The sequence below is a fragment of the Hippocampus zosterae genome, chromosome 11, assembly GCF_025434085.1.
Source record: "Hippocampus zosterae strain Florida chromosome 11, ASM2543408v3, whole genome shotgun sequence".
Taxonomy (NCBI): domain Eukaryota; kingdom Metazoa; phylum Chordata; class Actinopteri; order Syngnathiformes; family Syngnathidae; genus Hippocampus; species Hippocampus zosterae.
Window position 1 is genome coordinate 87,069 of NC_067461.1, and position 255,000 is coordinate 342,068.

The window sequence follows — 255,000 nt, forward strand, 5'->3', positions numbered from 1 at the left end:
GGATGTTTCGAGAAGCGGATGAATATTATTCATTCATTCATCTTTCAAACCGCTTGATCCTCACTAGGGTCGCGGGGGGTGCTGGAGCCTATCCCAGCTGTCTTCGGGCAGTAGGCGGGGGGACACCCTGAATCGGTTGCCAGCCAATCGCAGGGCACACAGAAACGAACAACCATTCGCGCTCACACTCACACCTAGGGACAATTTAGAGTGTTCAATCAGCCTGCCACGCATGTTTTTGGAATGTGGGAGGAAACGGAGCACCCGGAGAAAACCCACACAGGCCCGGGGAGAACATGCACGAACCCGGTACCTCTGCACTGTGAAGCCCACGTGCTAACCACTGGACTACCGGGCCGCCCGGATGAATATTAATTATTAATAATAATAATTAATAATAATATTATTATTATTACTTTTATTATTATTAATTATGATCTGAGACAACCTCAGATTCGTAGAAAATTGCTAGCGGACTCGCTCCGCTTTTTCTGTGTCTGTGCTCCTCACACACTTGATCATCAGCACTTGAGGAACAGCTCCTGACCTCCAATTGATTGAACCAATCCATTGATTGATTGCCTCCGCTGACTACATGCTGCATCTGCTTTTCAGAAATCCCGACTCGACTCGGCGTAGCTCAATGAGATTGTGTTTTCGCGTTCACTGACTTCCATCTACTTTTCAATTACCGTCACAGAGGATAGCGCGGCGTGGCCGGCCGGCTCTTGCGTGAGGCTAATCGCCGCGCGGCGAGCGGGCTAGCCTGGCAGAACGCCAACGCGATATGAGTCCGAGTCGCTATTCTTTCCCTTTCTCTGGCGCTCCCCTCACTTGATCCACATTAATCCCGAGAGCCCCCGGATGATAATGGGTAATGGATCCGCGGATACCCCCCCCCACGGCAGGCAGACGCCGTTAGCCGCGCATAGCCTCGTCTGGCCCGCGCGTCGACGCCGATTAGCAGGCTAACGGGATTAGCGTACGCGACTTCCTCTGCCACTTCTGGAGGTTTTAAGCGGCGCTGAGAGCCAGCGGGGCAATTTGGGGAGAAGGAACGTTTGCGTGCAACAGTCTGTCAGGAATTTAATTCCTGACTGCATCCTGAAGTGCGCTCTGGTTCAGCTCCGGTCAAAAAAAGTCGGACTTCCGTGGAGGAGAATCCGGAATGTCAATGCCAAAGACTGAAAAACAATAACAAGCTAGCTGTAGGTAGCGGTCTTATTTTACAACACGTTTTTACACAAACACATTGACAAAAATATTTGCTCGATTGGTTCCCTGCGGCGGGTTCTCGACAGGTCGTAACTCTCCGCAGATCCCCGAAATTTGCGGGATAATGTTTCCCCTGCAAGATACGAAATGATTTAGCTCCGCGTCCGACGGCAGGTGTTAGCGTCTCTGCGCGCAAGCCGCGTCGCTAACGGCAACCATTGATCGCGCTTTGCCTCTCTCGCTGTGGTTTGTCCCCCCCCCCCCCCCCCCCAAGGCAGACAGGCGCATGATGACATTCCCGTTCCCATGTTTGCATTCCTGCATTCATATTGTCATGTTTTCATAGTAGCGAACCTTTTCAATGCAAACGTTGCGGCGTGACGACAAGGTGAAAATTCTCCTTTTGCTCCGTCTTTGCGCCCCGGACGGACGAAAGGCGGCGGAGGCTGTTGTTGGTGAAATCCACCCAACGCAAAAAAAAAAAAAAAAAGCGCTCTCTTTTGATATATTTGTAGCTCGTGTTGCGATAGAAAACCGAGGCGCTATTGTAATAACCCCGAACACACTCTCGCCGCGTTGCCATCGATCCACAAATAGAGACGGACGGCGGCCGCCCGGCTCAGAGCATCTTTTGCGAGGGGGGGCAAATCACGCCAAACTAAATTTGGCTCGCCACGGAGAAGGGAAGTCAATAAAAGGAACGCCATTAGCCATTGGAGAACGAAAACCTTCCCCGTCCCGTCAGCAGAACGGGCTCACTTTGGGCCTTGAGCTGCTTTCGGATGATCCGTATTTTTTTTTTTTGCATTCTCCAGAAAGAGGCCTTGGGTTTCACCGAAGAGGTGGTCTCGGAAGACACGGTTGCTTTCTGCGATCGGACCGTCATCGGTCCTTTGTCCGGCTCACGTGAAACACAAGCGGAGTACTCGGAGGTCGGAAAGCAATTAGCAAAGATTTTGCAACGCGACACTTAGCCCCGACTGCTCTTCATTGAATCTGGCAAATAGTAGGGAGGACATTTGTCAAACGGGACCAAGCCATTCCAAATTGCAAACCTGACTGCTTTGCCTCGCAAAAAAACGCACAAGCGGGGGACGGATTCGATTCCCACCAACCCCCCCCCAACCCCCTATAGTCTATGCCTTCATGGTGGGCTTTCAGCTGCGTGACAAACTGCAGTGGCCATTTTGAAATGGCTGCCAGCCTTCTGTTGGCTTTCCAGTGCGTAATTCTGACAGATGGCGGTGCGGTGAGCGCGATGACTGTTTGATAAAGCCGAGGCTCGTTTCACCGCGACTTGTCGCCAAATCGCCGGCCGCCCCTGTCGCTAAACCTTCCTCGTTATCGGTCCAATCAGACAATTCGGCGTCTGCTGGCACGGCGCTCCGCGACAATCTGCAAAGACACTTTTTGTGTCATCGGAACGCCACGAGGTGAACTTTGAAAGGCCCCGGAAAAGCTTGAGAGCCACAGGAAACAAAAGACGTTAAAAGGAGCGGGATTGCGTTCACCAAGAAGAAGAACAAAGAGCACCCAGCGGACGAGGCGCAAACCATGACGCAAGTGCGTTCTGTCATTGACTCAACAAGCACAACTGTGTCATCATCATCAAGCCGCAGAGGAGCCGAGAAGAAGGATCCTGTCGTGTGACTAGCAGGCGTTTGGGATTCAGCGTGTTCAGAAGTGTTCCGTGCACGTCCCGCCAGCAGGAGGCCCCGGGGACCACGCTGGCCCGGGAACGCCTTGGGATGAGAACTGGAAGAAGTGGCTGGGGAGAAGCAAGTCGGACCTTCCCTTTTAAAGCCGTTGCCCCCGCGACCCGACCCCGGGTCGGGAAGCGCGAGAGAATGCACGGATGGATGGATGGAATGTCGAAGACACACACAGGCGACATGATGCTGCACGGCTTAGGTTAGGGGTTAAGGGTTAGGGGTTAGGGTCAGGGTCAAGGTCAGGGTTAGGGTTGGGGTCAGGGTTAGGGTTAGGGTCAGGGTTAGGGTCAGGGTTAGGGTTAGAGTTAGGGGTTATGGGTAGGGGTTAGGGTTGGGGTCAGGGTTAGGGTCAGGGCCAGGGTCAGGGTTAGGGTTAGAGTTAGGGTTGGGGTTAGGGGTAGGGGTTAGGGTTGGGGTTAGGGTTAGGGGGTAGGGGTTAGGGTTGGGGTTAGGGTCATGTTTAGGGGTTGGGGTTAGGGTTAGGGTCATGGTTAGGGGTTAGGGTTGGAGTTAGGGTCAGGGTTAGGGGTTGGGGTTAGGGTCAGGGTTAAGGGTTAGGGTTGGAGTTAGGGTCAGGGTTAGGGGTTGGGATTAGGGTAAGGGTCAGGGTTAGGGGTTGGGATTAGGGTAAGGGTCAGGGTTAGGGGTTAGGGTTGGGGTTAGGGTCAGGGTTAGGGGTTGGGGTTATGGTAAGGGTCAGGGTTAGGGGTTAGGGTTAGGGTCAGGGTCAGGGTTAGAGAAAAGGTGCGCTTGTCCAACACTTCTCCGACATTTAACAGGTCTGCATAGTTCATCGATGAGTTGCAGAGCTACTTTGAAGACTTGAACTTGGTTAATAATGGGCCAAAGTGAGCGCTGGCACGGGGGCCACAGACCAATAGTATCCACTTGTGAAAAAACGTGAAAGTGACAATACTTACGGTCAGACCGGCCGGGGTTCCGCCCGCGTTCGCCCATATCATCGTCGCCACGGTTTCCACAGTTGCCAACCTTCAGCCGGTCTGTTTTTTTTTTTGGTTTGTATTTATGTGGGTGGGCCATCTGCAGCCAGGTGGTAGCAGATGTGTGAAGCCTTGATTTTGTCCAATCGGGCGCACTCCCTGCCGCGTTGTTCCTCGTGGCCCCGCCATGCCGACGACATCGATAATGAACGAGAGGCGCCCGTCGTCTTAACTGCTGCAGTGGAGCCGGATCCACACACACGTTATTAGCGCCGCCGCCGCCGCTTCAAACAGCACGAAATCCTGATAAGCGGCGCAACAAACGTTTCTGTTTGGCCTGAAAACTCTTGGGGGACGTGAACCTGAGCAAATGCTTTTTTTCTTCCAGCGAAGCAAACATGGATTTTGTGTACTTGCTGGGAAAAAAAACAAAAAACAAAAGAAAACAACTCTCACACACACACACACACACACACACATCAAAGTGTGTCAATCAGCAGTGCTGGACCGGAGCCGGCAGCTCGTGATGACTTCATTGTTGCCACCATTAGTGAAAATGGAGTGGACCGGCTTCCTCGCAGGCTTCGCAAAGTTTTAATCAACGCCGACACTGCTCGGTTTGATCTCTAAACAAACGGCCCAAAAGGAGTTGCGTCACCATGAGCGACTTTGAGTTTCCCTCAGGACGGCCTTAATCGGACAGGTGGAGAACGCCATCGTTATCTCCCAAATGTGTCACTCGTTTGAATTTGAATAACGCCATCTTTCAAAGTCAAAGAGTCTAGTTTACACTCGCTGTTTTTGTGAGACACCGCTGCCACCTACTGGTCGTTTTTTTTGGACATGATTTACAATGCAAACGGTTTATTGTTATTCACGGATTGCATCCGACCCTCCTCCTCTTTATGACACACACACAAAAAAAAAGACTTAGACGTAGAATTACGTCCTCTGTAGGACAGGTGAGCTTCGGCGAGGTCAGCTCAAGTCTGTCGTCACGGTTTTGTTCTGTTTGTGACCAGCAGGTGGCATTGTAGGGCTTTTGCGCCGGCTTTTCGCGCCTGTCGCTTATCCTGTCATTCGCTTTTTCGGTTCAACGGGGACTTCCGGCGCCGACCGCTCGGCGTCGGATGGTTGTGTTATTGTCATTTTTTGGTTTTGCTTGTTTGCTTTGTCATCGTATTTTGCTTTGTTTTGACTTTGCGTTTTGGGGTTTTTCCAAGACTTTGTTTGCGTGATTGATTTTGTTTGTTCCAGTGTGCCCCGTCCAGTCCAAGTGTTTTCCTGAATCCATTTTGAGTCCTGGGCGGCCCGGTAGTCCAGTGGTTAGCACGTCGGCTTCACAGTGCAGAGGTACCGGGTTCGATTCCAGCTCCGGCCTCCCTGTGTGGAGTTTGCATGTTCTCCCCGGGCTTGCGTGGCTTTTCTCCGGGTGCTCCGGTTTCCTCCCGCATTCCAAAAACATGCATGGCAGGCTGATTGGACGCTCTAAATTGTCCCTAGGTGTGAGTGCGGGGGTGCATGGTTGTTTGTCTCTGTGTGCCCTGTGATTGGCTGGCAACCAATTCAGGGTGTCCCCCGCCTACTGCCCGAAGACAGCTGGGATGGGCTCCAGCACCCCCCGCGACCCTAGTGAGGATCAAGCGGTACGGAAGAATGAATGAATGAATGAATGAATGAATTTTGAGTCCCTGCCTTTTGAGCCCACGGTGATCACGCGTGGGGGTTGGTGGGGGGTCTACAGTTGGAGATCTGATCTGAAATGGTGGATTTACGCACTCGATCACACCAGAGTGATGTCGCGTTTCTCTGGAATGTTGGCTAACAAACCGGAGCGAGGAGTCGGGTCTTCAGGCGATACCAACGCCGACGTAAGCGCTACACAAAAGCCAGCCGCCCACCAAAGGGAACATTCGTCTTGGACGGGGAATATCGCAGCATTCTTTGCAGCCGCGCTTATTCGAGTGTTTCCGTGGGAGGATCAACTCGCCCGCTGCCTCTCAGTCAAACGAGCCGAGTTTGATAGCGTGCCTTTATTAGCGCATTAATTAGTCTTTTCCGCGGCTTTACTAGTTACATGACGGCAGATTAGAGGCATCATCAAAGCCCGGGCATCCGTCGCAAGGGGGCTACAAAAAAATTAGAAAAAAAAATCCCCACAAAGTCACGCAAGTGCTCTTGTAATTGAATTTAAAGAGCAAACAACAAAGTGTGTTTGGAGGGTCCGTAACGGATACGCTTTGGTGAGCCTTCACCCGCTTTGCTAATTTAATCCCGCACTCTTTAATTAGCAGTCACAGTAACGAACAGCTAGCCGAGATAGAAGAAATACCGTTTTGCCGATCCGGTTTCATGACCGTTGGTTAGTGAGATAAGACGTTTGGGCTCCCGGGTCAACGGGTCAGCGGGTGGCCCAAGGGTCGCCGGGACCAAACCCCGCAACTTGATGTTTCTCTTTGTTGAAATGAAAGAAATTCAGTCACGTCTGCGCTTTGACTTTTCTCCAGACAGGACAAAAGCGGTCGGTCTTACGGATCTTACGGAGCATGCGTCCTTTTTGGCTCAGCGGGATATCGATCTCACGAGCGCTACTGCCCACCCGCCGCTTTGTGCAAACCAGCCGGCAGAACAGTGTGGGGCCGCCGTATCGAAGGCTGCGATGAAATCCGACAAAACAAAGACACACAAGTCCACCGGCTTCATTTGCCTGGCGGGTCTCATCAACGACTCCCCAACAGGGGGCCCACTTTCAAATGTTGGGGGACAACTCTACTTCATTTAGCAGTATTTCTTGAGCATTTTAAAATCAATACAAAGTGCTCTACAAGGGAGCACAATGAACAACAAACAACAAAGACAGCCAAATCCAGAAAAACAGTCCAACAACAAAAAAAAAAATCAAGTCAGAGAAATCAAAATCAAAAATCAAAAGCCAGAGAATAAAAATGAAGACCAGTTTTCAAGATGGCCAGCGAAGGGGGATCATTCCAAAGAGAGGGACCGGCAACGGAAAAGGCTTCGTTCCCTCGGATCTTCCGCTTCGTTCTCAATACCGCTAATAGTGTCTGGTCCCATGTAGACCTGAGGGACCGGGCAGGGAGCTCAGAGAGGAGAGGCCATTTCAAGATTGGAAAACAAATCAGACGGTCTTCAAAAAAAAACTCTAGAATGATGCCACTGTAATGCGCTCCTTCTTAAGAGTGCCGGTCAAGAGGCGTCCGGCAGCGTTTGGGACCAACTGGAGACGCTGGATGGAGGATCGGCCGTCTCCAAAGTCAAGCGCATGACAGTCATCCAAGCGGGATGTGACAAGGGGCCTGAATGAGTCCTCGTAAAAAAAATCGAGAAGCTTGACTTTAGCCATCCGAGTTTGTGGAATCACGTCACGTCAGTGCTGCTGTCCAAGTCGCTGCCCGCCGGGCTTCCCGTCGTCCGTCCACCGCGGAGATTTGCGATTTAACCGCTGCTAGCGCGCCGTCCCGCAGGCATTGGCTTTGGTGGGTGGGGGGGGGGGGGGGGTCCCTGGGTTTGGGCCTCTGCCCCTCCGCCCCCCGAGCCCCTCTCCCTCCGCGCCCCGTGGCTAGCGGCTAGCGCCCACGCAGTGCGTTGCCGCTAATGGTCGGCTTTGGCGAAGCCGTTCGCCGCCCGAGGTGAGATAATGGCCAAAGTGAGGCGGAAAGATGGCCTTTGACAGCGGCGCCGTTAAACAGCTCGCTCAATGCTCGGCCTTTCTTTGCTTGGCGGACACGACTCGCCATCTATGACGCGACGATGGCACAATAGAGGTGGCGTAGGGCAAGAGATGTGTTTACGGCGAGCGCACGAAATATCATTGCAGAGGATTGGCGGTGAGAACATTCAACATGGTGGAAAAAAATGCTACGTTTGTAACCATGCTAGCTTAGAGGAATAGCATCACTTGCATCGCTGCAGTGTCACTTGTCTAATTCCTCCGTCGTTAGCGTGACGCTAGGCTAAAGCACTCGCCTGGCCCTTCACAAATGGAAATTCTCCCGCGTGTCTACGGATGCCATTTTTGTCCTTTGCGATAGCGCCCTTGCTCGTGACTAATGTGCCGTTCATCTTTTTGTGTGCTTAATGACACAAATCAATTAATGACGCACGCTAATGGCACTTGATGGGGGAGGGAGGACGTCATCGCCTCAGCGCTTCAGCAAGGAGCCCTCCGGCGTGAATGATGGACGACCGCTTTTAAAAAAACCCCAAAAAAACGTGGTGGCGCTGATGATGATAATGATGATGGCTCAGTGGCGAGGGTGTCTCCCTGCCCGACATGTGTCGATGTGTATCGGTCTGATTCCCGGCGCTGATAAATGAAAGTATCGCTCGTCCATCTTGACTTTTATGTCATGCTCGACGTGTCGCGTCAGCTTGTGTTAGCTTAGGATTGGTTAGTTAGTTAGGATTGGGCATGTGCCGAGTTTGATTGCGATTGCTTCATTCTTAACACAGCCACGTCCGGGGTGTGTGCACTTTTGCAATCGCATGATCTCAGTTTATTTCTTTGTTGTTGCGCTGTACAAGTGATGTCACGAGAACGTTGGAACTGACTGATCTTCCCCTACCACAAATCCTGAAATTTCAACAGGGGGGGGGGGGGGGGGTGCAGGCTTTTTCTATCCCAATGTCTCATCTTCAGTTTGTTTGTTTTGGGAAACATTTTCGCTGCTTTCAGTCCGCTCGCATCACATCTCGTATTCACATCCCACCCAGCGCTTTGTGTCCGATCAATGGTTCATCGCGTTCAGCTTATTGGCCCATAAACACGACGGCGCGTGCAAACATTTGCGGCTGACAAAAGAAAGTGGCAGGGGGGTGGGGGGGGGGGTCGGGGAAAGCCAAGATGAATAATGACTGCTTCCGTTTTAATTGCTCTAATTCAAACCTGATTGGCCCGTGCTGCATTTTGCTGAAATTTCCACTTGTGCAAATTCGCTAATTGGTGCTCAGCGGGTGGGCCCGATGACGGCTTCGTTTGCTCTCTGCGACGGGAAGCGGCTTGCCGCGCTGGCATTGAACATCAGCTGCATCCACACCGACACATCAATGTCGCTGAAAGGCGCCGATTGGGTGGTGGTGGTGGTGGTGGGGGGGGGGGGCAGATGTGTCCCGGCAATTCGACCCCTGGCCCTTTCCACTGCGGCATTTCTGCATATGAAGCGGCGGCGCAAAAATGACGCCTTCTGCATCAACGGCACTTATGCGAAATTGGGAAAAGTAAAGCCGAGCGGGGCTTTTTTCCTGCGTGTTTCCACCGCCATTCGATAGGGAAACAAAGGTCACGCAACATGTCCCGGCTTGCTGTTATATGTGAAATGTACTGATTGATTCGGGGTGTTGGAACGATGGTAGCCTGGCAATTTCCTGTCGTTCTCAGAATCTCCGGTGGATGTGAAAGGTGTCAAAATGGAATCGGGAAAGAGTGGCATCCTATTATTTCCATCGTGCTCCGTCTGTTTGATAGGAACGAATGTGAATGGGGAACGGCTTTCTGTTCTGAATGTAGCTAGCTAGCTAGCTAGCTAATATATACATACATTTTTCATTCATTCATTCATTCATTCATTCATTCATTTTCCGAACCGCTTAATCCTCACTAGGATCGCGGGGGGTACTGGAGCCTATTCCAGCCGTCTTCGGGCAGTAGGCGGGGGACACCCTGAATTGGTTGCCAGCCAATCGCAGGGCACACAGAAACGAATAACCACTCACACTCACACCTAGGGACAATTTAGAGTGTTCAATCAGCCTGCCATGCATGTTTTTTTTTGGAATGTGGGAGGAAACCGGAGCACCCGGAGAAAACCCACGCAGGCCCGGGGAGAACATGCAAACTCCACACAGGGAGGCCGGAGCTGGAATCGAACCCGGTACCTCCGCTCTGTGAAGCCGACGTGCTAACCACTGGACTATATACATACATATATAATATATATATATAGTGAGAGAGGGAGAGAGTTTCTTCTTAAGATTAAATTCAGTTCTGTGAAATTGTCATTCTTTGCACGTTTTCGGCACTAATCTTCAAACATGTATGATGTATTCAGCAACAAGTCTCCAGGAGCGATTAGCATTAGCATCCCTCCACGGCTTCTATACATTTGAAAATGTGTTGAAGAATCAATGCACCTTATCTTTCTTGGGCTGCGTTCGCAAGATCCAAACTTCTTTCAAGGTTTTAGTGAGGCATTATCTCAGCGGAACTCATATCTCGTATCGACTGATGTTTTTTTTCTTCTTTCATTTTAGTTGAAGTCAAGCTTGAGCAATCTGATGGCTTTTGATGTTTCGCCGCCTTCACACTCATCTCATTTGCATATCGCACCCCCTCCGGCTTGATGAATCGTCGCCGCCGCAGCGCCGCCGTCGGGACGGAGACGAAAAACAAAACGTCGCCAGATCAAGCAGAAAGCTCATCTGGAATCTCATAGGAAACTCTGACTTTGCATCTTGCTTTTCTGTGTTTCCCCCCCCTTCGCATGTCGCCGTTTGACAGCGCGTCAAAGCGTGCCACGCGTTAGCCGAGATAGCCTTGACGCATCCTCCCAATCAATCTGTGCGCTTGTTAGCTTTGACTCCAAAACTCTCAGATTGACTCACTCATGAAGGATCTCCCCCGTCGACACGGAAACACGTGCCAGCAATGGACGCGCCGCACAAAAGCCCGCCATTAGCGCCTGCCGTCAACCCGCTAGCGATCGTTGACCAATTAGCGGCGAAACGGAACGCTAAAAATCAATGGCTGCGGTGACATTTACTGCTTAGTGCGCTCACAATCGATGACCATATCAGGGACGATGTTTGCTAACAATTAGCAGCCACGCGCTGCTGGACACGCCGGCCGCCGTTCTGGCATGTCAAATCAAGCGCTCCCAAACCTCGCGACACAAAAGTCTCGGAAGACGCAAGACGTCCGACGTTTTGGGTTGTTCCCTGGCATGCTCAGTGTTTTGGTGGCCTTTTCCTTTTCTCATTTTGTGTTTTGATTGCGTGCTATCCTGAATTCTGTGAGTCAACACTTATTTGGTGTGCCACGACACTCCATGACACACTTCTGTTGAACTAGCACCAAAACCCCGAAATTCTGATCTTCCAAAGATGTGCTTGTCTTTTTGAGTTTTGATCCAATTCCTCCCCAACTGGAACATTTTGCCCATCTGTGATCGCCATTGTTAGCGCGCGGTGTGCGCGCGTGTTGCTAATCCCTCCATAGATCGCACGTCAAGTCCCAACGCCGGGAACCACGTTCAATCTCGACTTGGCTTCTTTTCTTTGTGACACTCTCCTCGGCGGAATTTTTTCGCGCGTGAGGACCGAGCGTCCTCGCGCCGACGTTTTGGCCGGCGATAATGTGCCAATTATCGAGTCGCGGCGAGTAGTCGGAAGACGGGGCTCTCCCGTCTGGCTGCCGTCGCCGTGGCAACCTCCTCCGGGGGGGGGCGGGGGCGACTCCTCCGTCACTGCGGAGGCACGCTCGAGTCGGTCGCCATCTGCACCCCCCCCCCCCCCCCCCGCCGCATGAGTCCTCCTCGCTAGGTGGCTCTCGGGGTTCGCTAGCGCTCGCGATACGATTCGAGCTTAGACCGCAACCCCGGCCAAACCGTCAGAGAAGGTTCCGTGATCGTGACCTGTCTGCGGTCTGAAAAATCCAAAGGCCCCTCCCTTTCCGTCCTCTGCCAAGCGAGTTTCGGGATGGGAGGGGGGGGGGGGCACCCGCCGTGGAAGCCGCCATTTTGGCCGCGGCGCCGACGGCTATCAAATGTGTTGTTGGCAACTGTAAATTCTCACTTTTGGGGCCACTTTCGTACCAACGTTGATGGAATCATCGTCGCTGGACTTTGGTCTTTGGTTCTCAAACCAACTCGCCGGTTGCTTTGCGGTGATGCTTGCGCGCGCACGCGCGGGCCAAATCGCAGGCGAGGAAACAAAACAAGTGCTGCTTTATTGACAACGTCCATACAACACAAAAGCCCCCAGCATGATTTGCCCCCGAGCCGCTTCGGGCCGCTTCAGCTTTCGCCGGGCACTCTTTGCGATTTGTCGTTGCCGTTTTTCAATGTCTTTGTGTCCGTCTGTCCCAGGCAACACTTTGGGAAGAATGCACTTGCTCGCAGCAGGAGACTCCCGGAAGGAAGGCGAGAGTTACTCGGCAGCAGACGACGCGAGGAGCTGCGAGAAGGACGCGAGCGCCACGACGCGTGTTATGAGTCACCCTCTTTTGTGGTCCGGTGAAGTGCCTCATCGTCATGGTGACAAACATTCCTTTGCAAGATGAAAGGACGGGCTTGTGTGTGTGTGTGTGTGTGTGTGTGGCCATGTAATGATAGCCACCACACACACACACACACACCAGCGTTTGTCATATTGAGTGATGAATGTTAGCATTAGCGTCTAATTAGCGGCGCGTCAGAAACCAAGATGGCCGCCGGCAGCGAGCGGCAAGCCGGCCCGCTTTGTGTCGTCGACAGGACACCTCGTTAAGCGTTTTGCTCTTCATGAGCCGGCGGCTTTCGTCGACCCCCCCTGGGGCAAATTGTGGAGAATGACAGTTTGACTTTGATTTGGATGAGTGATGGATTGTTCCAATTTCACGTTGGGAGAGAGAGAGAGACAGATTGATAGATCGTCTATTTTGAAATTGTTGTTTTGAGGCAGGGGCGGCCCGGTAGTCCAGTGGTTAGCACGTGGGCTTCACAGTGCAGAGGTACCGGGTTCGATTCCAGCTCCGGCCTCCCTGTGTGGAGTTTGCATGTTCTCCCTGGGCCTGCGTGGGTTTTCTCCGGGTGCTCCGGTTTCCTCCCACATTCCAAAAACATGCATGACAGGCTGATTGGACGCTCTAAATTGTCCCTAGGTGTGAGTGTGAGTGCGAATGGTTGTTTCTGTGTGCCCTGCGATTGGCTGGCAACCGATTCAGGGTGTCCCCCGCCTACTGCCCGAAGACAGCTGGGATAGGCTCCGGCACCCCCCGCGACCCTAGTGAGGATCAAGCGGTACAGAAGATGAATGAATGAATGAATGAATGTTTTGAGGCAGATTCACATTTATCTGATACACATAAAATATAGATGACTAAATCCATCTGGAATGCGCAAAAAGTAAGTTTGGTGATGTGGTGCCTTATTGTCGTTGTTTGCTAGCGCATACCTAAATGTTAGCGTCACGTCGCAGGCTCCCCGTCGTGATCCCGCTGAAAAACTCATTCCAACTTTTTTGAGTCTCCGCGATCGTCATCGTGTCCATGTAACTCTTGTTCCAAAGGAGTCCGAGCTTTTGGATGCCCACCGTTGACTTATTTGCACATTTTCTCCATCGTGGGACATATAAAGGTTGAAATATGGCCGACCGCTAGCACACGCGTCGGCGGGATCGTTCTGCTCTTGTTTTGTGTCTCCGCCCGCCGCCGTGCTTGTTTGTCTACTGGAGCTCATCCGCAAGAGCCGCGACGCTTTTTCTTTCTCCCTCCTTGACAGCTGCGACTTTTTCGTCAGCGCACCGAGCGGAGATCGCGTGTCGATCAGAGAGCGAAAAGCGCCGCGAGACGCCGGAGAACCCGGGCGGCGCTTGTGTCAATCTCATAAATCAGACATAAAGCCACGGGGCGCCTGTCATCTATGCACAAATGCCTTCTCACGGGTGTGTGTGTGTGTGTGTGTGTGTGTGTCACACTGCGGGGCAGCGTGTTTTCTCGCCATCCAATGGAGACGAGCGGTTGAACGGCTTCGTTGCCTCCGTGGCGAGGGTTCTCGTTGTACTTACAATCCGTTCCTGCGTAAACACGACAAGTGGGAGTCTGGGAAGAGCCTCTTCTGGATTTGCTGTTTTTTTTTCGTCCTTTTTTTTTTCACATTCCCGTTGTCACTTGTTGCGATCGGACCCGCACTGCAGCAGTCGGGAAAGCATTTGTTTTAGTTTTCAGGAAAAAAGCCGTCTTAAACAGTAGCTAACAAACAAACAAACAAAAAATGATGTCTCGAAAAATAGAAAGCGCTTCTTAGGAATCTCGACGTCTCAATTTGTCCGTTAGCACTGACACGCACAAATGAAAAAAAAAAAAAAAGGAAGACTTGCTAGCAAAGACAAACACAAAAGGAGAAAACGGGGGATGAACAGATGCGCCGTAACGCGCCATGCCTGCGTCAAATCCAAACTATTTGACGGAAACAAACTTCATCCCGCAGACTCCGACCGGCGAAAGGAGATTCTTGGCGCCAAAAAGGAGCCCAGCGCATTGTGCTAGCTCTCGCGCTCGCCGCGACAGCTTGATGGATTAGCCGCATCGGGATTGTGCGTCGACGCCTTCTAAGCCCAACGCTTCCACACAAACGCCTTCCGAGGGATTCCGCCATTCATCAATGGAACGAAAGGAAGGAAGAAAATTGAGTGGAAGGAGAGACGGAAAATGCCGCAAAACACCTCAATGCTCTCTTTGTGCGTGTATAAGTGTATTCATGTATCACAAGTGTGTGTGTGTGTGTGTGTGCGTGTGTGTGAGGTTATTATCGTTGACGGGAATTGAAGGAGAAAACAAAAATGGAGAAATATAGCCATGCTAAAATGTAGCCATGCTAACTGAATTGACTTTCATTTGACAGCTAGGTTCAGATGCTTGCCATTTTTGATGAGTAATGCACTTTGTGTGAGGTCCCCAATAATCACATGTACTTGGTGTGGATACTGTGTGAATGATGTAAATATATTTAAATATATGTAAATTAAGTCCCCATTACACATGAAAACTGGACTTTTCTGAAGTCCCCATATGACACGGTCCAACATGTGACTTCATAAATCCTGATATTTAAAGGTGTTTATAGACTAACACCGCCACCTTGTGTATCCCTGATTTTTTGCAGAGCTGTATGTCATTTGGAAAGGGTGGTCCCCGAAAGTGATGAACAAAAAAGGGGTCCCCACAAATCTCATAAACCGGTCTGTGTGTGTGCGTGTGTGTGTGTGTGTGTGTGTGTGTGCGTGTGCGTGTGCGTGTGTGTGTGTGTGAGGTTATTATCGTTGCCGGGAATTGAAGGAGAAAACAAAAATGGAGAAATGTAGCCATGCTAAAATGTAGCCATGCTAACTGAATTGACTTTCATTTGACAGTTAGGTTCAGATGCTTGCCATTTTTGATGAGTAATGCACTTTGCGTGAGGTCCCCAATAATCACATGTACTTGGTGTGGATACTGTGTGAATGATGTAAATATATTTCAATATATGTAAATTAAGTCCCCATAACACATGAAAACTGGACTTTTCTGAAGTCCCCATATGACACGGTCCAACATGTGACTTCATAAATCCTGATATTTAAAGGTGTTTATAGGCTAACACCACCACCTTGTGTATACCTGATTTTTTTGCAGAGCTGTATGTCATTTGGAAAGGGTGGTCCCCGAAAGTGATGAACTAAAAAGGGGTCCCCACAAATCACATAAACCGGTCTGTGTGTGTGTGTGTGTGTGTGTGTGTGTGTGTGTGCGTGTGTGTGAGGTTATTATCGTTGACAGGAATTGAAGGAGAAAACAAAAATGGAGAAATGTAGCCATGCTAAAATGTAGCCATGCTAACTGCTATGCTAACGTAGCGTCATGGTGAAGGGGCAGAATGAAAAGCGCCCAGGCGAGCGAGTACGCTTTTCGGAGGTCTCGCTGGAGTCGCATTAAAGTGAAGCTCATCCCACTTTGGTCAAACATTTCGTAAGCGTCTGGAGAGAGAAACCGCTTCCGAAATCACGCGGCGGCGGCGGCGGCGCAGCTTATCAGGAAATGCGCGTCCAGAACGTTCAACGTATCGTCATAGTGATGAGAAGCCATTCCGAAAATGGATGCGTGATCGAGTGAGTGCATATAATATGATACGACTTATTTTTTTTCACAATATCCTCCTCAGGTTTGATTTTTCACTTCTGAAAATCAAAAAAAAAAAAAATGAAAGCATTTTTTTTTCCTCGCAATTTTTTTTTTTTTTCAGATATGTTCCATCTCGCCACTTTTTGCGACGACTGGCGTTGATGCACCCGCATGACGTTGGCCTGGCGGATCCCGTGGCGAGCGCGTCCATCCCGCACGTCGGAAGTCAGCGGCCCCCGCCCGCTCTTAAAGGCGCAGGCGCCCACACGCCCGCCCGCAGCTCATCTGAGGTATTTACAAGCGTCGCCATCGACGACGCTCTAAAGCGTGCCATATTTGCGCCTGATTGAATTTCAGTTAACCATCCAATGAAAACATTTTTCGGGACACGTAATCAATTGATCATAAATGTTGACAAACCGGAATGGCCCGAGAACAGATTGGACGTATAAATATGCTATCAAAATATGATTTCCGGAACGTTAATGTGTCCATCAGCCCCCCCCCCCACCCCCCGAGGGCCCGCGTCGTTATGAGCCGTTTATTTATTAATCTATTTCTTTTAATGGCAGCGGCTGCACCCGCTCGTCTGTTTGACTCCCGTTACGTGGCACACACGCCAAGCCCGCTTTCACGCCTGACACGTTTACGGTCGGGAAGCAAAAGCGCAGCAGTTGCCTGAATTAAACGCCCGCTTAGCCCGCCAAAGAAAGACGAGAGCTGGTCATGTCGCACTCATCTTTAATTAATACTGAGTCACCTCGTCATCTCGCACACACACACAATTGATCCCGGATCATTTTCATGTGATTGGAATAAAAGCCAAAGAGACTAGCGAAGCACATGCTGCTTCACCAAAGCGTGTTTTGCCAACGTGTGCCGTTACCCTGCCGTCTGTTTCCATTGTAACGGGAAGCACGTCGTTTCCTTCGCATGAAATTGCGATCGATCTTTGCAATCCAGAACCATAAATATGACAGAAGCAATGCGAACGGCGTCCTTTTCTGCAGCCCGGATGATGTTTTCAGAAAACAAACGTGACGTCACGCGCTCGGAGCTTATGGGAGATGGGATCCAAATCGAAATGGGATCAGCTCTGCTTTAATGCGGTCCCAACGACACGTCTGACAAGTGCACTGGCACACTCGGGCGCTTCTTTGTCTTCTTTTTTCAGAATGATTGTTTCGACCGCGGGTGGGAAAAGTCTTACGGCCCCGCTTAGCATTTTCATGAGAACGAGCCCGGATGCGTTTCCTGCATTCATTGAGTTTTTTTTTTTTTTTTTTGAATTAAATGATCTCATCAGATAATTGGTTTGAATCATAATCAGTGAAAACCACAACATTTAATGATACATTGGAAATACGTTTAACTTTGAGGCTTCTCAGCAAGTTGGGGAGGTGGGGCTCATCCCCCAAGTGCTCATACCAGGGAGCACAAAAAAAAATCGGGTGGTCCCTTATCGCAGGATGCAGGGGGAAAAAAAGCTTTAAGATAAGATAATATAAGATATTTGTTTTGGTCCCACATTGGGGAAATTTGCAATCTGCAACAGCAAAATTGGGAAGTGGGGGGGGGGGGGTAAATGTTACAGAAAAGAACAGTATATATAAAATAAAGCATTAGCTATATATTTGAAGAATAAATATAATGAAGCAGCCCGGTAGTCCAGTGGTTAGCACGTTGGCTTCACAGTGCAGAGCTACCGGGTTCGATTCCAGCTCCGGCCTCCCCTGTGTGGAGTTTGCATGTTCTCCCCGGGTCTGCGTGGGTTTTCTCCGGGTGCTCCGGTTTCCTCCCACATTCCAAAAACATGCGTGGCAGGCTGATTGAACACTCTAAATTGTCCCAAGGTGTGAGTGTGAGCTTGGATGGTTGTTCGTTTCTGTGTGCCCTGCAATTGGCTGGCAACCGATTCAGGGTGTCCCCCGCCTACTGCCCGAAGACGGCTGGGATAGGCTCCAGCATCCCCCGCGACCCTAGTGAGGATCCAGCGGTTCGGAAGATGAATGAATGAATGAATATAATGAATTAGCAATAGCATCGAAAACACAGCGTGAGGCGGCTGTGCTAATTTCCAATAGCGACATCTTTTCCCGTATGCCTCTTCAGCAGCCTTTCACTTGATTCGGCGGCAACGATTTTTGCTGGAAAGGAGCCGTTGAGGGCCCGTTCCTGGTCCAGCTGAAGTTGGAGTTGCTCCGTCATTGCTGCTGGCAGCTCTGACTGATTATCGCCATCAAGTAAACACCAAAGCGCCATTAGCGTGTACACAAGTAGCGCGCACACGCTAATGTCGCACGCGCGCGCAGTATAAGCGAGTCGCGCGATGACAATCGCAGAGCAAGCGAGTCGCGTGATGACAATCGCAGAGCAAGCGAAACGTGCGACACATTGGCGGCGTCTTTTTCACGCCGCTATCAGGCGCGGACACGCCTTCCCTCCTCCTCTCCTTCCTCTTTTTCGTCCTGCATCCATCACGTGAAGCAGCTGTCTGCCCTTTTCGGATGACGCCCGCCATCTATCATGTGTTGTATCTGGGCCACAAGCGCGCAATCGTCACAGGCGGGATTCTTTGGGCTTCGCTTCTGCGCTTAGTCCCGTTGGGAGAGTCGGTAGATTGTTTAATTTGGAGCTAGTTAAGCGGAGGAAGGTTGATGGTCGGTTGGTTTGTTTTGTGGAGTCAGCAGATTAGCAGGTTAGTTGGGCAAATGCTTTTGAGAATTGGAGGAGGGGGGGTTGGACCATGATTTTTTTCCTTATGCTTCAGAATGTGGAGTGTAAAGAGGCTGCAGTGTTCCTTAGGCTGCTAAAAAGAAATCAATTACCCCGCCCCCCCCCCGCCCCCCCCTTTTCTTTGTTGCGTCTCCTTAAATGATCACTTAGGCTCCGTTGCTAAATGCTTGCCTCATTTCATTTCATTTCAGGCCAGCCCTTTTTTCCTCACACCAGGAGAGGCGGCCATTTTGGACCATTTGGACTCCTTTTCGGAGGTCGTTGCGTCGCCCTCCAAGCGTGGAAGCCGCCAAAAGAAAGCTCGAAACCTCATCTTTCAACAGGAACAAAAGGTACATTTCTACCGATTAGCATTCTTAGTCAACGGCAGTTGAAATTGGTCGGTTTCTTGAAAATCCGCGTTTCCACGAAAAAATTCAGAGCAAAAAGCTTTTTTTTTTTCGGAGAGAATGCTTTTCAAGCAGAAATTTCACTTTGAGGCGGCCCGGTAGTCCAGTGGTTAGCACGTCGGCTTGACAGTGCAGAGGTACCGGGTTCGATTCCAGCTCCGGCCTCCCTGTGTGGAGTTTGCATGTTCTCCCCGGGCCTGCGTGGGTTTTCTCCGGGTGCTCCGGTTTCCTCCCACATTCCAAAAACATGCATGGCAGGCTGATTGGACATTCTAAATTGTCCCTAGGTTTGAGTGTGGGCGTGGATGGTTGTTCGTCTCTGTGTGCCCTGCGATTGGCTGGCAACCGATTCAGGGTGTCCCCCGCCTACTGCCCGAAGACAGCTGGGATAGGCTCCAGCACCCCCCCCCCCCCCCCCCCCCCCGCGACCCTAGTGAGGATCAAGCGGTACAGAAGATGAATGAATGAATGAATTTCACTTTGATGCCTCTTTTTTTTTTTTTTTGCATTTGGGATACCTCAAATATCTTAACGCTTTTCTACTAAACAACACCAAAAAGGGCACCTTAATCGCAATCCAACAATTTAGTGCACGGAAAAAAACACTGCACCGATGCATGAACGTTTTGTGAACTTTGTGCGTGTTTTAGCGTGCCCGCGCGTCGACGTGAGCCTTCTAAAAGTCCTTCTTCGTGTGGCCGCAGAATCTCCCTTGTGCAATTTTACATTTCGCCACTCAACCGGTTAAGTAGCCGCGGACAACATCCATCCACGAACGCGCGCGGCGATGCCAAGGTTACATTCCAACAACATGTTTGATACCCGAGTTTGTGCCGGTCGCATAAAACGACTCGCGGCTTTATTCACGCCGAAGCCGAAAAGGGTTTTTCTCGGACTGCCTTTAGAAAAGGAGGCGCGTAACCGAAGCAAGGTTAGCCGATGGCTTTTAAAGCAACTGGAAAAAAAAAATTGCGTCTTAGCCCCCGTGAAAGCAAAGCCGCATCAAAAAGCTTGATTGAATAGAAAAAAAAAAAAAAAAAAGGAGGAAGCCTTGGCTCGGGCCACCGGCGACATTGAACAAATGAAAGAGATGGTTTGAAAATGAAGCATCTCGATTTTGAACGAGGCCCACGCTTCGCTTCGCTTCGCTTCGCTTTTCACGCTTCTCAAAAGAACATCGAGCGCTTTTTCTCAAACCGGTCGCACACCATCCCAAAAAGTTTTTAAAAAATGAAATTGGCAGCCGAGCCACGTTAACTGATTGGAGGGAAGTGAGGGGGTCACGTGTGTCTCAAGTCGACGCACCTAAAGGACCAGACGAGCCGTTTGGGGGCGAATTCCACGACTTATTCTTTGAAAAACATATCGGGGGGGGGGGGGGAATTCAATCAGAGGCGGCTTTGCTCAAAAGACGGGTGGGTGGCCTTTCTCATCCAGGCAAAAGCAAAGCGTCCAGACATCATTTGGAGGACTTTCATTACATTTGGGGTCCTTTTTATTTTTAGTCATTGGGGGGGGGGGGGGGGGTTGCCCAAAGTTTCATCCATGCTGCGTTTGCCCTTTTTTTTTTTTTTTTTTTTTTTTGTCATAGTGGATGTTGTTGCTCCACTGAAGGGCAAACACGGCAGAGCGCACCAAAAGCAAAAGTAGCTTCTGGCAGCGACTGGAAATAGAAGACGTACTGGAAGGTAGAGGAGAGGTCATGGGGGGGGGGGGGGGGGGGGGCGGCTGCGAGCGGGAGAATGTTGCCGTCGCTCTTAAACATCTTAAAAGCAAACGCCGTGTGGGCAAATTTTCCCCCGGCAACATCGATTCAGCTTCTCACTTCCCGTGGTTGCGAAAATGATCAGTTCGTTGTCAGGGCGGAGATTGTCGAGTTCCTTTTTGGTGGGATGGGGGGGTGGGGGGGGTGGATTCTTCAATATATTTTTGTCCCGGCACCTCTCGGGGACGACAGCGGAGCGCTGGCGTCTCCTCCCGCCGCAGGCTGACGGATCTCGGTGGCAAAGCCGTCGACTTCTGGCTGAGAGGAAATGGTGACGTGAAGCGGGGAAGACTTGCAGGCAAAAAAAAAAAAAAAAGGAAAGAGCGGCACGCTTTCGCGCCGAGCGAAAAATAGAGCGGCGGCGGCAGTGGGAGAGGGCGGGGGGGGGGGGGGTAGGGAAGGGAGCTGTTCCAAAAAACAAAAATAAAAAAGTGCTGAATGAAGACAATCACTGCCGCCAGACGGGTTGTGGCTTATCTGCTGATGACAGCGCACGCCGATGAACGTGCGCCCCCCCCCCCCCACCCCCTTCGCGCATTTTCAATGGCAAAGGACGGACGGCCTTCATTTATTTTGAGTGGGCGTCGCCAAGATTAAATTGACTCCACTTGACCGGTCGAAAAAGAAATCCTGAGCCATCCTTGCACGCATTTGTTTGTCACGCAGCTTGAAATAGAAGCAAAAGATGAAGAAGGCGTTTTACGTGACAGCGGGGGGGGTTGGGCTCCTCCTGGCACTCGTGCGCATGACGACAACTCGCCGATATTTCTTCTTTATTTCTCACATTTGCGGGGGTGTGACAGCGTCCGCCTATTTGCGTGCGAGCGACGGCCGCCCGCGGTTTTCACTCACACCCCGCCATTTCTATTCTGATCCCGAACCTGGCATTTTCCGCACAGGCGTCCCCTTCTTTATCACCCCCCATGGGGTGGGGGGCGGGGGGGGGGGTTGTATAGCGTGTGGGTGAGCATGGTGGAAAGGATGCTGTGAGATAAAAGAGGGATAGAAAAAAAACACAACCACAACGGCGGCGCGCATCCGCTCGTCTGCTCGGATTGGCGGCGAACGGCCGCCAGCCGATTTGATTCGAGCTCCCCCCTCGCACGCGCGCGGGTTCAACACAACATGACGGCGGCACATTTAGCACCCGCAATTTCCGACAGCCCGCGCACGGACAAGGTCAACACGCTCGGCGACCAGACGGCTCGGACGCTAACATCCGCGGAAAACGTCCCAGTCAAATTGGGCCGCGTGGCTTTCAAAGGAATTGGGCATTATGACCCCCCCCTTACCCTCCCATCTGATTTCTTGCTTTTGGGGACGTTGGTGAACGTGCAATGCGGCAGCACTTTGCCCATACAGTGCTTAACGTCGCCGCCTGCCTGGCGTGCCATTTAGTTCCCGATTGTAACATCGCCACAAGGGGGCGCCTCGGGATCGGCCACCGCCGCCAATACAGTCATACCTCAGTTTACGACCATAATCCGTTCCAGAAGGCTGTTTGAAAACCGAAACGCTCTTTAAAAATAAATAAATAAATATTGAAGATGGGCGGCCCAGTGGTTAGCACGTCGGCTTCACAGTGCAGAGGTACCGGGTTCGATTCCAGCTCCGGCCTCCCTGTGTGGAGTTTGCATGTTCTCCCCGGGCCTGCGTGGCTTTTCTCCGGGTGCTCCGGTTTCCTCGCACTTTCCAAAAACATGCGTGGCAGGCTGATTGGACACTCTAAATTGTCCCGAGGTGTGAGTGTGAGCGTGAATGGTTGTTCGTCTCTGTGTGTCCTGCGATTGGCTGGCAACCGATTCAGGGTGTCCCCCGCCTACTGCCCGGAGACAGCTGGGATCGGCTCCAGCGCCCCCCGCGACCCTAGTGAGGATCAAGCGGTTCGGAAGATGAATGAATGAATGAAATATTGAAGATGTCTGTTCACAATGAAACGCTACACGAGGAAGCGTCACTTCGCCATGTAAGGAAAGTGGGAGGAGTCAAGCGGCGCATTCAAGTGCACTCAGTTTGGTGGAGAACCGATTTTCGGTCGTCATTCGAGGCGTTAAAAAAAAAAAAAAAACTCGAAATTTTTGGTCGAGCACCGAGACGTTCGAAAGCCGAGGTCGGACTGTACTTTGAAATCAGACTCGTCCATCCCGTCCATCGTTAAGCACCAAAAAGCCAGAAATCGTCCAGCTGGACTCGAATGCGTCCCTCCACAAGTAGGTCATGCACACCGTCGCTATTATCGCTTTTGCAATCCAGCCATGGGGATCCTCTTCAGAGCACCGTCCTCTTATCCAAACACACGATGAGCACTAAGTGCGCGCTTGAGTGTTAGTACCTTTTGTGTGTGTGTGTGTGTGTTTGCAAAAGCGATGTACCGGCAAGCCAAAAAAAAGGCAAGCGAAAGGCACAAAAGGCTCATCGGGACGAGGCGGCAGATGCCGACGTTGGCCTCGCTTTCTGTGATCAAGTCGCCTGGTTACTTCTCAGCTCTGGCGGGGTCGTCTTCGCTCTCTCCCCAAATGAAGACCTTATGAAAAAAAAAAAAAAAAGAAATGAAATCTATCCATTCTTCAGCAAGCAGCTATTGTTGCCGCCGTCTGGGAAGAAAAAGTAGAGCGCGAGCGCCGGCGGGAACCTTGCAGAAGGTTTTTGACGATTGCCCCCCCCGCCCCCCCGGTATCAATTCCAAGCAACTTCAGCGATGGCCCGCTGAGCCTTTACCAAACGACGACGACGATTTGAACGGAAACACGCCATTAAATTGCCGCTAACCACCACGAGCGAGAACGGCTACGCTAATCCAAAGTGACGTCCGCGTACGTCAACATGACATCGTGACTCAGGTGCGCAAAGCCGTCGTCCGAGGGGAAAAGCTTTGCCCGCCAAGGACGGACGGCGTATGAATCACGGCGAGTCCACCTCCGTCCGAGCCCTCGGGCGGCGCGCGGCTAAATCTGGATTTATGTTTTGTTTTGGTGAGCAAACGCACAAGCGGAGAGATGTTTACGGTCGCTTTTCACTTTTGTCACGCTGCGTTCTCCGCCGTGGAGGAAAATGAAAGTGGGAAATGAGAAATAGGCTGGCGGCTCCGCCCCCCTTCAAGCCGTTAGCTAAACGCACTTCCAAGCTAATGAACATGCTAACATGCTGCTAACATGTGCGGCGCCTGCAAGAAAAACAACCCGAGCGCAATCAGCTTTTTCGGTCACAGCATTTACAGAGCGGCAACGACCTCCAATCGGACTCGGCGGGGATCGGAAAACGTTTGACACACAAACATCGCGAAAAAGACGTAGCGTGTAGAAATCGAAGATGCTAGCATGAATGGTCACCGATGTGTCGGCGTTTGGCCTGGGCCTGGGGGGACCCTTGCTAGCGGCGGCTTTTGGTCCGCTCGCCGCCAATGGCCGTTCGTGTCCACGTGGCGACCGGTTCAGGGTGTGGCATTGCCTTTCATCAGCTGGAACAGGCGCCCGCGACCCTGTTCAGGAAAAGCGGCGTTGAAAATGGATGGGTACTTTTCTCACGTTCCACTTTCTTATTTTCAACGTCCACTTGCGCTAAAGGTGCACAAGTACTTTTCGACGTCTGCGTTAGCCCCCCGCGCTAACCGTCGGCCTTTTTTTCTTCCCTCTCAAAGGCGCGCGCGGGGACTCGCCGCCGTCCCGCGGGAAGCTAACGCCGCGCGCGTTGCGTGTCTTATCTGGGCCGTCGCGCGGCGCTTTTCCTGCGAGATATCACCTGATCTTTGCTTCGGGAGGACGCCGTCGGAGGGAAGCGGAGATGGAGAGAGCAGGTGCGTCGAGATGGAGACAGGCGCGATTGGGGGGGGGGTGGGTTGTGGGGGGGGCGGCCACGGATGACGGAGCAGATTACGCCGAGCCTGCCACGTTGCAAAATCATCCCCCCTATCCGCCGTTTGGCAGCGCAAGTTGTTCCCCATACGTTGAAGAGCGGTCGCTTGCGGAGTCTCGACGCTTGCCGGTCTCGCTGTCACTCGAAACGCGTCGCCAATCATTTTTACGTCGCAACCGTGGTATTGCGCAATCCTTGAAGCAATGAAATAATCATCCGACGTGACCCCAAGAAGCTTCTTCACTCTGCTCGCCTTCCATTTTGTTTTTCTTTTCGGCATCGCGCTCAAGTCTCCTCCCACTGCCGTAGTTCACGGCGCTTTTCCCAGCATGCACCTCCGAGCCGTACTGGATTGCGCCGTCCTACACGCGTACGAGGGCGCACGCATCCGTTGCGTTGTTTAGATGCCGTTCCGACCGCGTGTTTTTTTTCCCGCCTCCTCGTTTTAGTCATCGCGTGTGCGCTTGTTGTGTGATTTACTCACAATGAGAGGAAACGCTGCAGCCGAGCATTTTGACGTGCTTCAACATCCATGCCATGTTTTTTTATTGTTGACGTCGAAGGAGGAAGAGGAGGTTTGGGTAGAAAGAAAGAAAAAAAAACGACAAAGGGCAGGATTTTTGGCTCATTCGCCCGTCCGTCCGTCTCGGGCGTCGCAAGGCAAATCGACGGCATTCTTTTCAGACACCCAACTTGGAATCCTCTTGATTGGATGTTTACTTTGACAATCCGCTTGAGCCGAGAGTGTCAATAGCGGATTGAAGCCGCTTCTTCTGAAGGGTTGATCGCGATCCGCCATGCTGCTGCTTGTTGTCAAGCGCTCGTACGGCGCTCGTATCGAGTTCGGGGGTTGGGGGGGGGGGGGGGGGGCAATCGAATCATTCCTGAAAAAAACGCTAAAAAATTTTTTTTTTTTTTGGTCTGACTTGAGCAAGTGGATGTGTGGATGCAATGTGACTTTTTTATTGTTATTTTTTTGGTGGGGGGGGGGGGGGGGGACGGCTCCTCGGGATTGTTTGGAATTCTTCTTCCAGTCGTGCATTAATTAGTCAGGCCGGGCCAGCGAAGTTGAAAACAAACAAACGCACACGTGAGCCACACGGGAACGCCGCCAACCGCCTTGGAGGGCGTCCGTATGTCGCCGCTTTTTTTTTTTTTTTTTTTTTTTCTCTCTCTCTCATGCAAACGTTTTCCATTTTATGTGCCGATGAGCTATTTTTGCAGTCGTGCTCATCCTGATGAAAATTTTACATTTGGTGCCGGAAGCGGGCGAGCGCTACACGCGACGTTTTGAAAATTCAGCCCTTGTGGCCAGATTCACTTTGCAACATGAAATTTGGCCACCGACCAAGTCAAAAAAAAAAAAAAAAAAAATCAACTTTGTATTCATCCAACGTGCGCACGCTATGCGGCTTAAACGAGGATGATGTTGGCGAGCGGAACATGAAGGATTGTTTTGACTTTTTTGGCAATGACAGTGGCGATATCGCTGAGTCATCGCAAAGCCGTTTTGCTCCCGAACTCGGCCGAGCGGAATGAAACGGAAACGTTTTCCCCATGAAACATTTTGCCGACTTAAAAGTCAAAGTCGGTCTTTTTGCGCATCGTTAAATCGGCTGTCTTTGAAAAATGCGCCGGGAGTTGGGGGACCTTGTTGTTATCCTTTTGGTGTTCGTTTGAATAACATTCAGCTCGACCCTCTTGGAATAAATTAAAGTTGAAAAAAAACAACAACAAAGTGCCATCAGGAAAGTCAGCGGCTGTCAGCGGAGCCGAGCGTCGGCGTGCAGGAAATGGGCCGTGACGTTGAAGGCCGAATCCTTATTGGCGCCGGCGCCCCCCGGAGGCCCGAAGCAGAGGCGCACTCTGTCCGACACGCTCGCAAGCATTTTTCCTGGAGGAGGCCATATTTGTGGCTCGTGATTTAGTCTTAATCCAGATAAATGATTTTAGTTTTGCCAGATTTTCATATTTAATACAGAGTAATGATTCAATCGCAGGCGGGGAGAGAGAGCGAGAGAGAGACGAGTGAACCTCAACAGACTTCCCGTGTTTGTTCAACCGCGATGGCGTCAGGGAAGTCTTTTGGCGCTCAAGCGGTTGAAGGTCGCCGCTCGTATCCTCCCGCGTGTGTCGTGTCGTCGAGCGAGAAGCCGACGTGTTCATCAGAACGGAGGCCAATGAAATCGCACGGCAGCAAATCCCTTTTGCCCAAGAGCACGTACAAAGAAGGCACCTTTTTTGTTTCGGATGCTGTGAAAGAATGTCTTCTCAATCTTCATAAAGAGGACGTGTGGTCGTCATGGATACGCCTCTGCGTGTGTGTGCGTGTGTGCGCGCGCTCGTGTAAGTGAGTCATCTGACCTTGACGGACTCGCACTGAATTAAGAGCGAGACGCGAGTTGGATGATTGGATGCCGCACACCCGCACACGCACCCGCACACGCACACACTCATTTTTGAATTAGCACCGGCATTTCACACGAGCACAGTGTGTGACGATGATTAACCATCCGGTCAGCCATTTTGGACAGCGCAGGGCGTGGCATTCATTCATTCATCCATCCATTTTCTGAACCGCTTGATCCTCACTAGGGTCGCGGGGGGTGCTGGAGCCTATCCCAGCCGTCTTCGGGCAGTAGGCGGGGGACACCCTGAATCGGTTGCCAGCCAATCACAGGGCACACAGAGACGAACAACCATCCACGCACACACTCACACCTAGGGACAATTTAGAGCGTCCAATCAGCCTGCCACGCATGTTTTTGGAATGTGGGAGGAAACCGGAGCACCCAGAGAAAACACACGCAGGCCCGGGGAGAACACGCAAACTCCACACAGGGAGGCCGGAGCTGGAATCGAACCCGGTACCTCTGCACTGTGAAGCCGACGTGCTAACCACTGGACTACCGGGAGGGCGTGGCATCCCATCGAATCAAGTCCCACAGCAGAATGGTGGTTTGCGAAGACACAAATTCCATTTGCCGACGACGCTTGAGAACGTTCAACGGAAACAAACAAACAAAAGTTTGTTGGGGTGATTTGGGATTTTTCCCACAGCAGCTGCGGAACTCATTTGCCTTGAAAGGATCAGATTGATTGTCTCGACTTTGAAAGTGACGGCCGGTTGAAAGATGCCGCGCGGTGTTTGGAGGAAGGCCGGCGGTCAACTTGGCTCGTGGGTCAAGTGACGGGCCGCGAGGCCAGGGTGGGGAGTAATTAGGAATGGCGAAGAGAAGGAGGGGGCGCAAAAGGCAGTTTCCTGGCAAAATGGCAGAGAGTATACTATCTCTCAGCTGGCTGTCCATTGCGAGGAGTCCCACAAGAGTCGTATCGTTGACCACTTGAGTTTGGACCCAAGTCGTGAAACTCCCAAAAGCACAAGCGCATCGATGCTCACTTTTGTTTGACACGATGAGATGATGCCGAGTAAAGTTGACATCGGCAAAAAGGTCAGTGCGCTCCCGTAAAAGAGCGAGTGGGGAAAAGAATCGCGATCCGTAACAATGGACCGGTGGCTAAATCCAAAGCCTCCCACAGGTATGTTGTCCGTGGTGTATAATTGCTAATGTGTTTTTTTTTTTTAATACCTCCTCCCGCACGGCCTGCTGTGTGTTAGCGTGGAATTAGCGGCCCGGCGTGGGCTTTATCTGCCGGCCTCAGGTAGGGTGACCCTCCCGACTCAGCTAATGCTAATGCTCTCCATTCACACGGGACCTCATTAGCATGTGTATGCGTGTTTGTGTGTGTGTGTGTGTGTAAAATTAATGATTTGAATGCAGTTCCTGCAGTCAACAGTTGGTTAGTTCCCAGGTCAACGGGATTAAGTTGGATATTTCAGGCCAGTTTTTTTTTTTTACTGTCAAAGTCGGATTTTGAGTATGTGTGTGTGTGTGTGTGTGTGTGTGTGTGTGGTTTGATGTCGCTTTGACAGTGACAAATATGGTTTGGTCTCACTTTTTGATCTTTTAAAATGTGTTTGTGGTTGAGAAGTGACATTTTGAAAAGAAAATGCAGGAAGATACGTGATGACGGTGATTCGTTTCTTTCTTGCTTTTGCTGATTGTTGTTGTTGTTTTTAATGACCATGCCTTTGCGAAATTCCTTGTCATTTAATTTGATCCCACAAAGTCTAATTAATTGCATGTTCTCCCCGGGCCTGCGTGGGTTTTCTCCGGGTGCTCCGGTTTCCTCCCACATTCCAAAAAAAACATGCGTGGCAGGCTGTTTGAACACTCTAAATTGTCCCTCGGTGTGAGTGTGAGTGCGAATGGTTGTTCGTCTCTGTGTGCCCTGCGATTGGCTGGCAACCGATTCAGGGTGTCCCCCGCCTACTGCCCGGAGACAGCTGGGATAGGCTCCAGCACCCCCCGCGACCCTAGTGAGGATCAAGCGGTACGGAAGATGAATGAATGAATGAATGAAAGTCTAATTAATTCGTTGCGCCTGGTCATGAACGCTAGACATTGGATAAATTCTGCCGGACTGTGTCGACTTCCGAGCGCAACATTATGCAGAATGCAAAAACGTTGCGGGGGAATATGCATGAAAATGTGGGGGCAGAGAAAGGAATCTTTGAGAAAGAGAAAGAAATGAGCAAATCCAGGTCCAGAAAAGTAAAAACCCGGGCCAGCTTTTGGCTTGAGCCCAAAGGTGCTTTGACAGGTCAATGAGCTTCCTGAGTAGGAGCACCTGTGGGGAAAATCATGGCCGCTTTTGGACTTTTCTCTGAACGTTATCTAACTCGGCTTTAATGAGTGTTGCCAATGTCCCTGTAACCCAGGAAGGCAATGGAATAACCCGCAAGGATGACCATGTTCCCGTGAACGAGTAAAGGAGAAATGAGAGTGACCAGGAAGGAAGGAAAAAAAAAAAAACCAAACAGCTTGAACCAGGGAAAAAGTTGGACATACTCTGCAGGAATCCTTGTGGACTCTACGCCAGGAGTACGCCGGATTCTTCAGACCCGATGGATTATGATGGACGCTTTTTCAGCATGGAAAAGCAGAAGGACCGGTAAGTGACATTTCTTTGATTGTGTCTGGAGCAACCGTGTGAATGCAAACTTTTATGCCAGCTGTGGCAGTGCATGGGGGGGGGGGGGGGGGGGTGAGACATTCCACCAAAACAGCCTGTTTTGACCTGAGCTTGATCAATATTTATTTTCTTTGATTTTCTTCAGTAGGCCATAATTCAACTGCATTGAACATGCGCCACAACATTTTTAAAGAAAATCTGAACGCGCTCTTGGAATCTTTCAGTCCTCACAAACAAATGATTCCATATCAGACCTGAATTCTTAACTGGATTACAATGGAAAAAATAAAAATAAAAATAGTCCATCCAACACATTGGCCCATCGCCGTTGCAAACGGGGCAAAGGCCACACACATTTTGTTGCCATGGCGACCTCTTTCGCGACTCCATCCTTTCCATTTTCCATCTTTTCATTCGCATGGAAAACGGTATTTTGCTTGACACCTCATGTGGGAGATTGGCGTGGTTCTTTGTGTGGGGCCTTTGCGGATTATTCGTTTTGTCTGATGGCGCCTTGCGACCAAATTTATTTGGAGGTAAAAGCGGTGATTGGGCCATTTTTTTTTTTGGTTTGCTTGTTTGTTTAGTCTTTGCTTTGACTTGTGAGCGCGAGCTTGCGATACGACGGCAAACTTATGGCGCCGGTGAACTGGACGCCAAGCGCTTCACGATTTTTGTGCGATGGTGAAGGCTTGTTCACCAAGAGTCTTCGAGCTTTCGAATGTCACACCCAGCTGGCGTCGACCGTCAAATTCCACCAAGGGAATCGACGAAACCTGAATCGACGAAAACTCCTTTTGACAAGCTGAAGGATAGCATCCATAGTCGCGGTGCTAGAAAGGAATGGATAATTGACTACAAAGAGTGGTGCAGCACATGTAGCCATCCGTTTTTTTTTTCTTTATCCACATGAGGGTGGCGGGCGTGTGGGAGCCTATCCCAGCTGTCCTCAACTGGTTGCTAGCCTAATCGCAGATCGCAAAATATATTTTTTAAAAATCCTCTGCGAAATATGACGACTATGATTGCAGCCTACTTGGATACTAACAGTAACGTTGACGCTGATTTGTGCGTGTCTTTCCGACTGTGTTTGACTCTTTCTAAACTCGCGAGAGGAGCCATCGAATGGTTTCCTGGTTGAGTACATTGGACGCGTACATGTGAGCGATTTTTTTTTGTGGCTTATTTCTACCGGAGCGGCCATCATGGCCTCTTGGCTTCATTTGGAAGCATCGAGGTGGCTGAACGTTGGCCCCAACCTGAAGGTCCTGCAGGACGGCGCCCGGGCGCACCTTTTGTGAGCGTGTGTCGTTTCCTCGCGTCACTTTAATGATGATGCTTGTCTGAGCCTTTCTTCCAGTGTCCGACTGAGTAATGCGCGTGTGCGCGTCGTCCCGCTGCTCCGCCATTAAACGTACGGCCACGGGGCAGGTTGAAGTCATTTCCGTTTGACCGCATCTTCACTCCTGCTAAATAGTTGATGACTGCATGAGAAAACAACAACACGCTATAGTGATAAAGTGACTGCGGCACAAGCCCCCCCCCCCCCTGTTTTTTTTTTTAAACTGTGCCGTGTCCATGATTTTTTTGGGGTCGCTTTGTTTTCTTGGAAAATATGAAGTAGACAAACACAAGGATGAGTCTCTCCAGGAGGTTGGCACTATTTATTTTTGAAATGATACAAAGCTGCCGGTGTTATCGGTTTAACGTGGCTGTTGAAATTGAGGTCTGAGTCTAATATTACTTCTATATTATTTCTAACCTGATTGTGAAGTTTCACAGAGCGAGTTTCAAGGTGACTGAGCACAGACTTTGTTTCCGTGGGCCTCAGACAACGATTTGCATTTCATCTGAGTTTAGCTGCAGAAAATAGTTTTGCATCTGCATGCTGATCTTTTTGAAAGCGAGGACAAAGTTCTTATGCTCTCGTTGACACACAGACCTGAGTGTCATCGGCATCCCTGTGGTAGATTAGCATGCACGGGATTAACAATGGGGGCCCAACGGTTGACCCCTGAGGAACCCCACGGGTCATAGCCATTTGGTCTGAGGCACAGGATTAACAACAGGGGCCCAACGGTTGACCCCTGAGGAAGCCCACGGGTCATAGTCATTTGGTCTGAGGCACAGGATTAACAACGGGGGCCCAATGGTTGACCCCTGAGGAACCCCACGGGTCATAGCCATTTGCTCTGAGGCACAGGATTAACAACGGGGGCCCAACGGTTGACCCCTGAGGAACCCCACGGGTCATAGCCATTTGGTCTGAGGCACAGGATTAACAACAGGGGCCCAACGGTTGACCCCTGAGGAACCCCACGGGTCATAGCCATTTGGTCTGAGGCACAGGATTAACAACGGGGGCCCAACGGTTGACCCCTGAGGAACCCCACGGGTCATAGCCATTTGGTCTGAGGCACAGGATTAACAACAGGGGCCCAACGGTTGACCCCTGAGGAACCCCACGGGTCATAGCCATTTGGTCTGAGGCACAGGATTAACAACAGGGGCCCAACGGTTGACCCCTGAGGAACCCCACGGGTCATAGCCATTCGGTCTGAGGCACAGGATTAACAACAGGGGCCCAACGGTTGACCCCTGAGGAACCCCACGGGTCATAGCCATTTGGTCTGAGGCACAGGATTAACAACGGGGGCCCAACGGTTGACCCCTGAGGAACCCCACGGGTCATAGCCATTTGGTCTGAGGCACAGGGTTAACAACAGGGGCCCAACGGTTGACCCCTGAGGAACCCCACGGGTCATAGTCATTTGGTCTGAGGCACAGGATTAACAACAGGGGCCCAACGGTTGACCCCTGAGGAACCCCACGGGTCATAGCCATTTGGTCTGAGGCACAGGATTAACAACGGGGGCCCAACGGTTGACCCCTGGGGAACCCCACGGGTCATAGCCATTTGGTCTGAGGCACAGGATTTCAAGTCTTTCTTTCAAAGACTCGCAAAACATTTTCCGGGGTCATTTGGCTAGGCCGAGTGCCCCGTAGTAAACTGTGGAAATTCATCAAATCAAACGCAACAATGGAGCGCATGGAGCTGAGGGGTGCTGCCGCCTATGGGACTTGAGCGGAACTGACGTGACGCGATTCCGTGAATCAAGTGAGTCAGGTATACTTGTCTCGGATTGACATTGGAGTGAAACGCTACGAAAGGATCAAATAAGCTATGACGGTCTCATCGTATCTGTTGGAAACGACGTTGCCCCCCCGCCTCAGCACTTGGGAGAGTCCTTTTGGCTCGCCGCCTTTTCGTATCTCCTTAAGCCTCAGATTAAACATTTGCCTGCCGCTCTTTAAATTCTGAGAAGCGACTGCTATCAGGCTGCGGGCCGAAAGGTTATCAGCCCGTTCGCTTGCAGCAAAGATGACATTCTGCCTGGGGGGGGGAAAAAAAACCGAAACACTTCTAATGCCTCATGATAACTTTCCATTTTCGCTTCTGACACGAGCGTGCTCGCTTCGGCAAGATTAAGAAAAAAAAAAGAATCCACAAGATATCGAAAGGAGGACAAAAGTCACATGCGCCTGCCAAGTGGGGTGACCAATCAATGTGCGGTCTGACTTTGTTTGTCCACCGTCCGTATGTGCAACGGGTTTTAACTGCCGACGGGCCAGTGGAGAGGTGGGCGGAGTTTGGGCGTCAACCTTGGCCTTCCTTTTCCATCGTCGGTGGTGCGAAGACACTCGTTGAACTCCGCAAAATAAAACCAAACAAAAAATCCTCAAGAAGTTGAGGTGGAAGCAAAGCGCCCAGAAACAGCAGAGAAGCCTTGTGGCGGGGGTGGGGGCGGTGGTGGGGGGGCGTCTAAGCGCACCCTCCCGCTCACACGCACTGCCCTATTTTCAAAGGCCACACACCTTTTTTACTTTACTGCTGATGAAATTGTTTTTATGCTGACTGGCGCAAGACCCCCCCCCCAAAAAAAAAAAGTTTAAAAGGCTATTTTTAGCTTGGACGCGGCCTGTGCGTGTCCACGTGGGTTCCTTCAACAAGCAGGATTTAAAGATGGCATCGAAACGATGACCGGATGGCCGATAAGATATATTCACTTGAGTTGTTGTTTTTTTTTTTCCTGAATCGCCATGGAAACCATGAGCCACCCCCCCCCCCATCATAGTCGTAGTCATCTCTTTGACACCTCAGTTCAGGGGGTCAATCTCTTCCCTGAACAATGTGTCACGGCGGATGGCCCGAAGGTGAAAGGTCGGGCGTCTGAAGGCAAACGGTGACAAACGAGGACTCCCGGGAAGAAAATGGGCCTTCCCCCCCCCTCCCCCGCTCGGGTCTTCTCTTCATAGTTTCAGTATTCATAGTTTGTTCACTAGTATTCATAGTACAATTCACAGTATTCATAGTTTGGATGGGCCTGGTGTGTTTGTCTTTTATTGGACCGTTGGGCAGACTCCGTTGTCGCTAGATGTGGATCCGGTGATGCTCGATGAGTCTCTGGAGAGCCCCCCCCCCCACCTCTGAGTCTGTCAGGACACATGAGAGAGCTCGAAAGGCCGTTCAACCGCGACTCACTGCCTCTTACGAGTCAAGAAAATACCGTCGCATGATGTCGGCCGTTTTGCAACGATTCTTTATCATCCTTCTTTGGATATTTTACTCGCTTTTGTCGGGAGCGGAGGCTACCCAGTTTGAAAACTCCCCGAAGTCGCTTGTTAACATTGATTATGAAAGGGATGCATTCGATAACATTTCTTATTAGTGTGTGCTGAGACCACAAACCAAACTACAAATGCTAAATAACAGTAGTCCGGGCGAAATAGTGACCAGTTTCTTTCAAAGACGGAAAACTTGAGTTTCCATTGATTAAAAACAGAAAAAAAAGTGATTTTGTGTACTAAGGACTGTCAAAGATAATGATGATCAATAAACCTGTGCAAGATGTGAGGACGAATGAGCGCGAGAGACGGAGAGAGCACTTGTTTGTCTCCTGTGGCTGGTTCTGTTGGTTTCCATGGTTACCCAGAGTCTCAGCCTCCTACCAATGAAGGCAGAAAACACTCGGCATCTCTTAATGGACACGGGTCGCTTACCCGCTCGCGCAACGTTCGCCAGCGGCTCAAAAACTGCCAGGAGAAAAATTTAAGACGAGACCAAAATAATAAAATGACGCCGGTTGGGTTAAGTGTTGAAAGCTTGCGTTCAAAAAGCGGCCAGCCGAGCAACGTTTGACTTCAAGTGTTGGAATGACGACTAATGGAATCCGACCACCGCCACTGAAGTTTACATTCATCAGATCATCTTTTTTTTTTCTTTGAAATTCAGGTTTTTGACCCGCTTTTGGATCCCGGTGTTGCTTTAATTTGATATCAGCACAGCTTTTGAGTAGAAGATAAAGATGAGGAACGCAATCTCGGCTAGTCACGTCCACGGTGAAGCAACGCTTTCCCCCAAAATATTTCAACCATCGACGTGAAATTGGCTTCTCATATCAAAGAAGTGTCCACGCCCAAATTGGGTTCAGAGCGGCCATTTAGGACGAATTTCTCTGGGGCCAGGGCCAATCACGAGCCCCGAGCAATGGCGTTGTCATTTGCAACCGACACTGCCACCAATGCTTGAATCGGCCCACAAAAAAACGTACCGAAAATGTCTCTTGCTTCAATTCGATTCCAAAATTAGCGAGAAGAAAAATGTCCCTCTCGCCGAACATCGTCGAAACGCCGCCTGAGCGCATGCAAGTCGCATGCGAGTGTGGAATAAGGATTGTCGGCACCGTCGCCTCCCGTGATTGGCACGTCCTCTAGAGGCGCCCCGAAGCCTGTCTGCCACCATCGAACTGGCCTGTCAGTCAAGTGGCGGCACCGTGGGGCGACTGATGAAAATAGCTCGCCGTCGCCTGGGGGCTTGGAAGAGGTGGTGTGGGGGGGGGGGGGTCGCGCACACACGACCATTGGCAACAACGTTGGCTCACGGCAAAGCACTCAACTCCCATTGAAAGTCATTTTTAAAAACATTGGTTCCATACGATTATATTTTTGGAAAGCGTTTCTTCCTTTTTAGTCCAATCGGATTTCAGCCCGTAGGTGTTGCCGGGTCAATAATGTGTTTCGAGAACCTTCGCATTCGGCCGGGCTGGCCCAGGAAGGTTCGAACTTCAGGGTGAGGGTTAGTCCCCTGATTGGTTGGTACGAGCAAAGCCCACCTCTTGCTGGTCTGTGTTATAATTAATTAGTTAGATGCTAATAAATAATTAGCAGAGATGCTAATTATTTATTAGCATCTCTGCTAAGTGTCGCGTATTTCATGTAAATATTTAATCATTTTGTCACCGTCGACGATACGGTTTGATTGCAAACGGTTGCATACGATGTACGTGGCACAGTTGGGTGCTGTTAAACTGCCTTGAAGATTCTTTGGGATTGTGCCGTGATCGCGGTTTTGATGAAAAGGTCAATGATCGAGAAGGACCGCCGAAGGACACGCGGGATCGTATTGTGGCCCGCCGTGTGCGAAGCGCCAGTTCCAGCCGGCGACGCAGCTGCTGAGGAAACGGCCGCCACTAAATAAACGTCTGTCAGGAGGAGCGCGCCGCTGGCGTTCATAAATTCCTCTAAACGCCGTCATTCTGCGGGGCCCGGGACTTCTTGTCGAGGATCTGGGGAGCCGCTGCGATGTAAACGACACACAAATCTTTTTGTTCTTTTTTTTTATGGGCTGATAGGAGAATTTTATAGAGAATATTCCAATATTTCAGAGCCTTTATTTAAAAAAATAAAATAAAAAAGCTCTCTTTAAACATAACCAGAACATGTAGCTAGCATGGTTAGCTTAGCAAAAATATCAAGTAGGCCTCGCATTAAGAGCACAAGGTTAGCATATTTTTTTTTTAAAAACAGCTTATGTTGCTTGGCTTTTCGGTCGTTACAAACTGCACCCAACCAACTGGACGTAAACATAGCCAGAACATGTAGCTAGCCTGGTTAGCTTAGCAAAAATATCAAGTAGGCCTCGCATTAATAGCACAAGGTTAGCATTTTTTTTTTTTAAAACAGCTTATGTTGCTTGGCTTTTCGGTCATTACAAACTGCACCCAACCAACTGGACGTAAACATAACCAGGAGCACAGAGCTAACCTTGTTAGCTTAGCAAAAATATCAAGTAGGCCTCACATTAAGAGCACAAGGTTAGCATTTTTTTTTTAAACAGCTTATGTTGCTTGGCTTTTCGGTCGTTACAAACTGCACCCAACCAACTGGACGTAAACATAACCAGGAGCACAGAGCTAACCTTGTTAGCTTAGCAAAAATATCAAGTAGGCCTAGCATTAAGAGCACAAGGTTAGCATTTTTTTTTTTTAAACAGCTTATGTTGCTTGGCTTTTGGGTCGTTACAAACTGCACCCAACCAACTGGACGTAAACATAACCAGAACATGTAGCTAGCCTGGTTAGCTTAGCAAAAATATCAAGTAGGCCTCGCATTAATAACACAAGGTTAGCATTTTCTTTTTTTAAACAGCTTATGTTGCTTGGCTTTTGGGTCGTTACAAACTGCACCCAACCAACTGGACGTAAACATAACCAGGAGCACAGAGCTAACCTTGTTAGCTTAGCAAAAATATCAAGTAGGCCTCGCATTAAGAGCACAAGTTTAGCATTTTTTTTTTTTTTTAAACGGCTTATGTTGCTCGACTTTTCGGTCGTTACAAACTGCACCCAACCAACTGGACGTAAACATAACCAGGAGCACAGAGCTAACCTTGTTAGCTTAGCAAAAATATCAAGTAGGCCTCGCATTAAGGGCACAAGTTTATCATATTTTTTTTAAAAACAGCTTATGTTGCTTGGCTTTTCGGTCGTTACAAACTGCACCCAACCAACTGGACGTAAACATAACCAGGAGCACAGAGCTAACCTTGTTAGCTTAGCTTGATAGCATCACACATAGCAACCGAATGTCATGTTATTATTTTACTGTACATCCGTACGTGTTCAAAATTTCCTCTTGACAATTAAGGAAAAAAACCAAACCCGAATTCGAACGGGGATACGGCCTTTATACTTTGGAGTCGGTAAGTCGAAGAAAAAAAACTCTAACTTCACTTTCGAGGCCCTTTAAAGCCTTGGAATAGGACCGGAATGATTATTTTAATGGCCGACATTAATTAGCATTATTGATTGAAGAATTGTTTTCACTCTGGAACCACTTTGTGTGGCTCTTAAAAACAAACAGCGCTGTGAATATCGCAGCTGTGGGAAAAAAAAGTGCAAAAAAAGGTCAGAATTTTTTTTTTGGGTGGGGGGGTGATTTGCTGCAAAGTGCTTTGGAAAAGCTGGAAATTGAAGCCTCGATTCAAGGCGCGCTGCAGTAAAAGAGACAAACGTGAGTCTTGAGACTTTCTTCATCCATCTTGATGTAAAAGCTCCAATAAATGCAAAGTGGTGCAGCAAATGTGAGGAGCCAGCGCAAAAAAAAAAAAAAAAGAGGTGAAATAACAGAGATTCATCATCTCTTTTCGAGATGATGCCCAGAAGTGACTTTCGCCGCCGTGTTAGTTTGTCATCTCGGATGATTGACGGATTGAACCGGACATGAAACTGCCTCGACAACTAAATGCCGTTCTCCGAAGCACTTATTCTCACTTATTGTACTAAACGGCTGTGCAAATAATGCGCCCAACATTCTTTATGCCTCGTCGTCTTGGCTCACTCGTTTAAAAAAAAATATTTTTTTTTTTAAGCGGACTAAAAACAATCCGGTGCCGGGCAACATATGCAAATGAGTGTTAATACTTTCAAAGACCAAAAACAGCCAACATGTCAGCTGTGTGTTGGAGCTGACAAACACGATAAGTGTTTTATTTTTTTTTAATTTTTTTTGTTGTTGTTGTTGTTATGTCGCTTTGTTTTCTGTGCGGTAAGCCTGTGTCACGTTTGAATATGCATCATGTTGGTGTTCTTCTTTGAATTGTCTTGTTGTCTTATTTATGAGCACGCCTCGGGCCAACAGGAAATGCATTTTCATAGGTTGGCGTTTTGGAAAAATTCTGCAAGTCAAAGGCTTTTTTTGGGGGGGGGTTTTTGGACTGAATGTGACCGAATGCCCACTTGTAATTTTTCTTATTTTGCCAATCGATCGCCTTTTCTCTTTTTTTGGCCGTTCTCAAGGGCATTCTTTTTCCCGTCGCGGTTAACAAGAGTCACATTCACGAGCTTCAAAGAGCTTTTCATTTGAAATGCTAAAAAGCCCCCCCGAACCTCCCCCAGCCCTGTCCCGTCCCTGCCTCCCAATTATCCTGATCCATCCCCACGCTCCGTTATTTATTATTTGAATCCACGGAGCGTTTCTTTTTTTTTCCCTTCCTGTCTGCTGACAGAGGCGGGCACATTTCCAAGCTGCATCCAGCAGGTGCAACCTCCCCCTCCCTCGCTCTCTCTCTCTCTCTCTCTCTCTCGCGCTCGCTCTCTCCATCCTCCCCCCCCCTCTACTCACTCGTCCTCTGCCTCTCCAGGCGGCACCTGCGTGTGCGCTCGCCCGCATCTCGGCCATCGGAAGCCGATGTCGCTGGCCTCCGCGGGGTGACGCCGAAAGCCGGCGGATGCCTTTGGGGAATCTCCCGACTGGATTTTTTTTTTTTTTTGGTGTTCTTTGCTTTGGAATTTCTTCCGTCGGGGGAATGTTGTTGTTGTTCCCGCCGGATTGCTCGTCATCCCGGAGGAAAAAGCCATCCCAAGCCGGCCGCGCAAAAAAAGAAGAAGCGGGATCGCGCGTCGCTTGAGCTGAATAATCCGCCCTTCTGATAGCGCTGCGTGACAACACACACACACACACCCCTCCATCCTGCTGCCCCCCCCCTCCTCCCCCTCCCCCCGCCGCCACCGCTTCTGCACTCTGAATTGTTGCTTTTGTGCATGGGGACGAGCGGCGGAATCAACTGTCAAAAGGGTTGAAACAAGAGGAAATCCAAAGCGAGGCAGGGCAGGGGCAAAAGTCCGCCGGGAGAGAGAATCGCGCTGCGGCGGGACCCCCCCCCGGGGGCAAAGAGCTGCTCAGGATCATCCCGCATCCGGGAATCGGATCTTTTCCTGCGCACGCACGCCAGGACATGGTGAGGCGTACGTGTGCATGCTAAGTAGGAATTGGGTTTGGAATTTTTTTTTTTTTTTTCTTGCTGCAGCGCCGCACTCTCGCGCGCGGATACGGAGCCTTCTTTCCTTCCTTCCTTCTTTCCTTCCCCCCCCCCCCGTCTCGTCCGCTTCCTTCCCGTCCGCCCCAAGTTAGGAGTCGCTCGCAAATCGAAGGCAGACTCATGGTCCGATGGTCTTGTTGATGTTCCTTTTGTCCTCGGCGTGGATTATCAGCGCCTGGCGTCGTCTCCACTTCGCTCCGGAACGTTTGCGACACATGCCGAGCGCAGGATTTAACCCCCGATGAGCCGCGAAGAAGGGCCCGGAAGGATGAGCCAGCGTTCCGGGGCCGGCGGGACGGGCGCGGTGATCCTGGAGGAACCGGAGCCGGCGGGGACCTCGGGTAGCTCCGTGGCCCGCGCCGACGGCCCGGCGGCCCGAGACCGGGGCCCTTTGGGGTGCGCCCTGTGGTGGCCCCGCCAGCAGACGTGGCTCTGCATGGTCCCGCTCCTCATCGGATTCATCGGCTTGGGTTTGAGTCTGATGCTCCTCAAGTGGATCGTGGTGGGCACCGTGCGGGATTACGTCCCGACGGATCTGGTGGACGCCAACCGGATCGGACAGGACCCCATTTTCCTCTCCAAGCCCAGCGGGCTTCCCAAAGGACCCGAGACCACTACGACCGCCACGACGACCGGCGCCACGATCGCCGCCACCCCGACGGTGGACCACGCGCTAAAAAGCGTAACCGTTGGGAGGGGTAGAACTCGATCTACCGCGACCACCGCCGCCGGGGCTAACCCCAGAACGGGCGTGGCCTCGGGCGGCCCGGCCCCCCCTCGGAAACACGCCAATCGGAACGGACGCCTTCCTGTGGCTTTTACCGCGCCGCCTCGCACCAACCTGAGAACGTCCACCCCGTCCGCGTCTAATCCCACCGTGCTCCACGACTCCACGCAGATGTGGACTTCGGAACATACCACCGCAGGGGGGGGCCCCACCACCACCACCACCACCGTCGCCCACAGGCGTGGACACCACAAAACGCGTAAGTTACTTCCTGGGTGCCATCTTGGCATCGTCCAGCGCCCGAATGAATGCCCCCTGCCCCATTTGTATTTTTCCACTTTTATTCTGAAAGGCGACGCCAGATTTGAATGAAACTTCCTGGCTGCCTTCGTTGTCATTTCAAGTGCTGAGTGATGACTTGCAAATGGTTTTGTATGTCGTCATGTGTTGCTTCATCCAACATCCCGGTTGCCATCTTGAGATCAATTCGGAGCTGACACAGTTTGCTTGATACCATGACACATTTCGAGATATCTCTTTTATTCTGAAATACCTCATTTGGAGTTGAATTGAACTTCCTGGGTGACTTCCTGTCTGGACGCAGTTTACTTTTCGTTTCATTTGAAGGTTCCAAAAGGATGTCGGTCTAAAAATGCCCACTCTGATTTGCATGAAGCCCCCCCGCCGGGCGCTTTCCTCGCGTTGTCTCGCACCTTACGAGAGCGGAGCGACCTTTCATGTCTCTCCGAAGATGGAGTTAATGAGATGCGTCGTTGATCACGTGACGGCGAGGCGATTGCTTCTATCGATGATGTCGTTGATGAGCGTCCGCCTCGCTCGTTGATCTGATGGACGGCGAGCTGACACCTTCTCTTCTTCGCTTTGAGCGCGTGACATTCCCAAAGGCGGAGAGACCGGTCGCCATCGATATCATTGACGAGCGCCCGCGAGGCCACCTCGACCTGCGTGAAGCCCCCCCCCAAATCTGAAAGTGTGGCGGGACACCTCCCGATGGCTCCAAAAAGCCAAAGTTGCTGCTTTTTTGGATGTGCTTTATTGCTCTGCTTAATTTGATCGCCCCCCCCCCGGCCCCCCCCCCCCACGCTGGCGTCTGCATTGTTGATTGTCTCTTAACTAAATTAACTTTTCTGCTCATTAACGCTAATTCCACCCAGGCTGGCGGTGATGGAGAGCAGCGCAAGCTCAGCGGGGCAGCTCACATTAGATGGGGGGGAGGGGGGGGGGCATGCCAACAGGAAGCGGCTCAGCTTTGGTTACCTTTTTGTCCTCTGCGCGCCCCAGCCGGATGCCCAAAGTGTAAACGCGGCCTCGCCTCCGCCGCCAAGTAAATCGATAGCGCTCCGTTGGCGTCCGTTCGGCTTTTTAAAGGATCGCAACCTTCGGTGTCGGCGGGGCGACGCGACCGAGCGGCAGTTGAACGTTTGCAAGTCACGGAAAAAAAAAATTTGGGATTGGAAAAAAGCCGACGGCTCTTCTTCTTTTCTCTTGAGTCCGCTTGAGTCCGCCAACAGGCAACTTGAGGAACTGCAAGCGTCTGACTCGAGGCACGTTGGCAGCCGAGTCTTTTTGTTGTCGTAAAGGGGGGCACGTTTATTTGATTTATCTTGAACTATTGTAACACCTGAATTTCCCCTCTGGCGATCAATACAGGTTATCTTTGTTTGATATTCAAATCACAATGTGTTTGACGACATCATCAAAAGCGTCGCTGAGAACAAAAAAGGGTGACGGCAAGGAGAAAAAAAAAAAAAGACGACGATGAAGAAGAAGTGCCATGTCGTGTTTTGGTAAATGACTCGAGATTTTTTGCCCCCCCCCCCCCTCGTCCTGTTTCTTCTTCTGCGTCTCAAATCTTGTTATGAACACTTGCTATTGATCGGCATCACTCCGGCGATCGATGACGGGCTGACGCCACAAACGATTCATCCTGCGTGATAAATATCCGCGATGCGAGCGCCAGTTGGGTTTTCTCTCTTTGCAGGGGTTGGGGGGTTGGGGGGGGGGGGGGGTTAAATGGGATCCAGAAGTGGGTCACGACCTTTCCTGGATCATTACAATTTGAGAATGATCCCTGATTGGACACGCGGTGGACGGTATTAATTGATGGCACACCCCCTTAATAAATCGGTAAAATTGAAACCAGAGGTGGCCATGGACTTTTATTGTTGAGGGTCCACAGGCTTATGGCTTTGGGGTCGTGCTGTTGAGTACTCTTGACCAAAGTCTGAAATTGGAGGAAAGGGGGGCGGGGGGGTCGAGCTGACAGTGACTCAGTCGAATATATTCACCCTAGAATATATCCCTTTGAGTCTTATGTCTGTCTACATGTGTTGCTGCGCCGTTTGTGTTCAGGTAGCCGTTCCTCAATTTGTTACAACGCAGCTGCATACAAGCGTCCATCTGCGGCGCCTCCTGTTGTTTGTTTGCGTGAAGAGCTGATGAAGTTGTCGATTCGTTTGGTGCTTGATGAGTTGTGGATTTATTGTTGCGCTTGACTACTTCTGACCATGTCGATGAGAAGGACGCAGACGTGCGAATGAGCTATAAGCCGATTTGATTTTTTCTTCTTTCGAACACGCGTGGCTTGATTTTTGTGCCTCCGACTGTGTATATTTTTCCTGCATGAGAATTCCAGGGCACGCGTTACAAGTTGGTCATAATTACCAATTAGCTGACAGTCGCAGGATGCGCAACCGGCCTCTAATTGGAAAAAGTCTTGAACAAAAAAGCGTCATTTAAAAGTGCTGCAGCGGCGGCAAGGTGCTCTCGCCCTTCTTTTGTGGGGCCGATAATGGGAAAAATTCCGCAGATTTCGCCCCGGAATACTTTTCGCCCCCCCCCCCCCCCCACCTCTCCCCGCCAGATAATTAGAAAGAAGGGAACAAATGATATCATTTTTATTAGCGGGAGGAGAAACGGGAGCCATTTATCAACATGCTTTCATTTATTAATTAATCATGAGGAGGAAGAAAAAAAAAAAGCGCCACTTTTGGTGAGTGCACATGAAAAGCCATTTAGGTGGCTTGATAGATTTCCTTGGGAAAATGTCACTCCTCCTCCTCCTCCTCCTCCTCCTCGCGTGGAAAAAAAGTCGGGCTTTTAAATGCTCTCTGGCTGGCCGCTAGCTTCCGTTTCCACCCACACGCCGCTTTGATTGGCCAAGGCCATCATTTTCACATTAATGCCCATTAAAGAGGAATGTACGCGGCGCTGCCGAATGGCTGCGTTTGGCTTGGCTGCTTTCATTAAATCGCCGAGAAAGCGGCCATCTGTGGCTCGGGTCGCGCAATATACTCGGACGGACGGACGGACAGACGGACGGACACGCCCGTGCCCGCCGAGATGCAACCGGTCTGCCGTTTGCCGCCTTTTATTCATTCTTTCATCTTCCTAACCGCTTGATCCTCACTAGGGTCGCGGGGGGTGCTGGAGCCTATTCCAGCTGTCTTCGGGCAGTAGGCGGGGGGACACCCTGAATCGGTTGCCAGCCAATCGCGGGGCACACAGAGACGAACAACCATTCGCACTCACACTCACACCTAGGGACAATTTAGAGTGTTCAATCAACGCATGTTTTTGGAATGTGGGAGGAAACCGGAGCACCCGGAGAAAAGCCACGCAGGCCCGGGGAGAACATGCAAACTCCACACAGGGAGGCCGGAGCTGGAATCGAACCCGGTACCTCTGCACTGTGAAGCCCACGTGCTAACCACTGGACTACCGGGCCGCCTGCCGCCTTTTAGCGACGCGTCATCATTCGGAGTGTCCGAGAACTTTTCACATCATTTGAGCCGACGCTACTGGATTTCATTTTGAAAATGAATTTTGCTCATTAAAACCGAACAAAACGGGGAAAACTGAAATGATGGAAAATTTGTTTAAAACACACCAGCCACGATCTACAACTGAGCATGACGTGTGCCTTCCTTTGAGAAATTCATTCTGGTACCATCATGCTGCGTTTTGATTCATCTGTCTTATCACCCCCCCCCCAAAAAAAATAAAATAGTATTTGCATATTTTGAAGGAGCGAAGGCAAGACAAACCTTTCGGCTCCTTACTTTTGCAAGTATGTGTGCAGCATGGCCGCACCTCAGTGACCGGAAAAGGGTTTACAAAATAAAAGGGGGGGCAGTCTGGCCAACTATCTCCTTCTCCAATCGTGAAAATTGCAAATCTACAGATTATCAATAAAAGTCGGCTCCTCCGTTTGATATTTGCCTTTCTTGGCAGAAGATAAATAATATCTACCTGTGCATTTTGTTACATTGTCAGCCTACATGTGTTATACGGGGCCGATGCTACTTTCATATCCTCTCTATGGTGTTTCCCATTATATGTTAGCATTAAGCTACATTCTTCGGTTGAAGTCGTTTTTTTTTTTTTAATTGCCCAATATGTACTTTTTCTTTTTTTTGACAGTGAACGTCAAACAACGGGGGCAAGGAAAAGCTTGGGTCCATATTTTTTCCCCTGAGAATTATTGACGATTGAGGTCTGCTCGTTTTGAGGTCATTTGTGTTCAGTTTACTGCCGCCAATACCGTCGTCATGTCTTACATTTTTGTTCTTAAGGCGAAGCAAACACTGATCACAAACCGTGTGAGTTGTTTTGTTTTTTGGGGGGGGTTTTAGGATGTGGGAACCGGCAAATTGTCGGAATACTGAGATTTTCACGGCGTGTCACTTGGTCCAACTCCCCAAAAGTGTCAGCCTGCACGCGGCGCGTTTAAGTCATGCTGATTTATTCATCCTCCTCATGCATGAAGGATGCTTTTTTGCATGCGTCGCATTGGAAGCGGCTTTGTTTGGGCTCGTCCCCCGCACACGTGTTCTCGTCTTGCTCTCAGTCACCAGCTTCTCGGGGTGCGCAGCAGAAGCCAAATTCGATGTCGGTGCAGGAAAAACGCTCAGTGCTGACATGATAAAAGGGAATACGGGATGGCGGTCTTCTCTTACTCTTTTTTTTTTTTTTTTTTTTTTTTTTACCAGATCTTCGAGTCTATTAGAATAAGCGCCGCCTTTTGTGTGATGTTGGACGAATGCGCTTCCTGAGTATGAGTCTAATTTTGTTGCTCAAGTTGAATTTCGGAAAGATGCTGCGAAACCTGTCACTTCATTAGGTACATTCATTCATTCATTCATTCATCTTCCTAACCGCTTGATCCTCACTAGGGTCGCGGGGGGTGCTGGAGCCCATCCCAGCTGTCTCTGGGCAGTAGGCGGGGGACACCCTGAATCGGTTGCCAGCCAATCGCAGGGCACACAGAGACGAAAAACCATTCACACTCACACCTAGGGACAATTTGGAGTGTTCAATCAGCCTGCCACGCATATTTTTGGAATGTGGGAGGAAACCGGAGCACCCGGAGAAAACCCACGCAGGCCCGGGGAGAACATGCAAACTCCACACAGGGAGGCCGGAGCTGGAATCGAACCCGGTACCTCTGCACTGTGAAGCCCACGTGCTAACCACTGGACTACCGGGCCGCTTCATTAGGTATACCCGGAGTGAAATTCTTTTGAACACGTAGCGAAATGGTCAACATTTTAGACACGATCTTGATGCTAAATAGTGATGATGATGACGATCATCCATTAGTGCGTTGTTTTGTTTTTTTTTCTTGAGGTTTTTGGAGATATGAAGCCATCATTTAGCTGCTGGGACCGCAACTGTCACAATGTTTGAATGATCTGTCATTGCGTTCATGGAAATTTGACGTTTCATAAGTAGTCAAGGTATCGCTGAGTTCTGAGACTGATAAAAGGAAACGTCTCGAAACAGTACCTTTAGTCCATTGCGGTGGCTTACTCTCATATGTTAAGCTAACGCAACGGAAGATGTCATGACGCTGTATTTCACTTTGATTCATAACCCCCGAATGTCTGTCGGCTGGACGGGTATGTGGGGGGGGGGGGTTGGTTGAAATGAAATATTAACCCAGAGAAAGAGAAACATGGTCAATATCCAGAGAGGAGGCTGAATTATTCAATGCGACCCTCTGACAAATTGTCCCAGAATGCCTTGCAAGCGCAGAAACGACAAGACGCTCACATCATCGTCATTCCCCGTGAAGATCCTGTTTGTGGACGTTCCTTTCATGCCTGGCATTTTTCCATCTACCCACTTGAGACGTCTCGCTAGCTGAGCGTCTACGTGAGCTAATTGCTAGATGCTAACGTCAAATGATGAGGTCACATTTTTCATTCTTCCGTATGTAAAATGCTGTATATGACACCCATACTTTTGACTACTGGGTCAGTAAACTAACTAACTAAATAACTAACTAACGCAGCGGTAGGTTACGCTAACATTAGCATGGCTCACACAGAATGGTGTCGGTCTAGCACCGTTTGTATCGAAAGTAGCTCCCGGTAATACCTGCTTTTGACAGCGAACAGACGTGTTAGCATGCTATCAAGGTCGCTTTGACCTCCAAGGTGGCGCTGAGTTTGTTAAGGATTCAACCCAGCGTCTACTCGTGAGGCCGCAGCAGTAAACAAAGTAATTAGCCCAGAGGAGCAAGATGCTGACGCTGCGTTTATTGAGACACACACACAACAAAAGTTATTCCCCTCGGTGCCGATATTTTCCAGTGAGCTCGCGCGTTAGCCACAGGCCTTCGATACCGTCCAAGTCTTGTTTGATCAACTGAACATTGGATGGAAGGGGGTCATGAAAATGTGATTTTGGTTGCTTTCAGGTGCTGGATTATTATTATTATTATGATTATTATTTTTTTTTTATCCGAACTTTAAGTGTATTAAAAAAGACAGTCATCTAAAATGGCCGCTCTTAGCCAACGCTTTCCCTGTCTTTTGGGGGCATGGCTTTTCAGGACTTTTTTGCGGGTCTACTCACGATTAGCATAGCTGCTAAATTTTGTACATCAAACTGGCTTCAGGGGCTGCGTTGACTCGTTTGAGTTTGGCGTTATCACACCGAAACTGAAAATGGGACAGCGAGTGCGTTTGAGAAGGTCCGAATGGGGGCGCTATTGCTAGCTCGTTGGATTTGGTTAAAATTTGACGCAAATGCAAAGACGACAAGGCGTGCGCAGTTATACAGATTGACTGTTTTTATTTGTTTGTATGGTGGCCTGAGGGGTGCAAAAATGTCAGCTTTGAGAAAAGTTTGGTGACCTCAGAGTCAAAGGACAAAAATGCTGAGTTTTCTCATATAGTCCACAAAGGATCATTCATTTCTTCGACAAATTCAATCTAAACTGTAAATTGTCTTGTGAGCCAGATGAAAATCGATCCCCTGTGCTGTCAAAAGTCATCAACGAGTGTAAAAAGTTTCATTTCATTTGAAAGAGGAATGTTTGAGATAATTAGACACAGAAATAAATGCTTGCCGCCAGCTCAAGTCGTCTCGGCTAATTTAAAAAAAAACATGTTTGGGGAAGAATCGATCATGGAGAAGAGAGCCCGCGGCGTTCCGAATGAACCGAACCGTTCGGCGCCCCCCGCCGCAGGTTGGGTGTGGCTCCTCTCGGCGTCGACGAATCCCAGGGGGAGCGTTTTGGTCGGCCGTGTGAGCTGGTTGGAATGTGATGGCGGCGGCGGCGGCGGCTCGCTCTCTCGCTCTGCTCCCGCGTGCTATTTTTAGCTTCAAATATGGTTGCCAGCTTCTCCGTGGGAGGCGGCTCGTTACCCCCCCCCACTCCCCCCGGCCGTCAGCGGCGGCGGTAGCGCGACAACAAAGATGCGTTGGTGCGTGCGCCTTTATTTGGAAAAGTCGCAATTAAAAACACAAGTCAGTTGGTTTGCTTTTGGCGCTCGCCAACGACAAATATCGGAAATCGAGTTTCAAATGAGCCGGCGGCAGGTTACCTTCGTGGAGACGTCGCGACGAGAGAGTAGTTGCCGTCACTTGAACAAAATAAATGATAATAACATGTAATAACATGTAATAACATAAAAACAAATGATAGCAAGCTGAATAGCCTTGGAAAGACGTCTGGAAATGGCCAAAGTGACTCCAAATCAAAATAAATAATAGTCTTTCTTGCTTCGAGAGACATTTGAGAGAATTTTCCACCTTTTTTTTATGTGTCCCCAGAATACATTGCGCAACAAGCGACAGTCGTTAGCCAGTTAGCACCCCTAGCCCAGCAGGTGGTGTGCGGGTGAGCCATCACGTGTGGTGTGGGTACATCTCGGGAAGTGGAGGCCGTGGGAGCCCGAAGGCATGGAATGGGGTGGGGGCGAGTTTGGGAGTGGGAATAATGTCGAGGTGAGCGCATTGAGGAGGCGGAATGTGGAAATGTGTCCGCTGGGTAAGATGAAGGAAAAGGCAGCCTCTCATCCATCTGTGCCGCTGCCACCAGCTCCCCTAACCCCCCGCCCCCCCCACACCCGCAACAATTCTCCCTCCACTGTGCCCACTCGCTTCATTTACATTTACATTACACTCTGTCCGACTTGATTTGGCAGCAAATTGATGGATGGCAAAAAAGAAGAGCTGCCGCCGCTATGCGCTTCAGGGCGGTGGCGGCATCTGCTCTTGGCGCTACGGACGTTAGCGCGTAAGCATAGCGAAGCCAATATGCTAACCGTTTCACTCGTTGAGGTCAATGATGAAAGAGCTCTTGGATATATTTTGACAGCGAGAACTTCGTGTCGGATGAAAAATGACACTTCGACTAGCATCCAGTTAGCGTGTGTCATTGCGCAAAAATGCGTTTTCACCGACATGCTACGTAAGCGTCATGCTTCCTTTAGAGTGACGTGTTCTTACGCGATGGTACTGTTATGTTTCTGTTAGCTTGCGCGGTTTTCCAGGCGAGCGGATATCATGCCGAGCTAGCATCCGGCTAGCGTGCATGTGAGCACATTTACATGCAGCTCACAAACATCATTTTAATGAGAACAAAATGCGGTCTTTAGCTAGCTTTAGCGTGATTGTGTTTGTGAAGACGTAGCCTGGTTAAATAGTGCATGATGATTGTCACATGTTGAATAGTTAATGAGCACACGCCACACGTGTGGCAAACTGACAAAGAAGGTTCCGTGTGCTTCCGCGAACAAGTTCAGAGGCCCCAGGGTGTTTTGCATCCAGCGGGGTGGTGGTGAAACGGTGACCCCGAGGCCAACTGACTTGTAGCATGTTTGCAGCATGATGTTCGTCACGTGCAGCCCCACGGGCAGATGTTCAAACCGGGATTGAATCATTGCGGAGATTTTCTCGGTTGTGCAACGTAGACATGCGTTAATGTCACTTGTGTGGTTAGGGGTCGTGACCAAAAGAACGAGATCCCGAATACAAACGGGGGCGGAATGAGTTTTCTCCACAGGGTGTCCGGGATCTCTCCCTTCGAGATAAGGTGAGAAGCTCGGTCATCCAAAAGGGGACCTGGAGTTGAGCCGCTTCTCCTTCCACCTCAAGAGGAGCTAGATGAGGTGGCTCGGGCATCTCAATAGAGTGCCTCCTGTGAGGTGGTCTGGGCATGTCCCACTGATAGAAGGCCCCGGGGACAACCCAGGACACACTTGAGAGACTATGACTTGACTTGGCATCCTCCAGGAAGAAGTGGCTCGGGAGAGGGATTGGGGAATTGACATATGTATAATCTTTTTTGTGACAGTTTTCTTTGGTGGTGTGCTGTGCGGTTTTTGACACTTAAAGGTTGTAATCATGGTTGCCCCAACCGTGCCCCTTTATTCACATCGTAACCCCTAAATCCAAGCCTGACTGCTACCCGGCAAGCATCAGCATATCCTATAACCTCTAATCCCCATCCCAAACCTGAACCCTCCTAACCCCGACTCCTAAATCCTCCGTGACGTTGCCGGGATAGAAATCGACTCTAATTTAATCTGAGCGAGGATTACGGATGAGCTCTCCCTTGTCACGGCGACGATGCCGCCGTCCCGGTCGACGATCTTTTCCGGGGATAAGCGGGAACACTTCGCCGCCGCTGCGTCGCGTCTCCGAAGTGGTCCGCGTCACCTGCAGCCCGTGTGAGATGTCGGTCGTGCCATCCCCGTTGTCGTTTAATGATGCAAAAAACGAAAACGCCGTCCCTCCCAACATGTGTCCGCCCGGCGTCTTGGCATCGAAACGCGCGCCCGAGCGCGGCCCACACGCGACCTACTTCCAGTGATTTGTTCACACGCCGGAAGGAATGATGATTTAATTACGGCAGCTTGCACGCCGGGCAAGCGACTCCAGAGCGAAGATGACGGATTCGACGAGACGGCGGAGGCTTTCCAGCTAATTCCGCTTTGCACTTTGGGGCGCTCGGTGGGAATCATTAGCTAGCGTAATCGCGTAATCGCCATATCCCTGCGCGCATTTTATTTCATTCTCTTTTGGCTCCTTTTGTTTCCAACTTTTGTTTGCAAACGGCAAGCTAGCAGGAGATCAATGTAAAACAAAGGTAGCATTAAAAAAAAAAAAATCATACGAGCACCTTTACTGTGTTTTATAGCTAACTAGCTTATTTCTCGCAGATGTGAGTAATCCGATACTCTGAAGGTTCAATCACTTTTTTTTCGTTATCAACCGGCTGAGACTTTGTAAATAACAACGACGGAGCTCGCAAGTAGCCGCCACAGGCTATGTGGATAGCTAGCGAATTGCTTTTGGCCACTTGTGGCTAGTGAGCATCTAGCTAGCATGTGGCTAATAGATGACAATGAGCCGCCTAACATTTAGCAAGCGCGCATCCCATTGTAAATAACGACGACATACTGTAGCTCGCAAATAGCCGCCACACGCTGTGTGGATAGCTAGCGAATTGCTTTTTGGCAATTTGTGGCTAGCGAGCATCTAGCTAGCATGCGGCTCATAGATGACAATCTAATGAGCCGCCTAACATTTAGCAAGCGCGCATCCCATTGTAAATAACGACGACATAGCTCGCAAATAGCCGCCACACGCTGTGTGGCTAGCTAGCAAATTGCTTTTGGCAACTTATGGCTAGCGAGCATCTAGCTAACATGCGGCTCATAGATGACAATGAACCGCCTAACATTTAGCAAGCGCGCATCCCATTGTAAATAACGACGACATAGCTCGCAAATCGCCGCCACACGCTGTGTGGATAGCTAGCGAATTGCTTTTTGGCAACTTGTGGCTAGCGAGCATCTAGCTAGCATGCGGCTCATAGATGACAATGAGCCGCCTAACATTTAGCAAGCGCGCATCCCATTGCAAATAACGACGACGGAGCTCGCAAATCGCCGCCACGCGCTGTGTGGCTAGATAGCGAATTGCTTTTGGCAACTTGTGGCTAGCGAGCATCTAGCTAGCATGTGGCTCATAGATGACAATGAGCCGCCTAACATTTAGCAAGCGCGCATCCCATTGTAAATAACGACGACGGAGCTCGCAAATCGCCGCCACAAGCTGTGTGGATAGCTAGCGAATTGCTTTTTGGCCACTTGTGGCTAGTGAGCATCTAGCTAGCATGCGGCTCATAGATGACAATCTAATGAGCCGCCTAACATTTAGCAAGCGCGCATCCCATAATCACCCTCCACCGCCTCCCGTAAGCGTTGCTATGCGAGAGGAGGCTGTCAGGCTGTGACTTAACATCCCGCCTCCGTCCTCTCCTCCTGGAACGTGTGGGTGCATCGAGTGAGTGATGGATGGATGAATGGCTAGAGTAATGGATGAATGGTCAGGCCTCGGGCTCTCTCCTTCTCTCATCTTCCTCGCTCGGGCTAATGGCCTGAAACCCGAGTCCCCCCCGTTCGCCTCCACTTCCTCTCGCTCACCAGGCCCAAAAACCCGAACGTCTTGCGAAGTCAGGAGAAGACATCCCGTCTTTCTTCCTTCCGCGCCGTGCGACGCGATACGCTGGACACGGCTTGTCGATAATCGTGTATTTTTTTAACACATTTTTAACCGCCTTATCGAACTGCAATGGGACACTCGAAAAAAACGGCTCTCGTTCTGACACCGATCGCTTGCCGTGCCTAATGAAGTGTCCCGCGCTGCGTTTTGCGTCAAGCAGCAGATTGCTTGCGACGCGAGAGAACGAGAATGAATGCATGCTGCATTGTCCGCCGGAACGCTAATGCGTCACATGGCGCCTACCGGCCGCTGTGTGTGTGTGTGTGTGTGTGTGTGTGTGTGTGTGTGTGTGTGTGTCTTAAGCAGGTCACTATTTACACACACACGCAAACGCACCCAGGCACGGTATTTATATGCCCTCGGAGTCATGTGAATAGGACGTAAGAGGCTTAACCGGCTCGGCCACTTGCCTCGGCCCGGCCCGCCCGGACGCGCTACACAAGAAGCACATCTGTTGGTCGCCCTCCCTCCCTCCCTCCCTCCCTCCCTCTCGCTCTCTCTCTCTCGCTCGCCTGCATTCAACTCCTCCACACGGCTGATATCAAACTCACTTAAGCGTACACTGGATACATTAGCCAGATGTATTAGGTTAGGTCAAGTGAGGAAGGTTAGGTGAATGGGTGAATGGATCAAACGGCGAGGTAGGTGTTGGATGAATAGGTTAGGAAGATGAGATAAGGTCGGTAAGGAGGTGGTTGAATGGGTAGGTGGGTAGGTAAGGAGTGCTCGGTCGACGGGCATGCAGGTAAAGTCTTGATTTGGATAGTGGGTAAGGAAGTAGCTGAGTTGGTTAGTCGATAAGTGAGTGAGAAAGGCGGGTAGGCGAGAGTGAGAAGGTAAATAGTGCGGGATTGGTCGGTTAGGGGGTTGGGGGGGGGGGGTTGGGTACGCTAGCTAAGTAGTTGAGATGGGAAAGGTGGTCAGTGAACGCATCGGGTTTGTTAGCTAGGTGGCTTATTTCCACCATGTAAAGCAGCCACACCACAGCACTATTTTATTTATTTTATTTTGGGGGTGGGGGGCAGGGGGGGGGGATAGCCCATTTATTTATCCGCACTCCTGCAAGTAGTCTGACAGCGCAACGCTGACTCACTTGAATTGCTCGTTTTGATTCCAGCGGTTTAGCCTTGGCGGAGGTCAGCTCTCCCCCCTCGGTGGGCTTTCAGCACATCCGTGTGGCGCTCGTGGCGCTCGTCGAGCTCCACTTCGGGGGATCGTCCCCAATTCTTCTCGAGCTATGATGGAGAAACACAAAATCATCAGATTTGAGGAGCACAAGCGCAGGACAAAGAGCATGGAGGTTTTGGGGGCTGCTCCCTGCGTCTGCCGTCCAAGCACGCTGACTCATTACACAAAATCGACATTACACAACCGCAGCAGGGAAAAGGTCAACACCGACCATCTACTTTTAAGGCCCGCCAACTGTGTGTGTGTGTGTGTGTGTGGTGATGAATGCAAAGCCTCTTTTGTCCCCTTGGAACAATTGATCACCTCCAGCAGTTTCTTCCCGCGGCGAGTAAGCGGCACACAAATTTCAACCCGTCCCCCCCCCCCCCCCCCGCCCCCCACCCCCGGCAGGCACGTAGCAACCGGGCCCAGTGTCAGGACATCAGAAATGATGCTGTTCTTGGTCAACGTTGCGACGGGAAAACATCACCGTCGCCAACTTTCAACCGTGCTAACTGCAGGGGGGGGGGGCAGTTTCACATGGCAACGTATCTTGGAAAGGCACCAAAATGTTGCCGCTTTGGCTTAAAGTCACCATTTTAGGCCCATTTTTAAAAATGAAGTAGTTCAAGAATTAAAAAAAAAAAAAGGCCTCAATCATGTCAAAAACAGGTCAGAGGTCAACGCCTGGAAAGGAAAAAGCTTTTAGCCATTTGGATTTGAAAATATTTGAGGCTCATGTTGTCCAACGGTCCTTCAAAGACGAGATTTGGTCTTGATTGCTCCCAAATTGAAATGATGGATGCCAGACGGCCCACCAAAACGTTGACTTTTCGTCATTCCGTTTTTTGATGACAAAAAACTGCTTTGGAAATTCACCACAAAAGCCAATTTGGCTTGGCTGGAATCGGATTGACACTTGAAAACCAGTCGACGCATTTTTCATGAGAAAATCCACACCAAAAAATCTCAAAAAGCCCACCTGGAAAAAAAAAAACAACAACAAAAACAACAACAACCCCGTTTTGATTTAGAGCCACAAGGAACGGAGTGAAGCGGCGCTGCAAACGTTGCGTCATTACCAAGCCGCCTTCGCCATCTTCATCAATACTTGAGCAGTGGGTCAGCGCTCAACACGCCCCCCCCCCCCATCCCCCACCCCCGGCACGCCATGCAAATGCTGCGCCAGTCGCGTAAACCATTCCTTCAGCTTACGCGCGCGCCCAGCCAGCCAAATCACCTCCAAATCCAAATGTTCCGCTCGAACTGGGAGATGAGGGCTGTACTCCCCCCCCCCCCTCCAAAAGTCCCCCTTCCTTCCATTTCGTCCTCCTTTTTGTCACAGGCGGCGGGATTTAGTCGCGTTTCCTCTCGGGAACGGCGGATAAAAAGCCGGCATCCTCTTTAATTGGTCGCACCTGTGATGGGATTCCAGCTCACTAAAGCGAAGTGGCGGCGCGCATCCACAAACGCGACGGAGCAAACTTGTGCCGTGTCACCGCGTCAAACGTACATTTCAGCTACAATCAAAATGACTTTGAGGAGCTTGTTTAAGATTTGGTGCATTTTCTCAGGACGCTCAATTTGAGACGTTCTGTTTTGGACCAACGGGACAAAGAAAAATTCCCGTTCTTAAAATGCTAAGTCGCAGCGCAAGATGCTAATCAAAATAGATCAAAGTGGTGGAGGCCCGCGTCTGAAAAGAAACCCGACGTCTGCCGTTTTTCGGGGCCACCACAAGACAGACCGCCTCCATTTTGAGATCTCCCTACCCTCCAAAATGGCGGCGACGTGCTTCCGCTTGTGACGCTGGAGCGCCGCTTTAGCAAGGAAGCGGCGTGAAAGCGGCCAATGTTTGACTTGCTTGTATTTAGTTAGCAAAGCGCCGACGCTCCGCTGCAGATGTCCACTTGCCTCGGCCTCGCTGGGGGCGCGTCCACATGGATTGCGCCCCCCCGCCTCCCTACCAACCAACCCCGCCCCCCTGCCGTCATTGGCCGACCACCGCGGCGCTCTTGGCAGGAAGCGAGACAATGTTCTAATCGTCCATCTGCTTTCAGCACTGATCATTTGTTTCCATCTGTACGCCTTGAAAAGAAATCGGTGGTGTGCTTGAGATCCGCTTCGAGAAGAAGAGCACAAATGCTCCACAAAATACAAAAGCCACTTACCAAATGTTCAACTTGAGATACAAGCACACTCGGCATTCAGTGGGAAACGTGTCAAGGTGACTTGGATTGTGTTGTCTTTCTACTCCTTCAAAAAACACTTCAAAATACGTCCTAATTCTTCATTTTCTCGGGTGTACTCATTGCCAACAACGAGGCGCTCCACGTCTCGAGCCAAACGATGGCTGCCACATGCGATATTTTTTTTGCTCCATGCAGCCAACAATGAAGCACTTGAATTCGGCCATGCCGTCAGATTCGGGGGGTGGGGGGTTCGTTTTGGGATGCCACGCACCAAAACAATATAAATCAGGAATTGTTGTATCAAATCAGGAAACCCTGGTGAACAATTTAAAACCATAGCAGCACAAATTAGTGCTACATCGTTGTCAGTCCGCACGTTTTGGCCACTTAACTTTTTTTTTAATTATGACACATTTTGCGAGGCTTTAGCTGTTACAGTTTGTAGACTTTAGCTGGAATTGTGTTTTCAGTTCATGTTGCTAAACAAAGTCAAGCTTGCTCGAGCTAACCTAAATATGGATAATAATGAAGAATATTATTCTTGCAGTCGAGAAGCATTTTCAATGACCGTGTTCAGCACTGGAGAGCTCCCGATTAGCACCGTGGCCAGCTCTGACTAGCAGCACCATGGACAACTCTAGATTGCAGCACCATGGACAGCGCTAGAGTGCAGCGTGCAGCACCATGGACAGCGCTAGAGTGCAGCACCATGGGCAGTTGTAGATCGTAGCAACATGGACAGCGCTAGAGTGCAGCACCATGGACAGTTGTAGATCGTAGCACCATGGACAGCTCTAGATTGAAGCACCATGGACAGCTCCAGATTGAAGCACCATGGACAGCTCCAGATTGCTTCCATCTGGTCAAGGGAAGAACGCGCGGTGCGAAAGCCGACGTTCAGCGGCGGCCATTTTCTTTGTTGACACGACACGGGCCGCAGACGTGAACTCATCTCGTGACCGTCAATTATTCCCTCTGGCGTATATGCGGCATTCACGTTTTTTTTTGGAGTGCGAGTACACACTGCAATCGTTACTCGCGTCATTTTTCTTCGCCTAATGAAGCGCCGTGATGTCAGAAACTTTGCTTTACAATCGTACAGTGAATGTTCTCTTTCTCTTTTTGCCATTAAGCAAGTAACAGAAGACCAAACTATTCTTTTTTTTTGCTTTACATATTTGTGCATTTATTCATGATTGGGACTATTAATAATTGGAGACATTTTCAAAACATACCAACACACTACCACAGATTGCCTCCGGAAACTAAAATAGGGCTGAGAATATAATAAATGCTGCCAAATCACTCCAAGAATTGAATAAAAAAAATACTTAATTTTAGCTCTGTTCCCCTATAATATTACTAAAAGCAAATTTATGACAAAATAGGTTTGACATCCAAGCCTTCAAAATGCTACGTTTCAAACAAGAATAAGAATAAAGTGAAATGACTGCAAAATCTAACTGCAGCTGAATAATAATGGACCTCATAATTCATCAGAATGGCAGCTAAATTAGGAAATCATATCCCAGCTAATTATGGCGAAATGACCACCGAATGAAATCCTAATTTGAAGCTGAATAACCTCCACATATTGTCCTCCCGAAAATGGAGGTTGGATGCCAAATTGAACCCTCCCAGCAAAAAAATAAAATAAAAATAAGACAAAAGATCTGAAGGAAGTGAAAACCGACACGAATGGATCGCAACACCAGTGCAGTCGCTAGCAGGAAACAATGGAGGGCTAAAGAAGCGACAACGCTCATGTCGGGTGTAGCCCCGCCCCCTCAGTCAGGCCCCACCCCATCGCTTCCCCTTGCCAGATGCCGGGCGAATGTGGCTCTGTTGAGAGCTAATTCCTTGATTATTGACGTCCTTGACAGTTTGATGGGCGGCCATTAGCGTCGCCGATGCAGGGTCGCGCGGCCGTGACGCGCGGACGCGGCGAGAAGACGCACAAGGCAACAGTTGGGCGCAGGAGCGAGGGCGGGGTGACCTCCGTTCGGGAACACGCTCGCCTTCGTATGCGGCTTCTTCGTCTTCGTCGGAGGCTCGCCGAGTGCTGGGCTGATGACGAGGCTTCCTCCTCCTCATTCCGCACTTTGGCCTCTTCGTCGTGACATCTTTGTCATTCTTCTTCCTATTTTCTTCTCCTCCTCTTCATCTTGATACCCCCCCCCCCCCACACGCACCCCCACATCCGTGCTCAGGTTTCAGATGGCACGTGACTCGTTTGCAAAACAGCGTTTCGCATTTCCATCCTTTGGAAATCCGCCTTGAATTGGTCTTTGGCTCGTTTGACCTTTGACCCCCCCGCCCCCTCGCTGTCATCTCCAACGTAAGCCGCGGGTCAGGGTTCGCGGCCTCTTGTCTTAACAATCAGCGGACTTGCGGCTAAGCCTTCGCCTCTCGGGCTTAGCGGCGGCAGTGTGTTAGCGCCATGCTAACACCGCCGCGATACAGAGCCATTGTTTCATTGACCTTTCACCTCCCTGCTTAGCATGTAGCATGTTCATTCGTCGCGCTCAGCCGGTTCAATGAAGTGTTGTTGGTGAAGAAGTTGAAACAGCCAGCGTGTCAACACGTGTTTGCCGCCGGCGTGACGCGCTTTGGGATCATCGGCGCCGATGAGCGCCCCTCCACTCGAGTGCTTGTTGCGGAGTGTGTAGCGTAGCGCGGCTCTTGTGGGCCTCTCCACGCGCCTCCTCCAGTTGCTTCAACAAGCCAAAGTCCTGACGGGACGACCGCCAGGGGTGCCAGGTGGAGCGCTACTTTGCCGCCTCGCTCTCGACACTTGAAAACGGGCGACGCCAAAATGTCTTCTTCGGCCGGCCCCCGTTCTCACAACCACGACGGCTCGTAACTCCAAAAGCGGCGTGTGAATTGCGCTACTTGTGAGCGCAGGCGTCGGCGCGCCAGCCATTTCCCGCGTCTTGCCGTTATCCTATACCCCCCCGCCCCCCCACCCGCGCTCCGGCTTCTCTCGTCCTCAATGTGCTCATCCATCTCGCGAACGATGCCGAGGAAGCGGCCTGGGGGGAGCACTTTGACGCGGGCCAGCCGGGCTCTTAAAGCGGACATTAAAGAAAATTGACTTTTTAAAAATTTGTTTGTATCCGAATAGTTTTGCGTCGGAATGCCGAAACGTCTGTCCTGCCAGAGTGTGGGATTCCACACCCCCCCCCCCCGCCCCCCCCCCCCCAAGTGTGAAATTTAACAAGCGAGCCAGCGTTTTGTGAGCGGGACAATTTTCCGAAAACGGGCCTGTGAGCGAGCCTGCACCTGCGCCGCCGCTGTGACATCACAAGTCAGCTGATTTCGTTTGTCATGTTTTCTGTTCCGCTTGAGTAAAGCGTCTGAAAGCGAGTTGCGCCTTCAACTCGATTGAATTTGCGCGAGTTGACGACGGCTAATCGCAAGAAAGAAAAGGAAGCGTTTGCGCTTGCTAGCCCCGATTGACGCCTACGTTCACATTTTCTTTTTTTTTTCCCTTGAACGCCGCCGAACGCGGGTTCAAGCTTGCCGTCATCAAGTTTTCATGGGCCCCGCTTTGATGTTTCTCTCGTCTGCCGCTTGACTTTTTAATATTTACCGCCGCGCTTGTCATGAATAGTTAAAAGTCGGCAATTATGTGCTTTTATCGAGTGTTGCCATAAGATGGTGACGATGATGACATCATATTGTTGCTCGTAGAAACTCAATATTTGCCTGCGCCGGGCTGCCGTTTAAATAAAACGGGGGGAGTGTGTGGGGGGGGGGGGGGGGGAACGAGCCGTGACAGGAAGTGAGAGCAAGACGACAAAGAGGAAGGCAAGAATGAAGCGGCGGCGGCGGCGCTAAGCGGCTTTAAGACGACACGGAGGAGGGAAATTGCTTGCTGAACTGCGCTTTGATGGGAACTAAAAGTCGCATTTGTGCTTTGACGCCACATTATTATTATCATTTTTTTTTTTTTTTTTTTGCTTTTGTTTGTTGCTAACGTTGCCAAACATTGATTTTTCACCCGCAACCGGATTTGCATGCGGCTGATACCCGTTTTTCATCAAAAAGGAGGGCGTGATCGAAAGCCCGGTGGTGGCCAGCGGCGGTTTGCAAAGCCTTGTGGGTAATGAAGTCCTTGCGGAGTCGCAAGTTGACTTTGCTCATCAAACGGAATCCTCGGCTGGAATGCGTTCCGAAGTAGAGCAAAGCGCGGACGGTTTAGCAGATGAATTTTCCCGCTGACAAAGACGAATGGGACGCAGGGACGTCATTCGGGGGCTTCGCACGACGAGACGGGCGACCCGTCGGCGGGGGGGTGGCGCCGGCGCCGGCGTCGGCGGTGATGGATCGGCTCTCGGCGGCGGGTCCGAGACGAGATGGAGTGCCGCAATTAAAATGTCTCTTGACAAATGAACTGGCGGCAGCAGCAAAGCGCTCACATTTGTAATAAACGCTCGTGATGAATGGTCGCCGAGGAGCGTCGCAAAATGACTCCGAGCCGCAAACACCGACGCCAGTCGTTTGGATGAGAACGCGAGGCGTTGATTGCACTCCGATATCGCCGCCGCAGACTCGGATGCTTTATTTTCCGAGCCCGCCTCGCAAAACACGTTAGCATGTCGTTTGAGAGCCTTTCGGATGTTTTTCAAAAGGCCTGCAGACTGTTTTCAAATGGAGCAAGACGACTCTTTCGCCCCGAAGCCCCCCCCCCCCCCCCCCGTTCTCAAGTAATCGGCAGTAGAACATCCAGTCGGGATGTCGATTTGTTTTTTTTTGCTTTTTGTTGTTTTGTTTTCCAGTTCAGCTCAGTGCTGCCCCACCTGATGTGGCACAAGGTGGTACTACACCATCAGCAGCCACTTGCTGACGCCTTTGAGTGTTCAATTTGTTTTTATTTTACTTTGCACAATTTGAAATGTCGCTCGAAAGAGAATAAAACTTTTCTTTTGGGGGGGGTGAAATATTTCAATTGGCTATTACGGTACTTTCCCACGACATAGTTTCCATTGTGAATGAAATCCGTCCTTTTGAATTAAACGATGAATTTTAATTGTTTTTGTTGTAGGGGGAACAAATGCAAAACGGGGCTTTTTGAATGCCAAATGGCAAAATGTTTTTGTTTTTTGGCTCCCAATGTTGTTTTTATTTTATTTAATTTTTTTGGGGGGGGGGGTAGGCGGCCAAAATGCTTCTTTTGAGTATTTCAGGTCGCTAAGCGCCGCACTCCACTGAAATTGGCCCAGCGAAAACCTCCAAAACGAGCCCTTGGACTTAAGTAGCGTTGAAAGGAGCGTGACGGCATCCCGCACGCCAACGAGGACTTGACGCAGCCTGGCGTCCCCCCCCCTCGCCCCCTCGCCGCCGCGTGGAAGCAGCTGGTTGGGGCGCGGGAGGCCCCCTCCAAATTGGCCTTTTGCTGGCGGCGCGCATCCGTCTGCGGTCGCAGCCTGAGTGCTTCCCTGCGATAATAATGCGGGTCGGGGGGGCGGGGGGGGGGGGGGTGGCCGCGAGACGCGCTCGGCGGATGGCGAGATAAGGAGCGGCCCAGATAAAGCGCCCCGCCGCCTGGCGCCGCTTGACAATCAATTGATAAGGTGCCTGCGGAATATCACACGTGCACATTAGTCAGGAACAATTGAAGCCGCTTTTCCCTGGGTAGCGGGTCTTGTTTGAGATATTTTCCCAACCCCCCCTTGTTTTTTTTTTTGTTTTTTTTGGGGGGAAAAGACAAACAACAAACTCACTGCAATTTTGTGATGTCATTGTATCCCCCTCGGTACAGTATAAAGATGCCATTGTATTTTCCCCGGTGTCTGCAGCACTTCATTAGTCATTCGTGTGGCCAAATCGGTGCTTCATCCAAACATTTGCTTGCTCATCAGACGCTGGAGCTGCTGAAACCGCAAATGCATAAAGTCGGCGTGCAGGTTATGCGCTGAAATATTCATATGAAGATGATGTTTGTATTACAACGCGAGTGCTGCGGCATTGCAAAATGTACACGTAGCCTGTCGACGCTCGGAATCCCGGGCTAGAGCCGAGGCGAAATCTCATCGCCGGAGGCACGCCACCGATTTTGTTAAGGAATGCTGGGAAGAAAAAAAAACAAAACTCAACTCGCTGTGACATTTGGCCGCGTCCCGATCCGGAAGCCGTGACGAGCAATTATCACGTGGCGGGATGTGATGCGATCAGACACGTTGGCGGCATTTTGGAATTGGTGAGGGAAAAAACAAAATCTTCTCCTGGGCGTGTTTGTCGACGTTGCCGTGCAAGCCCGTTTGAATTCCTGACATCTGCTGGGCGTCTGCGAAGCTTACTTGACATGCTGTGCGCATGTTCATGAGGGGGAAGAGAAGTGATGAGCGGGCATTCTGTGAATGGAAACGCATGAATATTTTATTGGTCTCATCGCTAATCGTAGCGATTAGCGGTCCGAGCAGACGGGAAAATTGCAGTCGAGCTTTTATTTTATTTCATGTTTTTCTTTTTTTAAATCTGGCAATCTGCTTAAGTAATCGCAGGTTGAAGCACATGCTAAGCTAAGCTTGCTAATTTTTCCTTTAGGAACATGCAGCGGCGATTAGCATTGCCGCGTTAGCATCGGTGTGACTTCATGAGCACGCTAAGCTAATATGTAGCCAATCACGTGATTACCGCGACAATAGGAAACCGTGCTGCGTGTGTGTGTGTGTGTGTGTGTGTGTGTGTTTCCATGCACGTCGCGTCAAGCCGTAATTAGCGTGAATAAGATGGCGGCCGACGATAAAGGCATCACAATTACAAAGGCGCGTTGGAGATACGAAACATTCCCGCAGCCGTATGTGAATCAACACGGATGACGATCTAATCTCACCATGGCAAGCGCCAAAGGGCCTTTATATTCGATGCGGCGTTTGCGATGCGGCGGACGACGGGGCACCCGTACGCCGGCGAACGCGGCAAATGAAATTTGACACCTGCAAAGGAGTTGCCCAAAATCTGCCCGGTTTCACTTTCCATGGACATTTTCCAGGAGATTTCCAGCATGCCTTTGAAAGCATACACCCGCGCGCGCACCCGTTCGTCGCGAGCAGATGGCCGCCCTCATCAAGCGGTCATGTGACCTGAACGCCACCTGGCCTGCCTAAGGTGTCAGCATGGCGTGCACACACACACACACACACACACACACACACACACACACACACACACACACACACACACACACACAAAATATGCCATACAGTGAAGTACCTTGACATACGAGTTGGATGTATGTGACCAAGCTCATAACTCAATGCAATCATATCATGAATTGACTTTTCCCATGTTACACTACCCCCATGTGTGTGTGTGTGTGCGGACCATTTATTTAAATATATTTAAATTAAGTCCCCATAACACATGTAAACTGGACTTTTCTGAAGTCCCCATAAGACACGGTCCAACATGTGACTTCATAAATTCTGATATTTAAAGGTGTTTATAGGCTAACACCACCACCTTGTGTATCCCTGATTTTTTGCAGAGCTGTATGTCATTTGGAAAGGGTGGTCCCCAAAAGTGATGAACTAAAAAGTGGTCCCCACAAATCACATAAACCGGTCTTTGTGTGTGTGTGTGTGCGCGGACCATTTATCTCTACTGCAGAAGCCAAAAGGTTGAAAATGAGACAAATAAAAAAAATAAAAAAATCTTAAAGTAAATATATTTCATAACAGCCAACTCTATAATATGGCCATTAAAATGTAAGATGAGGTAACATTCTGGTGAAATATGTTCTTAGTCGTACAATTTTACTCCAAAGAAGTATTGCGATGATTTTAACAATGCCGTACTTTTAAAAAATAGTTTATTTTCCCAGATTTTATCAAATAAAAAAAAAAGCCACTGTTTATTTCACAATGTCCACAAAAGGTTTTTTTTTTTAGCAGAATAAATTTGCGTCTCCCTCTCTCTCTCTTTCAGTCGTGCAGTTAGTATCTGCGCAGTGGTTTTTGCGTGTTTTCAGCATGTCCTGTACTTTTACAACTGCACTGTGAGCCAATCCACCACTGTGCCCCCCCCCCCCCCCCTCACGTTGAGGGAAAAAAAAAACAACAACAGGATGCTAGTCCGCTTCAGTCCATATTACGCGTTAGTGCTTACGGGTCGACTTACGCGTTGAGATTAATCTAATTCATCAAATTGCAAAAAAGACCCCCCCCCACCCCCGTATATGCTCATTACCACGTAGGCGCGATCAATGAGTGTACACATGTCAAAGGCTGCCGATGATGTTTGACGAGCTGTCGTGGGCCAGCCGCCAACTCATCAATGTCATCGTGATTTACGGACACGAGCCGGCACACGTCGCTCGGTAAATTGAAAGTTATGTCGTCTATCTCGTTCCATATGTCGTCTCGTCAAACGTCGCGTCCGACGCGACGATCCGACAGCGGGCGATTTTCAGGTCACGCCGCCGAGAAAGCGAGTCGCTTCATTTTGCAGAGTCTCGTAGATGGGAGGAGGCGGGGCAGGGGAGGGGGGGGAGGTCTCGCTGTGCTTTTAAGGACCATAAAAGATAAAAGCTTCAACATTTCGCTCAAACTCGCTTGTTGGTCTTCTGTTGGTCATTGCCAGACCACTTCCCAGCTCCCGCTTTTTTTCCGGAGTGCTGAGAGCACTTGGACTTTTCGGAGATGTGCTTTTAACTCCTGCCGCCCTCACCTACCAACAACCACCCCCACCCCCACCCCCAAAAAAATAAGAGCTTTCCTCTGTTAAAGTGATGCTCGGCCACCAGGAGGACACCGATGACATCACTCAGATTTTGACTCGCGACCGAGGCGACCCTCCATCTCGTATAACATTCATTCAACTCATCACAGCTTCACTTTTAGATGATTTTGTCCCTTTAGGGCCACCGTAGCTTCACTTAACTCGCATGCGTGGTAGAATTCAAAGCCCGATAACCACTTGCCTCTGTGTTGAGAGGGAAGAAATTAAATCGGTGTGGTATGTTTCACATTTGACAATAAAGTTTATCCAATCCACATGAAATTTGGTGGGCATTTCTATCATGAGCAGCAGAAAAAAAATATTTTTTTGTTGTTTTTTTTTATTTGCAGAGGACATATTAAGGCAGGGCGGCCCGGTAGTCCAGTGGTTAGCACGTCGGCTTCGCAGTGCAGAGGTACCGGGTTCGATTCCAGCTCCGGCCTCCCTGTGTGGAGTTTGCATGTTTTCCCCGGGCCTGCGTGGCTTTTCTCCGGGTGCTCCGGTTTCCTCCCACATTCCAAAAAAATGTGCCAAAAATGCGCCTAGTGCCCGAAGACGGCTCTGATAAGCTCCGGCACCCCCCCCCCCCCTCTTCCGCCCCCCCCCCCCCCCCCCCGCGACCCTAATGACGATGAAGCAGTTTTGGAAGATGAATGAATGAATATTAAGGCAGTTGGCGCAAATTCCAAAATTCAGCCCCAAGCAAGTTGAAATGCGATAAGCGTGTCCATGTTGAGGTGATTGACAAAAAATGTCTCCGTAATGCTTGCCTGAAAAATGGCTGACTATCCAGTCAGCCATTTTGGTTGGGGGAAAAAAGCCAACAATTTGTGTGAATTTGACAATTCAGCCCCCGGAGCCGGTTTGATTCAGCAAGATGAAATTTGGTGAATGAGTACTCATCCTTGAGGTTTTGCCCCCCCCCCAAATTTGAAGCATATCAACTAGCCTGGATGACGCTGAAGCGCTTTCATCGTTGCATCTGATGACTCGCTATCAAATCGGCAGACCTTGAAAACGACAATTCAGAAGCACGTTCACTTTATAGCACCTCAAGACCCACATTTTTTCCCCCCTCCCTCAATATTCCTCAAATACCCCCCCCCCCCCAAAAAAAACCCTGAAGTCAAAAGTGCGTCACATACATTAAGGTCACGAGTGGGCACCTCAGGATGTGCGCCAGATGTCCGCCGCTGGTCTTCTGGCTGACCTCCAACAATGAGCTCGTGCGTATACGTTTACCCCCCCAGCCCCCTCCCATTTTCTTCGCCGCCTGTGGCAATGTATTTGGAGCTGACCATCTGCTCTACTCACTTGACAGGTGTTTAAAAAAAAAGGGGGGGGGGCATTCAGGATATTTTGATACTTGGGCATTCTTTGCCACACGCGACCAAGCTAACGTAGCGGCCTAGCTTGCCGCTTGGCCCTCCTTCTTATCAAACGAGGCAACCAGATGGACGGACGATACGCAGCGGAAGGCACACAAGAATCAAAGTCATTTGTTCGACAACAGCAAGCACCAAAAAAAAAAAAAAAAAGCTGCCCGGCGTACAGGATTGAGGGTTCAGAGAAAACAAGCACCTTCCAAACGTTAGCTTGCGCCGAGCGCGAGAAGCTCATGCGGCCGACGATTTGCGAAAGTCGCTCCGTCTTCTCAACCTCATTCAAATTTGCTGCCGGTAAAAAGATCAATGAGACTTTCATCCTCCATCAGCCAAGCACTGCACAGTAATTCACAAGGATTAAATTTTTTGGGGGGGGCGGGGGGGAGTTGGTTAGCATCTCTATTTCCGACACTCTATAAGCACCAAAAAAAAACAATGTGTGCGCCTCCAGCATGGCGGCCGTGGGCGTGTCCAGTCGACGTACAAGCTGCAAGTCCTGTCGAGGTACACAGAAAAGGGAAGGTCGATTTTATTTTATTTTATTTTTATTTTTTTTGTCAACCCAGCTTGGGGGAAAAAAACCCCCCACAAAAATGTTGCTAGCCTAACATTAAAGTGGCTTTCTTTCAAGTCGCGCATGTGTGTGTGTGTGTGTGTGTGTGATGCCCATCTGGAATTCTGGTAATTTCTTCATCGCAACAAGTCGATTTGTGTCTGATTTGAGATCTTTCATCTCGCTTCCGTTTGAATCTTTGTGGTGACGTCGTCGTTTCATTTCCCACTCTGCCGTGTTGTCGTTTTTCAACACGTCCGTTTTCCAAACACATGCACATGGACGACTTTCCCTACTGATGGCTGATTTGCATGCCCCCCCCCCCTTCCAGAACATCCTGTTCCCACCCACTGCAAGAACGGCCAACCTTTGACGCCGACGTTCCGCAAACGGCTTATCTGCCAAAGCCTTGTGCTGTGTTGTGCTAGGCTGGCCGTCGAAATATGCCATTTATTTCTCTTCCCGTGGAGGTTCTTGTCGAGGGGGGGTTGGGGTTGGGGTGAGATGCGATTGATGTTAGAATAAAGGGAGTGAGCGGCACTGACGAAAGGGGAGAAGGAAGGGATTTGCTCCACGTTATCACTGGAAAGCAAAACGCGGCGGAAGCTGGCGAGCTCATTCAAAGCCTTTCGGGTGAGAAACAAAATGGAGGCTTAGAAGAATAAACACGTGTTCGAGGTGTGATGAACGAGCGCTACCTCTGCTCATTTGGGAAAGAAGGAGGATCAAATTCCCCCAAAAATGGGATGACTGACAGATTGACGATGACGATCACGAGTCGCATATTAAAAGTTTGAAACTCGGGCGTCGCTGTTTAATTAGCAGCGAAAACTTGACACCTTTTGAGCTCGTTAGCGAGCTATTTGGCTAGCGCGCGCGTTTGCGTGTGTGCGCCGCGCCGCGGAGGAGGAACAAGTCTGAATATTCTGTTGTGTTACGTTTAATTATGCATCGGAAGACTTGGAGAAAATCAGCCGCTATCATTTTTCCCAGTGAAAGGAAACCACTTGGGATTCATTTCAAAATATGAACCCTGTCAAGGTTTGGATTGGGAGCGTATTGATTCCAAATAATAAGATGAGACGGAAAAAAGCGCGCCTTGGGACTTGGTTCGAAAGCTTTGGAAAATGCCGAGCATCTGTTGTTCTTTTCTTCTCGTGAGTCGGTCGGCGGCGTTTGACGACACTTTCCCCTTTTGTCGAATTCCTCGCCGCTAGGAGCAGCGCGCTAGGAGCAGCGCGCTAGGAGCAGCGCGCTAGGAGCAGCGCGCTAGGAGCAGCGCGCTAGGAGCAACGCGCTAGGAGCAACGCGCTAGGAGAAACGCGCTAGGAGCAGCGCGCTAGGAGCAGCGCGCTAGGAGCAGCGCGCTAGGAGCAATGCGCTAGGAGCAACGCGCTAGGAGCAGCGCGCTAGGAGCAGCGCGCTAGGAGCAACGCGCTAGGAGCAGCGCGCTAGGAGCAGCGCGCTAGGAGCAGCGCGCTAGGAGCAGTGCGCTAGTAGCAGCGCGCTAGCCGCGGAATATTATTGAAGGCCTGCGAGCGCCGAAACGCTCGTTTGTTTGCGTTTCAAACCCTCGCTCGCAGCCAAAAGGGGGCGCCGCCGCGCGCGCCGTGGCGGCCGCATGGCCTTTTCATTCTTCCGCCATTTTCTCTCCGTCTTGTTGCCGTACTTTAGCATTCCTGTCGGCTCTGGTGCGGAGCACCGCCGCGGAGCACTGCGGTTGTTTTATAAGTGCTCTATAAATACAGTCGAGTTGATTTGAGCGCCTCGTGTCTGAGACGCTTTGACACTCGTCGAAAATGTATTCGGCGACGCTGTTCGCGCCCCGCGTTCGATTGAGACGCCTTCTCAACACGTTTTCCTTGGAAATCCCGGAAAGGCTTTCTCGGAAATGATGCGGCGCGAAGCGGGCGGCTCGCTGGCCTTCGTCAATCGTTTTCTATTCAACGACCTTTCAATTGGCGTGCTTCTTTTTTTCCTTTTTTTTTTTCCCTCCCTTTGAAAAAATGTATTTCCACGCAGGTGTTTATTGATCCTCAGAATCTTAGCTTGTAATGCGTCACGGCGAAGGTTTAAAAAATGACCTTTTTTCACCTTTCCGGTGACTTGGCAACACTTGCGAGCAGAGCCAATAAAAGATTTGGTGTGATTGGACTCGAGATGTTGACGTGTTTTGCATTTGGATGCATTTTAGAGCCGTAAAACACGACACGGTATACCGTCCCCAAATATATTCCTGCCGAGAAAGTTGTCATTTCCCACAGAAATGAGAAAATTTAAGGCAACATGCATAGAGTACAATGTTAAATACTAAAGTAGAACGGAATTTCGTTTTTCTCCGCCCACTTTTGCCAAAACATAGGCTAGCATGCATGCACGCTAGCCTATGTTTTTTAAGCTAACGTACATTTTGACCATGCCTGCGTCCAATAATACAATATTGGAATACATACAATACAGAAATAGCAGCCGCAACCGCCACTACGCCAGGGGTGTCAAACTCCGTTTTGTCGCGGGCCGCTATCGGAGTGAGGGTTGCAAAATCGCAACGTTATTTCTCACCCTTGACAATTTGACAATTTGACATTTCAGTCGGGCGGCCCGGTAGTCCAGTGGTTAGCACGTCGTCATCACAGTGCAGAGGTACCGGGTTCGATTCCAGCTCCGGCCTCCCTGTGTGAAGTTTGCATGTTCTCCCCGGGCGTGCGTGGGTTTTCTCCGGGTGCTCCGGTTTCCTCCCACATTCCAAAAACATGCGTGGCAGGCTGATTGAACACTCTAAATTGTCCCTAGGTGTGAATGTGAGCGTGGTTGGTTGTTCGTCTCTGTGTGCCCTGCGATTGGCTGGCAACCGATTCAGGGTGTCCCCCGCCTACTGCCCGAGACAGCTGGGATAGGCTCCAGCACCCCCCCCCCGCGACCCTTGTGAGGATCAAGCGCTTCGGAAGATGAATGAATGAATGACATTTCAGTCCAGATTTCAGCAGGAATCGTGATTGTTGACACACATGATTCGCTCCCGCGGGCCAAATAAAATGACGCGATGGGGCCGCATCTGGCCCCCGGGCCTCGACTTTGACACCGGTGCGCTACCCCTTTAAATTTTTCTTCAACAGTCCTATCCGTCCACGAAACGCCTGGTGCCCCCCCGATGCCGTCGTCCAAATACATTTTCTGACACAAAGGCTTTCCGCGGATCTTTTTCAACTCGAGTCATCATCGTTGAGCACCAAACGTTTGCTTCTGCTCTTCAACGTTCTCATTTGCTCCGCTGGACTTGACAAAAGGATTGCGAGCAGAAGCTTTGTCAGCTGCACATTTCCACCCGACTCGCTTTTTTTTTTTTTCCCCCTCGTTAGCTCCCCCACCCGCCGCCCCACCCCCGCGGCCTTCCCCGCCTACCTCGGGACAAACAAGGTGACTCAGAAAGCAATTAAAAAGCCAATCGCCAGCGCTCACCAGAGGAGCAGGAAGGAAGACGAGGCAGAAGAAAGGGATTTCGACTGCCGCTTCGCGCGCGCGCCGCAGCCCGGCGTGAAGTTTCACCCAAAAAAAACCCGAGCCGCCTACATTATCTCGCTCATTAAACGGGAGCGTTGCCCGGTGTTTGCGTGCGGGTGGGTGCATCCATACGTACATTATGTCAAGATTGTCGGGGAGTCGGCGCTCGTTTGTTCCCACCCGTGGAAAATGTGCCGATTATGCAAATCCCGTCTGAATGGAAGAATGGGAATCGCGCGGGAGTAATACGCTCGGCGACGAACAATCGCTCTTCCTTCGCCGAGTAGCGGCTCCCCGTGCTCCAAAATGCAGCAATTTCGGCAAAGCCGCGTATCCTGGTGACATTCTCGCCCTGAGCTCACGTGGCTATTTTGGGGACCATTTTTGGGTGGTATTGCCAATTGGAAATTTGCTCCAAAACGACTTTGAAGGAAAAACCGTACACTGTAATTAAAAAAAAAATGTCTTTGTTATGGACACGCCATGAAAGGTTTCGTCAAAAAAACTCCAGATGATTGCGATGCCATCAGAAGGCACTAAAATGGGTGGAGCGTTGCGTCCGTCGGCCTGCGTTTGCCGCCATGTTGAACCGCAAAAACATGTTGCGCTTGTCAAGAAAGAAGCACATCGCCGCCGAGCGTCGCCCCGAGAACGAGACGAGCGCCGAACCGGGTTTTGCGTGGAACTGGTTGGCTCGGCTTTGCACTGATGCGAGCGAGGTGACGTCGCAAGTGACAAGCATGACCCCCCCTCCCCCCCGCCCGCACGCTCTCAACACACACACACACACACACGTGCAACTTGTCATGTTCTCATCCCATCTGCCGTCACAGCTTTCCTCCTCACACCCACCTCCTCTCAGTGCAGTCCCCGGAACGCAGAGTCCCCTGCCCCCCCCCCCCTCCCACCCCCCTTCTCTCGTTTCTTTGGAAATACGCGCGTTTGTGTTGTTTATCTGTTTGATGTGTGATCAAAGAGCCTCTCGATTGGGGATGAACAGCCAAATACAATCAGCTCACTGAGGGTGCGCGTGCGCCCCCCCCCCCCCCTCCTTCCTTCCTCCTCCTCCTCCTCCTCCTCGCCTCCATCTTGTTTATGAAGGTCTTGTTATTGTCCGAACAGTTGTTGTTGGAAAGCATCCCTCTTAGTGTGTCAAGTGTGTGCTTCGGTTCCACAAGGCAAGATGGTGTCACAGATGGTGGTGGTGGGGGGGGGTATTTATATGGCAGACAAAGTGTGCGCATAGAAGTAATTTCTTACGTCACACGCAACAAAGAAAGCTAACTTGAGAATAACTCCACAGTTTCTAAACTGGCGTTAGCAATGTGGACAAGCGGACGCTAGTTACTCAACGGCGCGTCTCCAGTCCGGTAAACATCACAAGCCAATTGAAGATCGCTATTGATGGTTATCACGATTTGCAACGAATCGGAATCCTCAACGGTTATTTCGACGGCCGGAGGATGGAAATGATACACCCAAAAATGCTTAATGCTGTACCTTAAATGGGCGGCCCGGTAGTCCAGTAGTTGGCGCGTCGGCTTCACAGTGCAGAGGTACCGGGTTCGATTCCAGCTCCGGGCTCCCTGTGTGGAGTTTGCATGTTCTCCCCGGGCCTGCGTGGGTTTTCTCCGGGTGCTCCGGTTTCCTCCCACATTCCAAAAACATGCGTGGCAGGCTGATTGAACACTCGAAATTGTCCATAGGTGTGAGTGTGAGCGTGGATGGTTGTTCGTCTATGTGTGCCCTGCGATTGGCTGGCAACCGATTCAGGGTGTACCCCGCCTACTGCCCGGAGACTGCTGGGATGGGCTCCAGCGCCCCCCGCGACCCTCGTGAGGATCAAGCGGTACGGAAGATGAATGAATGAATGAATGAATGAATGAATGTTCCTTAAATCAAAAAGCATCACCCCAAATCATCTTTCCCCATTGAAATGAATGGAAATGCCCTTAATCCGTTCCAGAATCTATCATGTCTGTATTTAATAGCGTAAATTTCACAATAGAATTTTACTTTATTTAAAAAAAAAAGTAATATTCCTCTAAAATCTCTAGAGAGAAAATATATCTGAGTGCTGGTTTGTGTACAGTGTGTGTTACAGGCACCGGTGAGCGTGCTGAAAGATTATATGGAGTCGGACGGTGTTGCTGCAGCATTGTCTTTATCCCGCATCTGTTGGTTAGATAAACAGCTTGAACATGAAATTTAGCAGCACTGAGGCTCGCACGCACACACACACACACACACACTCACACACACACCGGGTTTAGCAGCAGATAGCAGTGCAGCTTATTATTGCCGCACTCTTGAAAGGAAGAGATTATGCAAATGCACTTTCCAAAGTTTCTTGCTGCCTGATTCTCTTCTTCTTTTTGTCACAATATCTGAGCATGTGTAACGAGCTGTTTCTCGTACTGTCGTGTGTGTGTGTGTGTGTGTATGTGTGTTTGTGTGTGTGTGAGAATGACATACAAACGGTCTCCATGGTATTGCAGTCATTAAAAGATGAAAGGTCGCATTCAAGGTTTTTGCACATTTTCTGAATCTTCCACACCGATGCAAATGGCGGCCGCTCGGGTCATCCAGCCAATGCCCAACACACACACACACACACATATTTGCGTCAATCTGACTTGCTACGTTTTTGGGGTGTTGAGGTAAATGGAAGGAAACGCTCCGACAGTGGGGGGGGGGGGGGAGGGGTATTTCGGCTGGACGACCGTCGATACGTTGTACACTAATTAATGACTGTCAATGTGAATCGAAAGCGATATGCGCTAATTGGCTAATTGGCTATCGCGTTGGTCGCTCCGCCGCTCGGTGCGAGTTGAGGCAAGTGGTCGGTGGGCGGAGTTTGTGCTTCTGATGACTTTGCATAAAGTCATTGCAAGAGCACCGGCGGTGGTTTTCCTACCTCTCTCTGTTCTTGACTACATTTGGTCTACGTGGCGCTCGTTAACCTTATTCAATTAGCTCGCAATGTTTAAAAAAAAATTGCAATATGCACACAACAAAAAAATCAGTTTTGCCACATTTGGCCACTTTTCAATTTTTAAAAATTCCTTGTCAATTATTTGTCATTGTTGAATATTTTTGATTTCATTCATTCATTCATTCATTTTTTATTTCAATTTGAATTTTTGATTTCGCAAGGCAAAACGCTACAATGGCCGTTTTTTGGGAGAGGCGGGGCCGGACCAGATACTAGCGATTCACTTCAATGTTATTCCATTGGCAAAATTGATTGGAGCAAATTGACTTTTGAATTCAATCGACCTGGCGGTGAAGGCAGCGCTCAAATGGCTCAAATGGATGAACGGCCTCGCCGCAGTGTGGACGCTACGCTACACACGCGTGTGTGTGTGTGTGTGTGTGCTCGAAGGCACACACACTCCACGCTGCACTCCGCCGGCCTCTCTTCACTGAGCATCAGTTGCTCAGTGTGGTGTGTGCAGCAAGTATGATGATGATGAGGAGGACGATGATGACGCTCGGCTGGTGTCGCTACTGAAGCGTGTGTGAGGCTGCACCCATTTGTCCGACTCATTCATAGTCCTGCGTGTGTGTGTGTGTGTGTGTGTGTGCCAAAGTCTGCCATCCGTCCACTCCAAGGACCAGGCCTCGCCTCTGCGCTTAACTTGAGCGCGAATCAAATTTGTGGAGCGAAAACGGAGAGAGGAGGGGGGAGTGCGCTGGCCAAAACTGCAAATGTAACCGAGTAGAAATATCTCCGAGCAGGTGCTAGCGTCCCGACCAAACGCTTGCGTTTGAGATCCAATGGGGACGTGACTCATGATCATGTTAAAGCAGGCAATTATGAAAACTTGCACATGAAAGGCAGAGTCCACAAATGATTTTTTAAAAAAAAATTGGGGGGGCACTTGTTATCGAGGGCGGCCCGGTAGTCCAGTGGTTAGCACGTCGGCTTCACAGTGCAGAGGTACCGGGTTCGATTCCAGCTCCGGCCTCCCTGTGTGGAGTTTGCAATGTTCTCCCCGGGCCTGCGTGGGTTTTCTCCGGGTGCTCCGGTTTCCTCCCACATTCCAAAAACATGCGTGGCAGGCTGATTGAACACTCAAAATTGTCCCCCTAGGTGTGAATGTGAGCGTGGATGGTTGTTCGTCTCTGTGTGCCCTGCGATTGGCTGGCAACCGATTCAGGGTATCCCCCGCCTACTGCCCGGAGACAGCTGGGATAGGCTCCAGCACCCCCCGCGACCCTAGTGAGGATCAAGCGGTTAGGAAGATGAATGAATGAATGAACTTGTTATCGATATATGAAGTATTTTGGGAGGGATCGTTGATTGACAGCAAAGTATTTCCAGTGGTGTACCTTGCGCGTCAGTGTGAGTGTGGCCGTTATTGCTGTTTTGCAGCAAAAACCTCAAATGCAAGCCAAAATATCTCAAATCAAAGGCCAAGGCCCGGCGACAAATTTCTGCCGTTTTCTTTTTTTCCGCCAAAAGTTCTTATCGCTTGCTACTGAGATTCAACTATTGATGGAGAGTGAGGTTAGCGTCAACGTACGCAGAGGCGGTGTTGTTGTTGTTTGTTTTTTGGTGTGGTCATGTCAACACATTTTAAGAAATCTTGCTGAGACAAATGTTTCTGCAGATTCATTCATTCATTCATCTTCCGAGGCCGCTTGATCCTCACTAGGGTCGCGGGGCGTGCTGGAGCCTATCCCAGCTGTCTCCGGGCAGTAGGCGGGGGACACCCCAAATCGGTTGCCAGCCAATCGCAGGGCACACAGAGACGAACAACCATTCGCACTCACACTCACACCTAGGGACAATTTCGAGTGTTCAATCAGCCTGCCACGCATGTTTTTGGAATGTGGGAGGAAACCGGAGCACCCAGAGAAAAGCCACGCAGGCCCGGAGAGAACATGCAAACTCCACACAGGAAAGCCGGAGCTGGAACCGAACCCGGTACCTCTGCACTGTGAAGCCGACGTGCTAACCACCGGACTGGTCTGATTGGAGCTTACGCCCCCCACCCCCACAACCCCCGCCCCGGCCCCTCCCCCCAATTGCATTTTTTTTTTTAAGGGCACGATTGAGCGGCGCGAGCACTGAGGGAGGATGAAGAGGAGAACAAAAAAAAGATGCACAGGAAACACGGCGCCTTCTTCACACTCGGCAGCGGAAATTAATTATTTCGCATGCGTGCTCAGAGACAAAAAAAAAACAACACACACACACACACACACACACAACCGCTGCCAGCCGAGCGTCGTAAAATGTCAGCGTGGAGGCTGCGGCGGCGGCGGCGGCAAAGGTTAGGAGTCGTCCTCAAGGAGAAAATTCCCGCGGGCCCGCCCGCTAATTTGGCGAGGTGACGAGGAGGGGAGCGCGCTGCGGGAGAGCCAGGCCAGCGGAGGCCCGCGGGAGATCGGATGTGAGAAACCCCCCCCCCCCCCCCCCCCAAGGAAGTGAGAGAATTGCAATCGTTTCTTCACATTAGCCACAAATAGAACACGCGGCGCCAAAATACGCCGGCTGCTTCTTTGGCCTCGCCGTGAGCTCGCGAAAGGCCCGACATCGCCCCCCCCCCCCCCCCCCCCCGCGAGCCCTTCCTTCAAAACTTGACTTGTCCGCCGGGTCTGCTCTCCATTAGAGCCGCCTCCCAAATGTCAAATGTCAACACGGGCCTTTGCCAAGATGGCAGACTGTGTCAGCGTCTTTTCAGGATTGAATATTGAAACCTTTTTGTGGACCCGCTCACCAGACCCAAATTTGTCCCTGGGCGGGGGGGGGGGGGGGCACGTCTTTCCAAATTGCCACCTTGATCTTCCTTGAAGGCAGGACGCGAGGCCGCCGAGGAATCATCTTCATCATTGTCGGCTCCTAATATAAGAAGGTCCTTCTGTCATATTAGAGTGCCTCCGTGCATCTTGGGGGGGGGGGGGGGGTGTCGGTTTCTTCCCTTTCCTCATAATTGATTTGTTCACACACACTGTGGACGAAAGCAGCCAGCAGCCACTCTGGTGTGAAAAGAGCAAAGGGGGGGGGGGGGGGGGGGACATTTGTGGAAGACGTGCTCCCCCCCCCCCCCGCCCCCCCGGGTCCCTTGCTTGATGAAGCAGCGGCATGGCGAGCTTTGTCTTGCTGCTGCGGGAGCGCTTGCAAGCTTCTCTCGGCTTCCGGGAGATGGGGGGGGGGGGGGGGGCATGGTAGCCATGTGAAGGACAAACTGAGAGAAGAGCCAAGTGGGCCACCAGGCCTCCGTTGGGTTTTTCAGGAGAAGTGGGCATGGAATGGATGAAAGTCAAATGCACGTCTTGTACATTTCCCCAGTGTGGGACAAATAAGGATATCTTATCTTATCTTATCTTAGCTTAGCTTAGCTTAGCTTAGTTTAGCTTAGCTTAGCTTGTCTTGTTTGTGAAGGGCTTCACAATTTGGACAAAAGTAGACGTGATTGATTCCAGTTTCGTGCCGTCTTGGTTTCATTTCAAATCGTTGTCAGCAGACCAAATGGGGGCCGGGGGGGGGGGGGGGGCAGTGAGATTGGCTCTGCACATACTTCAGGTCTTGTCATAATCTCCACAAGTATTGAAGGCCAAAAAGCGATCATTGATGGTCAATAAAACAGCTCTGGGCATTCGACTCAATACACATGCCCGGTAAAAAAAAAAACAAGAATGTCCATCGGCAATGATTTTTTTTGGGGGGGAAAGTCAGAATTGATGGATTGGATTCTCGGCGTGTTTGCACTCAGCGTATTTCATAAGAAATGAAATCTTACAGGTCGTAACTCGGCTCCCTGCGCGCATTCAAGACCCCGTTCAAGTGAATTCACAGATTCGAATACTGCGCGCGGTGCTTTGGTTATCCCGACTCTTTACTCAGTTTTGCACTTCATCCAAGTTGAGTTGTTATTTCATGCCGCGTTACATCGCTGTCCCGCGTCGGGCGGCGCGAGGGGGGGGAACCTCCGCCGGCCGTTTTCTCGGCGCTCGCATCCGCGGCGAGGCTAACGGCGCGCTACATAATAGATGGCTCCAGAAAGGTGCAGGAAACAAAACCCCGTTAGCGCACGCACACGCGTTGCTCATCTATTATTAGCGCACCGCGCAGGGTGCGGTGAAATTAATCCGCCGCGGTGCGCTGCCGGCGTAGGGAAAGTTGCGGTGGGGAAAATCAGTCGCGTGGCTAGGAGTCAATCAAAAGTGGATCCGCTACGCGCCGCGAGGGCCTCGAGCGGCGTTCGTCCGACCGGCCGCTTATCCCAAGCGCTTCTATTCACCAAGGTCACGGTGGGGGGGGGGGGGGGGGGGGGTCTCGGATATCATCGGCGTCGATCGCAGGGCGCACATCGACCAACAACCACCCGCGCTGCTAATCGCACATTCCGCTAGCCTGCCCGTGCACGTTTTCGGAATGCGGAGGAAGCCGAAGTGGTCGGGTAGAAAAAGCCGCGCAAGCGCGTGGGAGACCATGCTAGCTCCACACAGGGAGGCCGGAGCCCGGATTTTAACCCTCCACCTCTATGGACAACCTCAACTAACGTCACGGTTAGCATACCCGCTGCCACGCGGACATGCTAACCGTTGGCCTTGTAAGCGCAGAACAAGACAAATTGGGGGAGGGAAATGGTACGGGCTAGCGTCATATTTACTGAAACACCTTTAATGAAAAAGCCGCTTAAAAGCGCCTTGAAGTTTCACAACGGCGTGTTTAGCCCAAGTGCCCCCCCCCCCCCCCCGCTTCACCTCCCTCGTGGCCCAAATTGGACCTCGCTCGCCCACCCCGGTCGACTTCGCCAAATCACCCGACGCGAAGGGTCATTCCAACGCCGCCGCTGCTAGATCACGACAAAGACGCGTCATGGCTTCAAGAAAGACGTGCGCCCCCCCCCCCCTCCCCCCCACCGAGAATAATCGGCCGAGCAAATGGGCTTGATAGAAAAGCTTTCAAGCAATTTCTGCGCGTTTGCTTTTATTACCGGCCGCTATTTGTCGCCGTCGAAAGACGACAAGAAAAGCCGTAAGATTTTAAAGGGGCCGATCCGAACGCTTCCGCCTTCGGTCTGCGCGGCGGCTCAGATACGGCCCACGGGAAAGCGGACAGACGCCAAGTAAAAACCCGTGGACTGGAATGAACCGCGCCTTCATCTTTCTCGACAGAAAAGCCTTTCATTGCGGAGACCGAAGAGAATTCCACACTCGAGTGCGCCGCGGCCGCGCATTAGAATTGGATAATTAGCGGCCACCTCTTATCTCCGAGCGTAAGCCGCGGCTAGCATGAAGGCGCCAAATGTACGTTTGGGCTTCGGGGCTTGACGCGAGTTGATTCGGGGGCGGCCGCTTGTTTGCGACTTTAACGACTTTTTGCATGAGCAGACTTTCAAACTAGAAACCTGGCGAAAGTGTAGAAGAGACGATTAAGGCCTGCGTGGCGCAGAGTAGCGGAATATTGCTCGGCGGCCATTTTGCTTTTAACTTGGGAGTCAAAACCTGCCACGCAAGCGCTGTAGGACGACGGCAAGGTCAACTCGCTTGCGCAATAGCTTGACCTTCGTGAAGTCTGCTTGGCGCAGAAACCGCATCGGTGTTGTGCTCTTCGAACTGCTTTGCTTCGTATTTCTCGACCTTTCGCAAGCGTTTCCGGAAATCTGCTCATATCGGGCCAAATGCTTCACAATTCATTTGGACGGGTGGTGCTTCACAGTGCTGATGGACAATGACCCCCCCCAACCGTACTGCATAAGTCAAGTCAAGTTAAGTCAAGAGTATTTCTCGAGCGGCGGCCCGGTAGTCCAGTGGTTAGCACGTCGGCTTCACAGTGCAGAGGTACCGGGTTCGATTCCAGCGCCGGCTTCCCTGTGTGGAGTTTGCATGTTCTCCCCGGGCCTGCGTGGGTTTTCTCCGGGTGCTCCGGTTTCCTCCCACATTCCAAAAACATGCGTGACAGGCTGATTGAACGCTCTAAACTGTCCCTAGGTGTGAGTGTGAGTGTGAATGGTTGTTCGTCTATGTGTGCCCTGCGATTGGCTGGCAACCGATTCAGGGTGTCCCCCGCCTACTGCCCGGAGACGGCTGGGATGGGCTCCAGCACCCCCCGCGACCCTAGTGAGGATCAAGCGGTTAGGAAGATGAATGAATGAATGAATATTTCTCGAGCACTTTCAAATAGCCATCGCCGCATACAAAGTGCTGTACATGGAGCGATTTAACATGCACAATAAACAGTAAGACGAATCGGTAATAAAGGCGGTAGAAAGCACCGAGCAGTAAAATCAAGAACAAAATCCAAGTCATGCTGAGTCGAACGCCAAAGAATACAAGTGAGTTTGGAGGAGGGCTTTAAAGATGGAAGTGCAGAAGTGGCCGTACTCTCAATCATCACTGTTTTGGTTTTGTTTTTTGTTTTGTTGTTTTTTCTTTTCAAGTAGTCCATAAGAATTGGAAAACGTATCCGAATGCGCGCGTGTGTTCTGGACTTTCAGGGCGTCATGAGATGTGTGAAGAATGTGTAGACAGGCCAGAAATAAGGTTCTCACGAGGGGAACATGCGCGGGTGTGTGTGTGTGTTGTACACAAAAAGAAAAAACAAAATCAAGGATTTGACCAGCGTCTGTGCTGCCCCGGCGTCAGTCCCGCAAGGCTGCCTGCAGCGCTGCCAGCCGACCAGACATAAACTAGTTTTCCTTTCTTGGAGGGAGTTGAGAGAAAGCAGGCTCATATTCTTTTTTTTTTTTTTTATGTTGTCAACATGCAAAGCAGACATGAAAACGCAGAGTCGGATTTGTGTCCACATCGGGTGTGGGATGATGAAACGGCGGCAATTATGCTGGCGTTGCAGCATTTTCCGCCGCTTTTCTTGTTGTTGTTGTCTTGTTGTCTTGTTGTTTTGCTCAAGAGCGGGGAAATGTTTGCGCCTTTGTCTGGAAATTGTCCAGCTCACTTTTTCACCCCGTTGGACCTTTTCGTTTCGTTTGCGAATTTCCAGTCCTTCACAACAAGCACTCTCATTTTCTTTCTCCACCCCCCCCCCCCCCCCCGCAATTTGACTTTCATTTTTTTTTCATTCGTTTTCATTAACTGCAACAACCTTGATAGTCGACGCGAGAGAAAAAAAAAAGAAATGAAATGACGAATGAAGGGAAGGATGAGTGGCGCCGCCGCTATTCCCCCTGGGAGGCGACGGCTCTCTTTCACGACGTGGTCAGCGTGTTGAATGAGGAGTCTTGTCGAAATGTGGCACCCGCTCCCCCCCCTCCCAGGTCGACTCTGCGCTGGGATTAAGATGAGATAGACTAATTGGTGCCGCTTGCCAGTGCGCAGCGACTCTGCTGTGCAAAGATTATCAGTTGGGAGGATCTGAGGCGCCGTCTTTTTTTTTTTTGGGGGGGGGGGGGTCGGAACGCTTCCAGCCAAGCGCACCCGCGCAGCAAAAGCGGCTCCTTTTTCGGCGTGTCGCTGGCCCGATGGCCACGCTCGCTCTTTCCGAGCCGAATGGCGAGAAGGAAATCGGGCACGGGGCGTCTGATTTGAGTGTGCGCAGCTCTGCTTACCTGGTAGCTTTTGACATGACAAGGCTTTATATGATGTAGCAGCTAGCCGCGACTTGAAAAAAATGATTCGCCTTGTTGACGAGCTATTGACAAGCTAGCAGCAGTGCGCTGTTCTTTCAAGGGGATCTTAACGGGAACCTGATCTTTGGATGACCCGAATTAACCCCCAATGCACGCACACCGGCTGCCGCGGGCGACCGCTCTGTCCCCCCCCCCCCACCCCCCCGCCGCGATCCATAATGGATGTGAGGCTACGACCCAAAGCTTCTCTCATGAGCGGCTCACGGCGAGTAGGAGCCTGCCGTCGTCGGTGCCGAATTGGATCTAATCTGTCACGTCAATCAGAGCGCGCGAGGAGCCGGCGGGGTCGAGGAGGTAAAAGCCGTGGGAAGGCAAGACAGAAGGAGCTTCAATCAAAACGCCCCCGCCTGAATAAGTCATGTCCGCTAATAGACTCCGGGAAATAGTCATGAATATATAAGCGGCAACAAGACTTTCCAACGGGACGTTGTCAAAACCTTTCGGGTCCAGGGAGACGCCTGACGGGGAAAACGCTCCTGCCTCATTTGCCCTTCGGTTTTGTCAACCGCTGCAACGGATCCCCGTCGATGGCCCCGTCGCGTCGCTGAGGATTTGGCCATCAGCACAGTTTCCAGGTGGAGGAATAAGATTGGGAGGTGAATCGGGGATCCTCGCTCTCTAACGGAGATGTATCTGAATGGCTTTCATGCCCGGGGCGGGACGTGTTCCGTCCGGCCCAGAGGTCCGCACAGGTGCAGCGCTATGCGCGCCGCATGCTAATTCGGCCGGCAGGTTGACGTTGCTTTTCAAGGCCAACGCAAAGAGCGCCTGCGAGGGCCTTATTTGCAGCGGCGAGGTTTGAACACTGAAGGAGCATCCCTTGAGTGTGAATGTCGTTGTCTGCAAGTCTTTCGGAGCAAAGGTGGAAAAGGAGTCGCGTTGACGCCCCAGTTAAGCTACGGCTAGCATGCTAATCGCTAATCAAGAAATTCCATAAATATTCCCTATTCGATTTTTTTGACCAAGTGCTTCTACTTCTTTCGCATCGTAATTGCGAGTCTCGATCGGTCTCGAGTGCTGCGAGAAGCGGCTGCGGGACCACGACTTGTCTAACTCAAAGTAACGACAACAACATCGAAACGAGCTGGTGACTTGATGAGCAGCAGGTGCGAAGCTGCAGGAGAAGTCCTCCCAACGCCACAACAAATGGGACCCAAATATGAAAATTTGATTGAAAGCAGTCCGAGCGTAAAGTGTATTTTTTTGCGGGTCCACGTCATTTGCACGTGGTCTCACCCAAACAAACGAGCCATTACTCATTATCATCCCAAAGAAGAAGCGAAATACACTCGAGTTCAGTCTCGAGCTGACGTGCTACAGAAGAAAAAATCGCAAAACCGCTTTCCGAGGTGTCACGCACTCACCATGCGCCGACTTCCTGTTGTTTTTGCGAGGGTTGGATGCGGCGCGGTTTGTGTCGCGGGGGGCCGGCCGAGTGCTTTGTGACGCCGCGGGGTGTTTTGGGCCCGAGGGGTTGTGCAAGCGACACGGCAAACAACAACAAGCGGCAGTTTTCTTGCGCTTTGGATCATTTATTCATCCGCAAGCGGCGGAAGAAAAAAGACAAAATGCTAAAGTCGCTAAAGTGGAACTTGTTCTTTGTGTTCAATATTCTCGCAGCTCTCTGTCGGGGAGCATCTTGGCACTCGCTCAAAATGTGTGGATGTGAGCGTGTGTGTGGGTGTGTGTGAGTTGACTGACTCCCACATGCTGACTGTTAAGATGGAAGAGAACCCCCCCCCCTGCTAATCATCTCAGTGATTACTAGTGTGGAAGAAGCGGCAAAAGGGGGTCAACCACAGTGTTTGTCTCCTGCGGTGCTGTTGAGGCGATGAGTCTGCTTACTGGAGTCAATCGGCTGATTCATCGCCGTCTCCGGCGTTTCTGGTCAGTCCACCGCTTGGAGTAAGCTAAGCTAAACGATCCGAGTTGCAGTGTTTCTGGCGAATCGTCCCCCAAACTCAGTCACGGCGTCCCGACTCAACAGAGTCATCTCGGTCGACCGTCGGCTGACTCGATTCCGCTGTCTGGCTCTCGTGAGTGAACCGAATCATCTGAGATGTGGCGTTTACGGCGAGCTCTTCTGACTCCCTTCCGAGAACGGAATCCAGAAAGGAGTCTTTTTCGGTTTCTCGTGAGTCCACTGACTCACATCGGTCACTCAGCTCATCTGATTCATCCGAGTCTAAGGGGTTTCTATTTCTGGTCAGTCCACCGCTTGGAGTAAGCTAAGCTAAACGATCCGAGCTGCAGTGTTTCTGGCGAATCGTCCCCCAAACTCAGTCACGGCGTCCCGACTCAACAGAGTCATCTCGGTCGACCGTCGGCCGACTCGATTCCGAGAGCCGGATGAGCCGAATCGGTGCTGTCTGGCTCACGCGAGTGAACCGAATCAGCTGAGTCTGTGGCGTTTATGGCGAGCTCTTCTGACTCCCGTCCGAGAACGGAATCCGGAAAGGAGTCTTTTTCGGTTTCTAGTGAGTCCACTGACTCACATCGCTCACCCAGATCATCTGATTCATCCGAGTCTACGGTGTTTCTATTTCTGGTCAGTCCACCGCTTGGAGTAAGCTAAGCTAACGATCCGAGCTGCAGTGTTTCTGGCGAATCGTCCCCCAAACTCAGTCACGGCGTCCCGACTCAACAGAGTCATCTCGGTCGACCATCGGCCGACTCGATTCCGAGAGCCGGATGAGCCGAGTCGGCGCTGTCTGGCTCACGCGAGTGAACCGAATCATCTGAGTCTGTGGCGTTTACGGCGAGCTCTTCTGACTCCCGTCCGAGAACGGAATCCGTAAAGGAGTCTTTTTCGGTTTCTAGTGAGTCCACTGACTCACATCGCTCACACCAGATCATCTGATTCATCCGAGTCTACGGTGTTTCTATTTCTGGTCAGTCCACCGCTTGGAGTAAGCTAAGCTAACGATCCGAGCTGCAGTGTTTCTGGCGAATCGTCCCCCAAACTCAGTCACGGCGTCCCGACTCAACAGAGTCATCTCGGTCGACCGTCGGCCGACTCGATTCGGAGAACTGGATGAGCCGAGTCGGCAGCTGTCTGGCTCACGCGAGTGAACCGAATCAGCTGAGTCTGTGGCGTTTACGGCGAGCTCTTCTGACTCCCGTTCGAGAACGGAATCCGGAAAGGAGTCTTTTTAGGTTTCTAGTGAGTCCACTGACTCACGTCGCTCACCCAGATCATCTGATTCATCCGAGTCTAAGGGGTTTCTATTTCTGGTCAGTCCACCGCTTGGAGTAAGCTAAGCTAACGATCCGAGCTGCAGTGTTTCTGGCGAACCGGATGAACCGAATCATCTGAGTCTGTGGCGTTTACGGCGAGCTCTTCTGACTCCCGTCCGAGAACGTAATCCGGAAAGGAGTCTTGTTCGGTTTCTAGTGAGTCCACTGACTCACATCGCTCACCCAGATCATCTGATTCATCCGAGTCTAAGGGGTTTCTATTTCTGGTCAGTCCATCGCTTGGAGTAAGCTAAGCTAACGATCCGAGCTGCAGTGTTTCTGGCGAATCGTCCCCCAAACTCAGTCACGGCATCCCGACTCAACAGAGTCATCTCGGTCGGCCGACTCAATTCGGAGAACCGGATGAGCCGAGTCGGCGCCGTCTGGCTCACGCGAGTGAACCGAATCATCTGAGTCTATGGCGTTTACCGCGAGCTCTTCTGACTCCCGTCCGAGAACGGAATCCGGAAAGGAGTCTTTTTCGGTTTCTAGTGAGTCCACTGACTCACATCGCTCACCCAGATCATCTGATTCATCCGAGTCTAAGGGGGTTTCTATTTCTAGCGAGTCCTCTGACTTGTTTTGCTCACCCCGGTTCAATCTGATTCATTGGGGTTGACGGTGTTCCTAGAGAGACCCCTGACTCATTTTGGTCGCCCAGTTCATCTGATTCATCAGAGTCCACGGCGTTTCTCCGTGCGATCCGGTGCTTGCACACACACGCAGAGTGCCTCAGTGGCAGTTTGAACACAAGAGAGCTGAAAGGTTAATTAAGCACCGAGGGGGCAGTCGGAGAGAGATTCTCCCTGGTGGCTCTCACTTCTGTCGCTGGACCGCTCAAAGCCCCCCGCTGAGAGTTTTGACTCCCCCCCCACCAAAGGGAAAACTACAATGGCGATTGAAATGAAGAAGTCTAATCGGGAATGACGGATGGCTTGTCCAGGGGAAAATCCGATCGACACAATGATAGGTCAAGTCTGGCGCTTTTGGGTCTTTGATTGCGGAGAAGCAACTATCTTGTAAAAGGAAAACTCTGTGAAGCCAAATAGGATCAGATGCAAGTGAGATGCGGAGTTCCGCAGGGATCAATCTCGTGTACACATGAGATCTGAAAGATGTTGTTGTGCTTTTTTTCCGATGACACCACTCCGGTTGGCTCCGGAAAATGTCTGTCGCATGAGCACAGATGTTAAATTGATCATTTGATATCAGGAAATGCTAAGACCAATTCTATATTGGCCATCTATTGATTAGTGGAAGAACATCGACTAAAATCAATGAAGTCCGATGATCATTTCAGGGATTCAGCATGAAGCAAAGGCCCTGGAAGGTTGGAAATCAAATCACGACTTTCCCAGATCAACACGAGAGTAGAGTGGGCGTCCATCTTGTCGGACGAATGCAGGACCTTGAAACAGGAAGTCGGCCATTTTGCTTGGAAGCAGATCATTCCGGGGGCTCGCCGTCCCTTCTTTTCACCATGGAAACGCCGAGCGAGGAGACGCAAGACGAAGCCGCGGGCAGGCCGCCGTCAAAAGGGCCCAGCGTGTGCTCACGCGTGTGCTCCACATTCACTAATGACACGAGCAAATGTGCAGACTCCAGCCATGTTTTCCGACAAAGAGGCCATCCCATTAATCTTAAATAACACCGCCGGACTTGCAGCGTCGACAGTTTTTGCTCTCCCCGCGTGTGCGCGCTAGTCCGGAGTCGGAAAGCAAGCTCAAATTATCTCCAGCTGTTTGCGCTGCACCGGCGGCTGAGCTTGAAACCGAGCAAAACCCGCGGCCCCTTCATTCTCCGCCTCGTAAAGATGAGTCCCGTTTCAAGAGAAAACGGATCAATATCGTCTTGCGATGGGGCATCCGAGGCTTGCGGATATGTGCGCGTCGTGTCACGAGTGTGAGTGATGTGATGTTTTTATTTTGCGGCCCCCCCTCGGTGGTGCTCGTATGGCTCCGGCAAGAAGATGGAAATAAAAAAACACAACAACAACAACAAAACCTCTCGCTCATATTCTTGCTCGTGTGCCGCTTTTTGGTCAACGGCGAGCTGGATCGCCGCACGTTTTGCTTCTCATTTCACGTTGCGTCAGACGAGCGTCTCACGTGGCAAGCTTGCCATGAAAATTCACTCGCCGACTCGCAGAAATATGAGCCGCCATTAAGAAAGAGGACAAAATAAGAAGCGCCGGGGAATGCACGGATGGATAGTGTGGATAAAGGGACTATTTTTTTCCCCGCTTCTTTGTGACCTTTGACACCAAAGTTGCCCTCCCCCTTTTCAAGTTCAAACGTAGGACGCCCGTTGATGATATGCCCATTATCTCCACCTTCAGTTGATCCTTTTAATAGACTATTGCCACCGTTAAAATTTGCCCCAAATGATCCCCCCCCCCTGCCCCCCCCCCACCTCCGCCCCACTGCTCACACTGTAATTTCGGTGAGAGCGAATTGTAAACGAATGGACAGTGTGGATAAAGGGACTATTTTTTTCCCCGCTTCTTTTTTTGAACTTTGTGACCTTTGACACCAATCCAGTTGCCCCTCCCCCCTTTTCAAGTTCAACGTAGGACGCGCGTTGATGATATGCCCATTATCTCCACCTTCAGTTGATCTTTTTAATAGACTATTGGCACCGTTAAAATTTGCCCCAAATGAAATCCCCCCCCGCCCCCCCCCCACGCCCCACTGCTCACACTGAGCGAATTGTAAACGAAAACGCTCCCGATGCGACGTGCGCGTTAGGGAAATGAACGCGTGAGCCGTTAAATATGTTGGAAGGGCAAACGGCGGCGGTGGCGGCGGTGGCGGCGGTGGCGGCGGTGGCGGCGGTGGCGGCGGTGGCGGTGGTGGCGGCGGCGGCGGCGGACGTAAAAGGTGATTTTTGCAGCCGTCTCTCGGCGTGCCGCATGCATAATGAATGTGAGCGGCTGCTCGATTGGATCCATGTCACCGCGCTGACACTGCTTCGCATGGCGTCCCGCCGGCGCATATCATGGAGTCATATTTTCCGACGGCACATGTTGAAGCAATGAGGTGCGCCGCATTCCCCCCCCCCTTCCCCCTCACCCTCCCCCGTCTCAATGTTTTTGCATGCAGGTGTTTTGTTACGTGGATGTTGTGCTGCGCCGCCGTTTAATGCACCGTTGCTCAAATGTGAAGTGATTTACTTGCAGCTGTTTGACTGACCATCTCCCCCCCCTCCCCCCCCCCCCCTCCTCTCTCCTCTCTCCTCTCCTCTCTCCTTGTGATCGTGACATGTTGCCTTTCTGAACAGAATAGCACCGGAATGCTCCTTGAGTGTCAACAGTCAAGTGTTAGTTAGTTTTGCGGTCATCATGCTTTTTGGTCAATTTTGTCGACGCTTTGAAAACGTCAAATCGTTTGAGGCCCGCGCCACCTCCGCCGAAACGTATCGCTCGCCAGAGGCTGAGTTGTACTACGTTTCTTTATGGAAGCGACGGTGTGGCAGAAGTCAGTGACACCTCTTGTCACTTTGATTTTGTTTTTCCTTTTCAGTCGTCGACGTATCGGTTCAAATCCCCCGTTTGCATTCTAATATCACGACAGCTGGTTGGAGCGTATCAATATTTCAATACGGGTGGGCCGAATTCTCACGAGGTCTCGGGTGAGAAGGTTTCAACTGCACAAACTGACATTTGGCTTTAGCGACGTCGCGCTAAAGAGGTTCGGGCGACGCCGAGTCGCCGCGAGCTAATTTGCCTGACGAGCGTGCGGAGACGCATGGGGAGCGTTTCAAGCGCACCTTCCGCCGCAGAGCTAAGCGGCTAATCCTTTTACTAGCAGCTTTTCTTCTTTTTTTTTACGCCCAGGCTGTGTGGCTAAGAGTTGTTGTTTTTTTTTTGCACTCAAAATGACATTGCGTCACATGGCGGCTTTAGGTGGGGGGGGGGGGGGGGGGGGTCAGTCAGACTCTTGTCATACTTGTCATCGCTCTGACCCACTTTGAGTTGACAAATGAATGCTATGTAAAGGCTGAAGAAAAGCGATAAAGGAACACGCCCGGCTACTTTCAGGTGACACTTGCAATTCTTTTTCGCAACGTGATCTTATCTTAGCGGCGCTTCTCGGAGCCTCGCTCAGATGAGATCGCACGTACGTATGCACGCACGCAGATCTTCAGGGAGATGGGCCATAAAAGAGAATCTTCGACTCGAAGCGGCAGCAATCGCGATACATCGGACATCCGCGTGCATAACGCAGCAGAAGGTAGATGGGGGAGGCGGGCGGGGGGGGGGGGGGGGGGGGGGGGGGTGGGGGGGGGGGGGGGGGTGAAAGTGTCAAAATGGCTCTCGGACCTCAGGGGAGCGATTTTAAAAAGTACAAATGTCCGTCCGCTCACCGGCAGCTGTGTTATTACTGTCGTCCAAACATTTTTGCGCGATGGGCTTTTAAGTGTCTCGTCCCATTGGCCGGGATGTCCATTGCGCTCGCAGCCCATCGGGGGGGGGGGGGGGGGGGGGGGGGGGGGCGTATTGCATTCTTTTGCCACCGTGTGCTTTTGACGTCTAAGGAGAGCGACGCTTTGCCGGCGGCTCTCCTTTCGAGTCCGCCGTCCGCGGCCGTTTTTTCACGTCGCCAGCTGACAAACCCGCAATTCTGACTCAATACTGTACCTAATGGAACGACTTCAGTACCGAGATGGCGGGGGTCGCGAGGGACAAGTCGACATTTAAATTCATTGAAAATAGAATTGGCCAATGGAAGAGTAAAAAAAAAAAAACAAAAAAAACATTTTGGCTATGAATGATCAATAAAATGATTGTCGCAGCGGAGATTCTTAGCCAAAACTTGTTGACGTTCCGAAACTTCGCTATGTGAAAACCAACTCGCATTTCTCCCAAGCCCCGAGTTGAGTTAGCGTCGGGAAAGTTCACAGTACCCTCGGCAGAAGAGAAAATCTGCTCGGCGGAGCAGAGAGATGTGCTGACTCACTTGTGTGATGTCAACCTGCATTTCAGTGTCTTGGAAGTGTGTCACCCCCCCCCCCCCCCCCCCCCCCCCGGGCTCCAAGTCATGTACGGGCAGCTCAATATATCTTGGCGCATTCTCCTCTTTTTTTTATCTGGAAACACCACCACGGTGACTTTGAAATGAGAGCGAGCCAGATCAGTGGTGTCAGAATGAGTCCAATCAATTGACAACGCTTTGAATAATTGAGCCTCCCCGCAGTCGATATTCTCCCATTTCTGCCGTCCCTCAAGGAAGCAAACCGAAGATCTTTGGTGTTGAAATTTGCAACTATCAGCTACTCGTGACCCGACCCGCCGATTCGGAATTGGATTGGATCAACTTTATCGTCAAATGTGTTTGTGTAGCATACAGCACAGATGAAATTCAGTAAGTCCGCTTCAATTCCAAGCCACGACTCGAATGGAGCGGCAAGTGCGAGGCAATACAAACTGGCAAAAAAGTAGGCCCCTCGAATCCAATTAGCAGGCGACATTTGGAACTCGTCAAGGTACCACCGGATATATATATTTCTATGTTTTTTTTTTTTGGGGGGGGGGGTTGAAAGTCATACATGACTATGCTAGCCAGCATCCTCCTATGACAACAAATCTCAACCGAACTGCCTGCGATGTGCCTGCGGCGAGCGCCGTCCCTTGGCGTGCCTGCGTGTGCGTGTGTACCTGCTGCCGTGCCGCAACAGCGCCGGCCGGCCCGCGTGTGCGCCTCAACGCAGCTGTGCCGGCATGCCCGCGGCGTCGCGGCTCCGCCGAAACACGCCCCTGTGGTTTTTGGATATCTCCCCCCCCCCCCCCCAAGCTGGCAGCGGGACGAGTGCGCAATCTGAAGTCAGAACATTCGGATGGTAGCTTTTTCAACTTGATATGATCACCCACAGCGGCCCGGTAGTCCAGTGGTTAGTACGCGGGCTTCACAGTGCAGAGGTACCGGGTTCGATTCCAGCTCCGGCCTCCCTGTGTGGAGTTTTGCATGTTCTCCCCGAGCCTGCGTGGGTTTTCTCCAGGTGCTCCGGTTTCCTCCCACATTCCAAAAACATGCGTGGCAGGCTGTATTGGACGCTCTAAATTGTCCGTAGGTGTGAGTGTGAGTGCGACTGGTTGTTCGTTTCTGTGTGCCCTGCGATTGGCTGGCAACCGGTTCAGGGTGTCCCCCGCCTACTGCCCGAAGACAGCTGGATAGGCTCCAGCACCCCCCGCAACCCTAGTGAGGAGCAAGCGGCTCGGAAGATGGATGAATGAATGAATGAATGATCACCCACAATAAAATACATTTTTTTGAATAGGGCCCCACTGATTCTGGATTTTTGGGATGCTGATTTTGGGTAGAAATAAAAAATACGATAATCATGCCTAAAAGGATTCTGCCACTCCCGATGCATTTCCCGCCAGTCCCCGTTTTTTTACTCTCAATTTGGCGTGGTAGCGTTGGTGGATGAAGTCGGATCCAGTTGGTGTCAGTGTCATCCCTGCCCATCATTGAAACACACAAGTACACACACACACACCACACACACTCGCACACAGCGTAATGCTCGTTGATTCCCCCCAGCGACGTTGACGCGCTGGAGAAGATACGCAAGGAGGAACAAACGTTCCTGTCAGAATTCGGCCGCTGGTGGCGTCTGATGCGTGGTTTTGACAGGTGACATTTCACTTGAGCTGCAGAACACAAACATCAGTACGGCGCAAACGTCGACAGAGACGACTGGCTCTCGGAAAACATTCCAGCAGAGTTGATAGCAGAGTTTATGTCTTGCTGCGTTGTGTGTGTGTGAAAGTGGCCAGTTGTTTGATGCTTTGGACTGGACTGTAAGCTAGGCTAATTTCCGTTTCTTTCCCGTTAGGTGTTAGCATGAAGCTAACGTGCTAGTTTTTGATGAGACGATGTTTATTTTGTGTATGTGTCCTGTTTTACAGTCAATTTCCACTTGTTGTGAGATATTCGTCTTCCGTGTAATAATGGCGGGGTGCGCTGCTTTAGCAGTTCTTTAAATGTAGACGCAGCATCATTGTCGGCGTTTGTCTTGCGTTTGCCTTTGACTCAGCCCAACTGTTTGTCATATTTCACAAGCGATTAGCGTTTCAGAGGTAGAAAAACAATATTCCAACCGTCGGGGGCAAGTCGCCCTTTGATTGAGTTTGACTCGCTTGAATAATGGCGCCGCTATTACGCGCCGCTTCCGCGCTTTGCCTTTCACTCTCTCGGCATTCGCACAAATAAGCGCTTAACATGGTTGGGCGTGATGGATTGTGTTTCATCTTCAATCATTTCATCTTCTCATTACCGCTTCACACTTGGAGGATTTTCATATTTTATCAGCAGCTGCGCCCAAGATCGTTGTTGTGTGCTGACAAAATGGAGGCTGATTGGTGGTGACATCATGCAAACTCGTGCTAGCGTCTCCTGAAATGAGGTAAAAGCAGTGGCGCGAAGCCATGACTGACTGACACATACTTGCTTACTACTTTCGTAGCGCACCACGTATGACTTGTAACAATATGCTAGTCATCTTTGGTCCTATATGACATTTGACGGTCATAAAAGTCATCTAAATGTTGATCTTTCCTGCTGAAATAGGGAGACGGAGCTCACTAGCTGTTAGCCATTAGCGCCATTACCCCGTGAACCAGCCTCGACGCTGAGCAAAGACCTATTCGGCCGCTAAGTGCCATGTTCTCGCCGCAATTGGATACATATCAACTAATCAAAATGGCTGGGCTCTCAGATCATTAGCATCTGTGCTAGCACAGGCGCTAATGCCGGGCGTAAGTGTCCGCTAATCTCCCCCTAATAATGTCTTATTGACGCCACGGAGCCAACAACCGCCGACGCACGCCTGCGCAGACGATTCGGCTTGTGGTTTTTATGGTCCGTGCATATTTTATGAGGGGCAATTAAAAGGGCAAATGATGTGGCCTGGATTGCGGTTCAACCATTATTTTACGCGTGTCAATCACACTGAAGGACTGCGGTGGTTAGGGGGTGGAAACAGCCCACTTTGTGCCCCCCCACCGCCTCCAAGACCGGAGCAGAGGTGGCAAGAAAGCAGAAGTTTCAAAAAGTAGTTTGAGTCGAGCCGTCATTTTTAATCAGAATGAACATCTGTGAGCTCTGCCAGGGAGACGCTTGACAAGTGCGAGGAGCAAAAAATAGTATTTTATTCCCACTTGCGGGAACGCATACGCACACGCTGACGGGGAAGCGACTCGGAAACTTTGGTGAGCTAAGCTATAAATTATTCTCCATTAATTTAAATGTAGCTTGACTTACACATGAATTGCCCGGCAAAGATGTGTCGCAAGCTAACTTAAAGAAAGACTAAATTAGTTGAGGCGGCCCCGGTAGTCCAGTGGTTAGCACGTGGGCTTCACAGTGCAGAGGTACCGGGTTCGATTCCAGCTCCGGCCTCCCTGTGTGGAGTTTGCATGTTCTCCCCCGGGGCCTGCGTGGGTTTCTCCGGGTGCTCCGGTTCCTCCCACATTCCAAAAAACATGCATGGCAGGCTGATTGAACACTCTAAATTGTCCCTAGGTTTGAATGTGGGCGTGGATGGCTGTTTGTCTCTGTGTGCCCTGCGATTGGCTGGCAACCGATTCAGGGTGTCCCCGCCTACTGCCCGAAGACGGCTGGGATAGGCTCCAGCAACCCCCCGCGACCCTAGTGAGGATCAAGCGGTTCGGAAGATGAATAAATGAGTTGAACTACATGAAAGCTACTTAAGTTGGGCGGAGTCGCTTCAAGAAATCACCGAGTAGGAATGGGCATCGTCATATGATCTGGCCGAATGTGTTTCGTTAGCATTTGTGTGTGACCATCTGTGATTTTTCGCTGCTAATATTTGTTATTTGTTGTTATTTCGGGCTGGTCACACTACTAGCATGGCGCTAGCAAGGTCTTGGAGTGATGTGGCGACTGCGCGTTGTTGTTATTTGTATGTCTCCACAGTGTGTACGGAGGTGGTTCAGTGTTCTCTTCTTTTAATTCGTTTTCAGAAGATCATTTGCACAAACGCTCCTTCTATGATACTTTTTCGGCGTACTCGCTTGCTGTGGGAATTTCGTTGGCACACGCGCCTTTAGCTGTGCGCAGCCCGTGCAGGCTAAAGGAGGCTTTTAAGGTTCAAAGTGACCCCGCAGAGAGTGAAAGTAAATATAGATTGTTTTTTTTTGTTTTTTTTTTTTTTTTACAGGAGCTTTTTATTTGCCAAAATGAAAAGTTTGACCATAAAAGCGCCTCTCTGCCACTCTCTGCAGCCTGTAAATGTTTTTTTTTTTTTCCGCCCCCGAACGAACCCGGTGCTGACGTCAGATGTTTTTTTAAAGACATAAACGCCGAGTTCTACAACACAACCGCTTCTTCCTACTCGCAACTTCTTTGGGGGAAACTTTGACGTGCCAATTAGAAAGCTCAACTCCAGCTAACACCCGAAGCTACCGGGAGACAACATTGCGAGCGCTTTCAAGTGGAGGAGACCAAAAGGAGACGTGCTTGACTCTTATCCATCCATCCATCCATCCATCCATTTTCTGATCCGCTTCTCCTCACGAGGGTCGCGGGGCGTGCCGGAGCCTCTCCCAGCCGTATTTGGGCAGCAGGCGGGGGGACACCCTGAACTGGTTGCCAACCAATTGCAGGGCACGCATTGACGAGCAAACATGCGTGCTCACAATCACACTGAGGGACAATTCAGAGCAGGGATCCCCAAACTGCAGTTCGCCTCCACGTTTTACCCCCCCCCCCATGACCCCCCCCCCCCGCCCCACCTCCTAGCACAATACCAGAGATGCAATATCATTGTTGTACATGCGTAGAACGTAGCATTCCACCCTTCTGCAGTGTTTGCCCTATCTGAAAGCCCACCCTCCACCCCACCCCCCCCCCCAAAAAAAAATCCTGGACACATCCCTGTCAAACAAAACGTAATAATCATGAAAAAAATGAGGCAAAAAATCATTCATTCATTCATTCATCTTCCGAGCCGCTTGATCCTCACTAGGGTCGCGGGGGGTGCTATCCCAGCTGTCTTCGGGGGGTAGGCGGGGGACACCCTGAATCGGTTGCCAGCCAATCGCAGGGCACACAGAAACGAACAACCAGTCGCACTCACACTCACACCTAGGGACAATTTAGAGCGTCCAATCAGCCTGCCACGCATGTTTTTGGAATGTGGGAGGAAACCGGAGCACCCGGAGAAAACCCACGCAGACCCGGGGAGAACATTGCAAACTCCACACAGGGAGGCCGGAGCTGGAATCGAACCCGGTACCTCTGCACTGTGAAGCCCACGTGCTAACCACTGGTTAATTGATTGCTTAATATTGATCTCATCAATAGCGCTAATCATTTCTTTAATGGTGTTATTTCCGAGTGTTTTCCATTCAACCGCCACGCTTGTTTTTTTGGATGAAAGTCTGTCGTAGCCGCAGAAAAGAAAGCGACTGTTAAAAACTTGATGGCCGCACATGTCCATGCGACAAAGGCAGACGCATGACACGGATGCTAACACAGCCACATTTTGGACACTCACATCCGTGTCAAAGGTCGTTTGTGTAAGCTAGCTCAGCGGCGAGCGGCTAACGTGCTCACAAGGCTTGGTTACTACCCAACGAGCGCAACCCCCCCCACCGCCCCCGCCCTCCCGCGCGGCATTATTCCCGCCGCCGACCTCTCCTTTCACGGTAGCCGCCCTATGCGCTCGCTTAGCCGCCGCCGCCGCCGTTTACGAATGAAAAGCCTGAAGAGAAAGAACATTAGCTGAATCATTTTCATCGTTGGCGGCGGCGACGGCGGCGCTACTTTTCTCTCCCGCCGTCCTTGCCGCTGAATAGAGGCGTCGAAGTCGTGAAGAGAAGGAAAAAAAAAAACAAGTCTGGCCCGGCGCGCTGCATTTCTCAAGCGAACTCGCAATTGAGCTCAAGTGCGCAAAAGTGAGGATGCCTTCGGAAGGTCTCGCACAGAATCGCCTTTGATGCGGTAAAATACACTTTGGGGGGGATTCATCAAGTACAAATGCCACCAGGTTCGTGTTTCAAAAAGATGACCAATTTTATTCAAGCGAAAAAGTTTGGACCCCCCCTCGACCCCCCCACCCCTTACCAATCTTACATCGTTCACCTGATTAGCATGAAGAGTAAATAAGATGAAATTAGAACGGAAAGGCGCCGCCTGTATCAAGCGCCTGCGCACCCCCCCGGAGGCGCTGGTGGTGGGGGGGCCGCCGTTATTTGGCCAGTTTGCGTTCCCGCCGGACACAATTAAACAAGCCCAAGCCGGCACACACACACGCGCGCTAATCCGCCATGATGAGGGAAAGCGCTGTGACTAATTCACACGTGCTCGCGCGCTTCCATTGACTTGCTCTTGTCGTCGTCTCTGCGGTGCCTCCTCGGCTTCCATCTTGTCCTCTAAAATGCACGAATTGCTTCAGCGGCGCGTTGACGCTCGCCGCCCCGTCGCATCACGAGAGATAGCAACCTAGCCGACTCCCACTGACGACAGTTAGCGCCGTGACGTTTCGGGATGAACTTCAAATGCATGGCAACCTCAAGAGGTCAACTTACTTTGATCTTCTGTCAACCATTGAATGTTCAATTTTCACGACTTAGCAATGTTGCTCAAAGAAGCTAAACAGAAAACTAGAGCTGGGTGGTGTTAGCGCGACAAAAATAAGAATAATAGGTGCCCCGCGTACCTCGCCGATGGTTTTTAGTACGATTACAAAATCCAAACAAGCATTGACGACTTTGAACAAGATGCAGTTCAAATTTGAACCTGATCAAAGTTTGAACACGCTAGCTTTGACTTCCGCGGCGGGCGGAACAAAATGAAGTGGTTCGGGTCACTGGGGGCGCATCTATTCATATTCATGTAACGTGTATGTGCGGTTTGTTTGTTGATATCGCACGTATGTCTGTGTACACGTGACGCGGATTTGTGTATCCCCGCCATTTTCCGTTGAAGCGCACTGACGTTTGTCCATATTGTGCAGTACGCGCGGGTCCTTGTAGCTAGCTTAATGGATGGCATCTCGTAGCGTTGCGCGCGTGCCCTCTCCCGCCCCCCCCCCCCCCCCCGCTCTCGTATTCTCTCTCCGTCCTCCATTTTTTGCAACTGCCGCTGCGCGCAGGCACGGCAAGCGAGCGCAATTACGAAAGGCCGGCGGCGGTGGTGGTGGTGTTCCAGGAAGCTCTTTAAGAACTCCTCATGTGTAAAATAGTCGCCGCCCGCTGAAAATGATAACACGGCGCGCCGACTTTGTCACATGGAGACGAACGGCCGGCAATTGTGTAACACGCCGCCGGCGTGGTGCAAAGGCCAACTTCAAAATATCCTCTTACCAAATCACACATGGACTCCGGGGCCTTGGAATGCTTTTGTTTTGAAATTGTTCCTGGCAGGCAGCGCCACGCGGCGTGGCGGCCATCTTGCCTCGCCTGCCCGACTTTAGTCATAAACTGTTGCCGGCAACATCAGCGCAACTGAATGATGAAATCACGTTTCACCGAAAATGAAGGACGCTTAAAAGACGGATTAATAATGCTGCCGTTGTACCGTACGCCGCCTGTTACCGGCGCTTAGCTTTTGCTGCTATACAAAGCAAATGTTAGCAAAGCATGTTGATTATCTCAAAATAGGTCATCAACGATTCAATCAAATGTTTCTCTTGTGCTCATAATTGGTCTTTAAGATAAGATAAGATAAGATAAAACCTACATACAGGAGCTACTGGAAAGGCAGCCACTCTCGCGGCGCCATTTTGAAGTCAAAATAACAAAAATAACACAACACAACACATAGGATACAGACAGTCGTGCAATCTTCCCCAATTTTCTGCATACGCTTTGTTGTCTGAAGCAGTTGTAGATGAAAGAGGAGAGGATCAAAGTGTCCTTTCACCAGTAGATCCGAGGTGCAAATGTGCACAAGCTAAGTTTTGAAAGCAAACACAAAGCCGTAGCATCCATTGACGAAAAGAGATTAGTTCATTCCTCCTGTCCCACGTAATCCGCTTCAAACTCCGAGCCGCGACTCCCAGTTCCAAATCCGCTGCGGCGCTCCTTTCTTCTCATCGTTGGCTCCTCAAGCCTTACATCCATCCAGCCGCAGACCGTTCAACAGCACCGTCTTGACTTCCACGCAAAAAAAAAAAAAATGATGTTTTTTTTAATTTTATTTTTATTTTAACCAAATATTCAATCATTTGATAGAATTTTCAGTGGGATATCCGAATACCAAAATATTCAGTAATGGTGGAAAGTGTGCAGTGGTGTTTTCGAGGAGAACAAAATGGATGCCACCCGCACTTGTCTGGTCTGTCTGCCTTCACTGACTTCAGACTCGATGAGTTAGTGGCATCGTGTGTGTGTGTGTGTGTGTGTGTGTGTGTGTGTGTCTCACCCTGCTCAATAATGCATGGCCGCCTCCTAAGTGGAGCAGGCGGGGGTCTTCTTCTCCATCTTTTCCCGAGGCCTTGCATCATGTAGCGCGTAGCATAGCATCCATTATGCACGGGGGCCTGTATAATCACACGTCCACGTGGCCTCCATAAGGCTAATTAAGCGCAAAAGACGCTTGTAAATGTAAAAAAAAAAAAACTGGCGGGGTCACTTGTGGCCGTCATGTATGAATGCGCTCATGACATCTCCAGTTGTTGAAGTTAAAACCTCCTTGACCACTTGAAGGCATTGCGCTGGATTCCGATTAGCGCTGGCGGGCTATGTGAAATTCGCTAATGTCCATCGTGACCTTGTGCCGTTGTGATTGTGACCTTGCTTTTGTACTTTGAAAAATGGCCGCCGGTGGTTATTATTACGATCAGGACGTTGCCATGTTACTCATTTTTACTTGCGAGCAAGCAAGCAGGCGGCAGCTCACAATAAGACGACGTTAAAAGTGTGGAAACGTATTAAAGGCTAGCGAGAGGCGCTCGGGCAAACGTGACAGATTTGCATCTCATTTCACAGCAGGAGGAAACAAATCACGTTTGAATCCCGACCTTGCAATAAAGCGACAGAAGACGATGATGATGCGAGCAGTCGCACGTCTCCACAGGTGCTCCCTCATCGCGGCGGCGTCGGCGGCGGCGTCTTAGCGCTAGCGCCGCGACCGCTAGGTTTGAAAATGCGAGCGTTGCTCTCCAAAAGTCGGAATCTTTTTTTCGTACCGAAAGACACGACTCACAAACGGTCCGAGATTCTTCTCTTTGCCGGTGTCAACGAAATCAAACTGACGAATGCCTTTAGGCGACGTGCTACATGCTAAGCGATCGAACATGCTAACAACGAAGCTTCGCGAGCTACGCGGTCTTGTTTTGCGCTCGCGGCATCAATATTGTGTTTGCTTTTTCCATGAATCATTCATCGTATTAAGTCAGAGTTCATCCGGGCTGTCTTATTAAAAATGGAGTATATTTGACTTGGGAAAGGGCGGGGGGCGGGGAGCGGGGGGGGGGGGGGATTTTAGCGGCAGGGGCTCACTGGGAGCTTTGGCAGCGAGCGTGACGAGCGCGTGTCCTCTTTCGGCAGCGTCGCCCCCGCGGGGCCCGGCGCGTCCCCCCCCCCCCCCCCCCCCCCCGCCGCTCCCCCGTTCTCATCCACGCCGCCATTTTGGATGTGTTAGCTGTCACGTGTCCCGGCAGGTGACGGATACTCTGGCCTTTGCTCCTCAGCGCCGCTTGCCTCTTTTCCAAAAGTTCATATCAAAGGCAGTTTTTTTTCTCCTTTTATGTCCCCCCCCCCCCCCCCCGAAAGGGGAAACGTGGACTTTGCAGTTGTAATTGCCTCTTTTGAGTCCCCCCGCAAGGAATCTTCTCCATCCGAGCCCCGAGTCACAAGGCGAAGCGTGAACATCAAGCCGCGTGTCCAACAACAGGGCTGTCGAGTGAGCGTCGCCCCCGTCCCCCCCCCCCCCCCCCCCCCTTCACCCGAATCTGCCTAATTGAGCTTCTGTTTGTCAGCGTGTCCAAATCCCGGGCTTTTGTATCGCCCGACAAACAGCCGTGAATAATGGAGGAGTTTTGAACGCCGGGATCCGCCGGCCCGCCGCGCTTTTGCAAATCTGCTTTTATTACATGCTAGGGAAAAAAATCCAGCCTCCGCTGGATGGAAACAATCGGAAGAAATATGCAACCTGCACACGTACGTTGAGCTTTTCTCTTTCTTTTTTTTTTTTTCTTCTTCCCTCCTCATCAGGACATAAGAGACTAGTGTCGGCGCTTGCTATTTGCGCCCACTGAGTCATTGAGCTAATTGAAGCATTATACACCTCCGACTTTCAACTTTGGATGACTTCTTCCTTTTGGGATTAGCGGATTTGTCCGTGAAGCAACTCTGCCATTGGACCAGAGGAAATAAAACAGAAACGCACAACGTGAGCGGCACTCCGCCGTCAAGCATGAATATCAAAAAGTCGACTTTTGAGAATCTTGGCGGGGTGGCGGGGGGAAGATAATTCATTCATTCATTCATCTTCCGAGCCGCTTGATCCTCACTAGGGTCGCGGGGGGTGCTGGAGCCTATCCCAGCTGTCTCCGGGCAGTAGGCGGGGGACACCCTGAATCGGTTGCCAGCCAATCGCAGGGCACACAGAAACGAACAACCATTCGCACTCACACTCACACCGAGGGACAATTTAGAGTGTTCAATCAGCCTGCCACGCATGTTTTTGGAATGTGGGAGGAAACCGGAGCACCCGGAGAAAAGCCACGCAGGCCCGGGGAGAACATGCAAACTCCACACAGGGAGGCCGGAGCTGGAATCGAACCCGGTACCTCTGCACTGTGAAGCCCACGTGCTAACCACTGGACTACCGGGCCGCCAAGATAATTCATTTCCAAACCTTTTTTAAAAATGTATTTTTTAAATATTTTTTTGTGAAACTGATATAACAAATAACACGCGCACACACACACACATACACACACCTCCATTTCCCCCTCTTCCCCTCCCCCAGTCCACGATCGACATATTGGGCGCCCCTGGTCAAAAAGAGTTTAGCACTGGCAGAGTGCTTCATGTCGTTATCGAGTACATCTATGCAAATGTCAAAATGCAGAAATGTATTTTAGAACAACAACAAACAAAAAAAAAACAGTCCTAGCAAAAGAAATCCAAACCAAAAAGTTCATCCATGCAATGTGCGAGTCCAATTGTAACCTTTTTTCGAGTGCCTATGTGCTGTAATCTATGTTGTATGTTGTGGTATGTCACGTGTACATGTAGCATGTACATACACGCTCTCACGTGGTTTTTTTTGTCCACAATTGATCCAGAGCCCAATGGCGGAATCCTTCCCATTGTTTGGATTGTGACCCACTTGATTTTCAAAGACGTCTGTTAGGATACGTCTTGTTCCCATGAAGGAATCTGGCAAATGCAGACGAGCGAGCGAGCGAGCGTGGCGGCTCATTATTTGGGTCAGCTGTGAAGAAAACGCAGTGGCTGCTGTGGGATAGCAGCCATTTACACTTGCCTCCTCCCCAAAGGGCCGACATCACCAGGCTGCCAGCTAACAAGCCGGAAATGTTCATGCTAATAATTCAGGTTGCGAAGGGGTGAGACATTTTTTTGGGGGCGGTTCCGGTAAATTTCCGTCTAAATTGAACTCCTTGCGGACGTTGCTATTGGCCAACGAGAATGCAACCGTTGATTGCCAGCAAAATTTTTCAACAGGGTCTCGCTGAGCTGGTCCGTAAAATTCCGGTTCACGTAAATATGAGGGAGAGGAACGTCAGACAACTTGCTTTTTCATATCTGGAGATTCTAAATAAATGATTATTTTGCCATCAAAGGTGAGGTGTCACAAAAAAACGACCAAATCTTCGGCAAAGCTCATTTTCTCCGCTTTTTGGTCGGAAACCAGAATTTTGGGTGAAACTGGCCCACCATGTACTGCTGATCATTAAAAAAAAAAACGGAGAAGCCCAATTTTGTATTATTTTTTTTTCCCCCACAAGATGCTCCAAAACAGCTGGCAACATAATGACATGTTATTTTAAAAAATGACTCGTTAAGTGCAAAAAAAATGACTCATTTTTTTAAATGGATCATTTTTTTTTAAATGATTTTGTTGAAAGGAGTGACCAGTAGTTGGCGACGTCACCTCGTAAATGACGACTCAGCTGCAAAAGATGCATCTTTTGATGCGCGCGTTTGAGACGCGGCTCCGGGCGAGCGATAAGACCTCGTCGTGTTGCGCGGCGGAAAATATTCAATTAAATCTTATCTGATCGCCCCTCCTCTTGCGTGGGTTAATATCGCTAAGAGACACTTGTTGATAACATCTCGTATAACGAGCCTTTCAGATGCTGGCTGAGTGTTACGAAATATTGAACAAATTGTCGAATAATTCCAGGTTTGTACTTTGCCAGCCGCCAGTCATCCCATCGAAGGGAAAAAGACAAATTCTTTGCGCCTGTTTTGGGCTCCCGTTTTCCGAAAATATGATGACTTTGCGTTTTTAAACTCTGCAATGCTGTTGAGGATTCTTAAAAAGCAAACGCATGTCTTTTGTCAAACATATTCCGGCTGTTTTGTGGAAGGGCTGGAACGGATTAATTGCGTTTCCATTCATTTCAATGGGGAACGATGATTTGAGTATTTTGAGATGCGAAACCAAACAAACTCGGATCTCGCGGCACCACTGTAGATGTGCAAGCAGTATTATTATTATTCTAATGTGCAGAAATATACAACAGTGGGAGGGGGGGGGGGGGGGGATGTTCCAAGCAAGATAGTCATTTTACTAGTGCACTCGTTTGTCTTCGGAGCGGAGACAAGCACACAGCGACGGCGCACAAAGCGAGGTCAGCGAGATCTCGGAAAATGAGCTTTCGATTGGGACACTTCGCACCCGTTCACGTGGGTTTGGATGTCTTTATTTCTTGTGGTTTTGCCTCCTCCGCAGCGCGACGTTAACCTCTGACAGAAGCGCGAATTAGCGAATCAAAAGCGCCCGAGCGGATTCGACTCCCTGCCGCTTCCTTTTGCGTGCAATGTTTTTCCATGAGACGCTTCGAAAGGGGCCGTTTATGCATGAGGTGTTTACATGCTGCCGGGGGCCGCACCCGCATCGCAATCGGCTTTGGAGTCCCTGCAAAGTCCGCCGAGGCCTTGCCGACACCCGACGCCTCCTGCTCATTTGGCGTCTCATCTGGAGGTCATCGGGTCAAATCAGGACCGGATGTATTTCAGTGTTTGTGTGTCAGGCGTGATGCTCCGGGGGGTGGGGGGGGGGTTCACTTCAGCTGCCTGGCAAAAGTCACCTTTTGAATGACGGCCATGATTTGGCTTCATGCGCTAATCGCATTCCGAGCGGCTCCTTGGAAAAAAAAATATTTCTCCATCTGAACTTCAAACGTTAGCGTTTGTAAATGTGATTTCCCCCAGCGGGACGCCGCGCCGATGCAAGGGATGCGGTTTTCATTTATGCCGACTCGGCATAAATGAAATAACGTAATTACGATCCGACATCAAACAGCCGTGGGCCGAGCGAGTGCGGCGTGATGGAACTTGACGTGATTTTTCAACGGAGGCTCTTCCGTCTTCAAATGCTAACGCGCCGTCGCCACCCAATGGCGCAGCAGTTCTTCCTGCGGATGCGGATTCGGCGCAGCGCCCTTGTTTCGTACTGCGCCTTATAACAACTTAGATGTCCGGACAGCTCCTCACTGTATCTATCTATCTTTCTATCCCATTAGAAAAAAGGTCAAATGAATCCGAAAACGATCAGGCCGATTTCCAGTTGACCTTTCAATCGGGCGCTTTGTATCACGGCCGTCGAAAAGGTTGCGACGGGCCACTCGGTGTGGCAGCTCGTGTCCAAAATGATGCCGACGAGAAATGACCTTGCCAAAATGGTTTGGGGCGTCTTTTCCGAAATGGAAATGAGACAAAAAAGAATGGAAAATATGAGCATTGATTCAGTTTGCACGCAAGCTTTGTCACACTCGCATTCACTTCATGGGGACACCTGAGGGGGCGTGTCATTGGCAAAAACAGGGATTGCTTACCTGACTTATTATGGTCTGGGAATTTTCATTCGAGGGACTTGATTTTGTTTTTTCATGAATTTATGATTTTTTTTTTTTTGCAGCTTGGTGTTTATTCGTGTCGTTTTGTTGGCGCCGGAGTGTGACAACGCCTGCGTGCGGACTGAATGAATGTTCCTATTTTCTATTGTTTTCGTCTCATTTCCATTTCGGAAAAGACGCCAAAACCATTTTGGCGACGTCATCGCTCGTCGGAATCATTTTTGACACGAGCTGCCGCCGCGTCACGTGGACCGCAACCTTTTCGACGGCCCTGATACAAATGACGCCGTTGAAAGGGCAACTGGGGGGGGCTGATTATTCTTTTTCTGGGCGTGTTATCGTGGCAAGTTCAGAAGGTCTACCGACTACAACGGACATTGTACAATAGGACTGATTCAAAAGTGAAAGCAGCAGGGAACAGGTAGGGCACATCCCTTTGCTCCAATGAAAGGAATTGAACCATCAACCTTGCGTGTGGATTGACCAAAAGGGCAGAAAAAAACCCCCGATAAAAATCGATAGTATATATATGTATGTAATGGACACATGTCTCGAAGGGGCGTGGCCTAACCAGTGAGGTCAAAATCTGGAGTCCAGACGCAGGGTTTTGCTGCACCTTTGTTGTTCGACCTCCAGTGAACCCGAAGCGCTCCTTTGGGGGCGGCGAGCATCGAGATTCAGCCGTTCGCTTGAGGGAAGAAGTCGGCTCCCGCGCCGCTTCCCTGACGATTGACAGCTCGGATGTCGGCGCCCGAGCTGGACTTTGTCGGCCAACGTCGGCGGTCAAATGCCGCTTCCTCGGCCGTCCCAAAAGTGTTGACGGAGACTCGAGTCGGCAGCTCCGCTCACACTTGACAAAGGGTCCCTTTTTCTTCTTCCCGTTTTGCTGCGCGAACACAACCGCACGGCGGCCGTCAAAAAAACACAAAAGGTTTGTCCGTCAAAGTCGCTAGTGTGGAGGAGAGCGAGGTGAACAAGCGTGCGTGTTTTTTTTTTCAAAACGGATGACTATCGAGTGTGCGGGTGTCGATTTCTTTGGACTTACCCGGGCTCAAAATTTCACTCGTTTGCACAAATTTAGAAGCGCACACGCTGATAAAGGAGCCCCCTGCGGTCAAGAATCTTTCGAAAATCACGTCTTGGAACCAAAATAGCCGACTTGGGTGTCTGTCCAGGCATCAGACTTTTTGGTGGGTCCACTCATGATTGACGCGTCTGCCACATCTCAGGCTGCAATATTATACTGGCGTCAGGGGCTGAATCATAAAATAATCATCAGAATTTTTTTTTTAATCAAGAATATACAAAAAAAAATCACGTCTTGGAACCAAAATAGCCGACTTGGGTGTTTGTTCAGGAATCAGACTTTTTGGTGGGTCCACTCATGATTGACGCGTCTGCCACATCTCAGGCTGCAATATTATACCGGCGTCAGGGGCTAAATTAGAAAATAATAATCATAATTTTTTTTTTTAATCAAGAATATACAAAAAAAAAATCACGTCTTGGAACCAAAATGGCCGACTTGGGTTTCTGTCCAGGCATCAGACTTTTTGGTGGGTCCACTCATGATTGACGCCTCTGCCACATCTCAGGCTGCAATATTATACCGGCGTCAGGGGCTGAATTACAAAATAATAATCATAATTTTTTTTTGAAAAAATCAAGAATATACAAAAAAATCACGTCTTGGAACCAAAATGGCCGACTTGGGTGTCTGTTCAGGCATCAGACTTTTTGGTGGGTCCACTCATGATTGACGCGTCTGCCACATCAAAAATCACGTCTTGGAAATCACGTCTTGGAACCAAAATGGCCGACGTGTTTTTTTTTTTTGTTTTGTTTTTTTCAAGGACGGTTTCTTGAGATTATTATTTTTTTGTATCACACTTTGATCTGTTTTTTGTGTACGCGTCATAGAAATGTCTTCAAATGTGGCTTGATTTGCCTGTAAGGACGGCGCCTGCAGCGAGATGACGTTGTCGTCTTTGAAACGGCACAGTGGCGTCCGTTCGCTCCAGGTTGCTGCCGTTTATTGAGCCAAGGTGCAGGGCGTCCACGCTAGTGCGTCGCAAAAAGCTTTATGGGTCCAGCCGAGTGTGTGTGTGTGTGTCACTGCCAAGCATCTGCATTGCAGAGGCTGCTGTGGATTATCAGTGTGCCATCCCTTGGAGACCAGCACACTCAAATCCGCACGCTCGTGTCATCACACACACACACACACACACACACACACACACACACACACACACACACGAGTGCAGGCCTCCTGATCTACCTGAAGACGGCAACGGAGTATTAATGTCACGCTTTCGCATGCCACGCTTGTATTTGGTTGATTAACGGGAATGAGTGTGTGCTGTGTTCAAGTCCACATATGCAAAAGTATTGGGACGGCAGCATCCACCTTGCTGATTTTTATTAAGGGCGAAATGTTGCATTTGTAACGGCTGCAGAAAAGAAATGTCATTAAAAAAAAAAAGTTAGAAAGTTAGGATGGTTGCCCGTGTCATCTTGAGCGTTTTGATATTAGATATAAGTGAAATCCGATCTTTTGAAAGGAAAAATATTGTTTTCTATCTTTTGTTTTGTTTTGTTTTGTTTTTTTGGATGTGGCCTTTCCGAAACAAATTGTGCTCATGTTTGGACGGCAACGTATTTTTATTCGAAGCCGAACATAGCCTTTTTTTTTTCAAACAAAATATCCGTTTTTAATGGCATTAATGTTGCATTTCAAGTAAAAAGTAGCTCATTCGTGCAAATCGAAGAAATGCAAAATGTTTTGGGGTGTTTTCAGGCTTCTGCTTGAATTTTTAAGACAAAGTGGCCACTTGGATAATCGGCAAACTCAGAAGTCTGCGATTCTCACTTTTGCAATTTGGTGCCTTTGGATGCGCCGTGAAAGGCTTTTTAGTTGTGGAATTTGCCCATTTTTATGAATGTCCGACACGTATCGATCAACGTGATCGCCCAGCGCCTGGAAAGTCGGCCGAAAGTGGACGACGTTGTCTTTGCGAATCACTTGCAAGGAAAATGTGTGCCCGGAGATGAGAAAATGTGAAGCGCAACTGTATATTCTGTCTTCCCCCGGGGGAAGGCCAGGCCGCGTTGGCCCGCTCCCACGTCGTATCGATCCGGCCGTTTGCCTTTTTCCCCCCCCCCGTCAGTCTTCCCACTAAATTGGCCAGTTTTCCTGCTCGGTGACTGACGGGTGCCTGCGGGCCTTTCAAGGCGTCCGAAGCGTTGATCAAACGGAGGCATCGCGGTCTCGACTTTGACGGCAGAGGCGCCAGACAAATAGGACTACAGAGAGCCCCCCCCCCCTTCATATTTGTTCATGTCTCAAGAAAATCAAGACCTGGATGGCAGTGGATTTCTTGAATTTCAATGAAAAGTAGACAAAAGTGATGGTGATTGGTCCCGGTGGCCCTTGTCCATCCCACTTTTCTCTGTTTCAGTGTGAAAAAATATCACTGGTCACTGCTCAATGGCTCTTTAAAAAAACAAAACAAAAAAAAAAAAAAACAATGTATGTGGCGCGCATGTCTCATTTCCATACAACTAGATCAATATTCATTCATTCATTCATCTTCCGAGCCGCTTGATCCTCACTAGGGTCGCGGGGGGTGCTGGAGCCTATCCCAGCTGTCTGCGGGCAGTCGGCGGGGGACACCCTGAATCGGTTGCCAGCCAATCGCAGGGCACACATAGACGAACAACCATCCACGCTCACACTCACACCTAGGGACAATTTAGAGTGTTCAATCAGCCTGCCACGCATATTTTTGGAATGTGGGAGGAAACCGGAGCACCCAGAGAAAACCCACGCAGGCCCGGGGAGAACATTGCAAACTCCACACAGGGAGCCCGGAGCTGGAATCGAACCCGGTACCTCTGCACTGTGAAGCCGACGTGCTAACCACTGGACTACCGGGCCGCCCTACTAGATCAATATTTCAATCAATATTTGGCGCTCAGGACGAAGCCACGCCTGTGACTAGTAAACTAAAAATGGTTCGATGCTATCTTGGGGCGGAGGCACAATGTTGAAGTGATGTGAGCAGCTTCATTCCTCTTATTTTTTTGTTGATGTATTTATTTATTTGGTTTATCGCCATCTTGTGGCACGCATAGTCAATTACAACATTTTTGGAGATGGACGAAAATTTTCTCTTTTAGGACATTTCATTGTGGGCCACTGCTAGAAGATTTGCGCAACTTTTGTGGGCCAAAATTTTTGGTGATGATTATTGTAATTTGGCGTCCAAACCTGACCTAAAATAGCACTTTTGTTTTTGTTTTGTTTTCAGCGTCTCCTACGATGCCGCCTTTGCACTCGGAGCATTTCAAGCCGTGTCACGACAAGGACTTGGCCTACTGCCTCAACGGCGGCGAATGCTTCGTCATCGAGACCCTCAGCGGACCTCACAAGCACTGCAAGTAAGGCCGCGCTGGCGCTTCGCTTGCGGCAAATAGAAAAGAAAAAAAAGCTGATGATCCGCAAGGGGAAAGCCTGCGTGGGCGCACACGTGAGATGAAAGCCGTCGTTTGTGTACACTGGAAGGCTGTGTGGCGAAATGGAGGTTGTGCCCATGTTGCGGGGGCCCCGCCCTCTGCACGCCCCCCGCCCCCATGTTGCAAAAAATGTGAAAGCCTTTCCCGATTGGACAAGTCCTTATGCGTGCGCCGTCAGCAAGCATGTAAGATGAACGTTGTGTCAATTTGAGATTTCTGCCGCGTCACCGTAAGATGATGCCGGCGGCGCAATGTCAATGTAAATTGAAAGCAGTGCAGACGGGGGGGGGGGACGAGCGGGACACGTCACGGGGCCATCCACAGGCTCTCCGTCAACATTGGGACACGGATGCGATTGGCCCCCTTTTTGGCTCCGGGATCCGCCGCCGTGGCTCACAAATGAGGCAAAGAGGAGTCGATGGAGCAAAATTAACTGAACAAAATTCAATTAAATTAACAAAATGAATTAATTAAAATTAAATTAATAGCTAACGGAATTATTGCGAGAAGGGATGTCGCAACTACGGCCCGGGAGGCCATTTAGTGGCCCGCGGTAACGCCAGGGAAAAAAATAAAAAGCGAAAAAATGACATTTGACCTTGACCCCGCAAGGTTAGCTCAATTAGGCGAGGATGGGCGGAGTTTACGAATTTGTTTACATACCGTTGAACTTTTCTCGATATAAGAAGATAGAAATAAAGCGTAGTTTGGACCCCGCTGTGCTCAATTGTCCCTCGATGTGATTAAATGCAGAAGGTTGTTTGTTTTTTATGTGCCCTACTATTGGCTGGCAATTTATGCGAGAGGCAAAAAATCTTTGCGTTTGACCTTGAGCGCACGGAGGTCAAAGTTTCCGGCTGCTTTTGTCTTGCAAGGCGCTTCATCCACACACAAACCGTCCAAAAGTCCACCGACGTGCCGGCTTCACCTATTCAAGTTCAGAGGAAGAACCGGAGAATAGGGGTCGGGGGGGGGTTGTCGCCATCGTCCTGCGCTTGCATCTGTTACCATGGCGACAACCTCATCTTGAGGAAGAGGCAGTACTCAAGAGACTGACGCATTTTCTTGGCTTTTGTGTCGCCATTATCAACCAGCGTTCTGTGTTAGCTGGTGGAGGAGGACGTTTGGGTTTGATTGACATCATTTACTTTGTCATGGAGGATTCTGTGTGTGTGTGTGTGTGTGTGTGCGTGTGTGAATATAAATTCTCTCATGACTGCCAAAGAATATCATTGAAGTCGCCATTTTCTGTCAAGATCTCCTCAGTAGCGTGGCGGGAGGATTGGTCGCCACTGATTACGCCACTTCTACGTCCAGTCAATTGCCGTCAGAACAAAATAATTACACTTCAACGCAACCCCCAAAACTAGTCGCTTTTGTGAATTTTGAAGTGTTGCCAAAGAGAGGAAAAACAACAGAGGGAAAATAATAATAGTAATAATAATAAATATAGACACAAAAAGATTGGGGCCGAGCGCTCAACACGGCTTTTCGCACAGATCAATACATAATTGCGCAGCGTCAGAGACAAGTTGAGACAAATCAGGGAGCGCCCCGCGAGATCGATGCAAAGGTTTAATAGGGAGAAATGCCGTTTGTGGCTTTATCTGGCACATAATTAATCATTCGGACTTGACGGGGCCAAATGAGCTTTTCAGCAGCCATTTCCTGCCACGGCATTGCAAAAAAAATGGAGATAACGTGGTTGACGTTATCTCCATTTTTGTTATTTTGTATTCCCCTCTCAAAAAGATATTTAAAAGAAATTATTTGGGGAAAATCAAGTCAAGTTGCGCAGGTCATTGCGCAGGGTAGAAAGCAACAAGCAGTAAAATCAAGAACAAATCTAAGTCATGCTGAGTCTCAGTTTAGTTCGTTTATTTAGTTAGCAGTTTGTGTGTGTATATTGCTTGCAAAAGACTTTTTTGAAGGAAATATCTGATGAAGTTGTACAAAATCTTTTTGATTCGTTGTGGAAGTTGGACTTCCACTTCCTCCTTGAGTGTTTTGGAATGGGATGAATTAGAACAGGCATGTCCAAAGTCCGGCCCGCGGGCCAAATCCGGCCCGCGGTCGAATTTCATCCGGCCCTCGGCCCCCGTCATAAAATCAGTGCCGTCTGGCCCGCAGGTTGGGCGCAATGGAACACGTGTTGCATTGACTGAGGTCTCGTAGACTGGTGAGTGATGTTTCATAGAGTACTGCTTCCCTCTAGTGGCTAAATGAGTAATAGCATTCACTAAATGAGTAATAGCATTTAGACACTAGAGGGCATCACTCACGAGTTAACAAGACATCACTCCGTGTTTGTATTGACTGATATGTCATATTTCAAATTCCTGTTTCAAATGAACCAAAAGAAATTCTGAAGATTGTTGAAATTAAAATAAAAATGGAAATGTGAAACAGACTGGCTTACTAAAATTTGTTGAACAATATTGTTGTTCAATGTTAAGAATGTCAGCTAAGGTCGGCCCCCCGACATTTTACCACATAAAATCTGGCCCCGTTGGCAAAAAGTTTGGACACCCCTGAATTAGAACGTTGCAGGGCGTGTTTGAAATAAAGTCTCAATCACTCCCTCGGCATGCAAAGTCATGCCATGCTGGCCACTTCTAAATATATTAGAAGTATATCAACATTTGCCTTTCGCTCAATAATCTCATTTTTCACCTCGCCGCGTCGCTAATTGTCTCCGCTGAGCCAAAGAACCAACAAATGCGCCGTTTTGGAGGGTTGTTTTTTTTTCTTTCTATTTCTCCATTCCTCCTTTGCCACAATAAATTCGTTTTTATTTCTTTTCTTCTTTCCCCTTGAAGCTTTCTGCCCCCCCGCAGGGAAGCAGTAGTGACCGAGCAGGTCAAGTTACCCAACGAGTCTCGGCTCGTTATCCTCTGATGAGTTGTTATGCACGCGCTTGTGCGTTAATGTGCAAAAGGGAAATGGAATATTATTTTACGCATGGGGTCCGGAACATTCCTCTGAGGTTCCGAACGTACCTGAAAGTGGCTGAGTCGCCAACCCTGGGAGGGACAAAATAATAATAATAATAATCTGGCCTCCACCAGCAGTTTCTTCGAATGCAGTTGAACAGGAAGTCGGCCATTTTGCTTTCTAGCAGCCATTTTTGATGAGATTCCCGGCATTTTACTTTGGCGAGTCAATAAATTTGAAAATACACCAATGTTAAATGTTATGTTAATGTTATATGACGTGTGCAGGCTACGTGAGAGAGGCACACAGATGTTGAGTGTTGTCATAGGGATTGAATGTCATGTAATCAGGTCGCGTGCGCATGAGGGGAATCTTGACGGCAGGACGCCTCATGGGACCGGAATCGGTGTGCGCGAAATGTGTCAGTGCGAGCTTTGGGAACATGCCAGGAAAAACAAACAGGAATATATTTTTTGGAGCAGAATACAGCCAAGGCCCATCGCTAGGCCGGCCCTGAAATAAACCTCGAGGTCAAAATAAAACCACATTGATGTTGGCGTTTTTAAATGTGTAAAGACGTCATTTTAATGGCTGCTCACGTCATTTGCTTCAAAAGGGGGCAATATGCTCCCTGCGGCCCCCGCTTCTCTACGCTTGGCATTTCCATTAATATTGCGTTTGTGAGTTGCGAATGAAGCAGCAGAATTCATGCCAAGCACAGGCTTCGGCTAGATATGACCGGACAAATGTTTGTAGCTGAATCCAGTGGGCAGCCATCTTACGTTGCCACCGTTGCTGACAACTGAAAAAGCAGAAAAGTACTCTTCTGAGTGCGCCGTTTACGCTACGATCCCCGTATGGGCTTCGTGAAAGCCTCTCAAAGAGGCAACTTCAGCGGGCAGCCATCTTAGGTTGCCACCGTTGCTGACAACTGAAAAAGCTGAAAAGCACTCTTCTGAGTGCGCTGTTTACGCTACGATCCCCGTATGGGCTTCGTAAAAGCCTCTCAAAGAGGCAACTTCAGTGGGCAGCCATCTTACGTTGCCACCATTGCTGACAACTGAAAAAGCTGAAAAGCACTGTTCTGAGTGCGCCGTTTAAGGCTACGATCCCCGTATGGGCTTCGTGAAAGCCTCTCAAAGAAGCATCTTCAGCGTTTGCGTGGACCGTTTGGAGTATGTAGTCTCAGAATACAATAAAATACAATACATGCTGATTTATATAGCACTTTCACAACATGGTGACTCGTAACTCACAGAGGTTAGCTTGAAATAATCACGTACGATACATTGGCTGCGAGAGTGGGAAGGGAGCAGTTTATACATCTTCACAAGCGTGTATATCTTCTTATGTCTCTTCAACTGTGTCAACACGCAGCATTTTCCGAAACTAAACAATAAGACTGACTTTGCTCGGTACATAAAAATGAATGGCGGACCGAGCTGAGGCTAGCCTAATCTCATTCTCATCCCCTGACCCCCCCACCCCCATCCCCTTGATTCCCCTCCTCCTAATTTTTGCCATCTGCGCTGGGAGCGGCGTACTGAGGAATTCATCGTCTCTCTGGCAATAATGAAGCGAGGCCGATGTAGCGGCACGTTCCGGGAGGCGGGAGCCAATGAAAGGGAAGCAATATCGACACAGTCGGGGCACTCGGCACGCCGATCCCGCCGGACACTCGGAAGGGAAGGCGAGAGAACGTTGGCCAGTCCATCGTAACGCCACAATGATACTTCCCACATCGCGGGCGAGGGAAAAAGAATCCCGGAAACGAGCGGATGGTACCGCCCCCCGCATTTCTATCCAATGAATCGATGGAATGTTAATTGAAGAATCAATTTCCTTAGAAATCACAATGTCTCGTCAGCGCTCGGGCTATTAGTTCATTTTACCTTCATGAGCGACACCACAGGCTCCAAATATGAGGAACGGGGTTGCGGTTTGGAATTTTCAAGACAGACCACAGCGGAACCTCGATTTCGCCGATCACGAAATTCGTCATTTCGTCTTGTCCACTCAAATTTGAACAGTCGCTGTCAAAGTCTGCTTGTTCAGACCGCTTACGTGTGTTTCCGCTTTCGGATTCTGTTGTTGCCGATACTTGTACTGTAATTCTTTCTTTCATCCCCCCCCCCCCCACACACACACACACACTTTAATATTAGCCGGAACGCATTGGCGTGAATGGCATTGATTGTTGCGGCACCTCAATGGCGGCTCGATTGCCCTTGAATCAACGCAGACGATTGACTCCGCGGCAGGACGCCGAGAACCGAACAAGCTCTCCATCAGCTCGGCATCTTCACTCGCTCACAATCGGCGTTGATAAGCGGTTGCCGTGGTAACCCCTCAGAAGCATAGTCAAACGCCCCAGACCCCCCCCCCCCTACCTTTGAGAAGAATGGAATGACACCAATCCCCCCCGGTTACGTTCCAGACCAGTTTCAGACAAATTCCACAAAATAGCATCCCGGTCGTTCTGGTATTTGGCGCAGGTGTTTGGCAAGTGTAACGAGAGAAAAAGAAGAGGCGGAGCCTGCCGAGGAGTAACGTGAGTGAAAGTCAGAGAGTAATTAGTCGGGCTGTGTCCGAGCGAGGGGAGCGTCGGGCCTCGGGGAGGAAGAGTGATTACATGCGACTCGAAGGGTAATTGAATTCTGAAGAAGACCAAGAGGAGGCATGGAGAGTGGAGGGGGGGGGCGTGGGGGGGGGGGGGGCAAATTTATCAGCAGCCCGTATTCAAACACGTCGTGAAAAGATTCAATATGTTCAGCACACATCAAAGAAAAATTCCCTCATAGCCGTCGCCCGGCCGCTTCTCTCTCAATGTCGCGCCAGATAACGAGTCGCAAAGCAGGACCCCCCCGCAATAGAACCCGATTGTCGTTCTTTGGCAGTGTGCCCCATCAGTGATTTGCAGATGAAACAAACTTTGGATGAAAGTCATCATCGTTCCAACAAAAGAATTACATGGCAGCAGCATCTGACGGCAAGCTGCAATTGCAGACTGCCGACCGCTAGCAACTCGGGGTGATGCAGATCGCGCGCCGCGATTTCATTTCATTCTTTTTGAAATACGTTTTGATGGGATGCTTAGAACACAAAAATATTGAATATCAATAACGTGGGGCGGCCCGGTAGTCCAGTGGTTAGCACGTGGGCTTCACAGTGCAGAGGTACCGGGTTCGATTCCAGCTCCGGCCTCCCTGTGTGGAGTTTGCATGTTCTCCCCGGGCCTGCGTGGCTTTTCTCCGGGTGCTCCGGTTTCCTCCCACATTCCAAAAACATGCGTGGCAGGCTGATTGAACGCTCTAAATTGTCCCGAGGTGTGAGTGTGAGTGCGACTGGTTGTTCGTTTCTGTGTGCCCTGCGATTGGCTGGCAACCGATTCAGGGTGTCCCCCGCCTACCGCCCGAAGACAGCTGCGATAGGCTCCAGCACCCCCCGCGACCCTAGTGAGGATCAAGCGGCTTGGAAGATGAATGAATGAATGAATCAATAACGTGCACAAAGACACACAAATATATGTTTTTTTTTTGGTTGGGGGGGTCCCCATTTGCCCCTACACCCGTTGCGATCGACTTGCGATCGTCCGCGGGGGGGTGGGGGGGGCACCCCTGCCCTAAGCCAAACGGATCAAGGACAGTTCCTGTCTCGTAGTGAATCGGCGGTTAAGATAAGATAAGATAAGATAAGATAAGATAAGATAAGATAAGATAAGATAAGATAAGATAAGATAAGATAAGATAAGAACACCTTTATTCGTCTCACAATGGAGAAATTCCCGATCGGTTGACAATGATTTTTCGGAAAAGCTCTAAAATTCGATGCTGAATGAATCGGTCCGTAATTTTAATTGGCAGCATGTAACTTAGTCTACAGTGATTTTTTTTTTAAGATAAGATAAGATATCCTTTATTCGTCCCACACTGGGGAAATTTACAATTTAATTTAATTTAATTTAATCATTCAATCACAAAAAAAGTCAAATTGCACAAAAACGTGTACCATGACAGCACGTCCACATCCGCCGACAAAGACGACACGCAGACTGATGCAGCAGTGAACTGCCCGTCACCTCCACAATCTCATGAGCTGACGCCCACGTCACTCACCAATCCACACACACACACACACACACATTGTGCCACATGGCGCATTTGACTGCGGAAATGGATCGGAAAAGCAAAGCGACGCGCCACAAAGGCTGTCCGGCGAGTGCCCGTATACATTGCGGGGGTTCACATTGTTACGTGTCTTTATTTATTTATCGGCGCCGTTGTCCTGCTTGCGGTGATGGAGTGCCGCATTAGCGCCGTGCGTCCCCAATGGCAGATTTAAGGCGCTATCGCTAAAGCTTTTATAGGCCAGTTAATCGCAGCTCAGTCCATACGACGTCCAAATGTGTAAATAGGACATTGATCTCCACAACACTGCGCTCCCCCCTCCCCAACCCACATCCTCCCTCCCTCCCTCCACTCCACTCCACTCCATGCTCATTCCAAGCTCCCCCCCTTCAATAAATATGACTGATGAATTAGTGATGAGAGGAAATTGGCTTAGAGAGGCGATACTGGAAGTAAAGACCAGAACATCGTCGCCTTCTTTCTTAGCGCGCCGCATTAGCATCCCCGCGTTTGTCGAGGCGACCCCGAGCAGAGAGAACACCAGCGAGTCTTTGTTATCGTACGCCGTGCTCGCGTGCTTTGCTGCTCCTTGTGTGTTACAATGGTTTGAAACCGGCTGTAGCCTCCACGCCGGCGAGTCTCAGTGTGGCACGCAGGCTCCCTCCGGTGGTCCGTGAAAGAATTGCTGCCAAAGTGTCGTTTTTCTCCTGTTGCGAGTCAAGACGTTTGTATTGAAGCATTTTTTTTTTCGGGGGGGGGGGTGCGTGAAAAGTTGAAGAACCCTTTGCTTATGTGGTCATTGCCATTAGCCCGTCAATGTCGTTTGCCATTCTGTGTTAGCATTAGGCTAGTGCACTGGATCTGACAAAATTACCGTACATGCTTTCGTTGAACATTATATCAACAAATGTAAAATGTGGACTTTTCTATTCTTGATGTGTGAGCTTTATAGTGAATTTATTTATCCAAATGCAATACAATGTTTGTCACGACAAACAGAGCTCAAAACATCGGTCATTTTCTCCTTTTTCAGGCGCTAGATTCTCACTCTTAAGAGCTAGCTTGTGTATATTGTATGCAAATGAGCGGTCTCGGTGTGCCGAGGCTGATTAGAAGAGTTTAATTGAATCGGTGCAAGATTCCAGGCATCCGTTTATGCTGCAGTGCACCGATCGATGTCGCCCGTTCAATATGCCCTTCATCATTCCACTCACTTTCTGTTTGTTTGTTTTTTAGAGAGGAGGTTCAAATATATTTTTTGTTTGTTTGGTTGGTTGTTTGTGTTTTGTTCTTTTTGCCTCGTGCCACTAAATTCCTCTTGTCAAGCGTGTTTGAGCAGCTTTTGTGTCGCCGCTGTAGACTTTTGTATTCTGAGATTTTCCCTTGCCCTCTCGCTGTTTGCTTCCGTTCTCACGACATTGAACTGGCTCGCCGCCAGTCTTCTGCGTCCTTTGGAATCGAACCGCTTTCTGCCACCCACCAACGTATTCGTCAAGTGTGGTTTCGCAACAATGAGGTGAGGAACGGGCTGTCGCTCAGCTTGCCTGTAAAAAAAATTCTGCTTTGTCAACTAATTTAATGGCGAACAGACACGAGTACATGGCGGCGCTATCTCGCTTTAAGTTTTCTGCACAGCTTTTGAGTGGAAGCTAAAAGATTAGGTGGTGAATCTCGCCTTGTCGGGCCAATCGTGAGGGAGAGAAACGCCAACATGCTCAAAGTGAGACAATCTTAGGCAACTGGCACTCAATCGGAGTATGTCCGTGTGTAGTAGAAAGAAGATGTGCCCCGATTGTGAGAAAAGATGACACAATTCAGGTCATGAATGACGAAAGCCATGGAAAAAAAATCCACTGATGCCGTTTCGCTAGGCTAGGTTAGCTCTTTGCTGTTCTGCTCTCTCTTTTTTTTCTTTGTTTTCTCTGCTTTTGGGTCAGAAACGTGTGTTTTTGGTTAACTCAACCCTTGTTCTACTGCTGATTAATGAAGAGCGGAAAAAAGCTAGAAATTTGGGGGGGGGAGGTTGTTCATCCGATGAAAGAAGAGAAAATACTCTCTTTTGGTAGCTTCTGTGTATGATGTGCTAGAAAGATCCGTCAAAATACTCGGAAAACCTCTGGCACTCAGTTAGTTAAACGGCCTTTTCAGCCTCCGCTGCCTCGCCTCCAATATTTCCGTTTTTTTTTCTTCATCACGGAGATGCCCGCCATCATGTGCGCCCCGCTATCCTCTTTTCTTCGCATTAGCTTCAAATCACACTTTTTATTTGCCTCTCTCTTGCAGAGCCCACCTCACTCGCTCCGCCATACGCTTTGTTGTTTAAACTCTCATCAGTGAGGAAACCCGGTAACGATTCCCGCTTAACGACAAGCGCATGCAAATGGAACGACTCAGATAAAAAGTGCGCTTGTGTGTGTGTGTGTGTGTGTGTGTGTGCATCTTGACTGTCAAAGACGTCTTTGATAGCGGCAAACATTAGCAGTCCGACGGCGCCAGCCAGGAAGCCGAAAAAGCTCTTTGACGTCGGCAGGCGTCTTCCGGGCTCGCAGGTGGACGCGTGCCACAGAGAGGCTCAACTTGGAAGCCAAATGTTTTGTTAAACACACTTGGAATGTTTTTGGGAAAGATTCTCAAACTGGGATCTGGAGACCGGGTCTTGTGAGTCTAATCGTCTGAAACGCCGCCAAAATGTTTAAAAATATGTCATGTGGAGTATTTCTGTGGAAATGAATGGAAAAAATGTTCAGGGGGAAGTCGAAAAAGAAACATCACAATTTCTTTTGAATGATGTCATTCTCGACTTTCCCTTGCTGGGGAAGGACAATATCAGATGGTGGCGCTAAACACCACAGAAGAAGAAGAAGAACGTGGCACTCCATTAGGTACTGTGCGTTTTTCTGTTAAGTGAATACTGTTCTCCTTCTTTACTTGGAAAACAAATGGGGGGGGGGGGGGGGGGGCCTTTTGCCACTCGGTTCACTGGAGAAAGATGCTTTGAGTGAATTCGACTGGCATCTCAAAGCACCGCTGCATTGCAAAATAGATTGCATTTTTAATTTCCAGGCCAGATTGAATCTCCTTGCCTGCTTCTATGAAATGGCAGCCCCCATGCTGAGTGGGGGGGCTGCCATTTCTTCCCGCATTCATGTGAGAAGCCCGTATCTGCAACGCCCCCATTCACACACCCCCCGCCCCCTGACCCCACCTGACCTCACCTGACCTGGCCTACCCGTGGAGCACGGCGCATGATACTTTTCGAGCGCTGCATGAATCAAATGTCAGCAGGCTGACCCGTCCAGAACCTTCGTTGAGGGGGTGGGGGTGGGGGTTGTCTACAACCCACCCGATTAAATCCGATGAGGTGTGCAAAGATGATGAGCAATGATGCAGTTGCGGCAGGAGGGGAGATCAAGGTCAAGCAAAGCTGTTGGCTGCATTTTCAAAGTCTTGGTGTGGAACCTGTAGACCAGGGGTGTCCAAACTTTTTGCCAAGGGGGCCAGATTTTATGTGGTAAAATGTCGGGGGGGCCGACCTTGGCTGACATTCTTTACATTGAACAACAATATTGTTCAACAAATTTTAGTAAGCCAGTCTGTTTCACATTTCCGGATGAAATTCGACCGCGGGCCGGATTTGGCCCGCGGGCCGGACTTTGGACATGCCTGCTGTAGACAGACGCTACTTACTCAAAGTTGGGTGTGTGGCCATTGCTAGAAGTGGCTAAAACACAAACCGAGCCTCTGGACAGAAGCATGGTGCCAAATGCAGGAGCTTTTTTTTTTTTTTTTTTTTAATTGGGTTGTCTGCTAGAATGTGGCTAATGCGAGGGTAACAAAGGAATCCATCCGATAGTGACTAAAACACAAATGAAGGCTACAAGCTGTGTACTGGATGCTAAATTGTGGCTAAAAACAAACTTGGTCCAATCTGGCTAATGTTGGGATACCGGGCGTGCCGTAAAACCGCGTACGGGAAAGAATTGTTAGGATATGGCTAACGCTAGGCTAACAAGCTGGCCCACCTTCGTGTTCACAATTCCAATCCTGACCTGATATCAATATTTCAAATGCACTAGAATGCTTCGCTAATGTGTTAGTTTGTCTAACTGGCAACTTTCTGCCTTTCTCTTAACACCGTCAAACGTTTTAACCACCGCCACGTTATCGTGTGGCAGCGGCGGTAAGCGATCCGCCTATTCGCTTGTGTACCGGTCGGCCTCTGTCATCATTTAGACTGTAATTAGCCTCATTTGCATATCCGCGTCCCTGTCTGCGTGTTTCTGTTCTGTGTAGCGAACTGCTAGCAGGCAGACATTAGTCACACATGGCGGCCCGCGGCGTCACTTTGTGTGACTGAGTGCGGCGTTAGCACACCTAGCAGAGACACAAACGCACACCGTAACACACACACACACACCTCCGACGGAAACGGCGAAGCCATGCGTGCGTACGCCTTCACTGAGCGCTTTGTCACAAATGCGCGGCTAATGGCATCGGCTAGCTCAATTAACCGAAACTCGGACTTGAGTCATGTTTCAAGGAACGTGAGAGGTTGAGAGAGGGAGCTTTCTGACAGGAACAATAACACAATTTAAGGGTGGAGACGTCAACGAAACGCAACACTGCTTAACTGCGGCGAGCTAGCTAGTTAGCATTTCAAATTCTTTGTGTGAGAGAGAGCGAGAGAGTATAAAATGAGTGTGGGTGCCCAAACAAGAAAGAAACCAAAAACGTACCCCCCCACACAGGATTTTATTTTGTTTTGTTGTTGTTTGTTGATCTGTCAAGCTAGCGGGGAAATGTTGAATGGTCCTTTCACACACTGTTGATCAATATTATGACGCCGGCTTCCCTCATTCTAATCTGACTCCCCGAAAAGAGGAAACAAATACACGTTGCGTATTTTAGCATAACCACGTCGCCATTCTCGGAATCATCTCGATTCCACGGATGAGAAATCTGGTTGAGATTGCGCCATTATCGGATTGATCGATGACGGGGGCGTTAGCGCAGCTCGGCGACGCTTGCTAATTCAGCTCACGGAAGAGAGCGCAAGCGGCGAGGACGCTGCGGCGGCGGGGAAATCCACGTGACAGATTTGTGTCAAGAAATGCAAAGCGGAGCTGAATATTCATGCCGGAAAATTGACGACGACTCGCATGATTGCGCCTGGGGGGGGGGGGGGCACATTTTCCACACACCTGCAAGGAGACGAGATCGGTCACGGATTGAGCAGAGACGTGAGACTGGATGATATTTGATTGCGAGTTGCGATGGCGGTGATTGGAATCGTAACTCGAGTGATTAATGTGGCAATTCGCGGGGATCATTTTGGAACGCGCAGTCATTGGATATCGCATATTGTGAACGTGCCCTGATGGAAATTTCGGCCCTCGCCCGGTGGACTTGCCACAATTCTCCACTTATCTGCGATTACACTTGAAATCATCGGAGAAGCGTTGTACTTTTAAGAGGCGGTGAAATATTCAAACGGGTTAATGCGAGGGCTCTTGTTCGTGTAAAATATTGTTTGGATCAAGAGTTTACGCATCGTCTCCACTGAATTATAAATGAACGACGAGAGAACAAGTCAGCGTCCAGAGTGAAAACTTTGAATTCGAGGAGTCGGACGCTAACTATGCTTGTGTGGGTTGTATTGTTGTTGTTGCTGCTGTTTGGCTAAAGGTCAAAGGTGAAGGTAAAAGGCCATATTGCCAGTTCTTTTAGAACAGCTTGACACATTTGTTTTTTTTTTATCCCGAATCACAGAATATTGTGCTTTTTCTTCATTTCAAAACGTAACAAGACAAATTGCCTTGGTGCTAGGGGCTGAAACGGATAAATGGTCTTTCGGTTCATTTTACTCATTTTTTTTTTTTAAACAACTCAGTGGAGTAGCCGGTGCCCGTGAATTTCCCCATCATATGCCATTTGACAAACACTTCAGACTCTCTCCTGCTGTTAAATATTCATCACGTGATCAGAGTTCACTGAGCCATCGCGGAGCCACCATCGCCACGCCGGCGAGAGAGCGGCTTCCAGTCGTGGACGAAAGTCCGCCCGCGGGGGGGGGAAGGCGACAGGCGTGACCTCGTTGCGCAGAACCCTTCACCTTGTCTCCGCCGAGCACTAAATATTCCCGGGGCTGCGTTTGAAGGCCAAGCCGGGCCAGACGAGATGCGAGCGGCCAAGCATGACAATGATCTCGGCGCTCACACACATTACGCACACATACTAGTCGCCATCGTCACACTCGGAAATTTAAGTCATCACAAAAAAAAAACAACCCAAAGATTGTAACATAAAGGGGGGGAACATTATTAACTTGGTCTCAAAAAACATGGAGGGAAAAAAAAACTGACCTTCGACATTTGGATGTGTGCCAGCTGAATACAAATATTAACAAATTCCGTAAAAAGTGGCGTTTTTGTTCACATTTTGTGGACTAATGAAGCTCAAACTGAGATTGAGGTCAAAAATACAGAAACTCGTGGCGGATGAAAATCTAACAAGACAGGCGGTCGCAGTTAGCCGAAAGCTAAAGACCAACAGTTAGCATGTTAGCATGGCCAATATTTCAAATAGGGCTATTGACCACCACGGGGCTGGTGCAAAGCTAACCTGTAAAAAAAAAATCACAAGACAAGCGTAAAGCTACAGACATTCACAAAATATTGATCATATATCTGTAAATTTCCCCAGTGTGGGACGAATAAAGGATATCTTATCTTATCTTATCAAATAGGAATTAACTGACAGAATCAAGCTAGGATAGTCAACCAGATGCTAACCCTGCTAAGAGTGTCTAAAAAGACTCTGTGCTAACGTGGCAAAAGTTGCTAATGTTAGCTGACGATACAGTATAGCAGCAGGACCTCACATCGCTAACGCCCGCGATGGCGCCGTCCTGGCTCCTCAGACGAGTTTAATCCACTTTCATGCCGATGTGTCCAAAGCCCCGTTCGCCGCCTCTGCTTTGCTAATGACTCACGTTGCCAATTAATCTCCTCATTAGTCAGCGGTTTGTGCTCCAGCTACATGCTAACACAGACAGACACAGCTGGAGATTATCTACCCTACCTCCGGAAAACTCTCGATTCCTTTTTACAGTTGTCGCTCATACTCAGACATCAACCCCCCCCGAAAATTGCTAATGAGGGTGGGTGAATATCACACGTCAAAATGGTTGGACCAACAATGACATCATCCTACCCGAACCTGAACGTCGCTGGCTAACACGCGCTAATACGCACATAACGCCCATTTACACAAATCGTCGGAAGTCATCAATGTCGGGAGCTCCAGCCCTCACGCTGATCCAACACGGGAGCACAATAATCTGGATGCTAATCCGCCGTGTCGCGTGTCGATAGCAACCATCGGGCCGCGCAAAGATTTCCCGCCTCGCTGTCGGACGAGCGAGACTAACCAGATTAGGCCATTGTTTAATTAAAGTGTTAACACGCATTCCCGCCAACCTCCTTTCCCCAAATTTTACATCCAAAGTGCACTAATCTCCCGCGGTCGCCTGCGGCAGCTAGCTCGTTAGCGTACGCGGAAGGAAGAAGTGGATGATTGTTGATCCTGCATGTCCCATTAACGAGACAATTAAGATCTTGTCAGCAGAGTCGCAGTCATTCTGGGGTTACGTTTACTTTTCGCTTCAAAGGGCTAACGCTGCTAAGCTAATGAAGTCAAACCAGCTGAATGGGGACTCCAATTAAATTTGAAGCTCGCACACATCATGGCAAAGTTGATTGACCTCACGGATTCTCGTGGGAATTGAACCCCTCCCCAGGAGACAATTTGTACTTTGGTTCACATGCTTATGATGAGAAGGCCCGTAAAAAAATTATTTTATTTTTTTAATGCGGGAACAGTGCCTGAAAGGACGCAGGAAGTCTGTTTGGTCATGATAATTTTACGTTGACCTTTCTAACTCATTTAAATATTCAACAACCCAAGCCAGTTGCACTGAGCAACATGAAAGGTTTATCATGAGGTGACCTACAAAAAAAATCTCCAAAAATAATGCCGGAAAAGACGCAGGAAGCCTGCTGTCTTGATCTCCTATTGGCTGTTCACCTAAATTTAAAAATTCAAACCCCTGAAGTAACATTTGACATTTTGTACAGATGCTTATCATGAGCAGACCCACAAAAAAAAAAAGTCTGAAGGCACCATGGATGAAAAGACACCCGAGGTCCACCATTTTGTCTGAATCCGTCATCCGAGCTGCTTTTTTGTCCATTAGAAGTCGCAACGTGAAATGAGGTCCGCGTGTCTCCAAAGAGCAAACCCACCAAAATTGTCTGGAGAAGCCACACCTGAAAAGTCACAAGAGGTCGGCCATTTTGCTTTCAGGTGTCCATTTGAGGGTTCTTTTCTCCATTGGCAGCAGTCCTTCGTGTCGACAAACAGCTCCGTGGAAGCTCGCAAATGTGAAGCACTTCCACAAGACAAATGGACGTTTGAGATTTTTGCCGTGCGTGGCCATAACATGTCAAAATAACTCCTTCTCCGAGGGGGCGCGAATGTACGCCGGATCTCATTCATCACCGCTGCTCTCAGCTTTCATTTTGTTGCACTTTAGTCCACGGTTTGTCCTTGGCAGAGCGCACGGTAGCCACTCAGCGGCCGTCTGGCTTCGGTTTTTGCTGTCGCGCAAAGCTCGGAGTCAAACTCCCAAATGCTCAAGTTTCCACCCGCGCTTTCCGGCCTCGGCAAAGGTAATGAAGTGGAAATGAGATGTTCGTCCACATCGCTGTCCATCTTCGGAATGTTTCTCACATGCTCAACCGGATCGATTCATCAGGCGTTTGAAGTGAACCTTTTTGGAAGGTTACTTCGATTTATTGCTATTGCTAGCGTGTGCATGTGACTGTGTGTGTGTGTGCGCGCCTGTGCCTGCGTGTGTTACATAAAGCCTCACCTCAACGTGTTTGCCAAGCAGCACGAGTATGACCTGGCTCTGTAGATGATGTTACATAACACACACACACACACACACACACACAGACATGCTGACAAACACACACACACACACACACACATACACTGACATGCTAACAAACACACATTGGTGCATAGGCTTGGACACACAAAGTTATATGTTGACAAACACAGAAACTGCCGCACACACACACACACACACACACACACACACACGCAGCAGCACGTGTTTACATCTTTGAAGTTTGTGCAGCCAGCACATGTGTGCACTCGCTTGTAATGAGATTTAAAAATAAAAACAAATGTTTGAGGCTCGCCGCACTGAATTGTGGGATTTTCAGCACAGGGAGCTCCGAGCGGCGCGTTACCAACGTTGGCGGCGATGTCATAGGTGACCTCAATGGAGCGCCCGTTACGCATTTCATCCATATTTCACATTCCATATTTTTGGTGTGCTTGAGTGGTGGACACCTTTGGCCTTGGTGGAGGTCTTCGTTCATCTTGATGCTTTTCTAACTTAACTTGAGCAGCTTTGAGGACCGAATGCGCCTGTCACATGACCCGATGAGACATTTGAAAAGATTTGACCTACAAAACTTTTTGTGGTTTAAAAAAAAAAAAAAAAAAAGGTCAAACTGTAGGCGGCCCGGTAGCCCAGTGGTTAGCACGTCGGCTTCACAGTGCAGAGGTACCGGGTTCGATTCCAGCTCCGGCCTCCCTGTGTGGAGTTTGCATGTTCTCCCCGGGCCTGCGTGGCTTTTCTCCGGGTGCTCCGGTTTCCTCCCACATTCCAAAAACATGCGTGGCAGGCTGATTGAACACTCTAAATTGTCCCTCGGTGTGAGTGTGAGTGCGAGTGGTTGTTCGTTTCTGTGTGCCCTGCGATTGGCTGGCGACCGATTCAGGGTCTCCCCCGCCTACTGCCCGAAGACAGCTGGGAGAGGCTCCAGCACCCCCCGCGACCCTAGTGAGGATCAAGCGGCTCGGAAGATGAATAAATGAATGAATGAAGGTCAAACTGTCACTCTTCTTCTTTGATCCCCAAAATCCAGAGCAGCGGAATTCCAGATGACGTCAAAGGACATTGGCGGGACACTCCAACGCGGAATCTTTTATAGCCGCGAGCCCGACGTGCTAACCGCTCGGCGACGTGCTAACCGCTCGGCCTGGGGAAGCGCTAGCGTGCTCCAATCTCAACTGCCAAGTTGATGTGGGCCTCCTATTTTTAATCACTTTTGAGCTACAAATTGAGAGGGGAGCTGCACGTCGGCCGCCCGTGTCTTCGCCAGCAATCGCGCGTGTCCCCCCCCGCCCCCCCGATACCTCCCACGCGTGCTTTTCGTGTGACGGCGGCCGCGCCGAGGGACGCCGGAGTGCGGCGATCGCCATGGAGACGCCACGGAGGTGGCAGCCGCCTTTAATTGCCCCGCGGGGACTTTCGATGCAAAAGAAGATGAGACGATATGAAAGGGGGAAAAAGCCCCCCCACGCCCACACCACCCCCCAGCCCCCGAAGACGCTGCAAATAATTTGCCGTGAAGGGGAGTGAAAATAATAACAAACGGAGGCCAAAGAGGACATCCAAACGGCAGGAAGAGCGTTCGTTTGTTTCACTCAACGTCAAAGCCGTCGTACAAAAGGCGCGCGCGTGCTCGGCCGAAAAGAAATCCCGCAGCGGGCGTCAAACGCGACCTTGATGGATGATTGATGGCGCACGTGCGAGGGGCGAAAGGCACCTGCGCTTTTGTGAAAAAGCAACTTGCTTAAAATCTTCAATCCGGCATCATAAAAAGGGTCAAAAGAAAGACGAGGCCGCAACCGAGGCCTTTGAAAGTTCATTTGTTGGGGGCAAAAAAAAAAAAAAAAAAGCAGAACTGAAAGGCGTCGCTTGGAAAGATTTGGAAAAATCCTGAATGAAACGTGCCACCGTTGTTTTTTCCGCAAATGGAATGAATGAAGAAATGACTGAATGAAGCAAATGCGCTTTGCTGTTTTGCTCAAATGAGCCGCCGTCGCCCGCAGTCGTCTGCTGCTTTTTTTTTTCTTTTCTTTTTTTTTTGAACCCACTTGCAGACTAAGAAATCTTCCCTGCTATCATTCATAATTCATAGCAGCATATTTTCAGGCAGACTTTTAGCCGCTTGCCGGCATGTCACAGGAAATTGAGAATTGGCCTGAAGGTGCTAATGCTAATGCTAATTGAGGACGTTTTGTGGGGGGGCATCATTTTGCTGAATAAAATCACAATAATTGCTATTTTCTTTCATTTGTTTGTACGATGTCTTTGACGTATTACGCATAAAAATTTCGATTTGAAGACATTGCGTTTTCATTTTGTACTTTTGAAACGGACACTTTTGTTTGTCAATTTTTTTTTTTAATTCAAACTGGCAGTGTTGATGACCTGAAAGTTGAGGCCAGCACATGCGAAAAGTTTTTTTTGGGGGGGGGGGGGGCATGAATTTTGTCAGCATGTGTGAATAATTGACGAATCCCTCTGCTCTCTTGAAAGCCTTGCGAGACAGACGCCCGCGTTGGCCAACATATTTTATTCATCAAGTCCGCCAGTTCAACGCCGTAGCCGAAAAACTGCCTGGTAACAATTTGAGGGCTCCAAAGTTCGAGAAACGTAAAGCGCATCACGTTCTCGCTACGTGGGCTCCCTCTAGTGGTCCTGACAAGAATTGCTGAATTCCACATTCAAATCGCTCATCAAGTTCCGGTGACACAATTTTTGGGGGATATTTTAGTTTTGTGTTGTGATGGTGATGATGTTGGAACAAAAAAAAAATGGAATGACTTCTTCCTGAAGTCTGAAGACTTCTTGGCCTCACATTCTCCCCTGGTCCTCCTCTGGCTGTTTTTCTCCTCCGGCTTCGTCTCTTCGTCCGCCTTTCACATTCAAGAATGTGCCAGTCGTTGTCAATGTCAAGGCGTTGACCTCACGTCTGTCCTCTGCTTACCCCCCCCCCCCACACCCCCTCTTCCCCCCGCCAGGTGTCGAGAAGGCTACCAGGGCATCCGTTGCGATCAGTTCCTGCCCAAGACCGACTCCATCTTGTCCGATCCAAGTAAGACGCTTACACGCAAGACCGGAGCAAGCGTTGCATGTCACGGCCCAAAAGGTCAGCGCCTGACCCGGGTCATTCTCGGCGCTTAACTTAAAAGAAGAAAAAACTTGAGTCCGGTTCGCGTCATTAGCACCTCCGCCGCCTCCTCATCAACGACGTCTCCGTTGCCAGGCGCCCTCTCAAAAAAATCACGATAATGCGTTGGTGCGTTGTCAGCGGTCTGACTTAAAAAGCCAGCCCGCGGCGTCGTCGAACGATCCGGAAAATACGCGGGTGCGCGACCGCGTAGTGGCAGCCACGTCTTTGTTTGGATGGCAAAGTGGCCCAAAATGCATCAGCGGGAGCCATCTGACTTCCCCGATCGATAAGATTGCGCTGGTATTATTCTTTTGTGACTTGAGTAAAATCCAGTGGTTAAGGATCATTCAATTTTGACATACTGGTTATTGATCGCTTGCATCTCGAGGCGTCAGAATGAATCCATTCATCGGCAACTATTTTGCGGTAAAGGTCGCGAGTAGACAATCAAACCATTTTGTGTGATATTGCTTCATTTTTGCTTCATGGTTTTGGGGTTTTTTTGGGTTTTTTTGGGGGGGTCACCGCAATAATTGGAAAATGGATTTGCAATTCACTTGATTAATCGATACAATGATGGATTCTAAAAAAAAGGCCAAGCCGTCTTTCATTCTTTCTTTGCTTTTCTCTCCTCACGTTTGTTGCTTTGACTGCTTTTCGCCTCCCCCAAAAAGTGGGTAAGTGCAAAACTGGAGAAGAAGAGCAAAACAATGTTCCTCTTCTTCCCTCCCCCACCCTGTCTCAGCCCCCCCTCTTTCCCCACCACAATTCCCGCCTAGCAACCCTGCCCACCTGACTCTTGTGCTAGCAACCCATCTAAATATTTACTTTTGGTGTGATGGAATTTTGCATCACTACGCACTGCAAAACGGCAAAAAAGCCCAAAATGAAAACGCCCCGTCAATAAGGAATGGAGAGATTATTTGGGGTATCTCTTCTTTCTTTCTTTCTTTTTTTTTTCTCCAATTGCTCTGCACAGTTACTCAACGGCAAAGTCAACATGCACTTGCTGCTAGCGTTGAGAAACACCGTCGCCATGCGCGGCTAATGCTACAGGAAAAATTCTGGAGAAGGTCGTCCCGTGTTGTCCTTTTAAAGACATTCGCATTCGCAGTCATGTAATCGTTTCTAGTGTGCGGACGACGGCCCCCAAGTGGTCAAAAACGATACCTGCACCTCGCATGCATATATTGTACCGGTCTTAACAACATTAGAACAAAATGTATTGAAAATTGTCATGAATTTGATGTCGCTACATTTCTTAATTCTTATTTAGTTATTGACATAATAAATAAGAGCTACCAATTGTCCTGTTCTATTTTGATGAAATGAAGCGACACGATTCTCATTTTATTTGTTTCCTTTTGTTTTTTTTAAGCCCACTTTTTGCAGTGCAGTATCCCCTCGTGTCAGTTTTCCACCTAGTAACCTCCTAATATGCATCTTTATCTGCCCCTAACACCCCCCCCCCCACCCCACCCACTCCCCTCCTACCCCAATACCGTCCCCGCCTGCACTTCCTGTCCAGCTAACATGTAGCAACATGCCATCAGGTGCGAGAACAGTTCATCAGTCTCGGAATAGCAGTAATTGGAGGGCGGGGTCGGGGGGGGGGGGGGTAATTTGGAGGGAGGGAGGACAAGGCCGAGCAGTTGCAAAGAGAGCCGATGACGCCCTAACTGCTGACTCGGCAGACGTTTACGTTTCCCAGAAAAATACACGAGGCAGAAAGAATGGTTCGAGCGTTGAAAAGTTAGCGTCGGTCGCTAATGGCTGAAACTAGCATCCAAGTTGCGTGAATTCCGAGCCTTCAAACAAGCGTGTCGTTCGTCCAAAGCGCAAACTTTGTTCCCAGAAGCCCGACGACTCGTCGTGTGTTTTATTTTTTCGGGTATGTGTGAAAAAAAAACGATGATTTTGCCATCAAAATGTCTCTCTCAGGCTCGATTTTGGGCTTGATAGTTTGATGTGTCGCAAAAAGTCCCCAAATATTTGCCTGATAGTCAATGTTCTGCTTGTCATGTTGACAAAAAAAAGCTCATCTTGTCTGCTTTTTTTTTTTTTTTTGGTGAAGCTTTCCCGCTAATCAAAAGGAATAGACGCAAAAATTGTCCACTCATTCTTCGCTGCTAAGCACAATCGCCTTGGCTCTGGAAAGATGTTTCCAAATGCGCCAACGCCAGCTGTCAAGATGAGCGTGTGTGCTTTGAAAGCATCCGGTCCTCCATGAGTGAAGAACATCTTGCTCATTTTGGCCACGTATGAAGACTGCACTCAAGGAAGCCCCCCCCCCCCCCCCCCCCCAAAAAAAAATGCACCAAAAACACACCAAATGTTTCTCCTGGAGTGGATCCAAAGATTTGTTGGATAATCGGACCGCTAAACACGAACACGAAGGCTGCCCGAAAGCACTTTCCTGTGATTTGTAATGACTCCGCCGTGACCTCGCGGGGGGGGGGGGGTGACGATGGATAAAGACTTGCTTTGAAAATGCGTTTTGTTTTTAAGCTCCTTTTTCATTTGCATCTCGCCGACTTCGCACGTTGAGAGCCCGTGAACGATTGTTCGCGCTCCAGCTGTCAGCCACCCTTTTTTTTTTGTCTCTTCTCACGAGAGAGAGAGAGAGAGAGAGACGCACACACGGCACACAAGAAAGGGAAAAGAAGTCGAAGAAGAACGCACTCAAAGGCGAGAGCGACTCGAAGACGGCGTTGCAATTAATGACGAGCGACAAGAAGAGAGGCAAGCAAAGAAGAAGTGCAAAGGGGAAAAGAAGGGAAGAGGAATTCGACGAGCCGCCTGTGGCACAAACAGAAACAAACACAAGAACATCGAGAAGAGAAGCGCTTGACAAAAAAAAACTCGACGCTTCCTTCTCGCTACTTTTCCTTCACGTTTAATTATTTGACCTTGGCGGAAGTATCGCTGGTTATTTAAGGAGGCGTATGTACGGACCGTCCCCCCAGCGGCGGCGTCCATCTTGAGCACAGGGCGTCCGCGCGGCATCCATCTTGTCCCTTCCTGACGGATGCTCCGCCATCTTCGGCGCCGGCGGCTTTACGGAATAGCCGACTTGGAAATTGAGTTTGTAACCCGCCGAGATCAACGCGGTCGTCCGTCAAGGTCGGCCGGACGCCGGCGAAATGAACGTGTCGGGACGCAAGATGAAAGAGCGGCATTGGGCCGAAAAACGGACACGTTGTTGACTGCTTGTGTTGGGAGAGGAATGACATTTGCTTGACAATGTCTTTGTTGCCACGAGACCTCAAAATAAATACTGGAAATAGAAGCATTTAGTCTTCTGGCACTTTCAAAATAAAAGTACTTTGTTTTGAATCTGCGATTTTGCGAGAGGAAAAAAAAAGTCTTTGTAGGAAAGACTTTCTAAACAGAATACTACGTTCTGCTCAAAACGAGACTTTCAAAATAAAACACCTGGCTTCCAGCACCTAATTGTCTTCACTCGCAAAACAAAAGCACCATGTCTTTCAAAATAAAACGGTTTCGATCTGCGCCACAAACGTTGCGAGGAATGAAGCGTGTAAAAATAAAATGTGTTTCCAGCAAGCAACTGTATTCAGTCACAAAACAACAGAAAGGACACTTTCACAATAAAAGAGACAGGCCAACTGTGTTGGCAATGACAGACCTTCACAATAAAACCAAAATCCAAACTACCAATCCAAACCAAAATATTTTTTTTTTGGGGGGGGGGAGAATAAATAATTTCGGGAACTGTTGGGGACAAAAACGTTCACAATCAAGAACATTGATCCTGCTCGAGACAAGTGGTCTTGAGACGTCAGAAAAAGATTGTTGTCATTCAACAACAGCAAATGAGTACTGCTAATGCTAAATGCTGATGCTAACATGCTGTGTCTCTCTCTCTCATCCCTTCTTCCCCCTCGCTTGCTTTCTCCTTTCTCCTTTTCGTGCGTACCCGCAGACCACCTGGGCATCGAGTTCATGGGTAAGATCACCTCTTGGGCGGGCGTGTGTGTTTGTGTGCGCGCGCCTGTTTGAGTCCGTTATTTTCCATCCAATGTGAATGGGCTGCGGTCGCCATGGAAACGGCCACAACAGGGAGGAGGTGGGCGGGCGGAACTGCCATCGCATTGTGGTGTGTGTGTGTGTGTGTGAGTGTTTCCGTTGAATTGGTTTTAAATGATTTGAATTTAAATTAAACTGTGTTTTTTTTTCATTCTTTTATCGCATTGATACTTGGTTAATTGCCTGATTGAAAAGATTCAATTAAAAAAGGTAGACCTGTAAATGGAGTCATTCATTATTACTGAATTCATTATCATTCTTCACATTCGGTACTTTTTGATATTTGCTATTACTGAACCATATGAATAAACTCATTTACAGACGGTATTTTTTTTTCAGACTTCTCATTTTATTATGAAATCCAAATACTTAACCCATAAATTTGAGTGTTTCTTTAATTGTCATGAAATGAACGGAATTAAAATCAGTTTCTTCTTTTTTTATCCTTTCATCTCATGAATAAAAAGATTCATCTGAGAAAATATATGTAAATCTTCAATAACGTGATCCCTTCATTCATTATAATTATATTATTATTCATAAATTATAACCGTACAGTGACTCCTGCCCAATGTGCTGTAGCTGATGAGCGTTCCAGCAAGCTACAAAACAAACTCCAGATTGACATCATAGCTTGCTGATCGCTAACAATTCATCCATTTTGTGAATCGCAAGTCTGGGTGTCCCGCAGGGGTCCACCTTAGGTCCACTTGTTTCATTTACCTCGTCCCCCTAAGCGCACTCTTGCATCACCAGTCGCTCGCTGTCGACTCACGGATTACCTTGCGTTCCTTCAAATCCACGCTCCCACCTCCCTCAATTTCCACAAAATTAAGATTTGGATTTTGTGGAACTTGAGTACACGCACATGTTGTGTATGTCCACATTTGCGCACGGAATAGTCTCGACTGTTACGTGGCACTCGGTTGTGTTATTTTCCTATAAAAATGTTGTAATGTATGATTGTTGTTGTCTTTTTTTGTGCTTGTCTGTGTGTGTCCCTGTTTTGTTTTTTGGGGGGGGTTGGTTGGTTGTTTGTTTGTATTTTTTCATGTGCAGAGAGCAAAGAAGTGTACCAGAGACAGCTGCTGTCCATCACGTCCATCGCTATGGCAATCGGCCTCCTGGGAGTGCTCTGTGTCGTTCTCTACTGCCGAAACAAGTCAGTCAACGGGATGAAGCGTCGCCATCTTATATTGTACCTGTGCATGTACTCCTGTGTGGGCCTATGCCTGGCTGGCTGTGTGTGTGTGTGCGTGTGTGTGTGTGCGTGTCCTGGATGTCAATGAATTGATTTGTTTGGTTGATATTTTGTGTGTGTGTGTGTGTGTGTAGGCGGCGGCGAGAGAAGCTTCAAGCTCACCTGAAGGAAAGTCGAAGTGTGAAAAACTACACCACAAACGTCAACAGCGTCCTGGACTCCAAGACCAGAAATGGCAAAGCCGACATCAGAATGCAGCAGGTCCTCCTTCCTCCTTCCTCCTCCTCCTCGTCATCGTCATCATCGTCATTCCTATTTTTGCTGTTCATCCTCTCCCTCTTCCAACTTCTTGTTTGGGTTCTCTTGATCTTCTTCTTCAGGCTCTGCATGATGATGATGATGATGATGATGATGATGAAGATCTTTAACATCCGAGTCTCCTCCTTCTTGTTTATTATTCCTGTTTTCTCACAGCAGTATTGCAAACGTCCTCCTGCATGTCGTCACAGTGACATGTGTGAGCCGCCGTCCAGAAGCACTCAGAAGCTCACGTAAGTACGCACACACACACACACACACACACACACACACACACACACATGGACAAAAAATATGCATTGTTGCATTTTTGTGGCTCAGCACGGAGCAGAGGAGTGTTAACTGGTCGGCCGCCAGCGTTCCCAGAGGACGCCCCAAGGCTTTCCATCCGTCCTATCATCACCTCCGAGAGGCGGAGCTTACCGAGAGGGAGGTTGAAGCGCCACGCAGGTGAGGAGGCGCTCCCAAAGCGCACCTCCGCCTTAGTTACCTTTTAAACGCCCGTGTTGAGGTGAAAGGGGAGGAGCTTTGTTGAGTCACGCCGCGGCTCTTTGATCCTTCGCGTTATTTGATTGTTGACGTTGCTAAATGGGCTACGGCTAGCCGTTTAGCTAGCGGACACCTTGGATTTCCTTCTTAGGGATCAATCAAGTATCGATTTTTTTTTTTGTCGACTCCGTGCGTGTCTTTTTGTGAGCCTGGGTGAGGATCTAGTTGTCGGTCTGCAACTGCGTTTGGCTGTGTGTGTGTGTGTGTGTGTGTGTGTGTGTGTGTGTATTGAGCTTGTTGAGCGATAAGGGCGGCGGGGGTGTACTCGACCCGGGCGCCTCTCCGTCTGGACGCGGCGCCGTCCGCGTGGCGCCTCTCCTCGCCCGTCCCGCTCCGGCGCGTGCCAACTTCACAGGCGCTTTCCATCTGATTGCGTTCGCCGGCATCAGACGGGATTTGTCGGCCAACGTTATCTCGGGAATTAGCCTTGCCCTCGCCCGCATCGTCCCCCCCCCCCTTATCAGCGGCCCCGTTTCGCGATTGGCGGAAAAAGGCGGGCAAACGAGATGCAGAAAGTGCCAATCGCAGGAAGGCAAAGCTGAACTCACTTCCTGTCACATGACCCCCAGAGCTAAAAACATGGCCACCCGACGCTCAACCCTCATGCCACGAATTTGATCTTGTTTGTCGCTTCTCGGTCCGAGTCGCTCAATCCTCGCTCGTCACAACTTGGTGCTGATGGTGCCTTTCTTTTCTTGTTCCCCGTCAAGTTGCATCCATCAGGAGGAGCCTCGCCGGCCCGAGCCCAGACCCGAAGACCCGGTCAATATGCAATTTGCCCTCAACACGCGCTCGCAAGCTGACGGCGGCCCCCCCACCCGCCGCTCGGCCTCCGTCCCCATGGTCCCGTCCGTGCGGGGTCGCCACGACGACGAGGTTTCCTGTATGCAAACCGCAATGATGTCATCAAACGCCGCCGCGCCCCGCCAGGAAGGCGCCGGCGATGGCGCCGCGGGGCCGCGGGGGCGAGAGGACGGGGAGCGGCAAGCGGCGCGGCTGCTGCTGCTGCGCGAGGCGAGCGAGAACCTCCGGGCCTCGGCGCGCGGGCGGCAGGAGGAGGGCGCCGCCCCAGTGGCCATTCGGGCGAGAGAAACTGTTTGTCTCCTCAACTTTCACGTGGGCGGAGCCTCCAAGGCCACGCACACTCAATTACTGAGAGAGCCGGACCAATGAACAAAGGCGACAAAAGACGCTCTCGTTGGATAAAAGAAAAAAATCATCGCGCCGTTCTGGATGCACACAAAATGGCTGCCGAGAAGAAGGGGCGGGGAAAAAAATAATCACTTCATTTATTTGCGAAACACGACAAAAAAAAGATACCAAATAGCCCCTTGCTCCATGGTGGTTTTCACTGTACAAAGAGTATATGAATATATATATACAGTATATATATATCTAAATATATATATATATAAAAATATAAATATATCGAATTCAAAAAGTGACCAAGTTGAAGAATGGCAGGAGTGATGTTCGTCTTTTTTTTTTTTTGGTTTGTTTCTTCTTCCTCTTCCCTTTGGTTTTGTACGACGAACGCCCGTCACAAGCGCCATTTTGCCGGCCGACGCCAGGAAGGGCGACGGCGATGACGACTTGTCAGCCAAGAATCACAGTTACGCGTGAGCGCGTGCGTACGCGTTCCCCTGAGAGTGTGCGCGCACGAGCGCCCCGTTGTTCTTTTTTTTTTTTTTGCTTTGTTTTGGGTTTTTTTTTTTCCCAAGTTGCCAACGGTCACCAAGGACAAAAAAAGGAGACAAGGACACAGCGGGAGAGAAGGAAGCATATTTTCTGAATGTTTTCTCATCTGATATTTCCATGGAAGTGGTTCGGATGAGCGGCGTCAGCGTGCGGGCTGGCATCTTTGGCTGTTGCAACAAGAAATAAATGTCTCTATGTTGTATCCTCACCGCCACGCGCACTCTTTGCGTACGTGATGTGGAAAAAAATTGAGACTTGACGCGCAAAAAAAAAAAAAAAATTTTGACCTGCCTTGTTTCCGTTTTGAGGGAATTTGGCAAAATTCTCACGTCGAACAAAGACCCAGAATTCAAAATGGCTGCCGACCTGAAGCAGGTAAGGAGGACCTTTTTTTTTGAAGATTTGAAAACAAATGAGATCTTCAAAAGAAGCGCTAAAATGAGGCAGGGAGGGGATGCCAGAGTAGGAGTGATGCGCTCCCTCTTACGAGTGCCAGTCAAGAGGTGAGCGGCGGCATTCTGGAGCAACTGGAGACGCTTGATGGAGGATCGGCGTTCTCCAAAGTCATCCAGCTGGGATGTGACCACGGTATGAATGCCCGTTTCAAAGTTCTCGTTAAAAAAAAAAGGAGAGGGTTGATTGAACTTTTTTTTCCTGTTTATTTACAAAATCATTAAAAAAAACATTCCAGGTGGTCCCACTGAGAGTTTTTGGAGCGTCACGTTGTAAGACAAACACGCTTGCAAAAAAATTGAGGAGTGAGAAATGTTGCTCGTCATTTGAGGTCGATTTTTTTTCCCTGAGCGTTGAGCTCAAGTCTAAGTTGGAGAAGTAGTTTGATGTACACGCTCGCAGTTTTGCGCACATATGCTGCTGGGGTGGGGGGGGGTGAAGTATCGAGCTGCCACCTTCCAGAAACGTGTCGTTCAAAAACTATTTTTGAGAGTTCACAAGATTGGAAAAAAAAAAGAAATCTGAATCACTCACACACACACACACATAAAAATAGAGAACCGGCAACCCCTCTGGTGTAAATTGACATGTGGCAATGTGGTCTTGTGACCCCCCCCCCCCCTTTTTCGAGCCCCCGAACATAAACGAGCTGGGCCTGATCATCGGCTGTCTCCAAAGATGTTCCTGATCACTCCTCCTGGTGAGTTAAAAATTGATTTAATTTATTTTTTTTATTTAAAAAGATATATATTTTTTAAATTAAAATAAATTTTAAAACATTTATTTTAAAATAAATTAATTTTAAAATAAAATACATAATTTTTTTTTTTAAATTAATTTTTGGATTTGTTTTCCGTAGTCATGTCCAGTGTCAAGAGCGAACAGCTTTAACACGTCTGGAAAAAAAATCCCCCCCCCCTCCGACGAAATCCTCCCGGATGGAATCTTTGTCGACTGCGGCGGAATTGGCCGCTTTATCGGCATGCGTGTCGCGGGAGCGGCTCTCTGAACAAGTCGGGGTCTTTTCTGGCTTTGGCTGCGCTGCTGTTTCCACGGCAACGCCGGCCCCCAGGTAAAAGTCGAGCGTTATCGTGGCGTTCAAATCGATGCTCTGACTCGATCGATCGCAGTCACAAATCTTTTGCAGGTTTGAGCGTCAGAAGGCAGACGGGTGAGGATTTTTCCTTGATTTGATTGATTGATTGATTGATTGATTGATTGATTGATTGATTGATTGATTGATTGATTGATTGATTGATTGATTGATTGATTGATTGATTGATTGATTTCCAGAGGAGCCATCCATTTCCATCTTGTCATCAATCACCGACAACCTGTCCTCTTTTTAATTGCAGACGAAAGAATATTTTTCATCCGGCCCCCATCTGACACGCTGATCATCGTTTCGACACAATGACAGACGATAACCATCTTCCTAAAATCCTCGGCAAAATTTGGCCGACTTACGCTTCCGGCGTACCGCGGCAGACTTTTATCGTTTCGCGGTGTGAGACACGTGCCGGGAAGCCGTTGCGAGGATCTGACGGCGGTCAGGCCACGATAGATTCTGTGAACGTTTTGCGTCGGAGTGATGCCGCGGTCGTGGTCTCAGATGGACGCGCTAATGAAAAGTCTATTGATAGGCCGCTGACATTTAGTGGCATTCGGTTGCGGCGCCGCGCTCCAATTACGGGACTCGAGCCGTGTGAAGTTTGCCGCGGATGGAAATAACACCACGCAAAACCGCTTCATCATCCGATGAAATGTGTCATTTCAGCATATGCGCACAATATGCAACAAGATGTCCTACAAATATGAACGCACGCTTAGGAACTTTTACGTCGACTTTTTGTCAGTCCTGGTGCATAGTTTGGGCTCGAAAAAATGCCGGATTTACCGCGGCCACTGAGATCGCAAAGGAAAAGAAAATTGTGAGAAATTTCTATAAAAAAGTGCGTGTATAAAAGCAATGGACTTAAGAACGGGATCAAAAACGAATGTGCCACGTATGACTCCTCAATTGGTTATTTTTAGGACGAGCAAATCATCGCCGCCATCGACTCGGAGATTGCGAGATTTTGTATGAAAGGTAGCTTCTGTCAAGGATTTTTTTTTTGAAATGAACACCGTGTCACTTTGTCAACAATGAAAACCTTTTTTAGATTGTTTGAGCTGGAGAAAGAAAAAAAAAACATCTCCAATTGAGCATTTCAATCCAATTTTTTGTGTGCGCACAATTTGAAGCCTTGACAATGAAGAGACTTGTTAATCCAAAATGGGTTTGTGGTTTTTTTTTTTCACGCAATCTTCGTCCCTGCCCGCGTCCGGCATCACAAGTAGGAAGAAGCCATCATTGTGTTCACTGGCAGCGTAACTTTTTGATGCTTTTTTTTTTTGTATCCTTTTTCAACAGTTTTCACAATGTAAAACTGTTCCCGGGTAAACTCTTCATGTTAAAGTGTTAAATGCCGGGCGGGGGCGTGCAAAGGCAGGGTTAACCCCCAGCGCGGGCATCACCCAGTCTGCAAAAATCGCAACTCGCCAATTGATTGAAGGGCATAACGTTTGAAAAACAGCACATTTTTTAATTTAAAAAAAAAAAAATTTATGGTGATGGGGGGGGGGGGCAGCACTGAGCCGTGCTGTCCCAGTGAACAAATGAACAAATGGCCACTGAAATTTTTGCTTACTCTTTTTATTTTTTTTTATTTTTTTTTTTGGATTGTTTGTTTTCTTTTGTAGGCGGCCCGGTAGTCCAGTGGTTAGCACGTGGGCTTCACAGTGCAGAGGTACCAGGTTCGATTCCAGCTCCGGCCTCCCTGTGTGGAGTTTGCATGTTCTCCCCGGGCGTGCGTGGGTTTTCTCCGGGTACTCCGGTTTCCTCCCACATTCCAAAAACATGCGTGGCAGGCTGATTGAACACTCTAAATTGTCCCTAGGTGTGAGTGTGAGCGTGGATGGTTGTTCGTCTCTGTGTGCCCTGCGATTGGCTGGCAACCGATTCAGGGTGTCCCCCACCTACTGCCCGGAGACGGCTGGGATAGGCTCCAGCACCCCCCGCGACCCTCGTGAGGATCAAAGCGGTACGGAAATTGAATGAATGTTTTCTTTTGAGGGCCAACTCAGTGTCAGGGTGACGCCGGGTCGAATCCGGCGCACGCCACATATGTGCCGAGCAGCCCCTGGTGAGATGCGAGGCAACAACCAATGAGATCCCCCGGAGCTCCGGCCGAGCCGGCTTCAGCGCCCTCTCCGCCCCGCGGGACCACCCGAGACCCCTCGCCGACTTCCACATCCGGAAGGACAGAGAATGACGACCAAGAAGTCCGCCCCCGTCTCCAGCGTAATGTTTCTGAAATGCGCTACCTCCGACATACCACAAGGTGGCGCATACACACACACTCACAAAGTCTGTTTCCGATCACTGCTTTCCGATCCGATCCAGGGTTTGGGTTTCAAAGTAGGATTTCGAACAATGTTTTGGGCTCCCGATAAAGTTTTTAAGGCAAACTCGGTAACTCGGGGACAAGCCAACAAATGAATTAACAAACGCTCTTGCACCACAGGTGGCGAATCGCGAGAATGCGGGACTCCACCGTATTATGATTACATGAATAGTACACCGCTCATATTGACTATTTGGTCATCCAGTAGCACAGAATTCAACACACACACACACACACAAAAAAAAACGCGTCAGCATGTGGTGAGGCGTCATGTTGTTTTATTTTCGGCAGGAAGTCGACACGTAGACAGAAAGGAAAAAGACATCCCGCCTTCTTCCAAATATGTTGTCACAAAAATGTCGACGCGGCGTCCAACGAGGTTTTCCCGCTGCTATGTTTTGTCAACCCGCGGCTTGCGCCGCAGACGCCGTCTTTGATCCCCGCACGGCTGAACTGTCGCCAGAACAGATCAAATACGCCAGATGGAAGAATGAATTTGAATGAAAACACGGATTTAAACACGTGGAAACCGTTCTGAAAATGCGATTTAAAAACAAAGATGAGAAGATGCTAACAGTGACGAGGAGGCATTTTTGGGCGTCCAAGTCATTGATGTTTCTTAAGTAAGCTAGTAAGCTAGCAAGCTAGCGGGGGGCCCTCCCTCATGCCGCTTGTTGACACGTTAGCTTCGCTCTCAAGTGTCTCCGCTGATGTTCATGCGGTCACAGAGCTCTGTGAGCAGGGGGCGGTCGTATGCAAGAGTTAGTCGGGGGGGGGGGCCAAGCTGTCAGATCTCCTCAAGAGTAAAAAGTGGCAAACATGGCCTCTCCGCGGCAGAACGAACAAGCAGTGTGCTAACATCATGCTACCGCCCGACTGGGACATCCTTTACAGTGGTGCTTTGAGATACGAGCGACCCAGCTTACACGTTTTTCGAGATACAGGACGTCTATAGAACTTTTTTTTTTGTTTTGACTCGTGAAAGCAAACTCCACATACGCCCAATTTGTGACGGCAGTAAACTCGAGTCAACTGACCGATTTCAAGGCTGCTTCATGCCAATCCCAGCTGAACTTTATTGATACTAAACGTAAAGGCAAAGAGAATTACACGTTATGCAGTTAAAACGCAATGTGCAACTAAAACGAGCAAACTGCATCGGCTGGACTGTTAGCTTAACGCTAACATGAATGGAAAAAGACATTGACATGCTGACGTTAGTGTCAATAGTTGCTAGTTAATTTTACCACCCTTCAAGCGACGGGTACTTGAACTCAAATGCTCCATCAACACAGAGAATAATAATTCACAGACAGACACATTTTGGTTATCCTTTATGAGAAATGACTCAAATGATGAGCAATTTACTGAGGCGTTGTGCAGATGAAGTTCGGTTCTGTTCTTTGATTGTGCCTGTGTGGCGGTACAGTATTAGACTGCCTCCCGGTGGAGTAGCAGCACGCGGAACTGGATAACTCATTCTTGATGTTCTATTTCATGATCTTATTACTCTGTTTTTACAAAATACCAAATTATAGAGTGCGATCTTTTTTTAATGTGTTTTTTTAACACATTGAAACGCTGAAATTGATTAATGCCGTTTTCATTCTTTTCGATGGGAAAACCGATTTGAGATATGAATGATTTGAATAACAAGCATGGTCCTTAATGGATTAAACTCGTGCCTCAAGACACCACTGCATTTATTTGGAGTGATGCGTATGAGTTAGGCTCAATCCGAGCCGGTTTCTGGAAGCAATTCGTTCCCTTCAGGCGCGTGTGATGACCTCATGTGCGCTGAGGGACTTATACGCCGCTCTACTGACCTCTAGCGGCGATCTCTGTAAACTGCAGATGCTGAAGAACGCGTCAATCGTCTTCATGTTTGTGATTTGTAGGATTAATATCAAATAATGTCTTCGGGCTTCCCCGACCCCCCCCCCCCCACCCCCAAGAGGCTTAATCTAATGTTCTTTTTATGCTGACGTTTGGAAACTTGTTTCATCTACAAAAGGAAGGACCGAAAGGTTACTCTCAAGGTTGCGCTTTCATGATGATACCAAGACATTATTTATAAAAAAAACAAAATGTCGATATGCAATCATCTGTGGCGTTAATACAATCAGCCGGGCGACTGCTACTATTTATTGAACAGCGGCCCTTGAGGGACGACACCCCTGCTTTAAAGCATCGTCTTTTTTCATCTCGCTGCCTTCCGTAATTATGACAAAGCTATCGACAGTCCGTTTCTCCTTTGTTTCCATGCGTCTAAAACGCTTGGAGACATAAAAGTCGAAGAGTAAAATGCCAAGTCGGATGCTTTCACTCAGTGTGACGCGTTGTCGGCCGATGTCAACACAAAGCCGGCAAAATGTCAACACGATGACAACGCAACACACACACTCGATTTTCAGGCCAGCTCGACACTCGTGAGAAAAGGTCCCCCGAAAGGTTGTTAGTGATGCTTTTCATTGTGGAATAAAGCCATTAGAAAGTCAAGGAGGACTTTGGGCATCTCGGCTAATTTCACGCTGCGACAATGACACAAACAAGAGCGCTTATTAGCGCGCGCGGTGACATTTTGGGTTTCGAGGCGTGAAACGACAATTCGGTGGCGAACAAAAATGTCAGTCACGGAGGATTTTGGAGCAAGTTGGAAATAGGAAAAAAATTTTTGGAGTGTTCCATCAAACTGCCGCACATGTTTTTGCCGGAAGGAATCGAACCCTAGACCTCTGCGCTGTGAGGAGGACATGCTAACCGGTCGACAGCGCGCCGCCCACTTCCAATGCATTTTTCGTGTAATACCCAAAGTGACCACCGAGTGTCTAAACTAGGAATTCGTGTTTTCCTTCACTTTTGACTGCAGTCGTTGCTTCGTTTCGACGTACTGGACCCCGTTTACGTTTTCACCGCTCAAACATTTACATTTCAAAGTCGTTTATTTTCCATCGACTGATGATAAGGACCAGATGTTTGCCACAAAATAGTGAAAAGGCCTTCGTGACGACGAACCGCGGGAAGCTAACCGCATGCTAGTTGGCGGCCATTTTATTGGAAAACGGCTACAAGGAACTACCGTTCTAATGCACGGATTCGCAATGGCCCCCGAGGTACGTCAACTAACTGTCTTTTACTCATATTTTTGTTTGATTGAGCTGTGAAATATTGGCAAATAATAAAATAAAATAAAATAGATGCTTTTAATACCATCTTGATTAAATCATGAATGTAACATGACTTGTTCAAAATCATTCTTTTCTTTATTCGTAGTGGAGTGTGTCATGCCTTTTTGGACTTGTATTTCAAAGCTTGCGGAAACATCGAATTTCCCTTTCCAGTGCACGTGCTCGTTCAGATGATGCCATCACGGGGCCTTCACCAATCCTGGACCGCTTTGTCCGACACGAACTTGCCGTGAGGCGCCGAAGCTCCGGCCGGAAGGAGAGCCAAGAAGACGGGCGTCTCGGCGCCCTCCTCTGGGGACTTGGTGGCCTTGGGGCCCGCCATGTCGGTGCGCACCCAGCCGGGACAGCAGGCGTTCACCAGGATCTGAGCGTCACCACGGCACCACAGGAGGCATTCAACACCGGCGACACTTTCCTTTCCAAAAAGGACACCGTGTGCTCTTTACCTGATCGTCTGGTCTCTCTTTGGACAGACGCCTCGCATGGATCATCGACAGCGTCTGGAAAAAAAAAAACACACACACGCCGACAGCCATGATGGCATTATCGATCAGGACGCGTATTGAGGTAATCCACATTCTGTCAACCGAGTAGTACTGTATAAATTCAAATTATGACATATTATTGACCTTTTATTCACTTTTCGTCGACCGCACGTGTCCCAATACTTTTTGGGGGGGGGGGGGGGGGTTTTGGAGTTTCTTCACCCTTGACTTCCTGCCATGCATCCCAATACGTTTCTTTCCACATATTTCCTTATTTTTCATCATTCCCCTTCCCTCACCCCCACATTTTCTTCCTCTAAAAGGTGTCCCAAAACTTTGTCAACACTTGTCTATATTAATTTTCACTGCAGGTGAGCCGATGCTTTTTGTTATGGGATGCGTCCCGATACTTTTGACTTGCCGTAAGCGTCCCAATACTTTTGTCGGGCCAAACACGTCTCAATTGCCCGTACCGTGACGCCGATCTTGGAGACTCCGTAGGCGGTCTCGGGCCACCCGGCCTCCTTGTGCTGGCCGTTCTTGGCGAGCTCCACGAAGCGCGTCATGAGAGCCGTCAGCTCGTCTTCGCTGATGTCCTCGCTGCGGAAACGCTTCTGCAGCTCTTCGCTGCACTTGTGCAGGCTGCGCACGCTCACGAAGCTCGACACGTTGACCACGCGGCCTGATAGAAACAAAGACGACGTGACTCAAGACGACTGTGCGCGGGAACGAGAGTGTGCGCCAGAGTGTGCCCGCGTCGCTACCTCCTGCTTTGATGAGCGGCAGGAAGTGGGTCAGCATGTCCCGTGTGGCAAAGTAGTTGGTCCGCAAAGTCACATCAGCTTGCGTGGCAAACGGCGTCGGGTCGGCCACTAAACACGGATGACAAAAAGGCACGGAAAAGTACGTGTTGTTGGAGTGCGCACACGTGACGTTGCGGCGGGCTGCCACAAGGGGGCAATGCAGAGGTTTCTATGTGACTTCTATGTGAGCGCAAAAGGAAACATTTGGAGTTGAGCTTAAGGAGCGTAGGGAAGGAGTGCCATAAATGCAGCCCTCTCGGCAGTGCGGTCCCCCCGTTTCTCACGCAACCGTCGCTGGCAACGGACAGCAGGTCGGGTCATGAATGTCTACCAGCGTTTAAGGTATGGCGTGAAAATTACAGTCGGTAGCGTAGAGTTGTGCTACCTTTAAAAGCGATGCCGGCGTTATTGACAAGCACGTCCACGCCGCCATATTTTTGCTTAAAGAAGTCGGCAGCCTTTCTGATGCTGCCAACGTCATCGATGTCCAGCTGGTGGAAGAAGGCCTTCAAACCCTCAGCGCTCAAGGACGCTACGGCCTCCTTACCACGCCCCCTAGCGGACAAAAAAAAGAGAAGGTTTTCATTTTTTATACCGGTACGTCTTTTTTTTTTGGTGTTGAAGAGGTCTCATGTTCAGCATGTGACAAGACATACTCATCTCTGGCAGTGAGGAAGACGTCACCCCGGAAGTCCTTGCACAGTGCCTGCACGATGGCCTTCCCGATGCCTTTGTTGCCACCCGTTACCACGGCGACCTTGCTGGACATCTCTGGAGGAAATATTGATTCTGAATGTATCGTATTGATGGTTTCTATACTTGTGACACAATAGTGGCAACGATAATATCGAGACATGGATGAAGTTGGGCGAGTGTCCGCTGAAGGCCCCCCGGAACCAAAAACGTGGCCTGCAACTCGGTTCATTTGAAACAAAGCAGCCGTTGTATGAACAAACAAGCATATGTTCTTTCTTGGCATACATAATCAGTGAAAAAAATACCCATTTGAATACTTTGTAATACTTGACGAATGTGATTCCGCGCTTGTAGCACGCAGCGTGACATTTACATCACGACTTGTGAAGATTAGCATCTTGCTGTGTACCTTGTCATTCAAGGTGCACCATGACTCAGCAACATTTGCTGAGTCATGGTGACAGCTTCTCACGGTGACATCAGCGGAAAATTATTGAAAAGAAATAGTGTCTATTAGTTTTACTGTATAACAGAACATGCGTCATAATGTCAAATAGGCGGCATAAACAATGGCACAATAATGAATTTGTTAAAGTGTCACATTGTAACTTAATGAACTTTGGCCCCCATCTTAACTTAATGAACATTCTTTGCATTTTGGCGGTAGTGTTCAGCGGCAAAAAGAAAAAAAAACCCTGCAATGTGTCAAACTGCCGCCACAAAAACACATATTGGGCATTTTTAACTTGTTCATATGAAACATCCCGATCAATGAGCACGTTTGATCGTCCGTTACTCTAAATGTAATTAACAATGCGTAACCACGGCGTTTATCACAGGAGTATGCGTTTACTTCTTCGACGGTCATTTTAAAAGATGCATCTAGAAACATTTCGCAAATCATATTTTGTGCGCTTGCGTAAATGATCTCGAAGCTTTGCTTTCATACCTGCGATCGTTGTTGTGGAGCGAAGAAAGAATCTGCTGGAATCCAACAGAAGACGAAATACAAGTTCAGTACATCCAGTACTTGTGCGCAGCCTCAACGCGCACACCCGGAAAAACATCCTCTGGCTTCCAATTTCCAGGAGATTTTCCTGTCAAAGTCCTGATAAATCGATTAATAGGTGGTCACACTGCTGATTGACGAACACCGCTGTTGCATTTACACGCTTCGTAGTTGCTTCCACGCCGTCGTTCTTGGTTTATTCTTCAAAATCTTGTCTGTTTTGTCGCTGTTGCGTAAGTTGACGTCATTTATGGGAACGCGCTGCCGCCTGCTGGCCAGACAGTGAAAACGTAGTCTCGGCATCCTTAGTAGTGTTGTGTCGGTCGCGAACGAGCTGGTAAAAACGAACGACTCTTTGAAGTAAACGATGAGAGCCGGGAGCCTCCTTCGAGAGCCGGCTCTGTCATTTTCCTTCTCTTTTTCTCTCTCTCTCTCTCTTTATTTTCACGTGGCTGAAGCGAGGTTTGGCAGTGGCTAGGCTGCCGTGCTCAGAGAGGAAGACCAGAAGAAGAGAAAGGTGAGGGGCGAGGGGCTTGGTAGGTTCAGCACAGGAGTGCACGCTGAGAACATACTACGTCGCGTCTGCGCAGCCACAGTCAGACACATACCTGTCAACTTGTACGTTTTGCCCGTATTTTTTATCATTTCAAATCATGTACGGCGTATTCCAACTTTTATACGGAAAAAAAAAAAAACAATTGTGAACCGATCTCAGAAAGACCAGTTCGGCTCAAATCCAGGACGTCTCACCTGCTGTTAGCCAACGACAAAAAAAACGTCTAAAAACGTCGTACGACCATCTATCGTTACTATACAAGGTCGTTTTTTTCGGCTAAAAACGCCTTACTATACATGGTCGTTTTTTTTCGTCTAAAAATATACATGGTCATTTTTCTTCGGCTAAAAACGCCTTACTATAACATGGTCGGGTTTTTTTTGGTCTAAAAACGCCTTACTATACATGGTCATTTTTTTTCGGCTAAAAAGGCCTTACTATACATGGTCGGTTTTTTTCGGCTAAAAACGCCTTACTATACATGGTCGGGATTTTTTTGGTCTAAAAATGCCTTACTATACATGGTCGTTTTTTTCGTCTAAAAATATACATGGTCGTTTTTCTTCGGCTAAAAACGCCTTACTATAACATGGTCGGTTTTTTTTTGGTCTAAAAACGCCTTACTATACATGGTCATTTTTTTCGGCTAAAAACGCCTTACTATGCATGGTCGTTTTTTTTTGGTCTAAAAACGCCTTACTATACATGGTCATTTTTTTTTCGGCTAAAAACGCCTTACATGGTCGTTTTTTTCAGCGAAAAACGCCTTACTATACATGGTTGTTTTTTTTCGGCTAAAAACGCCTTACTATGCATGGTCGGGGGTTTTTTTGGTCTAAAAACGCCTTACTATACATGGTCGTTTTTCTTTGGCTAAAAACGCCTCACTATACATGGTCGTTTTTTTTTCAGCGAAAAACGCCTTACTATACATGGTCGTTTTTTTCAGTCAAAAACGCCTCATATTGGCCAAAAAAGAAAACTCTCTTCCGTTTTCTGTTGAAATGTGAGTTCATTTGTCACTGTTGATTTTATTATCATTTTCTTTTTGTGCTCATTCACATGATGGATGATGTTCAACTCGTCTTTCAATGTCACGTCTTCATCGAGAGTGTGACAGGAAGTGGCCCAGTGGATTTCCTGCGTCCTTATCGCACCACAGGAAGAGGATGAAGATGGAGAGAGAGAGAGAGAAGGAGAAAGAGAAAGGCCGATGGATTTGTTTCGAAGGAGGAAGGAACAAGGAGTTGCTTGGGCTGAGGAGGAAACGGCTCCAGATATCAGGTGACAGCTTCCAGTGCAAAGGCGTCTCAGGACTTCCTTGGGGGCCAAGTCCACCTCTCGAGGGCCCCGTTGCCGGAACGTTCAGTCATTTGCCTTGTTTCATCGTCACGTTGAAGGAGACCACACTCAAAGTCAACGCAAAATTCTCAGTCTTACCAGAAATAAAGTTGTCAGGGTGGGGTGGGGGGTTAAAAATCACTCCCGGCAGGGGAAACGGATGGCGCGGTCACCCCCTCCTTTCTCTCCCTCTCTTTCTCTCCCCCCTTTCCTCCCTCCTCGGTTTTAAAAGCAGGCGGCGGGCGCGCGAGCCCCCCATTGACTGCCGCAGCGTCCGTCATGACAGCCGTGAGGGTTGCGCTCGTGCTTCTGGCCTTTCTGCCGAGCGCTCGCGGAGACGTGAGGGCCCGAGACCCCGAGGTGGAGCAGGAGGATTGGGGGAGAACGTCAGGCGTCATCAGCGCCACCGAGGAGACCCCCCTGATGCAGGATGGAGGAAACTACCCGGCCCGAAGTGGGTGAGTCCATCCGTGGCGTCCCCTCGGCGCTGTCCGGAAGGCCGCTTTATTATTATTAAAATTTGTTTAAAATCGCACTTTCTATAGGTAACATAATAAAAAAATAATTTCAAATTGAAAAAAAATTGTAAAAGCGAGATTTGGGGGTAAAAAGCACCAAGGACCTGCCATGAAGTAAGTTAGAGCTTCATTTAGACAAAAGTAGTGCTTTATTCCCAAAATGTGGCATCTTACTACCAGGGAACTACGTTGAAGTGAGTTGAGAGCTTCATTTTGACACAAGTAGCGCTTTGCTGCCTGACTGTGGCATCTCGGTGACAAGGGACTACGTTGAAGTGAGTTGAGGAGCTCTGGTTTGACGAAAATAGGGCTTTGCTATCCTGTGAAATCGATGGCAAATCATTCACGATTTTAAAAAATAATAATTTTTAGGATCCTGCGACCCTAGTGAGGATCAAGCGGCTCGGAAGATGAATGAATGAATGAATGAATGAATGAATGAATGAATTTTTAGGATGGCGTCAGTTGCATATTTTTGCCGTTTGTGCAGGGCTCGGTCCTTCTCCCCAGCAAAGGAGTTAGCTTAGCTGTGTCATGTATCAAAGTACACGCGCTAAACATTTTCCGCACCCCCCCGCCCCCCTCGCAGTCCAACATCCAAAGCGGAACGATGCTCATATGGAATCTGAGCCGTTTTCATTTGGGCGTATCTTCTCCCTTCATCCCCCGACATGCGGCCGCATTCCAAGCGTGCGGCGCCTTCAACCGCGAGGACGCCGCAAGGCTTTGCGTGTTTTGACTGCCACCATGTTGTCGTGCCGGCGGCCGCGCTCTGATGCCGAATCAGCCCAAAGCCTCCAAATCTCTTTTGGGGTGTTTACAGTCGTGTGACGCACGGCTTGCTTTTCCTTCCTTCCAAACGGTTGACACCCACTCAGCCACTGGACCAAAAAACCCCCAAAAAAGTCCATCTGATGTGCAGATTGGAAATTGTCTCCTAAATGGTCCTCGGCAGGAAACAATCGTCGTAAACATCCTCTGGCTTTTCTGCTTTCCCGGTCACGTCTGTCTTTTTTTTTCATGATCACGAGGTCTCAAATGATTTCCCGTAACTTCTGTTCAGCGGAACCCCCCAAAAAGTGGTTGACGCCCGCGGCCCCCCCCCCCCCCCCCTCCGACAGGAAGCGCAGGAAACAATGGAGGAATCAAAGTCCAAACCTCGTATGAAGTCATATTTTCCCCGTTGCTCGTTTATCCGCAGGCAGCAGCAGGAAAAGCGTCGGCGCAGGGGGGAAAAGGGGATGATCAGGAGATATTTTTCAACTTGCATTGCAGGAACTGGTGCGCCTTGGTGCAGAAGCGTGTGGTCACTGTGGCGGTGGCGTGCGGCACGGAGAAGTACACCATCAAGTCCCAAAGTCCCTGTCCCAGCGGAACGCCGGACTGTCATTTGGTCATGTAAGGAAACAACAACAAGAGACATTCGCTAGCACCGCCCATTTAAGCGTAGCTTGTTTGCTCAATGGCGGGACTCTGGGTACGCGTCGCACTCGGCGGCTCAGCATCAAAGCATCCAAACTGGCTCTTGTGCGCAGGTACAAGCTGTCCACTCGGCCGCTCTACAGGCAGCAGCAGAAGGAGACCACAGCTCTCTTGTGGAGATGTTGCCCAGGACACGGAGGAGACAACTGTGACGACACAGGTGCTTACTTCTCTTACGTGGCGACAGGCTTCCCCCTTTGTGTCAATCGCCACATCTTCGAAATGTGCTGAATGAACATTTTTTGAAATCCACGTCTGCGCGGACGCCGAGTGTAGAATTCTCCGTAGTTCTCGTGATTTTCGTCGCGAAATTCTTAATAATAAACTCCGGGGTTCCTCAAGGCTCTCTTCTAGCACCACTACTCTTTCCCCTCATTACCTTTCCTTTGGATTATATTTTAGGAAACAAACTGAAATCTATTTTTAAATGTGTATTGAAGCTACCTTCTATACGACAACCTCGTGGAAGGAAAGTGAAGAAACAACATTTTTGAGCAACTGACACAAATGTTTTTACGTGCTTTATGAGTGTGTGCGTGGGTGTGTTTCAACGGACTTAAAAGAAAAATATTTCTGAACAGAGTGTTTCTTTCCATTGGGCTCTATTTTTAAGATTGCTTTTCTCATCGTCCCCAAATGGGAGCAGTAGTCGTTTAATTCAGTCGAGACTCGTTTTGGTGGGAAAGAGTCATGTTTGCTCGCAGTCCGCAGGAGGACGTCCCGAAAAGGAGCCAGATGTAAATAAAAGCGACTTCCTGTGCCCGATTAAAAACGTCAACGTTGTCTTTTGCAGTCGCCGATACACAGATCGACACGGCAAACTCGTCTCTGATTGGAGGATCCGAGTTCCCGAGAACGCCCGCAAGTCTCCACACCGCTGGTACCACCTCACACACATGGCACCTCTCCACAAAGAACCGATTGCTCGCCAGGCACTCTTGGCTCTTGTAGCGGCAAACCAGCAACCCCTCTCACATTCACACCTGTCGACAATTTTGATTCTTCAATGAAGCTAGCTAATATGCCAACATGTCTCTCGGATGTTGGAGGGAGAAAAAAAACACGTGGAGAACATGCAAACTCCACACATACGGGCCACAGATTCAAACCCAGAACTGTGAGGCAGACATGCAAACCACTAGGACACCGTGTCGACCAGGCAATCACATTCGCATCAGGCTTGCCAGCTTCATCGTGTTTTTTCACTTCCTATATGCGGTTGGAAAAAATAAGCAAGAAAAGGGGCGAAATGTCGGCAGTGCCGACCCGCCGCTCGCTCCCACCACACCTCCGATTCAAAACACTTCCTGCCAAGCCGCTGGCGTGAAGTCATCCACCTTGCGGCGACGCCGGACACAATCGGAGGAACTCCAACGACTGAAATAGAGCAAGCGTGACTCACCGAAGCGAGCGCTTTTCAAGATTTTCATACCCCACTGAAGGGATTTCTGGAAAACCCCCCGAGAGCGGACGAGCGAGCCTCTCGCCAACAGAACCCTCGCAATCCCCAAATCTGCTTTTCAAACGCCAACGCAAACGACCTTTGACCTCATCCTGACCGCCCAGGTACAGACGAGCGTCTCAAACGAGCGGTCTTGTCGTCATGTTTTTCTCCACTTCAAGCCAACTCCTGCATTCTGACGACGACGCTCCACTTGAGCCTTTAACGGCCGGTTGCCGCTTCGATGCCTTGCCCAAGTGCAGAGCAAGCCTCTCTCAAAGCAGTCCAACAAAATGGACGTGGTGTCTTCTCTTCCTGAAATTGTGGCGAGTTTGATCCTCCTCTGTGGTGGGGGACTCCACGCCTTTCTCGAAAACGCTGCCCGTTTGCAGCTTTTGTGAAATCATGCTATCGGCAGCGGGTAGAGCGTGACTTGAAGCGTGACCTTTGACCTGTTGGGCCAATTCTTTGTTGCTTTCCCCCATAAGTGTCCACTGAGCTGCTCCCTTCCCAAAAGTCGACGGCTCGCTGGCCGGACCTTCGTGCCGCCGCCGCCGCCGCCGTCATTTCCCAAGCGGAAGTAGAAGTGATGAGTGTGCATCACTTGAGGGATTTGCGCCCACGTCTCCGACTGAAGGTCACGGATACGGAGGGAGCGCAGAGTGTTCCGGAGCATTTTCTTGCTGACTCACGCGAGCAAACTGCACAGTCGGCAGAGAGAAAGAAAGACTTTGCCGTGTTTGGGAATGGGAACGGCCACATTTTCCCCCGCTTGCATAAGCCACGCCGCCGACGAGCGCCATTTTGGGGTGAAAAACGACGTCCAAAATATCCAATTGCACAATGTACGACATAAAACACACGGTTGTCGCGGCCCGATCCCATTTTGCCTCTAAACGGGAATTTCGGAGAGCACTTTGCGCTTTCGTCACACTTACCGAACTTCCAATCGACGTGAACCACTTCCTGTCACTCAATGCAACTCTCAACTGTAACAGCAGGGGGCAATATAACCTAAATAACCTTTTTAATATCACCGAGCGATCACGGCAGTTACAATCAGCATTTTTTCTTTTTTTTTTTTTACAATTATTAGACACGACAATACTGTACAATAGAATGAAGCCAGAGATCAAAACCTACTTTTGTTGCAAAAGTGAACCAGAAAAAAATCCCGTGAAACAGCAAAGCCGTGAAAGGTGAAAAGTGCGTTCTCGCCAGTGTCCGCCGTGTACGTCCGCATGTCTCGTCAAACCAAATCGGTTGTGTGTTTCAGGCGTTCTGCCCCAGCAAGAGCACAGCCAGCCAAACAGTGAGCAGAACGACCACCAGGGGTCAGTCAACACGCCGCACAATGTCAGCCACGTTGAGTCTCCTGTACATGTCGCAAACGGGGACCGCTCTCGACACCAGGAGCACGCTCAACTTCCTGTCTATGTACCAAATCAGGACCGCGCTCAGTCTCCCGCCCCTGTACCAAATCAGGACCGTGCTCCACATGGGGACCGCGTCCACACTCCCGTCCGTCTTCCGCATTCGGACCCTGTCCGAGTTCAAGAACGGGACCCCGGCCAGTACCCTGTCCCCGTCCGGTATCCCATCCACGTCCAGGATCGGGAACCCGCTCAGAACCCCGTCCGTGTCCAGTATCCGGTCGAGGACCGGGAAGCGGACCCCGACCGGCATCGCATCTCGCATCCTGCCGGAAGACATGAACAGTGGGAGAGCCTCCAGACCGGTGAGTGCTTCGATGAACCCGTGCCGGTACGAGGCCAATTTCCTCTGAGGACTTCTTTGCAACGCATTGAAGTCAATATCGAATCGAATCGTGAGCAACATCGAACTGAAAGAGTTGCAACGTTTACAAACGGGCCCGCCATATTTGCAAGGAAGTAAAATAATGATGACACAAAACTCAAAAATAAAGTAATTGTAAGTCTTGTGTGCGTTTCAGGCGCATACCACGAGGAGGAGGAGGAGGAGGAGCCGGCAAGGTCCCATCCCGCCGTCCCCGCAGCGCTGCCCGTCCCCCACGTGGTGGCGCTGCTGATGTCTCAGCTGCAGCGCCCCCTGCAGCTCTTCAACCACTCGCTGGAGCAGCTGGAACGGCGGCTGGGCGAGCTGGCCCGAGACGTGGCCGAGCTCAAGGGCGCCCGGCGCCTGGAGCGAGACCTGCGCGACGACTACGAGCGCCGTCTGGACGCCAAGGTGGAGCAAAGCGTCCAGCAGGTGGCGGCATTGCGCGGGCAGCTGGAAAGCGGCCTGCATTCGCAGCATGCGACGCTGCACTACAACATGAGCAACTTGAAGGCCGACCTGGACCTCAAACTCAAGCGACACAACAAGATGCTGCAGGTACGCCCGTTTGAAGGGAATGACTTTTTCTTTCAAACTGTTGCTTTTGAACTGCCACGTTTCCCTCTGATCACTTTTTCGAATCGTTGTGGCTGTCAGGCCAGCCTGCAGGCCATGAACGCCAGCCTGGCGGAGCTCAAGCTGGACCAGGAACTGGAGCAGCAGCAAGAGCAGGAAAGGCAACAGGAAGCCCGAGTGGAGGCGCCCGTGGGGGAGGCGGCGCACGCGGTGACCTCGACCGACGCCCTGTGGGATGCCATCGAGCGTCTGGACAACAGGGTGGTCAACAACACCATAGCGGTGAGCCGCGCCTTTTCCTACGTGTGCGTCCCGCTTTGCGGCCGCTGCCGCCTACAGTCCATGCCCGGCATTGCGGCCACCGGTTGGCACTTTTTCTCAGACTGTTCCTTTTTGGGCTGCGGCCTTCCTGCATGGGGTTGTACATGGTCTCCCTGTGCCCGCGTGGCTTTTCTTCGGGTACTCCGGTTTCCTCCCGCATTGCACGAACATGCGTGGCGGGTTGACGGATCACTCCAAATTGTCCCGGGTTGCGAGCGCGGATGGGCGATTGTATGCCCCGCCTCCCGCCTCCGGCCCGAAGACAGCCGGGATAGGCTTCGGCGCACCCGCGGCTCTCCGACTGAGCGATGACCGATTTCCTTCGCTCTGACCAATACTTTTACTTTTTCACGGTGGACCTTTCCAAATACGAGCGCGGCACGTTGTCTTTTCCGAGTCACCGCAAGGCAGCGTGCGCCGTTGTGGGCGTTCAGGTGGACGGGCTGGCGGAGGACCTGGCGCTGACGTCGGGCGGCGTCCGGCAACTGCAACGCGACGCCAAGGCGCTGGACGAGCGCCTCAAGCAGACGGCGCGCACCGGCCAGGTGCTGTTCATGGAGACGGGCCTGGAGGTGGAGGCCGCCAAGGTGGCGGTGCTGGACGGCGTGGAGCAGCTGGCGAGCAACCTGAGCCGGCAGGCTCAGCGGCTGCACGAGCTGGACGTGGACGTCGACTACCTCTACACCGTCCTCTACAAGAACAACGCGTCCTCGTCTTCGCCGCCCCAGTGCGACTGCGGGCGCCTGGGCGAGGCGGTGGCCTGGCTGGAGGGGGGCGTGGCCAACGCCACCAAACTGGCCCTTGAGAACCGTCTGGCCCTGGAGGACGAGCGGCGGGCGGCGGCGGAGGCTCGGGCGTGGGAGTCCGGCGCCGGCGACTGGGAGGCCGCCGTGGAGGCGCTGCAGACGAGCTTGCAGGAGGTAGGGCGGGTCCGGGTAGGGGTGGGGGGTCTTCGGCGCCCATCGTGTGCTCTGCAATCATCTGTCGGGATTTGTCAAGCATTTTCTCGAGGCGTCAGTGACGATGCCTCAAGGCTCGCTCATGACGGCGGTCACACACTGGAGTTTTGCTTTAGCTGTTGGCTTTTCGTTTTGCGCGTCGACAGCTGAAGGAGTCGATGGCCTCCGAGCAGAGCCGGACGACGACTTTGGAGTCGAGCGTGCGGCGCCTCGGCGTCCTGCTGCAGGAGGCCCGGGCCCGAGCGGAGACCCGGCAAGACGCCCCGTCGGCGTCGGACGGGGAGCTGCGGGAGGAAATGAAGCGCGTGTTGGCGGAGATGAAGCGGCTGTCGGCGTCCTTCAACTCGCTGCTGAAGGACGTCATCCGCCACAGCGACGTCCTGGAGATCCTGCTGGGCCAGGAGGTGCTGGAGTTCCTGGAGTGGCCCGAACAGGACCAGGAGGCGCACTCCATCCCGGCCCTCAAGGAGCGTCTCGGCACCCTGCGGCAGACGCTCGGTGCCCGGACGAGCGGCGAGCCAGGTGCAGTCGGGTGCCATGCCTTGGGGGGGGGAGGGGGGGGGATCTCACAGCACATTAGCCAATTGCATAAATCAGTGCAATTAGCTAACGCTTTAGCCAATTGGCTAACGTTATTAGTTAGCAATTGGCTAACGTTATTAGTTAGCAATTGGCTAAGTAATAATAGTTAGCAATTGGCTAACGTTATTAGTTAGCAATTGGCTAACTAACAACGTTAGCCAATTGCTAACGAGTCACCACGTTAGCTAACTAATAACGTTAGCCAATTCCTCACTAAACTAATAACTTAACCTAGCCAAGTTATTTGCGAGGGCGTGAAAGACACGCAGCCCTTGACTTTGCGTCGGTGATCGCAGGAGACGCGGAGGAGGCGCCGTCGTTCCGCTCGAACGAAGGAGGAGGCCGAACGTCCGCGGGAGACGGCGGCGACCTGCGGAAGCTGGAGAGGAGCGTGGAGCAGCTGAAGGCCAAGCTCCACCGCCTGGAGGAGGCGCCCTGCTGCCGGGATGCCGGCGATGGCGAGGAGGGGGAGGAGGAGGAGGGGGGGGGGACGGCGCTGCGCACGGAGGTGGCGCGGCTCAAGCGAGGCCTGGAGGAACACCTCAGGACCTTCAAGAAGGTCTTGGGCAACGCCGACGTGCTGGAGAGAAGCGCGCCGCGGCCGGACAACCTGCGGCGGACCGTCGCCTCCCAGGGGGAGAAGAAGCGAGGGAGAGGCGGACGCCGTCGCAACAGGAGGGAGGCGCCGGGCGGGATGCACCCGCTGACTTGATTCCAAAAGGGGACATCAAATTGACAGTGCGACGGAAATTCCCTTTGAAATGGCGTCACGTGTCCCCCAAACGCATTTTTAACGCACATGTTTCCCCCCCCAGATTTTGATTGGATATTTTTTGCTATTTTTTTGCCATTTCGTAATTTTGGCCTGTAAAAAGCTTGCACCGCGTGGACTCGATCACTTTCACTTTCATTCATCGTAATGACTAAATGTATTCCTATGTGGCATGTTACGGAAGAATATTTTCATGCTTATGATGAAAGAAAAAGCGAGGGCAGATTCTCAATCAGTGAATCAAAAATTGACCTGCGTCTCCGATTGGGAAGAAAAATTGTAAAAATCAATCAACCGATATGATGATTCACTACTAAAGTCAAACAGTGCCGTCTTTCAAAAAATACAATTGAAAAGGCAATCAGTCCAGCCTTTGTAGCGCCAAAGTATCCAAATTGCGAGACTCTGCATGCTCCAAAATTTGGAACTGGTCATCTCAAAATTGAGAATTTGATTGAAAAAAAAACCCAAAAGGGTTAAGATGCCCAAATTCAGAGGATTTGGACACTTAAATTGAATGATTAATGGCTCGCCAAAAAGGTGGATCGATTAATTTGATAGTTGATGAGCACCTCGGCAGTATTTTGGGTTGTATTTCTATTTAGTTTTCATTTACTAATGCCTTTACCGAGTGGCTTTTACTGTTTAACTTATTTCTTCATTAGAAGTATTACTATTACTTTTAAGTGTTGACTTTTGACTATACACACACACACACACACATATTTTACATTGAGGTTAGGGTTTCAACGACAGGTTCAAATTGGCGGCGGGGTTTCAAATTAGGGTTTCAAACCAGGGTTAATATTCAAAGTAGGGATTTTAAATTATTAGGTATAGGGTTTCAAATCTGGGTTTGTGCTTCAAATTAGGGGGAGGGTTTCAAAAGCGGGTTCCAAATTAGGGTTCCGCTTCCAAAGTGGGGTTTCACTCCCTGGGTTGGGCTTTGAAAGTCGGACTTTCAATTAGGGTCAGGGTTTCAAAAGTAAGTTTTCAAGCTATGGCTAGGGTTTCAAATCACGGTTAGCATTTCAAATTAGGGTTCGGGTTTCAAACTCGGGTTAGGGTTTTCAAAGAGTGGTTTTAAATTTGCGTCGGGGTTTCAAATTAGGTGGCGTTTTAAATTGGGGCGAGAGATCCAAATGAGGTTTCAAAGTAGGTTTTCAAATTAGCATTTTAGCAATTTAGCATTTCCATGGAAGTCTTCAAAGATTTTGCCTGGTTTAAGGAAGTGCGCCTTCATTCGAGGATCGGCGTCGTCTGAGGATTCTGCGGCCAGCTCGGGCAACTCTTTGCTCCGTCGAGCCGCGAAAGCAGCCAACGGCTCACTTCAGATCGCCGTCACTTGTTCATCTGCTCCACCAAACTTCTCATCCTGTATGGAGTCGTTGCACAAAAATGTATTGAAATGAATCCCTTTTTGTACAGTTTGTTGAAAATAATAAATCCAAAGTGACGAAATAAAGCCGCTGCCATTCGCTCCGCGTGTGCATTTGTACATTCCACTCAAATAAACACAACGTTTACTCTTTGGAACACTTCAATCGTGTTAATTCTACCCAGTACAAAAATAAGCAGCAAAAATAGAACAAGCTCATTCCAACCAAAACTTTTTGACTAAAAGTGAACCGAGTGAGCAGCAAGCAAACAAACCACCAAAAAAGGCTTCAGTTGCTCATTCTGAAGAATATTTTTGTGTGTTTGGGCTGTTGGCTTGCTGCGAGTACAACAAAAGGTCTCAAATCACACCCGACTTTCTTCCTCACCGGCCGAGGAAGTCGAGTTACACAAAGACACTCGCTAGGTGCACCGCTTACATTCTTGGTACATAAAGTCCTAAATGGGTACAGATACGGCGAGAGAGAAAGAGTGATCTTTAGACATTTCTATTTGTGTCGTGTCGCAGGCTAGACGGGAAGAGGAAAACATGCTCAAGATTAGCCGCAACTCTGTTTCGAAGCTTCAAATCTAAACACTCCAACTTGACTTGTCGGAAACTAGCTTGCGTTGCTCTACGCGAGACCATGCGGCTAATTGTAAGTACAGCGCTCTGCTAAAGTCTTTGGCCGGCGTTGGGCCTGTTGTTTTAGCGGCATTGTCATCAACCACAAGGCCACTCGCTAGCGAAAACTACCGAGAGCGTTTTGGATGAGGTGCAGATTACGATATTTCGCATATCCGCCGACTACAACAACAACCGAAGGCCTCTCTTTGCCGATTGAAAATCGGGCCCAAAAATGCCTTCAGGTGGGAGGAAACTTGAAGTGTCCCAGTTTGGCTTTCTGTGTATGACTTTTTGATGATGATGATGATGATGATCATCATCATCATCATCAAAAAGTCTCCAAGTCTCCATTTTGGTCTTGATGATCATCATCATCAAGACCAAAATGGAGGAGGGAGGTGGAGAAAAGCTGGTCTTGGTGGTCCAAAGTCAAGTCAAGTGCAGGCCAGCCGCTGTTGCAAACTTAAACTTCCTGGTAGGCACATTTGAAAAGCGTCACGGCAGGGGGCGGCGGCGGGCCACGTGGGTGCCGCAGGGGGGGCAGAAAGGACGCGGCGAGTCGGCGGGAAGATGGTGGCACAGCGAGCAGATGGGTCGCGGGGTCTGGCGCAGCGGATTCCTCTCCGCGCCGGCCCCCCCGCGGCGCCAGTCGCCGTCGGGGGGCACGTCCAGACGCAGCGGCCGGGCCGGGCCGCCCCCTGCACCTCCTTCGCCCGGAGACGCACGGGGCTGAGGGGCAAAGCCGCCGAGACGGCCGGGACGGGACAAGGTGGCGTAAAGACTGTGAGGGGGGGCGGCGGCACCCCCTCTTTGCAACGAGGAGGAGGAGGCGGAGGAACGATGGGGAGCGCGGGGAAGTGTCCCGTACGTCGGGGGGACGCCCGCGTGCCGCTCACGCGGAACTGCCGCTTCTCCGTCGTCCCCGTGGAACCGCCGTCCGGGTCCTGACAAAGAAAGGAGGTGAAAAGGAGGAGCCAGACGTGACGCTCGTTCTTTTCGGCAAGATGAAGAGGAGAAGTTTACCTGGGGGGCCCGAGCCAGGCGGCCGTGAGCTCGGCGGAGGCGCGAGACCCGACTGGACGCCGTGACGGAGGCGACGGGAGGACGATGACGGAGCACCGATGGACGACGACGACGACGACGAGGTGGTGAGGGGCCGGGGGAGGGTTGACGAGGAAGGGGAGCGACCGGACACCGACACCTTGCGAAATAAGCGACGGAGAGGAAACGTCAAACGAGAACAAGATGGCGGATGATGAGAAAGAAGGCGGAGTCCACCAAAAACATCACATTAGAGTCGCAAGAAAGAGAAATCAAGTCCTGGCGTGTAAATGAAAAGCAAGAATGGCAGATGCAGCACGTGACCACAGGGTGGCAGTAGAAAGGAGCGTGTGACTTACTGAGCCTGCGGCGGGGCCCAGGTTGGTGCTCAGATTTCGAGCGATGCGGCGAAGGTTTTCTGCGCTGTAGCTCTCGTCCGCGCCGTCTGGACACTGAACAGCCAGTCGCCATGTCAATCACGGCACTTTCGAATGTGTTGCTATTTCTCTCATCATTCCCCCCCCCCCAAACTTGTCCTTGCGCATTCTACGTTCTAATTTGAGAACATTTCTTTGCGCATTGAGTTACCTTGCGTTTGGTTTGTATTCATAAATCCGCCTTCACAATGTGATGTCACACCAATCACGAAGTCATTTGTGATATCGCTGTCATTTACGAGCTCGCGCATGTTTCTTTGGGTAATTCACGATGTCATTTGTGAAAACTTCATATGACTTCTTACCTCGGGGGCGAGCATCACGGGCGTCCTGTAGGCGCGTCTCTCCATCTCGGCCGTCGGCGTTTTGGAGCGCCGCGATCCAGACGGGATTCTCCTCGCTCCTGCGGCATCACAAAACAGCAACACTTACAAATTCCAACATGGATGAGGTATGTGACAACTAGGAGGCATCCCCCAAGGATCCATCCCAAGTCCCATGAACATCATCAGTATTTTGGAAATACGTTGTGGAATTTCTTTTTCAAATAAATGCTAGCAATACGACCTCTAACTAGGCGCATTACTACATTAGCATTTGTGCGCCGGTCTGCTTTTAGGTTCGAGTTCAGTTTTCAAAATTTGGATTGTATGGATGACGTTTTCTACCTGCTTTGTGGCTCGGAGCGCTGCCGTGCACGTCGGGAGCCAGCAAGCTGGCCCGGTACAGAAAGTCCAGTTCTGAAAGCTCCTCAGCCGGGGGCGGCCGTGCGCACGCGCCTCCTCCCATTTCTGTTGCGTTGCGGGAGCCGTAGTATCTGCTGACATTTTGTGCCCAGCGCTCCACGGGCAGCGAGTCTCCGCCGCCCTCGGCGCAGGAGGAGGAAGACGCAACCGGGCCGCTGGCGGCGGGCGCGGGTGGGCGCTTGTAAAGGGCCGCCGGGTTGATCGGTTGAGTGGCGGAACGATGGTCCGACTGTAAGCCGGACCATTTCCCGCCGGGGGGTCTGGTGGAATAAAGCCGCTCCTCCTCCATCGGGTTGTTTGCCGCGTCAGGCGGCGGCAACGCGGGATATGAACTTGGGGTGGATGGGAACTCTGATGGCAGCGTGGGCGCCGCGGCAACGCCCCCCTCAGGGAGACCCGGTAACTTCATCTCTCTCGGGGGGCCTGGAGCCAAAGAGACCGCCGCCGCAGGAGCTGACCTGCCGTTGCTGGAGTCGCGCGTCGGAGCGGGTGCGGCGAAGGGGGCGGGCTCATAAGAAGAGCCGTTGTGGGAGGCCACGTCCGTGATGGGATGAGGAGGCGGGAGAGATGGAAGAGGGAGAGGCGGGCCCTGCCGGGACGCCGATTGGTCGTCACAAGTGTCCGTCAGAAATATTTGGTGCGAGACAGGCTTTTCACTGCGGAGACGCGCCCACACACACACACACACACACACACACACATACAGACCCGTGAGAAAATGTGACAGGGTGAATGAGTGAGTCTGCCGCTTTGCATGTGTAGGCCAAATTTCCGTCCTCGCCTCCCCTTTTTCTGTTGCCTGCCGACTCACGATTGGCCGAGCAGACCTCGGGGTACCTGGGCAGCTGCTGCTGGTCACGATGAAGATGATGATGATGATGATGATGATGATGCTGCTGCTGCAGTAGCAACAGCAGCCGCTGCTGCCTGCCGCGCGCCCTCCTCATGCCACGCTGCAGTCGACCGTGAGCGCGAGCGCAGCCCTCACTCGCCAGCCCGAGCTTAGCTACACGAGCGGCAGCAACCGCAAAACCAAAAACAAGAAAAAACACACACGTGCAAAAAAAATAAAATGATTGCATGCACAAAAAGGAAGACGAAAGTAAAGACGGACATTTTGGGGCTCCGTGTGGTCAAATAAGGAGTCTGGAAATGGTGAAAGGATGAACTGACGGAAAAAAAAAAAAAAGCAAGCGATGGAGCTAATGTGCAAAATATTTGCCGGGTGGCGCTCGCTCTCGTGACCTCGTTAGCTTATGCGAGAGAAGACAGAAGATGAGGAGGAGGAGGAGGGTCTTACAGATGGCTTCGTTGACGGCCGAGAGGGCGGCGGCGACTTCGCCGGCCTTCTCCAGACGCACCGACTGGTCCAGCAGAAGCTCCGCCTCCGACAGGCACCGATCAAGACCGTCGCCTTTGCCTGGGGAGGCCAAAACGCACGCGCCTTGAGTGACAGCGATGTATTAAAAATGAAAATCACACATAAATACTCAAATACGCAAAGCTGTTGCTCAGCAAATTATTTACGGGCTGAAAATATAGAAACTAAACATGGAGGGAAAGTGTTTAGCTCATGTCACACATTTTATGACCAACCTGTGCAGAAATCCCGGACATTCCAAAAGCTTTGCGGATTTTTCTGCTCACCACACTTTGAGTATGCGAAGGTCGACATGATCGGTTTGTGCACGAGAGATACAAAAAAAGAAAAAAAAGCTGGCAACACAAAAGAGTTCACCACATGCCACATTCTCGCTTTTGTCCTTTTCGGCCGCTCAATGACAAACATTCCGCACACAAGTTGAATTGTAGCGAGTCTGTGCGTGCGTGCGTGTATACGTACCCTGGATCTGCAGCTGGTCCAGGTCCAGGTACTTGCTGGGTCTGGGGTTGAACTCGAGCTTGGCCTCCCTGTCCTTCTCCTGCTGCCGCAGGCACTCCTCCTCCCGGGCCCTCCTCAGCACCTCGTCCTGAAGCTCGTCCAGCTCGCTGCGGCCTGCGGGCGTTGCAGAAAAAGAAAAACGATGACGCTCTGCGAAACGGGCCGACGGACAATGTGAAAAATTTGCGTTTCCACTCTTGGAATAAAAAACGATGGGCTCTCCGATACCAAAAGTATTGTTTTGGCGCCCTCTTGTGGCATGTTGGTGCCAAGGAACAAAGTCGACGTGAGGGAGGGCTTCGTTTCGTCAAGCCCACCTAGTAGGCCCAAAAAGTGGTTTGCTGCCATCTTCTGGCAATTCTAGGCCTGTTTCGGGCGCCATCAATTTAAAAAAAAAAATTTTTCCTATTCCCTCGCCCTGCAAAAAGGAAGCGAACACCGCTGTTGCCTTGTTAAACGTACCAACGCTCCCTCTAGTGGCCGCGCTGACGTCCTGCAGCAGTGCTCCGTCACTCTTGGATCTCGCGGCCTTGCACGACGGTCCGGAGGAGGATGGATGCCCGGCCACACTCTCCCTGCAGATGACATGGCAACATGTTTTCCCAAAAAAATGTTTTTAAAGTGAAAAGGTTGGAAATTCACAACAAAGTTTGATGATTCCGCGAAAAACGGCGCGACGGGTCTCACCGCTCCAGCGAGTTGAGCTCCAGGCTGACGGGGCTGCTGCTGTTCCTGTCGCTGCTCTCGTATCCGCTCTCCATCCTCTGGATCAGCCCCGGAGGTGGCGCCGGCTGCCCTCGAATTGTGTAAGCTTCCCTGGGGGAGGCGGCGGCGGCGGGGAGCGTTCTGGAGGAGCTCGCCGTCGCCTCCTGCTGGCTCAGCAAGGCGGCGCCTAGCTGGGGCGTGGCCAGCGGGCTGTAGCCGCCCTGCCTGCGCCGCGCGAAGATGCTGTCGATGTTGAGCGCCTCCCTGCGGGGCCTCCACGCCGGCCGGTACCTCGCCGAGGCCTCCGCGGATTTGGAGTCGCCGTCGGCCTCCCGGTCGCGAGGGTCGGACGAGGAGGACGCGGCGGGCGCCTGGCTAGCGGAGGAGACGACGCCGGCGGCCGGCAGAGAGGAGGTGGAGAGCGTTCGGCTGTGGAGCATGTTGCTCACGCTTTCCCTCAAGTCACGGAGACGGCTGCTCGAGGAGGAGGAGGAGGATTTGGGGGCCTGGCGAGGGGCCTGCCGCTCCTTCAGCGTCTCTCCTGAGGGAGGGGGGACGAGAGGAGGTGAGGTGCAGTCGCTGACGGGAGAAGGACGGCGGGCGGCGTGTTCGTCAACACAACTGAAATGTCAGATGCGCGCATGGCTGATGATGGAAAAGGCAGAAAAAGTGGAGTATCGAGAGAAAACCCACAGGCCGGATTCGAACCCACGCACTCGGCACGGCGAGGCGGACGTGCTCAGCACTAGAAATCCCGCAGCGTACCCTCGCTGTGGTAACCGGCCGAAGGGGCTTCGTTGTCCGTTTTGGCTCTGCGGAGGCGGCCGGAGCCGCGCCTCCTGTCCCGAGCCGGGGCCGGGGCGGGGGCGGGGCCTCCTCCCGTCCTCAGAGTCTGCCGCCGCTCGGCGGCCGCCACCGCGTGGCCTTGGCGACGACGTAGCACGGGCGGCGACGCGGCGTTTAGCGCATCCATTCAGAACAGAACAAAAGAAATGAGGTGACGCCGGCGAGCGGTGATTGGCGGCCAGCCGCACCCCCGCTTCAAAGTGAATCGCCCACCTATGGCATCCAGACTGCAGAGCGAGGCGTGGCGCGGCGCGGCGGGGCGTCGGGGGCGAACGGAGCCTGCGGGTGGGCCCGGGGGGGGTCGAGAGGCCGGGGGCTCATGGCGCGAAGGCGCGGGCTGTCGGGAGGAGGTGCTCTCCGTGGATGAGTCTGTGCGAGTGTCGCTGGAGATGGACGGCTCGCGGCCTGAGGGGACAGAATTAAGGGGGCGGGAGGGGGGGGGGGGGCATTTAGGTTAGCGGGTGTGTGGGGGGCTCACTCACACGTTCCAGCTACTGCTAGCACAAGAAATGCCCATTTATTGATACGTTTCACACAAATCCAAACGAGGAGAAAAATAAGAGTGCCCCCCCCCTTCCCACACACCCCGGGCACATTTGCACTTGTTGAAAAAAAAAAAAAATAACAATCGAGCGGCGTACTACAGGCGACGGTCATCGCAAGCACGCCAACGAGTTGCTACAACTACGACAAGACAGGTTTGCCCCCCCCTGCCCCCACCCCGGCGTAGTTACCTGCTGTCCTGCGGCTGTGCTACTACTACGACTCCTAGCTGTGTTGTAGTTACCCGAGTCGTCGCTGTCGTAGCACGGCTTGTTGACGCCCGGCGGCGGCGCCACGTCCTGCGCCGGCAACGGCGTGCCGCGGGGGTCGGCGTACAGCAGCAGGAGGGGCTGGTAGTGGCCCTTGATGCAGCGCGACACCACGTCCTTCCACTTGGGCCCGATCTGTCGACGGTGGGGGGGGGGGGGGGGGGGGGTCAAGAGCAAGGCAAGAATAAAACCACGAGCGCTCGAGAGTGTCACAAAGTGTGAGCGTCGATGTTATTGTCGTAAAAAAAGGCATCCGAGTGAGTCTCGATTTGGATCCATTCCTGCCAACGACGTGACCCCGCCCACGTGACGTCACATCGGTGCGAGTGAACGAAAACGCCGTTGGCAGGCTCACCTCACTCAGCAAAGATGCGCGCCATCCCACTCGGAAAAAAACGTCAACGCGGCAGCCGAAAACGCACCGGCCGGGTCGCTTCCTGTCCACTTTTTTTTTTTCCTTCAAGAGTGAAACTGCGACTTGTTATTTTAACCCGTCCTCCGTTTCCCCCCCCACCGTAAAAGAACATCTCCAGCTCCGGAGCGATCCAACGGGATGTTCGCAACAACGCGCGCGTGCGGGTGAGGCAGAGAGAGGACAGACAGACAGACAGACAGACAGAAAAAGATTGCTGGGTGGGCAAAACTCGCACGGGAGTGAGTGTGTGTGTGTTGTGACCACACCCTCGCCTGCGTCCAGCTGGAGCAATAAACAATGGAGGGAAATCCGTGTTTTCACAAGCAGTTGTGGGCGAGGGGGCGAGGGGAATGTCATTGGACGAGAGCGGCGGAAGAACAACGTTTGTGGGGGGGGGGGGGGGGGGGAGAAGGACGAAAGGCAAATAAGAAGCGAGCGAACCTCCTTGACGCGCGCGTCGTCAAAGTACATCCAGCGTCGTATTTTGGTTTGGAAGAAGAAGGTGGAGTAGTGGCGGCCGTAGTAACACACCATGCCCACTAGGTAGAGCTCCGCCTGCCGGGCCTTCTCCTCTGTCACCCTGTAAAACAACTGCGCGGGCGGGCGGGATTAGAAATGAGACGCGGCGCTCTGCCGTGACTTTTTAAAGATTGTCAAGTCAACCCCCCTTTTGCGTTTTTATCTTTCTTTCAAGGCTTTCTGCCGGAGTTTTTTTTTTTTTTTTTAACTTACGTCTCCCAGGCGCAGGCAAGTTCCCAAAGTGTGAATGACGTCCTCGGCCAGGTCGGAGCGCTCAGAGTCCCACACCAGGCCGATGGTGATGATCTCCGGACTGTTGAGGAGGACGCGGGCCATCCGCAGCTGCTGGCCACACTGACTCTGTGGGGGGGCGGGGGGGCAGGGGGGGTTGGAGCGGGCCACGCAAGGTGTCCCTTTTGCTTCAAGCCGTGCCGCGTGGCTTACGGGACAATCGCGCAGGTCGCCCATGCTGGCCTTCCGCAGCAGCTCCCCAAACATTGCCGGGGTGGCGTTGTGTCGGGACTCCAGCATCTTCACCGCCTGGTTACTGAGGAGGAACACGACAAGCCACAGGCGTGCTCGGTTGAGCAAGATGGCGCTAGAGGAGCTTTGAAAAACGCGTTCGCGTGCTCCCGGGGAGAAAAATACGACGCCTTCCGCCGACTGTCAAGTTGCGACGGCAAGGCGCGATGACACTTACTTACCACAGGGAGGTGCTGGAGATGTAATGGACCATCTGAACGAAGGGCAGCGGGTCCGAAGATGCGCCGCAGCTGCTGCACACACACTTTGACGGGACACGCACAAACGCAATGACTTTTTTTTTTTGGAATGGCTAATTAAAATACACTCTCGCAAAAGCGACATTGTATCGGAAGTATCCGTGCGACGCGTTGGCGGTACCTGTTCCAGGAGCATCATGGCAAACTTCTGGTGCGGGATGCAACGCCCGGCCGTGCAGATGTCTTCTTTGGACTCGTCGGCGATGTGGAAGTGGATCCTTGTCAGAATGTTCTCCTGTCAACAGACGAGCTGGCGTCACGGCGGTACGGGCGACGGACAGGAAGTGGACGGCGACGTCTTACGAAGCACTCGGCCGCGTCGTCCATGATGCCCAGCTGAAAGCGCCGCTCGCCCTGGAAGGTCTTGGCGAGGGCACTGCGCAGCGCGTCCGACGGCAGCACCGTCTCGCTGCTGTACTGGAACTGAGCAAAGATATTCTGAAGGGGGAAGAAGCACACCCGCACACGCAGCCGTGTTGGATTTAAAAAATTAATATTTTTTTTAAAAAGCCGGCGGGCGCTTTCGGTCTTCACCTTCAGAGCGCAGAAGATGCACGAGTCCTCCATGCACTTGTGAGACGTCAGCTGTCTGAAGCTGCGGCGGAAAATGTCCAAGTGCCACAGGACCTAAACGGCACACGATGCGTTGGGGAGGGCAAGGCGTCGGAATATGGCCATTCACACGCCGTGACCCCCTTTTCGTTAAGTCGTGAGCGCTCACCGTGACAAGTCAATCGGATTGCTATGAAACGGGAACGTCATACGTGCTCAAGTGTGGAAAAATGAAGATCGGACCCGTTTCGACCACGGAACCATTTTGCCATTTCAAAAGCGGCGCCGGCACCTCATCAAAGAAGAGCAACAAAGCATTTGATGGGTCGAGGTTTTCATTTGGCCGCATCCGCTTTCCCCTTCAACACGGTTTTTAACGGGCTGACGTGCCCCCCCCCCAAAAAAAAAATGCAGATGAATGATGTCGTAAAATATGGAACATGAGCTGAAACCAAATCCACAAGAGAAGGTTCTTTTTTTAAAAAGCGCTGCGACAGCACTGCAACTGCGTGATGACTTTGGGCGTGTTTGTTTACTCCTTCCTGTTCCCGTTGCCGCCCACCCCCCCGCAGGCTGGCATATGTCGCCTTGTTCCCGCGGGAGCGGGGGAGTCACGTGACCTGCCGTCCGAATCGGGAGCCAACTTCCAGCCTGCTCCTTGTTGACATTCCGACCGGCTCCACGCTGCCCTCACCCGGCGAGACAGCTGGTTAGCTAACTGCTAACTGGTGCTAACTTTTGCTAATTTTCGATTCAAAAACTGGAGCGATCTCAAATCCAAAGTGATCCGACGCGTCCCGTCCTGTCGGTCACGACAGCGGTTTTCAAACTTGACATTCAGAGACAAGCTGCGCGAGATGCTCTTTTACGCCCGCCCGTTGAAAAATGCACTTCACGTCAGGAGACGTCAATGGCGGCGAATGACTTCGTGACGTTTTCCGTTATTCAGATGTACGAGCTAGCGAGCTAGCGTGCGTGCGTACCTGCAGGGCGCTATTGAGGAAGCAGCTGTTCTGTCCCGGCTCGTTGCTCAGCCCTTTACTAGGCGCGATGGAGGTCACGGTGCGAGGCGTCAACATGGCCGCCATCCCGGCCGGCCCGCCGCCGGCGCCGCCTCCTCCTCCTCCTCCTGCCAGCCCCGCCACGCCTGCGCCGCCACCACCACCGCCCGCCGCAAAGTAGTTCCTTTTCCAGGACATGACGGAGCGCCCGCGTCTCAACTCTGTGTCGTCCGGGCGGCCATTTTGAGCATCGCCCGCTCGGCGCGGATTTCAACGACTAATTGACGGTGAGAATCTCCTGGTGCAAGACGACATTTACTTCCAGATGCGAGCGGGAGAAATAATCCGGGAAATCCGAATAGGCTCCATCTTTTGGGGACGGAGACTCAAAAGCGTTCCCGTCATCCCCCTGGTAGACTTCTGGCCGTCCGAGTGTTGAACTTTCACCTTTCAAGCGCCCCATGGACCAGCACGTTCAGAGATCGGTGAAGAAACCTGTGGGAGACACCCACATGTTTGCTGGGCTAAACATCTCACGTGTTTGAGCAACTTGTAAAAACAACAAAGACCATCATACACACACACACACACACACGTGTGTGTGTGTGTGGGAGGTGGCGAGGGATTATGCTGATCTGCCTGTGCGGGATTAGACTGTCTGCAGCACCTCGGCTAACGACGCTGTTGCTCTAATTAGCGGTGGCATACAAGCTTGCCAGCCAGCTAGCTCGCTAAAACGTTACGCATGAATGAACAGAGGCGGGCTGGGGCCCGACACGCCGAGGAGCTTTGTTGCGCTCAACTAAACAACTTCAAAAACAAGACTCAAATCTTATTCTCGTGTATGGAGACCCCGACATTCATGCTAACGTTAACAACATTAGCGATGGATGCTGGAGCTCCTGTGAGAAAAACTTCTCCGCATTCCAGACAAGGATGTGAAAAATCGGTGAGTAGTGTTGATGATGTCACATTACACCCAGAAAAGGAAAGAAAGGAGGAAAATAAGGGATCGGAAACGTTTCTAGGATTTGGAAGCGCTCATTCCCGCTGGACTTTTTTAGATGCGTGCCTCAATTTTCCCGCAGTGAAACTTAAGTCGGCGTTGACCTGCTTGGCGGGCATTCCTTCTTGGAGGGGGGGAGGGGGGGGGGATTTGGGGGCCGCCTGACTAAAAAGGACAACTGGTGAATATCCTTGCCGCTGACCTTCCCTGGCGCCACCAAAATAATTTGGCAATTTGGAACGGGTGTTTATGTAGAATACTGCCCCCTGGTGGCCATGGCATGCACGACCGGAGCGGCACAATTAAGCATGAAATGCACAAACTGTTTCATTCTTTACCTGCTATTTCATTATGTTATCGATAATAATCATCTGGGCCCGCGTGTGTGTGTGTTACTATTGTATGCCGTTATAAGATAATATATAACACGATAGTTTTATACGGTTTATACGAATTGTTTTGTCGGGTGTTTTCCAGTACCTGAAACGAAATTAAGGATTGAATGGTGACAAACGATTTGAGTGGCGAGCGCGGTCACGCAATCAATTGAATTTGCAAGTCGAGGCGCCGCATACAGTACGTGGTGCCGAGTTTGAAACAAACACCGCACTGAAGTTGCACCCACAGTGTGACACCAGTCATTCGTTCATTCATTCATTCACGCACCGTTTGCACACGCGCACAATAATAATCCTAATCCCGCTCAATGCGTAGAAGATGCTCATTCGCAAACGGGCCAAAGTGCGCAGCCATTCTTCTTGCTTTTTCCGAATGCGTCACACTTTTTCAAAATCGATTCCACTCCTCGCGTGCCTGCGTGCACACAACAATGGCCAGCGAAGACGGGGAGAGGGGGGGCTAAGCAAAGCGCAGAATCCAAACGGAAAGGACGATCGATGTCTTCACGTGTGCTCCAAAAAACGAGCACAGCGAGACGCTTTCTGTCTTTGCTACTCGAATTCACGTGAACGAGGCGACGGGAAAAAGGGGCGATTTCTTCCAAGCGAGTCCGGCGGGGGGCTGCCTGGCTTGCCCGCCTGCCTCACTAGCATGACATCACTTGGAGCAAACTTCACCGAGAGGAGAGCGGATGACGGCGGCGGCCGGGCCGGCACCGCCGCCGTCGCATCCATCCGCTTATACCGACGACCGTCGCTCGAGGGCGGCGGTGAAATGTCCGTCCGGCCGGTCAAGCTACGATTTCAGTTAACGTCACTGAATGAGGCTGAACGGTCGCCGCGTTCAAACGTCCGGTTACGGAGGGGAGAGGGGGGGCTGTTCTCTAGGGTTCTTCGTCCGGTCCCGACAAGCGGCGGCTGCTCACCTGAGGCAGCGGGTTGGGGGTTAGAGAAGAAGGAAGTCGGCTGGTTGTTCTGCAGATACCGCTGCGGCCGCTCCGGCGGGACCGGACGTTCAATGCCTGCCTGGTGTGTGAAAAGACAGGACGACCGAGACCAGGAAAGGGGGCGGGGCTACTACCTGCGGCGCGCCCCCGCCAGTGAGGAGCACGAGCAAGCCTCGAGGACGTAAACGCGTCGGAGCGTGTTCACGTTCTTCTTTTCTTAAAAAAGAACTTTGGCTAACATTAAAAAAAACTTATATGTACATTTAACGGAGGCGTATTGCTGCAGCTCGTTGGGCAAAAGTTCAGTCTCGCGTTACTTTGTCATTATTTAAGGGCTGTTATGTTAAAACGCGGTTCTCATCATTGTTGGAGTCCTATTTGTGTCTTACAGTCCACCTTTTTAGTTTACTAGCTTTGGAACTACACTGCTCCTCAAGAACACAGGTGTCAAAGCTAAGGGGCCTGTGGCAATATCGGGCCCGCCACAGAATTTTAGGTGGCCCGCGAGAGCAAGTCAAGCATGCGATTGTCCTTGATCCCCTGCCACCCTTTTGCATGACAAGTTTTATCAAAGAAAAGTAGCACATATTGAATAAAAACAAAGTTGTGATTGGCCAGGAACCAGTCCGACAGTCAGCCAGGATCGGCTCCAGTTTACATGGATGGATGGCTCTATAAAGTGTAATTATTGTACATAATGTAATATTCCTAAATTGGGTTACCCTCTACGAATGACCTTGCCCATGTGTTCATTTTAAAAATCAGACGTGGCCATTGAGCACAAATGCCCTCCCCAACCCACTCCCGAAAGTAATCTAATCCCCATCACATCTACATGTTTGTGCACACGTTTCCGTAATGATTGCGCTCGATCGATCAGATGGGAAACATGCCGATGGGCGCAGAACGTCGAGGTCAGTCACTCTGTCAAAATAACTTTGCGTCAGTACTGAGAGTTGTTGACTTGAGTTTGCTCCGGAAAAAGCTAGCCTTGGCGTCCCCGCTTCCCCTTTTTGATCGATTCCTGCTGCTAAGCAACAAGCAGAATGTCATAAAAGTGGCAAAGACAAGGAGAGATGTCATAAAGTGTTGTAAAGTGCTCCCTTGTCCACTCTTACAACAACAAAGCATCCCGGTTTCAGAGGTCGCAGCAAAAGCCACAACAGCGATCAGCGCCACGCTGAAGCCCAGACCTGGACATTGCAGGAAAAAAAAAAAAAGAACGTGCCAAACTAAAGAATGATGACGTTGTTAACTACGGAGGCCTCAACAGCACATTCACAAACGGTTAGATTTGTCGTCGGGTGTATTTGTGCGTTTGCCTACTCAGCTGACAAAAAAAGAGCATGCTTGACTTTCACTAAATGAAGTTCCGCTGGGTAGCCTTCTAGGTACTTTTGTTTTCTGAACTTTCACAAATGGTTAATGTAAAAAAAAATTTTTTTTTAAGGTTGCATAAGGGTCACCAAGTTTGGAAAACAGACGGTACTTTTGGAAACGAGATATTCTCCGTTGGCAGCACCTGTTCGCACAGTGCGACCATTCAAGTGACTTTTAAGTTTTTGATCTTATTTTCTCTGTATGACCGTCGTTACGTTAGGACAATGTGTCATCCCCTACATGATGCGCATCTTCATCCTTTTTGTTTCAATTGCACCCCGGCCCTCTTGGTCACGTCAGCTGCGATTCGGGGTTCAATGAAGTGATGGACAAAAAGGATGAAAAGACAATGAAGGAGTGAATGTAAAGGGAGGCGCCATAACTTGTGGCTCGTTACGCTCGCATTCCTAAACAACCAACTGATGATGGGAGCGGCCCGATTCACGGCCAATTCAACCAGTCTCATTGTATATGTTAATTATGCTGCCTGTGAAAAGAATGAATCTTTTGTTTGTGAAGATGAACAGGTTGAACGGGGAGGCAGGATTTTTGGTCTCGTGGCAGACAACTGGTTGTTGGAGAGGTCTGCATCCTGGCGACGACGCTATGCAAGATCCCACCGGGTTGTCACAAGGCTTTTCCACACAGCAACGACGAGGCGCTCTAAAGCAGCCATGCCAGCGTGTAGCCCCTTTCCACACACTGGCTCTCGCATCTGATTTTTTTAGTCCTTATCGCATTTTCTTTTCCCCTTGCTACGCTTATACCTTCTCACCATAATGTGTGCGCACACTCACAGCTGACGACAAGGCACTCTAAAGCAGCCACAGCATCTGGCTGTCAAGTCCTGCTTTTTTTTCTGCCCCCCGCCCTCGCTCACCCCCTCCATTTTTCTCCCAGGGTGGCGTTTTAGTGCGGGGCACCTAAAAAAAAAAAAAGGAATGAAAAAAATCGGAATACCAGAAATGTTGAAAAGCAATTTAACGTGGTATTTTCACAATTGTGGTGTGCATAGGTCTCTTGTCTTTGCAGGGGGTTTTCTGGAGCTATTTTTGTCACGTTGTGCCCGAAGCGATGGAATTATTGCTTCGTGCACAACAAAATAACTGAAAGGTGAATCGCCGAAATAGCAGACGCAAAAGAGATTTTGTCAGAGAACAAAAGGAGTCTTTAATGACGAACACAAAATACCCGATAGGGAGAATAAAAAAAAAAAACGCTGGTCAAAATAAGGACCAGGGATAGAATAAAGGGAACAACAGAAAACGCTTGCGGAAAACAAATGGCAAGGAAGGTCTGATTAGACGATGATATAAATTTTGTACGTCATAGGAATAATGGCGCGTAATAACAGCCACAAAGCTAAGAGGCAACAAATAATCCAAATAGCAATTTGAGCGAGAGAATATTGGCGCGGCGTGGAATTCTCCGGCAGTGAGTCGACTGCCAGAGCGTTCAAATAAAGGCTGAGCAATTACTGCCAAATGGGGCAGAAAGCCCGCCCCCTGCTGGCAAACACGGGACGTGACAATTTTCAAACATTGACTATGTATTCAGAAACAAAAATGTGAATTTACTTTCCACTGAGTCAAATAAATACATTGACGGAATCCCTTTTGGTTCTCAGAAATGTGTCTTGTGTAACAACAACATACAAAGAATTTTACAAAAATACATTGTCAACATTAAAACGATCACTTTGATTTGTTACATTCAAAGAAAAATGTCGACTGGCACCAATGACTCATATCAACTTTATTCAAGACAGGAATCCTAACACGGGTTGGCGTCACATCAATGAATATTGAAAGTCAGTGTTCACCTTACCTGTCGGACGGCACCGCAGCTTGGATGTGCTCCGCTTACGTCTGCGTTCGTCTCATGACTTACAAGAGTAAACATTACAGTCGTGACGATGATGTCATCCCGGAAGTCCACACACTGCTGAAGGATAGTGTTACACATTAGCACGCACGCGCACACACACAAGTTTACAGAATTGTCATTCATCATATTTTCATGTGAAGCCAGCAAATTAAAAGGCCCACGGGCCAGTTGTGGACGGCCATTGTCAGTTTCTCATTTGACGCAATTCCTGTTTGTATCCGTGGCTAAGAACAATAAAGCACCGCAAATAAAAGTCAGAACAATTGACCGCGTTCGCCAGTCAACTGCAGAGCACATACCAAAGACAACACATTGGTTGCACATCTCCACTCGGCTCGGCTCCATTTCTCGAGCGCTTTAAAACAACCACCGCTGTACACAACGTGCTGCACATGGCGCCAACTTTATTCAGACAACAACAAAGAACAAAGCAATGAATTCATCACCAAGATAGTAGAAAGCACAAAAACAGTCAAATAAAAAGCAATCCTCATCCATCCATCCATTTTCTGAACCGCTCAATCCTCACTAGGGTCGCAGGGGGTGCTGGAGCCTATCCCAGCCGTCTTCGGGCAGTAGGCGGGGGACACCCTGAATAGGTTGCCAGCCAATCGCAGGGCACACAGAGACGAGCAACCATCCACGCTCACACTCACACCGAGGGACAATTTAGAGCGCCCAATCAGCCTGCCATGCATGTTTTTGGAATGTGGGAGGAAACCGGAGCACCCGGAGAAAACCCACGCAGGCCCGGGGAGAACATGCAAACTCCACACAGGGAGGCCGGAGCTGGAATCGAACCCGGTACCTCTGCACTGTGAAGCCCACGTGCTAACCACTGGACTACCGGGCCGCCTAGCAATCCTCATGCTGAGTCAAAAGCCAAAGAATAAAAATAAGTTTTAAAAATGGGCAGTGAGGAGCCTTGCCGAACGTTCAGTGGGAGAGAGCGACCGGCAACGGAAAAGGCTTGAGCCCTCGGTACCGCTAATAGCGTCTGGTCAGGTGCGAAGAAGCTCAGAGAGGTAAGGCGGGGTAAGACCATTTCAAAATTTGAAAAAAAAAAAGGAACCAGTGAAGGGATGCCGGAGTAGAAGTTACATGCTCCCTCTGACGAGTACTAGTCAAGAAGCCAGCGGCAGCATTCTGGACCAACTGGAGACGCTTGATGGAGGATTGGCAGACTTCAAAGTGCGTTACAGTAATCTAACCGAGATGTGACTGAGGCATGAATAACTGTTTCAAGGAGAGGCTTGCTCACTGGAACGCTGAAACCCAAGTTCAAACCCTTTTGACTTTCTTCTCAAATCGTGGTGGTGGCGTTGAGGGCGGCTAAAAAGAGGAGAATTGCGTCCGTGTCCAAATATTTGGCCTCGAACCTAATTTCATGTTGTAAATATCATACACAACCTAATGACATTGAAGACAAGCTCCTCTTCACAACACCCGTTTGTGATCGACGCTTGTCAATGGAGCTATTCATCGATTCCCGATCGTGCTTGCGAGAAGGCACATGATGGCAATGGAAACATCCTCTCTCATAACCATGGTAACCAACATCAGGCGCCATTCAGCAGTCACCCTTCCTGAACTTGTAAATTCCTCCGCAACGGTGAAAGTCAGGAAAGCGACCAAACCGTTTTGCTTGTTGTTGGTGAGAGGGTGAATCGTCATCAGGCAGTAACAAGGAGCTCATGCTCGATAGCAGGGTGCATTTTCGTCTCATCCAAAAGTGATTGAAAATATCTCAACCATGATCTGAACGCGTCATCATCATCATCGTCATCATCATCATCGTCATCATCAAGTGTTCACTGCTAGCCTCGCACGCATACTAGAAGGATTCTTTCAGCAGCCTGCTGACTCTTCGGTTTTTCTCCTCTAGTGTTTGTTAAAACATTATTCCATCACAGCAGTCTAGACACACACACACACACACATTCCTGCACTTGTGGCACAGTGAGGACCGAGTAAAAAAGGCCAACAAAGCGAGGACCACCCTTTCTGCTTGACACACACACACACACGCACACACATCTCTCTCTATGTATAACCCACACAGAAGTGCAGCTCTCTGACACTGTCACTAAATGTGTGTGAGCAAAGCTAACACAAACCCGCACACACACACACATTTAATGACAGCTTATTTCTGGAGCGTCTCCCATAGCGACCAGTTTGAGTTTGGTCGCCACGGTGATAGGGCTGCAAAGCAGACGGCAAAAGAGCGAGACAGAGAAAGCCAACAGAGGAGAAAAAACTCTCTGGTGGACTCGACTCAAGAGTTCAAAGGTCACTCTTAGCCTCGGGGCTCCATTCAGTGGACTCTCTTTTTGGACGGTGAACAGCCACGAGAGTAACAAGTCGAGTTGCATTGACTGAGGTCTTTTTTTTTTTTCTTTTAAATAAATTATGTTCTGCCACTCTACGTTCTGGTAGTCATGCTAGCAAGCTGCTTTCTTTTTCTTTTGCTTATCAACGTCCCGAACCCTTTTAAATGTACTTTTATGTGGATCATGTTGAGTTAGCTTGCTTGTAAATTGGAACTCCGATTAAAGATGCCTTGCTTGGCCTTGAGCAAAACAAAAATCAAAATCTATCAGAGCATCACGAACTATTAGCAGTGGACGGCTGATAACGACGGATGAAATCACACACACAGGGACAATTCGACAATTGCGCTGTGACCCCTGACAGCGCGCAAGCCGCAAGAACAGTCGGCAGCATTTCATGCGATTTGCAAGGATGAACAGTGAAAACTCAACGAGCTGGAGGTCTTTTCTTTCACTGGCACGCCACAACTCTCTATCGCCATGGCGACCAAACCTTCCAAGTCACTCACACTGAGCCCTTCGTTCCTCTCACCTTTACCGCAACAAAAGGCCCCCCCGGGGGGGTCTGAACGCTTTTATTATGAAATGCAGGTCCCCACTTCCTCGCATCTGACCACCTTGAAACACTGAAAGCAAATGTGACTTGTTTTGTTGAACGCTCAACTAAAAACAATTAGCGCTCATTTAAGACGTTTTTTTTTTTTTTTAATGTTTCAATGGGATTAAAACTACGATAGGAAATGCTCACGCGCAGCCGTGCGGAGTGAAAGAATGCCTGGGAACAGAACGTCAGTGGGGAGCAGTTATTCATTTGCTAATTTCATCAACAATGCAACAATACATTCTCATTAGTGATGCGGTTAAAGGGGTGCGTGTGTGTGTGTGTGTGTGTGTGTGTGTGTGTGTGTGTGAGAGAGAGTAAAAGGGGGCGCACTGCAGGAACATTCCTGCAAGTGACGACATTATCTGCGCTTCTTCATCTTGTGCTGCGCTGTCGGCGACCGCTCACTTCGCTGCATGATTTATGTGTTGCCTGTAATGCTTCTCCCATCCCAAAATCGGAATCTTCTTGCAGTTCTTCTCATTTACTCAAAGTCCTCCAGGACGGGTTCGTGTCCGGTGTCCTTGAGGAAGTGCAGCAGGTCTTGGGGCCTAATCCCCATTGTGGCGCTATTAGTCATGGGGTGAAAATAGACCATGTCGTGGCCCCCTTCCAGCAGGTCTCGGTCCAAGACCAAGGTGACGCTACAGTCCTTGTCGAAGAGCAGAGCCAGAGCCGTGGCGCATCCCTGGCCCACCTGAACCACATGCGGCAACATTACAGCTTTAGGTTGAGCTGGCCTAGGCCTGTCACGAGTGAATATATATTTCTTTATGGATTATTCCATCAATTAATTGCCTCAGAATTGACTGATTTTTAAAAAAATCTGGGCGGCCCGGTAGTCCAGTGGTTAGCACGTCGGCTTCACAGTGCAGAGGTACCGGGTTCGATTCCAGTTCCGGCCTCCCTGTGTGGAGTTTGCATGTTCTCCCCGGGCCTGCGTGGGTTTTCTCCGGGTGCTCCGGTTTCCTCCCACATTCCAAAAACATGCGTGGCAGGCTGATTGAACACTCTAAATTGTCCCTCGGTGTGATTGTGAGTGCGAATGGTTGTTCGTCTCTGTGTGCCCTGTGATTGGCTGGCAACCGATTCAGGGTGTCCCCCGCCTACTGCCCGAAGACAGCTGGGATAGGCTCCAGCACGCCCCGCGACCCTAGTGAGGATCAAGCGGTTCGGAAGATGTATGAATGAATGAATAAAAAAATCTGATTCGTTTTTTTTAGACATTTGCGATGTGAGTGAGTTACTTTTGGACTACCGATTAATGTGAAAGGCATTTTTGGCCTACCGTAAACACTCTCTTACGAATAACTTATGCTACCAATGTAGCAGCTGTGGGTAACGTTGGCTCGTTTACAGTGCTAAAGCTAGCGCAAGTGTGCCATTTTGTACCATGGCCTGTTCGGCCCAGCATCAGTGAACTTCGGGTGGCCCAACACAATGACTCGGTGGCCTCAGACCATCGGACCCCATTAATATCGGAGCCTGCGTGTTTCTTTAAATAGAGCACCAAGCCAAATTATAAACCAGAAGAGGAGCGAGACAAGGACATATAGCTATTAGTTGGTTGTGTCACCTTAAGTTTGTCCAGCATGGTGGCCTCGTCTGCAAAGCGAAGGTTCCCGCTGCCCACCGACAGCTTCTTGGCCAGCTCATTCAGGTTCACCTGTATAGGAATAGAGAGGGTGGTCCTTGTTAGAGTCAACCGTGTGTAGTCCACTCAAAATTGTAGCAGTAATTGAGGTAGTAGAGATGAGAAAACGGATTCTGGACGATGCTCCGGGCCTCACCTGTCGGTCGTGACGCGTCGACACCAACCACAAAGTTTTCTTCTTTTTGTCTTTGAGGAAAAGGTTCTTGGAGACGGCGCCTCTCACGTCCTGGAGGTGAGGCATCATCGCTTCCACTGTGAAAACCTCACAAACAGAAGGAGGACAAATGTGAACACAAATTAATCATTGGCTAGAATCGTGTATAAAGGCGCATGAAGTTTTTTTTTGTTGTTTCTCACACTTCACAAGCAATTTATAGGCAACACGGGGCGATAGTGCTTGGCAAGTCTGATGTTGTGGCGCCCCCTTCTGGAGACGGCTCGTCAGAAGGCGCAAACGTGTACCAAAGTTCAGCGTTACAAGTAATGCAAGGATAAACCTCAAGAGGAGTTCTATTTTCATAAACTTGTCACAAATGTATTGTCTTAAATGTTGGTCGCTCTGCGCGCGAAAGTGAAATACTTGGGCGACAACGCACTCGCCATGTCAAACTTCATTCAGGGTGGCGAGAGGCCAAACTCCTTCCGAAAACGCTGCATTTGTCACTTTGCATTGCTTGTGAAGACAATTTCAAGAACAATGCAGCCTCAACATCGGAATTGGATGTTAAATTAATATCACAATATGATCGGCATATGAGTTCAACGAATAAAACATTCGGTTTCCGTTTTAGAGTGCCAACGTGACGGATCTTCGTAGAGGGAAGACGGATGACCAAAAGTTAAAATTATTTGTGTGTGTGTGTGTGCCTTGTTACCGGCGGGTGTTCCACGCAGGTCGTCTGGATGTTTAAAGATTCCAAACGTTTCTCCAGTTCTGCCCGCAGCTCCTCGGACATCTTAAATATAACTTTTTATTCAAATAAATGTGTTTAAAAAGGACGACAGTCAGAAAACCGCTAGCTCGGCTGCCTCGCTCCCTCTTCCTTGCTGTGCTGTCAATGTTTTCTTGTTCATTTGGCGACTGCAGCGCTCTCTTTGCTATGTACTGCCACCCACTGGAGACTTTCTGCAAACGCTTCTCGTTGAACCCCGCGTGAACTAACCGAAAAAGCGCCAGAGTGCACTTTGACGTCAATTCCAGTCGACAGCAGAGGATGTTAAAACGGCTTGGGCCACCGATGCACTATTGATCAAATTACCATGTTTGTATTACTGGGGGTACACATAACATATTATTGCCTCAAAAAGTTTGACTTGTTCATTTAATTTTGTGTGATTGCTGTTTTTCTCGATTGAAAACGCCCCCGCCCCAGACAAATAAATAAAAATCACATTTTAAGCGGACATACACCCTTGATATCTTTTTTGTTCTTTTTTTTTTTTTTTGTCGCACGGTTTGATGAGAACATGCGGCCCCGTTCCACTTCCACCTGAATGGAAACCAGGCTCACTTACGACATCGACCCACTTTGGCGGGGTCGGCGCGTCTGTCGACGAAGCTGGCAACCTTTTAGCAAATGAACAGCAGATAAATGTCGTGTGATTTGGGTCGATTGAGGGGAGGCGGCAAAATGGGAGGGGAAAAAAAGGTCATTGCGAATGTCCCTCAACAATGGATACGAGACCAAGAATAAAACATCGCCGATCGAGGTTGTTGTGGGTGTAGAATCGATTTTTTCCAAATCTTGATCTTGGGCTGTATGTTCTTTTCATCATTTCAATAAACTATTTTCCTTCCTATGAACAAATGTCTTCAATTAGTTTGTTTGTAACTGCCTTTGAATGTCATATTATATAACGAGCGGGAGTGAATTTTCTTGCCTTGTTTACAGACTAAATAAAGTGCATCATGAAGTAGACGTCAAACAGCTTCATAGCAATCACGTCATTGTCTCAATTTACACGTGGCACATTTCCAGCTCTGCAGATACAATGGGCATGAATGATCCCAACTACTCACCAAACTCAAAAATAACGGTAAAGACATCCGATTGACAATAAAGTTGTCTTCAATTCAATTCAATTGTTCTGAAACATTTACGCATTCATACACGGCTCTGAACTAACTGTTAATTTTGTTGTCTGCTCTTGGGTGAATGCAAAATGGTTGGTACATCCGGGCACTTTAGATCCCAGATCCCGCTGGTGTATTGTGACAATAATGACACACCTTGCATTGGTATAAATGCCATTTGCGGAATGGTGGGGTGGCACCCAAGCGCCCTCTAGTGGCCAGATCCCCTCCACTGGTAGCCTGCTATAAGCGCCCTCTAGTGGCCAGATCCCCTCCACTGGTAGCCTGCTGTAATGGCTGAAATGACTCGACTGCACACACAACCCGTGTTCTTTTGTGTTTTTTGTTATTGTAAAGTGTCCTTGGGTCTCTTGAAAGGCGCTTATAAATAAAATGTTTTATATTAATAAATAATAATGTTATTATTATTGTTATTATTATTATTATGACAATAGAGTCCACAATGACCTTCGAGTGACTCCGTCTCCCAGCTGTCAATCACCGTGTCCTACATTCCAGTCTACTCACGTCCAAGCAATGATGAACTGGCATCCACGGTTACCGTGGCGACCATACCTACACCAAGGTGAGGCAGATTATCGCTTCCATCTCAGACGAGCGTGGCCGTTCGCCGTCCCGAGGTCATTTCAATGTTGCGTAAAGAACCATCAATTTAGGATTTGGACAGCTTTCGCCTATTTGCGTGCGTTTATTGAATGTATATGTGGCAGGCCCTGCCTAACAAGGAGGAAACGTTGCAGTTGATTTTGTATCATCGTCAAATGTTTCATTGTGTGCGGTGAATCGGTACAATCATCATTTATCCCCGTGACAGTGCCTCTGGTGGTTGTCTTTTGTAAATGCGTGGCCTACGGGCGTGCATGTGTCGGTGGAGCACATTGGAAGGTGTTCCTAATGAAGCGGCTCGCTCGCTCGCTTTGTTTTGGTTTGATTCCAGCTTTTTTGTCCTCATCTCCTAATGGCCTGTGCTGCTTTGACACAGTGAGCCACCGACACAGCTCCCCCTGCCCGCCAGCACACAGACTTGTGCGCGTGCGTGTTTGCGTGCGTTCATAGTCCCTCATATAAAGTCCACACGGGTGGAGGTGAAGTCTTTTTTCTATTGAAGGATTCCTGTCTTGTCATGAAGATGCCGATGGAAGGCTTGTCTTGTTTTTGTCTGTGAACTTGGTGTATATCAAATATAACTTTTTTTTTCTCCTCCGCCATTTGGAACGTGAGCGTTTTGGAGTCTCTTCATCATCTTTGGGGCATCTTCAGGTAAAGTCAGACTTGGAGCTCAACAAAAAACTGCCTTGATTTGCAACTTTCTTTCGAGTCATAAAATAAAATCTCCTTTTTGGTTCGCAAAAGTGAAGAGATGCAATTTCGGGAGGAAAATGCCCAAGGGCTGAATGAAATCGCGTGGAAATGTGGAATGATGAGAAATGATGTGGAAAGCTCTGACCAGGTTGAAGTTGGAAGGTTTGAATCAAGAAATGTGGAAGTTGGAGCTGAAAATGCAAAAAATGGTTCATTTCTGTCTTTTATTTTGCCACAATAGGACATTTCAGTCATGGGAATGCGGTCTGGGGGGTTTAAAGTGGGGATGATTTGAATTAGTCCAGAAAATGTGGATATCGGAGGTGAATTTATAAACAGTGCTGAATTCAGGGCATTTATTCGGAACATTTGGAGAAACGGAATATGGTAAGAAGTCGGAAATTGGAATGGCACTAAACAACATGGGGATTGTTATTTAGAGAATGGGGGTCATTTGGGAATGGGACTTGGTAGCAAAAAGCCAGATGAACATGTTGAAGTTTCAATGGTGTGAATGTGGTCTAGAAATGTTCTCAACGCGTGTGTTTGTGTGTGTGTGTGTGTGTTATCAGGCTGCCCCAGACAGCTACCGGGACTCGCCGTCGCCGCCGCTGAGCAAGGAAGAGGTATTGCAACACCGAACAGCAAGAAAAATGAAACTTGATCCCTGTCATCATAATCACGTCACGTTAGCTGAGCGTGGAACTGTTGCGTCTTCAGCATTGATGGAGGCAAATGCAAAAAAAACAAAAACAAAAACGGATTGAGATCGCGGATTGTTTTCAGACCAGGGAAACACCAATCATCAGGAAAAAAAAATCATTATGCGTGCATATATGTTTGTGTTCATGTGCGCTTCCATGTTGGAGAGAGTGTGTTGCGCGAGTTTGTGCGCGCGCCACTGCGCGAGTTGGCGTGTTTTCGTGCGGGTGTGTAAAGTGGTGTAAGTCGACGTATGCAAATAATGATCAGTGCGCGCGTGTGTAATGAAAGGTAAAAGATGCGCATAGACTTGAGCGTCGCACGTGTTGACTGCGCAGTGGGCGCCAGGAGGAGGCGGAGGAGGAGGAGAGCGAGAGGACAATGAGCGCCACGCGCCACCACCACGCCTTTGTCTCCCGCAACATCACCGGCGGGAGCCACGCCTGGACCGCCGCCACCCTCACCGGCTCCGGCTCCGGCTCCGACTTGGGCTCCCCCGCCGACGCGTTCGGGCCCTCCGAGCTGCAGAGCGCCGCCGAAGCGTCGCCGACGGTGAGTCCGACTTTGCGCTCCCGAACTCCGTCGACAATGAGCGTCATTTAAGGCTCGCCCGCTTTCCCGGCGTCGCGCGTGAGCGGACAAGGAAAAACGAATGGGATGAAAGTGATCAAGAGATGTCCGTATTCACTTCGGCTGATAAATAACACGAGTTTTACACGTTTTCACGAAAGCAATGAGACTGATGTAGAATGTGGAAGTGAGCCTGACCGGTGACGCCAGAACACCAACACGCGTCAAACAGGTGTTCGTTTTTTGGATTGGCACCTGAACATTGAATCGACACGATTAAAAGCTTGAGATCAAAGAGATGCATGATGTTATCGACACAATCAGTGGATGGGAGCGAGCTCTGCGGCACTTATCGATCACATGAAGGGAAACTTTCATGACCTACTTTACTGTGGACGCTGCATGCACGGCCATCCGTCAGCACGAAACTCACTCGACTTTACTTTAGTAGTACTTGAACAAACAATCATTTGAAGAAAAGTCTAGAAACAGGGTGCGTGACTAGCCGTACGTGCAGGGGGATTGCAAATTTGGGGCATTTCCAAAGGCTTCTCTGTCCTAAACGCAAGCAGTCCTACCGGGAAATGTGAAAGCAAGTCTTGGGAGTGCCTTCAAGACTTGGATCAAATGATCTGGACTTGTCTGAGAATGCCACTGACAGACCTGGAACTCTTTTCAGACTTGGGTCTTGGGTCTGAAATGACCCGCAAGGTAGCAGCTGTCAACTGGCAAAGGAGGACATGCGCCGACCGGAAAATGGGACTGAAAAGCTCACAAAAACAAACAAACAAGCAAACAAAAACTTTTTGTAAGACTCGGCTCTTGTGATGTGGTCACGGCTTCAGATCCGACTGGAAAATAGTTTCCTTCTTTCGTAAAATTTGAATGAGAAGACTTTGTCATGGAAGGGATGGTGTCCTCCGATGTCAATGTCAAGGCTGCTGAGGTCTTTAGGACTTTGGATTGGACGCTTTGAGACACCCAAAAAGCAGGCAGAGAGGAGCAGGGTGTATTTGAAGAGGTGTATTGATAAAACACAGAAAACTAAATCCAAAACAAAGTCATGACAACAAAACGAATCCAAAGTAACAAACAAACACCATGGCAGAAACTAAAAACTCTCAATAACATAATGACCAACAGGTGTGCAGCTGCAGGCGGAGCCCTACAGTGCCACCTGTTGGTCCCCAACCGAATCATGACAGAGAGCATGTAAGCGAGCCATGTTACACAATCGACCCCGAGCGCGACCCACTTTGCACCCGCATCATCGATTGAAAGCAGACGTCGAATTGTTAGTCAAGAGTTCGCGACACCACTGTGATGGACAACCAATAGCCGTGATAGCATTAGCATGTTAGCATGTTGAGACTCCGAGACCGGGCTCAGTGATAATATTAGCTTCTTTTGCATTGCACTTCGAAGCCGTCTTTTTCTGGCTCATTTGGGACAGTCCCCGAGAAGGAGTTTGAGTTTTGGTTGAGCGAGGGAGGGGGGGGGGGGGCAAGCATTTGTCAGAAGGATGATAAACAACCATACAAAGAGGGCCCTTGCATGCGATGGGCGACAACTCACGCCGTCAACATTGTTTTGAGAAAACGTTCTTATCTCCAAAATTCATTCCGTCCCCTCGGCTCAGCTTTCATCCTTTCACATTCCCACTTGGGAATTCTGGGAAATGGACACTCTCGCAGAGAGACGTTTTTTTTTTTAATTAAGTGGTCCATTATTCCCGCAGGAGGCGGCCCGGTAGTCCAGTGGTTAGCACGTGGGCTTCACAGTGCAGAGGTACCGGGTTCGATTCCAGCTCCGGCCTCCTGTGTGGAGTTTGCATGTTCTCCCCGGGCCTGCGTGGCTTTTCTCCGGGTGCTCCGGTTTCCTCCCACGTTCCAAAAAAAACATGCGTGGCAGGCTGATTGAACACTCTAAATTGTCCCTAGGTGTGAGTGTAAGCGTGGATGGTTGTTCGTCTCTGTGTGCCCTGCGATTGGCTGGCAACCGATTCAGGGTGTCCCCCGCCTACTGCCCGGAGACAGCTGGGGTAGGCTCCAGCACCCCCCGCGACCCTAGTGAGGATCAAGCGGCTCGGAAGATGAATGAATGAATGAATATTCCCGCAGGAGGAACTTCTCCTCTGTCCGACCTCCATTTTAGTTCATTGTAGCTGAAATGGAGACAAGAGACGGGCGGCTTGGATTTTGGGCTGAAAAGATAGCGACTCCGCAGAGAGATTCATCATTCATTCATCGCCGATTAGCCAGACCGGGGCAACGGGAAGGCTTCCCACTGTGCCGAATGTTCGTGTGATTACATCAAGGAGCGCCTCATTTCCATTCATCTCGGATAAATGGCAAGGCGGCTTGCAAGGAAGCGGCTCGCTAATAACTTGTTTAGTACTCATCACGGGCCCAGGACTCCGACCTCGTTGAACGTTCCAGCCCTGTTTGATAATCGCAGCGGACAGTTTCATAAGTATAGCAATCCCAATGACTCATAATGGACGTGTGGACCAAATTTCACGCGGTCACAGTTATCCACTTCAGGTGAATGGCCCATCTCGTCCTCCAGGTGGCGATGGCACCACGGGCCGCCCACCCGTTCCCCACCGTGGACGTGCCCGACCACGCCCACTACACCATCGGCTCCACCATCCTCGCCATCGGCATCACGGGAATCATCGGCAACTTCCTGGTCATCTACGCTTTCAGCAGGTGGGACGCCACGAAATACGGTCCCGGCGACGACACACACGACCACCCATTTTGTTGTGTGTGTGTGTGTGTGTGTTCAGGAGCCGCAGCCTGCGCACGCCGCCCAACATGTTCATCATCAACTTGGCCGTCACCGACCTGCTGATGTGTGTCACTCAGGCGCCCGTCTTCTTCACCAGCAGCATGCATAAGAGGTGGATCTTTGGCGAGAAAGGTACGCACGGATACACCAACAACGGACGAAAAGTGAAAAAATGGTCGAAATATGCGAGATTGGAGCAAATATGTGCGACATGAAAAAAAAAAAAATAGGTGTCGCTTTGACGTAACGCGTGCTCGGTCTTGACGTGTCTTTTGCGTGGCAGCGTGCGAGCTGTACGCCTTTTGCGGCGCCCTGTTTGGAATCTGCTCCATGATGACGCTGACGGTGATCACCGTGGACCGCTACTTTGTCATCACGCGACCCCTGACCTCCATGGGTGTGTTGTCGCGCAAACGGGCACTCGCCATCCTGGCGGCGGCGTGGGCGTATTCTCTGGGGTGGAGCCTGCCACCCTTCTTCGGATGGAGTGAGCACGCACGCACGCACGCACATGTGTCATTCATTCATTCATCTTCCGAGCCGCTTGATCCTCACTAGGGTCGCGGGGGGGGGTGCTGGAGCCTATCCCAGCTGTCTTCGGGCAGTAGGCGGGGGACACCCTGAATCGGTTGCCAGCCAATCGCAGGGCACACAGAAACGAACAACCATTCGCACTCACACTCACACCTAGGGACAATTTAGAGCATCCAATCAGCCTGCCACGCATGTTTTTTTTGGAATGTGGGAGGAAACCGGAGCACCCGGAGAAAACCCACGCAGGCCCGGGGAGAACATGCAAACTCCACACAGGGAGGCCGGAGCTGGAATCGAACCCGGTACCTCTGCACTGTGAAGCCCACGTGCTAACCACTGGACTACCGGGCCCCTGTGCGGCCATGCTAAAGAAATTACATAGATGATCTAATTGATAAATGCTACAAACTGTACAAGATGGTCTGGAGGTTTTTGAGGGTGTGGGGGGGGGGGGGGTGAGAAAATACGCACAACTGTACAATATTGAAAAAAACTCACCAAATGAAAAAAAAAAGGACACTGACATCAGAATTGGAAAGAATGGTCATCAAAATGGCAAAAGTAAAATTGCAAATGCAATTGAACTGACGACCTTTGACCCCTCAAAAAAAATGACCCCCCCCAAAAAAAACAATTTCAAACATTGACAGGAATTATGAGATTATTAAAAAAGGGATAAAAGTGGTTGTGGCGCTTTGGCAAAATCGACACACTTGACAATGAGCTGCATCCCAACTACAATGTGTGTGTGTGTGTGTGTGTGTCTGTGTGTGTGTGTGTGTGTGCGTGTGTGTGTGTGTGTGTGTGCGTGTGCGTCAGGCGCCTACGTGCCCGAGGGCCTGCTGACGTCGTGCACGTGGGACTACATGACGTTCACGCCGTCGGTGCGAGCGTACACCATGCTGCTGTTCACCTTCGTCTTCTTCCTGCCGCTCCTCGTCATCGTCTACTGTTACGTCTTCATCTTCAGGGCCATACGCAACACCAACAAGTCAGTTGCCATTCGTTTTGGTTTTTTTTTTTGATTCCTCCCTGTAATAAACATCCCATCCAATCAAATATTATGCCAGTTTATTTTTGAATAATAATTCTTGCTTCAGGGCGGCACGGTAGTCCAGTGGTTAGCACGTCTGCTTCACAGTGCAGAGGTACCGGGTTCGATTCCAGCTCCGGCCTCCCTGTGTGGAGTTTGCATGTTCTCCCCGGGCCTGTGTGGCTTTTCTCTGGGTGCTCTGGTTTCCTCCCACATTCCAAAAACATGCATGGCAGGCTGATTGGACGCTCTAAATTGTCCCTCGGTGTGAGTGTGAGCGTGGATGGTTGTTCATCTCTGTGTACCCTGTGATTGGCTGGCAACCGATTCAGGGTGTCCCCCACCTACTGCCCGAAGACAGCTGGGATAGGCTCCAGCACCCCCCGCGACCTTAGTGAGGATCAAGCGGCTCGGAAGATGAATGAATGAATGAATGAATGATACAGAGGTACCGGGTTCGATTCCAGCTCCGGCCTCCCTGTGTGGAGTTTGCATGTTCTCCCCGGGCCTGCGTGGGTTTTCTCCGGGTGCTCCGGTTTCCTCCCACATTCCAAAAACATGCATGGCAGGCTGATTGGACGCTCTAAATTGTGATTGTGAGCGTGGATGGTTGTTTGTTTCTGTGTGCCCTGCGATTGGCTGGCAACCGATTCAGGGTGTCCCCCACCTACTGCCCGAAGACAGCTGGGATAGGCTCCAGCACCCCCCGCGACCCTAGTGAGGATCAAGCGGCTCGGAAGATGAATGAATGAATGAATGAATGAATGAATGATAATTGTTGCTTCGTTGAAAAATTCTCATTGTGGGTGCGTGCGTGTGGTTTGTAGGGCGGTGGGCAAGATGGGCGGCAGCGGCGTGCACGCCCACGTGACCTCTCGCGACTCCACCAAGTCCTTCCAGCGGCTGCAGAACGAGTGGAAGACGGCCAAGATCGCGCTCATCGTCATCTTGCTCTACGTGGTCTCTTGGTCGCCGTACTCCACCGTGGCGCTCACCGCCTTCGCCGGGTAAAACCAACGCCGGCGGGCTGTTTTTTGGGGGGTTTCAGGAAAAAGCGAGATACTCGGTTGCGGTCGGTCGGCGTGCTAACCTTGTTGTTGTCTTGTGTGCAGGTACGCTGACATGTTGACACCCTACATGAACTCGGTGCCCGCCGTCATCGCCAAGGCCTCGGCCATCCACAACCCCATCATCTACGCCATCACGCACCCCAAGTACAGGTAGGAGAGTCCACACCTGACCGAGTTTGAGCTTCGTTGGCCGCATTCTTTCCGGCGGTCGATGACTCGATCCCCCGCTAGGCTACGACAGTTAACCTAAATGCTAACTGGGCCGGAGAAGAACACACCCGCACGCACAAATACGACACGTGCAAGTCACATCGTTGTGGGACGAAAAGGGTTTAAAACGTGCTCAGCGTCACTTTGCTGATTAAAGTTTGGCGCCATGAAGCGATCCGAAGCTCATTTTACACGGAAGCCATCAAAGTGGAATCCTTCCATCCGTCCGTTTTCCAGAGCGCTTATCCTTGACACTTGACTTTGGTCCGAATGACTCAACTCCACTCACCTCGATTTCTCGGGCACCTAAAAACAACCACCGCTGTATACAAAGTGCTGTACGTGGAGCAAAAATAATTCATACAGCACTGGGGTCAAACATAAGGCCCGGGGGCCAGATGTGGTCCGCCACATCATTTTAAGTGGCCCGCGAAAGCGAATTAAAAAATGACACCTTCCATGATACTTGCTAAAATGTGCACCAAAATGTCACATTTTCCTAGGTAATAAATTGGTGATATATTGGAAGCATTTTCTTGTTACTAACCCCCCCTCATTATGATTACTTAAACAATAGTTGAATAAAATCTTGACTTTATGTAGTTCAGTCATCACGGCCCTCCAAGGGAAACGGTAGTTATAATGTGGCCCGCGACAAAAATGAGTTTGACACCCCTGCCATACAACAACAAATAATAACCCCTCGCCCCTTCAAAAAAAAATCACTTGATAACAACGACAGGAAAAAGCAGTAAAATTGTGTGTGTGTGTTGTTCAGGGTGGCCTTGGCCAAGTACATCCCGTGTCTCGGCACTCTTCTGTGCGTGCGTCCTACGGACCTTCGCTCGGCCAGCAGCAGTTTCGTGTCCACGCGGCGCTCCACCGTCACCAGCCAGACCTCCGACATCAGCGTACACTTCCGACGACGCAGCAAGAGTCGCCTCTCCTCCGTCTCCGACAGCGAATCGGTGAGCCAACCATTTGTCCCGTAGCGGTCCCAAGTCCTCAGCGGGGGAGACATGGAAGTCTCTCCAGTTTTGGAGGCTTTTCGGTTTGGATGTGCCTGGCACGTTTCCGACATCCGGGAGGCATCCTAACCGGATGCCCGAGCCGCCTCATCTCCGGCTCTTCTCCCATTTGTAAGGAGAGCCCGTAAACCCCGCGGAGGAAACTCAACTCAACTCAAGTGTATTTGGAGAGCACTTTAAAACAACCACCGGCGTATACAAAGTTTTGTACGTGGGGAAAACAGGAAGTCATTAACTCCGCCTTCACCATGACACAACAATGCAGAGTCCGCAAGATGGGGAGACAATCCTCATGTTGAGCTGCCAACTCATTCTTCCCTTCATTGAACAAGACCCATTCAAAGTCCTCCGCTTGACCCGTAGAATGTCCCCCACTCTCCCCCCCAGGGTTTAACAGACACGGAGGCGGACCTGACCAGTCTGAGCTCCCGGCCCGCCAGCCGCCAGGTGTCCAGCGACATCGGCAAAGACACGGCGGAATTGACCGAATTCAAACCGTCGTCCAGCTTCAAGGGGAAAATGAAGAATCACGACTCGGGGATCTTTGAGAGGGTCAGCCGGCGATAACTATCGTGTTGTTGATGTCAGTGTTTGTTTGGGAGAAACCTTTTGACCTCCATCTTTGTGCGTTTGTTTGTCCTGGCGTAGACATCTTTTGACACGGACATTTCCATGATTGGCATCGGCGAACGCGGCAGCATTCCTAACGTGAGTATCGAACAACACCACGACAGGAATCAACGTCCCCTTTGTCAGATCATCTATCCTATTTAAGATAAGATAAGAAAACCTTTATTAGTCTCACAATGGAGAAATTCCCAATTCACAGCAGCAAAGTTATGAAAGTAAGAAGTAGAACAACAAAATATAGGAGCTGCTGGAAAGGCAGCCACTCTCGCGGCGCCATTTTGAAGTCAAAATAACAAAAAAAAACATAAGACAACACATAGGACACAGACAGTCGTTCAATCTTCACCAATTTTCTGCATACACTTTGTTGTCTGAAGCAGTTCTAGATGAAAGAGGAGAGGATCAAAGTGTCCTTTCTCCAGTGGATCAGAGACGTCATGCTGAAAATGTGCACACGTCTGCTACAAGCTAAGTTTTGAAAGCAAACACAAAGCTGTAGCATCCATTGACGAAAAGAGATTAGTTCACTTCTCCTGTCCCACGTAAATCCGCTTCAAACTCCAAGCCGCGACTCCCAGCTCCAAATCCGCATTTGAAGGCACTCTTACTTCGGACCGCCGAGAATTACCACCATGCGTCTTCTCTGACTCGCTTGTGCTCAATTTTCATTCCAACGAGTTGACAATGAGTTCGCAAATGAGTAACCTACCTTGTAAAAAAAAAATTTTAAAAATCAGATTGTGACGCTTACCGTTTGCGTTGTACACGTTTTGTCCACCGGCAGAGTGGCGACTTGGGAGACGCTCACGCCAGCAGAAGCGTGCTAAGTCGTATCCCGAGCATCGTCATTACCGCGGAGTCCAGCCCCTTCCTCCCCATCGGACGCAGCGGCTCACGCCACAGCCGGGCCAAGGCCACCTACAGCAGCACGGGGGCCGGCTCTGGATGAAGCACGGGATCCGGATTCCGCTTTCCATCGGAATCTTCGAAACACACACACACACACACATACACTATGACACAAACACGGAAATTTGCTTTGTGTTCGATGACCCTCTTAAATAGCGAGCACGCTCCATATACATGTACATGTAACGTTAATTTTTTTTGTTGTGTGTATTTGTTGCTGTTGGTTTTGTGGGGTTCTTGTCTCAGTGATTACAGTCGAACCTCGTTTCGGCGTACCCCTTTTTACAATGTTTCCGCCGCTAAAACATTCAAATTTCAAAGCCCTGGTGTCAAATTGTTCATTTTCCATTTCCTGATTTGGCTTACAACAAACACCATCGTCATGTAAAAACTTCATGAGAACGACCAGATTTTCCCTACAAAATAGGCCTTTGTGACATCGAAGGATTGAAGCAAGGATTGGGACTGTTTTATCCTCACGAGAGTCAAGAGTTTAATTGACTTTTCATAACCTTTCATTCCTAAAATGTGAACTACAACATCGTGTATTATACACTTACTATCCCTCATTTAAAATCACATTTAATATGTTGTTTTTTTAGATCTACTGTATATCTACGTTCACATCACTATTTGATTTTATTTTTATGAATTAAAAAAAAAAACCCCAAACAAACAGCCTTGTTTGCTCCCAGTTCAGCCATTACGATGATGCTTTATTTCTGTACTATAGTCCAAATCTAAAGACATGAACACAATTTGGACACGCAGGCTTCGGAATACAGTAGCTTCTTCCACAGCCATCTAGGTTAAAAACACATTGTCAAATCAACTCCGAAGTACGAGAGATAAAAACGTGAATGAAAATTGGAATGGTCCTCTGGTCGAGGAGTGTCGTGGTCCTGGTAACCAGTCAAGAATGAAACTTCCTATGAACGCTAGTCTCTTTATAATTGAAGTGGCTGGGTACTTTTCTTTTTACGCATGCTGTCAATTGGAACAGGACTTGGGCAGTGACCGATAACTCTTCACAATCACGGCACAATCACAAGAACGGCAATAGAGAAATGGCTGTAGATTAGCAATAGCCTGGTCACTAGCACTGCACATATACAAAAAATGGACATTAATGTGCTCGTGTATCACGCTGCACATTCTGAATTATCAAAGATAAGTCAGTCAGTCCCACACAGTTTTCGTAAATTCAGTCAACAGTATATTTATTGTTGTATTTTTATGTTTATAATATTTTCACAGGGCTGTTGTTTAAAAAGTAATTAATGTATACGATTAGGGGCGTGTCAGGAAGTGACCGACCTCCTTACGTGTGGGCCAGCTGTTACTGTCTCTTTAAATGCAAAGCACGGGCACCACAGAAGAAGAAATAAAACACCGGATAAGAAGAAAGTCTCTTGTCCCGCTCGCCGGCGGACCCCTCCCGACCTGGTTGGACCCCCTCGGGAGGAACGAGTAACTCCACAACAGAGCCCCAAAGTCACAGTATGGCGACACAACACTCGCAGGTACTTTGACGCATGTTCCTACTTTTCGTGCCCTTCTGTTGCCGCCTAATCCCCTTTATCTTCATCACCGGCCGGCGGCACTCCCCCTGAGGTGAATCCGGCGCAGGTTGCATGTGACGTCATCACGTTGGTCCCTTGTTTTGTGTGGCGCCTTTTTTCGAGAGAGTAATTTTCAAGTACAGAAACACACGAGAAAACCTCACCATTATTGTTTTTTTATTTGTTGTTTTGTTTCCAGTCAAGACATGTGTGTCCGCAGTCACCCAAATGGCTGGAACTGCCAAATACTGTTCTCTGTCTCCACATGTTGCTGACATCATGCTAATTCGCCATTGTTGTTGTGAATACTGGAGTAATATTCAGGCGGGACAACAGGTGCTGCTGATTGGCGTGAACTAAATGAGAGCTCCGTCTAGTGGAGAAATGGTGCAAGGACGTCACTCCGGGTGACGTCAACACCAAACACCATTTATGCTATCAGAAAGTACGATTGCCAGCTAATTATGGTTTTACAAAATGGCCGTAACCAAGTTGATATCTCTATAAATGCTATCAATTGCTAAAACTATTCAGACATTTATTAGCTTCATTTGTTTTTGTGTGTGTGCGCGTACATGCGTGGGACATTTACTGGTGTGGTCTTCAAACAAGAAGAATTGTTTGTGTGGTTTGTGTGCGTAAAGCGATACCCAGTAAAATGATCTTTTGCGGAACTATCTCAGACGTTCCCTCCAACAGGCCCCCTGCATTCCGGGCGAGATACAATATCACTCATCCAGGCGACATAGGTGGCATTCCTATCTGTGACAAAAGTGTCTAAACTTAGACGCTGATACCGGTGGCCATGCTAGCTGCTTTTCGCGCGCCCTTGCACACACACAGAGTGAATATCCATACTAGTATTTTTTATTTATTTATTTGTAATGGTATCAAACATCCCCAAAGATGTCGATAAAGAAAAATAAGTAGAAATGCAGCAGTTAATGAACTGCCGAGTAATTCAGGCTATTCGACAGAACATTAGCATCATTCAACAAATCCTCATTAGGTGAAGCCCTTAAACATAACTCTGTGTTGAATAAAAACATTTAAAAAAAGTTCTGCACTGAATCGTCAACGCGAACGCGCTCTTAGGTACTAAAATTGAAGACCAACCACCTGTTGCCAACGGCTGCCAAAATACAAAGCCATTAAGTTGACGGGCACAATCGCTGTCAATATAAGCAATATTTTTGCTGTGAATGGGGCTTGAAAGCTCCGTTTTCACTTGTTGATGACTCCGTGCGCGTTTCATGAATAGCCCGACAGTTTTGAGGTGTGCGTAATCGTTGGTACTTAAGACTGCGTGTGCTGTCACGGTTACCATGGGGACAGCGAGGGAGTAAAAACAAACCAAAAGCATAAAAGATGGCCAGGTTACGAGTTGCAGGCGCACGACTCGAGCATGATGTCACTCTGCTCTACTCTCTTTTCAGTAAGTTAAAACGTTTGACTTTTTGGATGATCTCTTGACTCATATGATGTCATATTTGTTTTCATGGTGAGCATTTTTTTTTTTAACGTGTGGCTGTGTGAAGAGCGTGAGAGCCCCTTCAAACTCTCGAGTTGTTCCTCTTGGGAGGCGACTGAATGAGAGCACAGGATGTGTTGTGCAGGGAAGATTAAAAACATCAAAAAGATTCGCCTTATCTTTCCGTATTTATTTATTTTTTCGAGAGGAATTTTTTTTCTCACATTTTTGTCAATGTTGCGAGCCAAAATTTGAACTGTAAGTCACTCACAATTTTGGGTAAATCAAAACGAAAATGAAGCGATTAAGGGAGTGAACTGCCATGTGGGACCGCCCCTTTAAGGCACACATCATCACGGAAATCTCAAAATATTACCAGCTATGTCTCTTTTTTTTCTTGCACCTGAGTCTGAGCCACTTGATTCTGAGTAGGCGTGTTCGACACTTTTTTTTTGGGGGGGGGGGGGTCAGACCAATAACGGTATGCCAGGTTCACAAATATCAAGGAACTGATACTTTTGTTTCATACAATTGCCATTAAATCAATGACAAATCTATTTCTGAAAAATATGATTCCTTCATTTTTGATTATTTAAATAATTGAAGAATCCGTCAATTCCTTTCGCGATTAATCGACGAATCGGATGAAAACTACATTTGAATAGCAATCCCTTGATTTTTTTAGATATTGATCTTCCGTCTGGTGACATCTTTTAGTACCTCCAGGAACGTGTTCTCACTTTCTGAGCGGCGACCTCTTGCTAATAGGCCAGGTGACATTTCCACAATGGGCTCCCTTCTTTTCATGCGTGACCTTTTTGTTGTTTTATTGTCGCCAGACTCGCCCATTGTAGGGAGTCCCTGAAGGGGGGAGGCTGGAGCAAAGTGGGGGGGGGGGTAGTAGAAGAATCAAGCGGGTCTATATTAGCGCTGGTGAATCACAGCGAGCATGCCATAGCGGGTGTCCCCTTTCACGCCATATAAGTCCAGCACCCCCCCCCCCCTATGCCACACCATGCCACCCGACTATCTGTGTCTATTCTTAGCCTGTCACTTCAGTTCGTCCGAGCAGGCAAGTGCCGCTCTTCCTGCTGGTCTTCCTCGCACTTCTTCATTGTGCTCACGTCGACGTCGTCTTCTTCTTCTTGTGCTCTCAGAGGCCCCCGGTCCTCCCTCGCGTCCCGACGCTCTGGCCATCATAGACCACTGAGCCAAGACAACTCCGACAAAAAAAAAAAGCAAGCTGTGACCTGCTTTTTCGGAAAAAGGAACTTTTCCTCACCTGGAACATGAGCTCGTACACGGTATCGCTGCCGGGGCCGGGACCTTGGGGCTTCCGGCTCCAGGGAGGGAAGGACTTCAACATGCCGCTCACCATCTCCAGGGTAGGATGATGCTCACGTTCTTCTGCTCCTGGTAGTTCTTCTTGAGATTTGCAACCACAAACATCTTTATTGGCCCAGTACACGTAGTATCCTTGAGATGCAAGTCGCCAAACTTGTGAATTTTTACAGATGCCGGCCGTAGTGCTGTGTGGTTTCTTAAGTCCCTTCACATGTAGCATAAATAAAACGGAAAAAATTACATGTTGCGTTTAAAACGACCACCTCATGCTAACACATAATGGGAACCGTGTTGACAGGCTAGCTATTAGCATCAGTGTGATGGTGTTACAATTCTTGAAGCAACAGCTGTTGGAACACCAACGGCGTAGCAAGCAAACACAGAAAATCGCTATACTCACGGGGACATGTATTCTTTATCCTCTGTGAAGAACGACCAATATTCGTGTGTCTTGCATCGGAAGGAAGAGTCTCTGTCTAGCCATGTCTGTATTTATTGTACTGCCCCCAGGTGGCGTAGGCGCGCACACCAGAGATAGCGGCACGATGAAGTGAGAAGAGAATTGTTTAAACATCTGTTTTTACTTTGGCAAAAAATGATTTTGCAGATTTTCTAACTTGTTGTAAATCAGGGGTGCCCAACCGGTCGGTTGCGATCGACCGGGAGCCCGCGATCAACTTGTCCTGAGTCGATCGCGGAGGTTTGAGGGAGAACTGGAAGTTGGGCGGTGGGGGGGGGGGGGGGGGTAGAAAAAAATGGTGTGTCTATGTGCGTGTTATTAATCTTGTATATTTTTTGGTTAGTGTCCTGTCGGTCTCACCTTCACAAAAAAAATATTTAAAAAAGGAAATTAAATAAGCTGTCGCGGGACCTCCATCAATGGAAGTTGTTCGTGGTCGATGTGCGCTTGCAGGTCAGGCAACGGTTAAATGTGCAAAATTGATTGGCTTGAAAAGTAGATATCTTGGTGCATTTTCTGTGCTGTCAATTTGAAATAATTTCTTGTTTTGAAATCAAGAGATGTTAACAAAAAATAACAATAATAATTGACTTGAAAAAAAAATAATTGGAAGTTGATCGATGATTGAAATAATCATTAGTTGCAGCCCGAGGACAAGGAGTCATTGGGAATCAACTGTGTTTGGCTCTGTTCTGTCTGGAATAAATCATAGTGGTTTCTTATTGGTTGTCCTCCACCCTTCATGCCTGGTCTCAAAGTAACACCGGATGGCACGTCCTCAGAACGAGATCCAAAATGCTTCCACCACCAACAAATGGCTTCCTCAATCATTTGCAGTTTACGCCAGAGGACAGAAGCCTTTTGGGGACACGAGTGAGGTGTCCCGGTGGGGTGCTTTTGGGGTGGAGGGCGTGGCAGCTGTCAGCATTCGGCCGAAAGCGGATCCGCGGTGGCCCTAAAAGTGGAAGCGGTGTTGGGTTCACGTGCGCTCGGAATAGAAAGCCCAAAGTCTGGATCCTCTGTTGTTACTTTCAGGATGTTACGTGGTGATTGTTTGATCGGAAGTCATTTTGGCAGCCGGAGTGTACGCAGGTGCACAATGTTACTTCACGGTGTGGACTCAACTCGGTCTCTGCTTAGTTCTTGCTACTTCTAATCGTGTCTGGTCCGCAGGTGCATAAAAAGTGGGGGGTAAGTTAAAATCATTTTTAAAAAATCCTTACTGTGGCATGAGCATCCGTGGCATGACCACTTGTGTCAGAGTCCATAGCGACAAAAGACTGGTCGCCACCCATTGTCAGGGAATATAGACCAGCAATTGATTGGCCACCAGTCGATGTCAGGTAAGGAAGGAAGGACTGGTCGCCACCCATTGTCAGGGAATATAGACCAGCAATTGATTGGCCACCAGTCGATGTCAGGCAAGGAAGGAAGGACTGGTCGCCAATCCATTTCAGGGCCCATCTAGATACCCGTCTTGGATCTTTCCTTCTCTTTCACGTCAACAATTGGACCACCGTATGCTTCATTTTCAACGGGTTCAATCTATTTTATCTTCCTGCTCACGCCGCCAAATGTGAGCATCTTGAAAGTAATCCGCCCTTTTAATCCGCGTTGGTATCGCTGTGAAAACTGACTCCTGCACTTGGAGCCCCGCAGCTCCGAGGCCTCCAAATCGCAAGCAGGAAATCACTCTGCCGTTTTGCTCGGGGCACAACTGCCGGAATTCAGTCGGGGATGCACCCTGGGCCGGTCGCCAGCAAATATCAAGCCACACGGACCTACACAAAGGACTGGTCGCTGGTCAATGTCAGCAAGCAAGCATTCCCTACTCACATTCACACGTTGAATGACAAAAAATGTCATTCAAATATTGATGTACTCTATCAACCCCAATGTTGAGGAAACGGAATGTTGATGTGGTACAAGTCCAGGACATCGAAGTGGTCCACTTGAAGTCAGCCAGTGGTCCGAGTAGCTTCTTCTGCACAGTACTGTTGTTAAGGCGCAACTGTTGACAGGCACGCGGCCGTTTTTAGCAACTGAAGGTCAGCCAACATACACGCGCGCACGTCTTATCAGTTAGCTCCTCTGCTAGCATCTACTGTTACATGTGCGCCGAGTCACTGTAGTTACTTTAAGATGGCCAAGAGAACCTCCGCAGATATGACGTATATTTTTAGTCTACTCGGAAGCACTCGCTCAGTTAGGACCGTTGCGAGCTAACGCATCAGAGTTTGCACTTTGATGGACAGATCTTATTGTATCATCAGGGTTGTATGCAGTACTGCAATACACTGTTTCGGCTCAATGAAGTGACTCGGTGTGGTCGAAACACAGAACCCTGTGGGATTCCATGACTTAGTTTTGCTGGCAGCGATCATTAGTTTTCACTCAGCTGGGCCCTCTGGGAGCTAAACCTTCATAGCTGAACTTTTCTTGGAAAAATAGAAATATGAGAGGGCCATATGAAATACTACAACATATTCTGTTTATGGACAACTAAGCCAATAATATAGTGGCCCAAGCATGGAACCCTGCGGGAGGCCATGACTGACTTCTGTTGGTATCCTATTTCTCTGAGCCGGGCCCTCTGGGAGATAAACCTTCATAGTTGTATCATAGAATTTTGCATTCATTGTATTTGGTGAAGATTTTAAAAAAAAATAGAATATTGAATGTATTGGATAGATAAAACGAATGACAGTGAAATGATCCATATTTACCTTTTAGCGTATCAACAAATCAAAATGAACATTTTATTCTTGATCCACTGGGTTGACATCAATAATGCAGTTTTTGTTTTTTCATGGTGCACCCAATGAAACTGTTGCATCTGTTTGGGTGGTGGTGAAAGTAGGCCAGACGTTCCTGCGGCTCGCATTAGGGCACTTTAATCAGACCCTCTTTGATCGACGGCATCTGCCGGCACACACCGTAGATGAAAGTGGAGCGTGGCTTAGAATTTACGGTCATTTCACACTGACTTAAATGTTTTAAGCATTTTATCCACATGATCGATAACCTCCTCATTTGATGTCCTTTTTTTTTTTTCAATCTGCTCTCACGCCCAAATTGTGGTGGCCAGCTCTCCTGCAAGCCATCGTGAGGACAAGCTTGATAGAAAATGGGTGCGAGGATGGATGCATGCTGGCTCGGTTGCACTTCTTCAATTGAGTCTATTCCTGCTTTTCCTTAATTTAGTCCTCCGGGTGTAAAGTTCAGAGGTGGTGACTCATGGGTCAGTGGCTGCAAATAGCACAGCGACCACAAAGGGGGGCTTTTGGGGGTTAAAAAGACCATGTGTGTGTATATAGACAGCTGCTCAGGCTTCACGGGGTGGTGCCATGGAGGCCGGCCGATGATCCGCTGTGCTTAGATGAACTTGAAGTGAGCGTTTGAGTTACGAGTGACCGGCCGTGTTGCCACTCAAGCCAAGCGGCAACACCAAATGAAATGATTATGGTTCTTTGATACCCTTGCAAGTGGGCAAGGAGAGCCAGAGTCACTGATGCATATTAAGCAGTTAATCTAACGAGACAAACGCTGCAAAACCATGTGAACACTCGCAAGGAGCTGCTGTAGACCACAGCTCACGCCCGTACCCTCTCACGCAGACGAACCTTCTCCAGATCCCGACCGATTTCCATTTGCCTGTGCTGATTTTTGTCCAGATCACGCCGGGCAGCAAGGCGGCGCAGGCCAACCTGGTTCAGGGAGACGTCATTATGGCCATCGACGGCGTGAGCACGGAGGGCATGACCCACCTGGATGCCCAGAACAAGATCAAGATGGCCAACTACAATCTGGCACTCACCATGACCAAGTAAGAGCCGATGCCCTCCACCCGAAACGTTTTACCTTGACCCACCTGACTCGGTGCTTTTTGAACCGAGTGAGGCAGGACATGCGGTAATAGGGCCTGGAAATGGCGAGTCATTTTCGTGGAATATCCAAAAACAATCATAGTTCAAAGTAGCAAACAAAAATAGCAACTGAAGCTAAAACAGAACCGTGGCCAAAACATGACCGAAACAAAGCTGACAGCAGCAAAGGAACAGCAAACAAACGAACATGACAGTAGCAAAGAGCAAACAATGAACCGACAATGAGTGGGCGGGCTGGGAGTCCTTTTTGAAGCACTCATTACCTAATGACCAGCAGGTGTGCAGCTGCAGGGGGAGCCCTACAGTGCCACCTGTTGGTCCCAAACTGAATCATGACATTATCAATGACCCGACACTGAGTGTTCGGGCTGGGAGTCATTTTGAAGTACTCATTACCTAATGACCAACAGGTGTGCAGCTGCAGGGGGAGCCCTACAGTGCCACCTGTTGGTCCCAAACCGAATCATGACAGTAACAATGACCCGACACTGAGTGTTCGGGCCGGGAGTCCTTTTGAAGCACTAATTTCCTAATGACCAACAGGTGTGCAGCTGCAGGGGGAGCCCTACAGCGCCACCTGTTGGTCCCAAACCGAATCATGACAGATTGGCTTTATCTTTGACACACCTGACCGACCCTGAGATATTTCACAAAATTGTTCTTTATTTTCCTGTGGTGTTCTTGTCAGCAAATTGCTATTTCTTCATTTTTAAATGGTTTCTCTTCTCCCAGGAGGACTTTTTTTTTTTTTTTGGGCTTCATATTCTTGAAAGCGTCTTATTCCTCGCTGGAAAACAACATTTAATTTCTCTCTTTTATTGTTTTTCTTTTCCTCCTCACAAGAACTGTGGCTTACTGCTCATGGAGGAGAAAAAGAAAAGTAATAACACAAATATAGTCGTAATGCACATGCCAAAGATGTGAGCAGATAGGAAGATATTGTCGACTCGTGCATCGCTGTGCACGCTCGGAGATAGCGACCCCAGGGGGGGTAAAGACGTCACATGACCAACGCAACACATGGGAGACAGTTTACAAAAGCAATTTGCTCACTACTGCAATTGGCTGGCAACCGATACAGGGTGTCCCTTTCCACTGTACCTCCTTTGAAAACAAAATGGTAGTTGTGATGTCACTGAGGACCTGCGAGGGTTTCTTAAAGGGGCGGTTACCCCATCGTGACGGGGTGGACACGCGCATGCAAATATGAACGGAACCCAAAATGTGAACATGCGTCATCAAAATAACTTGTTGAACCTCTAGGCCGTGCCTACTTTTTGTTTTTTCCCACAATATCCCATAATATATTCCTGAGTGTCAAAAAGTTAAGAGGGAAGCCATTTTGAGGTGCACATGGCCTCTTGGTCACATGGAGATTTTTCTTATTATTATGTTTTTTGAGTATAAATAACTGGTCCTCAAAGAGGGCATCGGCGTGGATGTGGATGTGGATGTCGCCCCCAACATTTTTTTTCCCCCCTTCACGGATAAGATCTGATAAGATGAGTGAGGAAATGAATGTTGGTGCACGCCGAGCGAGCGCCAAGCGATATCTCATAACCGAGCGCCAACGCTCCGGGTGATGCACAAAAGACGCAAGGGCCCGGGATGAGGGTGAGGATGAGGGCGGATTTTGACCTCCCCCAGAGAAGATGAAGAAGGTTTGTTGAAGTCACTGCACCGCCATCGTTGGCGTTCTTTTCTTGCTTTTCAAACGTTTCCGAGATGCTGCGCGGGGTCAACGTGGCAGACAAAATCAGCTCAATCATGTCAAACTACAACCTGGCTAGGGTTAGAGAGCGATAATGTCCGAAATATGCTTGCGCTGTCACGTTTTGGCACGAAATGTTTAATTTCCACTTTCAAACGTGACCTTTTCCGTCTGTCAAATGAACGTTTTCCTCTCTTCTCTCGAGGTCAAAGCGTCCCGTCGCCATGCCGACGCCCAGAATCGACAGCGGCATTTCCTTGATCCCTCACCAGCAGGTGAGCTTTCACATATAGCATCGCTTTTCTTCGTTCTTGTCGCTCCACCCCAAAGCCTTAAAAGCGACGTCTTTGCCTTCCAAAGCCGAGGAAACCATCAAACCAAGACTTCAAACATAAAAATCAAATTTGACATGAATTCTCTGACTCGCCATATCAGGGGTTCTCAACCTTTGTGGGTCCAGGACTTGAAGGTTTTCCAAAGGAGCCTTTCCCCCCAAATATTCTCTTAATAATCAGCTTTTTATTCTGGAAAAAAATGCAAAAAAATGGGGTCCAAGGACCCCAGTTTGAGAACCTGCTGCTGCCCCCTTGTGGTGACTTTAAAAACAGGTTAGAACAGAGGCATATTCATAACTTGATGGTAACGTAATGGTATACGTTTTTTTTGTTGATGGACCGCTTCTGCCCCCCCCCCCGCCGTCTCCTCCCCGGCCGTGGTCGCAGGTGAACGGTCGCCCGTCGGTCCGCGGCGCCTCACCCGGGCCCGCGGAAGCGGGCGGCAGCCCCGCCCGCAGGAAGCAGTATAACTCGCCCATCGGCCTGTATTCAGAGGAAACTCTGAGAGAAATGGCGGCCATTCAGGCAGGCCTGCCCGTGGGGTACGTAGCCAGGAAAAAAAAAAAAAAAGTGAGCTTGGACTTAACAATGGTACCTTGACGCTGGAGTAGAGTCCCACTGATTCATTGAATAACGGCCCTTTTCAAAATAATCATAATCGGTTATAGTTTTGACAATTAAATCCCAATACAGTACATTTTCGCTTTCTAATGGCGCAGTCAATGCACCATTAACGTAACTCTGTAAATCTGCCAACGTTGTTGTAAATGAGACGGCCACACCAGAACTGGAACACGACATCATCTCCCTCGAAGCATATTAAATAAAATGCATTATTATTATTATTATTACTAAGTGTACATTGAATGGCATCAGAGCTCTATCTAGTGGACAAATGGTGCAAGGACACCCACCGTTATGGGCGACTCCAACACCGAACATGAGGATAGATATAATGGAAAGGTTTAATCGTCAAAACTCCGGTTGATTATGATTTTGGGGGGAAAAAAAGGCATGGAGTATAATATATATTTCTTTGACAGCGTCTTGTGGCATCTTGGTACCAAAGAGCTGAGTCGAATTGGATTGAGAAGCTTCATTTAATGTTTGGCCAATGACATACAAGTCAAGGTACCACTGTGCTTGTGTTGTTTAGCGATCAGCGAAGTTGTGACCAAGTTGCACTTTGATGACCGAGCCTCATGTCATGTGACGGAGAAAAGCAAGAGCCTCAGAACATTTGCTGTCGAAGGGAAAGCGGAACGGATTTGTTCGTATGAAGCCATCGCTGATCCAAATTATTGGCTGATTATTTGCATTATTCAAATAGTGTTTCCGTGTTTTATCATTTAGATGAGATGATGATTCTGCTCTGATTTTTTGGAGCGATGGCGTCTTCCTGTTGACTGTTTTGGGATGAGCGCTGGTGTGGACTCAGAATGCCTTTCTGGTTTGGTTCGGTGCGAGAAATGATTGGCAGCGAAGAAAAGTTCATTGATTTGTTTTCACCAGGGGGGGGGGGGGGTTCCCATGGTGCGAGGCATTTGGAGTTTTGAGCAGCACCGCCTGAATGCCGTGAATTGAAAATGACATTTGCCAAGGTCTCTCGCTCCATGTCTGGAGCCGTTTGAATCATTCAGGTTAGTCGAATCCTCTTCCGGAGAAGCGGCAAATGACATCATTCCTGATGATGTCACACTCACATCTCTCCTCAATCAAGACGTTCACCTCCTCTTCCTCCTTCTCCTCCCACGAACTGAAGATGATGTCACCTGACTAATGTCCTTCTCTCTCCTCATTTTCCTCATATTGGCTGGCCGCCCTCATCCCGTGCTCATGGCCAAAACCAGGTTTTCAGCCCCCCTGCTCCCAAGTTAGTATCGTCCTGCCGAGCGCATCGCATATCAAGTGTGTTTGTGCTCGTGTGTGTGTGTGCGTGTGTGGGTGTGTTTGCATTGTCATGGTAGCGCTGACTTGAACATTGCACGGCACGTTGGCCTAAGGAAGAAGCTGCTGATTTGGGGTGTGTTTGTTTTTCAAGTTGCAGTGATGATGGCGCTACTAAAACCTAGCCGCTAGCTTTTTTGTTACTATTTTTGTAGTTTTTCCTGATCAAATAAATGAAATGCAGCAACGGTTAAGTGATTGACAACTAATCGGTTAGCAAATTAGTCGACAACTATTTTGATAACAATAGCCCCGCCCCCAAAAAAGAACAACCAAGAGGAAATGAGGTTGCTAAACTTGGCTTAGCCTAGCATGACGGGACGGTTAGCATCTCATAAGTTGTCTGATTATTTATTCGTTTATTTATTTGCATTTGCTCTTTAAAGGCCAGGTTGGCATTCCAAATGATACAAACGCCTTTGGTGCGTGCGCGCCCGTCAACCGAAATGAGCCACGGCGTGTGTGTTTGTGTGTGTGTGTGTGCGCGGCTGACGAAACGACGGCGTAAGCACACTTCTGGTTTGCTGTGTGTGTTGTGTTGTGTTGACTTGTCTGACGCTTGGCGTGACGGCAAAGGTCACGCCGTGCTCGCCGTGGCGTTGGATTGGCGGGAGCGTGTTGATCTCGGAGGCTCGGTTAGTCACTCGTGAGGGGGACGACTTGGGACAAAATTCACAATGACCTCTCATGCTCTCTCATACTCAACGGGCATCTTCTCGCACATGCTACTGAAAATCTTACACCGCTTACCGGAATCCTCTCATATGCGTTGATGAAAACCACTCGCATGCACGACTGAAAAGGATGAAAATGCTCTCCCACTCCCGCCAGGAACACTCTCACATAGACAAGTGAAATGGGCGAAACGCACAAACACGCATTCTGCTGGTGGAATACTCTCACACATAGGACCGGATGCTCTGACATCCACAACTGAAAAATTTGTCCCGCTGATGAAACGCGCTCGCACGCTCACTCCTAAAAGACTCCACTCGGCATCGGCGATAGCTCATAGACATCGTTGAAGCGCTCTCAATTGCTCTCACGCATACTCTTGAGAAGCTCTCTCTCTCGCATTCTGAGACCCTGTGAAATGCCCAAACACAACCGAAAACAATTTTTATGTGAGAGGTGATCCTGAATGAAGTCCCACACGCCGATGGAGCCGTCGCCTCTCATGTAGTTTCTGCAGTGTCCCTAATGAAGCGTCCCCCCCCCCCCCTCTCCATGAATGCCTTTTTGTCGCGCAAATCGAAAACGCGCGTTGACTTCACCCGTGCGCCGTCCTCGCCTCTCAGCGCCGGCGTGCTTGTGAAGGAAAGCGCCGCGGCCAGCCACAAGGCCATCGAGGTGACGGGCCCGGGGGGCAAGGCCACCATCATCCACGCCCAGTACAACACGCCCATCAGCATGTACTCGCAGGACTCCATCATGGACGCCATCGCCGGGCAGACCATGACCAAGGGACACGACGTCGGGTGAGACCCCCCCCCCCCTGTTCTCTTCTCCTTCTTGCGAGGAAGTTGTTTTGTTGTCTGTCGATTGTGACGTCACGCTTCGGGAAACGTTGTCACAGTCGTCTTTGTGAAGCCGCCTGGTGATTTCTCGGTGGACTTTGGCTTTCTTCCATTCGATCGAAGCCCCGGAATCACCGAATGAAAACCTCCCGGCGCCGTGTTTCGAGAGTGCGACGGAAATAAGTGAAGGACGAAGCATCGCGTTGTGCGTTGGGGCATGCGTGACGTGAAAACTTGGCTGATAAAAAAAATCATCTTGTGAAACCTTTGCACTCGCGTCCATCTCTCCGATTTCAAGAAGGACTTGTCATCAAAGCAAATGTTCTGAGCTCCTTTTTCTCTGAGCACAAGTATTTTTTTTTCACTTCCTCGTGTGTGCCCCCCCCCTCAACATTTCATCCTTTCTTAATGATTTTTCATTCATTCCAAAGCCACTCTTTTATTTGCATTGGTGATCAACAAAGCCCCCCCCTCCCCCTCCAAAGAATGCTTCCTGTTCTCTGAGCTCACTTGTTGTGGGGCTCTTGTGTGGGTGGGTTGGTGGCGGTGGCGGCGGCGGCGGGGGGGTCTCGCCCGTGTCCGGTTCCAGTCCACATCCAGAGCGTCTGGTGGACAGCGCCTCGCCAGTCTACCAGGCGGTCCAGAGCGCGGAGGAAAGGGAGGACGATGACGAGGGAGGACACCACCACCGCCGCCAAGCCAGCGCACAGTCCAAAACCTTCCAGACGCTCGCCAACATGATGGCAACGGAAACGCAATGCGGTAAGAAGGCGGATGCCCGTCGCATGCTTCGATGATTCTTCCAGGAATCTTCATCGTGCAAATGCTCGGTGGGCATCTGCATCGCTTAACCCGACATGTTTTGTTTGTGTCTCGCAGTCATGGCGGATGAGGAGGAGGATGCTGAGGTGTTGAGGAAGAGCAGGTAGGCTGCGTCACTCGCACCTCAGAACCTGCACAAGAAGTCTCGCCCCGCCCCGCCCCGCCCTGCCCGCCTCACCTCACCTCCACCCTCACCGCTTCCCACCAACCCGTGACAAACGCAACCAAAGTTCTTTTTCTTTGTGTGTGTGTTTGTATGTGTGTGTGTGTGTGTGTGTCGCTATGAAAAGAACCCAAAATTGCACTTTGTCAAATTTTGGGAGAAAATCGTTACACAGATTTCATGTCAAAACGATTCCGCTTTTTGTCCCAACTAAATATTCACTTTTGATCTCATCAACATCTATCATTTTTACTCTTGTAATATTAACTTCTTTCATCTTGAATCTCGAATGTAAGCAGTATAGACTGAGGGGGGGTGGAAACGGCTGTTTCAAACATTTTCAGTCGCTTTATGACCAAAAGCACTTTGCTCGCACAACCTGCCCGCTAGCCTCTGCTATTGGCCAGTTAGCAGGTGCCCTCACTTCCGCGCCACTCGTCCGATTGGACCCGCCTTTGAAAGGAAATTGTGTAGAATTTGTGAATAGTGACCCCAACTGGACTAAAATAATAACTGCACCTCACATGCATGGATTGTACCTTTTTATTTTGCTAATTAGCATGACGTTTAGAAATGCATACATATGAAGATTCCACAAAATACTCGGTCACTGTTTTGTGGATTTTTGTCTGTTGCCGTTGTAGTTTGGAATATCCAACTTGTTATTCTTGTCGTATTCTCAAAAGTACAAAACTTACAGGGGGGTCTCCGTTGTCATAACCTGCCACCTTTTCGATGGTAGACGGGTCTGGACTGCAGGCAGGCCAGTCTTTTGACCCAGAGTCTTTTGTGCGGAATGTAGTTTGGCATTGTCTCGCTGAAATAAGCAGGGGGCGGAGACCACAAAGATGGCGGCCGAGGTTTCTCCTGCTAGCCACCTGCCTTTTGCGATCGCACGGCTGTTGCGGGTGAACATTTTCAGGGTCTTTGAAGTCTTGCCGTTTTTCTGGGCTGAATGTGTTGCGTTCAAGTGCAGCTGAGAAAGTTAGCCAGATTTTCTTGTCCCTTTTGTGAGTGATACAGTCTCATTTCTTGCATGGATAATGATGACGACAATTAGTGATGTTGCGTTTCATTTTCCGTCCGCCGACAAAAGCGTCGATGGAAAGGTCCCTTTTGGAGAATGAAGCAGACTGGAATGGAGTCGCATTCGGGTGTCGCTCCGTTTTTGTTTTGGTTTTTTCTTGTCTCGCTTCCCCTCACGAGTCTGACGTTGAGCGCGCGTCTTCCTCCGATTCTTTTCGTAGGCGAGGCTCCGAAAACGTCACACATGTCGGATAGCGCCGTTTGCTCACGTGTTTTTATATCTTACACTTGCAGCCTGAAGCGTCAGTCGGCCGCCGGCGTCCAACACAAGGCGGCCGTGTCCAGGTACTGCTGCCCGTCGCGGCAGCCGTCGCTAGTCCCCCTCGTCTTTCATTGAGCTTCCTCAGCGTTATGCGGCAAAGCTTAAACAACACATTGTGGCACACGTGTCGCGAGAGCCACGCCCACTCCGCTGAATGGCAAACTCGGGGGCGCCGTTTCTTTCCATGGAGAGATGCAGTACAGTGCTGCCTTGACTTAAGAGTTTTTCAAGGTACGAGTTGTTGCCAAAATTAGTCGACTCGACAGAGAGAAAAATGACTTTTCGCACAATCCTCCGTGACGGGGTTTGATTTTTTGACCCCAACACTTTTCTTTATTCCAACAAAATGCAATGTTTTGGGGTGCTGGGATGGATTAAGTGCACTTTGTTTCATTTCAATGGGAAAGTTTGATGCGGCATAGGAACAAATTATCTGACAAGCTTGGACACGGAGCAAATTAAAGTCAAGGCACACAAGTGTACGTTTGAATCACTCCTTGGTATGAAATCGATCAATAAGCCGTTGAATTCTCTCCTGCTTTTTCTTCTTTGCTACGCTACTCACCTTCATCGTCAACTAAGCTGACATCGTCACCCTCGCGGTCGCGCCGCCGGTTGCCGGTATGGTCATTGAACGCATCATCTCTTGCTTCCTCCCCCTAGTCAATTTGGTCAGCCGGCCCCCGCCGCCGCCCCAAAGCAATACCAGCAGGCCCCGCCCATGCAGCAAGCCCCGCCCCCGCAGCGCTACCAGCAGGCCCCGCCCACCCAGCAGAGTTCCATTCAGATACCCATGGGCTCCGCCCCTCCCAAGGTGGTCAGCACGGCCTGCATCTACCCGTCGCAGCCAGGTGAGCCAGCCCAATCGGGACCGTCGGGTCAAGTGTTTCGGCCGCACAATGAGATTGTCGCGGAAGTGACCCCCCCCCACCACCCCCATTTGTCTCGCGACATGAACTTGCCCGACTTGCCGTGTTTGGTTTGCTTTCTGACAAACACTTCCCGTCTCTTTCAGCCGCGCCACCCCACGCGCCCCAAGCTCACCCCCACCGCGCCGCCGCCGCTCCGCCGCAGGCGGCGGGCGGGGCGGGTGGCAACCGCCCCCCGTGGGTGACCGACAGCTCCTTCGCCAACAAGTTTGACCCGAGCAAGACCACCACCGCAGTCATCAAGCCGCCTCCATTGCCTCAGGCTGCGCCGCCGCCGCCCCAGTACATCCCCAACCCCTCGGCCGCCGCCGCCTCCAGACCCGCCCATGTCACTCCTAGCCCCGCCCCTTTCTCCCCCGTGGCCAGGGGTGTGGCGCAACGGGCCGAAAGGTTTGCCGCCGGCAGCCGCACGCCCTTGTGTGGAGCCTGCAACAGCATCATCAGGTAACGCTGCGCCATCTGCTCACTCGTGATTTGAACTGTTTATTTGATTTAGATTTAGATTTTTTTTTTATACTGATGATCCTGAAAACACTTTTATATCATCTCAAACCGATCTTTCAAAATAAAGGCCTTACCTCATTTATTTATCCCATTTGCCATTCTATGAGCTTTTTGACCCCGCCGTAGACGCTCTCCATTTTTAAAAACATGCTTCAGTCGTACCCAAATTATCCGTTCGCTTCCGCCACCGCCAAAAGCCTCGTGGTCCCGGCCTTTCTCTCTGCATCTTGTCGAGATTCCGTTTTCCGGTGGCAGGGGTCCCTTCCTGGTGGCGCTGGGCCGCTCGTGGCACCCCGAGGAGTTCAACTGCCACTACTGCAACATGTCGCTGGCCGACGTCAGCTTTGTGGAGGAGCAGAACAGCGTTTACTGCGAGAACTGCTACGAGGAGTTCTTTGCCCCCACCTGCGCACGCTGCAGCACCAAGATCATGGGGGTAAGGCGTCAAAAGCGTCAGCCAGTCCTTTTGACTTCTACGTGGTTAACGACGGTGTAATTACCTGAACTTGACCGTTCAACGCTATTTGGAACACGTGACAGTAGAGAGAAAAACCGTTTCGGGCTGCCCCCCCCCCCCGAAATTGGATTATTCCTCGGCTTGTCGTCGTTGACCTGTTGTGTTGTCGCCTGACAGGAAGTGATGCACGCTCTGAGGCAGACGTGGCACACCACTTGCTTTGTGTGCGCCGCCTGCGGCCAGCCCTTCGGCAACAGCCTCTTCCATATGGAGGACGGGGAGCCGTACTGCGAGAAAGGTACGCCGCCGTCCCCTCCTGCGTGCCGTCACGACGCCGGCGGGGTCACTCACAACGCCGCTCCGTCTGCTCTCAGATTACGTGGCGCTGTTCAGCACCAAGTGTCACGGCTGTGACTTCCCCGTGGAAGCCGGAGATAAATTCATCGAGGCTCTCGGTCATACCTGGCACGACACCTGCTTCGTGTGCGCGGTGAGAAACTACTCCTGCAGTCCCAACGCCGTACCTGCGCCGGCGGGATATCAGACCACATACACACCCACTGTCTTCAAAAACGACGCCATCCTACGATGGCTGGACGCAGGCAAAATATTTCTTGATGTTTTGCGGTCGCACCTTGTGAGGAGTGACCTGGCAACACGTAAGGGGCTGAAATCCGATTGGGCGAGGGGTGGGAGTGGGATCTGTCATCCGCATAGACGCGATTGAAGGAGTGCAGCCAAGAGAAACGCTACCAAATTAAAACGATAAACTGTTCAATTTCATTGAATAAATATTGCCTACCAGGTCTGATCTAATTTCAACAAAATATGTTTGGTCAAAAAAAAAAAAAGCTTAGTTCATCAATGTACAATGTCGGTTTCCTTTGTTGTTGTTTCAGGTGTGTCACGTGAACCTTGAGGGCCAGCCCTTCTACTCCAAGAAAGACAAACCTCTGTGCAAGAAGCACGCTCACGCCATCAATGTGTAACCGGGCAATGACTTGCACACACACACACACACACACACACACATCAGATGATCATCACTTATTACACACGCGTGTGCAAAAACAACACCCTCGCCCGCCCCCAAAAAAATAATCTCTGCAACACTTTGCTTTCAGAAGATTTTGACAAGCTTTTATGCGCCAGCTTCACTTTTCCATGAGCAATTTACAAACGCGCGCACAATGAGCCTTCAACATTAGATAAGATGGAGAAAAAACATCTAATTCTTTTTTTTTTTTGTCCATGACATGTTTTAATTCAGTTTGGAGGGTGGGGGAAAAATTCTCAGCTTGGTAGTTGTTTTTTGTTTTCTGTCCAGACGAGCCACATGACCCCTGACCTCAACACAGATTGACCTCCACTCCGCCAAAACCCCCAAAGCAAGCAACCTGATGCGCGTCTGCATTTTTACTGACACCTCAACTGCACTTCCTGAGTACTAAGCACACACCAGCACACACAGATAGTGCCGCGACGTAAGCCGCCCGCCGGTGTGTTTCCTTAAATTTCATTTCGGAAGTCGTGCTATTTATTTTTCTAGGGCCACTCTTTCATTTGGTGCTTTAAAAAAAAGTGATTTATTTAATCAGAGTTTTATTTGATGTATTTTGTTTTCTAAAGCAAATTTTCTTGGAATGGCGTTTGTTTTCCTTTATTTTTGAGCCGATCCGTCGACGTTGGACAAAAAAAATTTTTGTGTGTTTTTCCCGCTTGGAGAGAAAATGCAAGGACACCAACAGCTGAATGTCCGGTTTGTCTGTTGCTCCAAAGCCTGAATGAAGCTCCCAATGAAAAGTGGACAACATAGAGGAGGGGAGGGGAGGGGGTGTGGGGGGGGGAGGGGTTACCAAGTGTGCAAATGCACCGTAGCATAATGTTGCCTTAAACACACCGTGCGAGTGGCGCTGTCGCATGTCCACTTTTTCAAGCATTTTCTACTCGCGTGAATGCGTGTGCATGCCCCGCGTTTGTTGCCACACTTTTTTTTTTTTTTTTGCGTTTGTGCCGCCGGAAGGAAGGAAGCAAGAAAGGACAAGCTAGAGCCAAATAAAGTTAAGAGTTCATCTCACCTGGAATTATTTCTCACACGCCAAGAATGATTTCTGCTGCAAGTGGAATAAAGTCAAACATTTGCTGCAAGCATCATGTCTGATCAAAATTATCATTCACATTATTTTTTGTGTGCTTTTCCCTTTCACTTTTTTTTTACGATGAAAACGGCATGCTTTAATATTGTACGTAAAAATGTCACGACCGTTTTTGAAAAAAATGTGGCCTTCAATTGATATAGTGCGGCCCCATCTGGCGTGCGGGTCTTGGCCACTTGGGGGCAGTATAACAAACACTACGAACACAGAAACGTTCAGTCATTCGTCACAAATGATGCGTCTTGTGTGTTGTATTTTATTCTCCAGATGTGTTTTTCGTTGACGTGTCCGTGGCTGAAACGCTTTTGTTTGTAACAATCGAGAATCGCGAATAAAATCGGCACAGTCGGACGGATGTTAAAGGTACCTTTATTTCATTTGTATCGTTTTATAAAAGAAAATAGCACTGAAGCTCAGTTAATAACAGCGACACAGACTGCAGGTAAGTGTAGTGATTCATTAGTGGTTGCGTGTGTGTGTGTGTGTGTGTGTGTGTGTGTGTGTGTGTGTGTGTGTGTGTGTGTGTGTATGCGCAGGCGCGCGCGTTTCTCGGCAAAGCTACATGCACGGCAAAAGGCATCGGATGTGTTTCTGACTTCCAGCCCTGTGATTGGACGCTTGGGGCGGCACGTTGGGTCAGAGTGACGTCACTCTACATCCCGACCAATCAGCCGAGAGTTGTGTGGGAAGAGGGCGAAAAGCACAGGAAGACAACACGCGAGGAAAGGCAGGAACCGGTCTTCTTTCTCCTCATTGGACGGGCACAAACAGGAAGTGAGTGTTGACACTAGAAGAGTTGAAACGTCAATTGATCGATCAATGAATAAATACTTTCTTTTTTAAACTAGCGCATGAAGTGTTCACCTAATAGCGTAATTGAAAATATATTTTTTTTAAAAACGAGAAGTTTCTTCCCATCACCTCGAGGATGGAAAATCATCAACATATTCTTCATGTTATTTTATTTAACTCATTCACTCCCAAAGACGTTTTTAAACGTCTTTTCAGACTTGGTCAAGAATTGGCTGGTACTGAATGAGTTCATTGCAATTGTGACCGTTAAAAATGACATTGGCAATGACACGTTGAAACTAATGAAATGTTAAACGCTACATTTGTTCACTCACCTACTGAGCAGCTTGTTGGGTCTGTTCTCCTCCATCGTCTGTTTTTGGAGCATCGGTCTGCTGCAGGAGAAAGACATCATCCAGGTCACATGACCGCTGCCATCTTGTTCCGCCTACGTTTACTGTATATTCATAACGGCGATTCACTCTGAACAAAGCAACTGGTTGTTCTCTGTTCCGGCACTGTCGCATAACTTAGCCTGTCGCTAGTCTTGGAGTTATTAAGAGTTGTTTTGTTGGACATTGTGCTGCTCCGCAGAGCTTTATAGTCCGGCGAGAAGCAGACAGCCAAGTTGCCCAAATCGCAAAATGAAATAAGTGTCAACACTGCCAGAAGCCGTCATGGCTCACCACAGTGACGAATCCGGTGGATAAGGCGGCGTTCTCCACGCTGTCCACCGTGGCCTGGGCGACCTCGTTGGCCCCGGCGACGGCGGCGTCGGCCACCATGTTGGCCTGCTCGGTTGTCTTCTGGGACACTGGAAGGACACTGGGATGTCAAGCCGTTTTGGCAAACACCCCCGAGACCGAATGCCTAGCTTGTCTATAGTGTAATGGCTAACGGATCCCTGAAGATGGCGATGTTGGGTGGCTTTGGATTTGCGGTCAAGCACGGCTTTTGAGGGGTAGATAAAGATTCGGAGGTGAATCTCGGCATGCCACGGTAATTACGAGGGTGAGAAATTCAAGTCAGGTCACGCGCTGAGTCGGCGTGTGAGTGCTTCGGTTTTGCTACCTGTATTGACGCCGGTCACCACGCCCTCCATGGTCTTGTTTCCTGGAAAGAACACACGAGCGTGCATGTGTGGAATTGAATAGGATTGACTTAGCAAGTTTTTTAATGAAACAAACGGGGCGACCGCGCAATCCCGATCCCGAGGATGTGATTTCATTTTCGGCGAAATTAACGCCCTCCTCTAAAAAAAGGTGCATTGCCTATAGATGCCACAAGAGGGCAGGAACCGAATCCTCATTCATTGATGCTTGTGCATTTTCAGGCAATTTCCATTTGAATTTTTCGCGAACGAAGGGATGCAAAACAAGACCCCCCCCCTCCCCCCTTCAAAATCCTCAATATCGGTATCGGCGGCACAAATGATGGCCCGTCTAGCGGAGAACGCCGTCGTATGTTTTTTTTTTCCCTCTCCGACCGAGTGGCATCTCAATTAGGTTTTGCGTTCTATTTCTGCTTTGCAACAACTCACTCTGGGCTGGGCCACACCCTGAACGCCGTCTGGACTTCCTCTCCAAACATGCTCCCTCCCCATCCGTCCAGTCCTCGACCTTCCACCACGTAGCCTGCGTGACCCCCACATCTTGTATTCATATTGCACTTAATTGAACGGTGTTTGTTTGGTTGTTTTTTTTTTAATTATTATTTCTTCTTTCTACCCACATTCTTGCTGCTGGAGGCTGTAAATTTCCCCAGTGTGGGACATATAAAAAATATCTTATCTTATCTTATCTTATCTTATCTTATCTTATCTCTGTGGTTTGCATTTTCATTTGTAACGTTGCCCTTTCTGCCCCCAACGCTCATCCCTCGCTTCCTTCTGAGCTCCACCCGCTGACAAATAATTCATTCCATTTAGGGGAGCTTCATTTCCTCTGATCACATCAGATGAAATATCCCCCCCCCGCCCCCCCCCCGAAACAAAATGCACTCATTTGCTATCGTCGTCACGAAGCAACATTTAGCCTTTGCCAACTCACCGACATACATGACCCCCTCCTTGGTCTTGGCGGCGGCCTCCTCCACGCCGGCTTTGGTCTTCTCTGCGGCGGCCACCACGCCGTCCTTGGCGATGGAGAAGCCCTTCTTCAGAACGTCCATGATGCTGCTGCTGCTGCTGCTGCTGCTGCTACTTCTTTTTCTTCTGCTTGCGCTGCCTCGGCTGTCCCGTCCTCGTCTGCTCTGCTCGTCCTGCTAATGGAGGAGAGGGAGGGAGGGAGGGGGGAGGAGGTGAGGCCGAGCGGCGGGGCGATGCCAACATGCGAGAGGGACGACGCAGGGAGAGAGCGTGAGTGCTGCAAAGGGGGGTCGGGGGGGGGCACATTAGTGCCAAATGGAAAAAAACAAAAAGAGAAAGGCAGCTTTCTATTCATGCCTGGACTTTCACCAGCAATGAATTTCGTTGATTTCAACCTCAAACTTGCTCACAACGTCATCACGAGGATGCGACCACACCCCCGCCAAGGGCAGAGGAGGCCTTCCATTGGCTGAGATTTCACTGCATGGTCATCGCTTGACATTTAAAGGAAGAAATCCTAAACTAGTCCCAAATCTTGAGATGACAGTGCACAGGACTGCATTGTATCACTCCGAGGGGGGGTTCCGATATTTGAAGGCCATTTGTTGCTTAACATCATCAAGATTGTAATGATATTGATAACCTATCGGAAGAAAGGGAGGATCTCATGGGTGCTCTCGCAACGGAAGACGTAAGAAGAAGTAAGTTCACAACGGTCGCAATGTCCACTTGCGCTTCCAGCAGCAACCCGGTGACAAATTTGACACGTTTTCATCCACGCGGTGGCGCGCGTCTGCGCCGTTTTGCGCGTGTTGCTCTCACTCGCCTTTACGAGGAATGCGACTCCCGCCTGCTAATTGGCGTCGCGCATCTTTGTCACATTTTTTGTTTGAATCGCCACCAGCGCGCGCCCCCCCCCCCCCGATTCTTTTTCACGGCGCTCGCGCTGACGGTTGTCGTTTTTTTTTTTTTGTTCTTGTTCTATTCCACATCCGAGCAGGCCGACGCGTGAACTTCACGTGGTGAGTAGCGAAAATGACATTCGAAAAATATCAAGTCTCTCAGGACGTCTGAATGAGCTCGACCAAATTGGAATGAGGTTTGCATGATTTCCTCATCCCTGCGTGGCTTTTTTCTGGGAATTCTGGGTTCCCTCCCACATTCAAAAAAAAAACATGCACGACAGGCTGATTGAACACTCCAAATTGTCGCCAAGTGTGAGCACCGATGGTTGTTTGTCTGTGCGTGCCCTGCCATTGACTAGCAACCGGTTCAGGGTGTCCCCCCCCCCCACCCCCTACTGCCCCAAGACGGCTGGGATAGGCTCTGGTGAGGATAAACAAAGTGGAGCTAGTCCAACTCGGAATATTTCAACCTAAAACACGTTCACCTCAAGTCCAAAGCGGGTAGGGGGGGGGGGGGGGGGGTTGGTGGATGTCAGCAGAAGAAAAAGGACTTTCCTGACCACGTGAATGAATGCTTCCGCGTGCGCGCCGGTCACCCTGGTGAGAGCCTCACAAGTGGTGAAACGGCGACCAGCTCGTTTGTTCTTTTGCTCACCACCGGCCGGCCAGAAAGAAAGAAAGAAAGCAGCACACCGAGCGCATATCCAAACCAAGCGCGTGAAAAATGATTTGTTGCTGACAAAATGTTAACAGCGGTTATGAAAAGTCAACACAGCCCTGTTCAAATGCCGGCTTTTTTTTTCGGCCCACCATTAATATGACCTCTGACCTTTAAAACACGGCGACAACAGCCATGCAGGTGGAATTCGTTCATTCTCGCTTGACGTACAGTTTCAGCGGTTCAACAGTCCGGAGGCTGTTTGCGGTCGTGTTAGTGTATGCAGCAGGGACGCGTTTATTGAAAAGAACCCCCGCCCGCCCCCCACACCCCTGTAAAATAGACAAGAGCCATGTTTTCATTGGTGGACGTTTTCTTTTTGCGTTTAATAGATAATCCTTCAGCCACCCGGTTGGCCGCCTCATAATTCTGACGACTTCCATGTTCAGACAGTATTTCGTTGCAGCCCCCCCTTATCGACATTTGACAGACAGCCAGACAGACGGTCACGTGAAGTGGCGGTGAAATAATTTAAAAGACTCTGTCGGGCCTGTGAAACCAGGTAAATAACAAAAGCCGCCTCCTTCCTTCAGCCGGCGTGCATGCATACGGACATTTTGTTTTGGGGGGGGGGGGGCTCCCTCCCATTCAATGCGACTCACTTTGAATTTTTTGGGACCTTAGTGAAGAAGAGGAGGGGGGGGCTATACAATAACAGGACATTCATTTGAAATCCAAACAACCAGAACCGAGAAGTCGTCCCACGTGCGTCTCGCGCTCTCTCATCAGCATCTGTACAAATGACTCAACACGTGACTTTTTTTTTTTTGCGAGGGGGTTGGGAGGGGGGGGCTATGACTTGAAAGCTGCATCAAATAAAACACAAACTAAAACGTTAAATAAGCGCACGCCGCCTTCATGATGTTGCCGATTTGAGGTACGCAATCAGGTCCTGGCGCTCGCCCTTCTTCTTGATGCCGGCGAAGATCATCTTGGTGCCTGGGATGTACTTCTTGGGGTTCTCCAGGTAAACCATCAACGTGTCCTCACCCCACACGATTCCTGACCACACACACACACACACACACACACACACACACACACACACACACACACACACACACACACACACACACACACACACACACACACACGCGCGCAATGTCATCAGGCTTGTCAATTCAAGGTCACCAAGGAGACATTTGCAACCGACCTTTGCTCTTGTTAGCGTCGGTGTACGAGTATCCGTCCGCCTGGCCCGTCTTGCGGCCGAACAGACCCCACAGGTTGGGCCCCACCTTGTGCTTGCCCCCCTCCTCGACGGTGTGGCACTGTGCGCACTTCTGCACAAACGCCTTCTTGCCTTTCGCCACGTCGCCCATAGTCAGCTGGAATGAGACGGACGGACAAGGGCAACGTGAACACATTCCGCTGTATACAGGTTATATATACGCTCCATTCAAACAGCGTAGGACGCTGATGATCCTGCTCACTGGGTTCTGAGAGGGTTTTGGAATATCTGCAGTTTCGCACATTGGACTCAAGGGCAGACAAACGACTTCATACTGGCAACGTGAAGACCAAAAGGCACAATCGTGAACGGGCCTGATCTGAAAAGCAACGGCCTGCTCTGCTTCCTTCCTTCCTTCCTCTGTCCTCTGCGCTGCTGGCGTCAAGGACGTGGAACTGAGCCGGCGCAACCGGCACCAAGCACGCGCCGACACGTCTCCACGAACTCGGTCCACGCGTTACGTCACGACGCGCCTCGCCGCCCGAGGCTAAAGTGTCAAACATGCACGACGGGCCGTTCAAATACGGTACCTCGGCTTTGTCCTTTTAGTCCTCTTGGACTCGGCCGGCGTTAGCTTCTATGCTACTTAGCATTAGCCTCCCCGGTCGTAGCGAATGTATTTAAAGGGCTAATAGGCCAGCGGGTTTATTGCACTCAAAAGGGAGACAATTAATCATCAGCGTCATTCTTAATCTGTGAACGAGTACCGGGGGTGACGTTTGACTCGCGTATCGCATTTAATTCAGAGAGGAAAAATGGAGGGTGAGCATTTAAAAAGCCGGCTCGCTACCAGGCATGGCGGTTCGCTCAAGGGTGACCGTTAACCTGACGGGCCGGCGAATCCGGATCCTTTTCTGTGAAGACCTTACATTTCATTCAAACATCGTTTTTTTCCCCGTTTTCCTCCGTGGCGTGGAATATTCCAGAAAACCAGGCTCGTGTCTGCCGCAACACACTCAATGATGCTTGAAGGAGTTTGGCCACCGTTTACACTTGTTACTAGACACACTTATGAGGCATGCCCACCCGAAAAAAACTCTCGTAAGTGTACTTAATGGAGCACAGAGTGAGCAAAATCCACTCCAAAATATCCAAGAAAGCCATCGAAATGTGCCCGCCGATCGCATTCATTCGCCTGTTTTCAACAAAATTAAACGCAGCTTTAGCACAAAAAAATCTAACGTGTGGCGTTCTACTTACGTCTAGTTGAATATGCGATCAATTAAAATGATTCTTTTGTAGCTCCTTTCCGCGATGAGACACGAACGCGCTGTGGCGGTCGCACAGAAGGTCACTCCACTTACGGGTGCCGTCTTATGACGTCATGTAGTCATGTGACGATGGTTTCGTCTCGCGTCTCCGAGGGGCCACGTCTTGTTTCCATGATTAGATTCTCTTCATGGTGTCTCGTATTTGACAAGCGGCGCGAAGTCGTCGTTGGTTGACTCAAGATTTGAAGTTGTAGGTAGAATGTATTCGTACTTTGGTTTTGTATGAAAGCTGCTCAGTCTTTGTTTGGCCATAAGGTAGCAGGTAGAGTGTACAAAGGAGAGTATATTTTGACGTCACATCTTCCTATACGTGATCGAGTGTACTCCCAAAACATTTCTAGGTGTTACGTCAAGGTGTAATGCTTAAAAAAACGGCGTGGTAAACGAATATAGGGATAATTGAAGCAAAAGTGCCCTTCATTTTTATCTTTGTCAATTAATATCATACACGAGCTGTCAGGGTTCATTTTAAATATACAAAGTATTCATTTTAGTATTAGTGTGGGTCCATGCAGAAGAAAGAAGGTCAAACATTTGCTTGAGAATCGTATAATCTTTTTCTCTAAAATCGTTCTTTGTCCCGAAGAACGAGAACCATCGGCTGATTATAAAGGCTGTTGCTGTTTTGCAGTTTTTACATGATTCCGAGCTGTATCAGTGATATAACCAAGAGCGTGTCTTTTTTTCCTTCCTCGTTGTAGTGGAATCATACTATCTGAAGGGGGCAGTAATACCCCACGTAGCCTTTACACGACTGGAAACAGCAAACAAAAAGGACGAGAAGAAGAGGGCCGCTAATCCAAGATGGACGAGTCGCACACAAACGCGAAGCCAGCCCCGGAGAACCTGGACGACCCCCCCAACAGCCGCCTGTTCCTGGTTGCCAGTCGTTTCGTCACCGAAGAGGAGCTCCGCGAACGGTTCTCGGCATTTGGTGACATCCAGGACGTTTGGGTCGTCAAGGACAAGCAGACGAAGGAGTCCAAAGGCATTTGCTATGTCAAGTTCGCCAAATCGTCTCAGGCCTGTTTGGCTATGGAGGAAATGCATGGAAAAGTCCTACAGGATGGAAGCAAACCCATCAAGGTCGGAACCGACACCAGCACTCACTTTTTATCCTAACGTAGAGTTTTCACGAAGGTGCCCGCAAACGATATGCAACAGGCCAGACATTTAGCGCTTCCGTATGCTAAGAGGCCTGGACAGGAAGTTGACAGGAAGTAAACAAGGATGTAAGATAGCTTGGAACACTCCGACTCTCTCAATAAATAGGAAAACTGTAAATCTCTGCCAGTGTTGACATTTTCAAATGATCGCTTGTCCAAGAGTTTTCGAAAATCACTCCGTCCCACGGGCGAGCTATTTTTAGACCACATTGGTCACCACATTGATGAAAATGAGTGGTAAATGCTGGTCTTGGTGCAGGTGTTTATCGCCCAGTCGCGCTCGTCATGCAGCCACAGAGACGTGGAGGACGAGGAGCTGACAAGGATCTTTGTGATGATCCCCAAAACCTTCTCGGAGGAAGACCTGAAGAACACTTTTAAGGTACGTGCGGCTGCTTTCGTAGTTGCCACTTGTTGACCTCGTGGTGTTCCTCATCGAAGAAAGAGTCTGTGACCGTCTGTTCTGTTGCCTCAGGAGTACGGCGACATTGAATATTGCGTCATCATCAGGAACAAGCTGACGGGGGAGAGTAAAGGTTTGGGCTACGTCAGGTACTACAAACCCTCCCAAGCCGCCCTGGCGATCGAGAACTGCGACAAAGGTTAGACCGCTAGGTGGCGCTGCGGGCTGGTGTCTTTGACGCTCTTGTCTCCAATCACTCGCAATTGATTTTCTTAGCGTGACAAATGATTTGCGGAGTTGCGGCGTTTCGGAGAACGCGTGTATTGACGGCGCGTGACCTTGCCGTCAGCTTACAGGGCCATCCTGGCGGAGCCTCGCAACAAGGCCTCGTCCTCCGAAGACTACAACAGCATGGCGGCCAGGAGCGATTACTCGAGCGGCGGCGACTCCTTGAACATGTACCCCTTCAACATGGCGGCACAGGCCGAGCCGGTCAGCTACCCCATGATGGACTACCGCGCCGGCGCCGGCAGCGGTGGCACCGACTTGACCCGCTGCCTGATGGTGTCCACCCGCGCCGGGCTGACCCAGGAGCAGATCTTTGCGCTGTTTGACATCATTCCGGGGATGGAATACTGCGAGCTGCAGCGGGACGCGTACGGCATGAGCAAAGGTGGGTGAGGGGGAGCTGGGCCGCATCCTTCCCGCGTCGTCGTTCACGCCCGTGCCGTATCGCGGAAGTCTTTGTGGGCGGGGTTAGTGGAACAAAGCCAAACTACAAGTTGACTGCCCTCATTGCGGAGCGGGCGTTTGACCACACCTACAATATGGCAGCAAAGGTCTACTTTTGCCGAGATGAAGCTCCTCATTTCATTTCGACTGAGCTCGATCGGGAATAGCGATCGTTCGTCAATAAGCAGGAGTCGCTCAAAAATCGGCAACATGGTATCTTTTTATTTCTAATGGTGTTTGTTTGTTTTTTATTTGGGTGGTGGGGGCGGGGTTGCAGGTCACGCCATGATTCGCTACACCAACCTGGGATCGGCACTTTACGCCAAAGACAAACTGAACGGATTCGAGTACCCGCCAGGAAATAGACTGGTTGTCAATTTTATGGACGACGGAGAAGATCGCAGCAGGTAACGCCCACGCGGAAACATTGTGACTCAACCAAGATGGCCGAGCCCCGCCTCCTCGGAGGGACAACGCATCGACATAATCTCGCGCGCGTGTGTGTGTGCAGCTCAGTCGGTAGGATGGCCATGCAGTTTGTGGCCACCCAGATGATGTCATCGGTGTGGAACGGACCGTCCAACAGCCAAGGCATCAAACCGAGCGCTTCTCATCTGGTACCTATCAAGATCTCTTCCAAGCGTGGGCGAAAATGATGCCAAGGCGTGTCGAGTTTGACGAGTTTTTTGCCGTCCCCTCTCAGGGATACGCCGGCCCTCCCGTGTCCCGGATCCAGACGGACGTCAGCCTGCCGCCCCTCAAGAAGCTGGCGCCCTCCGACAGCAAGGCCAAGGAGCGCTTGTTTGTGGTCTTCAGCCCCGCCCCCCTTCCCATGGATGTGCTGGAGGACGTTTTCTGGTAAAGACCCCCCCAACCCCCCCACATGGCGAATTATCCTTCAATATGGGGGCGAGAGGCCTTGTTCAGACTGCCAGCCAAAATCTTTTTTTTGTTGCCCGAACAGTCACAAAACTGATGAAATCCGATTTTCGCGAGATGGTTTGAAACCACATCGGGGAGGTAGCGCTAGTTTCATTGCATCGCATTTGGACAGGATGCGTCTCAGTTTGAACACGTCCGGACACACTGAGCGTTCTTGGCTCTCCGTGACGTCGCCCCGCGTGGCGCAAGACCCCATGCGCCGGATGAAGAGAGAGCGCCCAACAGTCAAAAATGGAGCGCACCGAAGAAATTGAAAATGGCAGGACCTGGAAAGAGGAGAAAACGCGTTGGCTTATCGTCACAAGGTGGGCATTGCCGGTCCGGTATTTCGGTATTTCAGGCGGACCCGGTCCCACTGCATCGAACGCACTTCCGTCACGCACGGGTTTTTTGCAACAATGCACATAGCCACACTCTATACAGGTGTTGGTACCTGCTTGCGGCGTCCCTTTAGCGTCCACTTACACTTCCACCCTTCACTCATTGGCGGACTTCGCAACCAGTCACCTGGCTCAGTGGTGTGGCTCAGTCTGAACAGGCCCAGATTCCATTTGGACACCTTTGGACTAAAAACAGTCGGCACTAACAATCAAAGTACAAGTGGAATCTGATTTTGGATCTCTTGCTGAGGGATGGTTCTCATTTTTGGAGTATTTAGATCAAAGTGGGCCGCTGTTTTGTTTTTTGTTGGTAATTTGTATTTTTTTTTATTCATTTTGTAGCCGCTTCGGTTCCCTGATAGAGGTCCACTTGGTTCCAGGCAGGAAGGTCGGCTACATGAAGTACGCAGACAAGCAGGTGACGGTCTAGTCTGATGATGAACACAGCAGGGGGCGGGTGGGGAGAACGATTCCAAATGTTTAGTGTGTTTTCTTTTTTTCTATTGAGTGCGCGATGGACGCGTTGGCGACGCTACATGGCCACATCGTCAACGGCGTGAAGATGAAGGTGATGCTCGCCGACCCTCCCAGGGAAGAGTCGCACAAAAGGCTTCGCACGTACTAGCGTGCCGCCACCTGCCAGGTAAGGTTTCCACTCCGTTTTTGTCACGACTAATTCCAACATCTTTACTAAACACGAGAGGAACATCCAGGGAGTAGCACGTAGCTTAGCATTGCGAGTGGCCAAACAAAATGGCCGCAGCCGTTTCTCTTCGTGTCCCAGAGGTCAGGAGGGAAACAAGTGAGGCAATGTAGCCCAATGGAATCAAAGTCAAAACCAAACTACTTACTTGGACTTAAAAAGGTCATTGCAGGAGAACAGGGGGCAACACTGCCACCTGGTGGCGTTTTCTAGATTCCTACCCAAACCTCAACTTGACCAAATTGAACCGAAGCGGACCGCCTTTTCCCTTTTGAATTCACGTGTTTTGGAGTGTTGTGCCTGAGTAACTGTGCAGCTTCTCGTTCCCCAGGCGACTGTTGTCATGACAAAACGACTCCAGACCTGACAGACCCAACGACCCACACGGACGGGAGAACTCTTGACACGACCTTTGACACCTGTCTGACCGTACAGTCTCGGTGACCTTGCCGTGACCTTCCGTGTGAGCTTTTAGAGGTTTAGTCCTCTTATTTTATTCCGGCTTTTTTTTTATATATATATATATTTCATAGTCAAGTCTCATTTCAAACTGCTGTTAGAGCTCAATCGGTGGGAAGAATCATCCACACGGCCGCAAAATCCCACATTTTGACGCGCTTACATGAAACGACTACTCGTTCCAATTTTTACCGCGCAAGTGGACGTTCATTTTTGACATTTTACGAGTTGATTTTTGTATGTTCAAATGTGTTCCCACTGTGAGAGCTTTGCAAGTCCAAATAAAAACGGCAGATCAACACGTCACTTTTGCTCCCCCCCCCCCCTGGCTCCGCATTAACATTTCTATTATTGTGTGGAAGAAGATGAAAGACGAGCTTGATAGGCTTTATCGTCAATGAAATGAGACCATTTGGATGCACAATATCTTTATTCCTGCTCAATGACGTCGGCGAACATAATTTACAATCACATCATTCGCCTACTGGTTGCGAGGGGCCGCTGAGATCCAAGGCCCCCCCCAGCCTCCTGTTATCGCAACATGAATTTAAAAAAAAAAAAAAAATAGGAGGTTGGATACATTGTATGCGATCTTCTGTAGAGTTTTGGTACAAGAACAGACTGAATTTCTTAGAACAGAATCACTGCTGTTCAGTTCGTCCATCACGTTTCCCCATCGTGCCGATTTCATTCGTTGCGGCAAGAGAAATCGGAGAGGGGGGGGGCAGTCGTGTGATGATGTGATCGGGCTTTCATTCGAGTCTCTGTGACTTCAAGTCTCCATGCATCCATCCATCCGCGGGTCAGTCCTTGTGGTGGTCTCTACGTGTCCCCGCTCAGTCGTCCAGTGCCAGCGTGTTGAGCTCCTCGTCCAGCTCCTCCAGATCTTCCCCGGTGAACAAGTTCTCGTCCACGGGGACGTCCCCGTCGCCCTCGTCGTCTTCCTCTCCTCCGGCCTCCCCGCCTCCCTCGGCCCCCGACGGCCCGTTGGCCTCCGAGCCGCCGCACGCTCCGTTTAGCTGTTCTGTTCACCAAGAAAAAAAAAAGGGGGCGGGGGGGGGCTAATTTGGGGCACTCTTGGGGTCAAATTATCACCGTGGCTGGTGTCTTGTGGTTTTCTTACCGTAGTCCCGGTCCTTCTTTTGACTCTTACTGGCGGTGAAGCGGTCCACGGCGGCAACGGTGATGCCCGTGTTGTCCACTTCTTGCGGAACGAAGCGGGACAGGTCGATGTCCTGCACCTGCAGGGCGTCGGCCTAAAGCGGCACGAGGGAAGACGTAAGCGCACGTTTGAGCAAACGTGGCCTTTGAAGACGCCAAACTTAATAGGAGGAATGCGATTGGTGGAATTGAGCTCGAGATGCAACAAGTGAAATTGTCGTCATTTCGCTCTCAATCCCTTAATCGCTCCCATCTCCATTTCGATCTCCATCAAAGCGCCACAATGACCTTTTCTCGATCGTCGTCGCCATCCTCGTCTTCCTTGTCGGCGTATCGAGTGTCGTCGGCTTCGTCGTCGTCGTCGTCCACCAGCTCGGGTCGGAACTCGAACACCTCGCGGCCGCTTACCACCAGCGACTTCCCGGCTTTGAAGTCGGCCTTCTTCTTCTCCATTTCCTCCCTGGCTTTGGCCGCCTGTGAGAGATGCACGACTTCCTTTAGTTCTCGTCGTCATGGAATCTCGGCGGGTCACCGCGGCGCCTTCCCACCTTCTCCTGCCTTTTCCTCTTTTTCCACGCCAGGAATGTCTCCAGGGTGATGCGGGTCACGCTGGGACCGAGCGCCGCACGCTGGAAACCAGACGGCAACGTGAGAACTTTGAACGGCTTCATTTCGGTCAGGCCTAAAATTCATATCGGTGTGTCCGTTCAATCTCGACTGAACAAGTTACGAGTTGCTGATGGTGTAGCGGTCCAGGATCGATTCCCACTCGGTGACGGTTGGGCGGAGGCGTGAACCGGTGCTCACACCCGGGCGCCGGCCCGGAACGAGCACCGGCGCCGGAAAAGGGCCACCGGTGGCGCATCTCACCTCGCCCTCGATCAGCTCCTCCATGGAGATCTCCTGGTCCTTCTCCTCCTTCTTCTTGTCCTTCTTCAGAACAAAGCCGGGCGGCAGGGCGTGTCGGTACATGCATTCGCCCCCCCCTGCCGGGCACACCCAGAACCAGCCGTACTTGTTGTTCTCGATGGCGTCCAGGAAGAACTTGCACACCTGCGAGTGACAACTTCCTCAGCATCTTTCAAGAAAACGTCGCATCGCCATAGACAAAAGGCTCCAAATCGTACGATCTGAGTTTTGGATTTCTTCTTCTCTGCCTCGCCGTGCTTCTTGTTGACCACCTCCTCCAGCTTCTTCTCGTCCCAGTTGTCCATGGTGTCTGCGCGGCCCGGGAAGCTCAGTTAGCTGGTCGTCACCCCTCTCATTCGACTCCTCTTCCACCGCTCACCTTTCTCCAGCTCCTCGTCCCGCTCGTCCACGTAGACGCTCCTCTTCTCGCACTTCCGCTCCATGGACAAGTCGTGGCTGAACTTGCACTTGTCTCCTTTGGTGCACTGGCCCTGCTTGTAGAAGGCGCACAGCACCGACTTGGGGTCCACACCTGAAAGAGCAGCACGTGAGCCACGTTTGCAAAACGAGCGATGGGGTTCGTACGCACCCGTGTTTACCTTTGTTGACTTTCTGGGCGGCGACGACGGGCTTGAAGAGCTCGTTGAGTTCATCCAACTCTTTCTTCTTGTCCGTCTTCTTGTTGGCCTTGTCGGCCTCCGCCTGAGCCACCTGCACACGCCAAGAGTTTGGGGCGCGATTGATGCAAATGGTGGTTTATTTCTCACTAACCTGTCGGGCATTTTGTTGTCCGTATTTGACTTGCTGTGTGACGTTCTTGATGAACTTCTGCTGCTTGGCACCTTTCTTGTTCTTCAGGCCAAACGTTTTGTCCTGGAACACAAACGGTCACTGGAAATGAAGACGGGGGCAGTCTGGATGCGCACATTTTTTCTATCAACTGCTTTGCTAAGGTATCAGACCACGACTCAATTCTTCAGCGATTCTCGGTTTAATCATTTGACAGGATTTAAAGGAGGCCAAATTGCATGCGATCTGAAGCTTGTATCCTGAGTAGTAACCAGTCGCTTGTTCACCCGAGTCCGGGAGGTGTCATTTCTCAGCATTTACAACCACCTTTAAGCGGCAATTTACTTTTGTTGTAAGCGTTTCTGTCGCCACCCATCAACTTTATTAGTACGAGACAGAAAAATACTCGAGTACGTGGCTCAAATGAGTTCGACCAGACCAACTGGAAAAGAGGACACGGCACTTCCGAGCCCCCCACCGAATGTAGGGCGTATGTCTTGATTTGAATACGCATTTTGCTGACATTTTATAGACACGTGTCGGGTACTTGACACGTATAATTGTTAGCTATGGCTTCGCGGCCAGTAGGTAGTGGTGACGTTGGCGAGCTAACGTTCAACGGGGACCTCGCAATATCGAGCGAGACAGTTACCTAGCTTAGCTCATTTGGAACTGCACTAATTCGTCGTGTAATTTCAAGTCAAAGCCGTAACAACGGAAACTTGACGTCCATTCCGTTTTCCGTGTGAGGATCGCTCGCTTGCTAGCGGGCTCGCAACGACGACCGGCCGCACGCCGACATGCTAACTCGTGAGTCCCTCTTTTTTTTTTTTTTTTTTTACAATGTATACCTCAATGATCTTCTCCTTCTTCTTCTCTTGTGTTTTTTTATTCCCCGCGGCCGGAGCCGGCTTCTTCGGAGGCATGTTGGCTCAACTCGAGGTCTGTTGTTGCGAAAGCCAAGCTTAAAACAATCGTGCAAATATTAGATTTTTTTTTTTAGCCTGCTAACTATCGGCTTCGTGTTAGCCACTTGATGCTAACGCGGCACAGCAACGATGTCGCTCCACCCAGACACGTGCTGGTGACGCACTGTAACTCGTTGCACGATGCATGACGGGTAATGTAGTTTATGACGAGTTGGCTACGTACAGCAGTCGTAATCGGACCATATTTTGTCTCACTTTGGCGTTTTACACCGCCGTTCAAAAGTTTGGGGTCCCAATTATTATTTGTTTGGGGTAAAAAAAATCAAACCATTTGAACAAGGAATATTTTCTCGCCATTATAAAGGCAGTTTCAAACTTTTTACGAAGTGACTTCGTGTTTCTGTCTGTCCAAGGCCCTAAAGCAGTTTCCCGTGTGAGCGCTAGGTGTCAGTGTTGTGCTACGGAGCTGCTTCCCTTGCCTTTCGGCGCTGACGAGTCCACAAAAGAAGCCAATAAAGATCGTTTTGATGACGCGGAAAGCAATCACATCCGTAGCTGTCTTTAACAACAAATTCAAGGGCGTTTAGGGACACCATAAAAGTTTCTGTGAATGCAATATGAAGGATAAATGAGCGGAAGCCTCTGCATTTAACATGTCCAGATAAGCCTCAACACACACACACACACACACACACTTTGTGCTTTATTGCGATTTGAGTTAAATGGCCGTTGGACAGAGCAGCCATCTGTCCTGTGGACAAAAGTCTTTTATTAGCCCCTCTAACACTTTTTATCCGATGCTTCATTCGGACACGGCTGCCACGCGCTTTATTGGCTTTTTGGATGAGATTCCGAGCGTGAACGGCAGCTGCGGTCTGAAACGGCTCCTCAGTAAATAGCAAGCAGGAAGAATAATTGGAAGTGCACGACTATCTGCGCCGCCTCGTAGAAGCGCGGACGTTTACATAGATACAGTTTCATGTCAAAACGTTACTCGTAAGATCATCGATCTCCACGTTGGTTACCTTCACGAACGAGGACAAAGAGTGCACTAGTAGTCCATCGCCTGCAGGACAACGACATGCTACTAGTTAGGCAAAACTGGGCATTTTGGTGCTACGAGTAAGTTCCAGGAGGTTACTAGAACACGCATGTCACATGCCCATGAGTTTTGTCTGGCGGCGTTAATAGTGCAGTACAGAAATTTGCCAGTAGGATTTTAGTGCATTCATTCATTCATTCATTCATTCATTCATTCATTCATTCATTCATTCATTCATTCATCTTCCGTACCGCTTGATCCTCACTAGGGTCGCGGGGGGTGCTGGAGCCCATCCCAGCCGTCTCCGGGCAGTAGGCGGGGGACACCCTGAATCGGTTGCCAGCCAATCGCAGGCCACACATAGACGAACAACCATCCACGCTCGCACTCACACCTGGGGACAATTTAGAGTGTTCAATCAGCCTGCCACGCGTGGGAGGAAACCGGAGCACCCGGAGAAAACCCACGCAGGCCCGGGGAGAACATGCAAACTCCACACAGGGAGGCCGGAGCTGGAATCGAACCCGGTACCTCTGCACTGTGAAGCCCACGTGCTAACCACTGGACTGATTTTAGTGCATACTTGTGAAAAAGTGCCACAAGTAATGGAGACATCTTACTCGCGAGACAATCAATCCACAATATGTGATCACGAGGATGCAACTTGTGCCGAGTTGAAGTTCACTCGTGTCCGGACTGGCGTGCCAAAGCGCCGCTACAAGTGCAGCCCAAGAGATGACTCGCATGTCGAAAAGAAGGCCGCGAAAGGCGCCAAAGCTGAGGCCTCTTTCCACGCGGTGGCGTTTTGAGGTTTGTCGACGTTGTGGCCGCAGGGCCGCGCGGGCTAACCAGCAGGACTTTTCCCGCTTGGGCTGCCCATTTCCCTTGATTTCATTACGTTTGCCTCGGTGTCGCTCATGCGATTTCATCTGGCGCCTTCGACACGCGTGGCCCGGCTCCACGTGCCGCCTGACCGCCCGCCCCGGCTGAGCGGCCCCGCGCGCAACCAAGCGCTCCCTCTGCATTTTACATGAGAGATGGCAAAAAAAAAAAATAGGCAATTGATTTGCAGTGCCCTTTTTTTGCTTCCCTGTTGTCATGGATTATGTGTCCTGAGAAAGCCCAACAAAGCAAAGTATCCATCCATCCATCCATCCATTTTCGGAGCCGCTTAATCCTCACTAGGGTCGCGGGGGGTGCTGGAGCCTATCCCAGCCGTCTTCGGGCAGTAGGCGGGGGACACCCTGGATCAGTTGCCAGCCAATCGCAGGGCACACAGAGACGAACAACCATTCGCACTCACACTCACACCTAGGGACAATTTTGAGTGTTCAATCAGCCTGCCACGCATGTTTTTGGAATGTGGGAGGAAACCGGAGCACCCGGAGAAAACCCACGCAGGCCCGGGGAGAACATGCAAACTCCACACAGGGAGGCCGGAGCTGGAATCGAACCCGGTACCTCTGCACTGTGAAGCCGACGTGCTAACCACTGGGCTACCGGGCCGCCACAAAGCAAAGTAACAAACAAAAAAAAGCACCGCAGTACAACAAAACAACGTGACGGGAAGAACGATCTGACACAACAAGGAACATCTGGACCGGGCACAAAGGCTTGAGGGGGAGCTGGTTGGTTCGCACGAGGGACCCGCGGGACAAGAACAGGTGGAAACAAACCCGACGTGGAAGGAGAAAAAAAAACACAATCAAAGAAAAACAGAATCATAACACGTCTTTACACATTTTTACAACATGCGATGCGCCGTTCCGTTCCACATTTGCGAGTGACGGACGGCACTTTTTTTGCGCACATCCTCTCGATTTGTATTCCTTTCTTGTTCTGGCTGAGTGTTGAGGCGGCTGTTTCCCGTTTTCGGGACGGCTGTGAATCCGGTGAGGCGCCTGGCGTATCTCGGCCCGGCGGGCGAGTAAAAGCCCATGCGAGAAATTTCGCAGACCAGCGAGCAGGAGGCCGGCGGATGTGCAAAAGGGAGGGCTGAGCCGCTGTGGGAGCGGTCGCGGCAGAATTCGGTCACGGCCAATCCGAGTGGCTCGTTTTGCCAAAGTGGGGCTCGATAAGCTAAATGGTGAGCCACAAGTCGAAACGAGGAGGACGGCAGTTGACGGACAACTAAACGTCTGCCCATTAAAAATGTCGACGGCAACAGCGGCTCGCCGTTCATTATTGATGACGCGGGCGCGCGCCACCAGAGCGCTTCTGTGCTTCTTGTACCACGGCGCGCACACTCGCGCGTGCACACTTTGATGCTAGCAAAGCGAGTCCTGACTTTTGGCCAATCACTTTGCGCTTTGGCTTCTGCTCGTGATTAAAACGCGAAAGCTTCCAAAAGTTGCAGTTTTCATTTTTTTTTTCATTTCTTTTAGACATCTCATTTTACTCCGCCGCTAAAGTTTTCTTTTAATCTACTCGGAAGATGTGAATGTGTGTGTAGCCATGATGTTGAATCATGTGAAACTTGAATAGTTTTTGCTTTGAACATCATCACAATGTCATAGATCGAAGGAAAACAAACAACAACAATATCTTTGATTTTGTTGATAATCATAATCTTTGATTATGATTTTTCCCATTTTCCCAGAAATTATCTCGTCTGGAAAACATTCTCTGGCAAGTCTAGTTTTTTTTTCTTTCAGAAAAAATGTGCAATATGTGTTATATGTGTGTTAATTTGCCTTCCAGGCAGTCAAAAGGCATCAAATCCACTGACCGGTTTTCTATGAGCGCTCCGTCTACTCGAGGCGGCCGTAGACGCGCCGCCCACAAAAAGAAGCCCCCCAAAAACGATGCAATGGGAAGTCTGCAGAATTTCCGAATTGACGGCGCTCCTGTTTCGCGGAACGCTTTCCCGCCATTCGGTCGTGCGAATGGCAACGGTGAAGTGGGGGGGGGGGGTGGTGCCCTCTAGTGGAAGAGCGTTTCGTCGTTCTGCCCGTCACTCGACATCGCCGGCAAGGATCGATCGATCCTTCAATAGATGATGATTTTTTTTTGTGCCCCACCAGCACAAAGCGGCACCAAATTGTGCGTTGGGCTTGGAAGCCGAGCGGCTGCAATTAGCCGACCTCGGAAACGCTAAAGATTTAAGGACTTCAACGCCATTTTTTTAGGACTGTGAAATGAAACGCGTAAATCGGCGCCAGCTGTGACTGACGGCCCGGCTTGACTGACTGACTGACTGGCTGACTGACTGACCGGTTCCTGGGGGCGGCATTCAAAAAAAAAAACTCCTTTTAGTTCGTTTGATGCTAACACACAAACACAAACATGCACACGCACACACACAAAGACGGAAAAAAAGGAGTTGCACACAATTGCAGGGTCCTTAAAATGGTCCTAAAAATACCTTTGCCACTCACCTTCAAAAACTTTGTCACTCTTTTTTTTTGGGCTGGTTTACTTGCTGACACACACACACACACACGCACACACACACACACACACACACACACACACACACACACACACACACACACACACCCTGGCAGGGAAAAGCTGCACGGCTGGCACTGTGGCTCATGAATTAAAGAGCAGCAGCGGTCCAGGGGGAAGAAATTATTCAGGCAGATCTGCTCTCTGACAGAGGAGGCTGGGATGGGTGAGGGTCGGGGGAGTAGCGGATGGGGGTTTGGGGGGGGGGCACTTGTGGGCTGTGAGGTAGTGAGAGGCTGAGGCGGAAACGGAAACCACAAAAGAATGGAAAAGGTAAAATAGGAAATAAAGGTAAACGTGTGTGTGACTCGGGAATGGCCTTCAACGCGGGGGGGGGACGCACGGCAGAGCGCGTGCGTCCCTCCCCAGCGGACGATGCAAACTGGCTGACGCTACATGACAGACTTATAAAGAATGCATGAAAGCAAAGTAGCTTGACTCTCTTCCCATCCGTTGGCCGCTTGATGAGACAGACAATCGCGCCGAGACACCCCCCCCCCCCCTCCACCTTTTGAACCTGTCGCATTGAGGGAACCCCCCCCCCCCTCCCTGCCAAGAGTCAGCGACATAAAATAGCGTTGTACATTCAACACAGAATTTCACAAAAACACAACGGGAAATCACGTTGCAGATTGTGGAATCCGCCCCCCCCAAAAAAAAATCTCAATTTGGATTGAAAAGTGAAATGAATTTCATCTCATGTGGAGCACTTGGCAGCCAGCGGTGGGACACTGAGACAAACATTCCCACTGATGGCTGATGGAAAAGCTTCAAGTGACCTAAAATGCAAGCGGCAGGAAAGCGCAGACCGCCGGGCCCAATGTGATGCCGCCCCTTTTCTTTTTGGGGGGGCTTTTTTTTAGGATGCGGGGGGGGGGGGGGGGGGGTCTCAAAGTAAACAATTTCCAGACTCTTTTAGCTTCTGTTGCCATCAGCAAACATCTCATTAGCCTCGGCATTATTCATCAATAACACCCCCTGCCCCCCCCCCATGACCCCTTAGCGGCGCACATGTACCCCCATTGGGAAGAACGGCAGTGTGTGTGTGCATGTGTGTGTGTGAGACAAGTGCTGACAGTCCAGGCCTGCTACAAGGTCAGCATCTGTGTTGTATGTGTGTGTGTGTGTGTGTGTTTGAGGGGTGGGTTAGACAATATACCACCTGTGCCCCCCCCCCCTGCCATGCCCGCACCCAGCTAGCAGATGCTCTGAAAGTCAACCACACACACACATACACACCCCAAGAGCTCATGCAAGTTATCAAAGTCAGTGAGGTTAGCGGTGGAGTGATAAATATGAAAAATGAAGATGATATGAGCTCCTACTTAAGAGGGGGGGGGGCAGGGGGGGGGGGGGTGTTGAATGTTCAAATGGGCAACAGCAGGTCTTTTTTTTTGCCTCCCCCATGTTTTTTATTTATTTCTCACATTGCGGTTGCGAATCGGCGCGAAGGTCAGAATCACGTCGGGCATGCCGGCAATTGATTGCTTTGAAAAGAGCCTCCGATGGGCCGACATTTAGTCGAGATCGACTTTGACGAAGCTGAAAAAAAAATCGCGTCCATGTGGCCGCTGGTCTCCTCCTTTGTTGCTTCCTGCACAAAGTTGAGGCTAGCAATGACCCCCCCCCCTTCCCCCAGGAGCGCCGCCCGCTCCGGATCTCAGCTGTGGCCCCCTGGTGGCCACGTTGCAAAGTTGTTCTTTGAGTATTCCCTTTCAAGCGGGCTCATTCATCAGCATCTTTGTATCATCTCGCGCTGACTTGACCTCGCATCAATTATTCATCCGGGCCAGGAAACAAAAAAAAAAAGCTCGAAGCTCAGAAGTGGCATAAAAGTTTCAAATTTGGCGTCCTCCCGCCCCCGTGATGCTGAACACGCACGACTTTAGACTTTCGCTAGCTTTCATCTTGCACCCTCAACTTTTTTTTCATTTTTACATCATCACACACTCACATTTGTTTGCGCAGAAAGGATTTTTTTCTTTTTTTCTTCATTTTTTTAACATTTCCCCGGTGCTTTGCCAAAACCTCTCAAGTGGGTGCGGATAAAACCGGAGGCTCGCTAAATAACACCCGTCACGGGGTTTCTTTGCACGGGCTGTGATTGACGGGTGTCCCTAATGAAGTGTCCACTTCTCACCCTGCAGAAACCGGACGGCGAAAGCGGCGCGCGCGCCGATCGCCCCGCCGTCATCGATTCCTCTCGACTTTTTGGTGCCGCGCACGTTCGCCAGTTAGCCGCGGAGCAGCCGAGCGGCGCGTCAGTTAGCATAATCGATGAGGCGCGCTGACATATTTACAATATTCCAAACGCGCGCTGCTAATTGGCCCCAAGGCCCAATTGTGGCCGTCAATGCCGATGAGTCGTCGTAATCGGGCGAGGCGTCGGGGTTAGCTTAGCGCAGCGCCAGGTGCCTTGACCTTGCGGACAACAACTGGTTTCGAGTTCCCCGGTTGGCGACCAGTCATCCACCTCGGTGGCCAAGCTCCACCCACACGCAAAGAACGAACTCGACCATCTGGCTGGTCAAAGTGCTTTCGGGTGGGAAGCAAACAAATTTCACATTTCCCGATTAGCCTGATCGAGCTACTTCGCTCCAAAATCGCAGACTTGCTGTGCTTTTTTTTTGTTTTTTTGTTTTTGTGGGTCGTCTCATGGTAGAGAAGTCTCCCAAATGAAATGGAACGTTTTTTTTTAAGATAAGTTAAGATAAGAAACCATTTATTAGTCTCTCATTTTAGTGGCTTAAATCAAAAGTGTTGCAAGTGTGACATACAGTACACGTCGTCGGCTATTTTGTTTGCGTGTGTGCGTCGTGGGGTGGGGGGGGGGAATCTGTTGCGCAGGGACATCTGACGTAAGGAATGAAACACACACACACACACAGGGAGGCAGTACAGTGTGTCCTTCTGCTGACAGTGCGCTTTAATACTTCACTGCCTGCAGTGATTGCCATATGCCATCACACACACACACACACACACACACACGCACACACACACACTCAAACACACTAACATCCACTCTTACACACACACACTTGAGACTCGCATCATATGAGGAGTGATTTTGCTTCATGGATGCAATTTTTCAACTCACCTTGTAAACTTTGACCTTCATGAGTCACCCCTCCACCTTGCAGCACACCCACACACACACACACACACACACACACGCTGGCGGCCATTGAGAAATCTCCAGCTCCCTCTTTGCAATCTTGCGCATACGGCGGGCAGAATGAGGCGTCCAGCGCCAGCGCGTGATGTTTATGGAGCAATTAGCCGAGCAGCGTGAGCGCTTTGCTGTTATTTGTTGCAATCAATTAACAAGGGCGGCCCGCAAGAACGACGGCAACGACACGGCCCGCCGTTCGATGCCGCCGGACGGCGAGCCAGCGGGCCGCTCAAACATGCTCTCCTCGCTGTCTTTTTCTAATGGCCGCCATAAGTCAAACGCACGCGCACGCGCAGCCCTTAATGGCCTGTGAAACGAACGGCCCGCGATGGGCGGCTAAACGCCGGTTGCCATGGCGATAGGGTCAATCGATCACAGCGTATTGATTGGCCATCGATAGGATCCAGACTGCAGCCAGCTGCAGGAATAGGCAACGAGGGCGGTTAGTGTGCGCATGCGCGTGTCTTTTCCAGCATTTCTGTCGATCGAAGAGATTCCGCCGCAGTGTTTTATGCGTCGCTGCGCATTCTCACGCGTGCACTCACGTGCTTTAATTGACGACCCCGACCCCCCCCCCCCCCCCTCAAAAAGTGCAGTGGCGCAAGGGAGCACTTTATTGCGATCTAACGAGCGCCCTCGGTTGTGTAACGAGACTTGCTCCGCGCGCGCAGTGCTGCGGTTTGAGTGGCCGCGCTTTTACAAGGCGGAGGTGCGCGCGAATCGCGGCGGTGACATTTGCGCCGCATCTCGAAAAGACACACGAGCGCATTAGCGGGAGGCGGCGGTCGCCACGGTAACCAAACACGCGTGTGCGCGCGCGCGCGGCTTCGTTCTCACGCTTTCCGCGAAAGCCTCCGCCGCTTACGAACAGCGCCGACACGTCCCGCAAGATTGCGTGCGGCCGGGCGACAAAGTGACCCCCCCCAGCGCCACCCCTGTCCACTGAGCCTTAGCGGTATTTTGAGGCCTTAACGTGGCGCACGAGCACATCGCGACAAACGGAGGACTCGTCTCACCATAATAATCATAAATAATGCATGGAGTCGGCTTGTTGGAAATTTCCCAAGGGGTCAATAAAGCATCTTTTCCCTGCCAAGATTGCCTTGAACGCTCCGAGCTCAGCTTTCAAACAACCCGCACAGTTTTGCCGGCTTCTGCGCAAAAATGGCAAAAGGCCGATATCGGTGGAGCAACAATCGAATACCGCGGCGGTCGACGACGTCTCGTCCCGAACGAACAACGTCTCGGCAAGCCCCTCCCCACTTTGATGAGAGCGAGTTGAACCTTGACGGCGGGCAATCCGTCGGTCAAGCTGCAGGAATGAGCTTCTAAGTCTGGCTTGTGATGCCGGCGTGCCTCGGGGTGGGTGGGGGTGGGGGGGGGGAGGCCCCGGCCATCGATCGGCACCTTCTGCTCGCACCGTCAGCACAACTGCGCGCATGCTGGCATCACTCCGTGTCCCGCTGCAGACCTGCTGCGAATTTTTGCACCCCCCCCCCCCCACACACACTGCTGCCCCCCACCAGTCCTGACAGCGGCCGTACAACACGCAGCGACTTCTTCTTTCTCATGTGATTGTTTCTTTCAAGACTGGAAATGGTGGAATTGCTGATAATGACCCCCCCCCCCCCCCCCGCCACCAACCCCCCCCCCCCATAATATTTATATATATATATATATGATATAAAAATCAAACATGCGTGGCAGGCTGATTGAACACTCTAAATTGTCCCTAGGTGTGAGTGCGAATGGTTGTTCGTCTCTGTGTGCCCTGCGATTGGCTGGCAACCGATTCAGGGTGTCCCCCGCCTACTGCCCGGAGACGGCTGGGATAGGCTCCAGCACCCCCCGCGACCCTAGTGAGGATCAAGCGGTTAGGAAGATGGATGGATGGATAAAAATCATCATAGAATTTGCAAGATGATGCAAGCCTCCTCGCTGGCCATCTTCAAAGCCCTCCTCACTTGTATTCTTTGGCGTTGGACTCAGCATGACTTTGATTTGTTCTTGATTTTACCGTTTGGTGCTTTCTACCGTCGTTATTACCGATTCGTCTTACTGTTTATTGCGCATGTTAAATCGCTCCATGTACAGCACTTTGTATGCAGCGATGGCTGTTTGAAAGTGCTCCAGAAATACTCTTGACTTGACTTGACTTGACTCTGGATAGGTGTTGCCTTATTCCAAGGTAGCGAGTACTTACGAAGGATGCCGATACCAGCCGCCGATACCTGAGGCCCCAAAAATCGCAGGGCAAATTTTGGGTGTCATTTTCAACAACGCTCCTACATTTGTCTTTTCTCCCTTTAAAGCACATATTGATCAAAATGCGCATTTTCACCCGTTGTTCAAGAAGGCACCGGCGCCCTTGTTCACGAAGAGCCCCCCCCCCTTCAAATTTTCAATGGATGGCGTAAATGCCGTGTGACATCGCGACTGTCTGAACATAAGAGGAGGCGACGCGTACAAATCACACGCGCTCGCCGAGGCAGCTGGAGTAGTCAGCGGGGACGCTCGGTTGAACGACTCTCGTTTGGCTGGAATGGCCCGTACGTGCGGGTGTGTGTGTGCGGGTGTGTGTGTGCGAGTGTGTGTGTGTGTGGGCGGGCGGGCGCGCTCTCACACACGCTGACGTCCCCTGCGAGAGAGAGAGGAAGTAAATATTAAGAGAGGAGCGCGAGGAGGAACCCTGAGGCCTGTGTGAATTGTGAATGGTTTCAGTGGGAGAAATCATCTTAGTAATGTCGGGACGGGGGCGTGCAAGTGGGGGGGGCGGCTGTTGCCATGGTAGCGTTTGGCTGCCAGATGAAGCAAATGACCGCCGCGCACAAGACGAGAAAAGATGCCGGCAGCGCCAACTGTCGTGTTTCGGTTTGTGACCAACAGGTGGCACTGTGGGGGGTTTTCCCCTGCAGCTGCACACCTGTTGGTCGTTAGCTAATTAGTAATTGTATAAAAGGACTCCTAGCCTGTCGGGTCATTGTCTGCTCTTTGCTATCGTCGTGTTCCTTTGCTTGCCGCTGCAGGTTTGTTTTGGTAACGGTTCTGTTTTAGCTTCAGTTGCTATTTTTGTTTGCTACTTTGGACGATGATTGTTTTTGGCTTTTGTTTTCTCCGTGTTCTATCAATATACTTCTTCAAGTACACCCTGCTCCTCCCTCCTGCCTGCTTTTTAGGGTCCACCACCACCACCTTGCTACGTGACACCACCTGAAGATCTTCAAAAGAGGAAAATGTCCCTTCACCTCTTCTAGTTTTGGAAAAAAAAATTAGCGTGCAATCTACTGTACGTAGAAAGCGAAAAAAAAGATCATCCAATGGCACCTCCAACGTCAGTGTTTTTCCAGTCACAAGCCATGACTTGCGCTTGCGCACATTGGCCATCAGAGGGCAGTAAAATACAAACGGCACACACATCAAGAAGAAGAAGCAGAAGAAAAAGTTTAACGAGTGCTCAGTCAACCGCAGATGCAGGTGAGTGTTGTTCCAATGTTTGTGTTCCAATGTCTGCTGCTCAGGTTTTGCGTAGCCACACGGATGCTATACTTTAGCCCGTCCATAGCGATTTGCATTTTCCGTTAGCATGAAGCTAGCAGATGTTTCAGAGTCACGCCGTTTAGGTGATTATGCATCCGACAAGCTACCGCTTGATGTCAAGCCACTTGAGTTGACTTTGTTGTCGGCAGGTTGTGTTTTTTTTTTTTTTTTTCCCGCCGGCTGTCGCAGGGTCGCGCCAAAGTTGCAAAGCCGATGGCGCCACAAAGTATCCGCACGCAAAACTTTCCGCTTCTTCTTCTCCGTCGCCGAGCGTGGGATGGATGCGATATGATTCAGCGAGCCGCTCCCGAGTCATCGCTCGTCGCCGACCGCACGCGGGAAATGGTGGCGGACATCGCCATGGCAACCCAGTCACTCCAGCCAGGCTTGACTTGCGCTTTGTCACACGAAACGCAGAAAGGGCCGATTGAAAACGGACGCGCTGGCGTCTCTGACCGATCCTCGCCCCTCCGCCCCCACCTCCCAAGCCATCTCGACCCACCCAATAAAACGAAACATCCACAACGTGGGGTGTCGGTGCAATGGAAAGAATGAACGGTTTGTGCGTTCAGTGGGTGTTGTGCTGATCCTCCTGCCGCCAGGGGGCAGTAGAACACATCCATGGACATGGAGTACTACGGGTTGATGCACGATTGGCAAAATTTTACTTGACATAAAATCTTTCCTCGAGCGACGGGCGCGTTTCTTGGTACGCCGAGACGTCATGAAAATGCCGTTTGCTTGCTTCGCTTGGCCCGTCGTTTCACGCGCATTCGCCGCAATAGCAAAATCCACGCCTTAAAAATAATGCTGCAAAGCTCAGTGTTGTTGTTTTTTTTTATTTTTATTTTTTATATAAAAGCACTCCTTCGTAAGTGAAGGTCGAAATGATTTGGTGGTTGTTTTTCTTTCAATTGCACTTTGAGTGACTTGGTTAGTTTTCTTGATCATTGCTAACCTCGACTGTCACGTGACAGCCAAAGTCCAAAGAGGTCGTTTGCGGCCTTACTCCAAACACGGCAAATATTGCGGCACGCTGCACCAAAAACGCTTGTGGGTCCAAATTGCAGTCGAGTGGCAGTTTTCTCCTCCGGCTTAGATCCCTCGGGGGGGGGGGAGACACAAAGTCAAGTTGAACAGCGAGTTTCTCACCGCAGGGGCGCCCGCGCTGCGTTTTGACCTGGCTTGGCCACACGCGCCACTCAAGCTCCCGCGCACGCGCACGCTCGTCCACAGCGCTCAGCGTCTGATTGCTCTTATTTGCTGCGCCGGGGCAGCGACGCGCAGTGCAATTTTCAACCTGCCCGCGTGTGTCTGACGAGTCGGGAGGAAGCCGACGAGCGGAGACGAGCGAGGCAATTTGGAGGAAGGACGAGAAAGTGGGGAAGCGTGTTGGGTGCGCGTGCGTGCGCGCGCAGGCGCTTCAAGTAGCAATTTGGAGTAAGTGCGCTCGCTCGCGCGCGCGCGCGTGGACACTCCAGCAGCTTTTCCGCCGGCGACTTTGATGTGTGACCCACTTTGGCTGTAGCCGACTCCAAAGCTCTTTATTTTGCAAGCGCGCGTGTCAATTTGGCCGACAGGTTTGCCGCCGAGTCTGTCGGACCTTCAGCATTCGCCGGGGGGGGGGGGGGGGGGGGGGGGGGTTTCGTCGACTGCCTCTTGCTCGTTTCCTCCCGGTGGTCCTCGTCGCGGCGGTGGTCTTCGTCCGTCCGTCCGTCTGGCGCATGCCGCCAAGCGGCTCCGCTGGCCACTTAGTGGGGGGCTTCCCGGCTGGCTCCCCACAAAGCATGTGCCTTTGTGGGGGGGGGGTTCCTACTCAAATTCCAAAATGGCTAGCTCTCCTCATTTGGAATGTTGTGAGGACATTGCAGCAATTTTGAAGTCCTTGTCCATCAGTTTGTTGTCTTCCATGCGTTTCTTCAGCCCCCCCCCCCCAAAGAAACTGGAATGATAATGTGCTTTGCCGCAAAAATGACTTTTTCCACCCACCCCCCCCTATTCCTTGTCCTTCTTTCCATCTTGCCTGACTTGTGTCCTTCCTCCCTTCCTTGCCCCCCCCACATCACTACATTTCTTGCCATTTGCCTCCCAGTCGCCTTTCTTTTGCTTCCTTAAGTAAGTTAATTTTCATGTTCGCGCCCCCCCCTCACCCGTCTGCAAGCAGCAAGAGAAACGAAGTCCCTCAAGAGCCCGCATCGTCTTCTCATGGTTGCTTTTTTTAATTTTCTGCTCCTTTGCGCTCGTCATTTTTCACTTTGTTGCCCCCCCCCCCACCCCCTCGTGCGACATCTTCGTTTGCCGCTCGCTTCCCACATCTCTTTTCGTGTCTTTTGCTTGTTCCAAACACGACCGCGTTTGTCTTGTGGCGTCGAGCGGCACCTTTTACGAAAATGTTGGACTCAAAGCCAGAAACCCAAATTTGAAATCGGGACACTTGTTCAAGTTCTGATTTTAGTGTTTGACATTTTCTAATCGGCCTTCCTGTGATGATTTTTTTTTTTCTTTTGCTGGACGTTTTCAAGGCCAAACTCTTTTGTTCCTCATCTTCTTGCCACAGCTCGGGGGGAAAAAAAAAACGAAATGACGACAGCGAAAAAGTCCCCCGGGTAAGCAAACAAATGAGAAATTTTGCCGGGGTGGATTTCAAACCTCCTGACTTGAATGTCACCACCGTTGCTTTCTCGCACCTCCGAAAGGTCACCGCAGCCAAACGGCCGCCGAGCATTGATTGACGCGCGGCGAGCCTCCCGCGGGCACACCAATCAAACACTCGATTGGCTCCCCGACTCGCGCGAGGGGGCGAACCAAAACCAAGCCGATCCGCTTGTGCTTGAGGTCACGCGGCGGAGCCCCGAGCGCCTCTGCGGGTCTTCGAGGCTCCTCTTAGGGTCAAGGGTCATCGGCTCATTTGAAGCCCCGGCAAACGTGAGGCCGAGGACCTGACCAGAAGTCTTGATTCTTGCTTCTTTCGGCAAATTGGAGTGCGCCGACATTTGCCAGGAAAACACGTTAGCTCCATTTCGCTTTGGCTGGGGGTGTCGTTTTATTTTATTTTTTTTGGGTCTTGTAAAAGTAAACAAGACACTTTGCCATCAAGTCTACTGCTTTATTTTTCCATTTCCATCTTTTCTAAGACAAGCGTGTCAAGTATGTTTGTTTGGTTTTTTATTATTATTATTGTTATTTTTTTTTTAAAGGAACAGAAGAAGAAAAAAAAGTCATTGGGATGCTAAAAGTCATCATCGTGAGTAGCATCAGCACAGAATAGAAAAAAAAAAGGCCTCATTCAACTGAGGCTCTGGGCTACAAAAATACATCCAAGTCGACAACATGTGTTGCAAAGTGTCTCTGCATCACCACGGTCACGGGGGGGTCCTTCAGGCCCCCCCCCCAATGGCTTTGCTCAAAACGTCTTTCTTCATCTCCGCTTTTTCAAATCGACCTTTCAAAACACGCCCGGTGCGTTCTTTTTCATTGATCTCATTCCTCGTGTTCATTTCGTCATTGCGCATCGTCAGATCAACAATATGAGCAAAATAAATTAAAAAAAAAAAAAGCATTTTAGATTGACAACCTATTTTCAAAACAATGAAAGAAGAGCTTTGTGAATTTCTTCTCAATAAGTAGCACATGGACACAAATAATCATCCATGAAAAAAAAATGGGCTAACCCGCGACAAATAAATTCATGTGAAATGATGGATGCACCGCAAAATGAACATGAATTCTTCCGTTATTAAAATAAACTTTTTTTTTTTAATAATCTCATCTATAAGTGACCAGGGCCAACTGTCCATTTAAAACAAAATGTAATACAGGCAGAAAATGGATATTAAAAAAAAAAGAAAATGGCTGAATAGACCAATAAATCAATACAATGTTCACTTGAGGTCTCTGAAGCGACCATGTCAACGCGCGACGCGGTACAAGGAGGAGAACCTCAACGCGGAAAGTGGCGGCTCTCCATCCGCCTCCTCAGCACCAAAGTCGAGCGCAAATGGAAATGAGGACGCGACGCCGGTGCAGCCGCGACAGAAGCCGCCATGACGACTGTGCCGTGCAAAAGGTCACCAAAGGCGTTTGAATCAAGCGCATCGTTTGTGCTCCGGTTAGTGCGTGTGTGCGTGTCGCCACGGAAACCAAATCGACCCCACTCCAAATTCATTTCACTGTTTTTGTTTCCCGACGAAGCGATTCAATGGCAAAAGTCCTCAACTGGAGGCCACGTGGTGGGTGGAGGATTTGCTTTCCAGCCCGTAAACGATCAACCAACGAATTAGCGGCGGACGGCAAGAAATCAGGACTTGTGGAACCTCGTTTTTTTGTTGGAGCTTGTTGAGCTGTTTTGTCAAAAATGTTTTGAGCAGATCCCCGGAGATGGTGGCGTTGCATGGCTTTGGATTAGAGATCAGCACCGCTTTAGTGTTGAAGATCAAGAGGAGTGGGTCAGTCTCTACTTGTTGGGGACGTTTGGGGGTACGTTTGGGGAGTCTGGAGCCAATTCATTGGATTTGTATTGTTTCCGAAAGGGAAACGCTGCTTTGATTTTCAGACAATTAGCTTTGTGGGGACCCTTGGGAGGAGAAGTGTGTGTGTGTTCCCCAAAGGCATTCTGTCCGTTTTTCGCTTCCCAAAACGGCAGCTAGAACAACACCTGTAAGGGCAAGGCCGGCGGGTGGGGGGGCGCCAGCAGGGCCGCGTGGTGCTGACTCAGCAGGGGGTGAAACTCCGTCGCCAGGGCATACGGGGCATCCAGGACATGGATGGCCGCCGAGGGAAAGAAAGATGGCGGCGCGGGATTTAGAGCCACGGGGTGGGGGGCGAAGGCCGGCAGCAAGTGCCGGTAAGACGGGAGCGGGAGGGGCGGGGCCACCACGGAGAGATGGTGCTGGATGATGCCGCGGCGGAAGGAGAAGGACGAAGGCGGAGGCAGGAGGAGAGGAGCCCCCAGCGGGAGGCGGCCTGGGGGGAGGCCCAGGGAGAAACGGGGCCTCTTCCCCGGGGAGGCGGGTTCCGCCGACCCGCCCCGTTGACGTTTCCTGCCCGCGTGCTCTTCGTTCGCCGAGCACGCGGCCCACGTCTTGTCCTTCCCGCGATGCGGAACGCCGTCACTCGGAGGCGGTTCGGGGTCTGAAACGGGGGCGTCCGCGTCAATGAGTTCAGCGTGGGGAGAGTCTACTCTTTGGATGCGTGGATGACATCGACGGCAGCCGTGAGGTGCCGCCCGAGCGGGACAAAAGCGCTCCGTCATGACATCGAGGCGGCATGGCGGCCTTGTTTCGTGAGCATCGGGCGACGAGTGGCCCGGACCGGTCGCCTCGCTGCCGTGTCCATGTTCGATGACGTCCTCGGCCGGCGCCTCTACGACTTTGCTGTCGACAGAATGGACGACGCTGGCGTTGGCAACATGACACACTTTGACCGTACCGTCGGGCAAGAAGTGGCTCGGACTTGTCCCCTCGCTGCCGTGTTGGACGCCGAGGTCATCACGAGCGGCGTCTTCGGAAGGCGTGTCGACGACCGTGGCGTCGAGGGCGATGTCCTGACGTCCGGAATCTGTCCCGTCGGGCGAGAAGTGGCTCGGACGCGTCCCCTCGCTGACGTGGTCGTCACGAGCGGCATCTTTGGAAGGCGTGTTGACGACCGCGGCGTCGAGGGCGTTGTCCCGACGTGCGGAATCTGTCCCGTCAGGCGAGAAGTGGCTCGGACACGTCCCCTCGCTGCCGCGTCGGACACCGTGGTCATCATGAGCGGCGTCTTCGAAAGGCGTGTCGACGACCGCGACGTCGAGGGCGTTGTCCCGATGTGCGGAATCTATCCCGTCGGGCGAGAAGTGGCTCGGACGCGTCTCCTCGCCGCTCCCTTCGCTCATTTCTGTCGAGTCCAAAGTTCTCCCCAAAGCGCTTCGTCTCGGTCCCGCTTTGCGTTTCTTTGCGCTTTGCAGACGCTCCGTCCACTTCCTCTTGCGGCGGCCTGTCACGTGCGTGCTTTCTTGCTTTTGCGCGTCGCAGGAGCCAATCGGTCCCGCGTCTCGGCGGGGGGGCGAAGCAACGCTCATTGCGGGCTGGCACGCGCTGGCCTCCCGAGCTTTTATCTCCGTCGGCTTCCCGCGGGCGTCATCTTGCGGGCTGCGCTCGCGTCCATCTCCGTGTTTGCGGGCGTCTGTGCCGGCGGGGGGGGCGGTAATTTCGGGACAGCGCGGCGTCCGGGGATTGGGGCTAATGGCGCCCCCGCAGAGGATCTTTGTGAGCGCGGGACCCCGCCCGGAGGATGATTGCGAGCCGGCGCCCGCGTTGGCCCGCTCGGAGCGATTACGCCGCTTTGCGGGAAGGCGACATAATGGCGCGTCGTTCCGGACGATGCGTTCCTCGTCCTCGGGCCGCCGCCTTTTTTGGCGTGCCGCCAGCCGACTTATCCCGCTGGCCCTTTGCCCTTTCCCGCTGGTCTCCTCTGCGCTTTTCCTTCTCCCCCGCTTCCTCTTCCTCCTCTTCCTCCTCCTCCTCCCACTAGCACGGCTAGATTTGGAAGCGTGGGCGTGCGTAAATGCGGCGCCCGCTTTGCCAGCTACGCCCCGCCCCGCCGCTTGAAGGGGATTTCCCGCCTGTCCTCCTCGATTCTCATCCCGGCTTTCATCCGACTCGGCCCCGCCGCGTTCCCGCTCGCGTTGGCGGCCGACTCGTTTGATCACCGCCGACTTTATCCCGGCGGGCGCTCGCCCGCGGCCGCGCGCGTGCGCTCGGAAGTCGTATAGCAGCGGGTTGACGCTGTAGGAAAGCGAGGGCGAGGTCCGGGTGCGGCGGAGCATCTCCGAGGGCCACGGCAGGACGCGGCTGCCGTCGCGGCTCAGGACGGGACAAAAGGGTCGCGAGGGCCGACCCGCGGGCCACGTCGGGGTTTGTGTCGGACTCCAGTCTCGGGCTTGCTTCTCGCATTTTGCTTTTTGGAGCAATGCGGAAAAATGTCGCAGTTGGGCGAAGTCCGCTTTGTCGGAGGTTTCAAAGGCGGGACTTTGACACTTGAAAGGCAGCGGTGGCGGCGGATCCCCAATGGGCGCGCGATGACCGGCGGCGGTCGCTCGGCTCCCGGTCCCACTTCTTAGACTTTCAGTTCCATTCTCGGCACCGGTTCCGGGCCCGCATGCGCCTCCCTTCTGGGTTCCTGTCTCATTTTGCCAGCAACCTTCAGCTCCGGTCACACTTCCGACGGCGACTCCAGCTCCATCTTGATCTCGAGCGGTGCACCTTAGCATGATTTCAAGCGCTCCCCCACTCTGCCAAGTTGCGTTCTCGGCAGCGGCTCCGGTCCCGATGGCGCCGCCCTCTTGGATGACTCTTGCGCTGACCCCATGAAACGGTGCGGCTCCCGTTCCGCCGAGGTCCCGGTCGCCGGTCAAGTGGGCAGCGCTCGCAGTCCCTCGACTGATTCGAGGTCCCGTGGCGCTCGGACCCACAAGTCGGACTCCGGTCTCGCTTCCATCACCACCTGGGGTGACTTCAGTTTCGGTGGCGGTCTGAGCACAGCTCGGGGCTCTGGTACGAGCTCCTGGCCCACACTCGCCATCAGTTCTACTTCGGTCTTCAGCCCAAGTCCCACTTCCCCCGCTTGACTGGCCGGTTGGACTTTGACGACCGTCCTGGGCTGTCGTCCTACCCCCTTCCTTGCTTTGGTCTCCCGTGGAACTTTGAGCTGCGGTAAGCCGGCCGTCGATCACTTCGAGGTCTTGATTTCCGCTCACTTTGGCTCCGAGCCGACTCCCGCTTCCATCTTGGGCTGCCGTCCTGCCTCCGCCGTGAACTTGGTCTCCGGTCCCACGCCGCCGCTCGCATAAAGACAGGAGGCCTTTCAGCTTGTCATCCAGTTCTCGGGTCCGAGCGCGGACGCACGGCGCCGAGGAGATCTGCTTCTCATCCGGCGTTGCGCTTTCGCTGTCCCGCGAGCTCCGCCCGGCTTGGATAAAGACGGCGGCCGCCCGGTGCAGGAGAACGCAGCTCCTCTTGGGCAGCGAGAAGCAAACGGGGCGCCCCCTGTTGGCGGCAAAGGCTTTGTTTTCACCGTTAGCCGGCTGGTCGTCGTCGTCGACGTCGTTGTCGTTGGCTCGTATGGCGTCGCTGAAGAAAGCCGTCGCCCAAGGGATCTTGCGAAAGGCGCCGTTTTCCGGGGTGACGTCGCCCGGCGTGACGTTGTTTGCGTTGCGTCGTTGGGACGGGTCGTTGAGACTCTGAGGATCTGCGAGGGAGAAGAAGAACAAGACGAGGATGACGAGAGAGAGCTTACGTGGACATCTCCCCGAAAAAGGCAAAGCAAAATCAAGATGAGAGGGGGGAGGATTTGATTTCAGGCCCGAGGATCGAGCAACGTGGCCCCTCCTGCCTGGACGGCCTTCGTCAAGTCTTGAGGATCTCCTTACCTGGCCCCGGAGCGCCCGCGCCGCAGCTGCCGTCCTTCTCCGTGCCGCTCGCCGGCTCCACCGCCACGGTGGTGGAGCGGAACATGGGGCCCGAACCCGAGGCGCTAACGGGAAAGGGGGCGGGGTGAGAAATAAATCAATGAATCCTACAAATGTTCACGAATACAAGCCTTGTGTTTTTTCAGCTTCTTATTTCCACCGGGGAATGGGAAAAGGCCGGCGCACGTCCCGCTCACCGGCGCCGGTCGGCTTTGTCCTCGCCCCGCGAGCGATGCCGCAGCCTCTTGCGCAGCAGCCGCTCATCCCGCCGCTCTTCCCTTTGCCTCCGGCAGGCCGCCGCCCGGTGGAACTCGCGCTGCTTCAGCTCCTTCAGACGCTGAAACGACGTCCGATCGGCAGCGGAGAACAAATGGAAAGTAACAAGTTTTTGGGGGAGTTATACTTTGTGCGGATGGAGGGCGCGCGCGCGTTAGCTTGCGCGTGGCCGTCGTGTTAGCGCGCGTGAGGGATAGCGTGCCTGTCGACAGTTTGTTGGGGTGTGAGAGAGAGGGAGGAGAAGTCTATCAGCGGGTGGAAAGAAGAAGCGTGTCAATATTTGAGTTGTGTGCGGTTGTTTATCAACGGCAAAGCTTTCGAAGTACGCGCGCGCGTGCGCGCTCAAGCGTCGCCTTTAGTGAAGTCCGCTTTAATTCCAGCCAGGAGCGCTCTGCGGCGCCGAGATAGCGACAAATAATCACGCCAGCCACAAGAACATGCGCTCCGTCATACGGCCCCAGAATAAAAACAGCAATTTAAAAAAATGGATATATTTAATATACATTTTTATTTATGTCAAACATTAACGCTCACCGACACACAACGCGTATTTAGAGTCAAAGCTTCTTTCGTCTTCTGATGTCACGATGACTTTTAAAATCATCATTTAACGTTCGTTTTCATTTTAGTCTTTCAAATCAAATCTTCACGGACTGACCGATATGTTTTCAGTCTACAATTTCAATAAATCATGCAGCCAATCCTAATAAATTTGAGAAGCTTGATTTTTTTTTTTTTTCATACATCATTCAAAAATATCCATCATCCATTTTCCGATGCGCTTGATCCTCAGGAGGGGGTCGCGGGGCGTGCCGGAGCCTATCCTGGCCATCTTCGGACAGTAGGCGAAGGACACCCTGAACCGGTCCACCCAGCCAATCGCAGGGCACGCATAGACCAACGACCATCCGCGCTCACAATCACACGTAGGGACAATTTAGAATGTTCGGGCGGCCTGCCGTGCATGTTTAGGGAATGTGGGAAGGAAAGCGGAGTACCCGGAGAAAAGCCGGGCGGAAGGGGAGGACAAACTCTTTCTTTATATATATACTGTATATAGTGGTTAGCACGTCGGCTTCACAGTGCAGAGGTACCGGGTTCGATTCCAGCTCCGGCCTCCCTGTGTGGAGTTTGCATGTTCTCCCCGGGCCTGCGTGGCTTTTCTCCGGGTGCTCCGGTTTCCTCCCACATTCCAAAAGCATGCGTGGCAGGCTGATTGAACGCTCTAAATTGTCCCTAGGTTTGAATGTGGGCGTGGATGGTTGTCTGTGTCTGTGTGCCCTGCGATTGGCTGGCAACCGATTCAGGGTGTCCCCTGCCTACTGCCCGAAGACGGATGGGATAGGCTCCAGCACCCCCCGCGACCCTAGTGAGGATCAAGCGGCTCGGAAGATGAATGAATGAATGAATGAATGAATGAATGAATGAATGAATGAATGAATGAATGAATGAATGAATAAAAGATGGGAGAAAAGTCCCAACTTCAAGGTGTGTTAAGTGCTCCATTCGCACGGCGTCCCAAAGCGCCTTTTGTGTCTCCGGCGTGGAACAAAAGACCCGCGGAGGCGGCGGAAGGCGGCCCACTCGCTCGCTCTCGCTCACCTGCTTGTGGTGATGGTCGTAGGAGTTGTTGTGGTTGTCAAACTGCTGCTGGCGCACATATTGTTTGTCGCACAGCTCGCAGTACAGGTTGCTGGAGGCGCCCTCATCCTGCGCGCGCACACACACACACACACACACACACACACACACAAAACAACGTTACGAACACGCGCGTCAAGTCACGTCTTCTTGTGTGCACGTGTTGAGTCGTGTGGATGCTTTTCTGGTGGTGGAAAAGAAAAAAAAACACGAAGAGTAAAAAAAAGTCACGTTGCAAGGACGGTGACTCACACATTTGGATTAAAAAAAACAACAAAACAAAACCAAGAAGCAACAGCTGACAGTCAACCGACGACGGCGCAAAGTCGTGATTTGCACGCGGTCACCGGATGCGTTTCCAAACGTGGACAAAAAGTGCCCCCCCCTCGCGTGTGGTAGAACAGGTGCTTTTGGATCGCCGACTTGACTTTTTACCATCGGCTCCGCTCATGGTTGCTCCAATAGTGACAATCAAGTTTTCCTCCCGTCCCGAATTAGGAACGCACGTTGAAATTTTGAGAGAAGCACAAACACATTCAAAAATTGTTGCAACGAGGTGCAAGGGTGAAGCTGGACTTTTGGCGGACCCCAAAACGGTGAACCCCTCCATCTACGTGGCACCCAGTGGCGTTCCGTCAGGGCCATCAAGGCCTTCTCTGCTGGCCTAAACATGAACATTCATTCATTCATTCATGTTCCGAACCGCTTGATCCTCACTAGGGTCGCGGAGGGTGCTGGAGCCTATCCCAGCCGTCTCCGGGCAGTAGGCGGGGGACACCCTGAATCGGTTGCCAGCCAATCACAGGGCACACAGAGACGAACAACCATCCGCGCTCACACTCACACCTCGGGACAATTTAGAGTGTTCAATCAGCCTGCCACGCATGTTTTTGGAATGTGGGAGGAAACCGGAGCACCCGGAGAAAAGCCACGCAGCCCCGGGGAGAACATGCAAACTCCACACAGGGAGGCCGGAGCTGGAATCGAACCCGGTACATCTGCACTGCGAAGCCGACGTGCTAACCACTGGACTACCGGGCCGCCCCTGAACATTAATTGATGTTATTTTATTTTCATAAATATGTCAACAAAATTATTCTCTGTATTCTTTACGTCAAATTATTTCCACTTAGTCGAGTGGCTTATTTTCAATAACATTGAAAGCCACTCGATAAATAACTTATTTATTATGATGGAGTTTTTAACCAATCATATTTCAGATAGCTGATGTTGCCAGGTAAATTAAACTTGCTCGGGGCCTTCAGATTAAACAGAGCGGGCACAGTCAGTTTGAATTAGCCAATCAAATCACGAGTCTGCACACCGGGGCCAGCGAGAAGGCCTGACGTCGACACTTGAGGACGTGCCGCGTTCGGTGATTGGATGAGCGCCTGCCAGAGGGAGGGAGCTGTTGCTGCATTTTGAGCCAAAATGGCCGACGGAGGAGACGTTGAACTGGTTGCAGGACTACTTTCCAAACAATTTTCAAGACGGACCTTCCACTGGATTTACCAATTGAAGTTGTTTTACCAAGGCGGCAAGGAAACATCAGAGCACGGCTGGCCACTTTTACGAGCGACGGCGCGTTTTAAAACGTTTGGGGACACTCATGTAGATCTGCAGCTCAGTGGCTCACAGGCACAACATTGGTGAGTCAATGAATTGTATTTTATCTCAGCTGCTCAACATTTTCGGTTATTTGCCGTTGTATAGCCTATTCTCAAAACGCAAACGATCTGTTCATTTTATTTTGAAAGAATAGTTTGTTTTGTTATTGTGTGTTTTGGTGTCTTATATGAAACTGTGACATTGCTCAATTTACTGTTTATGATCGCACAGCGTCATTTGGGTGCTATTTTCTTTAGTATTTTTAAATCATCGTTTTATTTTTTGACAATATCTGTAAATGCCGTTTCCTGCTCTTAATTGTGAATGCAGACTTGATGGTTTTAAGTGCTCTTGAAATGAAGTGCTGCCTGACGAGCCTATTTTGTGTTTATGTGACGTCACTGAAGGCCTACGGTTGAAATGCACGGCCCGCCACGGGTGGCATCATAACTCACACGTTTTTTTTGTGGCAATGAAAAATGCGAATCAACAATTTCGCCATTTTAACTTCAAAAGTTCCCGCCAGCGCAAAAGTTTGCTTCCCCTTACGAACGGTGACCGTGGAATGTCATCACCGGCTCGCTCGGATGGCGACAGACAGGAGACAAAGCAGCAAATTTGCCGCCGTCCTGCCTCCGTTATGGCAGGAAAGTGCCCCCCCCCCCCCCCCCGCCCTGTGAGCCACTATAATTCCATTAAATCCTGACTTATGTGGCATTATTGGGTGGGACGGAGCAACATTAAGGCAGGACTTATGTGGCGTGATTGTATGAAAGCGGCAAAATGAAGCCATCCGTCAATTAGAAACGCAAGCATCCCATTTGCATGATTCCCGCTTAAGCACCACGCCGTTCCGATGGCCGCATTAGCCGCTTGCGTCCATTCGAGTCCTCGCCTCGATTCAAACTCACTTTGGGCAGGCTTTCCCCCAACACCGACAAAACCAATTGCGACGACCTTCTGAACGCGGAGGCAAAATCAAAACGGAATACAGTGATTTGCAAATCGCGTTGCACCGACATTTAAAATCGTTCACCTTTCAAAAGTGTGATCACTCGATTTTTCGCAAATGAGTAGGAGCTTTGAAAAAAAAATGGCCGCAACATGTTCCCAAAACGCAGGGACGGGGGCGGGTTTCATTGACGTTTTGGGAGCTGAATTGTTGAAGCTTTCGCCACAAGCTTTCAACGGGAGACGGGTGTGGACTGCTGGCGGGCCGGTCCGGTTAGCCGCCATGCTATTGTGTCACGTGCTCTTGCGAAATCCATCGCAACAAAGTTCCTGCAAGAGTTCTGATCCAAAGTGACTTGAATGCTGACTCCAAACATTCCCACCTTGTCGGATGTCTCGACCTTGTCTAATAACTCGCTCGTCTTTTCTTGTGGTGCACTTTGATGCGCCGAGCACCGGTGCCAGAAAACAAAAATCGGGATCAGGATAAAGGAACGAAAATGTTTTATAGGCAATTAGCCACCCGTGGAGTTGACTTCAAACCCACACGTCTCGCCGCTAGCACTTGTCAGATGTCATGAAACGAGAATATTCCGCTTTGGATTCTGCGAGACTCCAAAATCTTCAGGCAGCTGCGTGGTGCACGCACGGCAGCACGATTGCACGGTTTCCACCACCAGATCCATTTTATATATGTATAGGGGGCAGGGGGGGGGGGGTGCCTTGAGATACGAGTGACCCGCACACATTATGCGTTTGAGTTTTTTATTTTATTTTTTTTTTACGCTCACCCTCATTTTTGCTCTGACTTGCGAGCGCCAACTTGACTGAACTTGATTCATTTCAAAGCAAGTCGAAGTTGGGCAAAAACCGAGCAAGTCTTCAAAAATATTTCATGCCACTCCCATCTTAAGTTCAAGTCAACATCAAACTAAGAGAATGACAACTTGTGCATTTCTCAAACAACTTTGCCCGAACGGTCAACACACGACGCGACTCGTCACGTACAAGCTAACGCAGCTAGCATTGACGCTGCGGTGGTCGTACCCCTTTTCAGAAAAAAATCGAGGTGACATGCATGTATCGTGTCCTGTGATTGGCCGGCTCAGTGTCGCAACCCAAATGAGAGAAAGCCGGCGCGGAGCTTTGGAACGGGCAGCCGAGAGTCAAAATGTGAAAGTCAAAACGCGATGCAAACGTCCACTAGGGGGAAGTGTGTCAACCTTGGGGAGCATATGGCCAGCAAAGCTGTTCCTGCGCCCCCACCCCCGTGCCGGGAATATGCACGTGCGTGCCAAATACGGAGCTGTAAAACCGGACAGAAAAGAAATTGTACTGCGGGAAGGAGCCGCTTTTTTCTTTCTAGGCGATGCGCCTCCACAAGTGCACTTGTACCTCGTGCGCGACACATATTTTCAGCCGCAAGATCAGTGTGGGATTATGTGTGCACAAGAATGTCATGCTGCGAGAAGTATATTAAACCGAGAGAGGCGTGGGGGGGGGGGGGGGGGGGGGTTGGGGGGAAATGAAATTGGGTCTGTGCCTGTGTGAGCGAGTGCCGCTGCAGCTCGGTTTGTTGATCATTTCGGTGGCATCGCTGCTTTTTTTTTTTTTTTCCGGTCACCTGCGGATGATGTTTGGCACTCGATGTGCTGGCCCGAAAACGTCAAAATAAATGGGAGTACTGGAAAAAAAACTTTTACACTTTAACTTTAACTGCGAGTAACGGAAGAAAAAAAAAAAGAAGAGCTTGAAACAAGCACACTGGTCCTCTTTAGTGGAGAAGCGCACGACCACGTCTTCTTTCCTCCTCCTGTTAGACGACGGTAACGCGTCCGCATCTGGCCGAGACCTTAAATGCTCTTCCGAATAAAAGTCGCACGCGCTCATAAATACAGGCGCGCTCCGACATTTGCGAGCGGAGCTTAACGGCGAGCATTTCGCGGCTCGTTTGTACCGGCGCGTCTGAACAGGAGCAACGCGGAAGTGACAAAGAGATAAAACCTAATGAGGAGAGACGAGAGGAAATGAAAAGAAAAGAAAAGAGAAGAGAGTGCGGCAAGAAGTCATTATGCAGGAACAGCAACTTCGTCATCGTCTCGTCGCCCTGACCGGCCGCACGGCACCTCGGTCGGGCCCGCTTTAAGAAAATGCGAGGAACCCCTTTCGGGGTAGACGAAGGCACAGCGGCTACGCGTTGGGGGTCCGCTCATGAAAGGCTTCTGTCCCTTTCAATCAACTTTGAAGCTAACTTTGAAGCTAACTTTGAAGCTAACTTTGACGCTAACTTTGAAGCTAACTTTGAAGCTAACTTTGACGCTAACTTTGACGCTAACTTTGACGCTAACTTTGAAGCCTACTTCGAAGCTATCAATCAACTTTGAAGCTAACTTTGCAGCTACTGCTTTTTGAAAATGACTCTCGCCGTAACGACTACCGCTACTCTGCGGCCGGTATCGGTACCTTCAAATGAAGCCGGGATCGATTACCGCTATCGACAACTTTGAAGCTAACTTTGAAGCTAACTTCGAAGCTAACTTTGAAGCTAACTTTGAAGCTAACTTTGAAGCTAACTTTGAAGCTAACTTTGAAGCTAACTTTGAAGCTAACTTCGAAGCTAATTTCGAAGCTAACTTCGAAGCTAATTTCGAAGCTAACTTCGAAGCTATCAATCAACTTTGAAGCTAACTTCGCAGCTACTGCCTCTTGAAAACGACTCTCGCCGTAACGACTACCGCCACTCTGCGGCCGGTATCGGTACCTTCAAATGAAGCCGGGATCGATTCTCGCTATCGACAACTTTGAAGCTAACTTTGAAGCTAACTTTGAAGCTAACTTTGAAGCTAACTTTGAAGCTAACTTTGAAGCTAACTTTGAAGCTAACTTCGAAGCTAACTTTGAAGCTATCTTCGAAGCTATCAATCAACTTTGAAGCTAACTTCGCAGCTTCTGCCTCTTGAAAACGACTCTCGCCGTAACGACTACCGCTACTCTGCGGCCGGTATCGGTACCTTCAAATGAAGCCGTATCGATTCTCGCTATCGACAACTTTGAAGCTAACTTTGACGCTAACTTTGACGCTAACTTTGACGCTAACTTTGAAGCTAACTTTGAAGCTAACTTCCAAGCTAACTTTGAAGCTATCAATCAACTTTGAAGCTAACTTCGCAGCTTACTACCTCTTGAAAACGACTCTCGCCGTAACGACTACCGCCACTCTGCGGCCGGTATCGGTACCTTCAAATGAAGCCGTATCGATTCCCGCTATCGACAACGATAGCAGGAATGGTGCTTTTGCTGCCTTTCTTTTCTCGCCAGTATTTGGAGCCATTGGTGGGGATTGTTTTCTCGTGAACTCTATTTGTCGCCAATATCCGCTCGCCATCATTGTCGTCCCTTGGCAATTATTTGGCCGATACTGTTTTCTTGCTCGGGTTCTTCTTCTTGTTGTTGCCGCACCAGATATCGTGTGTGTGCGTGCGCACATTTTTTACAGAGTGCTTTTTGTTCAAGCCTGACGTTCCCTGGTGGAATTGGAGAGGCCCGGTTTATCCTTATACACATAAACACACACACACACACGCGTGGGTCCGCCGTAAGGGCTGATATGACAATCAAGCGTCAACTGGCTATCACAGTCGGACACACATTAATGGATTTAGCTAGGATTAGACCACACACACACATAAACACCTACACTGAAAATACAAACAAGCGCGCGCACACACACACACACACACACACAGAAGTCCAAGTGTCGCTCGCAAACACACTCAAGCAGCACGCCTTTCTCATTATTATGCATAGTGGCAGCGCTCACATTGATTTTCACTCCGTCTTAAACATAGCCCACGCAGCTGTGGGGGTGTGTGAGTGTGTGTGCGGTCAGTTTGGCAAAGCCTCTCCAGGCTGAGTGAAGATTATGGCTGAGAGATTTTTTTTACTTTTTGTGCTCTTTCCCACTCGCTTGTAGTGGCATCTTTCCTTCTTCTCTCTCTCTCTCGCCAACATCTTTTTTCAACTCTTTCCTCTTTATTGCCTCTCACCGCATTAATCTGGGAATAGAGCAGTGAGCGGTCTGCTGCCCCCCACCCCCTGAGGTCATCGTTATGGGGAGAAAGGGGGGGGACTTCATGAAACTTGGTCGTCACAGAGAAAAAAAAAAGTCGCGCTGGGAGAGCATCAAGGCTCAACAAAGGCCATTTGTTGAGCGAAGATTGACGCCGCGCAAAGCAGGAAGAAGCGACCTTTGAATGGGAACGACACTCGTACGAACGCAAAATAAGAGCGTGCTTTTTAAACGGAGCGCAGGAAAAAAAAAAAAAAGTTAGTGGCTTAATTGGACCACATCAAAGAATGGCAAATGAAAGGAAAACGTGATTTGAAAGGCCCAATGTAACGTGACCATAGCATTTTTTTCCCCTCCTCCGATTGGTCGCGATCACGACCAATCGGAGAGTTCTCCTAGCGGCCGGCCGCTCGAGATCGCAAAGATCGCAAGATGGACAAGGAAAGGACTCATTCGAGAACATTCGACCAAGAAAATCCGAGCCGGGCGCCCGTCGGCATTTAGCGCGCAAAAAAATAACAGTTGTTGTGTCGCTCGCTCAAAATAAAACGCAAGACGCGGGACGCCAATCCCAAAAGTCTTTGTTGAAGAAGGGAAAAATCCAGCGCCGAGTGTTTTGGGCTTTAATGACCTCATTTGATTGATGGATTGATTTTGGGGCCATGGTAAACATCATTAGCATGCGCTCGTCGGTGGAGGCCAAATTAGTTTAGGATGCGGTCACGAGGCCGACCTGAGAAACAAAACGGGGCAAAGCGACTTGAGAGCCATCACAGTTTTCATGAAAGCGAGCCGACGCCAGCTCCCGACATTCTGCCAGAATTGCAAAAAAAAAAAAAACATGGCCGTGGGCGGCAGATGTGGGCGGCATCTATTTCAAAACGCTGCATGATGTCACGTCAAAGGAGAGTTTCAACCCAAATTTGAAAAAAAAAGACTAAATACAAACGGGCACACTGGGCGAAACTCAACATGGAAGCGTTTCGGTCACGCCGGTGTAAACGCGTCCAGGCCGAGAGCGGTTGCAAGTGGGCGATGTGTAGCGGCGGGATGCGGGAAACGAGAACGAAACGCGGGAGCAGGCAGAGCCGGAGCTAAACGGAGATGACGCTAACGCTAGCCAAATGTTTTCCGGCGCTTGGCGGCTTCTGCGGTGACGGCGATGAGCTTGATGTCGTTGCGAGTAAACTAAGGCCCGCGGGCCTAATCCGGCCCGTTGGTCTTTTTAGTGCGGCCCGCCGAAGGTTGGTCCGCAA

The 255,000-nt window shown here is 50.2% G+C and overlaps 12 protein-coding genes and 2 long non-coding RNA genes across 26 annotated transcripts in view; 7 read left to right on the plus strand and 7 right to left on the minus strand.

Moving 5' to 3' along the window:
* The first annotated feature begins 39,131 nt into the window (after window positions 1–39,131).
* Window positions 39,132–133,677, plus strand: LOC127610293 (pro-neuregulin-3, membrane-bound isoform-like). 2 transcript variants are annotated; one of them, XM_052080249.1, is made up of 9 exons: window positions 39,132–40,664; window positions 106,928–107,057; window positions 126,143–126,216; window positions 130,241–130,264; window positions 131,404–131,506; window positions 131,680–131,806; window positions 132,020–132,096; window positions 132,185–132,313; window positions 133,123–133,677. In XM_052080249.1, the coding sequence occupies exons 1-9, from the start codon at window positions 39,920–39,922 to the stop codon at window positions 133,583–133,585; spliced, it is 1,872 nt and encodes a 623-aa protein (XP_051936209.1). In that variant the 5' UTR covers window positions 39,132–39,919; the 3' UTR covers window positions 133,586–133,677. The 2 variants fall into 2 exon arrangements, with proteins under 2 accessions (XP_051936209.1, XP_051936210.1); XM_052080250.1 differs by having other exon boundaries at window positions 132,023–132,096.
* A 7,573-nt stretch (window positions 133,678–141,250) lies between these two features.
* Window positions 141,251–144,360, minus strand: LOC127610303 (carbonyl reductase [NADPH] 1-like). The gene is made up of 7 exons (XM_052080270.1): window positions 144,131–144,360; window positions 143,142–143,256; window positions 142,871–143,040; window positions 142,447–142,554; window positions 142,156–142,364; window positions 141,644–141,697; window positions 141,251–141,561 (listed from the first exon to the last, which is right to left on the minus strand). The coding sequence occupies exons 1-7, from the start codon at window positions 144,246–144,248 to the stop codon at window positions 141,388–141,390; spliced, it is 948 nt and encodes a 315-aa protein (XP_051936230.1). The 5' UTR covers window positions 144,249–144,360; the 3' UTR covers window positions 141,251–141,387.
* Window positions 144,361–146,252: 1,892 nt separating this feature from the next.
* Window positions 146,253–154,667, plus strand: LOC127610315 (multimerin-2-like). Its single transcript, XM_052080294.1, has 10 exons — window positions 146,253–146,545; window positions 147,881–148,003; window positions 148,141–148,247; window positions 148,881–148,967; window positions 150,805–151,266; window positions 151,483–151,883; window positions 151,983–152,183; window positions 152,657–153,142; window positions 153,328–153,703; window positions 154,060–154,667. Exons 1-10 carry the CDS (start codon window positions 146,367–146,369, stop codon window positions 154,473–154,475), a joined length of 2,838 nt encoding a protein of 945 aa, XP_051936254.1. The 5' UTR covers window positions 146,253–146,366; the 3' UTR covers window positions 154,476–154,667.
* Window positions 154,668–154,904: 237 nt separating this feature from the next.
* On the plus strand, window positions 154,905–156,015 carry LOC127610318 (uncharacterized). The gene is made up of 2 exons (XR_007964809.1): window positions 154,905–155,335; window positions 155,647–156,015. It is a non-coding gene; the product is annotated as an uncharacterized LOC127610318 (long non-coding RNA).
* A 42-nt stretch (window positions 156,016–156,057) lies between these two features.
* Window positions 156,058–168,801, minus strand: LOC127610290 (inactive ubiquitin carboxyl-terminal hydrolase 54-like). 3 transcript variants are annotated; one of them, XM_052080239.1, is made up of 22 exons: window positions 168,609–168,799; window positions 166,261–166,773; window positions 165,260–165,352; window positions 165,029–165,163; window positions 164,847–164,960; window positions 164,648–164,730; window positions 164,388–164,490; window positions 164,157–164,303; window positions 163,866–164,015; window positions 162,985–163,144; window positions 162,411–162,602; window positions 162,117–162,275; window positions 161,334–161,892; window positions 161,109–161,221; window positions 160,608–160,760; window positions 160,065–160,184; window positions 159,602–159,770; window positions 158,687–159,420; window positions 158,324–158,421; window positions 157,941–158,033; window positions 157,564–157,741; window positions 156,058–157,484 (listed from the first exon to the last, which is right to left on the minus strand). In XM_052080239.1, the coding sequence occupies exons 2-22, from the start codon at window positions 166,474–166,476 to the stop codon at window positions 157,036–157,038; spliced, it is 4,218 nt and encodes a 1,405-aa protein (XP_051936199.1). In that variant the 5' UTR covers window positions 166,477–166,773; window positions 168,609–168,799; the 3' UTR covers window positions 156,058–157,035. The 3 variants fall into 3 exon arrangements, with proteins under 3 accessions (XP_051936199.1, XP_051936200.1, XP_051936202.1); XM_052080240.1 differs by lacking the exon at window positions 168,609–168,799 and adding an exon at window positions 167,951–168,203; XM_052080242.1 differs by lacking the exon at window positions 162,117–162,275 and having other exon boundaries at window positions 168,609–168,801.
* Window positions 168,802–174,789: 5,988 nt separating this feature from the next.
* LOC127610311 (prolyl-tRNA synthetase associated domain-containing protein 1-like) lies at window positions 174,790–177,529 on the minus strand. 2 transcript variants are annotated; one of them, XM_052080287.1, is made up of 4 exons: window positions 177,360–177,529; window positions 176,621–176,746; window positions 176,407–176,496; window positions 174,790–175,527 (listed from the first exon to the last, which is right to left on the minus strand). In XM_052080287.1, the coding sequence occupies exons 1-4, from the start codon at window positions 177,438–177,440 to the stop codon at window positions 175,315–175,317; spliced, it is 510 nt and encodes a 169-aa protein (XP_051936247.1). In that variant the 5' UTR covers window positions 177,441–177,529; the 3' UTR covers window positions 174,790–175,314. The 2 variants fall into 2 exon arrangements, with proteins under 2 accessions (XP_051936247.1, XP_051936248.1); XM_052080288.1 differs by having other exon boundaries at window positions 176,621–176,736; window positions 177,360–177,507.
* A 1,311-nt stretch (window positions 177,530–178,840) lies between these two features.
* LOC127610295 (melanopsin-A-like) lies at window positions 178,841–190,013 on the plus strand. 2 transcript variants are annotated; one of them, XM_052080259.1, is made up of 14 exons: window positions 178,841–178,884; window positions 179,014–179,144; window positions 180,454–180,507; window positions 180,922–181,135; window positions 183,722–183,864; window positions 183,945–184,078; window positions 184,230–184,433; window positions 185,300–185,471; window positions 186,341–186,520; window positions 186,626–186,733; window positions 187,572–187,761; window positions 188,209–188,373; window positions 188,470–188,529; window positions 189,236–190,013. In XM_052080259.1, exons 4-14 carry the CDS (start codon window positions 180,965–180,967, stop codon window positions 189,398–189,400), a joined length of 1,692 nt encoding a protein of 563 aa, XP_051936219.1. In that variant the 5' UTR covers window positions 178,841–178,884; window positions 179,014–179,144; window positions 180,454–180,507; window positions 180,922–180,964; the 3' UTR covers window positions 189,401–190,013. The 2 variants fall into 2 exon arrangements, with proteins under 2 accessions (XP_051936219.1, XP_051936218.1); XM_052080258.1 differs by lacking the exons at window positions 178,841–178,884; window positions 179,014–179,144 and adding an exon at window positions 179,680–179,839.
* A 752-nt stretch (window positions 190,014–190,765) lies between these two features.
* Window positions 190,766–209,099, plus strand: LOC127610294 (LIM domain-binding protein 3-like). 6 transcript variants are annotated; one of them, XM_052080252.1, is made up of 15 exons: window positions 190,766–190,883; window positions 193,551–193,778; window positions 197,872–198,023; window positions 200,001–200,070; window positions 201,981–202,003; window positions 203,376–203,555; window positions 204,184–204,356; window positions 204,474–204,519; window positions 205,900–205,950; window positions 206,591–206,778; window positions 206,943–207,300; window positions 207,616–207,796; window positions 207,995–208,115; window positions 208,192–208,307; window positions 208,717–209,099. In XM_052080252.1, the coding sequence occupies exons 2-15, from the start codon at window positions 193,683–193,685 to the stop codon at window positions 208,804–208,806; spliced, it is 1,845 nt and encodes a 614-aa protein (XP_051936212.1). In that variant the 5' UTR covers window positions 190,766–190,883; window positions 193,551–193,682; the 3' UTR covers window positions 208,807–209,099. The 6 variants fall into 6 exon arrangements, with proteins under 6 accessions (XP_051936212.1, XP_051936213.1, XP_051936211.1 ...); XM_052080251.1 differs by lacking the exon at window positions 190,766–190,883 and having other exon boundaries at window positions 193,445–193,778; XM_052080253.1 differs by lacking the exons at window positions 190,766–190,883; window positions 201,981–202,003; window positions 203,376–203,555 and adding an exon at window positions 200,518–200,672 and having other exon boundaries at window positions 193,444–193,778.
* A 982-nt stretch (window positions 209,100–210,081) lies between these two features.
* Window positions 210,082–211,023, plus strand: LOC127610316 (uncharacterized). Its single transcript, XR_007964807.1, has 2 exons — window positions 210,082–210,461; window positions 210,510–211,023. It is a non-coding gene; the product is annotated as an uncharacterized LOC127610316 (long non-coding RNA).
* Window positions 210,327–213,227, minus strand: LOC127610313 (synuclein-like). Of its 2 annotated transcripts, none has more exons than XM_052080291.1 (5): window positions 212,814–213,227; window positions 211,837–211,878; window positions 211,452–211,579; window positions 211,101–211,160; window positions 210,327–210,760 (listed from the first exon to the last, which is right to left on the minus strand). In XM_052080291.1, the coding sequence occupies exons 1-4, from the start codon at window positions 212,932–212,934 to the stop codon at window positions 211,101–211,103; spliced, it is 351 nt and encodes a 116-aa protein (XP_051936251.1). In that variant the 5' UTR covers window positions 212,935–213,227; the 3' UTR covers window positions 210,327–210,760. The 2 variants fall into 2 exon arrangements, with proteins under 2 accessions (XP_051936251.1, XP_051936252.1); XM_052080292.1 differs by having other exon boundaries at window positions 211,101–211,157; window positions 212,814–213,033.
* A 1,542-nt stretch (window positions 213,228–214,769) lies between these two features.
* LOC127610314 (cytochrome c) lies at window positions 214,770–217,041 on the minus strand. The gene is made up of 3 exons (XM_052080293.1): window positions 216,906–217,041; window positions 215,628–215,802; window positions 214,770–215,476 (listed from the first exon to the last, which is right to left on the minus strand). The coding sequence occupies exons 2-3, from the start codon at window positions 215,794–215,796 to the stop codon at window positions 215,331–215,333; spliced, it is 315 nt and encodes a 104-aa protein (XP_051936253.1). The 5' UTR covers window positions 215,797–215,802; window positions 216,906–217,041; the 3' UTR covers window positions 214,770–215,330.
* A 654-nt stretch (window positions 217,042–217,695) lies between these two features.
* Window positions 217,696–222,067, plus strand: LOC127610297 (RNA-binding protein 45-like). Of its 2 annotated transcripts, XM_052080262.1 has the most exons (10): window positions 217,716–218,062; window positions 218,402–218,524; window positions 218,618–218,744; window positions 218,895–219,218; window positions 219,555–219,684; window positions 219,789–219,894; window positions 219,981–220,135; window positions 220,942–221,017; window positions 221,108–221,242; window positions 221,634–222,067. In XM_052080262.1, the coding sequence occupies exons 1-9, from the start codon at window positions 217,781–217,783 to the stop codon at window positions 221,222–221,224; spliced, it is 1,440 nt and encodes a 479-aa protein (XP_051936222.1). In that variant the 5' UTR covers window positions 217,716–217,780; the 3' UTR covers window positions 221,225–221,242; window positions 221,634–222,067. The 2 variants fall into 2 exon arrangements, with proteins under 2 accessions (XP_051936223.1, XP_051936222.1); XM_052080263.1 differs by lacking the exons at window positions 220,942–221,017; window positions 221,108–221,242; window positions 221,634–222,067 and adding an exon at window positions 220,332–220,488 and having other exon boundaries at window positions 217,696–218,062.
* A 105-nt stretch (window positions 222,068–222,172) lies between these two features.
* LOC127610299 (zinc finger CCCH domain-containing protein 15-like) lies at window positions 222,173–225,706 on the minus strand. Its single transcript, XM_052080266.1, has 10 exons — window positions 225,472–225,706; window positions 224,603–224,704; window positions 224,431–224,542; window positions 224,211–224,363; window positions 224,050–224,141; window positions 223,793–223,975; window positions 223,471–223,551; window positions 223,211–223,396; window positions 222,885–223,017; window positions 222,173–222,785 (listed from the first exon to the last, which is right to left on the minus strand). Exons 1-10 carry the CDS (start codon window positions 225,544–225,546, stop codon window positions 222,598–222,600), a joined length of 1,305 nt encoding a protein of 434 aa, XP_051936226.1. The 5' UTR covers window positions 225,547–225,706; the 3' UTR covers window positions 222,173–222,597.
* A 19,420-nt stretch (window positions 225,707–245,126) lies between these two features.
* Window positions 245,127–255,000, minus strand: part of LOC127610312 (zinc finger protein 804A-like) — a 19,406-nt gene continuing 9,532 nt past the window's right edge. Inside the window, exons 2-4 of the mRNA XM_052080289.1 lie at window positions 247,078–247,185; window positions 245,397–245,536; window positions 245,127–245,264 (exon numbers count right to left, since the gene is read on the minus strand). Coding sequence (XP_051936249.1) covers window positions 245,138–245,264; window positions 245,397–245,536; window positions 247,078–247,185 — 375 coding nt within the window. The 3' untranslated portion in view covers window positions 245,127–245,137. The remainder of the gene's footprint in view (window positions 245,265–245,396; window positions 245,537–247,077; window positions 247,186–255,000) is intronic.

Bases quoted from the DNA above. Each gene is read 5' to 3' on its own strand.
- LOC127610293 (XM_052080249.1), top strand. From the start codon at position 39,920: ATGAGCCGCGAAGAAGGGCCCGGAAGGATGAGCCAGCGTTCCGGGGCC. The intron at 107,058-126,142 runs GTAAGGCCGCGC...TCCCCCCGCCAG, and splicing joins GGACCTCACAAGCACTGCAA to GTGTCGAGAAGGCTACCAGG. The intron at 131,507-131,679 runs GTCAGTCAACGG...GTGTGTGTGTAG, and splicing joins GTTCTCTACTGCCGAAACAA to GCGGCGGCGAGAGAAGCTTC.
- LOC127610303 (XM_052080270.1), bottom strand. From the start codon at position 144,248: ATGTTTTTCCGGGTGTGCGCGTTGAGGCTGCGCACAAGTACTGGATGT. The intron at 143,041-143,141 runs GTATGTCTTGTC...TTTGTCCGCTAG, and splicing joins TTCCTCACTGCCAGAGATGA to GGGGCGTGGTAAGGAGGCCG. The intron at 141,698-142,155 runs GTACGGGCAATT...TTTTTTTTCCAG, and splicing joins TCTCCAAGATCGGCGTCACG to ACGCTGTCGATGATCCATGC.
- LOC127610315 (XM_052080294.1), top strand. From the start codon at position 146,367: ATGACAGCCGTGAGGGTTGCGCTCGTGCTTCTGGCCTTTCTGCCGAGC. The intron at 146,546-147,880 runs GTGAGTCCATCC...CTTGCATTGCAG, and splicing joins AACTACCCGGCCCGAAGTGG to GAACTGGTGCGCCTTGGTGC. The intron at 148,968-150,804 runs GTACCACCTCAC...TGTGTGTTTCAG, and splicing joins CGCAAGTCTCCACACCGCTG to GCGTTCTGCCCCAGCAAGAG.
- LOC127610290 (XM_052080239.1), bottom strand. From the start codon at position 166,476: ATGTCCTGGAAAAGGAACTACTTTGCGGCGGGCGGTGGTGGTGGCGGC. The intron at 164,016-164,156 runs GTAAGTTAAAAA...CCGCCCGCGCAG, and splicing joins CTTGCCTGCGCCTGGGAGAC to TTGTTTTACAGGGTGACAGA. The intron at 161,893-162,116 runs GTACGCTGCGGG...CCCCTCCCTCAG, and splicing joins GGCCGGTTACCACAGCGAGG to GAGAGACGCTGAAGGAGCGG.
- LOC127610311 (XM_052080287.1), bottom strand. From the start codon at position 177,440: ATGTCCGAGGAGCTGCGGGCAGAACTGGAGAAACGTTTGGAATCTTTA. The intron at 176,747-177,359 runs GTAACAAGGCAC...TCTGTTTGTGAG, and splicing joins CCTGCGTGGAACACCCGCCG to GTTTTCACAGTGGAAGCGAT. The intron at 175,528-176,406 runs GTGACACAACCA...CATGTGGTTCAG, and splicing joins CCATGCTGGACAAACTTAAG to GTGGGCCAGGGATGCGCCAC.
- LOC127610295 (XM_052080259.1), top strand. From the start codon at position 180,965: ATGAGCGCCACGCGCCACCACCACGCCTTTGTCTCCCGCAACATCACC. The intron at 184,434-185,299 runs GTGAGCACGCAC...CGTGTGCGTCAG, and splicing joins GCCACCCTTCTTCGGATGGA to GCGCCTACGTGCCCGAGGGC. The intron at 187,762-188,208 runs GTGAGCCAACCA...TCTCCCCCCCAG, and splicing joins CCGTCTCCGACAGCGAATCG to GGTTTAACAGACACGGAGGC.
- LOC127610294 (XM_052080252.1), top strand. From the start codon at position 193,683: ATGAGCTCGTACACGGTATCGCTGCCGGGGCCGGGACCTTGGGGCTTC. The intron at 204,520-205,899 runs GTAGGCTGCGTC...TTACACTTGCAG, and splicing joins GAGGTGTTGAGGAAGAGCAG to CCTGAAGCGTCAGTCGGCCG. The intron at 208,308-208,716 runs GTGAGAAACTAC...TTGTTGTTTCAG, and splicing joins ACACCTGCTTCGTGTGCGCG to GTGTGTCACGTGAACCTTGA.
- LOC127610313 (XM_052080291.1), bottom strand. From the start codon at position 212,934: ATGGACGTTCTGAAGAAGGGCTTCTCCATCGCCAAGGACGGCGTGGTG. The intron at 211,580-211,836 runs GTAGCAAAACCG...GTGTCCTTCCAG, and splicing joins GGTGACCGGCGTCAATACAG to TGTCCCAGAAGACAACCGAG. The intron at 211,161-211,451 runs GTGAGCCATGAC...TTTCTCCTGCAG, and splicing joins CCACCGGATTCGTCACTGTG to CAGACCGATGCTCCAAAAAC.
- LOC127610314 (XM_052080293.1), bottom strand. From the start codon at position 215,796: ATGGGCGACGTGGCGAAAGGCAAGAAGGCGTTTGTGCAGAAGTGCGCA. The intron at 215,477-215,627 runs GTCGGTTGCAAA...GTGTGTGGTCAG, and splicing joins CGACGCTAACAAGAGCAAAG to GAATCGTGTGGGGTGAGGAC.
- LOC127610297 (XM_052080262.1), top strand. From the start codon at position 217,781: ATGGACGAGTCGCACACAAACGCGAAGCCAGCCCCGGAGAACCTGGAC. The intron at 219,685-219,788 runs GTAACGCCCACG...GTGTGTGTGCAG, and splicing joins GACGGAGAAGATCGCAGCAG to CTCAGTCGGTAGGATGGCCA. The intron at 220,136-220,941 runs GTAAAGACCCCC...TTCATTTTGTAG, and splicing joins GTGCTGGAGGACGTTTTCTG to CCGCTTCGGTTCCCTGATAG.
- LOC127610299 (XM_052080266.1), bottom strand. From the start codon at position 225,546: ATGCCTCCGAAGAAGCCGGCTCCGGCCGCGGGGAATAAAAAAACACAA. The intron at 224,543-224,602 runs GTTAGTGAGAAA...TGGCGTGTGCAG, and splicing joins GACAACAAAATGCCCGACAG to GTGGCTCAGGCGGAGGCCGA. The intron at 223,976-224,049 runs GTACGATTTGGA...TGTCACTCGCAG, and splicing joins AGAAATCCAAAACTCAGATC to GTGTGCAAGTTCTTCCTGGA.